Genomic DNA, 288,358 nt, shown 5'->3' on the forward strand with positions numbered 1-288,358 from the left:
CTGTTTATAATGAATTCCAATGTAGTCATGGGTGTCCGCTAAGATGCTTCTCCAGGCACAGGGTCCGGGCCTTCTGCTCGCACAGCTTGCTCTGCCCTCTGGTCCTGCTTGTGTTCAACCCCAGATGTATCACTCCCACCTCATGTGGGATGGCCACTGTGCCTGCCTGACCTTATACTTGGTGGGACTGACCAAAATCAGATCCTGAGGGGCAGTTCCAAATGCATGGTCTCTTGGTCAGGCACTCTATCTATCCCTACTAGAGCTCAGTTTTCCCTTATTAAGATGATATTTTTAATCATCTCTATTTTTTCACAAAGCAGTTTTACTTTGCAGTCTCCAATTACTGATTCTGTACATTTCTGAAACAACATTCACCAAAGTTGAAAAGTGGAAGTCAAACAATAAATTTCTATTTTTTAAAGGGTGCTAGTTCTCAGAAATCAAAAAATATAAAAATCCTAACCTCACTTTACATTTGAATCATAATCTTGTTCTTTGTTCTTATTAATTTTGGTCTTGAAATTGAAAATAAAGTTTAAGTTCAAATATGACTAAGATTTCCATTTTTTGGCATGCTTTGTGGTTTGCATCTCTGTCCCTATTTTATAATCATATGAAAGGTCCTATGACTAATATTAAGACTTCTACTTTTCATTAACATTGGGACAAAAATAAAAATAAAATAGTTAACTAATGGCCCAATTCAACTAACTGACAAAAATTTCAATGCTGCCAAAACTGAACTACTGATTAGTGCCCAGCATTCCCACACAAAAAGCTTAATATTTATTTATCAGCAAATGCCCAAACATCTGAATGTAATATAAAGAAGAGTTTCAGGCACTTAAACTTGTATATATAAATAAAGGTTATCCAAAAAGTCAAACACAAAAATCTAACACCACCTATATCAATTTGGACTTAAAATTTAAATTGAATTACTGCCTTAATAAAAATGGTATCGGCCAAGGTTTGAAGCCTACACACGAAAAGCCTTTCTGGTGGAAAGTGGCTAAGAGTGATTTCTTACATACAGGTACTGAGTGCAGTGAATGCCCCACCCAGATCTCTCAGGTCTAACCACTTAGCTGAGCTACAGCACATTTAACTGCTGGTTCAACACCATCTCTTCGCCTGAGGGTGCAAACACTGATGTATGGAAGAATGAACACCATTCCTCCACTTCCCTCCCAGCAGCCCTCAACCACTGACTAATGGGAGTTGGTATATAAATACCCCTCTCCCTTGCACTTCATTGGGTTAGCCCTGGGGCGTATGTTTATACCTGGATTTCCCTGTGGGATTAAAGTCCTGGTCACCCACAGTACCTGATAATGCCCCCTTTCTCAGCTGCCTTTCCTTCCTTGTCTTGTTTCCCTACTCCCCAATTAGTGTTTCCTGCCCTCCCCACATAAACTGTGTGCATTGGAATCCTCAAATGTGTTTTGCACCATTTGACCCCGCAAGCACAGCCACAGTAATTGGAACGGTACTTGGCTGGCCAGTGACCTCAGAAGTGACCTGTTTTGAGAAGGGCACTGAATACTGAATAGACTGAAGAACCCAACCAACCCTCTCTTGAGAAATTCAGACGTGAAATACTTGGGAACAGAGTTGATCACGGCAGCAGAAACTCAGAGACATACAGCTGGGTAGCAAGATAAGAGGCAATGGCACAAAATATCTTCAACTCTTATGGGAATGAAGTTTTTTACATTCAAGTTTTCATTTAATCATAAATGAACCTAGAATTAAAACAAATATCTTCCTCCTTTAGCGTCTTAACTCAATTATCTACATTTTCTTTACTGTAAGTCAATAATATCTTCTGTAAATTTTAAATATATTATACAAGTATCATCATATCCCTAAAAATTTTATTCTCTGACCTTCTAAAGATGCAATAAAGTAGGTTAACCCTGGTATTTTGTCAATTACCCCAAAAGGTCCTAAGCCAATTTTTTTAATATATATTTCAGGACTTAAATAATTTCCCCCTTCCTCTTATAGTTTGCTTCTTTCCACATTTCTGGGAGTATCAGTAAAAAAGTTCTTCAATATAAAACAAAACAACCCACACCAAACTCATAGAAAAAGAGGTCAGATTTGTGGTTACCAGATGTGGAGGGAGGGACGATGGGAAGAAGGTGGCCAAAAGGTACAAACTTCCAGTTGTAAGATAAATAAGTCTGGGGGTGTAATGTACCACATGATAACTATAGTTGACATTCTGTATGACACATAGAAAAATTATTAACAGAGCAGACTCTAGGAGTTCTCATCACAAGTAGAATTTTCTTTTCTTTTTATTATATCTACATGAGATGATGGATGTTAACTAAACCTGTTGTGGTCATCATTTCCCAATATATGTAAAGCAAACCATCATACTGTACACCTTAAACTTACACAGTGATGTATGTCAGTTATTTCTCATTAAGACTGGAAGGTAAAAAGTTCTTCAAAATATCCACATTTTGCTTCTGATGGGAAGAGGTATAACTTCCATCTTCCTCTGAAGTCACAGCCCAAGATGCAGCTAAAAGCACAGTTCTGCAATTTGGTGCTGAAAGGAGATTTTCAGGACTGTACACATTTTAATGATGCCTCCTGAAGCTATTTAAAAGGAAATGGATGCCTCTTGGCAGTCTTTTTGAGCTTACTATAGATAACAAGGATGCATTCGAATTTTTAGGAATATTTACAGCCAGTATCTGTGCTCTCCATGCAAGAATGCATGAGATAAGGAGGGCAGGTGTTACTACCTTACCACTGAAGGATGAAGAAACAGAAATCATAAATATTTAGTGAATTTCAACAAGGTTCAAATGAACTGTTGGAAAGGCCGGGACCTCATCTTCCTGGCCCGGTTCCCTTTGTCCTCCACCACTGAGGCTGGGCTAGCTGTAGTCTATGATGTCTGAATTGTGAGTCTGTCAGGGCAGGGGTTACGTCTTCCAGTTTAATGACTCAGAACAATGTGATACACATGGAATGCCCCAAATAGACGTTAATTTATAATCATTTAAAAGATTTCTAATAGGCCCAAAATATGTAAAAACATCTTCGAACAAGAAATAATCCTTGAAACTCACATTGGTTTTGAAAGAGAATGGACTTTGATTTTTTTTTTTTTTTTTAATTAGAAATACTGCCGGGAGCCTGGGGGGCTCAGTCAGTTAAGCATCTGCCTTCGGCTCGGGTCACGATCCCAGGGTCCTGGGATCAAGTCCCGCATCAGGCTCTTTGCTCAGCAGGGAGCCTGCTTCTGCCTCTTGCTGTCGCTACCCCTGCTTGTGAGCTCTCTCTCTCTCTGTCAAATAAATAAATAAAATCTTTAAAAAAATAAAAAGAAAGAAATTCCCAAGATCAGTCTCTCTTATGTTCCATCTAATGCTTTCTTTTTAAAACCTAAGAAAGTAATCTTTCAAATTTTTTCATTTTTAATTCTAGCATAGTTAACATAACAGTGTTATATTAGTTTTAAATGTACAAATTAATGATTCAACACTTCTGCACATCACCTGGTGCTCATCACAAGTGCCCTCCTTAACCCCATCACCAATTACACCCACCCACCACCACCACCTCCCCTCTGGGAATCATCAGTTTTTTCTTTATAGTTAAGAGTAATTCTTGGTGGGCGCCTGGGTGGCTCAGTTGGTTAAGCGACTGCCTTCGACTCAGGTCATGATCCTGGAGTCCTGGGATTGAGTCCCACATCGGGCTCCCTGCTCAGCGGGGAGTCTGCTTCTCCCTCTGACCCTCTTCCCTCTCGTGCTCTCTATCTCTCATTCTCTGTCTCTCAAACAAATAAATAAAATCTTTAAAGAAAAAAGAGTGTTTCTTGGCTTCTCTCTCTCTTCCCTCACTCTTTCTCTCTCTTTTCCTTTGTTTGTTTGTTTTGTTTCTTCAATTTCACATATGAATAAAATCACATGGTACTTGTCTTTCTCTGACTGACTTATTTCACTTAGCATTATACTCTCTAGCTCCATCCATGTCCATGTTGTTTGAAAACAATCTTTCATTTTGAAATGAAGCAAGGCTTTTAAAAATTCTAATTCGGTAGTGTTGTGTCCCATTGTATCTCATAGTAACACTAGACTACTGAAGGTAATCATGAATAGAAAGTATTATTTTTTGAAGTTTCATTTAAAAAGGTGCATCACAGTTTACTATGCCTTTACAGTGTAGAGCCTATGTGCTCTACTCTGAGCATATTTGAAGGTGGTTGTTTTTTGTACATTTAAATCCAGCATTTGATTCCTATATTTATTTATTAAACAATAGAGAAGAAGTAGAATGATTTCTGTCAATGCTTCCTTTTAAGCATTTGTGAATTGAAGCACAAGGCCTTCCCTATTCCTGTTCCTTCATACTTAGGACAGCGATTTCTAGATGAACTGTAAGTGAGATGACCTTTATTTCTAGCTAAAAGTGGCATGGGAGTTTAGGAATCTTATAATTATTCCCTATGGACCAACTCGAGAACCAGCTTCCAAGAAGGCTGTTGGAGAGTCATTTCCATGACAGTCTGTGACTTGCGGGCAATGGGAGCCAATGCTCTCTGTTACAATAGGTGAATCTTTTCATTGCTGTTGAAGGGTGATTGGCAGGTGCCACCAACTGATTTCTAGCCTCCAGATTCTGATACTCATTGCTGAGAAGCCAGCATTTCAAACTATATTTCCAAAGGCCCAAGCACTCAACTGGTAGAATTCAAAATTGTTTTCATTTTAAATTTAGTCTGTGTATCTTTCGAGGCAATGTTTCTTACCCTATCTTCACTGGATGACGATTGCTTTCCCTTCCTCACCAAGGTCACATTTAAAGCCCCTGTGAAAATTCTTGAATGTGTTTTGGGTTTGGGCTGTCAAAGCATATTCCTCAGATCAAAAATCATTCCTTTTTCCTTTTCCTGCACAATTCCTAGAGCTCAGAACAAGCTGCATGGTTAGCCGAGAATTCTTGAATTAACATTGATTTTCAATATGGGCTTAGTGTCCTGATAACGGAGAACAAATTCATTTGTGAGGGTTATCAGCAACCGCTGACAATATTGTTTCTTGGAAAAGGCTGATGAGAGCATATTTAAATGTGAATCTGATTCATAAAATTCTGAACTTCTTGCCATGTGTATATTTGCTTTACTTGAACATTAGTATACTCCTAGGTTGACAGAAATGAAATCTAAGGAGCACATCTTGGATAACTTGACCAAGGGCTCTTGTTTAATTGTAGACACACAAGAGAGATCAATAAATGAATGAGCAAATAATTACATAATTAAGCAAGTCACTTAACCCCACCACCCTGTAAGTTCATAATGTATTATAATAAGCATTTATATAATAGTATGTGTTGAACTTTAAGATGGCATTGAAGATAGTATGTACAGTGGACATTGGTCATCTCTGTTTGGTATCCACCTCCCTTATCTGTCTAATTTTCCTATGGACACCTCATATTTTGGAAGCCAAATGATCTAGACTCCTTCTCCTCCTCCCCATCACAGCCAGGAGATGTTTATATGACTGACTTCTTGAACTTCAAATGCTGAGTCAAGAATATAATTATTTTGAGAGGGTTCAAGATTATTTCAAGAGCAGAAGCATATGAGCCAGATCATTCTCGGTGTGACCATTGTGGCTTTTGTTGCTGAGGGTGGGGGGAGGGAGGAAGGAAGGAAGGAGGGAAGGAGGAGGGAAGGAAGGAAGGAAGGGAGGGAGGGAGGAAGGAAGGAAGGAAGGAAGGAAGGAAGGAAGGAAGGAAGGAAGGAAGGAAGGAAGGAAAGAATCATCTACAAAAGAATGATTGTCAGATTAGTATCAGAATTCTCTTTAGCAACGAAAATGAAGACATTGGAAGATGTCTTCAATATTTTAAGAGAATCTTTTCTTCTCATATATATGAGAGAGAGGTTTATTTGAAGAAACTGGCACTTGTAATTATAAGGTGGCAAGTCTGAAATTTGTAGGGCAGGACAGCAGGCTGTAAAATCAGGCAGAAATTGACACTGCAGTCTTGAAGCAGAATTTCTTTTTTTGCTCTTAAGGCCATTCAACTGATTGAATGAAAACCATCCACATTATCAAGGGTAATCTTAAAGTTAACCAAATGTAGATGTTAAGGACGACTGAATTTTGTGTGTTGATCTTGTATCCTGCAACTTTGTTGAATTCATTTATTAGTACTAGTAGTTTGAAGAATGCTTTGGGATTTTCTATATATAAGAACATGTCATCTGTGAATAGATAGTTTTACTTCTTCCTTTGCTATCTGGATACTTTTTATTTCATCTTCTTGTCTAATTGATCCAGCTAAAATTTCCAGTACAAAGTTGAATAAAAGTGGTGAAAACAGACGACCTTCTCTTATTCTGTCTTAGAGAGAAAGCTTTCGGTCTTTTACCATTGAGTATGATATTAATTGTGGGTTTTTCACAAATTCCTTTTGTCATATTGAGAAGTTCTAAGAGAATGCTTTTTGCAACCTAGAATTCTACACTGAAACTCTCGCTCAAGGGTAAGAGCAGATAAAAGACATTTTCAAATTGGTTAAAGTCTCAAGACATTTGCATCTCATTCAGCTTTTCGTGGGCAGTTGCTTGAAAATGTACTACAACCAAAACAAAGTACAAAGTAATCAGAAGGAATATATAAGATCCAAAAACATAGTATATCCAACCAATCAAAGAGCACAATAAAAGGAAGCTCTAGGATGACATCAAGTCTAGAAAGCAACCTATCCAAATTTTGATACTATTAAGATGAAAGGACCTCAAGAAAAAGTTCTATGGTAAGAGTTAGGAATGAGGGTAAGTATGAAATTATTAGCCAACAAATAAAGAAATTCATCAAGTTAAAACAGAAAGTCAGGAACCTTAAGGAAGAATGAAATGGATTTCAAGTAATAGAGAGTAAGAAAGGGACTATTAAGTGGTGAAGGCACCATGACAAGTGTTTGAACTAGACGTTATGAAACCAAACTGTGGAATGATTTTAAGCAATAGGTGGTATAAGAAAAGCCCCTTCATTTGAATTTAACACAAGCAACTGTCTTTGGAATGGCACCAAAGTCATGAAATGGTACCATCCTGAAGCTTCTCAGCGACCAGTATTTGCATATTCGTGATAATGGTTAAATCTGTTTATTGGCTGTCAGTGTTCTTAAAGGAAATCAAAGGAAGGTTTAATTATGGTTATAGAAGAGAATAAAAATATAACCAACAGTTTAATGAAAAAACAAAAGAAATGTTTTGGATTATCCCTTGTTCAAGAATTTTTCCCAACTCTCTCTAAGTCAGGTTGGGGTTCTTTGTGGTAATGGACTCTACCAACAGGTCCTTCCAGATCTATGGGAAGAAATGGCAAGTTTACAAGGCAATGTGAAGATGGGTGGCATGAAGTCCTAAAAAGGATACAGAAGGAAACTTTTCAAAAGTTTTAAAAGGTTTTAAAAAGGAGGATATTCTGTCATCCTTTAGGGAAGAAAGATAGGACTGATCATAATTAATATATTTGAGGTAGAAGGAAAGAAATTTCCAGGAGAATTTGCCAGATTAACTAGTTTCTAACTTTTGCCTGAAAACTGAGAATGATATATCACATCCAATTCATTTTAAGCATAAATTTGAATCCATGAATAAAGTTTTTCATTTTTGCAGACACCACACCCTTTTCCCCGTCCTCTAGTTCTTTTCAATTTTGTTCCATCAGACAATTGTGCCATTATGCTCCATGGAAACCATTCCATGCATTCTTGGCATTAGTTTTTGGTCCTCTTGGTATCTATAACTCCTTCCAAATGAATGGGCATGACATCAGTATCAAAGGGTCATTTAGTGTGGCATACAACATGCGAAATGCTCATAATGAATTATTTTCTGCATATGTAATATATACAATTCAGGGCTTACCCAGAATATAAATAGTTCTTGAATGTATTCTGTCCTTTTTGAAAAGCAATGCTGTATTTATATGCATAAATCCCATGATTCCGTCTAGCCATTTTGGAGATATTATATGTGACTTCACCAGAAAGGGGAAATGGAAAGTTAAGCAATTATCCAATGAATGTATTTAATGGAGACAGTCAGTCTGGACCACATAAGCAGTAAAACATTTTCTCAGAATCACTTTTGGAAATTTGAATTATCAATACAGGCTCCTCAACCCCTCAGTTATTTGTGCACATGCGGCCAAGTACTTGGAATAGGCATGTTAAATGGCAATCTTTTGCCTATTTCACAGACAAAGAAGAAGTTGACCCTGTTTAAATAAACAGGTAGACATTGGCAAGTTTAACTTTTTTCAGTGTGGTAAATGATGTCTCACAAGCTTTAGGTGACTTGTAAAATTTGTTTCTCTTCCTGTGGATGCCTCCAAATACAACTCTACCTAGTAGCACACTGGAAGTGGAAGAAGAAAGAGAATAGACTCCCCTACAGACTTCAGTGATTCACCTCAAATTGTCTCTCACATGCTTGTGTGCTTGTAGGTAAGAATCCTGGAGCTCAGAGTGCAAATGTGTCAAATATGTAAATTAGCACCATCAGTCAAGGGCCAAGGTATGTTTTTTAACTAGCACTGAAATATGGATAAACTCTCCCTCCCACACTTCTGCCCCCTTAGGATGGCCCCACGAGAAGAAGAAGGGAAGAGTGCTTTGTTTTCCACTCTCTCCAGCCCCCCAGTTCTGTCCCAGGCAAAAGCAGCTCACTAGAGTTATCCCGGGCAGGCTCGTTACTCCTGAGAGTGAGGAGGAAGCAGCTAAGACCTGGGCTTTGACAGCTTCTGTTTTCTGGAGAAGGGCTTGGGTGTGCTATGAGTACTGAGATGACATCAGTTATAAAAGATAACAGAGAGGGGCGCCTGGGTGGCTCCAGTCATTAAGCGTTTGCCTTCGGCTCAGGTCATGATCCCAGGGTCCTGGGATTGAGTCCTGCATCAGGCTTCCTGCTCAGTGGGGAGCCTGCTTCTCCCTGTCCCTCTGCCTGCTGTCTCTCTCTGTCAAATAAATAAATAAAATCTAAAAAAAAAAGATAATAGAGAGACTTACACTCTACTGGGTACAAGACAAAGCCAAACAAACACTCAGCTGGACACAGATCTACCACCTGTTATTGGAATTGAATGGCAAATAAGGTAGTTGAGAAATCTCTACAATAACTTCCTGATCTCCAAAGCACTCTTCCTTGCTTCCTGGGGACTTCAGTTTTCCTCGGTGTGGGTGAGCGCCCTTCACATACCACCTACAGCATTACCTTTCCTAATACTGACCCTGCAGTCTCTTAACCAATGAATTTGCTATTTCTCCCATCCCCACTCTAGCTCTGACACTCGTGAGATCATGTCCCTCAACCTCCAAAGTTTTCTACCTTGGAAATCTCCTCTCTAAAATTCCCCATGACAAAAGAGCCCCCAATTGACATCTCTCCATCCCTCAATTCAACTCCATCTGCAGCTGGTTATCACTAAATCTGAAATACGTGAGCCAACACATTTTCAGGTTTTCTCTCCATCTTACACTGTCTGGTCCATCTGGGAAGCCATTTAAAGTTAGTTACTTTCAAAAATTATCCTTTCTTTTTTCTACTTACAGAAATAAAATACACTCATGAACACCTCATTCTTTAGCTGCACACTATTCCATAGTGTAGATATATCTCTAAGATACTTGACCATTTCAACCATGTGTTCATCTGGAAGCCCTTAAATACTTGCTATTTTGTCAACCACTATCTTCTCTCAGTAGGTTGTATTCTGTTTTCCCTTTCCTGCTTCCAGACTGATAAAATATTGTTTGAGCAAGTCACAAGGACTGTTGATAAAATTCATTTCTAGGGGCACCTGGGTGGCTCAGTTGGTTAAGCATCTTTCTTCAGCTCAGGTCATGATCCCAGGATCCGGGGATCAAGTCCTGTATCCAGCTCCCTGCTCAGCGGGGAGTTTGCTTCTCCTGCTGCCCCTCCTCCCACTTGTTCTCTCTCTCTCTCAAATAAATAAATAAAAATCTTTTTTAAAAATCCATTTTTTTTAATTTTATTTTATTATGTTATGTTAGTCACCATACATTACATCATTAGTTTTTGATGTAGTGTTCCATGATTCGTTGTTTGCATATAACACCCAGTGCTCCATGCAAAACGGCCCTCCTTTATACCCATCACTGGGCTAACCCATCCTCCCTACCCCCCTCCCCTCTAGAACCCTCAGTTTGTTTCTCAGAGTCCATAGTCTCTCATGGTTCGTCTCCCCCTCCGATTCCCCCCCACTTCATTTTTCCCTTCCTGCTATCTTCTCTTTAAAATATCCATTCCTAATTCATGTTCTCCCAAGTTCACATGGATCCTTCTTGATTTTTGGCAATCTTTTATTGCTTTTCTTTTTTTCAAAATCACTATTTGAATCTCAACAACTACTGTTTCCTCACCTTCTTCACTTTCCATAATTCCCAACTGTGCCTTTGATTTGCCTTTCTCTGGGAAGATGATTTAACATCATACTTTACTGAAAAAATAAAGGTAATCTGATTTGATGTCTCCCTCATAACTCCTTGTGGCCTGTTGTCCCATTATCCTTTAGTAAATGCAAATCTGAGCTTTTTTCCCAGGCTCATCATTCCTCATAACTGCCCTTGGGACCTTGCCCTCCTCACTTAACTGCTCTTCCACCGAGAGGTTAAATAACATGCCCACGGTCACATAGCTTGTAAGCAGCAGAGCTGGGCTTCAGACCCAAGCAACCTGGCTGCAAACTTCTGTGCTTAACCTTCTGTGTTTCTCCTTGACACTACTGCCTTCTCTCTCCTTCCTTCATCTGCTAATTTTCCAAAAAAGAATAATCTTCGCCCTTGATTAAATCCTTACCATTTACTCTTTGATCCTGTGTAATTTCCTTTATGACCCCACTAGTGTCCTGAAAAATATTTTTTCCAAGATGACCTCATCAAAAGACTTTTCTTGTTTGCCTCTTTCTCAGCTTTTCTACAGCATTTGAATCTATTGATAGGGTAAAGGATATGGGAAGAGAACCGACATCTATTGCGGTTATTAGGTATCAGAAGCTTTGACTATTATCTAGTCTAATTTAATTCTTACTACAGCTCTGTGGTAAAAGTAATATTATTTATTTTTCATAGCTGAGAAAAAAACATTACAAAATACATTAAAGGATTTGTCTAAACCAGAGCAGACCTTATTTTAAAACAAAAAGAACCTCTTAGGACTCAGTGAGACAAAAAAAAAAAATTTTTTTTAAGATTTTATTTATTTATTTGACAGAGAGAGACACAGCGAGAGAGGAAACACAAGCAGGGGGAGTGGGAGAGGGAGAAGCAGGCTTCCCACGGAGGAGGGAGCCCAATGCGGCGCTCGATCCCAGGATCCTGGGAATATGACCTCAGCTGAAGGCAGACGCTTAATGACTGAGCCCCCAGGCACCCAAAAAAAAAAATTTTAATGAGCACAAGATTTAAACAGACACTTCACCAAAAAGTGCTAAATGAATATCCAAGATATTTAATATTATTAATCATTAGGAAACTGCAAATTAAAAAGATACCACACTTGAACAGCCAAAATTAAGACAACTGACAATACTAAGTGTTCACAAAGATGTGAAATAATAGTATGCATGGCTGATGGGAATGTAAAGTGGTACTTTTGAAATGGTTTGGCAGTTTCCTATGAAGTTAAACATATATATACCATACAACCCACCAATCCCACTATGAGGTATTTACCCAAGGAAAATGAAGACATGTTCACACGGAGGCTTGTATGCTATGCGTATGACAATTGTATTCATAATTGCCCAAAGCTGAAAACAGTTCAAAGTCCTTTCAACTGGTAAACAGATAGATAAATTGTGGTATATTAAAAAGTTGGATAACTACTCAATAATAAACAAGGATGAGCTATGATACCTGCAACAACATGGATGAATTTGAATGCATTCTGCTAAGTGAAAGAAGCCAGGCACAAAGACTATATCTGTGAAATTCTAGAAAATTCTAGAAAAGCCACGATTATATTGATAAGAAGCAGGTCAGTTGCTGCTGGAGACCAGCAATGGGAGGAGGGGACTGAGTGTAAAAGGGTATGAGGGAATTCTGGGTGGTGATGAAAATGTTCTATATCGTGATTGTGGTTATTTCACAGCTGTTAACATTTATCAAAAATCATCAACAATTCATATAAAGCTGATGAATTTATAATACATATATTATAATAAAATACATTGTTTATATTATAGTAAAAAATAATAAAATAAGTAAAAATAAAATAATAAAACTTTAAAATATATTTTAAATTATACCTCAAAAAAACAAATAAAAATATAAAAGCAAGGAGGAGAAAGTTTGAAAATAATTGGCAATTAGGAAAACTACATTGCCCTTAACTATGTGCCTTCTTCTCCTCTTTATTATTTCTTTCCTTCTGGTATCTCTATATATTCTTTTATAGTCTTTTTCCCATCTCTCAAATTTTTATTTCCACAATAAGTGATTAGTTGTATAAATTATCTAGTAATTGTTAATCATAGAAAGTGACTGTTACATGAACAGAAGGAGACAGATTTTTATGGAATCATGTGTTGCAGAATTTCTCATGACTAAATAAGCAAAACTCGGGGCGCCTGCGTGGCTCAGTCGTTAAGCGTCTGCCTTCGGCTCAGGTCATGATCCCGGGGTCCTGGGATCGAGTCCCGCATGGGGCTCCCTGCTCAGCGGGAAGCCTGCTTCTCCCTCTCCTGCTCCCCCTGCTTGTGTTCCTGCTCTCGCTGTCTCTTTCTCTGTCAAATAAATGAATAAAATCTTTAAAAAATAAAAATAAAAAAATAAATAAGCAAAACTCTGTTAGAGTGGGAGGTGGGCATAGCTGTGTTATCCTAATGATGGCTATCAGAAAGGCAGGGCCAAGTGAGATGCTCAATCACAGCACCCCTATTAGCCCTTAAGATTGACACATTTGCTTTCTCCTCCTTTCCATTATCCTGACTTTTGTATTTCAATTTCATCATCTTAACAATATATCTCTTCTTCATGAGCCATCTAAATTATTTTTGAGAAAAGAAAAGGAATACAAATAAGGGGAGTAAAATTACAATAATGATGATGATGCTTATGATAATGGGATTATTTCTATATATGGAAAGGACTGTGGTGGTTTGTACTCTGTTTATAGTTCTCTTCCCAAAACACAGAGGTAATTAGTATTTCCCAGTCCCAGTGTGATGGTCTGAAATTACAGGAAAAAAAGTGAAATATGTTCTCATTTGTTTTTTACATATAGAAAAAATTAAATGTACTGCCACACTTGTGAAAGTACCTTCATTTGAACCTCTAACGTGAGAACTTTTCTATTCCCTCTCAGGAGTGGTAATGTCCAGATGTTTTCTGTTTGCCTCTCCAGGTTCACTCTCCACTCTTCCCTCTTTTTTTTTTTTTTAAGATTTTATTCATTTATTTGAAAGAGAGAGAAAGAGCACACACGAGAGGGGTGAAGGGCAGAGGGAGAAGCAGACTCCCCACTGAGCAGGGAGCCCCATGCAGGGCTCGATCCCAGGACTCCAGGATCATGACCTGAGCCAAAGGCCGACGCCCAACCAACTGAGCCACCCGAGTGCCCCTCCACTCTTCTCTTCTAGGGACTGCATCATTGGGCATCTTTTTCTCTGACATCCATTTTGATTTTGCCAATGAGAGGAAACAATAGGAAGGTGGGAAGAGAATAAAGTTGGGTTTTTCTTCTCCCAGCCTTCTTTATGTCGGTCCACCCATTAAGTAAAATTTTCTTTCAAAAGCCACGCAGTTGTCAGGTGCCTCCTTCTCATCCTACAGTTATAGCTACTGGCTCTGGACTTCCCTGAGTGCCTCCTCCCTTTTCTCCTGCCACCTTCGTAAAGACAAATCCTATAGGACTTCATTTCCCTTGTTGGTTTCTCCCAATTTTGCCGTAGTGGGTTGAATGGCGGCAGCCAAAAAGATATGACCACATCTTAATCCTTTATTTGAAAAACTGATCTTTGCAGATGTAATCAAGCTGAGGATCTTGAGATGGGGAGATGATCCTGGACTATTTGGGTGGGCTCTAAATCCAATGACAAGTATCCTTATAAAAGAAAGGCAAAACAGACAGAGAAGCAGAAGGCAATGTGAAGCGAAGAAGAAGAGAAGGTGATATAAAGGAAGGCAGAGATTGGAGTGATGTGGACAAAGTCAAGGAAGCCAAGGAATGCCAACAGTTACCAGAAGCTGAAAGAGGTATGGAAAGATTCTCCCCTAGAGCCTCCAGAGGGAGTGCAGCCCTGCTAACACCTTGATTTTGGACTTCTGCCCTCCAAAATTGTGAAAGAATAAATTTCTGTTGTTTTAAGCCACCAAATTTGTAGAAATTTGTTATGGCAGCCCTAGGAAACCAATGCACCTGCCCATATCTTCGTAAACAGACCCTCTTAAAACTCTTGCCAATTACACAGTTTGTGTGTGCCACTTGTCTTCTGCCAAGATCTGCTAGGTACATCTGACAAAGAGTTCAGGCCTCATTATTATAACTCTGAACTCTAAGAGTGTTCTGGTGACATAAATACAACATTGGTACTTATCCTTATTCAATAGCATTTAAGTTTGTATGCACTGATAACTTTCTATTCAGCATGAGAGAGGTCTAGATACATAAGGTACATTACAAAGTCCCCAAATGACCTTATTGTGGGGTTGTTTCTCTTGTAAGCTAGTTCCGCAGAAAGGATTCTAGTGTTTAAAATGTTCTATGAAACATCCTGAGCAGTGGGAGTTGATATCTGGAAGAAGAGACTGTAACTTAGTTTTATGAATAAGAATTTTCATATCTATTTCCAAAACTGTGATCAAACCAAGAATAGAGTCACCAGGTGGCCTACTAAAAAACAATTCCTGTGGGAGAGACCAGGCCAACAGAGAGTTGTGTGAACATTGTTTATTGAGAAGTAAAGCCATGACACTGTGCTGGGAAAATTAATGAGAGAAGAACCCTGGAGCAGCTCTTTGGGGAGCACCTATATTTAAGGTGCAAAAGGTTGAAGAAGAGGCAGAAGAGTAGTTAGAAGCACAGGAGGAGATCCAGGAGAATGAGGAGTTTCAAGGTACCTGAAAACGTGGGATATTTCTTTCTTTATTTTTTTTTAAGATTTTATTTATTTATTTGACAGAGAGAGACAGTGAGAGCAGGAACACAAGCAGGGGGAGTGGGAGAGGGAGAAGCAGGCTTCCCGCTGAGCAGGGAGTCCAATGTGAGACTCGATCCCAGGACCCTGGGATCATGACCTGAGCCAAAGGCAGACGCCCAACGACTGAGCCACCCAGGCGCCCAACGTGGGATATTTCTAAATCTGAACCTCAAAGGTTCAGAGGAATGAGTACTGATCAAAGGCCATTAATTTGGGGAGTTGAAAGAGAGTGCCTGGGATAAAAGCCAGATCGCAAGAGAAGGGTCTGCTGATCACTGATAAGGGTCTACTGTGCTCAGGCCACTTTTAAATACACAAACAACAACTATTTCAAAACTGTGGCTCTCCACATTGTCCATTCTAATCCCTGGGGAGCTTTTAAACAATACCAACACTGGGGGCCCCTCCAGTCCCATCAAATCAGAATTTGGGGGAGGGAAAGCCAGGTAATACCACAGTTTAGAAGCTCCTGGGTCCTTTTAATGAGCGTCCAAGATGGAAAATTACTGCTGTGGAGGGGTCCACAAACTACAGCCCAGGTCCAAATCCAGCAGGCTGACTATTTTTATAAATAAAGTTTATTGGAAAATAGCTGTATCCATAGTCAGCTGGGATATTGTCAGTGGCTGCTTTCATGTTACAATGGCAGAGTTGAGTAGTTGGGATGGAGATCACACGGCCCACAAAGGAGAAAATATGAACTATTTGGTCCTTATAGAAAAAGTTTGCAGACCCTCAGTACAAAGGATGGCTTTTATCCACTATCTGCCAGTAGCGCCTCCTCCCAACCCTGATCCTCCACCCAATCATGACCATCAAAATGCTTCCACCATTACTAAATGTCCCAGGGGTGCAAAACCATGATGGTTGAGAACCACTGCTCTAGAGTATCAGAGACTATACGGCTTATTCTTATTATCCACAGTAGTTAGGCTCTATAAAGTCACTGGAAACACTGAATTGGTGAATATTGAGCCATTGCTTCTAGGGGGAAATCCAAGGTTAGGTTCCTGTAAGCTTCTGGTCATGATAAGATCAATACATAATCTTTTTTTGTATGTTTCTGTTTAAAAATAGCATATTTAGAATATATTTCTCACAAATAATTGTATGCAGTATTTCTTCATAATAAAACAGTAGTCAAGAGGGCTTTAACATTTTCCTGACCCTGAGTAATGTGACTATAAACTTCTTTGGTTTTCAGCCTCACAACCATTCATCATCTCATGAATCCAGCAATTCAGCCACTTTTTCATCTTTCTCATAGCTTCGTCATGCACTGTGGGTGGTAAGGTAGCCCTTTCTGGAACAGTCTCAGGTACTGATTGGTGAATTCCCTCTTCTTTCTTCTGGACATACAATATTGTCGATTCACTGAACACTGAGCTCATAGCCAACAGCACTACAACTCATGCCCAAATGAAGCTTATCTAATACATGTGTTTTCTCCATAAGGCACAATACATTTTTGTGCTTAGGAACACTAGACAGCATTTCAACATTACACCTGGAGACATTTTACACAGCAAAATCACCAACAAAAAGCCCAAAAATGCAGAAAATGTGGCAACAAATAGACCACAAAAAGGACACTGTTTACAGTATGAGAGCCAAAACAAGAAGGTAGAGCATCTGGCTCCAATAGAAGTGTGTGTGACAGGGACTCAAATTTTTTGCCTCTCTGCACATGTCCACAAATGATCCCAAAAGCACCACAAGTATTAATTGTGAAATTACAAATAAATTTTAGTAAGTAGACTAAATAATAATGAGGATCAACTATATGAGAGATCAACACTAAACTACCAGAGTGTAAATCCAATATGGATGAGGATCATGGTTTATTTATCCTTATATGTCAAGTGCTTAACACACACTAATGTTCAATACATCTTCATCTACTGAATTAATGAATACTAGAAACAAAAAGCATTCTAACCTGCTTGTAGGGTTTTTTTTTTTTAATCAAGCAATTCTTACATATAACGTGAAGAATAGGGAGAACTTACAAACGATCTAGTGATTTTTACTGACTGTTCCAATGCCATCTGAAGAAGTTTGAAACTTGACAACTGATTACCCATATGTGGAGGACACTGATGAAACTTGGAGAACGCACCCTGGGTTAAGTGGAGAGGCTGACAACTATGAAGTTAAGGCAGTTGTCAGGTCCCCTTAAACTAAAGGAAGTTTGGAGCATGGATCCCCATCCATCCTGACTTCTATTTTTTTTTTTAAGTAGTCTCCGCGTCCAGTGTGGATCTCAATATGGGGCTTGAACTCACCACCCTGAGATCAAGACCTGAGCTGAGATCAAGAGTCAGACGCTTCCTTCACTGACTGAGCCACCCAGGTGGCCCCATCCTGACTTCTCTTACCTAGATCAGGTCACGCCAGTTCAGGACATCTCAAGGAAGTCATAGTTGCCTCCGTGACTCTTCATGACAGTTAACAACTGAACTTTAAGATTTGTTTGGTAAAGAGTAAATTCTTTTCCTCATGTTTGCGTGGAGTTCCCGTGTTGTCTGGAATTTCTATGAAGAATTCCTGCTCTCTTGGCAATCATTTCCAAATGCCACAATTTTTACTAATAATGTCCAAGATCAGTACAATCTAAGATCTCAGCAATGAGATCTTAGATTTTAAAATTAGCACAATAGCTAACGTATATAGTGCTTATTATTTATCAGGTACAATTCTCAGTGATACATACATATATGAGTAATATAATAATATTTATAATTCATAATATTCATATACTGTGAATAAACATGTACTTATTCACCATAAATTTAAGTCACAAGAATTTAGGATTAAGAATGATTATTACCTTCTCCATGTTATAAGGAGGAAACAGAGGTAAACAGAGGATAAGTAACTTGCCCAGGATCAAACAACAATTAAGTGAGAAAGCAAAGTTTCAAATCTAAGTTTATCTTCTGACTCCCACCCACCAAGCCATCCGCATATGTAAAGAGACTGCACTGTAGTTGGATATGATCTATGGCTACATCTTCTGAGTCTGCAGAGCTATTAGTCACTTAGTAATATTTGTTGAACATGCATCTACTGAACAGTAGTAAAATACAAAATTTCATTGCACTTGAGGAGTTTGTATGTTTTCACTGGAGCTTAATAAGAAAGATACCTTGTTTTCTGCTTTGTTTTCATTTTCTTTCGTTCTCCGATTCAGACTGTTGTCTTCCTTTTCTCCTTTTTACTAATGTAACTTGCCTCAAAGTCAGTCATAATATAAAAAATAAAATCATGTCTTTGTCATGGGGATTTTGTAATTCATGGAGGAAGATCAAGACAACCTGTCAAAGTGATGTTAACCATTTTCAGAGGTATGAAAACATGAGCTTAGAAAGTCCAGGAGAGACTGTAGCATGAATGCAAGAAAACAATTGTTTCAACTAAGACATGCCTCTATTTCACTACACACAATCTAAGATGATTTAAAGGCAAGAGTAGCTTTATACAGTGACTGCCAGAGCAACCTTGAAAACATACTCTGTTATGCCCATAGCAAAATTAATCATGTGCAGAACGGCTGAATCTGATAGGGATTTCTTATCTAGCACCTGTGGCTGCATTATCAGCGTCAGAGCCAAAAAAAGACAGAAAGAACACTGGATCAGGGAGGAGTAAGGCACTATTGTTTACACTCTTCAGTATAGAAATCTTCTCAGAAGAAAGTGAGGGAACCAGGCCTGTCAGAATGTTGGTATCAGAGGAAAACAATCGATCTATTTTTATAGAATACCTATGAAAGAAACTAGCCAAAACTATAGCGGTAACGCATGATGCTTTAGGAGAGCATGTCCTTTACCTCAGCAAGATTCCCACGCAACGCCGAACAGGCAGCATGGGCTATGTGGAAAACATAAAAGCGGAGAGCTTGATCCGGTACAACGTAAGGTAGCCACTTCTATCCTTGATTCATCTTTGTCCTTTTAGGTCTCCTCAAAATTTCCAGCTTCTTAATATTTAAAAGAACTAAATAATAAAAGCTGATGGGAGGCAATTAGCAAAACACGGGCAGAATGGTAAATAGAGACTTTTTCCCCCAAACCAATCTAACTCATTGAACAAAAATAAAACCGTATTTTGTGAGTGGAAAGAGGTAGAGCGGTTTTCATTATTATGTATCTAAAATATAACCGCTCTCATATATAATCTCGTTCAAATATAATCTAATTTTACCAAGCAAGAATGAAATCTTTTTTGGAGGATGAGTGAAAGGTGTATCATTATCTTCTCTTTTAAATATAATCATATATTGCCAATCAAATGTCTTAAGATATTTAAGATATGTATTTACTCTTATAGAGTAAAATGTAGGATTTTTAGGAAATATTTGTTATCACATATCCTAATGATATCACCTTATATGACATTCTACTAGTATATCTAAAGTCACCAATGACCTAAAATACATTTTGTTTTCTATTTGGTTCATATTTATTATTTCCTTAATTTTAAATTCATGAAAAATGTTTCGTATTAGATCTAAAGTTGTAAGAAGTACGTGGCAGCTCTCCGTTAAATGTGTGAAAATTAAACTCAAAGTGTGGATAGGATTTGAAATGGAGTTATTGAGGAAATGAGGAACACTCCCTGTCCCTGGGTCTTGTTAAAAATAGGACAGAGTCTCATCCGTCTGGTTGAGTTGGGTGTGGTCCCGACTGGAGGCAGGAGGATGGACTAGAATAGATGACCGCACAGTATCCCTGACGTCCTGGGGACTCTATGATTCCAGAAATGCTTAGACTTGGCACCGTAAGAGTAAATGAGTGAAAAACTCTTCTGAGTTTCTATTGACCCATGAGGGTCTGAGAAGTAAACACATCTTTCATTCCTGTAATTAACTGAAAAATGCCTAGAATATATGGGTAGCCTCCTTTTACCCAATCGATATATTAGACATGGTGGTGCTAGAAAGGATCCCAGAAATTAGCCAGCTGTAGGCAGAACTTCACGAAAGTGTGTGACTCTTAATTTAAGAAACTGAATTCCCTGGGAATCCAGGGAAGTGTACTATTTAAAGGAATTCTATATTGAATCCTTTCATTAAGAAAATATTCACCCTTGGTTTTGCTTTTTTTGTTTGCCCCACAATTCTGGTTTTCCTAAAGTGAGATGTACTTGTAGAGTACTGTCTTAATTTTCACCAGTATGTTAAGAATTGTTTTAAATGACTGATTATTTATTGACTGTACCGTTGTGTAGCTATTAAAATTAAAACTATAAAAAGTATACAACACAGGAAAGTGGAAATGAAATATTAAATGAGAAAGGTAGAATTTGAAATTGTGCACTTGCTGGTTACAAATATATAAAAATCTTTTTTTTATATATAAAAATCTTAATTATACCAGAATGAAGATCAGAAGCAGCTTTTACAAGATAAGTGTGCAGAAAATTTACAGAAATGTGCCTACTGATTTCAAAATTAATTTAAATGTAATTAACTAAACCATTCATGTTTTCTGTTGGCTCTTTGCTTGAAGTGAAATAATGAGGCATACTTCACTGAGTAAGAACCCAGTTCAAATCCTGATTCCGTCAGTCTGAAGCCTTGGGCAAGATGTAACCTCACACAGCCTTTGTCTTCTCACCTGAAAACCCAAAGATAGTAACCTACAAAGCAGGGTGATTGAGAGGATTAAGTGAGATAGCATTTAGTAAGTGGTATTGTGTAAGAGCTATCAAATGTAAAAGACTCATGGAAGTCAAATGTAAGCAAGACCTCCAGCAAGCCAACTAAAAAATGGATGTTTAGCAGGCTGGATCCTGGTGGGGTAGGGGTGCCCTGACCCAGCTATACTTTGTCCATTTCCTACCAACACCAGTTGCCCTCTAGGCAATCTAGTCTCCCTGCACAGCGTTCATTAAGGGGTGGGTGTTAACTCCACCCTTTGAGCACTTAAGAGACCCATCTTTCAAAGCGTTGGAATAGCCTGATGATTCCACAGCAGTAAACACCACTGCCTTATAATCGCATTATCCAGGAATCTAACTTCCTTCTAAACCTCAGGGAACAGGTCCTGGTCTTCTGAATGGTAGATTAGATTTCCTCCTCCCTCAAGGCCAGACATTTCCCGAATACAAGGAAATCCATCTAAAGCATCTTGACAGTGCAGGATTACTCGCATTTCATTATCGTTGCTGTGTCAATCACAATATATACCAAACACAGAGAGTCCTGACAACGATTGGACAGCTTACAATCACTGCATTCTGCAATGCACATACAGGAAATGGAAATGACAGGGTTACACGTGAGTTGGAATTTAGTCCACCAGACAGATTTACTATCTTGCTTATGTTCCAAAACTCATTCAAGTGGGAAGGTTGCAAACATAAGAAGATTCAAGCAATTCTAGAAGCATAATTTGATGGACAGTAATGTCCCCCCAAAAGTGTAGGTGAACAACTTGGTGTCAATCTGATTGAAAGCTATCACACTGGGGTGAATTTTAGGCCCCTAATATTGTTCAATATTCCTTAGCAGTGACGAAACGGAATTGGGAAAATTCTCAATTCTGGTATGATGTCAAATAAGACAAGATTATTAACACTTAAAAATATACAAGAAGAAAATTGAAAGCGTTCTTCATAAATTAGAGATATGTATAAACAAAGAATTTTGATAGAAAAGTGCAAAGGCAACATTAACACATGCCCTGAAATTAAAATACTCTCTGCTAATGTAATAGGAGAAATTATTATCTAGACATAAACATCAATAAATGGTCTCAAGATTACAATGGAACACACGTTAAAGGTACTGATAAATCAATAGTGGATTTGTTTTGTTCCTTTTTATAATAATAGAACATGATACTATCTTAAAAGAAGGGTGGACTGTAAGAGCTTGGTAGAGCACATACTTCAATGAGCATGGGACAGTGCTTTATTAGACCATCCAACTGAATCATGATGTAGTAAATTATGGGAGATCTAGAAAATACATCTAAATATTAGAAAATATTTAAGAGAAGATGAAAGGCCCGAGATTATTGGTCAATAGAAAAGATGCCTGAGTTATCACAGAGCACTGACCAAACATTATCCATCTTCCACAGGGCAGGATATGATTTCTTAATGTCAAAAATTGGAATTTAAGCACCTAGAAGGAAGGAAATGATTTCTGGATAGTAAAAAATGACTGAATTCTTTTTTTTAAAGATTTTATTTATTTATTTGAAAGACAGAGATAGAGAGAGAACAAGGGGGGAGGAGGGGCAGAGGGAGAGGGAGAAGCAGGCTGAGCAGGGAGACCGATGTGGGGCTCAATCCCAGGACCCTGGGACCATGACCTGAGCCGAAGGCAGCCGCTTAACTGACTGAGCCACACAAGTGCCCCAGAATGACTGAATCTTGAATAAGTTATTGACGGAAGTTATGTGACCCTACAAAGTCTATAGGTCAGGGGCGCCTGGGTGGCTCAGTCGTTAAGTGTCTGCCTTCGGCTCAGGTCATGATCCCAGGGTCCTGGGATGGAGCCCCGCATTGGGCTCCCTGCTCCGCGGGAAGCCTGCTTCTCCCTCTCGGACTCCCCCTGCTTGTGTTCCCTCTCTCACTGTCTCTCTCTGTCGAATAAATAAATAAAATCTTTAAAAAAAAAGTCTATAGGTCAGTGACCAATAAGCTCTGCTTAATGTGAGCTAGTTTGATGCTTATGAAATCCAAGCTGTTAGACCAGAGCATGTCTAGAGGTTTCAGCCAAGTCTTACGTGTTGTTAACATTTTGACTTATGTCCTACTTTCCGTCCACTGCCCTCTTTTCTGTACATGCTCTCCTTAGGTGACCTCCTCCCTTCCCTTGGTTTTGACTACCAACCCAATAGAGTGCTGACCCAAGCTTACCTCCATCTCTGACCCTTCCTCTTAACTTCATATCCATGGACATAAATACTCACTGGACACATTCACTGACATATTCACTGGCACCTCCCCCAACAAATACTTTTATACACATGTTTATGACAGCACTATTCAGGATAGCCAAAAGATGGAAACAACCCAAGTACCCATCATTAGATGAATGGATAAACAAATTGTGGTATAAACATACGATGCAATATTACTCAGCCATGAAAAAGAATGAAGTACTGATACATGCATTCTACAATGTGCTCAAAAACATGCTTAGTGAAATAAGCCAAACCAAAAAAAGCCACATGTTGTATGATTCCATTTATATGAAATGAACAGAAGTGGCAAATCCACAAAAAGAGAAAGCAGATTGTTAGTTGCCAGAGGCTGGGAAGAGAATGGAGAGTAGGAGTGATTGCTTAATGGGTAATTTTCTGAATTAACTTCCATGTGGCTTACAGTGTTTATCATATGAGTAAGTAAAGTAAGTAAAACAGTAAGTAATAAGAATGTGTTCATTTAAACTTTCTATATACATCATGACATATAATGTATGTGGTATGGGTAGTCACATTCCAAGATGGCCTCCAGCGATCTCCATTCCTATTATTCACATTCTTTTATAGTCGGTCCCTTGCCACATTGTAACTAATAAAATATGGCAGGATTGATAGTATGTCACTTCTGAGATTAGGTTATAAAAGACACTGTAGCTTCTGTCTTGGCTGTCTCTGGTTCAGGCACTCTCACTTTCTCCCTCTCTCTCCTATAGAGAGGTTCACATGGAGGGAAACTGAGGATGCAGCCAATAGCCACATGAGTGAGTTTAGAAGTGGATCCTCCAGCCCCAGTCAAACCTTCAGGTGACCACAGTTTCACTTGATAGCCAGGTCTTATGGGGGACCCTGAGCCAGCATCATCCAGCTAAACCACTCCCAAATTCCCGACCCTCAGAAACCATGTGAGATAATGAATGTTTATTAAGTTGCAAATTTTGCAGTAATCTGTTAAGCAGCAATAAATAACTAGTACAATTATTAAAACTCAACAGAAACCATGGCAATTGTTTGGAACTTAGACCAATAAATGATTTTTTTTAGGGAGGAGTGTTTTATCACTAACATTATTTAGTGATAAAAGGGTGCATAGTGATAATACAAAATAAACTGACTTTAGTTAGCTTTCTTATTGCTTTGAAATTCTGCACAGATCATGCACCCCCTATTGTCTGTACCCAGAATGAAATGGTCCCACTGTTCTCATATATCCTGGCTTAGTTTAGCCATTGTCATTCCTTCCCTGAAACAGCTGGAGTTTATGATTCTAGTCTCGCCCATCCACATTGAATGTATCTACCACAGTGATAGCAATGAAATCTTTCTAATCATAAATCTGACCTTGTAACTCAGATTGCAATTCAGATTGTATAAAACCCCTTAATAACTCCCTTGTGCCTACAGAATAAAGCTCAGGTGATTTACAAAACTCTTCATTTCTGCCTTTGCAGAAAAATTTCGCTTACTGCACAGTAGTATTCTAATAAGATTGCCATGATCTGGCCCCACTTAAGCCTCTCCCGCCTCAATTCCTACTCGCCTCTGCATGTACTTGTTGTAAGCCATAATGAAAGATTTGTAGTTCACTAACTATACACATATTCTTTTGCACATACTGATCTTTTGCCTGGAATTCTCCAATTCACCTCTACCCCTACTCCATTGTAATTATGTCTCTATTTACTCAGTAAATTCATTTCTTCTGCCCGTAAACTATAGCTAAAAAATGTCTTTTCTTAGAGAGGCTTCATTGGTCTTCTTCAGAACAAATAAAGTGCTTCCTCCTTATCCTGCTCACCATATTCTATAGCAATCATGCATTTACATGTCTGTGTTCTCTACTAGACTGAGAACCACTCAAGGACAGGAACAATATTTAATTCATCCTTAGTGCCCTGTTGATTAACAGTGTCAGCCCACCCAGTATACCTGTGCTAAACAATGGAATGAATAAATATTGAAAATTAAAGCAACAACAGCAACAAAAACTATCCACTCTCACAACAACCTAGCTAGCATACTATTGTAAATTTTACACAAACATTTCCATATTTTTACATAAATTATCAATTTCTATTCATAGTATTAACATAATTTAGCTAGCATTCTGAATTTGTTTTTGTTTCAGAGAGCTTTTACTGCTATCTGTTCAAGCTCACTAATCTTTTCTTCTTCAGTGTCTAAGTTGCTATTAATCTTTTCAAGTACACCTTTCATCTCAGGCATTGTTTTTCTATGAATAAGTAGAGATCATAGCTACAAGTTAAATGTACCTTTTCTAGTAAGGTTGTCAGCTAGAATGTGCTCCTTCAGGCTATAATACATAAATCATCTTTCCTTTCTTTCTTCCGTCCTGCCTTCTCTCTTTCCATCCTTCTTCCTTCATCATCCCCTTAAAAAGAAATTTATCGACATAAGTTTCTTTCAAATTAGAGGCAACTTAGTTCATCATGCTGGTGTTTCTGGTGGGTGGTGATGTTGGGGGCAACAGTGATGGAAGAGGTGGTGAGGGTGATGGCAGGCTCGGAGAAAGAAAAGGGAGAGGAGAGAAACAAGAGGAAGAAAAGGAAGAAAAGATGAGGGAAAGGAAGTGATGAAAGGGAGAAAGAAGAGAAAGAGGAAAGACATCTGAAAGGGAATTCAATCTAAGTGGGAGGGTAGTACTGAACAATATGAAGCAACAGGAACTTCAGCATCAAAAGTCCTGGGGTTTTGCCCTAGATTTTTAACTTACCATAGAGAACTACCTTAGTGAGGCCAATCATTGAATATCGCTGAGCCTTGGTATTTTTCTATACATAAAATCACTCATAATAACTAATGCTTTTGTAGTGTTCAACGTATGCCAGGCACTACTCTAAGTGCCATTTGTATATGAACACACTTAAGCTCTCAACAACCTCATCTTAGCCTGTCTCAGCTAGGGAGTGGGGCAGCCAGCTTTAAACTTAGGCAGTCTTGACTCCAGAGTCTGTGCCCTTAGTAAAAATACCTACCTGGAAGGATTTCAGGGAAGGTCAAAGGAGGTAACTCATGCAAAAGGGTTCGCAAACTAAAAAGTAATTATCATGTTAAAATAATTTCAAGATAATGATGATGGCAAATGATGGTGATAAAGTCCAGGTAAGACTACGGGAAATCCTGGGAATAAAAACAAAGAGTTGCTGAGAATTCAACTACAATTTAAAACTGGAAAATGTACAAGCGTTAAAGAAGCTGAGGATGATGTTTCCTTTATGCATTCTTTCCTTCTTCCCTAGCTTTCTAATCACCAACACTGGGGAGCCTGGATGGCTCAGTCATTAAGCGTCTGCTTTCGGCTCAGGTCGTGATCCCAGGGTCCTGGGATCAAGTCCTGCATCGGGCTCCCTGCTCGGCGGGAAGCCTGCTTCTCCCTCTCCCACTCCTCCTGCTTGTGTTCCTGCTCTCACTGTGTCTCTCTCTCTGTCAAATAAATAAATAAAAATCTTAAAAAAAAAAAGGAATCACCAATACCTTCCACCTTGACTTGGCTAATAATCTACATTCAAGAGAACCCATACCCTAGAAGATAAAAATTGAATTAGACTAGAATTTCTAGTCTTGGGTTTTTATTTTTATTGAATATTTCTATGTGATCTTGGAACATGTTATAATTTTTCATTTCAGGACTGCACTGAAGAGTATGTTTGTGTGTGTATACATATACATATGTACATATATCACGTATGCATGCACACTGGTTAAATCTCAGCTTTTAGGACATTCTTTGTCCTATCCCATTTTTAAATACTTAAAAAAAATATCTAACATCTAAGAATTGAAATGACTAAATAGTTGCCTTTAATCTGGGTTGGGGGTTAAATTTTTTTTTTTAAAGAAAGAAATGGGGAAAGGTAAAAATTCTCTTCTCTCTTTGGAGTCTTTCTTTCTTTCAGATTTATTAATTTATTTATTTGACAGAAAGGGAACACAAGCAGGAGGAGCTACAGGCGGAGGGAGAAGCAGGCTCCTTGATGAGCAGGGAGCCCAATGTGGGACTCGATCCCAGGACCCCGGGATCATGACCTAAGCTGAAAGCAGACGCTTAACTGACTGAGCCACCCAGGTACCTCTCTTTGGAGACTTTCTGTGAAAGTTCTGTTACTGGAGAGCACACTGGAAACATCCTCATTAAAAGAGCCTCAAAATTTTGGGAGCACAAGCACCTTTTCTTGACCTCTTCTATGAAGTCATAAAATCACAGCCTACCTCACACAGGCATCTAAACATACTGCTGCACAGGCAGGCTATTTTAAAAAGTGAAATTACAGTTGAAAGAAATAACCCACAGTAGACACGTTTAATAACATGATTTTGTTGGTTATCTTAAAGCATTTTTTAAAAAGTCATGCCATTAAATGATTTTTATCAAAAGCATTTTAAAAAACCTGGAAAGTAAGGGCACAACATTTTATATCTATCTCTAGGAAACATTGACCTCCACAAAATCCAAATTTCTAACCAAAAGTGGCTCAAGGACTGCTGGACTATAGAAATCAGACAATAAGGTGAGAGAAATGTTTTCCCTTCCCATTCCACTGGCTTACTCCCTTGACTCCTGAAAATTTTAAATTAGTTGGGGATTTGAGGTCATCAAAGGTTATAATAACACTTATCAGAGAACTGTTTACAAACAGATTCTTAAGATGAGCTAATGACTGTATAGAATAAAACCATGGTTCCTTGAGGGTAGAGTCCATATCTTTACTTGCCTTTAGAGCCTATCAACAAATAGTCTCTTGCATACTGATGATGCTTATTGCATGCTCACTGGATGAATTAATTAGTTACTAAATTATTTCATTTGTCCCTTGGTGGAGATGATCATCTGGGTTAGGTCAGTTAAAATGATAAATAGGTGAAATCTTCTTTATGGACCACCCTTTCCAAACAGAGCTGTTTCAGGGAATGTATGTCCTTGATAGTAAAGTGAGTCCTTAGTTTCACCGCGTTCTTAGATAGCAGCACCCAACTCCATGAATTACTTGCTAAATTTAGGACATAGCAGTCCATCACCATCAACGTTAATAAATACTCACTGTAATGGAGTGCCCTCAACTGTGCCCAATTTTAGCTCTCGGTAAATTTATTAAAAACAATTTTTAGTTCATGTATACTTTTTGTCTATTTCATTTCTTGGTTGGAGTTATACAACAATACGGTGGGAGTTGAAAGGAGCTGGCATGGAGGGGAGGAAAGAACCACAAGCCAAGAGGTAATGTAGAGGAAGGGGATGAATCTGGAAAAATGGGAAGGATCTGGTCAAAAAGGGGGTGGTGAGCTGTGATGAAAAGTGTGAACTAAAGAGTGCTTCCCAAACTCCAATGCAGGATAGGAGACACATTCTGAGAATTTTTAAATACGTGTTTTATTTTGATGAAAAAACCATTTTTTATTTATTTTTTACTTTTTTAAAGATTTTATTTATTTATTTGACACAGAGAGAGAGAGAGACAGCGAAAGAGGGAACACAAGCAGGGGGAGTGGGAGAGGGAGAAGCAGGCTTCCCGCGGAGCCCTTTATCTGATATGTCATTTGCAAATATCTTCTCCCATTCTGTCGGTTGTCTTTTGGTTTTGTTGACTGTTCCTCTTGCTGTGCAAAAACTTTTTATCTTGATAAATCCCAATAGTTCATTTTTGCCCTTGCTTCCCTTGCCTTTGGCGATGTTTCTAGGAAGAAGTTGCTGCGGCTGAGGTCGAAGAGGTTGCTGCCTATGTTCTCCTTTAGGATTTTAATGGACTCCTGTCTCACGTTTAGGTCTTTCAACCATTTGGAGTCTATTTTTGTGTGTGGTGTAAGGAAATGGTCCAGTTTCATTCTTCTGCATGTGGCTGTCCAATTTTCCCAACACCATTTGTTGAAGAGACTGTCTTTTTTCCATTGGACATTCTTTCCTGCTTTGTCGAAGAACAGTTGACCATAGAGTTGAGGGTCCATTTCTGGGCTCTCGATTCTGTTCCATTGATCTATGTGTCTGTTTTTGTGCCAGTACCATACTGTCTTGATGATGACAGCTTTGTAATAGAGCTGGAAGTCCGGAATTGTGATGCCGCCAGCTTTGCTTTTCTTTTTCAACATTCCTCTGGCTATTCGGGGTCTCTTCTGGTTCCATACAAATTTTAGGATTATTTGTTCCATTTCTTTGAAAAAAGTGGTTGGTGTTTTGATGGGGATTGCATTGAATGTGTAGATTGCTCTAGGTAGCATTGACATCTTCACAATGTTTGTTCTTCCAATCCATGAGCATGGAACGTTTTTCCAGTTCTTTGTGTCTTCCTCAATTTCTTTCATGAGTATTTTATAGTTTTCTGAGTACAGATCCTTTGCCTCTTTGGTTAAATTTATTCGTAGGTATCTTATGGTTTTGGGTGCAATTGTAAATGGGATTGACTCCTTGATTTGTCTCTCTTCTGTCTTGTTGTTGGTATATAGGAATGCCACTGATTTCTGTGCATTGATTTTATATCCTGCCACTTTACTGAATTCCTGTATGAGTTCTAGAGTTTTGGGGTGGAGTCTTTTGGGTTTTCCACATAAAGTATCATATCATCTGCAAAGAGTGAGAGTTTGACTTCCTCTTTGCTGATGTGGATGCCTTTGATTTCTTTTTGTTGTCTGATTGCTGTGGCTAGGACTTCTAATATTATGTTGAAAAGCAGTGGTGATAGTGGATATCCCTGCCGCGTTCCTGACCTTAGGGGGAAAGCTCTCAGCTTTTCCCCATTGAGAATGATATTTGCCGTAGGTTTTTCATAGTTGGCTTTTATGATATTGAGGTATGTACCCTCTATCCCTATACTCTGAAGTTTTGATCAAGAAAGGATTCTGTACTTTGTCAAATGCTTGTTCTGCATCTATTGAGAGGATCATATGATTCTTGTTCTTTCTTTTGTTTTTGTTTTTAAAGATTTTTTTATTTATTTGAGAGAAAGAATGAGAGAGAGAGAGCACATGAGAGGGGGGAGGGTCAGAAGGAGAAGCAGACTCCCTGCCAAGCAGGGAGCATGATGTGGGACTCGATCCCAGGACTCCAGGATCATGACCTGAGCCGAAGGCAGCTGCTTAACCAACTGAGCCACCCAGGCACCCTTGTTCTTTCTTTTGTTAATGTATTGTATCACATTGACTGATTTGCGGATGTTGAACCAACCTTGCAGCCCAGGGATAAATCCCACTTGGTCATGGTGAATAATCCTTTTAATGTACTGTTGGATCCTATTGGCTAGTATTTTGGTGAGAATTTTTGCATCCATGTTCATCAAGGATATTGGTCTGTAATTCTTTTTGATGGGGTCTTTGTCTGGTTTTGGGATCAAGGTCATGCTGGCCTCTCCTTTGATTATTTTAATACTCTTTGGCAGATGGCATTAGAACAAAGGCATTAATCAATGCTAATTGGTTTGGTCCATTTCTATAGTTAAAAAAAAAAATGTTTACCCTTAGTTTTAAGTGCAACCAGATTGGAGATCTTGGATGGGACAATTTGTGCCTCAATGTCTTTAACTTGCTGCTGCTTCTGCATGGACACAGCTCGCCACCTTTCACCTCACACAAGCTTCTCATGGCTGACCCATTCTCTTCCAGCCTGTCTCCTCAAAGAGGTTTTCCCTGACAACTCTCCTTAAAATTTCTAACCCAACTCTCACAAAGTTGGTCTCCTCCCATCATACTGTCGCTTTCTTCATAGAGTTTACAACAATTTACTGTTGTTTTATTTCTGTCTCTCTCACTAGATGGTAAGCTCCATGCGGGCAAACACCAAGTCAACTGCATCCCCAGTGATACCTATATGTGTCCTGCTTATAGAGGATGCTTCTTAAATGTTGGCGAAGGTGTAAATTACAGCTTCTCTTGGGGAACATCACTCAGTGGCTCATGCTCTCCTAGGGGTCATCTTGGCACAAATTTCATTAAGAATCTTTCATGAGCTCCTTCTCCCAAACATGCTAAGTATGAAGAACACATTTCAAAGAATTCGTTATTTTTTAAAAAAAATTTTTTTTAAGAGCAAGCCAATGTGGGTTTGTTAGAGAAATAGCTGATCCAGGTTTGGGCATGAGCTGTACAACAACCTGGGACAATTTTATCAAACGAGAAAGCAAAAAATCTATCAGACTATTGGGATCTGGTAAAAAAAAAAAAAAAAAGAAGAAGACACAGGAGCCAAGTCAAAGAGTCTCCCATCGGCCAAAGATGGGACAATTTGTGCACCAGTAAGAATAATGACTGTCATGGTTTGAAACAAATAAAATATGTAAAAACCTGTAAGTTCAGAATATTTAAAACCGGTTAGCTTTGGAGTTTCCTATGGCATCAACTCATTATTCTGAAAATTAGTAAATAGGGAAAAATTTATCCTACTTTTCCTGTGCTAATTGTATTTCAAGTTAACCAAAGAGTTTGAAAAAAATTCTTCTCCATAGACAATTTCTAACTAATAAGTGCAAAAGAAATGATAAAATTTTAAAACCATAATTCTGTCACACCAAATGAAATAATGGGTTAAGGTAACACTCATGAATGACTATTAAAACCATGGAACTTTTTAATGGATAAATCAGACTGATAATACCAGAACTTCTGATCAATCTTAGTATCACTAAAAATGACAATCAAGCATTATGTGTCTCCTGATGTGATATGCTGCATATCACATCACCTATGTATGTTCAGCTCTATCTAGGAAGCATTCTTTGCCAAAAAAAAAAATGAACCTGAATGTAATGAAACCTCTAAAACTAACCATCACTTTAAATGACACCAGGAGGTTGAAATCAGCCATGTGGGACATTTTATAAAACAAACACCCTGATTTCTTTAACAAATAAACATCAAATTAAAAAGTGAGTGGGAGCGAACTTTTATATATTAAAAGAGGCTTATGTGATACATCAACCAAATTTAAGATGTGGACATTGTTTCAATCTGATTTAAATGAACTACAAAAGTGATTTTTAGATAACCAGAGAAAAATGAACAAGAATGGGGTATGAGTTGATCTTAATAAATTATTATGAATTTTGTTAGGTGTGATCATGATATTGTGTTAAAAAAAGTTCTTATTTGTTTGAAGTAGATATTAAAATAGTTGCAGGTGAAACAACATGTTTAGGATTTGCTTCAAAATACTACAGAAAAATAAAAGCATGTTTGTGTGTGTGGGTGTGGGTGTGGGTACTGGTGTAACAAGATTGACAAATGTTTATAAGTATTGAAGTTGGCTCACTATTCTCTCTGCTTTTGTATTTGTTTGAAAGTGATCGGGATTAAAATTAAAAGCTGAGTTTTGTTTTTAAAATGTTTTAGTATAAAATATGGCAAACATACAAAAAAGTCTACGAACCACTTAAAGAAAAACATTGAAATATATTCCTATGTATCCACAACCCAATGCAAAACATGAAATGCTACCATCTCTACCAGTCCCCTTTGGTGCCTCCCTGAATATCTCACCCGTCTCCCTCAGAGATATCCACCATTCTGAATTTTCTGATATCTCCTTATTTTTCTTTGTAAAATTTTTTGTTTTACTATTCATGCACCATTCTTACACAATATACTATTTAGTTATTTTTTTCTGTTTCTGAACTTGATACAAATGGAATGATGCTTTAGGTTGACTTGCTTCTTCAACATCAATTTTGGAAAAGATACATGTAGATGCTTTTAACTATAGGTTATTCATTTTCACTGCTGCAAAGTGTTCCATTGTGTGCATGTACCAGAACCTCTTTATCCATTCAATGATTGGTAGACATTTGAATTTTTAGTATATTGTGAACATTTCAGTATATTCCTCTTGGTGCATTTATAAATGCTTTCTCTGAGGTATGTACCTACATGTAGAATTACTGCGTCACAGTATACATGCAAATGAAATTGGGCAATGCCAAACTCTTTTCTAAAACGGTGGTTGTACCAATTCACTTTTTTGGAAAGCAGTTTTCAAGATTTTCCCCTCTTCCACATCTTCACCTAATGCTTAATATTTTCAGTCTTGTTTTTTGTCAATCTGGTAAGTGTGAAATGGTGTCTTATTATTACTTTAACCTGCATTTCCTTTATTATTAATGAGTGTGAGCATCTTTGCACAAGTTATAGGAACATTTGAGCTTCCTCCTCTGAAATATGCATTAGTCTTTTGCTCATGTTCTAAAAAGTTGTTTCTCTTTTTCTTATTGATTCCAAGGAGTGCTTTGTATCTTTCATATATAAACTTTTTATAGTTTTATGGATTAGACATAACTATTTTGTGGCTTGCTTTTTTGCTTTATAGGATCCTTTGATGAACCAGTGTTCTCAATTTTCATATAGTCAAACTGATCAATTTGCACTCTTGGTCACCTTATTAAAGGAATCTCTCCCTACCTCAAGGGTATAAAGATATTTCCCTACATTATCTTCTAACACCTTTATCATTTTGTTTTTTAATTTAGGTCTTTAATTCACTTGAACTTTTTTGTTTCCCTTTTGTGAGGCAGGGCTCCAATTTCATTTTTTCCATATGGATAGCCATTTGACCTAGAATCATTTATTGAAAAGCTCATTCTTTCTCCACTGCCCTGCAATACCAATCCAGTCATAAATCAAGTGTCTACATAATTGTGTGTGTGCTTCTGAGTTCTTTAACACAGGCTGAATTGTCATCATCCAGAAAAAAGTAGAACAGTCTAAGTTTGGTAATTTCCCTTACAAGTTCCTAAAACACAGGTTAGTTCATGTCAGTTCTCTGCTCAAAAACTTTAAAGGGTCCTACATTGAAACAATGTAAGGAACTTTAAAGCTCCCCTCACTAGACAGTGAACCATTCTGACCTTCAGATTTACATTAACCTCAACAATGCCCACCAGATAGCAGAAGCTCAGTAAATACTAGTTTCTGTATAGGATTTTACATAGGCTGTTAATTTTTTTTTTAAGAGAACACGATTTGTCTCCTGGCATATCCACAATGTTCTCATATGAACTTATATTTAATATGTTTTGTCAAAATGTATAACCTTAATATTTGTCTAAATCATATAAGATTATAAGGGTTTCATGTCACTGTTTCTTTGTCTTAAAGTATCTTATTAACCTGCTTTGAAATGTAATTAAAAATATGTAAATGTAATTAAAAATATAACTGTTTGAGAAAATCACACATTCCATTTCAATCTGATTTACCTTTTGTGCTGTTAGGAAAATAGACTCTCAGAAAACCAAAATGACAAAACAAAGTAATGCAGGTCTATTTAATAACCAATGAATTTGTATTACATTTTATTAGATGTGCAAGAACTCCAATTTGGAGGTGATTTCTTACTTATCCTATGATACATTTTGGTATTCTCTCTTTTGGAGCTAGAATATAAAAGTCTTCTACAGGCAGCTTCAGGGACCAATTAAGTCCATTAAATTATATCCAGTTACGTAGTGAACTGGACCACGGCTGTCTGGGGTTGTCTAGAACTGTGACAATTAGGAGATGGAGAAAGGCAGAGAGATTGATTTTATATGTCACTGAAGCACACTGCAACAATATGCCAGTGTGACTTTCAAAATGGCCTTAAAATATTCCAAACTCAGGGAGTTTCCTTGCTCCTGAGTGGGAGTTGACAGACTGTCTGGCAGCATCAGAAAGAGGCAGAGAAAAGCTGATGTCTATATTGTGTCCTCTAATAATAACATTCTGCCTTTCTGCAGCATCTCCCCTTAGAAGGGTCCGTCTGTTTGTTGGGAGGGGTGTGTGTGTGTGTGTGTGTGTGTGTGTGTGTGTGTGTGTGTGTCAGATAGCTAGCCTCCCCTTGTGCAGGGGGCATGATTTCACCTCTCACATCTGGGAAACCCAAACCGAAGGACACTAACCCTCCCAAGGTCACCTAGAAAATTAGTGTTGTGGCCTGGGGGGTGGGGGGAACAGAACCCAAGTGTCCCGACTCCAGCTTTGTGGTTGGACACTAAATCATTTTCGATCTCTTGTCTAAAAAAAAAATCGTTGGGCTGGGGAAGTGAGAAATTGATCAGTTTTCCTCCGCTTTCCCCTTACTTCCCCTCCCCCTTACGAGGATAAAAACTCAGGAAAGAAAACGAGGTGTCCACTTCGCAGTTTTTAAGTTGGGTTCCCCCAAGCCACCCCCACCCCCGACACAAAGCGATCCGAGCTCCCAAGGTTTCCGCCCGTCCAACCGCGAGCCCTGGATGTGAGGAGTGGTTAAAACTCAGCCCTCACCTCCAGCGGGTCCCGGGCTCCACGGCGCCCAAGCCCCGCCCCGCGCGCCCTTCCCCCCACCGCCTCGGCGCGCCAGCCCCTCTCCCCTCTCCCAATCGGGCGCACCCACCCCAGATGCCGCCTGGCACCGAGCGTAGCCGTCGTCGCCGCCGCAGCACTTTCCACTTGTACTGATCACCTCCGAGCCCCGCTCCGCCTGCTCGCCGGAGCGGAGCGCGGCCCGCGCGCCAGCCCTTGGCAGCCTCGGAGCAGTCGGGCTCCGGGAGGCAACTCCGCGGGAGCGCCCTGTCCGGGGTGCCCTCTCCGCTCTGCAGTGTCTTTCTCTCTGCCTGGGAGGAGGAGGAGAAGAAGGAGGAGGAGGAGGAGGAGGACGACGACGACGACGACGTCTGGTCCGGGCTGGGAGGTGGAGCAGCGGCAGCCGCCGCCGCCGCCGCCGCCGCCGCCGGAAAGGGAGAGGCAGGAGAGATCGAGACTTGGAAACCCCAAAGTGCCCGCGACCCTGCACGGCAGGCTCACGGCAGGCTCCCTTCCAGCTTCATGGGCAAAGTGTGGAAACAGCAGATGTACCCTCAGTACGCCACCTACTACTACCCCCAGTATCTTCAAGCGAAGGTAAAGGGGAGCCGGGGGGCGGGGGATGCCGGGGGCGCGCGCGGGCCGGGCCCGGGCAGGGGCGCGCGCGACGAGCCCCCGCCACCCCCGGCGGAGTTGATGGAGGGTTGCTAACTATAGCGCTGGCCTGGGTGGCGCGGGGCGGCGCGCGGGGCGGCGCGCGGGGCGGCGGCTGCCCGGGGAGCAGAGTGCGGGGATCGGGTTACAGAAAGCCGTGGGGGGAGAGACTAGACAGGAAAGAGCCGCCAGCCCCTTCCTGGCCCGGGAGGCCGGGAGGGTCGCGGGGCCGAGCGGCGCTCCTCGCCGAACCTTCGCGGTTCGGCTGCGGACGCTTGGGGCCCCGCGGCGGGACCCGCGGGCGGCGCGGCTTTTCGACCGCTTCTCCTGGGCCTCGCCCTGAGAGCGGTAACTCTTGCCTTCCCTCGGAGTGGTGCGCAGCCTCCGGCTCCCCCAGGGACGCCCCTCAACCTCCCGCGCGCGCGATGACTGGGGCGGTGGGGGGGTGGGTCGGGGGAAGGACGGGACATTTTCTTCCCCGCCTCCGGGCCTTGCGCGCCCGCCCCTCGCCTTGATCTTTGTGCGGTGTGGCACTTCACCTGGTTACTGATTTCTACTTTTACGCTGGTGTTTTGGGTAGAAAAGTGGCCAAAGTTCACTCAGCGTTCATTGATGTCCTTTTTAATCTTCCTTGTAGCTTTTGCAAAGGAGGGACAATGGGCAGATTTAGTGCAGAGAAAGAAGTGACTTTAGTTTAGAAGAATACTATCCTGTATGTGGACCACAGATCCATTTCCAATGGTGCTTTCTCACAAGTGGCCTTGGAGTACTCTTAGGTAACACAGCTGGTGACATATAGCCATACAAATTGCAACTGACTTTCTAGGGACCCTGGGTACCTTGTTAGTGGGCCTACCTTTTTACAGTAAGATTTAAGGCATTCCGAACGCATTAAAAAAAATACATATATGTATGTATGTATTGGGCCCATGAAGAGTGAGCATCTCACTGCTTTGGAAGCTTCTCTCATAATCTGGGAGGGTTGAAGTTGGATGCACCAGCCTTCTTCAGCGATTAGCATCTTCTATCACTACTCAGGGTGCCCTAGATCACAAAAGAATCAAGTATGATGTAGTGCTTGAATTTCCTTTGGTAGGTTGTAATCGTGTCCTCCTTGCTGGCAGAGGACGTTCCTGGCCTGGTGCAAAGAATCTCTGATTCGATCTTGATAAGCTTTCCTTTCTTACAGTGTGTGTGGTCCATGTTATGTACCTACAACATAGCTCTGTATTTGCACACATAAAAAAGGACACTTGTCAGCACTGAGACCAGAAATTTTCTAGCAATCAAGGGCCTCCTTTTTACTCCCCCCAATTCTCATCTTACTTTGGGTGGCCAGAAAGCAGCAAGGTGGTAGAAGCGAGGATACCCAGTATTCATTTCTTTGTGGTCCCCACATATTTGTATTTGTAGGTGCTCATTTTTTTGTGAGCTACATTGTAAATACAGGTTGTTCAAAGAAATCTTGAGATATAATCAATGCATTACCTTTTCGATATCATATATGTTTAATGCACTTGTTTAAATTATGCAGCATTGGGTGCCTAAAGGAAGCCTATTCAACACTTAACTGTATGAATAATAAATACGTACACTCAGGTGCCGAAGAAAAAGGGCCATTTCTACAGGCACATTCACCTTAGTAATTTTTATGTACCATTAGTAAGTTAGAAACCAAGTACATAGCATTTAATATAGCTAATGCAATGCCATTTGGCTCTTTTTGCCCTGTAAATAATTGAAGAGAGAGACAAACGGCAAGAGCCTGCTCTAGTAATTAGGGTCGGAGCCCAGAAAGCTTTAGGGCCCATTTTCTGAAAGTGTGCTTCCTGCATAAAGCATTTAATATTGATTTGTGTTACAGTAAATGACATTCTCAAAACATATCTTGCTGTTTCTACTATGAAATCTGAAATCCTATTACTCTTGAATTTCTTTGTTTCAGGAGAAAGATGCACATTACTGACTTGACCTATATAACATGGTATTCAAGTTCTACAATTAAACCTAAATTCCCTATTGTAAAGAATCTTCATTATCTCAGACAGGGGCATCTCCTAAAATGTAAAGTGACTAGGTGCAGATTTTAGGTAAGCACAGTTTGAAACACCTAGCTCTGTTTTTTCTCCCTGACATATTTGTTGCTAACATGATAGTGTGAGTCATTTAAAAAAGAGAGAGAGAGAGAGAGACTTCGTTTGATTTGTAGTTAGTTTAAAAACAAGTGTTGCCTAATCTACCTAAAGGGTTAATAGTCTCACTTAGAATCTATTGTCTACAGTGATGATCCTTGCCTTGGTGCGTGTGTCTTTTAACCTTCCTGAAACATGGGATAGAAAACATCAGTCTGTTTAAAGTACAGTGATGTGTTTGCTAGTCAGAGTTGTTTTGAAACTTCTGTTTGGAAGCTCTATCAAAAACTGAGGAATGGCATGGTTGTTTACAGAGTGATATCGGACTTAAACCTGCAATCGAAAGATGGATGTGATGGTTTTGAATCAAGAAAGAATACATGGATTGGATTTCTTTTCATTGAAAGGAATACATACCAATTAAAATGGCACCTGAAATGAATTTTGTTACCAGACTTAACAAAACTAACTTATGTCAAATAATTCTTCTTGAGTTACTCATCCAATCAGAGTCTGTTTTGGAAATTTTATTTAGTACTTTAACCCCATAAAAACCTGTTAGTTACTTCTATGCTTATTAACAACAACAACAACAAAAATCTATGGAGCTCTGTTACAGTGTGTGACCACATCAGTATGTTGTGTACTTTGACAGAGAAAATCATCAGAAAAATAGTACAGCTGCATTAAACATAGAGTAAATCTGAGGATGCTGTGGAAGGGCAGGACATGAGGGGAAATAAAGGAGATTGTGAAATTTTCATAATATCTTAGTGTGGAGTGACACAGATTGCAAGTAACCCGATTTTACATGCTTGTTGGGTGTTTTTGTGTTCCTCTGTCAGGGTGGTCTTATCACAGCAGGCTCCCTTTATCACCTGACACGTTCATTCTAAGAGGTAGTTTGATGTAGCTTCATAAACATAAGCACATATTGTTCTAAAGGATTTTCTGAATTATATATGACCTCTGCTATATTATGAAAAATTAATTGGCATCCACTTTTCAGCTACACAGAAAAAAAAAGCCTGATAATTTAATGTAAAGATTTGTATGTGCATATTTTCAAACATTGGCTGTCTTAATTTCACTTAGTATAAAGGCACCCTTCATGGTCTGTTTATTTCAAAGATACTACAACAGACATTACTGCCAATGCATGTATGCAAATACAGATGGGAATTGAAATACTTACTCTGTTTCTTTTGAAGAAAGGAAAGTGCAAAATGTTCTTTACATGCTTAGCTAATATTTTGTACCAACTAAATGCATTTTGACACATTTGTGATCTTTATTCATAGTTAACAAAAGATATTTCTATAAAATATACCATAGTCAAAGCTTGCTTTAAAAATTTTTATGCATAAACAGTATTGTATATGATATGTTCTGAAACAAAAGTTTCTTTTAAAGCTATTTTTATATAAGTGTATGCTAAAGAACATATTTGAACTTAAGTTTCAAAATGTGAAAAATAATGAGTGATATAATTTTGGATTGTATTAATAAAGACTACTAGGGCAAAGTAGTTTTTCTGAATTGAATTTTTGTGTGCATTAACATTTTGTGGAATTCCTTAACTTTTACTTAGTAGCCATAGGAATATTGTATCAATCTGTTTCTGTAGGAATTAAGGGTTATGATTTGATACGTAGAGCTACTGAGTATATTAAGGTGATTGGACCATACAGAGGTATGATATTAAGACTTAGGGAGCTCTGTGTCCTAAAAAGTAACCACATTTATACAGTGAATAAAGTTTGCTTAAATGTATCAATACAGCCATACAATATTTTACATCCTGAATACACCTTAGTTCCTTGGGTGAATGGGATAGTGTGGCTATCTAGGAGTGGTGTTGGAAGACTCAAGGTCATGGGATGGTTGAAATGAAGATGCATTATAATGCAATATTGTAGCATTCTTCCCTTCAAGTAGCTTTCTTTTGGATTTCCAATAGCATCTATTATATTTTTATATGTTGGGAGTCAAAGCTTGAGCTACTAGAAAGAAACAGGAAAAGATAAGTGAAGAGAAATAGGAGAGTTTTCAATCATTTAGTATTAGTATAACTAGATATACCTTATGTGGTTGGCAATCTTGGTTTTAAATTTAAGTTCAAATATGGGCAATTTCCATGTAATACAGTTTCAAGAAAAAAATGTTAAGCTTTACTGATATATTGCTCAGACTTTGTATTTTGCTTAATGGTTTATTGGAACTTTAAAATTACCCCAGCTTGTTTAATGAGTACTGAAATTTTAAGTTATGGGTCTTAGTTAAAGACAAAGGGGTCTTTCTTCCTTTTCTTTTTATTAAATAGAGGGTTTACAGAAAATAAAATATTTTCCCCCATGTCTGCTTAACCAGTAAAAATCACATGAGGCATATATAGAATGGAAGGATAAGTGCTTAGTAAAATCATGTTGACACTTAAATATTGTTCATTCTTTTTAAGGATGAGGAATTTTTTGTCTAGTTTGTTTTTTATTGGATGCTCAGTTCACTAACGTTTATTCTCCCCAAGCATGGTCTCCAATCCCACTGTATGTCTCTTTGCAAGGGATATCAACACCTCCTTAGTTTCTTGCCTGATCCACAGAACAGTAGGTGCTAAATAAATGCTTGTTAGTGACTATTATTCAGAATAAATATATGCAAAATCTTTTTAGACCAGGAAAAAAGTTGTAGACCCAAATCAACAAACGTAATAATCCAGTCTAATTTTCTATGGAAATCTTATTATAGTTTGATTTGTGTTTTGATTTATTTTGTCCCTATCATGACAACTTTAAGCTGTTTTATGAATTGAGTAAGATCCCTAAGAGGAATCACATATTAATTGGTCAATGCTTTATTTATGGAATCAAAGTGCCTTTTTGTACACTCTTCATTGAAGCATCTAGTGCCAGAAAAAGAAATCTCCTAGTATTATACTGACAAAATGTCTCCTTAGAATCAGGTGTGTGAAACATACATACAAATTTGAGCATACACACAAATTTGATAATAGAAACTAAACATTTCTTTCTTTCTTTTAAAATATTTATTTTAGAGAGAGCACGAGCGAGCGCTTGGAGGGGGGAGGGAGGGCATGAGCACTTGAGCGGAGGGAGAGGGAGAGAGGCAGAGAAGCAGACTCTGCTGACTGCTGAGCACAGAGCTGGAGCCTGGAGCCCGATGAGGGACTCCCTCCCAGGATCTTGAGATCATGACCTGAGCTGAAACCAAGAGTCGGAGGCTTAACTGACTGAGCCACCCAGGCGCCCCTAAACATTTCTTAATATGAAGGGAAAGTGTAAAAGGGATGGTGATGGCTAAGCCAAAAATAAACTGAATATGTATTTCCCATAGCTGAATTCCTTACTTTTTCTTAATGTATTTTGTCCCCTTAACATAATTACATGAATATTTTAGTTTTTCAAATAAGCACTGGAAAGAAGTGTGTCAAAGTTGGTGAGAGAGAGACAAAAAGGAGGGGGGCAAAAATCAACACCTAGACCTCCGACCTCCTGGGAAAGAAAACATGCAGAACTGAACACTTCCCTCTCCATACATTGTCTTTTAGCTAATTCTTAAATGGAAGCATTTGTCATTTTAGAGGATGGAGAACAGTTTTCTAGATGACAAATAGGAAAACCTAAATCCTAAGAGTGAGATTAGATGTTAATATGAACAGTTAACTTGCTTATAACTCTGGTACTATAAACACAATGTCTGGCGGATGATTTCCAACGTTGGCTGTAACATCTATATTCTGGAATTAGGTTAAGTTTTTAAGCTTGTTGAAAAATTGCTGAGGTTCATGAAGGTTCACGAAGGACTGAAATACTAACTAATAGGTTGTATTTCCGGACTGATCCCAGAGAACTGTTCTCTGCACTTGAAATTGGAAAAGGTTAGGGAGTGTATATCTGGTCCTTGTTCTCCAGCATCTCACCGGCTACCAGGAAAGACAAAATGGACACAATACAAGAAAGAAGTGAAGAAAAATATTTACAAAATCATACACCCAGGAAGGGGGCATACTAAGGGTCTGAGTGACAGAGAAAGCACTGAGATATCCATCTGTGGGGTTAAAAACTCTGCCATGTGTTTTGTGAGAAAAAGTAAAGGGCAAATAAAGGCCCACAATAAACCTGGGAATTTTAGAAAGAAATTGGGGCGTTAGATTAATGAGTGAAAATTTCTTAAATTTGTAACCAGCACTGTTTTGTATTTTGTACCCTTTTTAATCCTCTTACGAGTAGTTAGAATTTTACAGAATAACACTTTTTTTTGGTACTTTACCTTAACTCCTTTGCCTCAAAGTTTCATATTCAGTTACTTTATTTTACATTATTATTTTTCAAGTTTTATGCTTATAAATATGCTACTAAGCCAACCTGTTCACTTGTGACAGGCTGAGAATATAATGCTTAAATGATGACATAATGGTTATACAGAATTGTTACTCTTACTGTTTTAAACGTTTGAAATGTTTATTTCGCCTAATTTTTTAGGCTTGCTCACGGTAAACGGAGAAAATGTCTAGAGTTTTGTTATGCTGCTAATTATATCATCGTGTGCCTGCAATCTACATGTTGATAATGTATCCAACGTGAGCTGTTATTTCTTCAGAAGATAACAGATTTTTTATTATTCATGATCTTTCATGGATATAACAATTATTCTTTTTATTTGGTCATTCTCTAGTTTTAATTCTAAAAAAAGCTTTCTTATCTCTGCAAATGAAACTAAGTCCTTCAGGAGTCATATTGTCCTCTGTTTGCCTCATTGGGGAGCACGGACCCACCCTTCTGGCTGCCCATTGAACAGCAGGTGCTATTGGGCTTCATCCCAGACAAGGAGTGATTTCAGGGAAAGGTTTTGTGCAACAAAACTAAATCATTTCATAGGTATCACAAATAGTTTTTATCGATCTTGTAGGAAAAGTGCATCATACTTTCCCAGCTCTGCAAGTGTGTGGCCCCATTTTAGATGATACCAGTTTTTTTTTTTTATCAGCTGAAAAATTTACTAATTAAAATGGGCAGAATTGGATGGATACATCATGGAATACTGCTCTTAAGTTTCTTCGTGGGTGGGGGGAGATCAAAGTTGCCAAAAATGAATTTTAGATTTTAAACTTATATTTTTATTATACTTAAGCTCCTCAAATAGCACTATACTGTTTTCCCTATTTAACACTTTTTAAACATGGTGATTTTGAGAGTTGCAATTGGTAGTATATTTGTACTGGAGAACTTCTAAGCCCTTCCTTGCTTATATAGCATATAACATGTGCCCTCTGGAGCGTGGGGGTGGCAAAGGGAGAGGGAGAGACGCAGGCTCCTGGCTGAGCAATCGTGATGTGGGACTTGATCTCAGGATCTTGAGTTGAAATCAAGAGTCAGTCATTTAACTGACTGAGCCACGCATGTGCCCCAATAATAACAGCTTATAAAATAAGGTCTCAGATAAAATATTTGCTTGTAAGCAAAAGTAAATTTTATTAGAAATTTGTAATACCATCAACTTTACCTTTGTCTTCTCAACAGCATTTGGATTCATCACTAAACAGACTTTTGACCAATACAGACATTGTTAAAAAAAATTGCCAGTTTTTATTTTCAGGTCATTAACTGATGTGTTCCCAAAACCTTCCTTGCCTCCTACAAAGCACAACTTTGATTAATTTCCATTGTTTTAAAGATGGAAGCCTTAAAAAAAAAAAAAAAACTTCCTAATCTCAGCCTCTTCTTAGGTTTCATTCCACATGATTATTTGCACACTTGTATTTAAACAGCCCTAAAAAGAAATGGCTACCAGAAAATTTTCTATAGCAAAAATTCTATAGCTGGCAGATGATGATTTTCTAGAGTTCTATGTGATTTGTTCAGTGATTGGGAATAACTTAACTTACAAGTGAATTGTTTTCAAATTCTAAAAAGTTCACTTATCGGTTATCTAGAACTTGAAACTCATCTAATATATTTCATACATAAATTGTTATTTTTAATGATAGGGTCCCCAGCCAACCTTTAAGAGCCTGTAAAAGTATCCCACTTTATAATTCACACATGGTTGTTCCATACTAATCTCATCATAGAACCAAAGCACTGTGCTGGGCAATGTTTGAGTAGGGGGAGAGCATGAGTATTCAGAGTTGGAATTCCAGGTTCCAGGAACCCATCTTTGCCCCCTTCAGGTTGGTGGGTAGGTTTTCCTAACTCGCCTGAGGGGCAGTGGGAAGACAGGAGCTCCCTTGCAGTCCTTCAGTAGGACTTTAAGCTTCTAGAACTGGGGACTCGGTTTCCGGAAGAGATGGGAGGTGTGGCTGGTGAAGTCCTGTGAGGTGTGGACTCTGGAGCTTCCCCCTGCGGTGAGTGAGGCCCTGGGAGCCCTCCTTATTCCTCACTCCCTGGGAGACTAGCTTCCTCTTCAGCTATTTTCCTGTGCTGGTCCCCCACCCCCAGCCAAAAATCTCACTTTAAAAAATACGGTCCAAAGCTTTCTAGTAGTGCTTTTCATCCCTTGCTCATCACTGGCTCGATTATTACAGCCTTCCAGCTTTCCTTGCTCTCCTTGAGCATCAAATCAAGCAAACAGCTTCTGAGGCTGGGAACAAAAATGAAACAAAACAACAAAGAACAAACTGTCCAGTTCCAGCGCTTCTCTTATTTTCATCTAGTCCTGGTCCAACAATGGCTCATAACTCATAACCTTGGGAATCTGATGGTGGCACATTCCCCTTCACCTCCAGTTTTTACCAAGGCAGCCTGTGGAGCACACATTAAGAATCCTACCCTGAGAGGAAGTCAAAACAGAACAGTCAGTGCTTAAGAGGATGAATCAGACCATGGACCCCTGGTATTTTGTTTCTGGATTGTGGCGAAGAGCTAGACAAGACCCAAGGGCCTGCAAAATGAAAATGGGTGAGAATAAAGTGCGTGGGTTTGGGCAATCTCAGAGTGTGTTTTCACTCTCTTTTCTCCTTTTCCCTCCTCCCTCCTTCTTTTCCCTTCTCCTCTGTTCCTGCCCCCAACTTTTCTTCCTGCACTGGGAGAGTGGTGTCACTCTGGACTTCTGACCAGCTATGGGTGTGTGTGTTGTGCTCCTGGTCAATCTACTGGGGTGATTGTTGCAGACAAGCTATTCCCACTGCAGTCGGCCCAAATCAGGGACCAAGTGTGTCTGACTTAATTTGACTAAAAAAAAAAAAAAAAAAAAAAAAATCTTTACTACCTTTTAATGCTGCGGATTATGATTAAGAATTTGCTAACTACAATTGCCTCTTTGAATCAGATTTTCTTTCTGATTCCTTATCCAATTTTATATGGAAATTTAAAATAAAATTTTATTTGGCAATGTATAAATGTAGTTACAGAAGTGCAGACATGATGTAATACTTTGAACAAAAGAGAACATAATTAGCGTAATAGAAAGTATTTTGATGACAAATGCGTACTCCTAATGAGATTAGAATTTAAATATGAGGTAGTGAAACGGTAAGCCGTTTACATTTTTCTTCACCCAAACTAATATTTTAAAATCACATATAACCACCTTTTTCTATTTCTTGAATATCTCACAAAACAATTCTTTATCTAAAAATAATCCCAAGCGTATTCTGTGTTGTCTGATTTGCTAAAGACTGGAAAAAAAGGTATGTTTCTTTGGTCATAGTTCCTCAGATTTTCATTTTAATAGTAGAAATCTTAAATGTTGATTTTGATTGCTTTCTTAAAGAATAGATGATCTCTTACTATATAAATAGGATTTAAAATGACAGTGGGTGATCTCTGGTGTTCTTTTCTACCCCTCTGTCTCTGTCACAAAATTCAAATTCATGTTTCAGCAGTACAGGATGTTCTTCAGTGCACATCCTTTGAGCCTTCAAAATTTGATTTGACTGTGTGGTCTGATGATAGCGTGTGCAGATAAGTACATTGTGATAGTAATCTGTGTGTCTGGGCCCTAATGAACATCTGCTTGCTAGGGCACCACATGGCAGCACCTTTCTTTGTTTTTCTTCCTTTGCCTTTTTGATTTGAATCTTGTTAAACCCTGAAAATGGGACTGGTTTTCAATATGCAAATGTTCCTATCTCCCTCTTTTGGGGGGGGGGAAAAAGCCAGATATTTTAAATATGAATGCGTTGGGGATTTAAAAGGAGTCTGCCAAAAGCGCACAGCTAGAGTTCTGCTCTTGACAACTCAGACATATTGTACCCAAATCACATAGTTGGAGCTACCTGGCGAATTTAATTAAATTCAGCAAACACTGGGCAGGCATTGTATCGGGCCCTGGAAGGTGCAGATATGTAAATAAGACATGATTTGGGCCATCGTGGAGCACAGGGGGATAACTTTGTTTACTTGTGTGTTTATTTAAAATTTTTATTGAGGTAGAACATGCGTATAGTACACAAATTTTAAATATAGAGATTAATGTATTCATGGGATGGCCCCCCAGGTCACTATATAACATTCTAGCGCCTGAAAAGCACCCTCACGTCCCTCTCCCCAGTTTGTACTTCCCAAAGGTAACCACTAGTCTTACACCTGTCTCTCTGTGTTTGGTGTGGCAGCGTCAAGACTGGTTTTTAGTCGTGTCCATCCCGCACACCCATGCACCACCATATGAATATCTAGTTGATCCAGCACCATTTATTAAGAAGATATTTTCATTTTCCCCTTTGAATTTCAGTGTGGCCTTTATTGTAAATCAGGTAACCATGTTTATATGTTTCTTTTTCTGGACTTTCTGTGTGATTCCATGTGGATCCTTGTGTCAATACTATAGGGTCGTAATTACTATTGCAATATATTAAGTGTATGTTCTTCAAAGCGGTCTTAATTATTCTAGATCTTTTGAATTTCTTTATAAGTTTTAGAATCAGCTTAATTTCCATAAAAAAGAAATAACAGCATTTTTATTGGAATGGGCTTAATGAAATCTGTATGTTAATTTTGGGAGAATTTGATGTCTTCCAAACTGTAAATATGGCTCTTCTTATTTATTGATGAACTTAGGACTTTTTTTTTTTTTAAAGATTTATTTATTTGAGAGAGTGAGAATGAGAGAGAGAGAGTACATGAGAAGGGGGAGGGTGAGAGGGAGAGGCAGGCTCCCCGCCAAACGGAGCCCGATGCGGGACTCGATCCCGGGACTCCGGGATCATGACCTGAGCCGAAGGCAGTCGCTTAACCAACTGAGCCACCCAGGCGCCTGAACTTAGGACTTTTGTTTTATTTGTTTTGTTTTGTTTTGCAAACTTATGACTTTTAAGTAATTAATAAGACACAATGGAAAATATTATTGTTTTAAATGCTTGTTTCTTAAATACAACCAGTGATTTCTTCAAGATCTGTAGTATGATAGTTGGCATAGACCCTGTTAAGAAAATAGTGTTTTGAAGAGGTAGAGAGAATATTTATTATTAGAGATCAAAATTAGTTTTGAAAAACAGCTGACTAACTGAAACACACTGTTTAAGAACAGATGACATTCTTTTTGATTTTTCTTGAATGCATTTCAAAGTATCACTGTATTTCCCCTTAATACTTTTTATTCTCCTTTGTGAGACTTTATTTGATGTGCCATCCCATCATCCTGTCTTATAAACTTACAAGCCTAATGAGAAATTGAAAATTAGTTTTGTTTGGAGAATTTTCTGAGACCGTTTGTGCTTTTTCAAGATGCTCTGGAGATTGTGCAGAGATTGGGAAGTGTTGCTTAGGTATGAACTTCTAAGCAATAGAACATGTTGCTCCATGGGCGTTGGCTCCTTCAAACTTTTTCTTAGATGTTTAAAAAATCTTACACATATTTTTGTCATGCTTATTTATAGTTAAGGTTTTCAAGCTTTGATTATTGCTGTATTCAGCCAGCCAGAAACAACTGCATAGAACTTTCAGAACTTACTAGCTCTGGCTAGGTTAGTTTAGGTTGAGCCGGAGGTTGAATAGACAACTTCCGAAGTTCCTTTCAACTCTAAATTTTATGATTCTGGGAATTGGTAACATCCAGGAATCACAGAATGTTAGACCTGGGAGGAACTTTTAAGATAATCCGGTCCAAGCCCCTCATTGTGCTGGTGAGAAAAGCTACCCAAAGTGGAAAGACAGAAGCTGGGCTGGCTCTGAGGGACAGAGTGGGGGGCTCGGGGGGGAGGCCCAGGCCTGATCTCACATGACTGGTCATTGCAGTGGCCTGGAGACGAGGAAGAGAAAAGAGGGGCCACACACAGTTCTAGCAGTCATTCCAGGAGACTTATCACAGAGGTCAAGGGGTGTGAATGGGCCAGTGTCACCAGCCAGTATCTGATCAGAAGCCAGTGGTGGTCACTGTGTCTGAGGTCAGGGCTGGTGAGACTTCTGCACTCTCTTTCACTAGCCTGGTTGCTTCTCCAGAGGTGAGCGTGCTTTGTTCTCATGTTTCTAACCTTGCAGCTTAGCTGGGAAGCCCATAGCCGGGCTCTGCTCATCCTCCATGGCTTTTGGCCCATTCATGACCTTGTTCTGCTTCTGGATTCTTCCTTTACCATGTTCCTAAGGGTCTTTGTTTTTGCAGCCCGGAGTCTGGAGCCCAAACCCTCTCACTTTCTCGACATGCCTGGAGCTTTCCCACACGAGCAGGATGGAGTCCCAACTACTTCATTCTTGTTAACCTTTTTCTGTCCTGCTGTCACCACTTGCTGTAATGTGTTTGGTTGTGACAGAAAAAAACCCCGGAGAGACTCTGATTAACACCTCCTTTATTTGTTGAAGGCAGCCACTCTGATGGGAACCACCTTCTTCCTAATGCCAAGCGCGTCACGCCAGTCTCTAGCATCTCTTGTTTTTTCATGAGATATTTGAACATAGTTGGAGGCCTTCAGCACTCATCATATGATCAGGCTTCAGGAACTCTGTTTTAGTCAATTATGAGGGGCACCTTGGGAAAACAAAATGCACAGTAGGTGGCATCAGCAAGCCCATTATACCACTTGGACATAGCTTTTCCCTCATGCTGTTTTATCATACACTGATTAAGTACACTAGCTGAAAATATCATGCCTGGCTTTATGCCATACATTAGGGAAATCAAGTACAGGAGAAATGAGGATATATTAAACAAACAAGAGAGAATGATTTTTCCACACTTTACTAAAAGAGTCACCGGTAAAAATGTATCCTCAGTTCAGTTACATATTTCAAAGGTTATTGTGGATCACTACGTCTTTGATGGGAAGTGTATGTAAAGTTAAAGCCATCAGGAACCATGGCCTATTAAAGATTAACAAGATATTAAGAAAAATAGTTTGTGAAATAATTTCAGTCCTTTGGAAAGGGTGAGGATATTTTGTTGTATTTGATTTACACCCGACGTCTTAGGAATGTGTGGTTGAGTAAAGGAGGGTACAACTGTAGCTACTTTTTTTTTTTTTATCACTGTCTCAAGAATCCTCTTCACTGATTGGTTCAAACCTTTTTGTTTCTCTTCCTGTAAGTGTGTGTAACCGTAACTGGTAAACTCTGGAAGGCATGGGATGCACAAAGGGAAATGGCAGAGAGGGCTGTGAGCGATGGAAATACTGTTAGGGCCTCTGTGTTTGTACAACAGAGTTGTTTGTGGGTCATTGGTAGTTGACACGTGTCACAGCCGGGGAGGTTTCCAGGGTGGTGGTATGTTTAAGATTGGGGAGAGACATGACTTTTTAGACATTTTAGGTGTTTTTTTTGTTTGTTTTTAAGAGCAATTGACTGCTTGAGCTAGGAAGTTCTCTCAGGTGGATCAAGCACATCATCTTAAAACATGTTGATCCAGCACATTCTACTGTTAATGTTTGTGTGTAAATTGTTCTGAATCTCTATCCAAACACAAAAGTAGCCTGTACTTGGATTTCCTTTACTTATTTAATATTCAGCTATGGAAAGTGGATGGGCATACTTGACACTTTAGAAGTCCTGTGCATTATCTGGCTAGGTTAAAACATACATGTTCAATGAGAGTGACATAAAGTACAAGAAGAAAGTTAGGGTTCCAATAAGCATATGAGTAATTATTATCTCTCAGTATACAAGGAGTTTCCTGTCTGGTCCAAGTTTTCCTAAACAAAAAGTTTCTGGTTTGAGTAGCTTTCATACAACTTCCTCAACGTATGATGAAGCTTCCAAGCAATTTTTTACCCCCGTTGTTAAGAATATACAGGCAAATTGAGGCAGACATATCAAATTCTATGTTGGTTATGTACTCACTCTTATGTATTCACTCTTCAGCAGTTTATAAAAATCTCGTTTTTAGGATGCTTAAAATGAGATGTGAGAGTTTACTAATTCGATTTTTCCTTTTCTTGTTATATTTTAACTCCTATCAAGTGGCATTTCATTTAGATTATACTGTATAATAAATTTACATTATAATATAATTTACATGTAGGGGAAAAGATTGAAAAAGTCAGAAGATATCAAGAAAGAAAAAGCATAGCATAAAATTATATATATATATTTAGTAACAGTTTAAAATAACTGTTCACACACAAATGTTCATATTTGTGCCTATTATATGCTTTGCACATGGTAGGTACTTAATAAATGTTGATTCAATTGAATCCTTATCTTTTGTTTACGAACATGATAAAGAGAAATATGACGCCCAGGCAGAATTCTTTAGGGATGAAATGCTTCTGCTTAAAATACACATATGATTTGGCTAAAAATGGGCTGTTAGTCTAAATTACCTAAATAATTTTCTCAGTCTCTAACTTTACTACTGGACTCCTTGTTCATGCCTAGACCCCATTTCTACTATCAAGCTGGTCTGTCATTTGTCACATAAGCACTGCATGAAGTACAGAAACAAAATACTCAATGACTGCCTTAAGTTAGATACGGCGAATATCGTGTGTGTAGAAATGGGAGGCCCGTTAAAATACAGTCTGTACTTGATCAGTGTCATTTTTTAAATAACATATGGTTGGGGCATTATTATTGAACAGCACTTTAATTTTTTAAAAGGGTTACATTTCTAAGAAATATATTTTCCTAGGATTAGCTGGAGGTCTCTAAGGGCCTAGAACTGTGTGGAAGGGTGTGTGATTATATTTATCAAGGTTCTGGCAGGAAACATACGGTATGTACTTAACATATACTTAAACTTGGTAATTAAAGGATGTTGAATCAATAAGAATATTTACAAATGTGTTGGCAGAAATTAGCGAAACCAGAAAGGGGTAATGACATATTCTGAGGTCAGCAAAAGCTGGGCACCTACCTTTGCTAAGCAGGGTCTGAAGGGCTAGGTTGGGAGCCGTTATTGGAACTTAGAGGGGTAGCCCTGTGAAGAGGACTGCCAGGGAGGAGCAGTGACCTTCAGTCGAGGACCAAGGGCAACCCATGTTAGGCAGGTATCCCTCACTCTTCCCACAGAGGGATCTCCTGCCTGTGCCTTCTTTTGGAACCAGTAGGAACCTGGAGGGAGGAGGATTCCTTTGATGCATAGGTCATTGTAGGTCAGCCTCCGAGGGCACAGAATAGGGTGGAAAAACAGAGGGTGGGGTTCCTTAAAGACTTGTTGGGTAAATGAATGGCTGCTTACTACTTTTCTTAACGGATGGTTTTGTTTCTTTTCTGTTTTGTTTTTTTTTAAGATTTATTTATTTATTTTTAGAGAGAGAAGGTGTGTGTGAGTTCTCAAGGGACAGAATCTCTTAAGCAGACTCGCCGCTGAGCGTGGAGCCCTAAGCACTTGACGTCACGACCCTGAGATTAGGACCTAAGCCAAAATCAAGAGGTGGTTGCCTGACTGACTGAGCCACCCAGGCGCCCCAGTTTTGTTTCTTTTAGTTAACACTGCTACTTACTTAGCCTTCTTAAAAATCTGCATTATTACTCGAATAAGATAAGTGATACTTATCTTATTATCCACATAGTAGGATATAATCCACATAGTGGATTGCATTTTGTGGAATGTGAAAAGCATTTTGCCAGGCCTGTCAGTGGTATCACATAGTATCAGATCACTGTTATCAACAGTCGATAACTTTCTAAGAAATTAGCTGCTAGTGCAGTTGTACCTTGCCTTACGTAACAGATAGATGCTGAAAGCAGTGAAACATTTGAAGTGGCATTAAAAGGTAATTCAAAATACCTCATTTCAAGTAAATTTGGGAAGCTCGCTTTTTAGAGCAATCCTGTAGGGCATCCCTGTCCGGTACAACTTTCAGAGATGGTAGAAATGTTCAGTGTCTACGCTGTGATACAGTGGCCACTGGCCCTGTGGGGGCTATTAGGCACTTGAAATATGGCTAGTGCAACGGAGCAACTGAATTTAACATTTTTAGCTACATGTGGCTAGTGGCTCTCATATTGGACTCTGCAGTTGTAACAAATTGTTAGGTAAATATGCACAACCCACTTTAATTCCTGTATGAAATCCATTTCGAAGTAAGAAGTTGGGTGTAGCATTTTCAGATTTTCAGATTACTATCCTCCATATGTAGGAACCTTATAAATACTGGTCACCGGAATGTAAAGAGAAGAAATTGAAAGCAACTAAGGTAGAGCAGGTCCTAAGGCTTTGGATAATAAAAGCAAAGCAAAAAAATACAAGAACCCTTCCTGTTACATAGGATATGCTTTACAAGTTTTGGTTATCTTTATTTAGACTGAATTCTATTCTATTTTATTTTATTTTTTATTTTTTCAGATTTTATTTATTTATTTGAGAGAGCGACAATGAGAGATGGAGAGAGAGCACGTGAGACGGGGGAGGGTCAGAGGGAGAAGCAGACTCCCAAATGACTACCGTGTCCAGGTTTCTTATCATTAAGATGTCTACTTCAATTAAAAAAACAATGCATTTATTTCCATGATGAGTTATTCTGGATATTTGATCCTTAATTACCATACTAGTTGCTTCCATGCGAAGGGAATTGGTTACAAAGAAGATATTCAAAGAGTGAAGATAGGAAATTAATATGTACACAGCTAGAAGAATATATGACTGATAATATATCAAAGGCATATGTATCTTCCAGATTTTGATATGTAGTAGCTTCATTCATTTTTTTGTTTATTTTGTTGAGTTTATGGGATATATGTATGTGTGTATGTGTATGTATTACATATATGTGTGCGTGTATGTGTGTGTGTGTTCAGCTTTACGATAAAATGCCTCAGTCTGATCTGAGAGTTCTCTTGGAGTTCATCTGAAAAAAAGAATCACTTGAAGCTCATAATTATTTCATAAGGAAAAGCAGATTATCACATCATAGTATAATATATTACCTGTAATATAGCTGAAAGTGCTTCTCAGGGTATCAAATTCGTGGATATCTGTTTTCTTATTATTCTCATTCTACTCAAGCCTACCTTTTGCCTACCTTTTTCCACATTATACTCTCTTTGACCTGTCTCAAATAGGACATAAAGATTATATGTGAGACTGTGCCTTTTAAAAGGAACAAGTTCTAAGTTCAATATGACAGATTTTGAAAATGACTCGAGTGTTTCTGTTTTGTTTACTGTGGTAACATACACATAACATAGCATTTACTGTTTTAACTATTTTTAAGTGTACAGTTCCGTGGCATTAAGTACATTCACCTTGCTGTGCAACCATCACCACTCAAGAACATTTTTTAATCCTTAATATTGGGAGGTGATGTTTCCAGTTTCATGAAGATTTGTTTCTTTTCCAAAAAGAACAACAAGAAAATCATCCACAAATCCCCCTTCGTGTCTGTAAAGAAACATCTGCTAAAATCCTATCTAATGGCATTTTAAAGTGATATTAAATTAGCAAAGCTCTGGTAAGCTTGTTTGTTAACACACAGAAAGAACTTGTTGAAATAACTTTTAAAATGAAAATGGCACTTTAAATAGGAAGAAGCAGTTGATTTTGCTTCTTTCCATATCACTTTTGAAGTCATTTCGTCAGAAGCCCAGCTAACACTCTGGAACACAGTGTGCTAGAGAAAGGTTGTGATTGTAAGGTATGGGGTCTGTCACATTTTGTGACTCGCCTTTCTTTATTCTTAAGTTTGTATAATAATATTCAGACTTAAGCTTCCCTCTTTTTGTTCATTTAGTGGATTTCTTGACATGATACTAACACAACAATGAAATTTTTACTCATTTTTATGTGTGATAAAACACATAACGGGGGCGCCTGGGTGGCTCAGTCGTTAGGCGTCTGCCTTCAGCTCAGGTCATGATCCCAGGGTCCTGGGATCGAGTCCCACATCGGGCTCCCTGCTCCGCGGGAAGCCTGCTTCTTTCTCTCCCACTCCCCCTGCTTTTGTTTCCTCTCTCGCTGTGTCTCTCTCTGTCTAATAAATAAATAAAATCTTTAAAAAAAACCAAACACATAACAAACTTACAACATTCTGTGAAAATACGAAACCTAGAACCGACTTTTCTTCCACAACAGGGTTCATCCTACTTATCTGTTGCCATGGTAACCAGGTAAACACTAACAAAACTAAATGGGCGTCAAAGTTTCCCATATAATTTGTGTTGAAAATTCTTCATAGGACCTTTTAAAAAAATATGTTAGCCTGGCAGGGGAAGGAACGGTTCAAGTAGTGGAAGAGAAGAAGGCAAACTTTGTTTGAATATGGAAAGAGAGTTGAGGGAGTGGAAATCTGTGTTGCTGAGAAAAGAGTTTTCAGAGCAGACTGTTCTGGTATTTTATACCAATTATGTGCAGCTATTGCTTTGAATAAATTTTGCTGCCCTGCTGAGATTTCCTTTTTACAAATCCTGGAGCAATTATAAGATGGAAGTCTGGAATGTATAAACAATGTCCTTTGAACAGTAAATGAGCCTCATTCTTATAAAACGAAAGGGTAGAAATGTACTACCTTTTATCCTGTGGTTCTCTGCCTTTTTTTCCTCCTTAATCATCCCACCAGTGACCAGAAACTAGTGACTCCTGCAAGAGTGTACAAAAACATGAATTTTTGCCTAGAACTACAGTTAAAGTATAATTTCCATCAAATTAAAATTTCTCTGTTGCTGTAACATAATAACCAGGATACTTAATACCTGCTAAATATAGCTACTGATTACATATTTCTATTATATTCTGTTGTATTACTAACCTTAACATAACTGTGCATCAGTTTGCAATAGATTACCTTTTTCTATAGACATGGAAACAAAACACTGTACCAAGGCAGTTTCATGGAGAAAAAAATGACACCCTTAGAGCATAACATGAGTCTGAGCTTCCAAATGTCAGCTTGTTTTATGTGACAAAGCAATCTGCACTAATCATGGTAAACAATATATAAAATCCTAAGGAGAAGTCAACTGTCACTTGGAGTTAACTGTAAAAAGCCTGAACTCTCCATTATTTTCCTGAACTTACAGGCCTTATACAATGTTTACAATAAGGTTTGGAGAGTTGCCTAGCATTGGAATGTATACAATTAAACAACACAGTTGAACAGCCCTTTTATGTCAGGACTGCTAAAAGACCGCCATTATACTCACATGATAGTCATTCTTGGAACTCTTCACCTAAACAGGAATGGAGAACATTCATTTGTAATTCTATCTAAGTGCATGTGGGATTTGATTTGATTTGATTCGCACAAACCCCCATGGAAACTAAAGATAGCAATAATAAAGGGATCACTGAATGAGAATTATTTCTTTGACTGTCAAAGAATTTAATACTTTTATTTTGTTTGCAACTGAGCCTAAGCATTCAGCTCTTTGGACTTTTATGTAAGCTTATATAAACAAGGGAGATTGTGTTTAAATTTATTACAAAGTGAATTTTATTTGTTTGAAAATAACTTTACACTAGAAATTAGTACAAAATACACTTCCTGGTTCCCTTTTTCAGACATTTACTAAAAATAGCAAATGCAATGAGGCAAGAGATTATCATAGATTAAAATGAAACCAAACACAGACTAAGTGTTAAATCCCCATCGTGTTTATTAAAGTTCGATTAGGCTAATCTAGTAGTTATAGCCAATACCTGAAGGGTTGATCCTTCAGTACTGATGGCAACAAGAGGCAAAGATATGTAACTGGAGCAATCTTTTTTTTTTTTTTTTTTGAAAGGGGAAATATTTAAGTGACTTATAGTTCTGTGCTTTAATAATATAACTGTGTATATTTAATACACATACTGGGTTTTCTATGTAATATTTTTTTTCCTGTCAGTTTCCCAGGGATGTTTGGCTTTATAATAATGAAAATTAGTTTACATCAACATGAAAATAAAGCATAGCAAGATCACATAACTCCATACTGAGAGGAAGGCTTGAATTCAGTGTAGGCCAGTGGTTACAGCTGTTTTTACCTCCTCTTTCTAGTCTGTTGTCTAAAATTTGAGAATTTGTCAAGCACATTTCTAGAGAGGTTTGAACTGCTTGACAGAAAGTTGACCTGTTATACAGCCAAAAGATTTTTTTCAGTAAAAATTTCAGTCTTTTTTCAGAAAAACACTGTCAACCTGATCTATGAAAGGTTTGCATCATGATATTTGAATGGCTGAGTTTTAGAGCACTTCAAAAAATTAAAAGTTATCTGAAGTATGATTTTTCAATAAAAAATTAAATGGTTGCCTCCCCTTACCCCTGGCCTAAAGCTAAACTGAGTTTGGAGCTGTCAATACAGACAACTTTCTTTATAGTCCTTTACTTTCTCTTATAGTATAAATCCTTCTACTGACTTCTGAAAATAACTTGGTGAGCTTCCATTTATAATTAGAATATATGAAAGGTTATATTGAGTTAGACCAAGAATTTTCCAAACATGATTTTGACCTTCCTTTTGGGAAATAAGGGAAGAACTTTGGGGAGTATTAGTTGACAGTTGGACGAGATCAACCAAATGCCCCAAATATCCCTTAAATAACCAATGGATCTATCATCTGTGAGTGTGGCTAGACCATTCTTGGACCTGTTTATGTGTTTGGGACACTGAAAGCAATGTGATCCACACACATTTCTGAACTACTATCGGCATTTTTTTTTCCCCCAAGAAAATAACATTTCAAAAGTTTCCTCCACTCGTGATTTTCCATGATTTAAGGAAGAAGTTTGGTTATGAATTTATGAACTTTAAAAATATCCCCTTTAATATTTTTCCAGACTGAAGAGTCCTAATTTTAAGATTATACTTGCGTGGAAATATCTCTATTCTTTGAATCATATTAGTTGTTTTTCATTTTGTTGGAAGGGCAATAATTACAACTTCCTGTAGCATCCCAGATGCACCTGAGTTTTGTACATACTAACATTAGGTTTTCGATTTTTATTTCCAATAAATAATTCTCCATGCCCCATGTTAATTGCTCTTTTGGGTTATGGTTCATGTTGGGCATCTGCTTTTCAGGTAGTCCAAAATGACTTCCAAACATTGTTCCAGTTGTAACTCATAGTTTAGTGGGATGTCTACTTTACTTTAGTCTCATTCTTATAGGTACTGAAGATCATCTGTCACCTCTTTGACCCACTTTCCCACAGCTCATCCTCATCAGCTCAGTGTGTCAGTGTGATAAAAGAGTAGAGAGTTGTATGTAGATGTGGGTGTTTCAATATGTACTGCTTCTTTTAAATGCTATATAGAAATGTTAAGTTAAGCTAGACATTAGTCCGAGAGAGACCATTCTTAGAACTTACAGTAACTTCAAGGAACTTAGATCATGATTTTTATGTTGGTTTCTTGTTACACATCCTTCCATAATAATGTTCTTTGCACGCATATTCTTAACTAGGCATATGGAGGATTCAAAGGTCGGACATATCCCCACTCTTGGAGAGAGTGCAGCATAACTAGAGGAAATACTACATAATTAATGGCCATTAACAACCCAAGATGAGGGCCGTGATGGTATGAGGAGAATGGTCTATGGAAAACTGGAGAAAGAGAGCTCACTTCTCTCTAGGGGAGATCAAAAAGGTTCTGTGGATGGGGAAATATTTGTGCTCAGCCTTGAAAGAAATAATGATCATGACGAGTGGGGTCGGTGGCAGAAAAGCCTTGGTATGTTTGAGGTGAATGGAGGAGCAGTGTGCATTCAGTCTGGCAAACTATGTAGGAAGATGAGGCAAGTGAAAAGTTCTTACTCTTACCCTTTGGGCAATGGAAGCCATTAACGTTTTTAAGCTGAAGAATAACAACATTTTAGGGAGATTAATTTAGCAGATGCATGAAGGATGGGTTGAAGGTGAGGGTAACTCTAAGCATAATAAGGCTTTGTAAGTATTTTAAAGTTGATTCTCTGGGAATCTTGTCAAAGATTTCTTGGAAACCCCTAGCTGAGGTACCGTCTATATTCTTCAAAGAAAATTAGTGTTGAACATCTCTTTTCACTACTGATCACAAAATTATTTAAGTATAAAATCAAATGTGCCTGCAATGTGTACAAAATATATCTAGCCAAAGTGACTCTACATTTTTCCATTAATTACTTGAATTTGAAATCCACTTTATAAACTCAAGTACTGTGTAAATCCATTCTGTACGGTGTTGGAATTTCCTAGCAGGTATAAGCTATGAAATAATTAGAATTCATTATAGTAAGGTAAATTGTTTTTAACAACAATAACAAAAATAATAATGCTAGTTATTACAGCTAACATTTATTGAATATTTGCTGTGTGTCAGGCGCTGTTCCAAGGAATTTATATGTAGATGTATGTATGCAAATCCGTATTGTTAAAATATAACATATAGTAGTTAAGTATGAATATATCTTAACGTTAAACTATAAAAAAGGGAAGAGAACAACATATTAATGTGGTTGATGAATAGAGCAAATTTAATCTATAAATATTGTCCCTTTTCATATAATCAAGAAAATACCTATATACAAGGCACTGTAGGAAATGAATAATGATGCTGTTTTATATTGACAATTGAAAAAAATCTATAATGTAGTTAATATATGCCAGAAAGTAAAAATAAATTGGGTGTACAGAATAATATTTGGGGAGTGTGATGTGGAGCTATTCCAAGCAGAACACCAGCTTGGATTTGTTTTTGTTTTTGTTTTACATCTACACCTGCCCAGCAGCCTCATGGATTTAAAAATATATCTGCACAGTCTTACCATCTTGGTTCAAGAGCCCCACATTCAGTGAAAATCATAGTTCTCTGCATTAGGCTTCAGATGCTGCCAGTGCAGGTCGAGCATCTTCTATTAAGAATCTTCTTGGAGCACCTGGGTGGCTCAGGTGGTTAAGCATCTGATTTCAGCTGAGGTCATGAACCCAGGGTCCTGGGATCAAGCCTGGCATTGGGCTCCCTGCTCAGCGGGAAGCCTGCTTCTCCCTATCTCCTGTTCATGTTCACGCTCTCTCTCTCAAATAAATAAATAAAATCTTTAAAAAAGAGAGAATTTTCTTTTTCATTCCTCCTTTCAGAAATTTATAACCCCGCCCTCCTCCCTACTTTTCACTGTTTTATCTGTTCACTATGAGGTCAGCTTTTTGTTTCCTTAACTTTATTTTTTGAAATCTCTTTTTTTTTTAACTCATTTATGGAATTACATTTCCGAATGTGTATCTCCTATAATTATATATCTTGTCTTGTGACAATTCTTTCAGTGCTTCCCCAGAATAATTTTCAAGTTGTTTGCATAAGTCTGTGGCAAAGAGAGAGATCTATAGGGATACCAGAAAGACCTGAGAGACCACCAGTCAGGATTGAAATGCTGAGATTACTGACTCCCTGAGGAAAAATGGTCTCCGGTGGGGGTGGGGGGAGGTACCAACATGGGCAACTAGAAACTTTTGGGTAGTGATTCTGGCAGAGTGTTGTCCAACTGTAAAGAAGCTAGAACCTACTAGCAGAATGACAAGTGTAGAAAACACCTGAAGCCTTCAAAACCTTGCAGCCCTGAGTTGCCGTCAGGGGCCATGGCACCTGTATGGGCAGAGTCTAAGAAGACTTGGGAGTCAGGACTGTGGTGGCAGCAAGGACCCAGGGGATGAGGACCAGACCCAGGCAAGAACTTTTGGGTCCTTCATATCCCAGGAGGCAGACAGAGGTGTCTTTCAGCTAAGGTTGAGAGTGGGGTGCACTTGGAGAAGAGCGTTGAAATGATCTAGTGTGAGCTAGCCCAGGTGCAATGGGAGAGTATGTATCTAGAATGTATATAATTTGTATATAGTTTATTCTCTGAGAGTCTTCATGTTTGCCTGTGAGCAGTTACCAAGTCAGGCATTTTGTCTGGTTTAAATGATTTTTCTGAACATGCAGTGATGGGGACTCAGAGTGGGGATTGAGGGCATTATAAGAAAAGTACCAAAGCATGAAACCAAGTGACTGTCTTTGGAGGAGAAACCTGTATTCCTTCAGGCGGTGATAACCGAACATTTCCCAAGAAGTGGCATCAGATAACAGAGACCTTTTGTGTAAGGGTCCCTTGGGGCTGGGTTTTGGCATTTGTACCTGTGATAACCCCAGCACTGGTAAATACTACTCTGTCACGGGTAAGGACAGAACTAATGCTAACAGTTTTTCAGGGAGTTGTTACTAAGCTAGCCCTGCTACCTCTTTGTATGCAAGAGTTCGGATCTCTCTTGCCCATTAAATTAGACGTTCCCTTTCAAAGCTGATTAATGAATAAAAGTTGCTCTAATGATTTCTAACATTACAGTTTTAAAAAAAAAAGCCTTGGAGCACCGGGTGGTTCAGTCGGTTAAGTGTCTGCCTTCTGCTCAGGTCATGATCCCAGGGTCCTGGGATTGAGTCCTGCGCCGGGCTCCTCGCTCAGCAGGGAGTCCGCTTCTCCCTCTCCCTCTGCCTGCCTCTCCCCCTGCTTGTGCTCTCTGTCTCTTGCTATCTCTCTCTTTCTCTCTCTGTGAAGTAAATAAAATTGTAAAAAAAAAAAAGCCTTGAGGATGAAGTTCCTTCAAACTTTCCTGCCCAATATAGAAGTTAATCATATTTACTTATGCTACAGATTTTAACCAAATGATCAAAATTGCATCTCCTACATGCTGGGCATAATACTGTTGTTTCAAGCGAAAGCTAACCAAAGTAATCATAAAGTACTTTGCTGTTTATCGAATTTTGCTGAAATTGGAGGAATGAAAATAAGTTTACTTCCATTAGAACTGATTTTATATAGATACCTTTTCAATGCTAGACCATAAAAAAGCAGACCCAGGATGAGGGGGTGTGCATTTACCCCTCTAACCATTTCGTGAAAGTACTATAATCATAATAATCCAAAAGTAAATCAGATAGAAACATGAATTTCTGTTCCCAGAGAGATTGTTAGTTAGCTGCTTGTGAGCAAGGTCATGCTTCAATTGCTTTGAAATCTGTTATGTGCATAGTGGATACATACTAATAAACACCTGAGGAGTGACCCAGATCCATATATAGCATCATCTTATTCTTTTTAAGAAAATAGATACTGCATTTTAAAAATTCCAGATGCACACATTTCCCTCCCTACCCTGCCCCCCCCCCCCATACTTTCACCTCCCTGAAATCGGAGTGCATTGTGTAGTTGATGGCATGTTTGAGGGGTTGTCAGCCTAGATTCAAGTCTAGTTCTTCCGGAGGGGATTTCTGGATTTGTGTTTACTTGTGATAGCCACATGGGGACACTCTCAATCTGAAAGCATTTGAATTTAAATTCTCTGCTTGAGGTTTTCTTGTGCCACACTGGTTGTGTGGGTGTAGTACCAGCTGATAGTTCAAACTCTCAGCAGAGATTTTTTTTTTCTTGTCTTCACCCAGTCACGAGCTTGAGACATGCACATCTCCTCCCTGTCTCTTTCAGCATGGTAGGTTGACTTCTTATTTGCCTTTCCCCAGAGAATGTGACCTTCTGGTGTCCCGGTTGTCTGTGGCGCTCTTCTATCCGATTCCTCATTTTGGAGCATCTCTTATTTCTAAGTGGTACATAAAATAATGGTGTCTTCTATTGTTGATGGTATCTTAGATGTGATGAAAGACAGTACTTTGAGGATGCAGTTATCCAGCTGATCCATGGCATTTGAAAGCCCAGACAGCTTCTGTGGATTGGGCTGCCCGTGGGGCCAAAAAGCTTATTTTGTATAGAAGATGGTTATGATGCCCTTGTGGGTCTGAAGGTGTGAGCCAATCTGGATGACAGCTGATGTCTTAGCAGTGTTAATTCTGCTAAGCCTGTTTGGGGTTTGGGAAACAAGGTCCCACTATAGTTACTTCATCATGGTTCTTTGCTCTGCCTAAGGTTCACTGGAAGATGGCACTCAGGTGATACGATCGGGAGTCCAAGTGGCATTTAGTCAGAAGTCCCGATTCTTTCCATTAGCTCTCACTGAATACCCCGTCTTTTCCTTACTGGCCACACTTCTACTTTACGAACTTGCTGGTCAGCTGCATCCCTTTGCTTTTCTCATAGCAATTAGTCCTCACCGTTTCTTTGCTCTCACATGTGCATACCAGAATGCCCTCCTGAATTACAATCTCCACTTGTCAACAGACTATTTATTTCTCTCCTTCATGAATGTTGCCAACATTCTCTTAATGCTTCTGTCCCCAGGTGATTCTCTTCTTCTTTGGGAAAAGAGGCAGGAGGAAGAGAATTAACATATATTTATTGCCTACTATCATCAGGTACTTTATGAAATTATTTTATATAATCCTCATAGTGGCAGATAATTATTATTATCCTATTTTACATAAGAGGAGACTGAGGTTCATGGAGGCCAAGCACCTGCCCAAGGCCATAAAGCAGGTAAGGAGTTGCACCAGTCTTTGACACCTGTGTCAGACTGCAAAAAGCCAGACTATTTCATTCTATCTCAGTGCTTCATCTGAGGTCTGAGTTTCACCGAGTTTTTGTTTGTTTGTTTTAGCTTCTCTTAGGCTTTCTTAAGTGATTTATCTACAATAAAGATTGAACGCACATACAGAATTGAGCTAAAACAGATGCTGCATCGGACTGCATCACAGGTATAGTTAAATGAAATTTGGGCTTCCATTTTGAGGTGTGTGTGTGTGTGTGTGTGTGTGTGTGTGTATGTGTGTGTGTTGTATACTTACTGGTTTTGGTTACTGTGTTAACAGTTGAGAAATGTGTACTTTTACCTCAGTTAAAAACAAAAGCTGAGGCCTTGCTGATCCAATTCTCAAACCTAAAAATCTTAAAATTAGCCTGGTATCTGCTTTGGTGTCTCATTTTTACATGGATGACTACTTTTGAGTTTCTTCCTCTTTAGGATTTGGTAAAGCATCAGTTGAAAGCAAACACTATTTTGTATTTACCTTTAGCTACATTCTGAGAATCTCGAACTTAAGATATAATTTATTGAGTAACTTTAATGTCCTAAAAGAAAATGATTTTAGAAACTTCTTTTTTTATAGGTTTGATTGACAGACATCTAAACCACTTGGGGTGGCAATAATTGCAACAAAATTATAATAAAACACTTCGAGTATATATATACCATATGATAATAATACATGAATACACGTTAAGCTAAAAAAAAAACTTTTCTGATCAGTGTTACAACCCAGAGAGGAAGGTTCTATGGAAGCTAGGTGACATTCATAATTACTAGGTAAAGATTGAAATTCAGAAGTGTGTGTGTGTGTGTGTGTGTGTGTGTGTGTTTGTATACATACCTGTAACCCTACTAAGCCCAATTTATTTACCTGGCTTCTTGGTCCCTACTGGTTGATCAGACCCAGCCATAATAAGCTTGGGTAATCTGAACTGGCCTCCTAATCTTACAGACTATACCGTGAACTTTGATGATTGATAAGTATTCTCAGGAAAGGGCATTAGAGAGAGGAGAGAATTCTGCCCCACCGTCCTCACTCTTGGTTTCTGAGCCAAGCCTTTTTTGATGATTCCACATCGGGATTCCTTATTCCTGATATGGCTGTGATCTGGTTAGTGTCTGACTTTTTCACACCCTCAGACCTGGCCTCTCTTTGAAGTAAATAGTAGCCAGGGTAGCCTGACGGCAGGCCTGGGGGCTGACAGGTGATGACTGAGAGTGGTGCCTTTCTCATCTTTATCAAATAAAAAAGCTGAATGAAACATGTAGGATTGAGTTGGTCAGTTGCAGTAACTTTGGGAGTTAGCCAACAATATTGAGCCCTGATTTTTTCAGTATATTTGTAATGTATATTTGTTGTGCAGAAACTATATACAGCTACCTTAGAGAAAAACAGGATAGACAATATTTTTAATCTTGGATTTCTACAGAATTGAGCTATGAAATGTTGGAAGTGCTATGGTGGTGTTGTAGTGACTGCCAAATTCAGGTTTCACTCTATCACCTGCTGTTGTCATTAGTAGTGACAGGTTGGCCAGTTAATCTGTCTCTTTGGAAAACTTTCAAAGAAAGACTAACTTATTTGACTTTTTGTCATTATAATCGTCTGTTTGATAATAACTCACTTTGGAACATCTTCAAAACTCATTTGCTTTAATGCCCTTTCAAAAACTCTTGGCAAGAAGATAGTTAAAGGCAAATATTGACAATTATATTTTTGGAACTTTAGTAGTATGCTGTCCTGTAAATAAGCACACTGCACTTACTCTTGGGCAATTTCAAACCTAACGGAAGTCCTTCCTTACTTTATACAGAGAATTACATTGCAGAACGTGACAAGATTCCTAAATAGGAATTAGTCCACTCATGTGGGCCTTACAAGGGCAAGGATCTTTTCTTCATATCCCAGGGTTAATGACACATTCAGCAAATATTTGTCGAGTAAATGGGCAATTGAATGCATTTAAGAAAATGTATGACTTTTAAATAAATGGTAATCAAAGGTAAACTATTTTAAAAAATCTATGTAACATTCAGAAAGCTGCAGGGAAATAACATAAGAACCCATATATCTACCTGAAAGTATTAATAGCCATTAAGCTTTGCCACATATGCTTTACTTCCTTTTTACTTTTTTAATAAAAGACAAAATATGCCTTCCCTACTTCCTCGCAGGTACCTCTCATTGTGAATTTTGAGACTACTGTTCATGTCTGGATACTTTTCTTACATTTATGTATATTAATAACATACAGTAGTGGATTATTTTATGTTTTTAAATTTGCATTTATGATATCATACTCTATGATAGAGTTTCATTCTACAGTTTGGTCCATGCAGACTTACATTTTTGAGGAATGTCCATGTTGTTTACATATTGTATATCTGTTATATTTGTTTTATTGCTTAGTAGTTTTCTGTCTTATGCCATAATTTATCTATTCAATTTTTGATGCATAATTAAATTGTTGCACATTTTTTTCACTGTTATGGAAGTGTGCCCTTGATTGTCCCTCTCTGGATCTCTTTGAGCGCATGTAGGGAAGCTTCTCTGAGGAGGATTCTGGAAGTGGAGTGGAAAGTCTCGGTGCGTTGTTCTGAAAGGGCCATCTTTATCCTTCCACCAGTATACAGGAAAGGACCTCTCCTCAGTAAAATGGGTTTTTTTTAAAGTTCATGGTAGATGGATTAACTGCTACTTAATTTCACAAAATTCAAATTCTTTTTCATAACCATAGAGGAGAAAGGAAGACAACATAATACATAAAACACTTGTGAATGAAAAAAGGGGATAGTCATGGAACGAAATAGAAGGTATTAGGTTAAAAGCCCTTTTGTTGCCCTCCATTGGGGTTGCTTTGAACTACACTGAAGTGCATCTCATTCAGGAAGGGTGGTGGCTAAACCTCCCAGTGACATTCCCAGCTGAGAAGACGATGTAATAATCATTTTCAGCCCAAATACCCAGTCTTGTAGCAGCCTGAACTGATGCTGTTTGAGAGGCATATTAGGAAATGAAAGTAGGTATCTAATGAAAGTTTCTGGATTAAATAGCTTCAGTGGGTAAGAATCCACTTTCACAGCCATTGGATTAACCATCCTGACCACTCTGAACATCTTCATGAACCTTTTTTTTTTCTAGAAAAGATACCTCTTTTCTGTGGTGGCTCCTATTAGCAGAAATGAAACCCTAGTTTTGTCAGAAGGAAAAAAAATAGCATTATGACTAATTTTATGTTATGTATTTTATCATGTTTTGTTTTTGTCTTTTTTTCCCCTTCTCTCTCTTCTGACAGTGGGCTCTGTTTTCCTCTCAGTTCTGCAGGAAAAGCTCATTTCCTTGCCATGCTTTTCCTTTCATGTATAAATAGCAAGGGTTAGACTGCCTTTTTAACCCCAAATCTCTTCCATCCTTCTCAGATACTCATTCTTCAACTGAAATGTCTATCTAAATCGAGCAGATGACCATGGCTAATATGATGCTCTTTACCTTTTGTTTAAATTCTCTATTTTTCTTGCCGATGATTTTTATTGTTGAGAGTATCATTTCTAGCTACTCAGTACTAGAATCTCAGATACCACGTGGTTGTCAGGTTCCTTCTGGGTCTCCTCACTGCCCTTGTAGTCAGCCTTCCCTTTCCTGCTCTAATCTGACCAGAGGGATATGTAAATTATAGGTCAGGAGAAGGTTTCCTCGGGGATGCCCCCTTGAAACCCCTCGGAGCGAAAGGCATATATAGAAGCAAAGGGCAGGGATCCTGTCTTTGTCATTTCAGTATAGTACTTAGCACATTTGTGAGCTCAGTAAATTCTAAGCACAAACTCTTGAATGTCCGCTTGCCAGTTATTCGTGATAAATGGCACAAAGCAGATTGGTTTTCCTCAACACACAGTATGCGTTCAGGCCACTTGAATACCCTCTCCCAGAGAATTTGGTGCCTGTTCAAGTTTGGGACCCTTAGGGCTAAGCGGAAGAGATTTTGGGAAGGAAATCAGTGGGGGCAGAGCATGTAAAACAACAATAGCTAAAACATAATAATAACTCGAGTTATCTGTTGTTCTGGGTCATTGGCTCTGCTCCTTGCCCTCCATTGTCACAGAAAACTTAATGCTGAAAGAAATTATAAATCAAGAAGGTGACAATGGGTGAGGCCATTCAGCTGCCTATTAGCCCGAGGAATTCTTTTAGATAAGCAGAAGGCCACATGGCTGATGCCTAAAAGAAGCAGCAGGTCCATGGGAAATTAAACTCTCTCCTTTCCCTGACTCCCTTCCCATGACGTTCTACTGGAAATTTATATTTGTGAAGAATTTTTGAGTCCTTTGCTGTAGGCAAATACTCGTGTGGGCCTAAAGGGAGGCTATAACTCAGGGAGGAAGGCAGTGCGTGGCAGCCATGGATGAGCTAGGGAGGAGAGTGCCTTCCTCAGTCTTGGTAGCCCTGTGTGCTCTCTCTCTGCAGCCCCTGAGCTCTCAGAGCCTGACCAGCCACGTGGTCCCTCCTGCCGGAGGGGACAATGGTCCAGGCTCTGCCCCTTCAGTGACTGACCACGGGATCGAAGTCACACCCTGCCCCTCCACTTACTTGAATTGGATTGAATTAAGTTCTAGAACTGCAGACAAGGCCATAGTCACCCTGCCTACCTCTGATGTTTGTAATGCCACCACTTACTTGCTTTCATCAGGGCACTGTCCCTGTTTTTGTTTTTTTTTTAAAGCACAGTTTCTTAAGAGGATAGCAGTAAGCTTCGCTGTGCATTTCGCTCTTACTGTGATAGGCTGGATGAAGAACAAAGACAACAAGAGGGTGCTGTATGTCTTCAGAAGAGCTCCACCAAGGTCACCAGAAAGGGAGGTGGGGGGAAGGTCATTCCTCAGGGAATTTAGGGACCGGAGAGAAAATGCACCTCCTTCCTCCCCACCTCACGTGTTTTACTCAGTGTGGTTGTTATGTTAGTGAACAGCCAAAGAGAAAAATACAAAAAAAGTAACAGGTTTTCTGTGGTTGAAAAGAGAATGAGTACTGCTGCAGCAGCAGCTTCTGGAACTTTCTTCTCCTGGTAGCTTCCAGCGGTCTGACCTGTGGCCAGACCCCAGCAGTTAATTGTACAGTAACCTTAATCGAGACTCAGTCTCTCTGAACTGCAGTGTCCGTATCAGCAAGTTGTGGTTTGTGGGACCCCAGGTTGTTGATCCCCTAACCCCGTGGTGACATGCTGAGTGATGAAGGTGCCCAGAAGTGGTCGCCACGTCCTTTCCCTTCTGCTCCTCTCGCTTGGTACCTTTCAGAGTCATTAAATGGCCTTAATTTCCTATTCCCCACAGAAAACAGATGCGTCCTGAAATTTATGACCAGAAGCGGGACATTCACCTTGATTGCCTTGCTTCAGGTGAAGATGGAATGGTTGGGGACGGGATGGGGTCATCACCTGTTTCAGGGAGACTCTACTTTCTGTGGGCCTTCTTGTTTTAACTTATCTACAAGGTTAATGGATTTAATTATGTGTTAGATTGTAATTAAGGATTCTTCCCAATTAATGACGCTGGTGTAGGAAAAGCCATAAATTCTCCCATGTCTCAGTTAGCTTAAACTTGAAATAAAATAGTGTTCAGATGAAGTTCCACTCTCCTAATATATACTTTCGTGCACATTGGGTTCAATCAATATTGACAAACTGATCTTTTAGAAAGAAGATAAGTGCATTAAACCTTATCTCCTCTGTCCAGTAAGTCAGGTGCTATGCTTCAGGTATTAGTCTCAGGAACTATTCTGAAACTTTACTTTCCAAGTAATGGAAAAGTGGAATAAATTATTTGCTGAGAACTTCGGTTATAAAATGCTCCCTGATCACCTCAGGCAATAAGATTAACTGTATAAGGGGAGATAATATGCGACTTGGTCAACAGTTAATAATGATTAATGAGTGGAAGAAAGAGGAAAATATTTTAAAATAGGTCAGAAATGTAATGTTTCTGTCGGCTTATATTTCTGTAGGAAAATTTAAAGCTAAGCATATGTATCATTTTCAGTTTTTTGAAATATGCCATTAAGAATTATGGATTTAAAGTTCCCCCAAATGCATTTAATCTTTTAAGCATTTGTGCTATTAAAAAGATCATGGAGGATCAAGTAAAAGCATTTTAAATGTAAATCTTGTAAGCAAGAAGAATGGCAGCACTCTGTGTGGTGTCCTGTTTATTTTTCTAAGATGAAACTAAATGGTGTGTACTTAGGAAGCCTACTAGAGTTTTTTGGAAGGGTGGTTAACAACTTATTAGCCCTAAACAAGAGTGGATACTTATAGGAAATAGAAATACATATGCCAGTGTTAGAAAAGAGACCAAGAAAGCTCTCGATTCTACATGAATGAAAACTATCTGAAATGCCACAGATGGTCTGTCAGTAGGATTGTTTGGAACAAAAATGCTGACCAGGTGAAGGCCAAACAATTTCCAAATGTAATTGCATCACAAGAACAATTAGCCCACACGATGGGCATTAGGTCTTGTCTCCAGCAGAGCCATAAAGGTGCTGCCTGAATTTCTGAGGAGCTATTTATGCTGATGCAATTTTTGCCAGGGTGCCTCTGATTTATGGTCTAAAAGAGTCAAAGCAGCAACTAAAGGCTGTGTGAGTCTAAAGTGGGTGAAACATAGGGACCTGCCCCATCCAAGAAGTCATTCTCCATACTTGTGTGTACATAGTATATATTATTGGCCTTTGTGTTTAACAGTTTCTCTGGAGATTTCCTTCTGAGACCCAGAACCCTGAGGCATAACCCACAGTGCTTACTACAGGTGTAAGCAACTTCTTAGGGTGTGGTTGCTGTATAACAACCTCTCTGCTCCATGTAAATAAACACTTCCGTAACTTCAAATATTAGTAAACTGGGGAGAAATGTAATTTCATGTATGAAACAACTTCTATAGCAAGTTTCTTGATTCGCTTTTAAATACTGACAACTGGAAGGATTACTGAGAATAATGAAGGTGCATGTTAATCCAGTTACAGTCACTGTACCTGAGTAAATATCCAGGGTTACACACCATAAAAAGAGTTACCGTCTGTTTGCTGTCTCATGTAGTATGCAGCACAGAGTCTCTGTAGCAGAGTATCTACTTAATAAATATCAGTTAAATAAATAAATGAATTTGGACAACCAGGCTGTAATAGAATTAGGTCTAAAGAGGAGAGGTAACTGGGTTTCTGAATAAGGTGATCAGTAAAGCCCAAGTGTGATGATATGCGAAAGTTGATGCCAGCAACATTTGGACTCTAAAAGATATTGAACACATACTAGAGAAATCTTTCTATCTTTGTATAGTTGTACTCTTATGCAATCGTCTGCCTCCAAAGTGGTGGGTTGCACCCAACAGAGCCAGGAAATCACTGAGGAAGTCACACGATACATGAAAGTGTGACATTCAGGCTGGCGCTGATTCATGCACAACTCAAATATTGTATGCTGCCTATTTAGCAAATCTCTGGTCTGTGTTTTGAATCCTGTTTTCCAGCTTCAGGGTGGGTTTGTGATATTTCAATACTTACCTTACTTGAGAGACGAAAGCAAATTGTGGCTGTGTTTTGGAGCCATTAGTACTGCAAGAAATTGTGCTGTGTTTTTTGCCCACCCCAGTTGTGGCAGCAAAGCTTAGGAATCGGACCGTGCTCAAGTGCAAATGCTGCTGTTTATTAGCTGTGAAAGCCTAATGGAGTTGTTTCACCTCTCTGAGCCTCAGTTTACCTCTCTGGAAAATGAGGACCTACTACTAATTCACAGGATCATTAGTCTTCTCAACCTCTGTTAAGCTACACAGAGTCCTTTGGAACTGGCTAGCTGAGGTTTGCTGGAAAGGAAGTGCGTATTTTCTGGGTTTGGCACAGCGACTCTACTATTACTGTTGATGAAATGGCCCACAGAGAACAAATACAGGGCAAAGTACATTTTATGAAAATGTGTCGAATTGGCCTGGTTGGAATTCCGAAGACCGTGGCTGCTGCAAGAGGAGGTTGGAGAAGCAAGAAGCAGCCGAATTGGGGGGAAGGGCTGTGCAGGGTGTGTGCCCGATGGCAGCGGGTGGGTAGAACTGATAACCTGGCAGTGCGGGGCTGGACTGGACAGTCACAGTATGAAGAACAGGAACAACTCGAAGAGCTTTGGCTCCCATTTGGTGGAGGAACAAATAGTCCCACATACCTTAGTATCTCTTGAGGTTGTTATTAGTAATAGGCAGAACATGATAGCTAATGTTTAAATTATGCTCAGTATATTGTGAAGCATTAGAAGAACTTCAAATTATGCTTGGGATATTGAGCTCCAAGAAAGCAGGAAAATCTAAAATATGACTTAGAAAGCTTGTCATGAAAAGACTTAAGGTAGAAATTTGTATTGTATTTAATTTAAGCCTTAGTTATCTAGATTAAAAACAACAACAGGGCTTAATCTGGAATTCATTTACAAAAGCCCTGGTCAGAGGGAGCTGACTCTTGGTTTGGAGAGATTGCAGTTAGCAACAGTTTCCTCATCTTTCAAATGGAAAGAAAATTACTCCCCATTATAGAGCTAGTAAGAGTTTTAAAATAATCCCTGGAAAGCTTTAGCACCTAATAGTACCTAATAGTACCTGCCAAATAAAGGTTAGCTTTCATTATAGGTGTGTTCTTACTATGAATGTTACAACTGCTATTTTACCTTTTCCAGATTAGTTTTCTGAAACCATTAAATTCCACTCCTTTTCTGTCACCTGGAGGTCCTTGTTCTTGTCTCCTTTGTTTGGTCTAGATGTCCTTTTCTTTCATTCAGTTTCCAAACATTGTTTTTATATTGGAGAAATTGCTGCACATTAAAAGCTTGGGAAAAGAGTTTATATTCCATCGTTGTGTGCTCTCTTTCTCTTCCTTCTTGGCTGGGTGTTGGATATGTCCTCACCATGTGTGTTCACAGTTTTCCTTCCCAAGCTCTAAGTCGTGCCCATGCGTCCCTGCTGCTTGCCAGCCAGAGTCCATATGCTGAAGTGTGCAAGTATGTTCCTGTTAGTCTTTGTCCAATCTGCAACTCCATTTCTCTTCTCCTTTCCTCTCCCTCTTCCTGCTTGTAATGTTTCCTTTGGTTTAACGATTTGTCGCAAAAACATTCTTGCAATGAGCCTGTGCTTCATCTCCTTTTTGTGACATAATTGTGACTTAAGTGAATTTGTTCTTAACAAAGGGGAGGATTGTGTCATTTCTACACAAACAAAAATAATAGCTTTCAGTTTCTTGTATGCCATTCATAAAGTGTCAGCTCAGGTAGAAAAGACCAAGGCTTCAACTGAAGTTAAAATGAAAAATCTGAGTTTCAGTCAATGTCAGATACTAGTCTTTATCTTGACAAGAGGACTTACACACTTTAGAAAGGTAGCTGTGATTAGATATTTGTTGGCACGTACCATGTGGCATTCTAGGAACCAGGATCTAGCCGTACTGTAACTTTGTACACTCTCCTATTCAGAGAAACAAGAGCTACAGGGGCAGGTCAGGTTTAACTTTCGAGAATGATCAGAGACAAATATTTGACTGATGAATATAATATTTGGCTGATGGATGTTCAAATAACGATTATCCTAAACATACTGAAAAATAAATAAACGGAGAAGTTTTCCATCTCATGAGTAATTCTACCTAAAAGGAATTTTAATTCCTAACTTCGGAGTGATATTTTAAAAAAATGTAAATCTGATCCTGTTGTCACTCCCACGCCCAAACAGACAACACTGCCTGAAATCTTCAGTGGCTTATGGGTACCCTGAGAAGGAAGTGCAGTCTCTTTCATAGAACCAGGATGCCTTCGAGGAACTGGCCCATTGCACTTCTTCCGCTTCTTCACCAGCTTCCTGGCACACTGGCCATCCTTCACTTCCTCCATGTCCACCCTGCCTCAGGGCCTGCCAGGACCATTTCCCCTCTTTTGGAATGCTTTTTCTCCCCGTTCTTTACATGGTTAATTCCTCCTCAGCCTATACTTTATTGTCACAGTTACTTTCTGAGAGGGCTTCCCTCTTTCCCTGATTTAATTTGGAGCCTCAAAATTTTTCACGGTCTCCTGTTCTTTAATTGTATGACATTTACCACAATCTGTAACTGTATATTTATTTGTGTGTTTCTTTAGGATCCATCTCACAAATAGATTGTAAGCCCCATGAAGACAAGGATTCTGACTTAGTCATAAGTATACGTACGTAGTGCTGGGCACAGTGCCTGGCAGATACCAAGCACTCAATAACTCTGTGCCAAATTGGTAAATACTTGCATAAGACTGCAAGAGAAGAATACATGGTTGAGATGGTTTGCATGTGTCTTTGCTTCTTTTCTGTCTCTAGTTTGCTGTAAATATTCCACATCTCCCGATTTCGTCAACAAAAAACATTATAATAGTATTTTAGTTTGAGTAGCAACGACATTTATTGAGTTATGAGCTGGGTGGTTCTACACACAAAGGTACATTAGATGTAGCTTTCTCCCTTAATGGAACTCATAAGATAAACATTTAACTCTTTGGAAGGCAGGAGAAGGATAGTACCCAAGGGCAGGAAATGATACTGGAAGGACAGATGGACTTGGGTTCTGGATCATATGGGTGATTTTGCTTACAGGTTTGGATGCTATTTTGTAGGCCACAGAGGCCATGAAATATTTTAAGCATGTGCGTGAGAGAGCAAATCAATGTTTTAGAAACATAATGCTGGAGTTCTATCTGAAGACCTTACCAAGAGAGTTCAATTGAGTAGTGGCAATGAGTTGCTGACAGAGTGGGACAGAAGAGGGCAAGGAATAACAGCCCAACTTTGCAGAAGTCAGGTTGTTATGGGAAGAGAAATAATGATGGGATCTCTTTTTAAAATCTTTCTTTTTTAAAAAAAATTGTGACAGTAATATGTGCTTAATAGAGAGAATTTGGAAAATGCAGCAAATTATAAGAAAGAAAATAAAGATTACAATATGGTACTGGCAGGGAAATAAGAGTCAGGAGAAAGTGCTCTTCAGATGGCCAAAGTGAGGGGGGATCTTTTGGAAAAGATCCAGAAGTATCTTTCTTTATAGAGATCCCTTTGTTTGTTTTCAGGTCCTGATTTTATCCACTTAGAGGGGCCACAGCCGCCTTGGTTCAGGGCTTTTGTTTTTTGTTTTTTTTTTTTCCCCTCTGTCTGGAGTAGTTCCTCTTGCTGTTCCTCCTCTCCTCCTTGTACCTGGCTAATTTTTACTCCTGCAGGCAAATAGTAGTAATAATAATAATAAGCATCATAATAATAACAGTACTTGCAGAAACATATGTTGATCACTTGCGAGTTGCTAGTCACTGTGGTTAGTGCTTCCATTTGTTATCTAGTTTAATCCTTACAAGATTTCTATAAGGTAGGTATGGGATCTCATTCTTTTTTTTCTTTTTTAAGATTTTATTTATTTATTTTGAGAGAGAGAGAGAGTGAGCACAAACAGGGGAAGGGGCAGAGGGAGAGAGAGAATTTCAGGCAGTCTCCCCACTGAGCATGGAACCCAATACGGGGCTCAATCCCACAACCCTGAGATCGTGACCTGAGCCAAAATCAAGAGTCAGATGCTCAACTGACTGAGCCACCGAGGCGCCCCATGATGATCTCATTCTATAGATGAAGGTACTAAGACACTGCCACATTAAGTGACACCTTTAGCAGGTATAAATATCGCTACTCATCATTCCCTAGGAAAGCCTTCTCTAACTGCTCACATCCCTGACCTAGTTAGGAACTATAATGTGTTCTCATAGCCCCTAAGTTCTCCTGGAAGACTTGTATCGCACTAGAACTTACTTGCTAAAGGTGGATATTCCGTGTTAGATTGTAAGCCCTGTGAGGGTATGTTCTATGTCTGTCTTGTTGTGGCTGTCCCCTCCAGTGCTTAACTTTGTGATCACATGGCACACAGGAGGGTGTTCAGTTAACCAACCAATTGACACTAAAGACTGCTGCTCTTGTGGTAAGGTTAGTCTAAGCCTGTAATGCACCAGCCTCATAAAAGCACCCACACTGGAAGAGGATCCTGTTAGCTAAGCTCCATGATAGCCCTAGGGCCTTGAGATAATGAGGGCTTTGGGATTTTCTGGGGCTTAAATGCCTCTAGATCAAACTGTATCTTCTTTTCCATCTCCTCTCAGTTTCCTCTATTCCGTGGTGCCATCTCGTAATTGATTTGATTTTCCAGGCCTTGAACTAGTCACATCCTCATGCACGTCTAGACAACAGGGACTCCAGGCCTGCCAAGGTTGATGTTCAAATTCTCTGAGCAGCTTATTTTAAGGGTTCAAGTTTGCTTTTATTCAATAGGTTTTATCCATCTGTTTTTCATTGAACTTTGAAGGCTTTATAATTTGAAAGAAAAAAATAAGAGATCATAGAAGATGATTTTTCAAGGTAATGCTGCATTAAAAGTTTGATTTTCATATTTTTTCTGATGGATCGGATTTAAGTAGATCTGACAATTACCAATAAATGGATTTCTTTAGTACAAAAAATAAACTCTTAATTTTTACAGTTTAGTTTAAATGTGCGTTGCACTGTACGTTTTAAAGTAAATACAGGAGTCCCTCCCCCCCCCCCCCCAATCTACGGTTTCACTTTCTGGGCTGTCAGTTACCCATGGTCAACCATGGTCTGGAAACTGATGATCCTCCCTCTGACATAGTGTCAGAAGGTCAGTAGTAGCCAAATGCTGTATCACCATGCCTGTAACATTCACCTCACCTCTTCTCATCACATAGGCATCTTATCATCTCATGTCATTGCAAGAAGGGTGAGTGCAGTGCAGTAAGATATCTTGAGAGAGAGCGACTATATTCACATAACTTTTATTACAGTGTATTGTTATAATTGATCTATTTTATTATTAGTTATTATTGTTTATTTCTTACTATGCCTGATTTATAAATTAAACTTTTTCATAGGTATATATGTAAAAGCATAATATTTGGTTTGCTACTATCTGCAGTTTCAGGCTTCCACTGGGGGTCTTGGAACACATTCCCTGTGGGTAACAGGGGACTACTGTATATTTTTGGATTAGTTTTGGACCTGTTGCTTATCTATTCTATTTATTGAGAGATAAGAACTATGAAGGCACTGGAAGGTGAACGCTCGTTTCAGTAGATTAATCTCAGGTATTTTGAGCACAACAACTAACATCCAAAGAGCAGGCATTTGAATTAATTTTGACATAAACAAATACATTTAAGGATCCTCACTATTTCTTTAAAGTTAATATGATGTGTAAAGAAAAGAAACACTCTATGAATTTTTTTTCTAATTTAGACATTTATTGTTTTTGTTTTTTGATTGTTTTTGCTTTTGTTTTCCCCTTGAAAATTGGTCACGGTAAGTAAGTAAAGCAGTTAGGGCAGGTCAACATGAGTTTCAAAATATTGGCTTGGGAGCTACTTCAATCTTTATCTTTGTCTTCCTGTTTATTTATAGACTGGAAAAGGAAGACAGCCTTTCCTGCTTTTGCCGTTTCCTAATGATGATATCTCAGTTTGTAATGAATAAATCCAAAGGAAGAAGGCATTCTTTATACATCTGCAGAAGAAACTATTGCTCTTAAAAGCTGGGGGTCAAGGTTGTTAGGTTCAAGTGGTTAAATGATTTTCACCATTTCACTTTATTTAAAAATTAATGCAACTTTTTCAAAAATTTCTTAGCCTTAAAATGTATTCGTGCTGTTATTATAAAAAGAATATCAGAATAGACAGTATTATAAAAGGATATAAAGATAATTGTGAGCCACAGTAAAACTAACTCTTTTGGCATTTCATGGCTGGTCCTGATAATTCTGTTACCTTTGGCGTGAAATTAAAGTTAGTAGAGCCTATGATCTGATTACCCCTATTTATAACAATATTTTGCATTCGTTCAATCAACACTTTCTAAGAGTGCTGAGTGCTAAGAATTCATAGATGAGTAAGACCTAGCCTGTGCTTTTGGAGAGTCCATAGTCTAGGGGAAAAGGAGATGACTTAATCTTCTCTGTGGTCATCAAGAGCATCATCCAGTCCACTCCAAGAGCCACTGAAGTCTCTCTTGACCCCCTGTGCTCAGAGGAGCCATGTTCCAGTCTGTCTTGATTTTTGAGTCTTCAGAATTTCAGCAAGTTAGTTAGGAATATTAGAAAGAGTGGGCAAGACTCCTTCATTAATCCATTCACTCATAAGTATAAGCTGCCCTTTGTGACAGAGATGTCCTGTGCCACATACTAACAATATAAAGGTGAAAGCCCATTGATGTCTTCAAAGAGCTTACAGTTCAGTTGGGGAAAAAAAAACAAGTCAACATACATAATTTCCCCAGCCAGAGCAGTAAGTGCAATGAGATCAGTAACCATAGACTTTTGTGAAAAATGTAGTAGAATCAGCCAGAGACAGGGCTATGGATTTAGCAGCCCTGTTTCAGTTTCCTCAGGCAGCTTCATTTCCCAGCTTCTTTTGTAGTTAGGGTGGAACCCTGTGACTGGGTTGTGGTGAGTGGAATGTGGGCAGAAGTGATGTACACCACAGTTTGGACTGGATATAAAATCCTTCACTCTCCTTCTTCTCCTTCTAAGATGAACTCGGAGGCTAGATATAGAAGATGGCAGCATTATCAGATAGAAGGAACCTGGCTCCCTGAACGATTGTGTGCAGTTCACTCACCCACCTATAAACACTGACCCTCCAAACAACATTGAATTGTAATATAAATGAGAAATAAGCTTGTATTATGTTAAGTCCTTAGACTCGAGCTTATAGCAGTTAATTGTACTGATTAATGTACTCTCTCTCCACTCTAAGGATATCTGCCCCTAGTAAGCATTAATTATGTAAAGAAGGAGGAGGAAGAGTATTCTGGGTGGCTAACAACATATAGGGGAGGGAGAAAGGTTGGAGCTTTCAGGAAACAGTAAGAAGTTTGGTGTGGCCAGGTGTAGTGGGAGTGAAGGGCAGTATTTAAGTGATGGGACTGGAGAGTAAAGTGAAAGGCAGATCAGGGAAAGCTTTGTGAGCCAAGCTAAGGGAAAACCACCTAGACTTGAGAGGAAAGCAGTGTAAGGGATAAAGTGTGTAATGGTGATGTTCAAACAGTAAAGAATAAGAACTAACCCAGATTTGGTGAATGGTTTAATACTGGAAACAATTTCTCATAATTGAGGTAATTTTTAGTAATGGACATGCTTTTAGTGGGTTTTCCCACATACATGGTCTTCAAAAGTTTGTGATCTTAGACCTCTCCATTGTGCTGACATGGACATGGACATTGATGGAACATGCGGGAATGTTCCACTTGAAGAGGAGGGAAATTGGAAAGACTATAATCCTTATCTTCAAGTATGGATAGCAGGTGGACGAGAATTATACTTGACTAAATGGTCCCAAAGGGCTAGTTAAACAATAAGTAGAAGGGTAGGGAGACAGATTTGCATTCAGCATAAGGAAGAACTTTCTGTCATAATTGCCTAAATAGCAATTGTTCAGTCCTAGAGAAGATGGCAATGCATTTTAAGAACAAGAAGGGTTGAAATAGACCGGCACCACAACTTGGAGATACTATGATGGAGGTGTTTCAGGGATTGGATGAGGCTGGGATTAGAAAACTTTTGATGTTTTTGCTAATAATAATCTCATATTCTTTGATAGTTAATTTAAACTATTATGAAGGCCAACTTTACTTATATTCATCCTGATTTCAAAGTCAAGGAAGTGCATAAGGTTAAAAAACTTCCAGAGAGAAAACTATGCCTGCACAGAAATGTCTTTACCCAGAGCTAACCATTTGGCACTTACTACATACTTTTTGTTGGGGCTGATGTATAGGCATTTAGTCTGGTTAATATGGCTAAATGACCTTACAATGGTATCACTGAATGACATCTCCAACAGAGTGTCAAACTCCAACAAGAAGACAGTAGGGTGAATGAAAAGGCAGATACTGTCTTCCTCTGGGATATTGGGGGAAGAAACTTTCTCTTAACTCCCTTATTTATCAATGCCGGATAGCCCAACTATTCCTCTAAATTGTCAGAATTTCTCTCATCGCTGCCTCCAAACTGACAAATGGGGATTGATTGGTTGTGCTTACCAGTGTGCACTGTAGCAAGACACAACTTTATTTAAAATACCATTAAGATGCAAACACATTATGGCTGCTCTGAAGGCTTTCTCTCACAACATGAATTATTTAAATAGCTTCTTAATAATTGCATTCATTTCCACAGTTAAAAGCAGTTGAGATTATGGAATCTGCTCAATACCACTTAAATGTTTATAGATGTTCAAGTCGACAAAGACCTCTTAGACACTGATAATTCCTTGCACTAGATTGGAATGCTGGAGATTTAGCATTACCAGGAGTGCTCTGTGATTATTTTTAATAAATCAGGAGCACTGTAACGGCAGCCATTTAAGGTCTTCATTCTTTTTCCATTTTATTCCCAGAGTCATTGCCCTGAAAATCTAGTTATGCTAAAAATCTGACCAAAAACTTTTACATTTATATTGATCAGAAGCTTTTATGTTTCTTTTGCAAAGATCAATACCTGTCCTAAACGTGTCCTAACCTGCGTGTATTGATGCATATATTTAAAAAAATCTATGAATATTTATAGTGATAAAATCCAATAAGATTTCAGTTTCTCAGATGCTTTTAGTACCCTAGGAAAGAGGGGCAAGTTTACTAGTATGCAAAGAAATGATAGGTGAAGCAAAAATTAGATCTTTTGTTCTCTTTGATTCTGTCCTTATTTGGAAGAGTCTGGGAAGAGTGATTTCCATAGTCTCTTAGTCTGCTCAGGTTGCCATAACAAAATACCATAAACAGGGTGGGTTAAAAACCGAAAAATGTATTTTCTCACAGTTTTTGGAGGCTGCTAGTATGAGGTCAGGGTGCCAGCATGGTCAGGTTCTAAAGAGAGCTTTTTTTTATTTTCCAGGCTTGCAGATGACTGTCTTCTCGCTGTATGCTCATAGAGTCTCTCCTTGGTGCATGCGCTTGGAGAGAATTTACCAGCCCTGCTGCATTAGGACCCCACCCTTATAACCTCATTTAACTTTAATTTCCTCCTAAAAGCCTTATCTCCCAATACGGTTACATTGGAAGTTGGGGCTTCAACATAATGAATTTTGGGGGAGATACAATATAGCCCACAGCATATACGAGTGGGTTCTGGAGTCAGACTGCTTGAGTTTGAATGTGACCTGGGGCTAGTTACTTAGCCTCTCTGTTTCTTGGTTTTGTATAAACTTAGAATGAAGATAGTAATTCTTTCATGGCTTTATCATGTTGAATAAATGAGTTAAGACATGCAATGTACTTAGTGTATGGCATCTAGTAAGTGTTCAGTAAATGTTAGTTATTACCAAATATCTGATTAGATATTTGTACCTTTAGCTAAGACTTTTGTGATTTTATATATGTGATACTCAAGTACTTCATCTTTATGGATATCAGTGAATACTGGCATTGGGAATACACAGCATGCCTTTGAAATATTCCCCCTGAATCTTGATAGATGCTTGAATATAGGAGAATAGAATATATTTTACTTTATAAAGTTCTTATAAAGAAGTTTTTCCCATCAGTGTTGATCTGGTCTCCCTACTTCTCCCCATTCTGTCCAGCACTACAGAATGCCTACTCTCCAAAAAGACTTAGGACCCTCTACTGTTTATCACTGAAAGGTTTCAGGATGACATTGTGTGCATTCTACCAAAAAGCAAGGGCAGAGTAACTGTCCTAACAACAGAAAAAGGAATTCTTTACATTTCCTATTACTTTACTTAGCGCGCGCGCACACACACACACGCTTTCCTTCTTGTATAAGTAAAAATAAAACACATGGTTGTATAACATTGCTGTGGAAATCAAGGTACTTTATTTTAGAAATTCAGTAGTCTTTCAATTCTACTTATAGGGAGTTTGGGGTCAAAGATAGCCTTATTTAGTTAGTGTCTTGGAAAGTTAAGTAGAAAATAGTGGACAACTTACCAGTAGCTCTACAGGCAAGGTACAGTTGCCCAACTTATTGGCCAATATTCTATTTCCTATGTTAAACTGAACACCGACTGGAATTTGAATTGAACTAAAAAGGTGGAGAAAGTACACTTTAACTGATTCTCAAATAATTATTTTTTCAAGATTTGTAGCACATACTATCAGATGGTCTCCATTCCTTTGTGGCTCTAAGTCTAAAGGAGGCGCTGTATTTTCTATAAATATCAATCAAGGTGGTTTCTCTTTGGCAGGCAGGGTTTAAAAGGGGGGGGTTGGGGAGAGGAGAAAAAGCAAGCTAGAAAATGCCCATGAATTCTCTTAGCCCTCTTCAGAGAAAACAGTCTTTTCCTGCCTTCTGAATTCATGTTGTATGAGTTGGGCTCATTGCTTACCTCCCTATCCCATTTTGAGTACATGAACGAATCATGGATATTTTATACTTATAAACATTTCATTTTAAATAGTTGTACCTATGAGTGAGATTATAAGACTTTTACTAAAATTAGAAACCTAAGAGTCTTTATATCTGCGCTCCTGTTAAAAAAAAATAAAATGAAATATTTATATAGTGCAGTGTCTAGCTGCTATAGGATGTGCAATTTAAGTGATCTATCCCTGTAATACTTTTCAGTGTTGGGGATGGCCAGTTCTACTAGAATATTGAATGCAATAGAAAATAAAATCAGCATGGTATGGGCATGTACAACTTGCATGTAAACTAAAGTGTTAAGCATAAATTATATTTAAATGTACTGGGTTACAACTATTTATTGAGAAATAGTATTGAATAATGTAAATAAATATATACATACATACATACATAATAGTGTAATATTCTTATTCTGGAAAGAAAATGAACATTGACATCTATCTCCATACTAAAAAATTTTAGTATCTCCATACTAAAAAATCCCAGGTTTTGGGATGCTTGGGTGGCTCTCAGTCAGTTAAGTGTCCGACTTGATTTTGGCTCAGGTCATAATCACAAGGTTGTGAGATTGAGCCCCGTATCAGGCTCCATGCTCAGCATGGAGTCTGCTTAAGATTCTTTTTCCCTCTTGTCTGCTTTTCCCCCTGCTTACTCACTCCCTAAGTAAATAAATAAAATCTTTTTCAAATAAAAAATTGGTTTCATTGGAATCATAGACCCAAGTATCAACTCAGAACCATAAATCTTCTAGAAGACAAAAGAGGATGTCTTTGTGATCTCATAGTAGGCAAAGATTTCTTGGACACCACACAAAAAGACAAATTATGAACTTAAAAAAATTGTTAAATTGGACATCAATTATATTAAACATTTCTGCTCACCAAAATATACCTTTAAGAAAATGAATGGACAGATACCGACTGGGACAGTATTCACAGCATGTATTCACATGACAAAGGACTTGAATCCAGAATACATAAAGACTTGAGCAGATACTGCACAAAAGAATATCTGTGGATGGCCAATAAGCTCATAAAAGGTGCTCGACATCATTAGACATCAGGAAAATGCAAATTATAGCCACAGTGAGATATGTCATTTCACATCCACTAGAATAGCTAAAATAAAGAAGACTGCCAACACTGATTATTGGGGAGGATGTGGAGCGCCTGGAATTCTCAGTCATTGCTGGGAGTATAAAATGGTCTAATCACATTGGAGAACTGTTCCACAATTTTTTTTATAAAGATAAACATGCATCTACCATATGACCCAGCAGTTTGACTCTTAGGTATTTACCAATGAGAAATAAAAATATAGGCCCACAAAAAGGCTTGCCTAAGAATGTCTATAGCAGTCTTATAGAGCCCCAAGCTGGAAACAATCCAAATGTCCATTAACAGGAGAATGAATAAGCAAATTTCTTTATAATGGAGTACTACTCAGCAGTAAAAAAGAATAAACTACTGATTGAAGCAACATTGATGAATCTCAAATACATGCTGAGTGAAAGAAGCCTGTTGCCAAAAAAAAAAAAAAAAATGGGAGCCTTATTCTATTATTTCATTTACATGAACTCCAAATACAGGCAAAACTATACGGTGATGTCAGATAGTGGTTGGAGAGGGAGATTGACAGGAAAGGGGTCTTATGTAACTCTGTTAGGGACAGAAATGATCAGTGTCTTATTTTGAGTGGTTGTTACACAACTGCATGTAATTGTCAACATTCGTGGACTAAACATTTAAGATCTGTGTGTTTTATTCTATGTTAATTATATCTCAATTAAAAAAATAAGAAGAATCTGTCTTCTTCCCTGAAAATGATTGCAGACTGATGAATAATCCAAGATGGGAGCCTAGAGAATGTGAGAAAATGTTATATGTGCGATTTCTTGGAAAAAGAAGAAATTGGCTGCCTCCAATGTGCATATGTATGTCTGTGCTCTGAGGACCCTTCAAAAGAATCTTAGAGAGGAGGACCTGTAGCCAACAACCTACTAAGGAAATGCAAATGGAAAGCACTGCTGTTATACCAGCAGATCTAGGGACATCACTGAATAAACTATTTTAGAGCAAACAGATTTTGGTGGGGGTTGGTGGGGAGCAGGAGTGGGCTTTGCCAGCAGTTAAGATGGCGACTCTCGTGCTTCACCGAGGGGAGAATGTGGTTCATGGGGATGCTTCTGAAGATACCTCTAGTGTTCCTTGGTTTGAGAGTTGACTGAACAAAAGATCAGTTAGTCAGTGTATGTCGGAGGTGGAGCTGAGGTAGAAGCATCCAGAAGTCAGGGATGCTGGATTGGTTTTTGGTATCAGAATTATACCTTGGACCCTGTTTCTTAGGGCCAGAAATATTGGGTTCTGCCTCAGACATGAGGCTGGATCCATGTGCTCAGCTTTCCTGATGGAGAAGGAGAATTCCTTTGTGTTCCCAGTTACCGGAAAGCATTGATCTCCAAAGATTGCCTTTCATCTGCATAAACAATGGACTTTATATAACTCGATTCCCCTATGGAGTTCCTTATAATGATCTCAAAGAGTATTCTTGACTTCTGAATGCTTTCAATGCTGCTGAGAAGCAAAAAGGACTTGATAGGAAGTCAGAGAGGGCATTGACATCAGAGTAGCTTATTCCCTTCCTGCAATGGTAGGAACAGCAGGACCCTAAGGCATTTCTTACTTCTTATCCAGGTCCTGTCAAAAATCTCAGCTGATCACAGCAGTGAAAATGGTATGAATAGGGTGATTCCCCTGCATTTTTGGAGTCAGCCTCTTGAAAACTCTGTCAGAGAAATTTACTTGTATGTCCTTAATCCCTTAAATGGGGAAGTATCTAACAGGGCTTGGTCTGGCACTTGGTTTTAGAAAAACCATGAAGTATCACTTGCATCCGTTAATAATTAGTACCTCTCATTTTTCCCCTGAATGACAGCAGTGTGTATTGCATGTGATATGGACTGCTCCTTTGTACTTGTAGCCCTCACAATTTGAACGTTTCCTATGTTATATATTATAAGATGCAAAAATGTTGTGAGACACTGTCCCCAGAACCCTTGTGAGTTTGACCCAGAGGAAGTGTCATATTCATGGGATGCCTTTGTTCATATGGTTATAGACATTTCAAGATCCATTTGTCAGCCACAAAATTGGTCATATTTCAACATCTGTTACTCTGGCACATACTGATGGAAAGATGAAGATTCTGAGCAGTGAACACTGGATTGGAGTGTTGGCATTTCTGATAGAACTGGCAATTTTTCAAATTGAGTGAGGCATTAGGTAGACTTTGCTTTATGGATTATATATCATTTTATTATGGATTATATACCATTCTTGCTAATTGTGCTAAACTTGGAGAGACTGCAAGAGAAATGAGATCAGTCTATGCTTTGTACCTCTGCCTTCCCAGAATGCCTTTAGACGAGCTCAGGTGAGAGCCACAAACCTAGACAAAAAACTAAGGAGGTGGCTGTGGTGAAGTTAAATCATTGTCATGAAGAATAATCCTAAAAATCTGGGATGATGGCCTTCAGGATAGTAGTTGCCAATTTGTTATTCTATTTTTATGTAAGTTTTTACCCCTTTAACATTCTTTCAAGGTTCAGTCTAAGTGAATTGGGAACTCTCAAGCAGGTTTTACCTTGGTGAGTATTCCTTTTAGCATTTTAGACTTCTCCAGCAATTTTTTTTTTCATATCATTCATACTTATTTTGCCTACTAAGAATATTTTCCCAGCATCATTTCATTGTAGGGAAATGTAGTCTCCTCCTCTAAAGGCAAACAAAATTAATGTGCAAACTTAGCACTTATCTACTTACATCTTTTAATGATTAAAGTTGTAATCCCATCATTGAATTAAATATTCATGGTAAAAAAGAAAAGACAAGAAATAGAGTGGGGGCAGGGGTGAGATTCTAGGATATACTCCAGAGACAGACAGCCTGGCTGCTTGCTTTCAGTTAATCTGGCTTTTTTTGTTCATCACCCTTCACATTTCAGTTTAAAGGTCTTAGCTGAGGGTTCTTTTGCTAAATACGTTCTTTCCTAACAGTGTAAACATGTACGCTACCGTTGTCCAAGAACCCGTTATTACTCTGTTGGTTCCTTTTTAATTTTACTTTCTTTTTCCTTAGTGGTGGCAGTAACACCCTCATATCTATGCCATATTGAAGCATGGGTAAAAGCGGACAGCCAGTATTTCCAAGTTACTTCTTTTCTTTGGAATAAAAAGTAGAAGTACAAGTTTGGTACTAAAGTATGGAGTAGATAACAAATCAACCCCAAGCTTTAGAACTTAAAACAACAAGAATTTATTCTTTCTCATGATTCTGTGGCACAGGAATTTGGACAGGGTCAGGGTTGGCCGTTCTACATGTCATCACCCAGGGTGGGGGCGCTGGGCTGTATTCAGCTGGGTTCACTCACTGAGCAGCTTTCAGCTGGTGACTTGGATGAGCTGGAAAGTTGTGACTGTTTCACTTTGAATAGCTAGTGTCTCTTGCTTTGCACTTATCCTTTCTCTCTCCATCTTGGTAGCTTGGCCTTTTCTTACAAGACCGTAGTCTCAAGACAGTTGGACTTATTTTTTTTTCTTTTTAGAGAGAGAGGGCACGCGTGTGCGTGTGTGCACACACATGCATACACACACACACGGGTGCCCACGCGCGCACGAGCAGGTGTAGGGGCAGAGGGGAGGGAGAGGGAATCTTAAGCAGACTCCATGCTCAGCTGAGCCCAGCACAGGGCTTGATCTCACGACCCCTGAGATCATGACCTGAGCCGAAATCAAGAGTCAGATGCTCAACCCACTGAATCACCCAGGTGCCCTGATAGTTGGACTTCTTAATGGTGGCTGGCTTCCAAGAGGAAAAGTAGAAGCTGCCAGGTACAGCATCACTTACACCATACTTTGTTGGTCAGAGCAAATTACATTCCAGCCCAGATTCAAGATGAAGCGAGATAGACTCCACCCCTTGATGCGTGGAGTGGCAGGTGACTTCAGGAAGGGAAGGAATTGGTGATGGCTGTTTTGAGAATACTCTATACTCCACCTACCTACCTCAGAGAATGTTCGTGAAATTTAGATGGATGAAAGCATTTCAGGGCCATAAATAAGAAATGATAGTAAAAAAAAGTGTTGAGATTCCAAAAAAAGTGAGGAAGAAGTCATACACACACACACACACACACACACACACACACACACACACACACACGTACACACGTATATGTATCCCCCCCCCCCCCCACCAAGGGACTCATGTCTCCTTAGAATATTTCTAGTATCATATCTAGTTAAGGCATAGGGATAGTTTTAAATAACCCTAATTATTTCCAGAAAGAGTTAACAAGAACTTTTGTTTCCAGTTCTGTTTGGTTCTGCTGGTTATGTCGAAAGTTTCGGTCAGGCTGAACTGCCCTGGCCAAAATACCAGGAAATTCCCTGGAAAAGCTGGGTAACATGGCAGAACAGTAACCGCAGGACTCAGGATTGAGCTTGTCCTTTCTGCCCTGATTCTATCATTTCTGGCCTTCCTTGACAATACTTTTACTTATTTGTGGTCAAAGATCCTTTTCATGACTGAATTAATAAAGATTTTGAGAGATCATCAGTTAATCATCAGATAAAAATAATTCTAGACTCCTGCTGGCCATAAGTAGTTGCCACATTTATCTGATGAATTTGCTTCTTCATTTCTCATGGATTTAGTAAATTATAGCCTGTGCTGTCTAATATGGACGCCCCTAGCTACGTGTAACATTTTAAATTTAATTAAAATATAAAATTCAGTTTCTCAGTTAACTCTAGCCATATTGCAAGGGCACACTAGCCACATGTGGCTGGTGGCCACCCTATTGGACAGTGAGCAGGTAGAACATTTTAATCATAGAAAATTTTAATGGCTAGTACTATTTTAGACTTGTCTAACTCATTTGTTGCTGGTTTTTTTTTCTCCTGCTATCTCCTTCAAAGGCTTTTCCTTTCATGCTTGGTTGTTTTGGGTAAGCAGTGGGGAAAAAGAGATCAAACTCATGTCCAATATGTCTGGTTTTCAGTAGTGTTGATGAAATGGTTGATAACTGGGTGGACTAAAGCTATTGACTAGAGTAAGATTTTTGAAGTACCTTTGAACTTAATTTATATCTAGTGCCTGAAGCAGCTGTTGTAGAAGTGGCTATATATGGTTTTTAAGTGGACTAGAATCATGTGTTAGCCAAATACTTCTCGTGAGCTGGTGACAGCATTTTTCTTATTGAGTATTATTTCATTACTTCTAAAAATTTCACTTTATTGCAAACTCCTTTACTAGGTGAAAATTAGGCCGCTATGCTCATATCTAAGACATTTGAAGTAGTACGTGCCTTTTTTTCAGTTTAAACAAAATTTCTGATCTAAGATATGTTCGGATCTTGGTATATGCCAATTAAAATATTGACTTAAACAGAGGGGTCATAAAAAACGTGACATTAAAATGATTAGGAGCTGAGTCCTTATCACCTAACCCAAAGTAAACGAGGATTGCACAATTCTGTACTTAAGAAACTCAGTTCAGTTGCACAGGCATGCTCCTGGATATTCTAAACTGCTTCTAAATTATAGTGCTTCATGTTGAGAGATTGATATTGAAATATACTGGGAATTAAAATTCAGTTATGATGAATAGTTGCTAAAAAGGCTTTAAGATAGCACTGCAGGGATGTGGTGTAAAAAAGAACAGTCTTCAAAGCCAAGCCACATTTCTTCAGATTCAGAACCAGAAAAATTTGTGAAGTAGTGTAGTTTGCCAAGCAGGTCTTCCATAATGGAAGCCTGCTTTTTACATAACATTGACATAATATATGTAAAACCAGGAAACAAATTATACCTTACTGCCACTTAATATTTGCTACATGGACCAAACTTTAGGTGTCAAACTAAAAATGAAGTTTTGTTGCTGAAAACTTGAATTCCGTGAACAGAGTTGTTTAAAGCATGTTTTCCTTTTTTTTTTTTTTAAATCAAAACCAGTGAGAATAGGTACTCACCCAGGAGATCCAGCCAGTTAGCCAGGAGCCTCGAACTTCAGAAGGGAAGAATAGCTCATAGCTTCTCTTATTAGATTTCCTACATGATGTGAATTGCTTGAGGGTTGAGCAATGAGGGTGATGTCCCAGGTCTAAATCTGCTTTTTTCTAGGTAGTTGGGCAGGCTACTTAGCATATCTGTACAGAATTCCAAACCATTAAATGCAACGCCGGTCATCAGTGTTTCCCAATAACTGTAATGCCACATCAAGGAGTCACAAAGATTTCCTTGCAGTGTTGCAGGAGGGCCTAACTTCTCCCAGAACTCTGGCTCTTTCTTGGACGCACTGCCATTAGGCTACCTGCTGTCTCCACACACCGAACGTTTTACCTCTCATATCTGGATTTAGTTAAGGACTTTTCTTGGGCAGGATTGGTTTGCAGTTCCTAACCTGAATTCCTCCACAGATGCCACAGCGTCATTGTTGCCAGGGGTTAAATCAGTCTTTACGCGTAGGTCTGGTAGGATACCATTAAAGTGACATTTCTTTGAGTTAATCATGGCATTGTTCTATGAAACCTCCATTTTATTTATTTCCTAGAGCTTAGAAGGCATTTGAGACACCAGGTGATAAGGAAAAGTGAAGAACAGAAAAGTGTTTGTGGAGAGGATACACACTTGGGAATTTTACTGTTTCTAGCAGGCCAGAAAAATGTGTGCCACTCTTACCATTCTCACAGGTCCTTTCCGAGCCTTTGCCACAGAGCTTTCCATAGTCACCGTGTGGAGTCAGTCTCCTTTTCCCTGTTCTCCTGCTGTTTGTCATTTAGATCTCTTATCGTATCACTGATCAGGTTCTGCTTTGCTACTTGGCCATCTGTGCATGTCTCTGTCTTCTGGAAACTGTCAGGTTCTTCTTTGTACCTTTAGAAACACCTATGATATAACCATATAACATAAAAATTTATACACAGACATGTATATATATATTTTTTAGTTCCTTAAATATGATGGATTCATATTCAGTAAATAGGATTGAGTACCTACTCTACATTTGTACATGATGCCGGTGAGAAAAAGCAACTAACAAAACAGATACGACTCCTTCTCTCAAGGAGCTTTCATCAGAGGGTGGATATTAAATAATAATTTAAATTGCAACTTGGAAAGGAGATGAACACTGTGCTCTATTATGTTAACAGGAGGGCCTAGCCTCTTCTGGGGGGTCGGGGAAGATGTTCTGGTAGGAGTGATTGTAAACAGATGTGAAGGATCTGTAGGAGCTAAGCAGGCAGTAGAGGATTCGATTCCATGCAGAGGGAACAGCATGTGTGAAGTATGTTGCTCGATAGGTTGCGTTACAGTTACCAAGAGCTGAAAGACCAGAACGCCTGGAACTAAGTGCATGAGGAAGAGAATGATACAAGATGGTGCTGGAGGAGTAGATAGGCATCAGATCCCACAGGGATTTGTGGACTGTGTGAGGGATTTGATTCTTTAGTGTAAGATCAAGAAACTGCCACTGAAAAGGTAGAAAGTAGAAGATGCTCAATCCACATTTATTCAGTTAAATCCTAAGAGCCTGGGGCTTCCAGCTTCTATAACTGTTACATTGTTACAGAATGTTATAGTCACTGTTCTCCTTTGCACTGACTGTTGGGGGGGGGAACGTGACTACTTACACAGGTACTTGGAATCTCTTTACTGGAAGATAATGAGATGCCTCTTTGGAAATGAAACTGACTAGTAGTTGAAGGACTACCAGTCTGGATCCAAGGCTTTCAAAATTTGAATTTTATTCTGTCTTAGACATGGACCACTCAGATTATTCTGGGGAAAAAAACAACAACAAACTGATTTCTAGAAATCATCTTCCTCTCAATTTATTCTTGGACTTTTGCCTAGGTGAACTTGGCCTTTCTTGAATTCCAAAATCATTCCCCCTGCCTCACACAACCCCCTCCCCACAACACTTAGCCATCAAAGGGCAAATTCCAGCATTTTTCTCTTGCTGGAGCTGTGTGTCCATATCAATCATGTAAGCAGTCTCCCTGGTAAGTCTGGAGGAGAGAAAGGAAGGGGCAGAGGGACCAAAATGCAAAGGACCTGTGCTTGGTGTCCAGTGATTATTTTGTTGAACTGGAACTCAAGTAGAGAGAGTTGTAAAATTTGTAAATGCAGTGAGAACAAGGAAGGCAAGAATTCTTAAAGGGTCTTTTCAAATTTAAAAATCCAGTGTATAATAAATATTGCTTGGAGATATCAGTGCTTTGTACATAGCACTTTTAAATGATTAACATTTCTTAAACATGGAACCAAGGTCGAAGTGTGCATGAAGAAACACAGGTCCAGAAAGGTTTTTTCTGCTTTTTGAATCCTGAGGACTAGCAGAACTACGTACATTATTTAGGTTAGTCAGTTCTTACTAAAAAGAAATGCTGGAAAGAATAGTTTTAAGTCAGTGCTTGATTATTTGATTGTCACTATTATCCTAGATACAAAACAGAAAACTAGAGGTGTGGTCTTTTCTTATGAGAAAGATCTTTTTACTATCTCCTTCACTTGGGTGTGCCTCATGACTTCTCATATTAAATTTAGTTCAAAAATTTTTTTAATTTTATTTTTTTTGAAGTATAATTGACACAAAGTGTTCAGGAAATATCATTCTTTTTAAAATGTAAACCATATTTGCTTTCAAGCACTCTCAGCTCTTGGACATGGTATTTAATCTCTGACCCAGTCTCCTACTGGGAAACTGGGCCCCTGGTAGGGCTCATAGAGGACCATGGATTTGAAAGGGCTTTTAAAAAACTATAGAGCACCAGGGTGCCTGGGTGGCTCAGTCAGTTAAGTGTCTGCCTTTGGCTCAGGTCATGATCTCAGGGTTTTGGGATCAAGCCTTGGGTCAGGCTCAGTGGGCAGTCTGTTTCTCTGTCTCCCTCTGCTGCTCCCCCTGCTTATGCTCTCTCGCTTGTATGCTCTCTCTCTCAAATAAATAAAATCTTAAAAAAAAACTATAGAGCACCATACAAATATATTTACTAGTGTTATTGTTTCAGTTATCTGTTACCAAGGAGCAAACCATCTCAAATTTAAAATGATGAGTTATTATTTTGCATAATTCCCTGGGTCAACTGGGATCAGCTCGGTGCCTCTTCTGCTCCATATTGTTTTGGGCCACTCCAAAGCCGCAGCTGCAAGTACTTGGGAGCTTGGCTGCAGATGGAATGTCCAAGATGGCCACAGTTCTATATCTTACAGTTGTGTGCCTCTTGACGGGAGTGCCTCCATTCTCCTCTCTCTGGCTTCTCATTCTGCAGGACCTCTCTTTCCTTGTAGGCTCTCTGCCTGGATGGCAGACCAGCCTAGACTTCTTGAGCCAATGGCGATTGGCTCAAGGCCTCTTAAGGCCTAGACCTGCAAGTCACTCAGCAATACTTTTGCATTCTTCTGGCTTGGTCACAGGGCCATCCCACATTCACGGGGATTAAAAATAGGCTCCATTCTGGACCAAGGAGGGCAAATTCGTATTGGGAACGCATATGCAGAACGGAGGGGATTGTGGCAGCCATCTTTGGAACATTCTATCACAATCATTCTTGACGAAAGCTTCATAGGTTAAAAGATTCCATACTCAGTGAAGCAATCAGAATGAAACTCTTGACCTATACTACTTCTGGAGAAGAACATTGCAAAGTTGTTTTTAATATAAATGTGCTATGCATAATAATCATCAAATATATCCACAGTAGTTATTCTAGTTGAAAGGGGAAAATATATCACCTAAAAACCTAATTCCTGATTTAGTCTTATTGTTTAGTAAAAAAGAAATGTACTACAATCATACTTTTTATTGTTTCAGAAGTTAAATTCACTCTAGATGTTTATTGATACAAAGGGAATTTTGAACTCCCTCTAGTGGCAAAAGATTTCATTTTTTCCCCCAAAGAGCTTGCTTGAAATAGTAAGATGGCTGACCTATATAACGGAACACAGTTTCAGAAATGACTGGTTCTTACTGAGATGTATGCTTTCTCCTGTGTGAGTTATAATAGGATTTCTTCATCCCTTATGAGAAATGTTCACTTTACTAAGAAACTCTTGTCATATTTTATGAAAAAAATGAAAGGAGACTTCCTCTTACCTTTTAAAGTTGTAAAAACTATTAAGTGCTCTCATCAATCAAAGTCTTAAGTAAAAATTATTATATTTTGACAACTAAAATATCCCGATCTCTGATTAAAAAATAGAGTTTTTAGTTTTTGTCTGAGGAATATTTTTTGAACAGATATGTGTACTTAATTGCAAAAATCTTTAGAAGGAGAGCAGTAGAGAGCTATTGAAATGGGAGGCTTGGAAAGCACTGATAACCAAATTAAAAAAAATAGAGGTGCCAAAACCTTATGTTTTCCTCTTAAAAAAGGTTCACATTTAGATTTTCATAGCCGGTTGGGAAACAGTATTCATCATAGCCATCACCATCACTCTACAAAAAGGAAGCACGTCAAAGGGTGGGAATAGAAACATAGCTACTATGGTCTTTGTACATGAAGTTTTCCTATCCCCACCCACTGCCAAAGAGAGTTAATAATGCTCATTAATTCACTCTGTTATCTGTCCATTTACAGGCAGATTTATTCCAATTTCTTTTGAAAAGGACATTTTCTGTAATGCTGTCAGCAAAGACATTCTTAGAAAATGCTGTTTTCTCAACTGTTTGCTGAGGCTGTCCAGGTTACTTGTACTGCATTGTCTTGCCTGGCAGGCAAAGACTCTTATCCCCTCTATATTCCCTGAAAGGTAGTAGGAGAGCGGGCAGGGAAGGTAGCCAAGAATCCAGAGGTTTTGGGCACCTGGCTGGCTCAGTCGGTAGATCTCGGGGTTGTGGGTTTGAGCCCCACATTGTGTGTAGAGATTACTTAAAAATAAAATCTTAAAAAAAAAAAAACCAGAATCCATAGATTTTTTTTTTCCTTTTAAAACTCCAAGAAAGTGGAATGCGGAATTATAATAATTCCAAGAGATTTTGTTTAGTTTGGGAGTAAACAATGAATTAGTAAGATTTTATAAAAACAATTAAATCATCCAATGAAAAGTTAGACTCGTTTCTTTCCAATACCTCTTTTTTAGTTCGACATTTATAACCCAGTATGTGTCTCTTGTGGTCTCGATTACATCCGGTGTTTTTAGCTGGCAGCGTTTCCTTTGTTGAGGCCCCACTTTATTTGCCAGGCTTCACTTCTGTGAATATAAAGAGAGAAAACCAAGTTGTATTAGGAGTGAAACTTAAGAAAAAATTAAGTGCCGGTATAGCATTGATTTTTGAAACAAAAAAAATGAAGCACTAAATTTGTTGTAAACAAACTCATGGTCTGGTTATTAAAATATATAGGCTACAAAGTACATGGAAAGTTTCATAGCCATCTTCCAACCACCCTGCAGGTTTTCTTTTGAATATTTATGAAAACCTAATTTAACTAACAGAGACCAAAGATCCCCCTCCCATTTAGTTGCACAGATTTGGAATAATGAAAGTGAATTTGCAATTCTTAAAAATGGTGTTTTCTTCCAGTTCTCATAGAAATGTTTTTGGAACAGTGGTCTGTGCTAACAGCTGTATTCAATCTTGAGTAAAAGTCACTTCCTGAAGAGAATGAAATTCAACTTAACATGCGAACTTGCCTGGAACATAATCCTGTAGGGCTAGTGTACTATGTGATTATGAAACTGGACACGGGCACCCTGCTGAGGTGATTTCTTGTAAATGGTACCCAATAGAAACCATTAATCAGTGTCAGTGTTTTTAACTGAAAATTTAATAATCCAAAAGCATTGCCTATTCATATACATAACCATAATAATTTTCAAAAATTTTACCCTTTGGTATTTTGAAAATATAATTCCCTTGTGGAATATTTATATAGAATCTATGTACACACACTCTTATAGATAGATTGATATAGTTCTAAAAAAATACGTATACATACATACATACATTTTTATTTAGGCTTTTTAGAATTTTTAAACTGTTATTCTTGAGTTTCAGGGAAAATTTATTTTTGATTCAGTTTAATTAATTAATTCAGTCATTCATTCATTTCATGGAGCCTAATTTAAATAGAATCTTTGTTCCTGGCTTATAAGATTGGTTGATTACATATAAATATAAGAGGTACAGCTTTAGCTATTTAATATCTATTCAAAATTATCTTTTGGGTAGATATTACTGGCTTTTATTCTCTTAAGTATTGTTCTTTATTTTTTTATTTTTATTTTTATTTATTTATTTTTAAAGATTTTATTTATTTATTTATTTGACTGAGAGAGGGAACATAAGCAGGGGGAGTGGGAGAGGGAGAAGCAGGCTTCCCGCCGAGCAGGGAGCCCGATGCGGGGCCAGATCCCAGGACCCCGGGATCATGACCTGAGCCGAAGGCAGACGCTTAACGACTGAGCCACCCAGGCACCCCTATTTTTTTACTTTTTTAACACTACTTTTAAAAAAGAAAGTGTTGTATGACTATAACTTGGATATTGCTAACCCCTAATAAATAATGGAAAAGATTTTACTTGAATCTGTTGTTTACATTACGGATCACCCTTTTGCTGTCTAAACAGTGAACGTGTAGATTTCAATCAAGGCCATCAGATTAAAATAGAGATGAAGTCTAACACATTAAGCTAGAATTAACAAATAAACAGACATAAAATTCCAGCCTTCTCAATTTGTAGGAATCAAAACCATTTCACGCTTTACTTTGGTAACAAAGAAGGAACTAAGCTTTTTTCGTTCCTTGACGGAATCACTAAGTTGCCTTGAAGACTTTGTTTATAATGTTTCCCTGCATTCTTTTCCTCTGGACACGTTACCCTCCCTCTAGTGAGATACTAATTAAAGAGAGGCCACTGTGACCCCTAGGTTGTTTAGAAGTCACCAGGGAATGAGGCGGCAGCACAAATCTGGAAAGGAAGTACTCATTCCCAAAATATAACATAACCCTTAAGACCATCTTATAAAAAATCTGTTGGCTTCTAATAGCAAAAAGATGCCTCCTTTGATTTAAAACACATACACTTAAAACCAAACTAGAATCTCTCAGACTTACTTAAATAATACATCATATATACTTTTTAGAAGAATTTGTAGCAAATAACATATCTCTTACATATCAAATGTTAGTTTATTTTAGAGACATTAAAATATATAAACATTGAAGACATATTAAGTTTGATGAAGGATAGTCTAATTTGTATGTGAGTTTTGGGGGGAGTTGGGGAGGGGAGGCTATATCTTGTCACACCTTTTACAGAATTTGACACAGCTCAGATTATGTATGAGAAGCTTGTGTTTTTTTCTTTGCTTTTTGGACACCAGGCAACCCTTTAATTGGAATGATAAGAAAGATGAACACAATACTTGCTGAACATATAGGTACAATGAGGGCAGTTTTGTTAATAATAAATGATTTGAAAGAAAATGGAAATTATTTAGTAATTTGTCTTAATAAGTAGGTGGTACTGCCTGACATCGTATTATTTCTCTCTTGAAATAACTTGATATTGCTAAGTGCTAACTTCCAAGAAGCAATTTCTTATACAACTATGTTAGTATTTGTTCAGAAAGATGCTTTTGATTGCAAGTAATAGAGATGCACTACTGTTTGTGTTAAGTACTAAGGGTATGATAGTTCTGAGAATATATAAGAGCATCAGAATCTCAGCTATATCAGAATCTCAAGGGAACCCAGGAAAGCTGCCTTCCCAGGCCTTTAGGATGGGCAGGAACCACAGTGGTTGTGGCTTCATGGAGACCAACTGGATGACCACTCTCAATTCAAGGCATAAATTCAGAAGAGGAGGTTTGAATTTTTCCTCTTGAATTTCCACCCTGTCACCCAGTTGCTCTTTGTTTATCTGGTGTCTGTGTTTGGCTACTTTGCTTCTCACCAGCATCTCATTCCTCCACTCCTGTGAGTCTCAGTGTTGTTAAAAACCCCTGCCCTGTGAGTCAGTATTACAAGTGATGATTCCTCTGTCTCATTGTTTCTGCATCCTGCCAACTTCAGCTTAGTCACGGCCCCCAGCTCCTTCGTGGCCTCCCTAGCGAGGCCCAGCACCCAGCAATTTGGCTATGGTAGGCTCCCTGTAAATACTGGTTGAATGAACGGATGAAGAACATTGTTTTCTTTGTTTTGTTTTGTTTTTTTAAAGATTTTAATTTATTTATTTGACAGAAAGAGACACAGTGAGAGAGGGAACACAAGCAGGGGGAGTGGGAGAGGGAGAAGCAGGCTTCCCGCCGAGCAGGGAACCCGATGTGGGGCTTGATCCCACAACCCTAGGATCATGACCTGAGCTGAAGGCAGACGCATAACAACTGAGCCACCCAGGCAGGCGCCCCGATGAAGAACATTGTTAAGGGATTTAAAGAGCAAGTTATCTTCTCTTTTCATCAAACTTTAAAGGAGCTAATAATATACAAAATAACTAAAGGGCTGCTGGGAGAGAAAAGATATTTTGAAAATTTTAAGAGACCTTTAGCTTAAAAAGAATTCACTGTAATAATAGTAAAAAAAAATTACTTGTTTACAGAGGCACCCAAGAATTGTATATGTTTAAACTTGAGAGTCCAGACTATCACATTAAAGGATACTTTAAATTCTCCCACTTTGTGCTACTCCATTTAGGCAGCTGTACATCCAGACTGTTAGCAATGGAGATAATTGGGGGCTTCAGATCTTAATCTTAATTATTTGTCTGTGAATAGATTCTCCAATCCTGGTTGTCTTGACGCAACCATCCCTTTTATGACTGTTTTTAAACTACCATGCCTTCCTATAGCTGCTCATCTTTTAGCGTTTGGTTGCTCAGGGTATAAAGATAAATACCCAGAAGGAGTTCTCAATTCTTCACTCCTTTGCTTGCTTTTTTTCTTTTTAACTAGGAAAGAAAGGTTCTGAAGCTCATTCTGTAAAATAAAATCTTTACTAGTTTCTGCCATTTGTATAATAGTTTATAAGTAGATGGTAGATATAATTAGACCCAAATGTGTAATTTTTCTTTTCATTTGAAAGTTTTCCACTAAAAATTGGGTTCAGGACTCTGAAAAGCATTTTAAAATTCAGTTGCTCAGCTGTCCCTCCAAGAGCATGAATATCCAAAGTTGCCAGTTAATGGGGCTTCCATTCCTACTGCACTTTGGAAATGATCAGCATTCTCAAATGCATTTATGAGAGTATTTTCCCTCATTAGGAAAAAAGTGCTTCTTAGATTCTGAAGATTTTATGTGTGAAAACAAAACAAAAACAAAATAGAACATAAAAGTGCTACACGAGTATGAGGAAAATACTCTCTTTAATTTTATGAAAATGGTACTTTTTTCTTGGATTCATAAGTCAATAAATGTAAAATAACTTGTTTAAAGAGTTGCAACTGTGCACAAGGCATTAAGATAGACCCCAAGCTCCTGACAAGCTTACATTCCAGGGAAACACACAGGTAGAACCAACATACGATACTAGTGGCCATAGTAGGGAGCATATTGATTTCAGTGGCGACATCAGAGGACCGCAATGAATGCCGACCAGGGGAAATAGAGGCTGAAGGAAGTCTGAACCGTGGGTCTGGATCCCTACAGAAAAGCTGAGATTGGATCTCTAGATGTGGAGTGCTAGTTTTGGGTAAACTCCTATATGGAAAAAATCTAGAGCAGGGAAGAAAAGAAGGCAAAGGAAGATGACCAAAAGAGTGGACATCTTGGCATTCCATGAAGATGCGTGACAGAACTAAATCATGTTGAATGAGAGGATGAAGAGGTGGTTGTGCGTGAGTGGTAGGGGCACAAGCCACAATACCATAGTCTGTAACTAGAATGGGAAGTGAAGACGAGCAAACATCCACTGATGAACAGTCTTCCGAGAACTCTGTCAACGAAGGCGAGAAGGAGCGAAACAGCTTAAGAAGCAACGGAAGGGGGTGCTGTTGGTGATGGCAGTGACCTGATAGAACAGAGGAATGGGAGCATAAAGACAATAAAGAGGAAGCTTAACATTTCTACATCTGGGATGGGAAGAATAATGGTGGTGTGAAGAGTAATGAAACAATACCTGTAAAATACTTTAACAATGTCTGGCACATTATGCACTCAAAAAAATGTTATCTAATAGTATTATTTTTTATTAAGAGTGCAGAATAGATGGAAGAATGGTAAATTCAGAACTTGATTTCATGCAATGATGTTAGTCCTTGAAGTAAAGTGGATAGGCAGATTTTGTTGCAGTGGAGTTCAAGGATCTGCAAGGTTGGGGTTTTAGATGACATGATACCAACTAGGAAAAGCTCTTAGGTATGTGCTAAATTATCTGAAGGTAAATAAATGATAAGGAATCTCTGTAATGATGTGTCTAATTGGCTTCTCCCCAAAACTGTAAGGGAGATATTGTCTCTTTTCCCTTTTTTACAACTAAACAGATTTAGGTGAATATTGCTAAACTAGCAAGTGGTAGAATTATCTTTTGAATGTGGCAATTTCTGTTGAAAACCCGTGTCTCTCCATTACTCCATATGGTGGATAGGCACGGGCTTTCAACAGAAATGGCAGTTTATAGGTCATAGACGGAGATGGAGTGTATTTCGAGGACTGTGCTGTTTTGCACTGAAGAACAAGGAGGAGGCAGATGCCTCTTGGTGTGGGGAAGACAGAAGAATCAACCACTGGAGTTTCAAGGGAAGTTATGTCATCAGGGGAAATTCTTTCTCAGCTGTTTTAATCATTCTAAAATACGTTTTGGTACTATCTTGGGTTTTAATAAATATATGCTCACTTGAGAAAACAATCATTCCTAAGCCTTCTTAGGTCAAGAGGCTCTAATGTTCATATACTTTATAGCAGGGTTTCTTTCTTTCTCTTTTTTATAGCAGAGCTTTATATACGTATAATACGTTATAGATATATCTATTGTATTGATGTCTATGTATTATATCCATTATATGTTGTGTATATACATGCATATATGTGTGTGTGTGTATGTGTGCATGTAGGGAGGGAGGAAGGGAGAGAGACAAAGCTGGGGGAGACAGGCAGAGAGGGAGGGAGGGGAGGGAAGCGAGAGTGAGAGAATGCACGCACACGAACACAGGAGTGCCGAAGTTCAGTGCTTATCTTTTCTGGGTTCCTGTAGCCACTGTCTGTTTCGTTCTTTATAACAACACTGTTCAGATAAGGGGGGGAGTGTGTGTCCTCCTCATCTCTGACTCTGAATGGTGCAGAGTAAGACACAGTGACTGATGGAAGTGTATAGCATTCTTCAGGTGTGCTGGACCTACAAAGAGGTTGAGAACAGCTGCCTTATGGAGAAGCCAGGTCCATGAGGACTTGCTGAGCTCTCCGAGGACGCCTTTCAGTGTAGTAAAGAGTGGAGAGTACTTGGCAAACCTTGGCCATAGTTTCATCAGCAGAGAAGTTTATGATGTAAAGACACTCAGTTGACCTAATTTAGGCATTAATACAGTCCTTAGAAAATATAGTGCGAGCTCTTGGAAGATAGATGAGAGCAGGGAAAACTCAGAGGGGGTGGCCCATAAGCTGTGATTTCAACAGAGTCAACAGGGAAGGATGAATGTGGTGTCGCTGATGGAAAAACAGAGGCTGTTTCCTGGCAAAACTCAGAGCCAGAACAGAGTGAGTTTGTGGGCAGCCGAAACACAAACAGTGATTGGAAGAGAGGTAAAGGGGGGAAAGAGGTGGAAGTGGAGAGCTTTACGAGTGATGTGCACAGATTTGCGTTTGATGTGGAGATTTCAGGAAGTAGAATGATAGGGACCAAAGAGGTCATAAAGAAAATGTTTGGAAGCAGCGTACATAACAATTTGGAATTAATAAGGACCTGTCAGAGGGAGAAACAGAAGACATTCCAGCAGTTGTACAACACGCTTGAGGAAACTTAGTAGATAATAGATACGGACAAAGGAGAGAGTCAGTAAGAACCAAAGAAATGCTGCTAATTTAGAAATCGTGTGTTTTCACTGTCAAGTGTAGACATGGGCCGAATCCTGTTTAATCACTTGGACTTGTGGCATTTTCTAACAGAATCACATTACCTTTTTACTATCTAGACTGTCATCTTGTATCTCAACTTTTTAAATGTTTTTTTTTTTTTTTTAGGAGAGATTCATAGAGGAAAGGGTAAAATGGGCAGATAGTGTTGTTTATTTAAAAGAAAACTTACAATCAGCTATGTAGTCCTTTCTAGGTGTTGGAGCACCAAGAATGCATTTGTCTTGGTTTCTGGATCCTCTGAAAATTCACCTCACAAGGCTTTTAGGACACTGGTATCATCTAAAAATACTTTGGTTATGGAAATTTTCAAACATACATTAAAGTAGAAAGATGAGCTTCAGCAATTCTCAACAATTTGTTCATTCTTATTTACTGATAGAACTTTTAAAAATATTGTGTGACAGAATGAAACAAAGTACATGATTTTCCATTACAAGAGCTTGTACGCCTACTTTTAAAAAAATTTGGTAATCATCAAAAACTTAAATTATGACTTTTTTAAATAAAGAGGGCAGAGATATAGAAACAGGGGAAAAAGAGTTTCTACAGTGATTTGCAGTGTTTTGTAGCCTGATATACTTGATGTTCATGGTAAATAGCTTAAGTTAATTCTAAAACTTCTTAAAAGAGCCCCTAAAATAGGATATATTTTTAAATCACTCAAGAGATCATGAATTACAGATCCTACAATGCTCTTCTCTAACATTGAAGAAGTTTGGCTAATAAATTGGAATTTATAATTTGTCATTGAATTAACATGTCTCAAAATTATAAGCTTGTTTGACTTTTATGGAATAATAATATCTGTTCAAATGGGACTTGCCAGCATTTTGAAGACATTCATTCATTCATTCATTCATACATTCATTGAAGCAATATTTGAATGCCTAATATGTTCTGGGCCCTGAGTTAGGTGCTTGGGATATATTAGCAGTTTGATGTGTTAATAATTCCTATAAGATAATTTTCATTGTGGAATCAATTACAGTTTTCTCTTATTACAAGGGAAACATTACAGATAAATGAAATTTATAGATAATCTCCAAGCTTATGGAGACTATAAGTTGGTCCAGACTATAGGTTGGTTCAGCCTATCGTCAGTTATTGGATTGACCAGTTTGTTTCACTTGTTCATATTGGCTTTATCTTCACTCTGACAGTGAAATGACTAAAAGGAAAGCTGCATAAGGAAGAAGGAGGAAATACAAGGGGCTGGTCACTTCCTGAACAAATATGAAATATCGGATAGTAGCATCTACTAATAGTCCTTGCTCCAAGTAAACCATTTATGCTTTTTCTCTGTAATGGGGTCATTTTACCAGCTAAGTTACTGTTTTTGATTCACTTTGTAATTTCATATCAATTTTAAGGATTGTGATAACCATTTTAAATGTATGTCTTATTATATCTGACTTTCCTGATTCCTGTAAAAATTGCTTTTCCAATCTGAAGCCAGAGGAAGACTGAGAACTGGCATTCCAGGTCCTGCAAAAAGATGGAAATCTGTGTGTGAGCCTCGTAGGTTTGAATTAATGCTGTGCGCCAAAGCAGCACTGACACCCGATCTTTGGAATGTGTGTGTATGTCTGTGCGCATGCATTTGTGTGACTAAAACCTGATAAAGAAGTAACAGTACAGGACGAATGTTCTCAAGTTCTCTTTGCAACTGACAACTTTAAAAAAGCACTAATAGCAAGAAGTGTGGAATGGAGAAGTCTGATAAATATCTGCAGATTTAAGTTCATCTCCCTTTACCCCATCTTATTACATCAGTGCACTGTATGAAACACTATGGGTGTAATTGGATATGATTGTGAGGAGGTGGCCCAGGAGGGAAGTAGACAGTTCAGCTTGCGCCTTTGTGAGATTAGGATAAAGTTTCTCATTCTGACTTGTGGAGACTGTGCCCACTACTCGTAAGACACCCAGTCAGATCTCCTTGGAAAAAAATCAGTCTGTGAGTCATTTACTTGTAACCTCTTAGTAGCTCTGTGTTCTTAGGAAGGTTGAAAATGAGCCTTTGAAAAAACATATTTCTACAGCCTAGGCTATGAATAAAAACACTACGTGTGTGCATTTGTATGCATTGTGCTCATGCACCTGTATGCCATCTAGACAGTCCAAGACTCACCTTTTTCACATTTCAACATCTCTGAAATCAGAATCCATCTTATAATTTATGATCTCTGATAATTACTGTTGTCCATTTTTTTTCAAATGTCAATGTCTCAGTAATTGTCAAGCATCTTTTAATCAGTGGCATCTTGGATTGCATGATATATAGTTTATATCCAAATATTTATAGGACACTCATCTCAGAGAGATGAGTAGGACATTTCTCCTTTCCCCAAAAAGTAAAGCAAGAAGATTTATTCTGACAGTAACAGTTTAGGTCAAGAGAAACCATTTGATTGTGGACTCCTGTTTCCTTAATAAGTCATACACAAATGCAAAATGTGTCATTTATTACAACCCCTCTTATGATTCCAAGTGGTCTAAAAATTAGGATGAAAACCCATCATGTTTACTATAAAAGCTGATTCTTTAAGATTTGATCACTCCATTTCTTAGCTCCTGCTCTTTCTAACTTCAGATAATCATGGTTTTGAAAAATGGGTGAAAATCTTCATTTCAGCTACGTGTGTGTGTGTGTGTGTATAAGAAGGCTGCTTGCCTCATCCATTCATGACTCTAACAAAACCTATACAGGACAGTGGGTTAAGAAACTCATCGGAGATTTACAGACTTTTTAAGCAGTCTTATAAGATTGTTAAGGCTCAAAATGAGATGACTCTTCCCTCGCTTCTATGGGTAAGGGAGTGTGGAGTACAGAGAGAAAAACACTATACAATCTATAGAAGACATAGACTAGTTCTGGGGTAGGACTGTGATAACATAGGTTTAGATTTGGAGACCATTTAACATAGAACTTTGTAATAGATACGGCTAAATGTGGATAGATGGATTGAATTTATTTTTGGTCAGGATGTCCGAGGAGAGACAGTAGCATTCCTTCCATTAGTGCAGTACTTATTGGATGATTATTATATGCTAGGCACAGGGCCTGACCCTTAATAATTCTTTCCAATCCTGAGAGTCTATATTTCCGGGCTTCATGACCTTGGGCATGTTGTCTCACCTGTTCAAAAAAAAAGTGAAGAATGCCTGTCCTGCCTCCTTCCCTGAGACTTTAATACGGTTATGTACCATAAGATCTTAACAGGATTTTAACACTTAATAATCCTTTAGTTGAAACATTATCATATTTGCCATTAGATCAAGTATTAGGTAGGAAGCTGAAAGGAGGGTGGTTCTGGGAGGATCCATTTAATATATTGTCAGCATTCTGGGAGTGTTCTTTATAGTTTGGAATTAGGAATTGCTGATGTCATGATCAGTCATATTGTCCTGACAACATCAGAATTTCCTCATTTGCCTTGTCTTCGCTTGGGGACTATCCATTTGCAACAGGTTTGTCATCTGTTTGCCCCGTGTATTAAGTGTATTAGATAACCCAGAACTAGTCATTCTTAAGGTCACTTAGGGCGGGGAATTTTTATAAGCTCTGTATGTAGCCCATTCCAGAACTTTTAACTAAATATTCTGATGTTGGAAAATTTGCCATCGTACATACTCAACTGAATAGAAATTCATTTCTCATTCTTTATTCTCTTGTTTGACCCTTTACATTTATAATTCAGTGGTGAATGAAAAGCTCCTCAGCATCTCCATTTACTTAAAGGACGTTATTAATTGTCCTATCACCCTCCTGTTCAGGTGAAATAGACATCATTTAATGGTAATCGTAGCAATGGAAGAGAAAGGAAACTGTTTCATTGGGGTTTTTTTCTCCTGTGTTTTTAAATGCTTTTAAATGCTCATTTCTGCTATGGATCCCAGGTTTGGGGTTAACATTGGTTATGTCCCCCAGACATAAATGAAAGTCTTAGGATAACCTTTTGTCAGTCTGAGCTTATAGGAGGGTGTTGTGTGTCCCACGTACAGTTGTTTGCTCTGTACTCTCAAAGTTGTCATTCCAGCAGTTGATTTTTACTCATGGGAAGGAGATGGTCATTCCAGGTTTGAATTTTGTTTTTCATGATTTTGAGATTTTGGCGGGGGGGGCGAGGCTGTAGTTTTCTACAAATTCTGTCGATACCCTAAGTCGTTTGTCTCTTCCCAGGTGACAAGAGACAGACGTGATGGCTCTTTCCAGCACAGTAGCCCCTCTCTTGCTTACACACAGTAGATGATTATGTTACTTCCATATCTTTAGGGAAACTGTAATTTCAAAGATCATCTCATATCTTCCATAATTTGTATATTTTACTCGAATTCATGGACAATTCATTGAATTACCTCGAAGTATTCTGAAAATAAGCACTTGTTTTCTTATAGGCTTGCTATAGGAATGGAGAATAACAGCTCCAATACTAGATTTCCACAGTCAAAGGAGATAGAGGATTGAGGCATCCATCCAGGTAATTTAGGAAAACAGTAATCCACAATAAATGAAACACGAAGCTCTTTGTCCTAGTTTTCCAAGTAGTTGACTCTCTTTGATTTTGTTATAGAGTTTGATGTAAATTCAATGTAGTATAAAATAAAGATAAAAATCTTGTCATATAGCCTTCTCCTGTCCCAGATTTTTTTTTTTGAAAAGAATAAGAACCTATATAGCTATTTTTATGGAAAACTTTGGAAAAGCGATTTAACTTACAGAGAACCATGATTTCAGAAATATGAGTAAGCTTTGAATTTTATTAACTATTCTTTTTTAATTTAAGATTTTGTTTATTTGACAGAGAGAGTGAGCACACACAAGCAGGGGGAGTGGCAGGCAGAGGGAGAGGGAGAAGCAGGCTTCCTGCTGAGCAGGGAGCCCGATGCGGGGCTCGATCCCAGGACCCTGGGACCATGACCGGAGCCGAAGGCAGACACTTAACTGACTGGGCCATCCAGGCGCCCCTTATTAACTATTCTGTAAGAGCAGGGTGGTAACTAATTTATGAGCAGATTATATCCAGAAGTTTTGTAGAGTAAATGATTTGTTTCAGATTTGGAGGATGTTTTGCCATAGAGAGAAATGTCCTAAATAGTGATTAGGATTTTAGTTGACCTATAAACATCTATGATTCCCACAATGAAACTAATCACTAATATGGTCTACTACTTTCAAGGGAAAATATGTTTTCAGTTCCAGTGCACGTTTCTGGAAGTACCTTCCACCTAGTCACCATCCCAGCTTCTAGAAGGTAGTCCTTTCTGCATCCTCTCCCAACTCCATTCTACCACCTATCCCAGAAAATAAAACTGCTCCAAGAGAGGAGTTACATCTTAGTAACCATCAGTTAAAAGAGATTTAGGAGCCAGATTAGGTGAGAATATATATCTGTACTATTAACTGTATATTCTAATATTGGAAAGCTTGCCTTCATATTCAACTGAATGAAAATACGACGCTATTCCGTATCCTTTTTTAAGTAACTTGCCTGAGGTCACATAGATGGTAACTGGGGAAGATACATACTTAGTCTTAGGCTCTTAAGTTTTCCCCTATGGGGTTTGGACTTGACCTTTAGCTAAGAGTTATAATAACCATTATTAATGTTATGGGAGGCAGGGGACTTTGGAGTCAGAGAGACCTGAGTTCAAACCCCAGTTCCATCTTGTATTGGATCTGTGGCCTTGGGAAAGTACCTTAAACCTCCAAGCTTCAGTACTTCAGTTTTCTCTTCAGTAAAGTGGGATAAACGTTCTTTCCTTGTGATTGTGTGTTTGAGAGAGAGACAGGGACACGCTGAGAGAGTGCCTGGAATATAGTAGTTACTCAGTAAATGACAGCTATTATTTATTAGTCCTTGCAGAAGAAGCAGTAGTAGGGCAAAGCCTGTTCTGTGTGGCTCCCCAGAATAGATTTAAGAATCATCAGAATATTGCTTGTGGTCAGACTCCTCAGAATACGGCTTTGTTTACGTTGTTCTGTATGCATTCTAGGATTTTAGCTATAGAGCTATAGTTTTATTATAGTGGTTTCATTTTTATATACGTACGATTTTATGTGTGTCTAGGGAGGCTTTAAGTCTAGAATAAGGGTCATAGATTTTTTAAAAAGCAAAATAGTAAATAAGAGAAAATATTGCTGCTACTTTAGAAATTGGGTACTTTATCAACTCTATTTGGTACCAGGAAAGAACAGAAATTTAAAGAATCTGCTGACCTCATATTTTTTTTCTCTCTCTCTCTTTTGCTGGGAGCCAGAGGCTTTGTGAGCTTTTAAACATAGAGACTCTTAAATGTAAACAATTTTTTAATGTGAACTGCTTATACTAACCAATACCATGTGATTATATTTTATTCATTAAAAATTGTAATTTGAAATAATGTTGGGTGAATTTTTCCTCGAGTCCTTTCTGTTTTTAATTGTGATCCAAATAAAAAAGGTGCCTGAAATGCTTTAGCAGTGATAGAGGGATAGAACCTGCTATAGATCTGTTCTTTTGTTGATAGAGATGTTCTATTCTTTCTTATCTCATTGGACATCTTCTCTGCCCCCGATTTTTCTTCTTTCAAAGCTTAGTTTCCTCACATACTTTCTTTGTAGTAATTTCATTCAAAGGCTCCTTTCTTCTGCGGGGCTTAGTAAAGTGTGTGTTGGAATGAGGGGGCTCCCTAGCCTTTTGACTTTTTGTCATCTGCCCCCTTCTGGGAGTTCATCAATTAGCCATGATTTCAGCAGCTATCACCCCAAATCCACATGCTCTCTCATACAAGCCCTCTATCTCAAGGTCTGTTTTTCTGGTCATCTGCATAGTGCTTCTTTCTAAATGTCTCTCAAACAAAACATGTATACATCTGAGCTTCCCACACCCATGTTGTGTATCCTGTATTGATCTTTCCCTCTGGCGGACTCCCGTAGCACATACTTGTCTAGACCACTTGGCTGGGACTTACCACTTAATGCCTTGCATTATTAGTGTATAGCAACTCAGGTGCTGTAAGGGTTACGGTACTCACCTAGGAATTGGAGCATTATTTGTAAGGCTTTGTGGGGAGACAGCATTATAGAGTTAAAGGAGCACAGGATGAAGTCTTTTAACCTGGCTGGGTGTCAGTTTTAACACTGCTTGCTACTTACTAGCGATGGGTAGGTCAGTCAGTCCTACTTTTTTCCCTGTCATCCGTAAATGGAGCCTAATCACCCTACCCACTTCATAGGGTTGTTAATGATTTATATAAATGAAAGTCACATTTTCAGATTGTTTCTTGGGACAAAGGTCTCCCAAGTTCAGATTCTCAAATTCCAGGTCTACAAATGCTTGGAGGTCGCGGGTCCCCTCTCCTCTACTGAGATCGCAGGCTTCTGCCTGTATTGATTGGCTCAGTCCTTTATTAGTCTCCTTCGCAGACTCCTGCCTTACAGAGTGTAATCTCTGATGCTGTCCACTGTCTTCCCATTCATACCGAAATGGTCCTGGTTCAACACATAACTTCTTTAAAGGAAATGGGACAAAAACAAATGCGGGAGAAAATCTTCAGGGCACCTAGGCTCTTGAAACAGACTTTTTGCCACACTTTTTTTTTTAACCTCTGAAAGTTAAGTCTGTGGTGTACACAGACTTAGAAAGCTCTTTTTACTTGTTGTCAATTCCATCTATACCCTTGCTCCTTCCCTTGATGGTTAGCCAGACGTGCTAGGCATCAGTTATGTATACAGTACTCCCACTTAAATCTACAAACCACCTCTATAAAACCTGGAAAAACAATAATAACAGCTGCCATTTACTGAGTTGGGCACTTTTGTTGGTATACCATAGGTGTACTTGAGACAATCTGTGAGGAGTCTGGGACTCCAAGAGGTTCACTCACTTGCCCCAGGCCATGTGGCTAGTAAGAAGCTGAAATGTGGAGCCAGATTTGTTCGGCTATTTAAATTTTGTTCCTTGGATTGTGAAATCCAGATTCACTTAAGCCATCTGAAGAAGGGGGGTGTGGGGTTAAGTATACACATGGAGGGGCTATTGGAAGCCAAAGCAGCTCTAGGGACTGCTGCTCCCTTCATCATCTCACCGCCAAGTGCTCACCCGCTCCTGGCATCTGCTTTACTCTCTGCTTGCTGCCAGTCAGCTTCCTGTTTACTCATAGTTTCTGCTGCTTCATAACCTTGGCTTGCATATGGTTTTGGCTTTTTGTGGCCTCAACTCTACCCCCTGGCACTGTTGCAGTTTCAGCCTCTTTCCTAACTAGTTAAGCTCTTGGAGTTTTCTGAATCAGATTCCCAAGGGTGAGAATCTGATTGGCTCTGTTCATTTTTTCTCTCTGAACCATGTCATAGGTCACTGGCCAGTCTCTGGATTGGCTGCTCTTGGGTCAGATTCCCATAACTTTACCCACCAGCTGAGCTGGGGGTGCAGGGTGTTGTAGGACTGCCTGGACAGCAAAGTCTCAGTTTCCCTTTCAGGAGAAGGAACATGTACAGGACAGATTCCAAAGCCCTTATTCTTCCCATGATAACTTGCAGCTTCTCTGGAATGTTTCCTTGCTTTGTCTGTCTTAAAACATATTTGTTTCAAAGGTCAATAAACTTTCCCAGATGAATCTCACTAGGATCTATCCCTGTAATCATTTACAACTAAGCACTTGTGAATATCTATAACTGATTATATATACACACATGATTTCATATTTCTGTTATCTCTCTTAGGTTGGAATCATTTGGGCTTTAGTGACTTCATTACATTTTATAGTCTTTGAGGCTATCTTCTCCTTTCTTTATAATGCTTTACTTAGTTAAGAGTATAGTACCTACTTAAGCTTGAAACTTTTGAACACTGGCTGGTAGACATTGTTTTTAAAAATAAATGCCTTTTGTTTTCTCCTTGTATGTCATTCATCATTATAGGATACTGTATTTTTCTGATATTTAGGTATCTTTTTTCTTCTTTTTTTTTTAAATATATTTATTTGACAGAGAGAGACACAGCGAGAGGAAACACAAGCAGGGGGAGTGGGAGAGGGAGAAGCAGGCTTCCCACGGAGCAGGGAGCCCGACGCGGGGCTCCATCTCAGGACCCCGCGATCATGACCTGAGCCGAAGGCAGACACTTAACCGACTGAGCCATTCTTTTTAATATTATTTATGTTTAATAAGAATACTAATGTATTCTTAGCATACTTAGTATAAAGTATTATTAGTATATTTTAGTATTCTAATTTAAATTTTGTTATCACTTGAAATTTTGCCTTATCCCTGTAAATTATTGCAGGGTGTCAAATCATGTCTTAGCATTCTAGAATAGCACAACATCAAAAGTATTGTAAACTTAGAGCAGAGCCATAGAAAAATTAATCTGTGCTATTCTTTGTGGTTTAGATTGTGGTTTCCTAAGAGACCAATCATGACAACTGAGGTTGTACATGGAATATTTCCATAGATGATAGGTCTGAACTTCTGGGGTCCTGGGCATTAAGTTCTCAGGAAAAGGTGCCTATAACTTGAACAGTTCTACCTAACACCTTATATTTTATACCTGTGGTTGATAACTTGCTGTAAAGCATCCTAGTGACGGGAGATAGCAAATCGGCAGCTGAAACAATTGTAAACCCATGGAGTAGTAGGAAATAGTTCTAGCATGTATATAATATTAACACGCAACTGAATGTTTGTTGTGCTGTATTTATTTAAATCACTTTATAGGACAGATATGTTTCTGTGAATTTTATCTAGCAAGTTCTTACTTGTCCACGGTGTACCTAGTACTGTGCCTAGAATAAGTTCCTTTGTTGCTGTTTTTTGTTTTTAATGGAAAGAATTAGGAATTACATATATGTATATTTTGTGTATATGGTTTTTAATTAGGTGAGACTTGCTAGTTCTCATCACTTTGCTGGAGAATGTTGGGAGCATCTTGGAATATGGAGATGGAATATGGTGACTAAGTCACCAGCAGGTTAACTAAGATGAATATTTTCAGTTCCTTGCTGTTGGAAAAACCTTTGAATGGCCACCCCCCCTTTTTTTTTTTTACAGTTTATCTATCTATTTATTTATTTATTTAGTAATCTCTACACCCAGCATGGGGCTCAAACTCAGAACACTGAGATCAAATAGCCACAGCTTCACTAGAAGACCCTAGGGGACACTTTGTTTTCCTTATGGCAGCCAGAAGTTGAGTGTCTTCACTTCTTAGAGGAGTTAGGATTTTTCATTATCATGGCAGATGGCTCTTTCCAAGGTGTTAGAGGCCAGAGGCCAGGGGAAAAACTTTGTAATACCGCTGTGATACTACCCTGTAATACAGCTGAACAGGCCAGCATGAGAGATGGCAAGCCTGCCAGACCCTGCCCGGGGTCTGCCTGTAGGACTTGCTGTAGAGGCCCTTCTGCGATGCACAGGTTCTAGGCTTCAAACACCAACTTGAAAAAGTGATCAAGAAAAGGGGCATCTTAAGCCGCCTTAGATAATTTCAACTGGGAAACAAAGGAAACTACCTCCTCCCTTTGTCTCCTTTTTGCAGTTTCTGAGTCCCTTCCGTAGAACACATTCGGTGGCATCTATTATTTAACGTATAGAGGATTACACTCACTGTTCCAGTTTAAAGGAAGGCTTACCAAACCAATGGCCTTAAGTGATTTTCGCTATTTGGTATTGTCATCTTGAAGGTAAGCTGGTAAACTCTGGCATGGGAATGAAGTACAGAACTTTACCGTGCGTACTTGCGGTGAGAGGGTGGGGAGTGTAGACCTGTTTTCCCGTGCTAAAATTTTAGCGTTGTGATTCAGGGGAACGCGGATTTGCAGAGGTTTGGTGGAAGGCTGGTTTGTTGGTTGAAGTAGGAGTGATTGCTCGCACCCTTTTGGGGAGACTGGGGGCGGGGGTCGTGGGTAGTTTGGAAGGATGAAAGAAAAGAGAGAAGACCCGGGACTGGTTCAGTTACTACCCAGGTGTCAGAGCGCTCCCCGAAGCCATACCCTTAAAAGGGGCTTCGAGTAGGGGTGCAAAGCTACCGCTAGTGCTTAGGCAAAGAGCCGAGGGGAAAAAAAGAAAAGAGGAGGGGGGTGGCTACTCCAAGGAATGTGCGGCACGCGGGGAGTCAGACCCAACCATTGCATTGCACGGAGCGGGGGCGCCGGCGGCTCCCGGGGCGGCGCGGCCCCGACCCCGGCCCCAAGCCCGGGAGGGAGCGGGCGGGGGCCGATCGGCTGGCGGGGCTGCGGGCGCGACGCCCAGAGGGCGGGCGGGGAGGCGCGGGTGGGCCTGGGCGCGGCGCGAGGCGGTGCGCTGCCGCCTCCCCGCCCCCGGCCGGCGCGCTCTCGGGGCGGTGGTTGAGGCCGCGGTAGGTGGGGACGCGGCGGCGCTGCTCCTCCGCTGCCGCCGGCAGAGTCCGCGGCGCCGCCAGCTCCGCGCGCGAACTCCCGTCCATGGCACGCAGGGCGGCGGCCGCCAGAGCTGCCCGAGTCTCGCCCGCCGCCGTCGCGCCGCACTTTTAGGCGAGTCCGGAGGTCGAGGGCGGAGGAGAAGTCAGCCCGGAGCTGCAGCCCCCGCCGGCCGCCGCCGCGCGGCGAGAGGGAGTTCCCAGAGCGCCGCGGCCCGGGCCGGCCCCTCCTGCGCCCTCCCCCTCGCGGCGAGGCTGCCCCGCGCCCGCGCCCGCCGCCCGCGCCCGCCGCGATGATCTTCCCCAGCAGCAGCGGCAACCCCGGGGGCAGCAGCAACTGCAGGACGCCCTATCGCAAGCAGGTGAGGCGGCGGCCGGGATGCCGCGCCGAGGCCGGCCGCCCAGCTTTACAAAGGGCGCCAGCGCTCGGCCGGACACCGCTCTTCTTCTTGGAGGGACCGGACTGGGCGGTGACCTTGTTTCCGAAGGAGGCGGCCCGCGGGGACGGCTCGGGCCGGTGACCTTAGCTGGGGAGATGCCCTCGTCTCCGCCGGCCGCTCCGGGTGGGATGTGGAGGAAGGGGAAGGGGCGGAGAGGCGGCGAGAGCGCAGCGCGCCGGGCCAGGGGCTTCTCCCCAGCTCTGCAACAAGTTTGGGTCCCCCCCCCGAAACCTTTGTGTGTAGAAGAGTACGATAATAAGTCTTTACGTTGGTTTGCAACAATCTTCACTCGGAACCCGAAAGAACCTGCCTGATTCATAGCAAACCCGGAAGACCAATTTGTGTGTGTATGTGTGTGTGTGTGTGTTCGCGCGCGTCACCCCCCATATATATATTAAAAAAGAGAGAGACGAAACAGGAACTTCTGTCACTTTCTCAAGGTTTTCAGTTTTCAGAAGCACAGGGAAATCCTGTGACATCCTAGTTGCAGAGATACTTGGATAAACCTGAGTCATACACATGCCTTTTCCTATTTTAATACCGTTTCATACATTTTTTAACAGATTGAACTCCAAAGGCACTTTAGTGGTTAGATCGAAATCCCCTGCCGGGAAAAGGAGTGGAGCTGGGAGCTTATAGTTTCGGCCTTTTGTTTTGTTTTTTCATTTTTGTTTTTAAAAGAAGGTTACTGAAGCCATGTTGTGATAAATCTCACAGAGCCTTTCAGCAGCAGCAATAACAAAACCTAGCTTTAAATTATGTAAAAAATGTGCAGGTCTGTTTAGAAAAGGTTAAACTGATTTAGAGGTCAGCGGCAAGATGCTTGTTGAGAAAACAAAAACACGATTGCAGATATTTTTCTACCATAATAAATCTCTTGTCTACATCCTTAGCCACGGAGACAAATCAATTAAGTTATTATCCCAATAATGATACAAGCGAACTCTATCCTTCCATGCAGACCTTAGCTCTGTTAAGATCATGACAGATGACAAGGATGCCTGGTGGCTTTCCTAAAGACAATCACAGGATTATTGATTATACGTAGTCCTTTTTGTTCTCAAAGTCATTTGGGGGGGTATGTCTTAGCATAAGTATATCTGAAAGTAGGGCTAATTTGGTCAAAGAGTGACGGTGTCAAAAAGTATTCTTTTCTGGTCTTGGGTTCTTTTACTTGTTAGCTTTCACTTGAAAAGGTAGTAAACACCCTGGTCTGTGGGCCTTTGCTGTCCAAGTCAATGCAACTTTTACCTGGCTTAAGAAAAGCTTTTTTTTTTCCCATGAAAAGAAAAATCTGCATTTCTGACTTGTCTGAAGTATATGCTAAAATCGTCTAGATTCAAAACCAGGCATCTCTAAACTCACTTCGTGTGGCCTCATTTAAAATAAATGCCCTCGGATCCAGCATACTTACATCAACTTCATCAATGATGCCAATTTACAATAAATATTCTTCTCCTGAACCCTCCTCTTCCACCCACCTCTCTCTACCTGAAAAGATGGCTAATTATGTAAAGGCCTCGTGTATTCATTTATTTGTTGTCAAAACCCGGCGGGGTGTTAGCTCTGAAATGGGGAAAAGGCTCTGAGGGCGAGGCCCTTTTGCTGTGAGGGGCTGGAGGTTTTTTTGTGTGGAGGGGGACAGCCTGCTGGTCTGGAGCACGCTGATAAGATGCTCTTCTTTTCACTGGGCTCTCCTTAGATTCAGAGACTAAAAGGGCTGACTGAATCAGAAAAACAAACAGACTTTCTTTTTTCTATAGGCAAAGAAAGAAATGAATGTGTAGGCATTATACAGACACAAGACCCCGGGTACCAGTGGTATTTGAGTCAAAGGCTTCTTTTGTTAGTATTTAGCCATTCACTGGGAAAGCACACTTCCAGCGTGGGGACCTGGTTACCATGAGTGACTTTGTGATCTCATCCTGGCTTCGTCTAAACGGGAAGTCTAATTAATGCCTTTTATAAGATTTTGTGATGTTAAGCTTGCACCTTTTTTTGGTTTGTATAAATTTGTTCATTTCGATGAAAGAATAGGTAAATTTTAGGTGTACAATGTGATTTTATTTTAATCTACAAATATATAAGCAGCTCTTAGAGCTGATTTCAGATCATTTGCCTGAGGAAAAAATTGAATGTGAGGAATACCTAAAAATCACCTTTTGGAGAAAGATAGGAGAATCACAGTTTTTTAGACATATATGTTAGTAGTAGCTGGCCATCACTGAGCACCTTACTGCCTGCTGCAGGTCACTGTTCTAAGTGCTTTAGGTGGATTAACTAATTTCAGTCATCTTGACAGTCCTATGAGACAAGTAATACTATCTCCCTTACAGCCGAGAAAACTGAGGCACAGATTAAGTAACTTGCCTGGTCTCTACAACCCAAAATGCCGAGCCAGGATTTGGACCCTGGCAATCAAGCTCTTAAAACCATCACATTGCAGTTGCCTGCTTACGGGCACATCTCAGTAGAAACTCGTACAGAGCTCATCCGTATCACTGCCCATTGCCTTTCTCATCTCAAAAGTCCAGTTTAGGGATTCCTCCTGCCCTTTTTTTTTTTTTTTTGATGGGAAGGGTGGAGGTTGTGAGGTTGAAAGTGAAGGATGAAGTAAATGGATGGTATGGATGGTGGGTTCATGACATTTGAAAGCCAAAGTATTGCTTCAGTGAATGTAGAATCTCCTTTTAAAAACTTTATATTTTACATGTATTGGAGTCAGCCAATTTCAGTTAAAGCAGAGGTAGGTGGTGCTCGCCCCCCTCCTGCCCCATGTAGTATATCGAGGGCATCAAAGAGCACTGATCTCTGGCATCATCTCGGATAAACAGGATTTTCCTGCATCACAGGCCTATGAGCACATTAGAAATACACCTGCTTGGCTCAGGTCAAAGTGAGACACTTTTGAGTGAAGTGATAACCTAGTTAGGCAGTATCTAGACGAAGATTGTTCAAGCCTCAGTGGAGAAGTGTGTACATCTTATTATTGTTGACTGTGACTTTCAGAAATGTGATATTCCTTAAGCATATCCAGTCTGATTGTATGAAAATGCCCTGCAACCTAAACAAAAACCATTTATCAGGACTTCTATAGTTATGAACATATTTTATTGTGTTTCAAAAGAAAAAAAATACTTTATGTTAAAGGCTTTAAATACAGAAAACAAATATTTCCGTTTTGCTTTGGCTTCTTTTACAAGCCACTTCTCTCTCCATGTTTTCTGACTTCCATTTTAGAACTGTTTTCTCTGGGTAGTTGACTCAGTTATGTCATAGAATTTGGTTTTTACAAATTGTGGCATATAGCAATTCTTTTCTTGCTATATGCCGTCGTGGTTTGCAATGGGGCCTTTGAGGAAGAGGAGTGAATGCAAGAATTTGTGTGTGTGTGTGTGTGTATCTTTTTCTTTACAAAGATATTGCCAGCTAATAGCTGTACTTGTTAAATGTTGCTAACTTTTGATGAGTGAAGTGCTTATCTCCCCAGTTCAAGTAGATTTACATAGTTTGCTGCTTTCTTGAAGATTAACTGGGTGTAGCTGCACGTGAAGAATCCAGCAGTGATTCAGTGTTTGGCCTTGTTGGAGGATGACATACAAAGCTGTTGATTAATCCTCTTCAAGCACTTTCTGTTCACAGCAATCGATGTGTAGTAGATTGGGGTTTTGTTAAGTTTGAAGATTAAAGTTGTGCATAGAAATATTTAAATGAACACTGTCTGAGCTATTCCCAACTTGTTTTTAGAAGAAGGTAAACATACTCAGGCCGCAGAGATTGGCAGTTGAGGGGAAGGTAGCAGAGAACTAAATTGGTACGCATAAGTAAGGTCTTACCTTATTTCACATTAGGCTATCTCAGAGGGTTGGTGATTCAGTAGTATTTATGAATCAAGGAATTGTGCTTTAAATATGTATCCATAGCCATTTGAAAAGTATAGAATTCTCTATCTGTGATTACCCCTTTTTTCTGCTGGGTACCCCTTTTGGCGGCTCACTACATTTTCTGTAGTTCACTTCAGATTTTGAACACATTCTTGATTTTGTTCTTTCTTCCATTTAGGGGCTGATGTCAACTGGGCTCACCACATATTAGCAATACTTTTCAAGCTCATTCTTGGTGGTAGGGCGTATTATGTGTGTGTGTGGTGGGGGGGGTCTGTCTTGCCCAGGTTTCTGAGAATATATTTCCAAAGCACTCCCCCAAAAATAAGTATTTAAAGATATATAAGTGATATTCCTTCCCAACCTCAATTGTATTTAATCTTCACAACATCCATATAAAGGAGTGAAGCGTCAGGAATTTTGAGGCCGTGAATTTATTAAATGGCCTAGTTGGCGAAAGCAAGGTCTCTGATATCAAGGGCTGGGTCTGCTACTAGGAAAAAGAGAAGGAAGCCCAGCTAAGAACAGCTGGAGCCCCACTACACTTCCCTTTCCTTGGCCTCCCAAAGACATGTGGCACACAGAGGTCCCAGATTTCAGCTTTGGGAAGTGTAGCTCTGTAATTTATTAGTGTTTTTTGTTATTTCGTAAAGCCCTTTACTCTAGGGTTGTCAGGTAATATCCAGGATGCCAAGATAAATTTGAATTTCCAATAAGCAATGAATAATTTCTTACATCCATATGTCCCAGGTATCATGTGGTACTGTGTATTTTTATTCGCCCAGTCCAGCAAGCCAGTCTCCCAAGAACCCAGTTCGCTTTTTAAAACTAGTTATAAAAAAAAACCTTATTTATAAACCATACTTTTCCTTCTTTTTCCACTAACGTTTTGCCTCTTAGCATATACCTTGAACCCTGATGATAATGTGGATTTCACACTGTTAACTTTGACCGTCGCTCAACCTAATTGAAAGACACTGGCTTAAGTTCTGGCTCTACCACTTGCATGCTTTTCATTTTCACTTAACCTGTCTAAGCCTCAGTTTCTGTTAAGGAAGGATAATAGTGCCCATTCCACAGGGCTGTTGCCATCAGTCCTTCTGAGGTACTGTTACTATTAATGTCCCCACAGAGCAAGCAACAGCGGGTGGTCCTGGGAGACTCTGTGTGATCCTGGGAGACCTTGACACAGCCTCTAAGGATGGACTATGTTTAGAAAGTGGGGGCAGCCTCCAGATGGGTAAGGACCTGGAGCATGAAGATGAGACTCTCCACCACTGGAAGGAGAGAGAGAAAGAAAGAACCCAAAACTAGAAGAGTGCACTCCACCATGTTTTAAAACAATTGTTCCTGTATCATGCTTTTATTAACAGAAATTGCCTTCTCTCTGGGGAAAGAAAGCCTTCCAGTCCTTTCTATTTTATGCAAAGATATGGTTGGAGAAGGAAAAAAAAAGAGCATTGATGACTTCTATCAATGAGAATTTCTACCTTTTAATTTGCTTGAAAACAGATATGATTATTAGTATATGCATGATGATTTCCTGAATTCTTTGTCTTGTTTGTACATTTGGTTTTCAAAGACGCCGTCTTTGCATTACTCAGAAAAAATAAACTTTTTTTTTTTTTTTTTTTTGGTCCTTGTACATCTGTAGGTGTTTGGTGGGTGTTTGTTTTTAATCTCGCATCTGTAGAGAATGGTTTGCTTAACACATTCTAAAAGCTTAGTAAATTTTAAAATAGGGTAGACTGGCCATGAGGAAAGGAAGCAAGCTTTTTCTGGAGTAAGGACAGGTGAAAAAATTAAATGGAACAAACTAAATTCTGTGTTCAAGAAATGAATCAATACAGCTATTGTTACTTAGCACTTACTAAGTGGCAGCAGTGACAACAAAACTTGGTGTGAGACAGAGCGCTACCCTAATAAATAGAATTGTATTTGGGTTCCACTTTGCTTATTTAAACATATGGAATTTCAAAACAATAAAATGTAAACTAGGGAAGATTATATTCGTGTTTGTTAATCGTGCATACACTGCAGTCTCAAAATGCGTTCAAAAAAAGGACTGGAGGAAAATTGCCAAAATATTAACAAATATTTTCCTCTGTTGGTGGGTAGAATCACAAGCGACTTATTTTTAGGGATTGTTTACATTTTTTTCGACCTTCCAGTCTTTCTTTCTCCAATAAATATATAGTTCTTCGGTTGTCAAGAAAAAAAGTGAACAAAAATTTAGAAAATCATATTATTTTAATGTCTAAAAATTGTGAAAATCCAAGAAATTTACGTCATTGAGAATTTCAGCCAGTTGTACTTAGGCACTCCTTGGTTCTGTTCCTGAGCTCTGAGATATCTTTTCCTATTCTTTATGAATTTCTATTCTTCTTCTTTTTTTTTTTGAAGATTTTATTTATTTATTTGACAGAGACCCAGTGAGAGAGGGAACACAAGTAGGGGGAGTGGGAGAGGGAGAAGCAGGCTTCCCGCTGAGCAGGGAGCCCGATGCGGGGCTTGATCCCGGGACCCTGGGATCATGACCTGAGCCAAAGGCAGACGCTTAACGACTGAGTCACCCAGGCGCCCCTCTATTCTTCTTTTTACTGCCAACTCTTGATACCATCTTTTTGGAAGTCACCTATTACTGATGGATAGTTTTCATATTTATGAACTTAGTATTTTCCTATTTTTTTAATTTATTTTTTTAGATTTTTAAAATTTATTTATTTGACAGAGAGAGAGAGAGGCAGCAAGAGAGGGAACACAAGCAGGAGGAGTGGGAGAGGGAGAAGCAGGCTCCCCGCTGATGCGGGACCCTGGGATCAAGACCAGAGCCAAAGGCAGACGCTTAAAGACTGAGCCCCCCAGGCGCCCGGTATTTTCCTATTTTATATAGACCAAACAGGCCTTCTGTGTTTTGATGTTTTAAAAACTGTTTTTAAGACATTTTTGGGACACCAGTTTATCTACATGAGTCAGTCAGGGGAAAATGGAGCTATATATATATGAAATTTCATATTCTAGATTGCTCTTCAAGAAAGTAGCCACCCTAAATATATCCTGAATACTGAAGAATTGGCCACTATTGTCTCTGTTTTCATTTGACTTACAGCTGCACTTAAATATAGCTGTTTTGTGGACAGATAAGTTCCCCTGCGTTTAATTTCCACATTAAATGTGAAAAATCGACACTGTTCTACTCCTTATGTCAGAATACTTTGGTTTTATTTTATTATGAATACTCATGACTCTCTTCATCACATACTTCCTTTGTAACGTTAGCTTTTTGAAAGGGCAGCGGAGCGGGAGGCGTGGCTTCTTTCTAGGCCTCTTTAATTTATAATGGAACATGAGGTTTCTGTAGGAAAGACACCGTACAGGTAATGTCAGCACCTCAGAAGCTGTTGTTGCTGTGTAACCCACGGGGATTTTCAGTATATCAGGGGAGTTTTAGATGTGAACGGTCCAGGCTGCAAGGCTTCCAGTGAGAGGAGGAGAGAGAGCCTGAGGGAGGAAGGAAGAGGTGGGGGCTGAGAGAGAGAAAGGAAAGCAGTGTTGCCTCCTTGGGTTCTTACTGTGTTAGCTGATGCGTCACTTTACAGAATCTGTTAAAGTCTCATTGTTTCAGTGCCGTGTATGTAGGTTGGGTGCAAATATGTAGCTTCGGGTTTTGTATGATCTCAGGTTATTACACTCCATTGTTTTCTTCGTGTCATTCCCATCACCTGGAATTTCCTTTTAGCTCTGCTCTAAGACAAGATCTGTCTCTCTCCCTGCCATCAGGGAACTGCCTAAAAATGGCTCTTTTGGAAGACCATTTATGATCAAACCAGTCCTACCTCGTGAAAGATTCTAGAAATGACTTTGTCTTTACTTTCTCTCTCTCTGTTCACAGTTTTATAGGTCAAGTGCATCAGACCAATTCCAAGGGAGTGGATATGTTCTTTTGTTTAACTGAAAGTTTAACAGACTCCAAAACATTGAGTTAAATAATTACTGAGTGTGTAACATAAGTCAGTTCGGGAACAGCCATCCTTCTGTAGGAAGTAAGCTGGTGGCATGCAGGGGATACACTGTTGCTCATCAGGGGAGAGGCTGGGCAGGGAAATCAGTTAGCTAGCTGTTAAGGCAGCTGTCAGATAGTGAGGACCCAAAAGAAGGCAGTTAAAGTGTGGACAAGAGGAACGACCAAATTTTTAGACATTTGAGTACATAAAGCCCCTAAAATGATATGTAAAATGTTGCACGTATTAGCTCTTTCCTGGGGAGAGGTTCCTAGCTTTCATCAGTGTGCCAAAGGGATCTGTGTCCTCCAAAAGATTTTATGACCACATGTGGAAGGAGTTGGAGAACTTAAAGATGATGCCAAATTTCTAACTCAGGAGATGGGATCGTTGGTTATATCATGGAAGGTGACATTTCAGGTGGAAGGGACATGACAGCAAAGATTTGAAGATAGAAAGCATGGGCTTAATATATTAGGTGAAGAGTGAGTAATTCAGGTTAGCCAGACTGGGGGATAGAAGTTGGAAGGTGGGGCGGGGTGGGGAGGGGTAATATGGTCTAGCTTGCTAGAATGGCTGGATGAGAGAGCCTGAGTTTAGAAGGTGGTGCCCAGTTGAAAGAAAGCTGTAAAAAGGAGTAGTGGCAGTGTGGAGGTATTGGATGAGATGGATTTAAGATTGTACACAAAGAATTGACAAGATTTGGCTGGTGACTCGATGGTGGGGTGTGGCTTAGTAAACGAGGGTCCTGGATTTCTAGTTTTAGATGATTAGGAAAATAAAAAGTTAGTACAGCCTTCCTTGTTCCGGGCTCGCATAAGAAAGAACCCAGCCATTCTGATGCAGGGATTTTTCTGCATTTTTTAATGTGTTAAATTGGAGTGGGGGAAGTGCTAGATTCTGATACTCAATGTTCTGACACCAGGGACGCGGAAGGCCTTTCCACGTGCAATTCGGTCTCATTAAGGAAGAATTGTCCAGCCTAAAGGGCTGGTAGCGCCCACAGTATGAACCAACAGAAGATGGTTATAAACATTTTTTTTACTGTTCCCCTGGGATTGTCCTAAAGTCAGTATAGAGGCTGTGTCACGTGGGTGCATGGATTTTCATGTTTGGCCTGGATGCCCACATTCTTTGGAGTGGAGCACTCATACAGCAGCTCTTTCTCTTGATGGTACATGTAGTCATCTGTACATCTATAGTGTAACAAGTGCATTCGTTTTGTTAAAAGGTCTCGCACTTCAACAGGAGTATGGAAGATGGGTGGAGTGCGTGCTTAAGGGGTTAGAGTATTCATCCTACCACCCTAAAAATTTCTGAGGAAAGGCAGTGAGCTTGGTTTGGCCACTTTAATTTGGCTACATGAATCACACATCACTACCCTTCCCAGGCAGAGCTGGAGCTGTGGCTGCCAAGCTCAGAGCCTCCTGAAACTTATGAGGTGGAGCATTGCGAATAGGTTAAAGCACTCCAGGGGGAGAATGTGTCCAGAAGAGGCTAGACAGACCTAGGGAAACACAGATTTTGTAGTGGGAAGGAGGAAGATGAGCCTTTGGTAAAGGGAAGGGGAAAGGGCAAAATGTTGGGGGAATCCAGTGTCACAGAAGCCCGAGAAGAACAAAGCTTCAAGAAAAGATGGTCAGCTCTGTGACATGTTTCCTGGAGATCAGGGAAGACAAAGGCTGAGTAAAAGGCTATTGGAAATACCGTTGGGAGGTCTTTGAAAGCCTTTCAAACAGGAGTTTCAATAGAGTCGTATGCCGGGGCCTGGAAGGGCAGGTGGGCATGAGGGTTGTAGAAAGCACATTCCAGAGGATTTAAGGAGTGAATGAGTGAGGAAGGGTGTGTCTTTAGAGAAATCAGGTGTCCAGAGGAAAGAGTCTCTTCAGACAGCCTTGATGAAAGATTTGGAATAATTGCTTTTGGGAATTTGGTGAGTATTCAGATTGAGATGAGTAAAAAGACTGAGCTATGGTGAGGGCCCCTGGGAGTTCAATGGTCTCAGTTGGCAGGACATTTTGACCCTTTTCCAGCAACAAATGGAGGGAGAGTATCTGGGTAAAGAGGGTTTGGCATTGCTGAGGTGAATAGGTATAAAAATTGAGAGGCTTGTTCTGACGATTAAGGAGCCAGGTGAAATGAAAAGAGATAATGAACTGTGAGAATGGGGAGGGGCATGCAGGTTGTGATAAGATAGAGAGAGGTCTCTGGGAGTGAGGGAAGGAGAAATGTGAGAGGAAATTCTGGGTTCAGGGTCTTGAAAGTGGAGTATTTCCGGAATGTTACCTTGTGGGGCTGCTGGGAGGACTGAGGGAGATTGTGCGGGTGTGTCTGGCCTGCGGGAAATGCTCAGGTGCTTATACTTACGAAGACGTGGCTCTCGTAGAATTTATACCTCCCTGTCTCTACTGTTAAAATATTTTTGTAAATCAAATCATATTTCAAACAGACTTCAATGAACCATGAACCACAAACCAAAATAAAACACTAGTTTTTTTAACTGAACCACAATCCCAACTTAAGTTTTTTTTTAAGATTTTATTTATTTATTTAATTGACAGAGAGAGAGAGAGAGAGAGAGACAGCGAGAGAGGGAACACAAGCAGGGGGAGGGTCAGAGGGAGAAGCAGGCTTCCCGCGGAGCAGGGAGCCCGATGCGGGGCTCGATCCCAGGACCCTGAGATCATGAGCTGAGCTGAAGGCAGTCGCTTAACCAACTGAGCCACCCAGGTGCCCCCCAACTTAAGTTTTAAAATACACTGTCAAACTATTTCAAAACATCTTAAGTTGCTTTTAAAGAAAAAAAAGGTGGAAATTTGTGTGGATCCCAACTCCATCACTCCTTCTTTCCTCCCTCCCTCCCTCCCTCCCTCCCTCCCTTCCTTCCACCCTTCCTTCCTTTTGTTTTCTTCTGCTCCTTAGGAAGTACTAGTGCCCAAACAGATTCTTCCTCCACCTCAGAGCAGAATATGGGATGGGTATCTGGCTTTATCAGCACTATCTTCCTCGTCACCACCACTTTGTTAAGACCCCTCCTCCAGGAGCCTTTGCACACTGTTCCAGAGACACCTGTTTGTCTCTCTCTGCCTTTGGTTCTATTTAGTACCTTAGCATCTGAACTATCTTTTCTAGTTACTTCTCCTCACCAAATGTGTAGCTCTCTGAAGGGAAGGGGCTACCGTTTGCTGAGCACTCTGTATGCCCTGGGCATAAGGCTGGATCCTTTTACATTTCCTTATCATTCTTCTGCAGCACCTCTGTGAGATATTTCCTCTTATCCTTCTTTCACAGATTTGGACAGTATAACTTGTTCACCCCAAATCCCAGAGAGAATAGATATAGAGCCCGGATTTTTACCCAGTTTCCAGGGCTTCTCCAGCAGGAAGGAGCTCGTATATTGCTTTTACAGAAAGAAAAGGTGGACATGGGTATGGATCCCAACTTCATCATTCTTTAGTTCACAGTAACAGTGAATGCAGTTCTTAAACACTCTTGGTCTTAATTTCCCCAGTGGCAAAACTAGGTGTAATAGTTACCCATGTTATTGAGATGATCAGGTGAAGTCACACATTTGACAGCACAGTATTGGGCCCAGGGGCTCTGTCTGCCTCCCTTCTTCCTTGGAGTGTCCCCTAAGTCCGTTTGCACAAGAGGATCTTAGAAGATGGCTCAAGCAAAGCCTGAAATGATAACAGTGGTGGAAGATCGACCATTCTGTTCATTAGCAGAAAACAGTTTGTGATGAGAAAGATCTAGAAGTGAAACTCCATTCTCATTGGTAAAATGGAAATGATGCTTATTTCCGTCCCTGACTTCTAGAGCGAAGGGTCAATGAGTTAATGTAAGATAAAGTGCTTTGTGACATGTCGACACTGCAGAGATGTTATTACAGTTTCTGAAATGGATGCTCTAAACTATGATGTGATCATTTTGCTTCTTTCAGCATCTGATTTTAAATTCATGAAGTTTATTGTTTAAAGCTGCTTTCCCCAAATTGTGTTTGCTGAGATATTCGGATTCTATTAGATGTTGAAAGTGTTCCAGGAATTAAAATATTCAGTGTTCAAAGAAACTTGGGAAACACTACATACTATGTAGTATTGTCTTGGAGAGTAACAGTATAAATTAGCATGAAAAGTCTGAGAAGTCCTGCAGTAGACATTTGTCCAACTTCGTGCATTTCATTGTTTCCTAGAATTATTTGATCATAGAACTACTTAGTCCTAGAATATTTATCATCATCTGTATTCTCTGGGGATGTTTGGGAGACAACTTATTTAAGGAGCCATTTGCATTTGGAGTAGGAAAGGATCTTAGACATTATCTAGTACTGCCTATTTAATTGACCCACAAGGAAATTAAAATCCAGAGACACTGAGTGATTTGTCTAAAGTCTCATAGCTTGAAGAGCCTCAGTCTTCTGACTCTTAGTTCTCCATCACCTCACCTTAAAAGTCTTGGCTTTTCCAGGTGTGGTACATCCTCGCGCCAGTTTTCAGATGACTTTTTTTTTTTTTTAATCATTTTCTGAATAGGCTCTTGGGGATGGTATGTTGCATGTTATTTTCAGACAAATGGGTATCTGCCAACTATCATCTCTTGTTTTTAATTTCTTCTCTCTTAAGGTTAATTTTTCCACCTCTTTTATTGCTTCTTAAAGCATTTCTGAAATCATGATTACTGACTTGGGAATCAATCTTGTTTAAAATATCAGTGATCTAGAAAACCCACACATTCTAATTATTAATGCCCTCTTTTGTCCTCTAAATCTGTTTTGTCCTTTTTTTTTTTGTATAATTGCCTGTGGGTAGACAAATTTACATACTTTTGGCCCCTTCCTGCCTGACTTATTACAGCATGCAAAATTTGCTCTGTGGTTTCTAGGTTAAGTTCCCATATAGAAGAAACCACAAGTGAAGGCTTTACAACCATGCTGTGCTGAAGGCCCCACTAGCACATGGTGCTCTGTGTTCTTCAAAATTCTGAATGACCAGTTTATTGCCATTTTTTATAATTAAGATATTTCAGGCACAAGAGTTCACATGGAGCATTTCTCTTTTTCTGTATTTTAAGGTTCTTGGTTGCCTAAAGGAAAGTAGGCAGGTATCTGTCAGAGACCCTCACTGATTCTTTCTGGTGTGTGCAACATGAGAATTAACCCTAAATGCATCCAGTGATGTGTCATATTGTCTATTATATCATGTGTATCACAAAAGAAGCATAGACTGTTAGTCCGGAATAATCTTAAGAGATCAGCTTTTCTAAGTCCTTATTTTAGAGATCAGGATGTTTCAATATCACACAGCTTATTTGTAACAGAACCAGGGCGAGAACCCAAATATCCTGATGGTGCAGTTTGGACCTTTTCAAACAAATCTGGCTTGGATCATCAGTCATTCATTTAATGTTTTAGAGCCCATTCTGAGCCAACCACCTATGTTAGGCCCTGAAAAGAACAAATTGATGATCCTATTCTCAACCTTACAATCTAACAGGGGCTATGGAACAGGTATATAAATATCCATGTAAGTAGAAATTAATGCTATCAAGAAGGGCAGTTATTTAAGAAATTCATGGGAAGAACATGTCTAACCTACAGCCATCATGCTCCAACTGACCTGAATTTAGACTATTTGACTTCCAGGTGCATTTGATTTGAGTCCAAGATAGAAACAAGATTCTCAGTTGGCTGATCAATTTTGATCGTTGTGTTGGTTGTCACCTTAGAATTACTCTATGCTTTAATGGGCTATATTGAGCTGCTTACTGGGGTACTAAAGCAGAGTAGAAGAAAAGGAAGAAGGTCGTCCACTTTCGTGGTATCAATCCATTGTCAGATTTGGTTTTAGTTGTTTAAAAGGGATGTGGGAAACTGGAGAGCATTTAGAGAAATTCAAGCAAAAAAGATGCTATTTCAACTTCTCAGAGGCTCTTCTTTTCATTGTTCTCTAGTTGAATATGTGAAATAGGATTGAAAAATTGTACTTGTGGAATTGGGATAGTTGACAATCAAGGTAAACAATCAATGAAGGTTTGCAGAGGAATTGCTCATACATTTCATACACTGTCGATAGCTGGGCTTGGCAGATGTTTTTTCTGTGACCAGCCAGATCGTAAATATTTTAGTCTTTGCAGTCCATAAGTTCTCTCTCAGAATTACTCAGCACTGTTTTTGTAGCTCAGAAGCAGCCGTGAATAATGCACAAATGAATGGGCATGGCTGTGTTCCAATAAACTTTATTTATTAAAGCAAGTGGCAGGCAGGATTTGGCCTATGGACAGTAGTTGCAGACCCCTGATCTGTAGAATCCTTCATTGGCTCTTTTACCGAAAGGTGCACAGAAGGAATTGCAAGAAAATGAAATTCAAACCAGATAATGATGATACTTATTAGCATTGGCACCATTAAAACAGGTTAGACACAGAGTACAACCAAGTGAATGTAGGTCTGATTCATTGCTTTGACCCAAAGGTTTTGTATTAAAGGCTCAGTCTTGACTAGGTAGTTTATTTGGTTCTATATGGGGAGGTGTCCTTCATGTATCTATGTGATTAGTACTACCTTAGCCATTTTTTGTATTTTGAATCCCTAAGACTTGGCCATAATTCTGAAGTGGTGAGACAGAGAGCCATGGTAAAACAGAAATAGCATCCTGGGAGTAAAATGTCAATTTTTTAATTTAAAAATATTTTTTGGCTAAATTTGTATTTTACTAGCTATTATCAGAACATCTTGGTCCAAGCAAACTACTGATGCACCTTGTAATTAGTTTGCTAGGGGTGCCATAACAAAATTTCATAAACTGAGTTCTTAAACAACAGAAACTTATTTCTCACAGGTCTGGAAGAGAAGTCCAAGATCAAGGTGTTGGCAGAGCCATGCTCCCTCTGGAGGTGCTGGGAAAGAATCTGTTCCAGACCTCTCTCCTAACCCCAATCTTTACATGACATTCTCCTGTGTATGTGTCTGTCTCTATGCCCAGATTTTCCCATTTTTTTTAAGGACTCTAGTCTTATTGGATTAGGGCCTACCTTAATAATCTCATCCTAACTTGATTATCTCTGTAAGGACCCTATCTCCAAATAAGGCCGTATTCTAAGATACTATGGCTTAGGACTCCAGTGTATCTTTTTTGGGTGGGCACAATTCAACTCGTAACAACCTGGTACCAGACATTCATTCATCTTAGTCAAAACTCCTCAGTTGGGCAACATGGTTGGCCCAAAATAAAGCCAAAATGCTTCATGACTCACTCATGATCACATTAGCTTTCAAATAGAAGTATTATACTGGTGGCCCTGCTGTACACAACATATAAGGAAATGTTATGTTTTGTGGTGGTGGTGTGTTTAACCTACAAGATAAAAGATACTTCTTTACAGAAATAGCTTAACCCTGTAAAATGGCTCTGGAAGTGTCTATTACCAACCATAGGCTTCAAGGATGTTGAGTAACTGACTGCCCCTTCCTCTGATCAGCTTTGCCCAAGTCCATACCTATTATGCCAGCCAAAAGTTACTTCCTTGCTTCCTGAGGTCCGTTTTTCCTTCCTCTCCTCCAAGCTTTTGTTAAGCTGTCACAAATGGCCACAGAAGTCTATTCTCTCATCTTCAAGTTCACATTCCTCTCTTCTTTAAATTGAAATTTAAGGTCTACCTCTTCCAGGAAGATGATCATTGTGCTCTCCCTTTTTTCAGTTCCTGCTATTACACTAAAAGAGAATTCTGATACGGTTTTCCATCAACCACATCTCAGTTGGGGTTTGTGTGTAGGTGGAGTGGAGAAGCAATAATCCCCTTTCTATTGAGGAGAGACTGAGTTGCAGCACTACCCATTAAGGCATCAGGTTACCTCTAGGGACTTGGAATAGGAGGGTTACTGTAGTTATGAGGTAAGTCCTCCATAACAACGAGGTTCTGGTCATTTGAAAGTATTGTTTTGAAAGCCGTTATAGAGCTGTAGTTCTGTAGGAATGTGAAGTGGTATTAAAGCCTCTTGAGTCTTACAAAAAATTTTAAAGATGTTCATCTCTTCCATTAGAGGTACCTCACTTCTTTTATTCTCAACCTTCTGTTTTCTCCCGCTCCTCTCCTTCCCTCTCCTTTCGAGACCTAGGACACATCTTGGTTGGCAGCAGTTTTTTAAACAATAAATTAGTTATTTCTCTTTACAAAAGAATTCCTCACTATATATAAATTTTGATTAATCATTATGAGTTGTTCTTTTGTTTGGGCATGTTTCTCATAACCAAGTAGATTGTGTCATGTTTTTGAGCACTGGAACCTGCATTTCTTTCTGGCATTTGATTTATGTAGGATAGTGTTTTACACATATATTTGGGGCACAGTAGTTGCTGGTTTTATTCTCAGGTTTTCTTTAAAAGTCCTGTTTCCTTGCTGCATTTAAAGCATGGAATTGCTCATGTAGGATTTTTCAGAAACACATCCAGTGTGTGTGGTTGAGCACACTTATTAGTCATTATTTCAGCCAGAATTTATCAGTGACTACAGAGCTGTGTGTCAGGGATTATACCTTTCTGCTCAAAATGAGGTGGTTGAGTTTACAAGAACAGCCACTTTCTGAAGTGTTGTTTTTTGTTTTGTTTTGTTTTGTTTTTTGCCACAAATAGTCACAAACACTAAAGTAAGGATTGAGATAGTTGGTAAAATGAACACGTGTGGAATTGACTCCATGACTCAATAGGAAGGTCTTGTCATGTTGTGTAGGAGAGGCACTGTGGAAGGCCTCTTCAGGGGAATCATCCAAGGAGAGGATTTGTATTTGTTTGTACCCAGTGAAGTATGTAGAGTTGTTAACCTAGAACTGGACACTGAACTCTCTACATCTCGATTAGTGAGGAACTAGGAAACCCTCTGCCTTCGGAGGGAGAGTTGGTAAGAACTGTCAGATCAGGGAACCGGAAATTGCTCAGATCAGCTGATGCAAAAGAGGATCTATAGGGTGTGGCCAGAGGGTGTGCAGTTTTAGAACTAGGAGATGTCGTTTCCTGTTGGCAAGTGAAGGGATCAAGTGTCATTTAGATGAGTTTAAAGAGACCCTATGGAGAAGAGAGCAAGGGACAAGGTGGTGGCTGCTCTGGGAGTGGCACAGTTGCAGAGTCAGGGTGCTGGGGCAGAAGAGAGTAGGGGAGCCTCAGTGCCCTGAAGATTCAGATCAGCTCTAGAGACCACAGAGTAGACTTTCCTGAGTAGGAAGAACACCAGGACTCTGAATTTCAAAGACACACTGTCTTGGTTCTGCCCTTTTCAGAGGTTCTAGGGCTACCTGCGTCAGAAACTCCTGGGGTGCTCATTAAAAATATAAATTTTGGGGTCCCGCTGCCTCAGGCATACTCAAGCACTGTGGGGCCATTTTAAGGTCTCCAGGTGATTTAGAAGCTCACTGAAGTCTAAGAACCATTGGGTGAAATATTCCTCAGATTTTTTTGAATTTTTCAGTGATGAAGAATGAGCTGTCTTACAGAGCAGTGATCTTTTAAGTCCAGGGATGATGCAGGCAGGAAATGCAAATGGGCACCAAGTAGAGAATGACAAATTTATGAGTAACCAAGTCAAAATTGGGTCCAGAGAAAAATTAGGATCTATCTCTTAAGACTGACGTCAGAAACGCTAACCACGCATGTCCCTTGGAAACTTGGTTGGCCAGAGTACTGGACTAGCTGGGCTGATGCATTTGAGCCATTCTGGATTTCTGTAAGAAACTGGAAATGGTTTTGGAGGCGTCTGTTACTGTGCTGAGCCAACTAAGTTTCCAGGGCCAGCCATAAATCTTAAAGACCAGATAAAAATCTTTGAAATCCAGGATACAGAAAAGGTGGTTTTTTTTTTTTTTTTTTTTTGCTCCTGTCGAGTTTTTGCCATGGATTTTTTTTGAAGTAACTCCCTATGGTATGTATGTGTGTTGGGGGTTTGGGGGAGGTAGATCCTTGACTGGCTGTATGTTATCTTGTTTTGGGGGAGGACATGGCAGAAAGATTTTGGACATCTCAGAGCCCAAAATACAGTGAGTGATGAAGAGTCCATTTCCATTTTCTGTCTTTCATTGACCCTTTCCCTCACCTTCTTTGCTGTATACCCAGAGTGGGCAAGACTGCCATTCACAGCAGAGACAGGAAAGGTCCAGAGCTCAACACCACTGCAGAGACCACCCCCTTCCCCCTGCCCCCCACCCCCTCCCCCCTGCCCCCCACCCCCACCCCAGAGGCAGGTAAAGGACGACTGTCCCATCAGATAGTGGCACCCTGCTCCTTGTACTTTCAAGTACACTTCCTCTGCTTGCTCAGCCACAGTCCACAGAACTTACCAGTTACTGTTAATTTTAGGAAATAGCATTTACTAATGAAAAGCTCTTGCTAAAATTTGAGGTTTACTCAATTCTTACATATCACTCCTGAGGGAAGAATACAGAAAGAAGCTGTCTGGTAAAAAGGATGGTTGCTGTGATGCAGTGTCACGTGCCCCAGCCTTTTCTCCATCCTCACCACCTCCCCAGCCTCACTCACTGCAGCAAGTGACAGGATCGTGAAAATAGGAACTTCTGTATGGACCGCCGTATAGAGGTTTATTGAGTAGCTAGAAAGGAAAAGCAGCCAGGAAAATCAAGAGATGAGCGCAGCCTCAGGATTTGATAAACTAGACAGTGAATATCCTGTAATAAAATTTGGTGACCTGTGTTGAGGAACAATTAGCCGAGATACCAGCATGCTGGAAGATGGGCCCAAGCTAACAAAAGGAGGGTTAGTAGGAGCAAGTGATCAGAGTCTTGCAGTTCAGGGAAAAATAGGGAAATGGAGTATAACTAAAGTGTGCAAAAAGGCCTGTGTGGTTGGTTTGACCATAAATGAGTATTAGCCAATAAATTGACTTAACTGCTTAGACCATTAACATAGCTTTACCTACATTAATAAAATTACAATATTTCAATAAAGAAATGAGATCATCCTACTGCATAGACATTAAAAGTTCTAATACTAAAGTGCATCTCTACATTGTTTTTTTTTTTTTTTTAATTAGGACACTTTTTTCACAGCAACATTGCATTTGGTAGTGTAGTTCTCAGGTTTTCCTAACTGAAATGTTATTATAATAGTAGTTAGAACCCCAGGTTAGCCTCACAGCCAACAGTCTTCTTTTTTCCTTTTTTGCTTTTTTTAAAAGAGAGAGAGAGCACACAAGCAGGGGGAGGGGCAGAGGGAGAAGCCAGACTCCCCGCTGAGCAGGGAGCCGGATGCGGGACTCCCATCCCAGGACCCTGGGATCATGACCTGAGCTGAAGGCAGACACTTAACCGACTGAGCCACCCAGACACCCGCACGGTCTTCTAATGGAATTTCGGGACTGCTAGTAGCAGCTCCAGATCTGAGTCCCCTGTGAGCAAAGGGTTGTCACACGGTACATTAGGTAGAGGGAAAAAACCGCTTTCTCACTTCTAATGATCATACTGAGAGATGTAAATTGGATGGCCTTTTGCACTCTTCCTCTTCTCTCTCTGAAGATTGAGAATAACAAACGTGAGGCAACCTCCAGTGGAACATAGGTCCATCTTTAAATTTTCTTGCTGATGCTCTCCTCAACTGTCTTACATGATGACTGTTTCCCCATATCAGAATTGGAAGTTTTGGGATTTCAGAGAGGGCCCCTAACCAAAAGGCATCTCTAGTTAGAATTTCAAGTGATAAAACTAACCCAAGTGAAAAAGTCCAGGGAATGTGAGGACTGATCAGGTTTGATCAGGCCAGCTTTTCCAGGGAGCCTTTCCTGGGAAATCCCCCCCTTACCCCTAGATCTCTCCACCCCCATTTTACCTGCCTTATGCACCAACTTCTACTTTGAATCCACAGGGTCATTTTTGTTTGTTTTCCATTTCCTCCCATTTTTTCCCTTATTGTGGTTGTGCAAAAGAGCCTCAGAGTAGCAGGAGAGGATTGAGAAAGTACTTAGAAGTCAGTTTTAAGATTTGGTCTGGTGGTGCCTGCCCTGGGCAGAGAGCCCTCAGGACCATCTGGATGCCAAGTTTAGGGGCGGACATTGAGAAAGATGAACTCAAGTGCAGCCGACAGTTACTGAGCACTTCTCACTGGCTGGGCATTTTACTGTGATGAGCTTGTGCAATCTTCAAAACCATCTGGCGAGCTAGAATAGATGGTATCGTCCTCACTTAAGAGAGGAAGAGATGAAACGTGGGGATGTGAAATAATTTGCCCAAAGTCACAGTGTGTGAATGGCAGTGGGCTGATATCAGAATCCATCCTTTCAACCCTAATTGCTGTACTTCCTCCTTAGAAGTTGTCTTGGCCAAAGAAGTTGTTGGTTATTGGTGGTTGTCTAGAGCCTTAAAGGAATACCACTGGAGAGATAGTAGCTATCATTACAGATTCGAATAAAAGAAGAGGAGACAAGACTTACATGTGGTAGAAATGAGAAATGTCCCATTGGGGCATCTGCTGGTCTGTACTGATCCCCCACCTTCATCCCCAATTTCTGTGCTGTAGAGAAATATCTTACTTTGGATATGAGGGTGGACAAGATGACACAGAAGTTTCTTTCTGGATCTAATTATGGTTAAAGAATTCATTGGTAATATAACTTAGTGGGTGCTTATGTAAAATAATTCTCTATACTTTTCTTTTAAGTTTTATTTATTTAGGTAATCTCTGTACCCAACATGAGGCTTGAACTCACGACCCCGAGATCAAAGAGTTGCATGCTCTCCCAGCTAAGCCAGCCAGGCGCCCCACTCTATACATGTTTTGATTACATATCTCAGGTTTTTAAAAGTCAGAATCGACCTTTAGATAAAGCTACTGTAGTAGTAGATTGAATAGTATCTCCAAAAATTCCTATCTAACAAGAACTTCAGAATGTGAATTCTTTTGGAAATAGGATCTTTGCAGATGTCATTTGTTAAGGATCTTGATATGAAATCAAGGTGGATTTAAGGTCGGCCCTAAATCCAGTGACTAGTGACCTTATAAAAAGAGGATAGGACACAGAGAGACACAAAAGAGATGGCCATGTGAAGCAGAGGCAGAGTTTGGGGTTATGCCACCAAGAGGCAAAGAACAGGGGGAGTTGCCAGAAGCCAGAGAAGGCAAAGAAGGATTCTCCCCTAGAGCTCTCAGAGGGAGCATTGACACCTTGATTTGCAGACTTCTGGCTCCCTAAACTTTGAGAGAATAAGTATCTGCTGTTGTAAGCCACACCAGCCCTTGAAAACTAATGCAGCCATTTTCATTTTCTCTCCATTTATATTTTATCCTTAACTTTTGAAGAGCTTAATGCACATATCTAACGTTGTAGTTACTGTACAAACTGTGAGTTTTAAATTCCTGACAGAAATGAATTACATTAAATCGTATTAGCATGGCTATGCTTACACTGAATTAACTTTCTAAAGAGGTGAGGTGCATCTCAAGGAGTAGCTTTTCTCTCCCCCCGCTTTTTTTAAGTCCTGCTGGGGGGGAGAGAAGGGGTGTCATTCATCCATTCAGCCGAAGGAATTTTATCGCACCACTCAGATGACTCCATTAAAAAGTTAGTCTTCTAAATAACTCTCTCTCTTACACTTCTCTAAGGTTAAAAATCAATTAAAAGGATTGGAGTGAAGGTGTCATTTTTCAATTGAGAGTCTAATAAAGCGAATCCTGGCAAGAATGAGTAACAACTGCCTGACCAGATGTGGCCATTACCAAAGGCAGTAGGATCCCAACGTGATTACATCTTCTTGAAGGTTTAGAGTAATTCTGATTAATCTGTTTTGAAAAGACAGATTCCCACATATCTCCTGTATCCAGAGGCAATAAGATTAAGATTATTAGGACTCATATTTTTCCCTGAATTATAATTCTCACTATCAATCATAATTTGTCTAGTGTCCCTGGTGTTTTGAAGTCTAAACTAGGAATTTTTAAAGTCCACCTGTCATAGAGTTGGGACATTGTTCCAGAGATGCTTCACCCTTGAGAGGAAATAGAACAGATTTCCAGTGGAAGTAGAGCTCTTGTTTCAGCTAAGAAGGTGATATGATTGATGTATTTCTCCCTAGATGTCAAACTCCTTTCTAAGATACTTCACCACCATCTAACGCTTGCTGACTTCTCTTCCCTCCTGGTACCTCAGAGCTGTTCAACATACAGTATTTTAATCACTGCAACAGCGACATGCTTTCTTTCTAACGCCAATCTGTATTTCCTCGCCAAACACACAAAGCTCTGGGTCCACGGGCAGAGTGGGATTAACAGACAGGATGTGAACACATGTCCTCTAGGGGCTTACAGGCTAGTGGGGGAGATTTGTTCTTTAGTTCACATGTAGCAATATCATATTAGAAAGTGTTAAACTTTTGTTGAGATTGCATGTCGTATATTGAGAAGATTTAAAGGAGAGCAAGTTGCCTTAGTGTTCCTTAGTAATATTCCTTCACAGTAATGTTGTACTGTTGGTTTGGGAGTAAGGAAGTAATATGTCACTGAGTTTCGCTGTTTGGCAACCAGTTTCTTGAGCCAAACTTTTGGTTTTGTTTTATTGATGGGTATCAGGAAGATTTTTAGTAACCATGGCAGTAACCATGAGTAAAAACCTTAATTAGAGCAATTGTGCATCAACAAGGCGGCCGAAACAGAGAAACTTACCAGCATACCCCCTCCGCCACCCTTACTCCCATTTTCTCTTCTGCTTAGCTCCTAAACAGCCTGTCAGACTGACCTTATTTCACTACCAGGCTGCTACCTCCTCGGTGATTTTGGGAAAATCCTTTATCTTCTCTTTTCTTAACTGCATAATGGTTATAATCATACCTCCTTGTTTTGGTTAAATGAAAGAATACATACAAAGCACTTAGCTTGGTACCAGAAACATTTAAATGCTCAACAATGTTCATGATTAGTGCTATGAATAACAGTTCTAGTTCTCTAGGGGGAAGAAATGTTTTCAGTAAGTTGTCTTGGCTTAAAATGTTTTTCCCTCCCCCTTTGGTTTTTGCTTGTCTAGCTATGTTTAAAGACTACCTAGATTACTTTGAGAGTAAGAAAAAGATAAAATATTATAGCTCCATCTAAAATGAGTAAACAAATGGCCAAAACCTACCCCCTTCAGTTAAGGGGAAAACATCGGTCTTGGCTTTTTATCTACTTCTGGAAAGAGCTGTGCTATCAAGGATTTGCACATCCACTAGGATTGCAAGGTAAGAATAGGATTTTGCAGTAAGGGAGAATGGAGATGAACTTAGAGTCTGTCATGCAGGCTAAGTATTTCCGGGGACAGCAGAGTGAGCTTACCCGTCCAAGGTTTTATGGACAAATTCTGACCCCAATATTTACAACTTACACAGTGCCTTTTAAAAAATATATCCAGGCAGGATTAAACTATCCTTTAGATTGTATCTCCTCTGTTTGCTTGGTGATGGAGGTTCTTCTAAAACTACTTTGAGCAGTTCTTACGTAACTGGGAGCAACTACCGGGTTGCAGGGAGGAGCCGGAAGTAGCTGCTGCTGTGAGGTGCGGACTTAAGCTTCCCTACTGCTTCCGCTTCCCAGCCACAGTGTAGAAAAGGCCTCTTGCCTGTTCGTTCCTAACATTTTTTTTCCATGTTAGAAGTTATAGTGCCTGATGCAGATCTTTAAAATAAAATCCACCATTCATAGTTCATTCTTTTGCTCTACACTCTGATTTTTATTTTTATTTTTTATTTATTTTTTAAATTTTATTTTATTATGTTAATCACCATACATTACATCATTAGTTTTTGATGTAGTGTTCCATGATTCATTGTTTGCGTATAACACCCAGTGCTCCACTCAGTACGTGCCCTCCTTAATACCCATCACCGGGCTAACCCATCCCCCCACCCCCTCCCCTCTAGAACCCTCAGTTTGTTTCTCAGAGTCCATAGTCTCTCCTGGTTCGGCTCCCCCTCCGATTTCCCCCCTTCATTTTTTCCTTCTGATTTTTTAAAAAAATTTATTTATTTGAGAGAGAGAGTGAGAGAGAGCAAGCAAGCACACAAGCCGGGGGTGGGGGGTGTAGGCAGAGGGAGAAGCAGACTCCCCCGCTGAGCAGGGAACCCAATACGGGCTGGATCTCAGGACCCTGAGATCATGACCCAAGCTGAAGGTAGATGCTTAACTGACTGAGCCACCCAGGCACCCCTCTATACTCTGATTTTTAGGTTGGGCAGAGAGTACTGTTTTGAGATTAAATCTAGTCCAAAATGTAAAAAAAAAAAAATCAGAGAACTTGAATTTTAGGATCCATGATGTTGTCTGGATAGAGAACCAGAAATTTAAAAATTGTGTTCCCCTCCTGCATTTTTTTCTTTTTTTGCACAATGATTTGATAACATAGAAGTGCTGTGAAGTTTTGATTCCGGTGCTTTGTAGTTCACTAACTCAGAGATCTGGCATAGCTGCAGGCCACACCTGGATCTTTGTTCCTATCTGCTCTGTCTGGGCAGGGGGCCCCAGCAGTTTTTGGGCTCTGGCCTGTTTTTCTCTTTCCTGTGCTGGAAATGCTCGAGGGCTGCTTTGGATTAGGTGGGGGGTGGGGGGGTGGGGGGGTGAGGAGAGCTGGTCTGTCACTGGTCATTGTGTGTAGAGTCTCTTAAGCCAGTTTCCACATAGACACGATTTTCTTCATAAATGTTTCTTTGTGGTCTGTGGGAAGGGATGGTGGTGTTTTCTTGTTTTGTGCATTTATTTAGAAGGGCAGAGATTTTATGAAACCCAATTTGGATACTTGTCACTAATAAATTAGGTTAATCTGGGATTGTGATTGAGAGTGAAAGATCGCATGTTTAATTATGTGCAACAAAGGTAAAGGATGTTTTATTTGACATTATAATGAAACTAAACATAATGAGAAGAAAAAGGGATTGTAAAACTCAGGTGGAGTCCCCACGTGCCGTGCTGCTGTGGGGCGTGGGATCCTCACATCTGACCCCACATACTCGGAGGGTCTGGTTCTCCATTCTAGAGCGCCAGAACTTTATTGCCCAAGGTTCCCTGGAAAGGAAACTCCCTCTGAAACTTTAGTAACTAGTAATGTGTACATTTAGCTCATTTTGGTAAAGGTGATGCAGCTGATGCATTGTGGTTAACTTGAGCAAGAGAAAATAAGAAGGGGTTCGGGAAGATTAATAGCTTCACTCTTTCTCTTCTTGAGCAATAACTCCCTACTCTAAACAAGGAGTATTGTGAAATAATTTTAAGACTAAAAAAAAAAATTGCATCTGGCTTACGTAAATACTGGAACCATTTCCTAGATTCTACTTACCGCAGAATGCAGTTCTACTTCACTTCATCTGCTTGAGGAAAGATGAAGAGAGGGATGAACCTTGTCAGCATTTGAATTGTTTAGATTCTAAGGCATCTTCGTACCCCAAGGTTGATAGCATCACTCCCGAAATGATGAGACAGTGGTGCATGGGCTGGCTCCATGAAGGAAGGGCAAGTCTCAAGCTATTTAGTAGCAATAGATATTCAGTCCAAATACGTAGTATTGATAAAGGGAGATCTGACATGTCAGAAAGCATGTACCTGCAAAAATGGGGAAATGTTTAGTCAGATCAAGAGAGTAAGTTTTCTAGAGTATACCGGTGAGCTACCGGGAGCAAGGTTTGCATACGTTTTTGGACTTTTTGGAGGAAAATCAGCTCATCTTAGAGAATTAATATGAGCATAATCATTGTGAAGCTTTTGGGATAAAAGCCAACGCTGGAATACACAAAAGGAAAAGTTGTACACATCTCTTTTTTTCTTGGTATGGAAATTGAGAGGTTGAAGTTACTTGTTTAAGTGTATGAATTTGTGACATATATAGGGAAATCAGACAGCAGGTGAACAATTCTGGTGATTCTTCAAAGGTTTCTAATCTCAGCCTGTTAAATTGCCAGTTGACCCTGAATGTACTTCTCTGACAGGAAGGCAACAAACTGCTGTGATTAATCTGTTTGATTTTTGTATCTTCTTGTAGATAGATGGTGCACATAATGATTGTGCATGCTATTCACAAATTTTTAATATATATATATATATACAGAGATAGAAATGGTGCCATTCTTAATAATTTTGTTTTGAATTATAAATTTAATAGATGGTGTGAGGTTGTTTTTTTTAAGCAAGAAACTGGATGTCTTGCAGACATGGCCATCCAAGTGAGTCATCTAGAAGTTGACAGTAGATGAAATATGAGGTATAGAAGAGGCTATACAATATATGCATTTTTCCTGTGATGCCTTAACAGGACTAGCATATCAATTTTCCTTTCTAAAACTCATTAAGAAAACTTGGCATGTACCATCACTTTTGCTACAATCCTTATAGCAAACAAGGGCTGGTGCCTTTTGACAGCAGTGGTGGGAAATGGAGACCTAGTTCTGCCTTGAATTAGCTGTATGACCTTGGATATACTCTTTGACTTCCCTGGGTTGAGGGGTTAGATTAGGTCATTGTTTCTCAATATTATTAAAGCCACACTCCCTGTGATAAAAATTAAAATGCTGCAACCTCCCCGTCTCCCCCCACCACAACCATCTATCGAGATTCTGTTATACTTCCAGTTGAGAATTATTAGATTGCATTATCTCTGATGTCTTCTCTCATTGTTAACATTTTGTGATTCTGAGCAGATACTGGACTGGAAATCAGATGAACAAAGGTTTTTATCTCATTTTGTGAATAGCTGCAGCTTGTTCCTTCCTAAAACGTGAAGGGAACCTTTCTAAAATTCATCCTCACACACCAAGAGCACTGCCTTGAGTCCTGCCCTTATGCATGGGCATCACCCAGAAGCTTGGTAGAAATGCACAATCCTTGCGCCACCCAAAATGACTGAGGAGTGGTCCATATGTATATCAGAGTTTGAGAAATGCAGCAGACCATTGGTTTTTAATCTGCAAATGGCAATATTTGTGTCACTTTAATCAATTTAATAGGTCACTACCAGCATTTCTTTTTTAGGGAAATAGAGGAGAAAAGATAACATTATGGTCCATTGAATATGATAAAGGAAAGTAATTGTTTCACAAAACTTTTGTTTCAGTTTTATAGAGTTTTGCCTGTAAGTGTATACAGGGTTGTGAGCTCAGGCAGAAACTTAATTTTTGAGGTGGGTTTCAGGGAAAAAGAAATTTAAAATAAAAATCCACTGTGCTTTGTATCAGAGACAGTATATCTCAGACACAGTGAGACAATGTATCTCAGATACATCAGAGACAATGTATCTTAGAGACAACCATCTCCTCCCTTCTGTTTATCCCAACACAGTGTCTCTCTCTTTCTCTCATACACACACACAGACACACATTTACGTAGAGATACACAGAGAAACATAATAAAGAGCTGTTCTATACTAATTATCCACCATGTATCAGATGTAAGCGGCTGGATTTTTATCAGAAAAAAATGAACCTATTCATTAATTTTTTTGAGTTGTATTAACTCAGAAAGTTTTCCTTTGATGATGTTTTACTTTGGCTATGTGTAAATCACAACAGTGTCAGATAAGATTTCATTTTTAAAATTCTTTTGGGGAGATTTTAAATACTTTATTTAGTTTCCTTAAAGTACAGATAATGCTTTTTTCTCTAGGGGTTAGTTTATGAAATCCATGATACTACAGGCTCATTGATATGGGTATTTACATCTTTTAAAAAAATGAATAAATTCATTTGGGGTTTTGGGGGTTAGCTGACTTGTATAATTTTTCTCCGTTTAATGGTTAGCTAACCACTTTACTTTCAATAAGTATTGTTTAGGTGAAGAAAAAATATTTTAAAATAGGTAATTTCCACCCTGAGGACTTTGCAATCTCAGCAGTAATTCTTCACTTAACAAGCAATACAAACTGTACTGTACATAGACGTTTAAAAACAGCCGGAAGGAGGTTGTCAGCGCTGGAATCCTAACTGCATTGGGGTGAGGCAGGAAATCAGAACATTGCAGAGGTGTGCTGAACTGTCATGATACTGCACTTCCCTCAGGAAGTTTTCTTTTTTCAAGTTATTTTGAGTAAAAAGGCAAAGAAGAGTTTGTTCTCTTCTTTGCTCTGTGTTGAGGAAGAAAACCGGTGTAGATCTGAAAATCCCTGATTGGGGGTTCAGGAGGAGGAAAAAAAAAAACCACACTCCGCCCACCTGCATTCAGAACCCAGAAGAGTAATTAATGTCACACCTGAAGTTGGGCAGGATTTTGTGTTTACCGAGTTCTAATCGCTGGTGGTTTGGGGTGTACTTTGCTTACTGTTTTGAATTTTCTTTTAAGATGATCTTGGAGCTATTACATGGTTCTTTTCTAGATAAGAGATTAAATAGAATGTGAAATGCAACTTTTTGTACAGATTACATGTTGAAACAAAAAGATGCTGGCCTGTTAACCAACATGAAGTCTTGACGGATCTGTTATTCAAGTGATTTCAGCTCTAATACTTTTGCCTTAAGAATATTCTGGTTTGAGGAACTCTGAATATTATGTAATTAAAACAGTTTGTTCCTTCGAGCTTTAGTTGTAATTTTAGTATAGCTTATATATTTATAATATTTTCTCATAATCATCTGTGACTAAAGAGGGAATCCGTGCTTGGCCTCAGTGGGGTAGGGAAACGTGACAGCAGTGTGATCACCGCGTCTTCCAGCTGCGCGATGCAAAGTGCAAGTCTTCTTTCTTGGGGCTGCCAGTTTAACCTCCTACTTCATTTCCCTGGCTGTTTGGCAGACAGATAAGAGGACCCAAGGATCTGGCTGGGTTCTGTTTTGATATGTCTTAGCTGGAGAAACACTGTCCAGCCTTAGAATTTGAAGGCTGGAAGGGAACATAGAAATCACGTAGTCTTAACCTGCTCGTCTCCCAGATGAGGAATTGAGCTGTCCGCCAATGATGTTCCAGTTACTGGCCAAGGCAGGATTTGAATCCAGATATTCAGATTATTCCATGCACTAATTTTTCTTTTCTATATACGTTTTCACAGAGAGGAGGGGGAAGAATTTCCCTCATTTTACTTCCCCACAAATTATCCTCTCCCATTTACCATCTTTAAATTTTCTTTTCTCCTGGGGAGACCTCTGTATAATAGTCTGTGATACCATGTCCATATGCTCTCCTGATTTCTAGGTTATCCTCCTACCTTTCAGCTCCCGGCCTCCTGGCCCTTCCCTTCCTTGAACATCAGCTTGTCCTAGCTGACCAGCATTGGTCTTTTTCCTGACTTTCATGAGCAATGATCCTTCCTGTCTGTGTCTTTGTTGGCTCTTGTCCTCTCTCCCTGCATACCCACCCCTTTCAAGATTGCCATTTATCTAACGCTTAAGGACTTGGCACCAATATTCAGCTCACTCAGCCATATATACTCCTCTGGGAAGCCTTCCTCTGCCTTTCTGTCTGAGGCCCTTTCATCCCTGATCTTCCCTTTGTTGAACTCTACTTTTTTTTAGAAATTGTGCCATACCACACAATTATATGTGATGCAGGATATAAGGCCAGGAGTTCACTGTTAAAGGTATTTCCTTCCTCGACACACAAAAAGATGCTCAGCATCACTAATCATCAGAGAAATACAAATCAAAACCACAAGAGAGCACCTTGGATCAGTCAGAACGACCTACTACCAAAAAGACAAGAAGCAACAAGTGTTGTCCAGGATGTGGAGAAGAGGGAACCCTCGTGCACTGTTGGTGGGGACATAAACTGGTGCAGCCGCTGTGGACAACAGTATGGAGGTTTCTCAAAATGCTAAAGATAGAACTACCATAGGATCCAGTAATTCTAGTTCTGGATATTTACCTGAGGAAAACAAAACCGCTTACTTGAGAAGATATATGCATGTTTATGGTTATTGCTGCATTATTTACAGTAGTCAAGATATGGAAGTGACCTAAGTGTCCATCGATAAATCAATGGAAGAAGATGCGATACACATGCACGATGGACTATTACTCAGCCATAAAAAAGAACAAAATTTTGGCATTTGTGACAATATTGATGGACCTAGAGGGTATTATGCTAAGTGAAATAAGTCGGAGAGACAAATACCATATGATTTCACTTATATGTGGAATCTAAAAAACAAAACAGGTGAACAGACAGACAAAAAACAGAAGGAGGCTCATAAATACAGAAAACAAAATGGTGGTTGTCAGAGCAAAGGCAGGTGGGGGATGGGTGAAACAGGTGAAGGGGATTTAAGAGGTGCCAACTTCCCATTATAAAATAAATATATCACGGTGATGACAAATACAGCATAGGGAATATAGCCAGTAATATTGTAATAACATTATAGGGTGATACATAGTAACTACACTTGTCATGGTGAGCATTGCCTAGGGTATAGAATTGTCAAATCACTATGTGGTATACCTGAGACTAATGTTGTATGTCAACTATATTTCAATAATAAAATTAAAAAATATATATTATAAAAAAATGTTCTCCCTTCCTAATGAATGTACTTTCTGGTGTAAGAAAGTTTTGAGCCCATTGCATTAAGCTCCTCCCTTACTTTCTTGGCCCTACAGTTTTCTGGTGAATAAATTGTAGCTAATGCCTCCAGTCTATCCTTATATCATTTTTTCTCTCTTTTTTTAAGACTTTATTTGAGAGAGAGAGAGCAGGAAAAAGAGAAAGAGACTCCCCACTGAGCAGGGAGCCCGATGGGGGGCTCAATACTAGGATCCCAGGATCATGACCTGAGCCAAAGACAGACACTTAACTGACCGAGCCACCTGGGCACCCCTCTTTATGTCATTTTTTTAAGACTATTTTTTAGAGCAGTTTTAGGTTTACAGTGAAATTGAGAGAGAAGTACACAGCTTTCCCACATACTCTTGCCCCCACACATGGATAGCCTCTCCTATTATCACCATCACTCACCAGAATGGCACATTTTTCCCCCCAAGGCTGAATCTACATAGACATATCAAAATCACCTAGAGTGTTCGAAGTGTACCTTAGTGTTGTACATACTGTGGGTTTAGACTAAATGTATAATGAATAATATGTATCCACTATTATGGTAGCATGTAGAATCGTTACATCAACCAAAAAATCATCTCTGCCTGTTTATCCCTCCTTCTTCCCCCAGCCCCTGGCAACCAACCACTGGTCTTTCTACGGTCTCCATAGTTTGGTCTTTTCCAGAATGTCATGTAAATGGGAACCACCTAAAATGCAGCCTTTCAAATTGGCTTCTTTCATATTGCTTTGTAATATGCATTTAAGGTTCCTCCATGTCATGGATTGGTAACTCATGTCTTTTTAGTGCTGAATAATATTGCATTGCCTGGATGTACCACAGGTTATTGATCCTTTCATTTACTAAAGGGCATCTTTGTTGCTTCCAAGTTTTGACAGTTATGAATAAGACTGCTGTATTTGGTGCAGGTTTTTGTGGGGTCATAGGTTTTCAACTCCTTTAGGTAAATAGCAAAGAGCACAATTGCTAGATGGTATAATGAGAGTATGTTTAGTCTTGTAAGAAACGGTCAGTCTGTCTCCAAAGTGATTCTACCATTTTGCACTCCTTCCAGCAGTGTGCAAGAATTCCTGTTGCTCCATGTGCTCCCCAGCATTTGCTATTGTCAGTGTTCCAGATTTTGCCATCCTCCAGATTTTTGCCATCCAATTACAATATATTGTAAATTAGCTACATACTTCATCTAAGGGGACAAGGAATGGGAACGAGACAGGAGTCCTTTTCAAACTCCAGGCAAGCTTTAGGGGTTTTGAGAGGCAATATATAAAAAGGACAACCAGTGATGAAAATGGAGTTTGGTAAAATATTATCTGTTGGTAAGCTTTCTTTTTTAATTTTTTAAAGTTTACCCTTTGTGCTGTTGAGCACAGAGCTACAGAGTGTTATTGTTTTGAACTGGTCAGAGCTGTGAAGTTGGAGTTCCATCCTCATAGGCGTATAATTGTATCTTTATATTATTTTAATTTGCAGTTCCCTGTTGACCTGTGATGTGGAGCATCTTTTCATATGCTTATTTTCCATTTGTATAACTTCTTTGGAAAGGTTTCTGTTAAGGTCTTCAGCCCATTTTTAAATTGGGTTGTTTGTTTTCTTATTGTTGAATTTTAAGAGTTCTTTGTATATTTTGGATAACAGTCCTTTATCAGATCCAGCTTTTTCAGATATTTTCTCTCATTCGGTGGCTTATCTTCTCATTCTCTTGAATTTTTCTTTTGTAGCAGAGAAGTTTTTAATTTTAATGAAGTCCACCCTATCAGTTACTTATGGAATATGTCTTTGGTATTGTACCTGCAAAGTCATCAGTTTACTTGAGGTCATCTGAGTTTTCTCCTGTGTTATTTTCTAGGAGTTTTACAGGGGTGCATCTTAAATTTAGGTCTAAGATTCTCTTTGAATTAATTTTGGTGAAGGGTGTAAGGTCTGTGTCTAGACTCAGACACATGCTGTGTTTGTGCATGCCGATGTCTAGTTGTTCCAGCACCATTTCTTGAAGAGACTATCCTCGCCCCATTGTTTTTTTTTTTTTAAAGATTTTATTTATTTGAGAGAGAGAATGAGAGAGAGAGAGAGCATGAGAGGGGGGAGGGTCAGAGGGAGAAGCAGACTCCCCGCTGAGCAGGGAGCCCGATGCGGGACTCGATCCCAGGACTCCAGGATCATGACCTGAGCCAAAGGCAGTCGCTCAACCGACTGAGCCACCCAGGCGCCCCCGATCCTTGCCCCATTGTATTGCTTTGGCACCTTTGTCAAAGCGGAGTTGACTGTATTTATGGGGTTTTCATGTTGGTTTTTAGCTTTCTCCCCCTTTATAAACACTGTTACAAACACTAGAAGGAACAAATAGTGCAAGATCTCTGGTGTGTTCCTTGGCCCAGAGTTCTTAGCAGGCAACTTGGGGCATCTGTGGTATTCTTGGCGGAACCTTTGGTGAGAACCAAACAATGGAGCTGATTTGCATGCTGGAGCACAAACCAGATCTTTAAGAGATATTTGGATGATAAGGCATTTCCTTCTTTTATGGGGCCTTGAAAGAGAATTTGACCTCAGAAATCACATATTGTGTCTAAGGTATGTTTTCTCCTATGGATTTTCCAACACCGGTTTGCCCTTTCTTTTTACCTCCTTTGCAACCACTCCATCCACCCCAAAAAGCTTTTCTGAGCTGTTTTCATTTCTAAGGACTTTTCCCTGTTGTTTATCTTCACTTCTGCAACATGGTCTCTGTCCAGTCATTCAGTCATGTTGTATACAACAGATACTTATCTTATTCAGTGCAAGTTTTAAATTTGTTTCTTTTATCTGAAGCCTAAGAAAATGATGCTTTATTCATGGACTTAGGTAAAGAGGTTTCTAAGTAGGGATTATAGCTTTACATGCAAGGATCAGCTTGATAAGTATCTTAGAGAATATTAGTTGTGAAGTACATTGGAGATTTTTATTCTTAGTTTTATTTTAATAGCTAACATAACAACATGGCCCTCTCCTTTGATAAACATAATCCAAGAAAAAATATTGAATAATCTATTGCTCAAGTTTCATAGTCTTAGAGGCTACAACACTTGTTTTCAAAGAAGAGATAGTGGCTCTATGAGAACCAGTTTCATGAACTAATTAGCCATGTGATTTTAAGCCCTGATATCCTAGCATCCAATGGGTCTAATTGATATTTGCCCTTTGGCCCTCTCTCCCACATGGTGGATAAGTAAGAGTCTGCATGTGTAAAGGGGCACTATTGTTCTTCATTAATAGAAGTGATCTCTCACATCCTGGCCTACCCGGAAGAGCATCTGCTTCCTGGCCAGTTTCTCATCTCTCACTAATTCACCTCCCACTTCTCAGCTGTGCGTACTTTCCCAGCTCCCTGTGCCAGGAACTTTATCTTTCAGAGGCACTATTCCTGGCCGTCTTTGAGCCACTCAGATGTCTGAAAGAAAACAAAGAAAATACCCTAACTGTGGTGAAACTGGCCCATTTGGATGCTCTCCCTCCCCGTTCGATAATTCCCTTAAATTGTTAAATTCCTCTTACATCTTGAAAGCTTTATGGAGAGGAACCAGTGTGTGGAATTAGTGTGGTATAGTATCTTTACACAGTGCTCAGTTCATGTCAGGTTTGATAATGTACCATTTCCTGGTGAAAGATGATAATGTTCCATAACTTCTAGTCTATGCTCAGGGCAACTATAGTGGTTATTTTGCTTTCTGGATTAAGGAAATAGTTGGTATGTTAAACTCCCTCTTGTTTGGGGTGGGGGTGGGGCGGTGGCAGTGGTGTGTGTGAGCGTGTGTGTGTGTGTGTGTGTGTGTGTGTGTGTACACGCACATGCGGCAAGGTGGAGATGGAGATTATGGATTTTGGATCACAACCTTCCTAAACTATAAGGTTGACAGCCTTAAAGACTTGAGGGCAATTAAAAGGCAGATTCTAGGTTTCCCTTCAAAATGTGTTAGAGTCCCCAGGGATGTTAGTGACTGAGGGGGAAGGGAGGAGAGCTGCAGCGCTGAGATTGGTTGGAGCACAGTTCTTGTTGCCTATTAGTACGAGGGAGGAAATGAGACAATAGAATTTGTAATGTCAGATTTTCATTTTTATTCATTGTCTTTGCTGAACAGAAGTCTACAACAATGCATGATTACTAATATATTTTAGTTCACCGATGGTTAGTTTTGCCTTTTTTGTAAACAACCTTTAGACTTGTATTTATATACAAGAGCCTACTTAGTGTGGCGTCTGAGGGGGTTTGATGTGATGGAAAGGGAAATAGGTCTGCGGCGTGTGTAGTTGCCGTGTGCCTGTTTGTTGATCATCCTGTCTGAATATAGGAGGCCTGTGGGCCTTCCTGGCGGGATAGAGGCCTCAGGGCTGTCCACACAGGAAGTCCTCCCTGACTGCTGACAAGCACTCTTCCTGCTGGTGCCCACACCCACTCCTGAAGGGGGTGCAGAGAGGGTGTGCAAGTACAACTATTCCATTTATTCGCCACCAACTTTGTTTTTCTATCAGTTTTGTGCAAATTGAGCCCAGGTAGTGTTATTTGTGAAAGCTGAAGTAGTTTGTTTTCCCTGCCCTTGGATAGAGAGCTTGATGGGTAGCTTGCTTACATGATCTGAAACGGTGAAATTAGGCCAGAGGACGCTGAGGTAGACTGCTAGGCTCTTGTAGGGTGGGTCAGCGCTCACCTGGGGTCAGCCAGTCACCGAGGTCCTTTTTTTTTTTTTTTTAAGATTTTTATTTATTTGTCAGAGTGAGAGAGCTCAAGCAGGGGGAGCAGCAGACAGAGGGACAGGGAGAAGCAGACTCCCCGCTGAGCAGGGAGCCCGACGCGGGGCTCGATCCAGGACCCTGAGATCATGACCTGAGCCAAAGGCAGACTCTTAACCAGCTGAGCCACCAGGTGCCCCGCCCCCCCACCAAGGTCCTTAATTAGGTTGAATTTGTGTGAATTAGCTACATACTTCATCTAAGGGGACAAGGAATGGGAACGAGACAGGAGTCCTTTTCAAACTCCAGGCAAGCTTTAGGGGTTTTGAGAGGCAATATATAAAAAGGACAACCAGTGATGAAAATGGAGTTTGGTAAAATATTATCTGTTGGTAAGCTTTTTTTTTTTAATTTTTTAAAATTTACCCTTTGTGCTGTTGAGCACAGAGCTACAGAGTGTTATTGTTTTGAACTGGTCAGAGCTGTGAAATTGGAGTTACAGATTTGTCAGTGTTTACATTTCAATTGCATTTTAATCTGGGAATAAGATTTTAAGTGTTCATGGGTTAAGTCTTGCTGTTCTAAAATGCTGACTCTGGTATTCAGCCATAATGTGCTGTTGCTATCAAAATTTGTTTGCCGAATTCTTTTGTTAATAAAAATATAAGGTAGAATTTTAAAAACTAATCTTTTAAAAGCTGACTTTGTTAAACACACACACACACACACACACACACACACACACAAGCTGACTGTGTGCTCACTCATTAAGTTAACTTAAGGGTACCTTTGTCTTTCTCAAAAAAAAAATACACACACACACACACACACACACAAAGCCACCAATGGTATTAAGTGTCCCATTTCAGAGAACCTTGAATTTAATATGTAGATTGCAGGAAGGATGGGCACAGCTAAATGAAATAATACAAATAGCAGATTTAGGATATGGACGGTTCTGATGTACCATGTAGAGTACTCTTTGAGGGCTCTGACTTTGTTGTCCAACAGACCTGGGTTCAGATTCCAGCCCTGCCGTCTTTAACGTGTGATCGTGTGACTGTGGCATATTACTGAACCTCTGTTGAGACTCAGTTTCCTAATCTGCAAAATGGGAAAACAAAGATGTATCTGCCTCATTGGATTAGAGAAGATAATGCACATAAAGCACTTGGCCTGGTGGCATATATTAAACATGTAGTACATGAGTAATGGTACTCAATCTCAATAGTGCTCAAATTATTGTAGTTATCATCGACCCATTCTGAACATTTAGAAATAAACAGCTTAATTATGTTTGAATTTTCTTCTTTAAACATGTGTCCAATCTTTATTAGGATTTAAGTTGTTAATTTCAGTGAGTTTTACAAACCTCATCTTTGATCTAAAATTTTCTACAGCAGAAAATAGAAAATTGGCAACCTAGAATAAGCTGTCTTCAGCTAGTTCTGAGAAATAGTTAATATTAGGATAACATTTTAATTTGAACTTGTTCTGTATTGAATTCACCAGAGGCCAGTCATCCTCCACAGGGCACATTCAGAAAGCCCGGTCTCCCACCTGGGATCAGAATGTTGGGAAACTTTTTTCCACCATAGGGCAGAGTAGAGGGGAAGCAGGGGCAGGCTGTATATGCTCCATACTTACTTCCCAGAGTGAGAAATTATTACTGTAATAAATATAGAGACCTGTCAAAGATATATTAAATCAGCTATGTAAATTCTGAGATGTAAATCATGGTTCTGCTTTTGCCAAAAATAAATACATAAATAAAAACCTACTCTTTTCATGTCCAAATAATCTCTCAGTAAATCATACCCCCAAATGTTTCTTTTAATCCTGCAAGTCCACACCTGGCACCCCGGAGAAGAGGTTAGAGCTGATGCAGACTTGGAATGCAGTCTTTAAACCAACTGATGGTTCATTTGCTTCGCGTTGGTCTGATGCTACTGAGAGGTGGGGATGAAGCCGGTCCATGGCTTCTTTCAGGCTTCTCCAGGGCTTATCCCTGGAGGTGACCCCGTTCCATCCCCCAACAGCTGCACTGAACATACTGGGTCCTGCTATGAGGAACTGTGGTTTGTGACAAAGACAGGTTCTTGGACATTAATCAAAGACGATTTAAGAAAAAATTCAGCCTTGCCTAGATATAAGTTCTTTGTGTAAAGCAAAGGCTTGGGATAGGGGGCAAGATGTGTGTGTTACTTTCCAGCACCTCGTTCTAAACTGAAATGACAAATGGGATGCCTGGCTAATTGCAAGGAGCAACTAGCACAAGTTGTATTGAGTGATTCTGAATAAGGAACACAGACCTTCCTTTGTGTGGTATGGCTGGGGAATCTGAGGTGCCACCTGCGGCAAAGCAAGGAACAATGCTTACTCTTCCTTTTACTTCTAGAAAGCAGAGTCTTTATTCCCTAGAGAAAAACCAGAGATGAGACCAAAGGATATGAGTTCAACTGCTTATTAAGGGCATAACTCAAATAGCTTTGATAGGATATGATCTTGGGTAAGTTTTTTCTTGGATTAAGCAATATGGATATTTCCAGTTCAATTTCAGTCTTCATTTATACATTGACTATTGTTAACCCTTCCTGCTACTCTCCTTGTAAGAGAGGATCACTTGAGATAAAATGGTGTTTGGACTCAATAATCTTAGCAAGGACCCTGGGCAGTGAGAAGAAAAAAATACATAGTAGGGGCGCCTCCGTGGCTCATTCGGTTGAGCATTCAACTCTTGGGTCTCAGCTCAGGTCTTGATCTCAGGGTTGTGAGTTTGAGCCCCACGATGGGCCCTTAAGGGCATCTGTATTTCTATTCTATGGTGGAGATCGTACAGCCTGTGAACGGTGCTACCTAAAAAAAAAAATATCTATCTATCTATCTATATATCTATCTATCTATATCTATATCTGTATCTATATATATATAGTACAGAAAAGAAGTAATGGTTACATGTGTAGATTAGTGGGGATCCCAATGTGGTGGGGGATACTGTGGAGTTAGGATGGTCATGGCAGAACCTGGGTGCAGAGTCAGATATCCATAGTGAATAGTTGAGATTGCTGGCAAGGTAGGCAGGGTTACATTTAGTACAAGGGGTCTTCTGCTTTTTGAACTTTCCAAAGTGGAATTGAACTGTGTCTTAGATGTGTCTAATAGTTTTGTTTGTGGTTGTGAAAATCAAGCTGTATTATTTGAAAAAAAAATTATATGTCTAGGGACTAATTTTATACTTTATTTTCAAACTGTTACTTAATTTAAGTGAAATCCTTGGGTTAGTGTATTTATTATTTAGATGCGAGGTGAAAAAAATTCCTGTCCCGGTATGAAACTGCTGAGCATTTGCTTTGAGGGCACTTCAGGGTGTACTCACTTCCATCTCAGACCGAGCCATTTAACTTCCTCAAAAGTCATGTGTGTGGCATAGGGCACAGAACTGTGGTTTCTTTCGATCGGTTAACAGAGAATTATCTGGTGTGAGTACAATTTCAGACATTCTTCCTAGGTGGCTGTTGACTGCGAAACCACACTGAGCCCTAGGTTTAGGCTTTAGAAAAGTTACGTTCCTTGCTGCAAGGCCTGGGAAGGTTTCCAACTCCCACACCGTTCTCACAGGGGTTAAATTTCACAAGGTTGGCCAGCGCAAAAGGCAGCATGCCCGTGAATCTTATCCAGATGTCTCATTGGAGCCATGGGCCAGACTTAGAACTAGGTGAAGTCTGCCTTATTTGAGCATTGTGCTGGAACTCAAACTTTGTTACACTCGAAGAATCATCTTATTTTTCCCCCCAAGAGTCTCAATAAAATGATCAGCAACTTTCAGTCAAATGTTATTCAGAATTTGAAAACCTTTTCAAAAGTCTAGTGATTTCTAAATGACTGTATCATAAAATGATATCATCACTTAACTTCTTGCAAGTTAATTTTGAGTCTCAGTAGATGTGTCCTTAAAAGGTATGAATACATTAATCTCACATAAATTTAGCCCTATTTAAGGTGCACATAGAGAATACTTTACTGAATAAAATCCCATTATTAATTGCATGTTGAAGGAGAGGGCTTTTTCTGTAGAATGAGCAGGTCTTTTTTAAGGTGTAAATGAAAATGTATATATGGGACGCCTGGGTGGCTCAGTCAGTTAAGCGTCTGCCTTCAGCTCAGGTCATGATCCCAGGGTCCTGGGATCGAGCCCCACGTCGGGCTCCCTTCTCCCTTTCCCTCTGCCTGCCTCTCTGCCTACTTGTGCTCTCTCTCTCTCTCTCTCTCTCTGTCAAATAAATAAATAAAATCTTTAAAAAAAATGTATATGTGAACGTCGCTTAAGGGGATCTGTGTTTCTGTTGTGTGGTGGAGATCACACAGCCTGTGAATGGTGCTCCGCAGCCTACCGCCGGTGTTCTAATGCTCCCTGTCTTTGTCTCCCAGCAGTCTCTGGTCCCGGCCCACCCCATGGCCCCTCCCAGCCCCAGCACCACCAGCAGTAATAACAACAGCAGTAGCAGTAGCAATTCAGGATGGGACCAGCTGAGCAAAACCAACCTCTATATCCGGGGACTGCCTCCCAACACCACAGATCAGGACCTGGTGAAGTTGTGTCAGCCGTAAGTAGCTTTTCTTCTTGGTCGTTTTCAGCTGATAGATAGTTCTTTTATCCTTTATCATACTCTGAAAGGATATCAAGTGTTTTACAAGAGACGTTTAGTACAAGTTGTGAACTCTCATTACCGACACAATGACAGTTTCCAAGTTTTAAGTCCTCGGACATAGCATTAACATTAGCAGAATGCCTGTATAACAAAATAAACTGGAACATTTTCTCAGTAGAATTTGACTTTATTGGCATGAGAAGTAAAATGAGAATTTTTGCAGAGCTTATGGCTGGATCCTTTTTAGGACTGCTCTTTTTTTTTTTTTTTGCGGTAGCCCCTCTGGGGGGCCAGTCTATCCTATAAAAAGAGAAACTTTAGCTGTTACTGTTTTTCGGAAAGGTAGTTACCATCTAACTATATCTTAAACGTGTGTAAGACTCTTAATGTTAGCCAGGAAATAATAGTGTGTCTTCACTAGCACCTACAGCTTTGTGGTCTGGGTTATTCACCCTCCTCTGTTGGGGAATTCTTATTTCCAAAATTCCCATTTCTTTTCTCACTGCCACTTTCTGAGTCTTGTGAAGAAGTGTGTGCGTGTGCATAAAGTTCCAAAGTAAATATGTATTCTATGCTAATGTTGTTGAAGAACAGAATATAAATACGTTACTTTGCAAATGATGTTAACTCACTAACTAAGAAAGCACTAATTTAAATCAAGGAGTCAGAAGCACTGCACAGTGCAGGGATCGTTGTGTGAAGACTAATCACTCTGAGCTATAAAAGCCTCCACATACAACAACATCTTTTATGTATCCAAAGACAGTAATGGCCCCTTACAAAAAAAGGAGTTTTACATAACTGTGGAAGAAAATGTCCACTCAAGAATGTTTCCTAGTCCCTGAAAAATATTCCCATTTCTCAACATCTGATTAATGGCATCTCATTTCTGCTGTCATGGGTAAAAATACAGATTCATTACTTATTATTTTAAGAAGAATGTTTCAGAGCTCGGGCAGTATTTCCAAACTGGAACTAAAAGTAACATCTGGCCTTCCATAAGGAGGTGGCGGTGGTTTTGCTTTGTTTTGTTTTTAGAGAGAAGGGTGGGATGGTGGGTGGTATTCTTTAGGGTCTGGAGAGTTCTCCTAAGGCCACCGCTCTTAGCACCCTACCTGTGCCTTTCCTGGGTTCCCCTTTAGACCAGCCCTCATAGACTTTGCCCACAGCCCTTTGCTTTCAGGGCAATCTGGTGCTAGGGACTGCGTCGAGAGCAAGTCTAGCTCTCAGGGTTTGTCATGCGAGGCCAGAGGCAGAGGGAACTTGTCCAGCTGCGCCCTGCCCTCTTGCAGCTGTTCAAGGCCACAAATAGTTCCTCTGCTGTCTTGTCTGCTGCTGGTCTTGACCGGCGTCGTCTTATGCTTTTGCAGCATAATTACAGGTAGATAGAGCGCCGTGAAGTCTAAGAAGCTAAAAATATAACTGTAGGAAACGAAAGAATGAAGCTAACTCTCAAGTTCTTGAGGTATAAGAGAAAGGAGAGAGGATTTCAAAAAACAAATAGTTCCTCAGCTAGTTTTGAATCATGTAAGGTGAGTTTTAACATCAAGGAGACGGCACTCAGTAACCATAAAATAATAGAATAATGCCATGTTCTATGTATAGTAAATGTGTACCTGAAAAATTAAACCAGTAATTTTTTTTTATTGAGTCAAATCATATTCCAGATGCAGTAGGAGAGCATTTTATCACTTTTCCTAGAAAATTCACCCCTTTTTTTGTTCTCCAGTCTCTTTATTGTATGTGGATTATCTTAATGTGTTTCATTCTCTTTGCTGTTACCAATAGCAGCGATAAGCGTTTGGCAGCGTCACTCTTTCCTAGTATCAGTAAAACCCCAGGTTTGATATGTAACTCCGAAGATAGTGTTCCTGATCTGTGTTATGCAGAGGCAGGACACACAGCCGTATTTGCTGAAAGCTTCATTCCATTTACCACAGAGCCTCTAATAAGTACCAGTTTTGACTTGCTGACAATTTTGTATCTTAGAATGTAGAGAGAGGGGGAGAAAAAAGGGCATTCCTGTTCTGGACTTAATTGTTTCCAATAAAGACTACTAGTTGGTGACATGGATGTGACTCATCCTATGGGAAAAGTGACTCATCCTTACAGCCTAAAAAACACAGTGGACATAATTAGAAATTTTTTAGAAAAGTCGTTATCAAAACTTCTCAGAAAAGATAGGTGTAAACTCAGAAGTCTAAAAAAGAAAAAAAAATGTTTTAGAATTACAAATTTAGCAGTATAATTTCAAATCGACCCAATGGGATGAGTGGCAGGAGGGGCAGCAATTGAAACAAATAACCTTGGGTCCCCGCCCCACCCCGGGGGGCTTGGTTATTTCAGAGGGCTCGCCAACAGGAAGATGGGAAAAGATATCTAAGAATGTTTGTAGTAGTGACCTAGTTCCATACAAACAATGCATGAGTCTAAGGCAAGAATGCTATAAGGGTTGTGGAAACTGGAGAGGAAAGAAAAAATATATTTAAAAAGCTATGTTTGGAGTAGAATATTCACATAATGTGTTAGCAGAAGTGGCAATGAGTGAGAAAGCAGGCTCACCCCAAGTCAGAGAGAGAGACTCTTGACCCTGGAAGTACAGATCACTATGGTTAAGGTCACGGGACAGGGCTCCGACTGGAGGGAACCAGTTGCGTTCCTGGCTACTGAAGGAGACTGGTCAAGAACCGGGCAAAGATGTGACAGTGGCCACAGTGGTAAGCTGGAAGGGGTTGAAACATTCTCCAGGAGGATTTAATGAGAGAAGCCGACCAGCTCTAGGTAACTTCTGAATTGTGGTGGCTGTGCAGGAAATCAGCTTGGAGCCTCATGACTATTGCAGGCTGCTGCAACTTTGCTTCTGTTTCTGAAAAGTTTTCTACTCAGGAAGTACATCAGCACAGTTAACCAGCAAGTTTAGGGAATAGGTAACAGGAAGGATTAATCTGTTACCCCAGGACTTCAGACAGTCTTAATTCTCTCCCCTTTTCTAAAATCCAGCCAAATACTTTGCTTGACTTTGGTACCATTTTATTTCTTTCATGCAAACTTCTCAGGCGAATTTTCTAGACAGATCAGCCGCGGGCTCTTGTTGTTTCGACTTTCTTTGCCACCTTAACCCTTGGCCTTTTGCCTTCAAGTTCTCACTTGAAACTGCACTGGCGTCTTCTGTTATTTTGTTTGATACTTAACTCTGATGATAGTGTTTCTGACATGTGTTATTCAGAGGCAGGACACGCAGTGCTCTTTTCTCTGGCTCTTTCCTTTTACCCACTTCTCCTCAACTTTTTGCTCTTTGGATTTCAGTTCTTGGCTTATTCTTCTATAGCCTCATTTTCCTGTAGGACTCTTCTCCACTGCCCCCCATTTCCTACACATTTTCCACTCTCCTGTTACCACCTCAAATTCAACACTGTCTCCTTCCTCTTCAAACGATGGCATTTCTAAATTTAACTCTCCTCACCTTGAAGCTCTGGAGCGGTGGTTGACTATTTCCTGTTACCTCTCGGTCCCCAAGTCCTGCAGATTCTGTGGCTTTTCTTCTTCCTTCTCGCTGCCAGAAGAATTGAATGTTTTCTCCGTCCCTCCCTGCATTGTGACAAGGGAGAACGATTTGTTCCTGCTGCTGCCTCATGTCAGGCGCCTCCCCATTTTCCATTCTTGATTCTTCAAGGCCAAGGTCAAGCTCATTCTGCCTCCTCCATGCTTGAACCATGCTAAATTCTCCTAATTTCCTTTTCTGTGTCACCACCTCACAGTCAGCATCTTATTTTCATACATTTCTGTTTTCCAAGTACTTGTTCCACTGTTCAGCAACGGGCCTGTGACAGTATATAATGCTGACAGTGCATCGTCTTTTTTGTTTTAAGACTTTATTTATTTAAGTAAACTCTACACCCAATGTAGGACTCGAACTCATGACCCAGAGATCAAGAGTCGCATGCTTTACCGACTGAACCGGCCAGGCGCCCCAGTGTATCATCTTCATAGATTTCTCACCTACTTTATAAGATCATGGTGGTCAGCATGGCAAATGTTTGGGTACCCTAGAGTTACCAACCACAGTGGTGGGCAAGTACCTAATTCTCAGGAGTCTGTAAAATGGGTCAAATAAGGTTTAAATCATGAAGTTGTGATTAGGATTAAATCAAGTTATTTGAGGGATGGAGCTGGTCTGCTGCCTAGAACACAGTTGTCAATGAACAAGTATTAGTCTCCCTTGTGCCCGTGTCTTTGCTCCTCAAAACCCTAACTACTAGAATAAACTTAAATTATATGTAATCCTACATTTAAAACTCAGGGGTGGGGGGTTACCAGATTCTGATTCTGAAAGCTGGGAAAGCCAGGGAAGTGGGTTATGTTAACAGAGCTGCATAACTGCCCGCCTTCTTGAGGCCTTTTTTTTTTTTTTTTTTTTTGCACTTGGAAAAGACTGGTTTCAGCTTCGTGATTTATTTCTTGTCATAATAATGACTAGCATGTAAAATTTTCCTTTTTGAAGATTAAAAACAATATTTGTATGCAAGGTTTGGTTCATCGTTCTTCCTGGTTTGCAGTGGGAGAGATGTGTGTGTCTGTTGGCTTTGGCGAGGTAGCTTAGGGGTTACTGTGGTATCGACATCTCATGAAAAAGTCTAGATAACTCAGTGTATCAACAACTTATTTTCAAGGAGAGAGAGTGTATTGATATTAAAACAAAAGGAGGTATTTCCACTCCTTTTACCTTCTATATCCTTTCTCTCATTCCCAAACCAATCTTGGTCAACCATTTTTTGTCCTTTCATTCAATAGATACCTAATTCATTTCAAAGTGCAATAAAACATGATTTCAGTGCAAATGTGAAATTAAATCTAGCTTACAATATTATAGCTTGTTACTAATTAAAAGGAAATGTTTTTTGAATGTCATCTATTTCCCTAGTTGTAATACCCAATACATTTCATTTCCTGTCCTTTGTTTTCTGCTTTCTATAAGTCTGCCTTATTCTTTTGAATATAATACAACTCTTTTATTTATTTATTTATTTGACAGAGAGGCAGTGAGAGAGGGAACACAAGCAGGGGGAGTGGGAGAGGGAGAAGCAGGCTTCCCGCGGAGCAGGGAGCCTGATGCAGGGCTCGATCCCAGGACCCTGGGATCATGACCAGAGCCGAAGGCAGACGCTTAATGACTGAGCCACCCAGGCGCCCCAATAATACAACTCTTAAAAAAAGGCGAAACAGAAAAAGAAGATGGTCAACAGAGGTAGACATAAGCAACCAACCCTAATGAAGACAGAATAAAGTAAATGTTTTAATCAGTGCAGTGTTCTGTGAGAAGTCAGAGGAAGACCTTGTTAACCTTGACGCCAAGTCTTTGGGGTCGCTTTCAGTAGGAGAGGGCATCTCGACTTTGAAGGACAGGGACCATTTCTCACAGAGTGAAAATAATTGTGTCTTCCGGGCTTCAGAAAGAGCCCAAGCGGTGGGACAGTGCTTGGGTGTTAAAGCACAATGGAACAATTCTTGGTGGATAGCTGTCATTCAGCAGTTAATAGTTAGCAGGGCTTCTAGGGACCAGAGTGAAGAGTGTGGGTGTAGAGGAAAATGGGACTGGAGGTACAGGTTGGGGGCATAGTTGTTAGCACCTTGCATAATAAACTAAAAAATTTGTGGAGTTTTTTCTTCTGTTGCAGAGGAGTCGTTAGTGCTTATAGTGGAAGAGAAGCATAAGCAAATTTTTTTTTCTTCCTCTCTCAGAATGATGATTCTACCCAAAGTAGGAATCAATGTTGGCTTGGAGAAGGAAACTCTCACAGGTGAGAGATGAGGCAGCCCTGGCCCAGGGCAGTGACAGGAAGTAGGAAGAGGAGAAGGTGCTGGGACTGCCTGTGGGTGTCTTGGAGATAGGAACATCGGGACTTGAGCATGATTAAAAATGACTGTAAAGTTTTAGTTCTAAATAAAGGGAAAACTTGAGTTGCATTAGCTGAGAGAGAAAGCACAGGAAAAAAAATTAGGGCAACTATCAGGAAAATGGACAACTTGAAATGATTATATTCTTTCTCTGTATATCTTTGTTTATTTCTGTAACTCTAAAATTTCTTTTACAAATCTATTTGCTAAAAGTTGTTTTTCCTCAGGCACCTGGGTGGCTCAGTCGATTAAGTGACTGCCTTCGGCTCAGGTCATGATTCCGGAGTACCTGGATCGAGTCCTGCATCAGGCTCGCCACTCAGCAGGGAGCTGCTTCTCCCTCTGACCCTCCCCCTTCTTCGTGTTCTCTCATTCTCTCTCTCAAATAAATAATAATAATAGAAAAATAAAATCTTAAAAGTTGTTTTTCCTTTACAAATGAAATAAAATGATCATCCCTGTAATCCAAAATGATTAGACTACTTTCAGGGTAAAAATGAAAAGTGAAGGCATTCTAGTAAGATGAATATTAACATTTACCCAATTATGAAGTTACCTTCAGTGTTTACTCTGAAACTAACAGTGGGCCTGCTAGATCTAATATCCTGAAATCCCAGATAAATATGAAATCTTCTGCAATTTATAATAAGTTACATGACATGGGAAGGATAAAAGTTCAAAACAGTGATCTGTGATAAAGTAGGAGAAATCATTCCACCCAAAAGAGAGCTGGTTCTCACTTCCCCATTGAAGAGAGATTGTAGAGCCAGGTAATCCAAGGTCATTCAGGTATTTCCAGATGACTCAGTCCAAGAAGCCTAAACATACCCTGAGTTATTGCATTTTTTTTTTTTTTTTTTTTTTGAGAAGAAACACACACACACACTCTGCATGGATTCTATACAGGAATATTCAGAGAGCTATACAGACATGAAAGACACAGACCAAAGGTTTTATTGTCTACATGAGGCATCATTCCAAAATCAGGAGTGTGAGTCTTACAGACCCGAAGCTCTTGATGTAGGGTTAAATTAGAAGCTGATAGAATGAGGTGATCTCTCTTGAAGGTATAATTTACTCTTTAAGTGTTGCCTTCCAAGCAAGTTGAAGTAGTGTCTTAGCGATGATGGTGATGGTGATTGTGTTTTCTTTAACTCACACACACCAAACAATGAAAGACCGACAGACCATTTTTCCTTTGGTATTGACTACCTCAGATAATTGAGATGTGGACATATTGAGCTGTATTGTGTTCCAAACCCATCTGAATTTTTAGGTTTTTTTAAATTTTTTATTTTATTTATTTTTTTATTTATTATTATTTATTATTATATATATTAATTTTATTTATTTATATTTTATTTTATTTTATAAGACTACTGAAAATTGTATTTAGGAAATTTTTATTTCTCAGATTCCTTTGAAAACAAAAGAGAAAGAAGTCAACAGAAATATAGAGTAGTAGAAAGATAATTGTTCTCTCATTGTGTGTCTTTAAAAAAAACAAAAACAAAAACAAAAAACTTTGCCCATGTACAGATTTTATTTATATTATGAATAACAGGATTTCTTTTGATAAAGTTTTAAATGTTTTTGTTCTATAAAGCACCTAATTTTTAGTCTCTCAAGAGTTCTTGACCTAGAAGATTCTTAAAATATTAATACCTATAGTTTCTGGGACTTGGCTTTTTCTGTTATTGCCATTGTAGTAGGATGCCACATAAAAAATAACTCAGTGAGGGTTTAGACTGAGGAACTTGGGCATTTTGGTGAAAAGTGTGGTCTAAGATGTGAAGTTTTCAGACTTTGTCTCATCCTTTTAAAAAGGCATCCCAATCTACTGAGTCCAAATGTTGCATTACTAATTGTAACTTAAGTCTCTCTTAATGGACAATATTCCAGTAAGATTCTGTACTCAAAGAGCAAAACATTATATATTGGAGACTAAGCCAGGTTTCATATTTGTGATTTTTGTGGTTTTTTTCCTAAAGACAGAAGTCAAAACAGATTTGAGAGTTTAAGATCAACAGTGTATTTAACTGCATCATTTTTCTTATTCCTTCATCTCTTGACTGTGCCATAACCATTTTCTTGTTCATGTTAATTGTTCCATTTCCCTTCATGGTAAGAAAGATTTCTGGCCTGCACAGTAGATCTTTGACATGCCAAGATATAGTCCAAAGACTTTTGGAAATCCCAGAATTTCATGAAAGTAATTTCAGCATCAAAAAAAAAAAAAAAAAAAGATCTACACAAATACCCACTTTCCAGTAGAGAACCATCTCTTTCTTAGACCTCTCTCAGCTCTTCCTTCACTTTGACCATTAGAACTACCAGTTGTTTTTTATTAAGTGGTGGACAATTTTCAAAGATTAAGACAGTATTTAATCCCTTCTTGAGAGTTACTGCTACAGAATTAGAACAAAAACCTCCTGGAAATATGGACTGTGGGTGATGGGCTACATGACTCACTTCCCTCTGCCTAATCCCTCCATGATTCAAATATATGCTGCAGCCAAATTAAAACTAATTATAGGTAAGAGACTTCCAGTGTCCTTGTCATGAGTACATGAAACTGCAGATATTAATTATTGCCAATATTTGATATTTGGGCAGAAAATCTCAGTGATGTCTGTTTTCTAATTTATCCTCAGTGTAATATTGGCTGGTAAGCATGCATATTTAGAGATTTAACCAATCTTCCTTACTGTCAGTTGACATTTTTCTTTAGGATTCCTTTTTGTTATTCCTGCACGTGATTAAGAGCCATTCTCCCCTGTCTTGCCAAAATACTGCATGAGCTCTTGGCACACCAATGCTAATACTAGCCTTAACGGAATCTAATGGGGAAGCCAGCACTGAAGATAATGGCCTCTTTTTCTCTTTGAGCAGATGAAATTTACTTTATGTTCATTCCATTTTCCTTTATAGGAACCTTAGATTTCTATAGCAGTAGGCTGGGGCTGGGGCTGTTTAACCATTATATGAGAGTGAAGGTAGTGTCATCGGGAATAAAAGCCTTTAAAATCTTGATTTGGCCTTTGTGCTTGGTTAGACTTAGAATTTCTTTATTGGGTTACCACGGACCTTAGAAATTTGAGCCTCTTTCTTTGCCTTTCCTCATCTTCATTGCATAATAAATGTATGTGAGAAAAAAAATAAGAAAACCTGTATAATGTGTAAACACCTGTATAATGCCAACAGCTAATCTTTGTCAGATGCTTACCATGTGCCGGTATCTCTGCCAAGTAGTTTTATTATTTAATTCTAAGAACAACTTTGAGCAGTAGTATTATCTGTATTTTAAAGGCGAAGTTGAGAGAGGGTTCTTTCTCTAATGACTCAGGAAAACACAGCCGAGAATGGTGGAGCCGGGACTTGTGCTTGGACCGTCTGACTCCAGAGACCATCCTCTGAACCCCTGTGTGTTCTCCCTCCCAAGTACACTCTGGATGCCAGCTCACCACCTCTACCCTCACTTCGCCAGTGTCCATGCTCCTCTCTTTACCACAGGGTATAAGAAGACTCATTTCTCCAGAACCCTAGAAGAGACACACAGCTGTGATAGTCATAATAAGATTTTGTTAGAAAAATCAGCCTTCCTTAAGTTCCCTTGAATAGCCAACAGGATCAAAGTTCAAAGTAAAGGCAGGAGGATAGAGGAGGCCCTCGGTTTTCCTTGACATCTAACAGAGTAATCTGTTTTCATGTAGCTGGCTATACAAAACTCAGCTCCTGGTTAGCTGAAGCACGTATAGCTCCCCAAGATCACACAGCACAGAGAGGAGACCTAATGTGTCATCTGCTTGGTGCCTGGGGTTAGTGCATACACAGAAAGAAACATTCTTTCAGGGATCACACACTGTCTTACAAAATCAAACAATATTGCTTTAGAAAATAATGGGCTCAACATAGCATTATAGTTTGCTGTAAGTATAAATCTCATTAAAACATAAGACCAAGCCACTTTTGAGGAGAAATTAAACAGAAGTGAGTGGGGAATTCCATTCTTTATTAAGTACCATGCCTTTGATTTTGCTAGCTACTGCCCCAGACACATTTCCAGCCCTCAAAGAGGTTCTTGTCTTACATAGAAAATAAACTTCATACATCATAGAGGCCAGAATGTGATGTGTCATGGGAAAGATAAGGTGCTACAGAAATTACAAAATAGGGAGTGATTGCATGTGATTGGGGTTCATCAGGAAAAGCTTGGCATTTGAATAAGTCTTCAGGGTGGGATGAGCAGCTACTCCAGCTCAGTTGTAAAGACAGGACAAGCCTGGCCGCCTGCCCTGTCTTCACTATGACCATACCATGGGGGGGATTTGAATGCCAGAGGAGGGCTTGTAGTTCCCTGGGAAGGTAAATGATACATACTGCTTCAGGATTTGCCCTTGATGGAATGTGAAAAGGGGAGTGGGTCCAAAGAGGAAGATGATTCAGAGATGAGTGTAAGATTTTGAGTCTAGGAAACTGGGAGTTTGGTACCATTACAGATAAGGGGATCAGGAGGAAAAGCTTATTTTTATTCTTGCCTCGAAATTCTCATCCATTCTCAGGAAACTTTTCTTTTTTTTTCTTTAATTTTTATTGTTATGTTACTCACCATACATTACATCATTAGTTCTTGATGTAGTGTTCCACGATTCATTGTTTGTGCATAACACCCAGTGCTCCACGCAGAATGTGCCCTCTTTAATACCCATCACCAGGCTAACCCATCCCCCACCCCCCTCCCCCTAGAACCCTCAGTTTGTTTTTCAGAGTCCATCGTCTGTCATGGTTCGTCTCCCCCTCTGACTTACTCCCCTTCATTCTTCCCCTCCTGCTCTCTTCTTCTTTTTGTTTTTTCTTAACATATGTTGCATTATTTGTTTCAGAAGTACAGATCTGTGATTCAACAGTCTTGCACAATTCACAGCGCTCACCGTAGCACATACCCTCCCCAATGTCTATCACCCAGCCACCCCCTCCCTCCCACCCCCCACCACTCCAGCAACACTCAGTTTGTTTCCTGAGATTAAGAATTCCTCGTATCAGTGAAGTCATATGATACATGTCTTTCTCTGATTGACTTATTTCACTCAGCATAACACCCTCCAGTTCCATCCACGTTGTTGCAAATGGCAAGATCTCAGTCCTTTTTCTCAGGAAACTTTTCAAATTGAGTGCCTGTTTGCTTTATGAGTTAGTGTGCTTTTGGTGTGGTTATTAAATGGAAATAGTGCATCAATTCCAGGCTAGTGAATCTTCAGTGTAGAAGAGAAACTAGTGATTAAACATGTTTATTCACCAGTGGAATCGTGTATATTAGAAACTTGCAGTCAATACAGTCCTCATGGCCAGTAATAATAAGATCTATATATTCCTCCAACATGTAATTATTTTCTTAAATTTTTATAATTCAGTATTTGGGACTTAAAACTTTTTAAAAGGCTGCTTTCTGTTTGATAAAGTGCTTTGCAGCTCCCTTGATAGGATCATGTGGTTTCATATTGGAGACTTTTGAGAAGAGATTTTGTAAGAGAGATGTGGGACTGAGTGGGAGGAAAAGAGGCTGAGTTTTCCTAAGTGGGGTATCTAGAATTAGTGAGGAAGTACACTCATAGCACAAACCTGACCAAGTTCATGGCTCTACCCGGACATGGGCTCTTTCTGGCTGTGCACTCGCTGACTTGGCTATCCCAGGTTTAAACTTGTCTAAATTGCCTCTGGGGCCAGGGTCACTTGTCTTCTTTATTTTTTCTTTGTGCCATGGCTTTTTCCTGCCTCTGTTAAGTGTCAAATGTCAGGGAGGGAACCTTTATGAAAAACCAGCCTTTTTTTGAGGATCCACACTTACATGCGTAGTTTAAGATTTCCAACTTTGCGAAGGCCAGTTTCTGATAGCATCAGGACTGTATCTTTCTTTAACGGTGAAACAAAGACGCAGTCATTTGTGATCCTAGAAACAAATTAGGCTGCTAGCCCATTTGGACAGGAGCACGGATCCTTTCCAGGGTTTTTTCCAAAATGTTTCATGTCACCCTTAAATCTAAGCCATGAATTATGAAAATATTGTTATTGCCCCTTTATAGGCATAGCTTTTGTTCCAATACTTAATCTACTTAAATGGCCCTGTGTAGTTGTTTTACTTAGCTGGCTAAGATAACATTTTGTTTCTTCAATTTTTCCTACTATCCCTTTATTCATTATCTTTGTTTTTGTTTGTGTGGTACCATGCAGTTAGCTGTTAAAAAGCTATCTAATTTTGACTCCCAATTTTTGAGACAAAAGAATTTGAGCGTTTATTTAATTTAAAAGTTTATTGCATTTTTTTTTCATCTCCAGTCTGAATCACAGAACTTTACATCTCTTCTAGTCAAACGGCTGTTAACGAGATGTGCTCACCAGAATTAAAAAATTGCACGGCCGTCCGGGCCCTTCAGTAGATTCTGAGTCAGAAGATTTGGAGAGATAGATACTGAGAATGGCAACATTTAGTACAACATACAGTTGTACTAAAGAGCACAGGTTCCGGAGCCTTCCACCTGGCTCTGCCACTTCCTTAGGCAAATTTCTCAACCTCTCTGTGCATAGCTTCCTCACCTATAAAACCTATAAAATCAGGGTACTAAGAGTACCTGCAAGACAGGGTTCTTGGGGGGACTAAATGGGCTAATGCCTGTGGAGTGCTCAGAGCATTTCCTGGCATGTATTAATGTTACTGTGATCATTATGTGTTTTTTAAGCCCCCCAGTAGTTTCTGATGTTCAGTCCCAGTTAAGAGCTTCTGATTTACTCCCTTCATATTAAAATTGACGAAACTCAGAGAAGGCTCAGAGAAGATTAAATGACCTTCTTTGAGTCAGAATTAGGAGGTGGCAGTCCTAAGATTAAATCCCATTGTCTCCTGCAACACCCGCATCCCCACCCTGATTTGCCTCTTTTCACAGTGAATATAAACTCTACCCTCAACTCTGCCCTTCCTTACTCATGAGTAGGAAGTATCTGTACTTCAGTTTCCTGCCAAAGAAGTTTAACCTCTCCACTGCCACCTCTGGTCAAAAGCTGTTGGAAGAAATTAGGTTTATGAAGAATGGCCTGAAGGATTTGTAGTTCTTTTTTTTCATCACCGAGCTTCCCAACCTTGTCATGGCACACACAGAAGAGGGTAATGTTTGAATTTAATGAGATTAGTATTAGTTTAGATTCGTATATCATCAATTGGTGAGGCTGCTCAGTGTTGGAATGATAGGCCCCACCCAGTCTCCAGGGCTTGGTGGGTCAATATCTCCACATCTGTAACAGAACTACCCAGCAGGGAGAGTGTAGACATTGTTTTAGTAGGAAAGCCCTTAGTGAAATGAAATCTTTAACGGAATCTTTAACAGTAAAAATGTTTCAAACTGATGTGGGGTTTTTTTAGTATATATTTTATAAATACAAAGTTATAACATTTTTTTAAGATTATTTATTTATTTATTTGACAGAGAGACACAGCGAGAGAGGGAACACAAGCAGGGGGAGAGGGAGAGGGAGAAGCAGGCTTCCCGCCAAGCAGGGAGCCTGATGCGGGGCTCAATCCCAGGACCCTGGGATCATGACCTGAGCTGAAGGCAGACGCTTAATGACTGAGCCACCCAAGCGCCCAAGTTATAACATTTTAAAAATGACCAGGGAGAGGGCACCTGAGTGGCACAGTCAGTTAAGCTGCTGGCTCTTGGTTTCAGCTCAGGTCATGATCTTAGGGTCCTGGGATCGAGTCCCGCATCGGGCTCTGTGCTCAGCATGGAGTCTGCTTAGGACTTGATCTCTCTCTCTCGATCTCTCTCTCTCTCTCTCTCTCTCTCTCTCTCTCTCTCTCTCTCTCTCCCCTCTCCCCCCCCTTCTACCCCTCGCCCCCCCGTGCATGTTCTCTCTCTCTCTCAAATAAATAAATAAATCTTAAAAAAAATAAAATAAAAAGAACAGGGAGAACAGTGAAACAGTTTTGATGAGCTCAGAAATTTGAGATCAGGATTTCTGGATGACAATTGCAGAGCAGCATCAACAACTGAACGTATCTCATTTATTTCTCCATTTTAGTTGTACGGCATTTGGGGAAATGTTTATTTATATCCCTAAGTGGGTGCAAAGGTAACAGTTTTTTAACAGTATATTTTGTCTTCCTAGTACTTTCTTGAATTACTCTGATCCAGAAGCTAGGGAGAACCCAGAGATGTTTTATTTTGATGTTGAATCCCTAATAATACAGCTATTCAGATGCCTCATGGTAGATGAAAAAGTCCAAGCAGGAGCACCTCAACCTTGCAGTCAGTACCAGTCTTAAGTTCCTCACTTTATCGTGAGTCAGCATGGTAGGCAGCTTATTATTGTACGACTGGCTGTAAGATCATGGTTGAGGGTGGACGCTAACTCGTTGTACCTGCTCTTGGTTTGTCATTTGTTTGAGCGTGATGCGTGTGTAGGTTGTTTGTACAATTTTATATGAATGGGCATGCGCAAACTTGAATCTCCAGAATGCCAACGCAGAATTATAACTTTCCTAATAGGTGACTCATTTTTAAGAAGTTGAAATGTACACAGAGAGATGGCAGGAGACACATTTGCTCAGTGTAGGCATTTGAAGTGACTTAATAGGAAGGTTGTCAGGGTGTTAATGTTGTGCTACAGGTTTGCTTGCGTTTCCTGTTGGTATTTTATTTCAAGGCTAAGAAATAAAATTCAAACAGAAAATGGTGGAACTCCTAAAGCATCTCTTCAAGAGCCTAATTTGATAACCGCTGTCCTGGGGAGTGTGGATTTTATCCCTAGATGCAGCAAAGTCATCAAGGAGTGGAGTACAGGAACCACATAGCTGTTTGCCCTGTAGAATTCCTCCCTGGGCACTGGGGAATCTTGGGCCCCAGGTGGTCATCTGACATACTGCACCTAGGGGGTGGCCCTTAGGCAGACCCCCAGGAGGAAGTTCCCTCTGGCCTTCAAGCTGGGACAAATGAACTTCTAAGCTCTGGGGTTACTTTTATTCTACTGAACATTCAGTTTCATAATTTCCTTCTTAATTTTGACGACTAGGAAGTTGTGAGCCAAGTTTGCATCCCCTGTTGGCAGTTGGCAGGAGCTCACTTTCTAATTCGCCTCTCTATGTAACACTCTGCTCCTGGGTTTATTTTCCCTTCACCTTGAACTCTCCATATCCATTTCTGCCTTGGGGTGTTGCGTATATTTTTTGCCAGCAGTCTCAAACTTTTTTGGAAAGAGGCAGAAATAAATGCTTCTCATGCTCTCTCTTCGACTACCCCTTTTAAAATCCCAGCATGTGGAACGTTGCTTGGTCTTCTTTTGTCAGTTTATCCAGCAATCATTCTTGTCAAAGTGGCTCACTGGAGGTTGCTGGTATTTTAAAATATCTAATGGCATTTCCATTGTAATGGAAAATCTCCTTTCTCTTCATGCTCCTATAAAGACACAAGTGAATGCACAGCTGTTCCTCAACTGTCATTAAACACGAAAATCAGCAAATACGCAAAATCATGATTTCCAGCAACTCTTAGCTTGATTGACGTCTTTTGTAAAAGGAAGTTGTTTATTATTTTTTTTTAATGTGCTTTCCTTATATCAGTTCTCACTTGGAATTCACTTGAATCGATTGCCTTGAATTCATTGTCCCTCTTTTTAATGTTTGAAGACTGGAAACAGTAGTTGCCTGGATTTGTGTTTTAGCTGTAGGAGTTTATTTCACTTGCTTTTTGGTGGCTTTATAAATCACAGTTTAAAATATTTGGTTCTAGCTTCTAAACCTCCTGTGGGCTATGCATCTGTTTTATTCTCTATCTACTATGAGTTACTGATAAGTTTCCAGATTTGAGCTTGAAGGAACGTTCTTCTTCTGGAAGTAGGTCACCATAATAGAGTTTCTGTGCGTTTCCTCTCCTTCTGTCCTCTGCTTTCCTTTCTGTTTGGCTGTCTGCTCTAACAGTACCAGCCTTTCCTGAGCTTGCACAGACAGTAATACAGTTAGACCAACGTTCCCTCTGTGGGTCCAACACTCACAAATGTCCAGGAGGAAGAATTTTAATACCACATTGAAGAGAAACAAAGAGGTGACACTTTATGAATGATCTCAGATGGCAGCAAATTAGGTAACCCTCATTCTCCCCTCATATTGCTGTTAACTTCTAAACCTCCCCAGTAGCATGATCTTAGGAGTGTTGCTGTCCCGTGGACACAGTTGCCAGGACGTGTCACAATCTGAGCCTGTCTTTTCATGTCATGGACCAATAGGAGCCATAAAGATAAACATCTTTGAGTGTGTGCCTAAAATCTGTGTACCCTGCTGCTGCCCCCATCTGCACAAAATGTACAGGTAGGCCCTGTCTCCAAAGACAAGTAAACTCATGTGCCCTAGCTTATTGACCCCAAATGGCTTTCTTTTTTAACTTTACATCTCATTCACAAGTTTTGCGATGGCTGCAAGATCCTGTATTATCTGCGGCTGCTCCCCCTTATTTTTCTGATCTTTTCTCCCCTTACTCTCTACTTCTTCACTCCAGCCGTGGAGGACTCCTGGGTATCTCTCCAGCCCACCAGGCCCACTTTGCCTTCCGGCTCTGCATTGCTTTTTCTTCCCCTCTCTGCCCTGCTCCTCCTCCGTCCTCCTGACTCACTCCCTCACCTCCTTCAAGAGTTTGCTCAGATGTCACCTTCTCAATGAGCCGACCGTGGCTACCTTTTTAAAAACTGTAATCTCTCTCCACATGACCTTGGCATTCTTAATTTCAATCCCCTTTTTTTCCCTTTGTTATTTAATTGTCATAATACTACTCTAACATACTGTGTGATTTGCTTATTTTTGCTTTATTATAAGCAAATATCCGTAAATGAGTGAATAAGATGCTTTTTTATATGGCACAAAGGCCAGAGTATGAGCCCAAATCTCTAATTGGAGAAGCATTTTTTTCTTGATAGCCAAACTTAGGACCTATTTCTGAGGTGCATATTTCACACGCGCGCATGCGCACAAACAGACACACACTCACTGAGATGAGCAACTAATACGTTAGAGAATATGGATTACTCAGTGTCGTGAAAGGCCGTAGTGAAAATGAAGGCTTTAGAATTTGCCATGGGGACAAACTTTATTCTCCCCCAAGATATGCGTTTTTTTCTCTCTTACCCTGTTTTTCTCATCTATTTATTATCTTATGTGTATTTCTGTAACACACTAGATAGTTTTGTAATAAGGCAGGCTACAAATTAATAAATCTAAAAAGAAATGGTAAATCACCAACCCCTGTAAGCCTCCAGCTCGTCATTGGTAACATCAGCAAATTGAACTGAGATAAGGAATAAACAAGTAAGTGGCAGCGAACCGCCTCATTTCCTCTTCCCTGTCAGAATGGCTAATAAATTGATGAGAACATTCTTTCCTGGTTGGCTTGGCTGGGCCTCAGAATCCTTCCCTACACAACATAACCATCAGGGTTGGCATGTAAGATGAAGGCTATTTAAAACCCATGGCAGATTCCTTTCAGCCCTATGGTGTAAGAGAGGGAGAGTTATAGGGTTCCTTTTTGTCTTATTGGGGACCTAGAACTTTGCTTGCTTCCATTTTTTTTTCTTTTATATTTAACATCTATGCATAAAATGCATTAATAAGCCAGGGATTTGTATCTCCAAGTAATCAGTAACTGGGCTGTCTTCAGTTTAGTCAAGAAATAGGTCAATGTATCCAGTTTTCTGACTTTGGAGTTTTACCTAATATGTTTTGTATGAGTTGTCAGTCTTCAAAGCAATAGGCTACAAGGAAATACATTTTTCTGTCATGATTCAGGTTACACTTAACACTTGCATTTCAGAGTCGTCATAGGGCCAATTATCATCGAACCGTGCTCATGCTGAAGAGCTGCTTACGATAGATTTCTTGTCAATCAGGTGCTTGATCTCCAGGTCATTCACTATATTGGATCAGCACTGGTGACAGTCGTTAGAGAGGCTCTTCGGGCTCAACCACTGATGACAGGTGGGGCACTTGAAACAATTGACCTTTTCAGTAAGCCATTTCCTTCCTGCCTCACTTTCCCTTTATCCTGTCGTACTTGCCATGGATTTTTACCTTTCTTTTATCCAATAGGGTATGCCTTTGTATAGCCTACTGTAAGTCCTTTCTACAGCAGGACAGGTTGCACGTACATGCACAGACATACACATGAATGTACACACACACACACACAGCTGCTCATATGTCTGAATGCATAGGTGGATGGATAAATGTCATATTTAATAAGTAAAATAATGAAAAACATCAGCTAGAAATTTTTTCATTCCTCTGGTAAGAGGATATTTTGAATGAGATACCTTTCAGTATGTCTTTAGGGACCATTTGGAGTGTCAAATGCATACATTCCCCCCCTTTAAAAAAAAAAAACATATTCAGTATTGGTTTGGGGTGGATTTATTTAATCATTTCCTTTCACTTTGTGTTTGAAGTGCAGCAGGTAGCATTCTTTAATTGGATCACAATGAGAAAGACTTGTTTCAGGTAATAAAATTCTAGATAATGACTGTGCAGGCCACTCTTCTGTTCTAGAATGTTCAAAGTTCAGAAATATTGCCCCTGACCATTCTCCATGCAATGGAGAATGTCTACTTTGTTGCCCTTTATTTTAGCTTCCTTTCTCAAGCACGAACACTAAATTAAGACTGAGATCATGGGAAAGCACTTTGTAAGTATAAACAGTCTATTCAAACAGAAAATCAGGGATATCAGAGCCTCTCTTGGTGTGCTGCTAGGCTAGACTGGATATACTACCCATGAAATGCAGCAAAGTTCCTCAGTTTAGAAATCTTACGATTCCTGTGATAATCTTACATGGTGTTAGAGATCAGTAAAACTGTAACTCTCAAAATTGCACATTTCATGGATGAAAGTGGTGGCCAGGCAGACCTTTGAGTTGGTTTCAGCCATAGTATTCAGGGTTGGTTACTTATAGCCATACTTGATGACCTCCGGTGAGGAAACTGATGAGTCTTCCTACTGCCTTGAGTTTACCACCATTCTACAACAAATAATTGTCCAGTTCTGCAGTTTTCCTTGGTTTCTTGCATCATTGAAATCCATTCCTTTGACTGTCCTCTTATATCACTGGATATTACATGGTTACTAAAGTGGGATTAAAAATGGGTAAAAAATGATGTTTAAATAAGCACAGTATGGTGTTAGAACCATTATATGAAAAATTATTGTTCACGAATGTTGTGTTTTTGTAGGGTTATGTTCACTTTGGTGGTTATATGGTTTGAAATGTCTTGTGAGCAATGTGCTTTTTTTTTTTTTATTGAAACTAAACCATTTGCATTATAGCTACAGAGGCTAGAATATTGCTTAGTATTTTAAGCATTTGCTGGCCCTTAGAAAGGAAAAGACATCCATGGTTCCACCTCTGCGTTAATACTAACAGTGATTTATGCTTTTAGCTAAAAGTCACTCATTCTTTCTCTGATAATCATTTCTTACGTGATTTAAGTTAAAGTACAAAGACTCATTCTCTGACAATGGTTTTGCACTTCTTTTTTTTCCCTAGTAATAAGAAAGGATCTCTTTTTTCATAGTACTTCTGGAAAAGCAAACTGCGAATTTTCTTTTGTAGCCATTCTTTTGCAAAGTTAGCTGTTTTTCTAAAAAGGAAATTTTGCATAATAATTACATGCAGTTTAAATAGATTAGGGAACCCAAATGAAAAATAAAAGTTCTCTATGGTGTTATTTTGGAAGCTTTAAGAAATTTTGTTCAAAATTCTGCAATGTTCAGAGGAGTTTGTTATTGGATACAAGACCACTAAGCTCTGTTCTTGGTTCTTCCATTGCATTGTATCGCCTTTGAAGTCTTAACTTTTAAGGATGGCTTAAAACAAATGAAAGGCTCAGTCATAGCCTTACTTTGAATAATTCAGAGACTTAATGTGTAGCATCTCTTGCTTGCTGGCTGTTTCACTCAAACCCCATTTCTGTGTTGGTTTATATATCTTTAGTTAGGAGTAAAGGATAGAGAATGGAAGCTCGGGCCAGTTTATGACATGGTAACTCTGCTCAAGCTCAAGTCAGACATGGTAATTCAGGTCAATCTAGGTTAAATTTAGAAATAGATATAAAGGACATTTGGATATTTTCTGTGATTTGTCTGTATTTTAAGGATATGATATGATTCTTATTTTATATAATTTTGATAAACAGAACCTGCATTTAGGAAAACAGGAAAGTGGGTTACTATTCCAAAGGAAGGAGGTTGGCTCAGGTCCCACATTCAGCACTGGGAAGGTCCCCTGGCTGCTACACATTTTGATTGGTTGGTGACTATGTCATATCAGGAGTTAAATATTTTCATTTAAATTTTATTTAAAATTTTTATTTAAACATTTTTATTCACATCTGGGCTGGCATATCTGAGTTACAAAGTACATTCTGATGGTGAATAATATTGTAGCCCATCTCTGATAAGAATTGTAAAGTCCCATACCAAAAGAGGTGAAGAGCTGAAGCTCTAATTAAATGTTTTTGTTGTTTTTAAATGGACAAGCATGGGAGATGTTCCATGGTCAAGGAAACCCTGGAGACTAGAGAAGGCTTCCCAGATTGGGAGAAAATGTGTTTCTCAACTAATTAAGCAAATATGTATTGAGAGTGCTTACTATGCTAGGTTCTGGGAAATCCAGGGTGAAGTTAATACCACAGACCCTCACTCTGAACAATCACTATCTGCTTAGGATTCTAATTATGACACCATGCTTACCATAGCCTGGAATGCTAAAGTGATGTCCACCCTTCTGGATCTTTTACACACAGCATTATAAGGGAAGAGTATTTCTACTACTCACCATCCCCTTGTAGAGTGACAGCCAAAATATTTAACTATTAGAACAGACTCTAACCAATCAGAACAAACACTGGCAGCCTGATTTATTCCCGTTCTGCCCACCCATTGGGCATTTCCCTAATTTTGTAGCAGGATTTAAAGGGATACCCTTTACCTGGTCTGTCTTCTCAAAGAATAAGTAAGAGAAAAAGCGTAGGATTAGGAGTTGGTTTAGAAATGGAAGACCTGATTTCAGACCCTGACCTACCAGTTACAAACAAATGTTGGTTATAAGCCCACCCTAGGAATGCACTAAATATTTAAGTTTCATTTTCTTCATCGTTAATATGGAAATTATGTTGTACGGCCTGTGACTTTCTAACCTCTGCTGCAGGCTTTCTCAGGAGCAAGCAGTTTCAGGTCTCCGTTGAGAACTTCCCCATGCCACCTTACTGTCAGCCTCTCCATAAGGCTACTCTTCCTGCTTGGAAATGGTGATAACTCACTCTTTCCTCCCTCTCCCATATTTTCAGTTGCTCTTTATAAACTGATTATTTCTCGTGTGACGGTGTCTGGTATAGTCCACTCCTGAGCAGCTTGCTGTCTGGTGTTTTTGTCTACTAGTCAATAGGACCTGAATGCCCTACAGGTTACTCACCTTAGCATTGTGGGTTTTTCAGTGGGAAGAAAAAGGATTCTAGTCTATGCCATTCTTCTAAAATTTCTGTGTAATCACGGACAAATTTGCCTGAAACTTAGTCTCCTTTTTTGTAAAATAGGGGTAGAATACAAAAATCCCAAGGTTATTTTTAGGAGAGATAAAGACATAGCCTAGCTGTTGCATAAGCCACCTAACCCATGGACACTTACAGAAGGAGGTTTCTATTCATATGACTATTGTCATCATATTTTAAGTTAAGGATTAAGGATACATCACCTATCCAGTCTGGGGAATCATTGTATACTAGGTTCAGTTTATTTGAACATCTGCTGTGTGTCAGGCACTGTGCTAAATGATGGGCCACAAAATGATGCTAAGTAGAACAAGTGGACACCCCTGGAGCCCACTGTACCTAACACCTGCCTGAATTAAACGCTGGGTTTTTCTTTGTCTCCTCTCTAGTCTGGCATCTAGACTGAGTGCTAGCATATACTAAGTGCTCCGTAAGTAATTGAAATGTCATTGTTGTGAAGTTGTTTGCCATCCCCATGCCTCTTGAAAATTAAATTCTGATCTCTTCCTTTTGAATAGCATGTATTTGCATTTTCATAGAACACATTAGTGTTTCCATATACTGTTAGAGTCATCAATTAAAATGCTCATCAAGGGGCGCCTGGGTTCCTCATTCTGTTAAGGGTCTGACTCTTGATTTCGGCTCAGGGTCATGAGAGCCCCACGTTCGGCTCTCTGCTCAGAGGGGAGTCTGCTTCTCTCCCTCTTCTTCTCCCTCTGCCCCTCCCCCAGCTCACGCACACGTACTCTATACTGTCTCTCAAAATAAATAAAATCTTTTTTTTTTTTTAAGATTTTATTTATTTGAGAGAGAGACAGCAAGAGAGGGGAACACAAGCAGGGGGAGTGGGGGAGGGAGAAGCAGGTTCCTGGACGAGCAGAGAGCCCAGTGCGGGGCTCGATTCCAGGACCCTGGGATCATGACCGGAGCTGAAGTCCGACGCTTAACAGCTGAGCCACCCAGCTGCCCCTAAAAATAAATAAAATTAAAAATAAAATAAAATAAAATGTTCATGAAGGCAGGCAAAACATCATAGATGTGGAAAGGAGTATAAATATATATTTGCCCATGTTCTGCCTCTGAGTAGGGCTTTGAAAGTATTTCAGAAAGTTAAGTGTTTGATCATAGTTTAAAATTTGTAGAGGATGAACTGTTGCCTTTTTAGTAATACCTTCTGCCCCACCCAGTGTTACTTACTGCTTACCAGTTACCTATTTTACCTACTTTACTAGCTGTTGTGAGGACCATGTGAGTAATTAGTTATTAAGGTAACAGAAATAGGTCAATTTTATTGCTTTCCTGTTGACTTTTTAAAAATATAACATTCAGGTTAAAAAAAAGAAGAAAATGTCCATTCAAATGTCAACTTCTTAATTCCAAGTTGTTCAGAGCACTTGGCCAACAAAGGATAGGATAGGAAATAAAACGTACATTGGCAGGTCCTACAGTATTGTTTTTAACATCAGTCTAATTTCAGTCAGTAGATCCAGTTTCTTGTGTTCTTGAACTTAGAAAAGATACTATGTAAAGAATTTGTTGAATTAATGACACTCAAGAAAATTAGAATAGATACACTGTGGTCTCATCTTTAGGATGAATTATTTTTAGTTCCAGAAAGGGGGTTAGTTGTCATTATTCTCCTAATGTCAAAGCAAAACTATAAGATCGTATTTTACCATCACAGACGCTTCACAAAAAGCCCATCTTGTATCATCCTTACTCCTAATTCTCTGGTTGATTATTAAATTTTACTGCAGGTGACTCATAGCAGAGGTCACAACTTCCTATAATGGTAATAATACACATTAATGTCACTGTGTGATACCAGTAACACAGCCCTTAATTAGAACCAGTAATCTGATAGGTTTAATAATGAAACAGAAGGCCCCACAGAACTCATTCCATTTCCATATGCAGACCTAGGACAGACCCTGCTATGATTCGGCTACAATAAGACAATGAAATGTGGCTGATGCTACAATGCTAACTAAAGTCAGTTTATCATTTTATTATGGATTTTATGTTTTGTTTTTCTTAATTTTATGACATTCAAAGAGAATTTCTGAAATGCTAAACAACTATTTTTGAAGATACGAGTAATGAACACTTTTGATTTTACTTTAAGAATATTCACTACGGGGTGCCTGGGTGGTTCAGTTGGTTGAAGCTTCTGCCTTCGGCTCAGGTCATGATTCCAGGGTCCTGGGATTGATCCTGTGTTGGGCTCCCTATTCAGCGGGCAATCTGCTTCTCCTTCTCCCTCTGCTCCTCCCCCCTGCTCATGTACGCATGCTCTCTCTTTCTCTCTCAAATAAATAATTTTTTTAAAAAAGAGTATTCACTGGAAATCATGGTTGCACAGAAAGGGGAATCCTAACCATATGAGAACTGTGCATGCCTTCCTTGGATATAGCATTTGACTGAAGTGAGCATTTTTAACCCAAGCAGTAGCCTTCTTCCTGATCTGCGCTATAATGACAAAGTCATGATCATAATTTGGTTTCAGCAGTAGGTTTCTATGGCGGTGTGTTCCATGCCATGATGGCTTCTTCGGTCCCTTAGGAGATAATCACTTTTTCGTATATCACTTCAATAGCCCTAGTTTGGCTTATAGTGGGGTGATGACAATGTAAAATTTTTCCTAAAAAAAAAAAATTCCCTTCTTTACTGCTAACTTGATAAATGCCTCGTAAGTTCTCTGATATGAACGCTGCAGGGTGCAAGGAGCATCTGACCCCTAAAAATATGCTCTATTTCTCACGTAATGCTGACTTAAGCCTTAAGGGGAGACTTTACTGTGTGAACATTGAAATAAGTAGGCAGTTGGCACTATTAAGAAATGAATGTTGTAACGGCTTTGAAAATAATCCCTGGTTGGGTTTTCTTAACTTTTGCATTACACATTTCGCATTGTATTTACCCATTTTGCATCTTTCAGTAGCAGTAAGGGACACTAGCCATGTCTATTTAGATGTTCAAACATATCTAGGAACGTACCTCTCAGATGAGTTTTTTAACTGAGAGATAATTGACTTCGTTTCAGGGGTACAACATAATGATGTGATATATGTATACATTGTGAAATGATCACCACAGTCAGTCTAGCTAACCTCTAACACCACACGTATTTCATGTTTTTTTCCTTGTGATGAGAATTTTTAAGATCTACCTTCGTAGCAACTTTCAAATATACGATAGTAACTAGAGTCCGCCCTCTGTACGTTGTGCTCCCAGGACTTATTTATCTTAAAACTGGAAGCTGATACCTTTCAGTCACTCTCAGAAGATGATTTTGCCTCTCGAGAAAAAAGCAAGGCATGATACCGTGCCAAACATAAGTAGAAGTCCTCTTCTTCAAGGAGAAAGGGTTAGCTATTTAAGACAAATTTCTGTAAATGACAGTAATAAAACAGCTGCTCAGAACTCAGGGCATCTTAATTAGCCCTTTGAACAACATGTTACCGTCACTTGGTTTCACAGACAATTTTACCAGGTTTTGAGATGAAACACAAGACTGTGAAATGAAACTTCTGTATCATTGGTAGGTAGAAGAAATGGTTTAAGAAAGTTCTTAACGGCTTTCCTGAACTTTTCTTTTAGAGAGTAAGTTTTTTATTGTTTTCTCAATATTATTAGGGGACATTAAGTATTTTAATTTAGTTGTAAATGTTTGAAAAGATATAACTATATCGGAGGTAAAATTTAAACTTTAGATCTTGCACGCATTCATTTATCCACTCAGATATTTATTGTGAGATTTGGAATGGAAGGGAAATTGAGGTGTGAGATAAAATTATTTGGATAATTTAATGTACTCTGCTATTCATTTTATTTTATTTTATTTTTAAAGATTTTACTTATTTATTGAGAGAGAGTGAGAGCAAGAGAGCATGAGCGGGGAGAGAGGCAGATGGAGAGGGAGAAGCAGACTCCCCACTGAGCAGGGAGCCCAACAGGTGGCTCCATCCCAGGACCCTGGGATCATGAGCCAAAGGCAGACACTTAACCGACTGAGCCACCCAGGCGCCCCTAAACATTTTTTAAGTTTAAAAAATAAAGAGAGAAAAATCCTAGAATATGTTTTTCTTTTTTTTTTTTTAAGATTTTATTTATTTATTTGACAGAGAGACACAGCGAGAGAGGGAACACAAGCAGGGGGAGTGGGAGAGGGAGAAGCAGGCTTCCCGCGGAGCAGGGAGCCCGATGCGGGGCTTGATCCCAGGACCCTGGGATCATGACCTGAGCCGAAGGCAGACGCATAACGACTGAGCCACCCAGGTGCCCCTTGCTGATTCATTTTAAAACAGATGGTACTCTAGTTCAGCTGTCCTTTCCCCTCTTCATTTAGGGATAGCCATTTGTAGGTATCCCCAAGAACAGGGAGAGTGTTCTCCAGTGTTATCTAATTAATACATCTCTCTTTGTGGCAATGTAAGTAGATTTGTGGTTTGTTTTTTTCAGTTCTGATTTCTTTCTGGACTCTTAACTCTCCCCACCTCATGGTGAACGTGGGATTCCCCTGCCCCTTTGTGCGTGTCAGAAGGGAGACTTTCTGTTCTTGACAGTGGTACTAGATTATGAGTTTCCATGTCATAGCACTATTCTCAGGGCTCAGCACTGGACAGAAGGCAGTAATCGTGGGGCTGAAGAAATCAGTAGAAGGATGTTTATCACAGTGCTATTTATAATATTGAAGAATTGGAAACAAACTAAAGTTAAGAAGTAATGAATTCAATGTGTCCATTAAAACATGTTACAATCATTACAGATCTTGTTTTTGAAAAATATTTAATGACATACGAAAAATTCTCAATAAATTAAGTGAAAAAGATTTAATACTTATACGTTCGACATGATCCCAATTTTGTTAAAAACTTTGTTATCTACTCACTCAAATACATACTCTTTTTGACTCTAAGAAAATTAATTTTCTCACTTTGTAAGAGCATCTGCCAAATTTATAATCTTTAAAAATGAACATTTCACAAACAGGGAGAAATAATAGGAAGAGAATGAGAATGGCTGTGAAAATGTTATGTTCTTAATCAGTTGGATTAAGGGTCATGATTTGGGATTTCACACTCTATAATAGTTGGGTGTTTAAGTCAGCTTGAGGGTAATGATCCCTCCTCCAAAGACGTACACATGTTTTGGGATAGCAATTTTTTAAAAAAGATCTAAATATCCTATGTATTCACTGACATACCAATGAGTATCCCAGGTCTCTAAAAGATTAAATTGGAAGTTCTACCTCTTCCTTAAGGGATAGACACATACTACTGATTTCTGTAGCTCTGACTTTAAAGTTTGTTGTATTTTGTTTTGTTTTGCTTTCTGGTTGGCAGTGAACAGTTTCCCCATCTTTTGTAACTCATGTATCAGAAAATGCTGGTTATCTACATTTCTTCATTGTTGAATTTGCACCTGCTTTACATCTTTTCCAAGAGTTGGTTCTTCACATTCTCCAGCCCCCTGTAATTTCTCGTTGTTTCCTTTGACATTACCTTTCTTTCTTCCTTGTCCCCTAAGTGCCCTGAGGTCAGCTGCTGTGTTTCTTCTGTTACCAGATTACTCCTTGGGGACCCAGAAGCCAGTGTCCCGCCTCCCGGGAGTATGTTTTTAGAAATTCTTACTTCCACTGTGTTCCAGAGTCTCACACCCACCCTAAGGGCATAACCCCAAAGACGTCCCTTTTTTAACTTAATCAGTGGGGTCCAGCAGAAATAAAGATGTTTCCAGCCGATTGTCTCATGACTATTTTAATATTTTGGCTAATATTCTTTAATGTTGATCCATTAATAAATTATAGCAAAGGTAAAAATGGCATGTTTTAATATTTTCTCCCCAAAATAATATATGCTTGTAAAAAATGAAAAACATATACACAAGTTTGAAGAAACTAAGAATCCAAAGCAATCTCATTGCTAAAGAACCTCTCTCCACAGTTTACTGATTAATATTTAAAATACATATATTTAGTTGACCTAAACTGATTCATTAAGGTCTACACAACAGAACACCACATTTACGTGGGGAAGGGGGGGGTGGGGGAGGGTATATGGTTGAGTCACAGGAGCCTAAGCAGTACAGGCTTCTGAAGGGCAGGGACGTGGTGCATTCTGAATATTGTGAACACTTGATGAGCACTAATCATGGTCCAAACAGCACCAAATTGAGGATAAAACCAGTGCCTTTAACAGATATTTCTGTGTAATAAGATAAAACCCATAAACTAAGAACTGGTCTTTTACTAATTATACCTTTTTACAGTTTACTGTAGTGACAAAGGCTATTTCATATACATATAGTCATTTTACTATTTTGGACACTTTACTGAGAATCTTATTTTAGGACAGTCCACAGTGTATAATAAATACATCCTTGTGTTTCAGTTCCCAGCACTGTGGAAAAAATTAATTTGTGAATGCTATTCCCAGGACTTGTCAGTCATCACAAATAATTTTAGAGCATCAACATACAACATAGCTTTGACATCTGTTTTCAGCTACATCAGAAACGGGAAAAACAACAGGTAACAAAACAATTGTTACCATGAACTTTAAAGGCTCAATGTAGGGGCGCCTGGGTGGCTCAGTCAGTTAAGCATCTGCCTTTAATCAGGTCATGATCCCAGGGTCCTTGGATCGAGTCCCGTATCAGGCTCCTTTCTCCGCAGGGACTCTGCTGCTCCCCCTGCTTGTGCCCTCTCTCTCTGTCAAATAAATAAATAAAATCTTTTTTAAAAATGTAAAGGCTCAAAGTAATTTGTTTTCCTGGAATTTTATGTTGAATATTATTAGAGTCACTTGATCATTAGTTGAGAATTTATGCTCAGATTGTAATGTTATTCATAATAGAAATAAACTTGTTTTAGTAAACAGAATGAGATATGTGAGAGGGAAAGGAAAGAGGAGAAAGATAGCTACTTGGATCACGCAGCACAGAATTTTTCTCCAGAGTCTGCACGCCTGGTGTCTTGGCTTATTCTTTCCTGGCTCCTCCCCTGGAGCTGAGGGCACAGGGGAAAGACATATGATTTGGCACAGATAGGCCTAGTTCAGTCCTGGCTCCACGTGTAATAGGTGGCTGATACTGGGCAGGTTGCTTTTCCTTTCTGGCCTCAGTGTTCTCAGCCATAAAGTGGGGGGATTGAATGAGTGACATATGTGAAGTCCCTCTGCCCGTGCTTTCCCTCACCTGCCCTTTTCTCACTGTTGAGTGCTTACTGGCCACTTCTCTGTGCTCATCCTATTGCCTGTGCCTTATGGCCACTACCTTACCTTTTCACAGCTTAATGTTTTTCCCATTAATTCAACCACCGTTTATTGAGCACATGTTATGTGATAGGCATTGTGGTAGATACAGGAATGAATAAGGCACGGTTCCTGTCTTTTACAAGATTACAATACATACGAGGGGAAAAAGGTTGATCAGTAGACAGATAGACAGCAAGATGTGATGCCTGCTTTTCCAGTGTAGGGGGACTGTTTTGGGTCTGCTTGGGAGACGAGGAGTTTGGCTTGTAGTTATGGCACATTTTCATTTAAACCCTATTTAGATGGACTGTAGAATGTTCAGTAACGTTTTTTTTCTAGCACACATGTAAAATTAAATTGAATATTCTATATTCTGTTACACATTATTATAGCAAAGAAAGACTGAGAGAGTGTGTGATCAGCAAGTTCCAGTTGTCCCAGTTATAGCATTAGATGGGCTTTTTCAGAATCATTTATTATGTACCTTATAAAGATTTATGGAAAACATTTTTATGAAGTTCATCATGTATTTATCCATACTAAGAACTCCCTTAACTTTGGAAACTGATTTCCAGTGTTTAACAGCAGTTTTACTTTTTGAAAATCTGGATTTCTGTGCATCTTCTGCCTCACCTGTCCATAAGGAATGGTTATCACCATTTTGCGATATGTAATAAGGATGGCATTCTTGGTACTGATGTGCCTGGAGGAAATCTATAACCTATATATCGAGTTCATTGCTGTCTTCAGAGCTTGCTACCCATGTCGGCTGTTGTATGTCAGCTAGGAGATGGTTCCCAGGACCTCATGTACAGTTGGGGACATTGTCACCTATACAAGAAATGCCTGTTCTTGGGGGGTGTGGAGCTGAGCTCTGTCTCACACTCAGTCACCAAGTCCTATGCCTAAGGGACTTCTTCCTCCAAGAGAGGATGCTTTCTTTGTGATTTGCAAGGAAGGTGCTTTAGAGGCTATATCTGCCCTGGTTATTCCTCTAACATCACGTGGTAGCATAGAGTTAAAATATGATACCTGAGACAAGTACAGGTTTCGGATCTATAAGGCCAATTGGCTTCAGATTTAGTCAGTTCTTTGTTTTTAGACAGTGATTAAACATGTGGTTGCCCCCCAAGTTTTTTAAATGAGGCTCCTCAAACAAAGGTATCATTCTGACATACAGTCCTGTTTCATATGTGTTATTCATTCCATTTAAAGTATATGATTAAAGCTCATCCAAAGCCCCAAGAGTTGGGGATGGTGAAGGAAGAATTATAGAATGTTCTGCCATTGTATGCCACAAGGCACAATTTATGCTGTGAGAGTAACCATAAGATCTTACCAAATAAGTTATTTTTTTAAGATTTTATTTATTTATTTCACAGAGAGAGAGAATGAGCCAGGGGGAGGGGCAGAGGGAGAGGGAGAAGCAGACTCCTCAATGAGCAGGGAGCCTGACATGGGGCTCGATCAGGAACCCTGTGATCATGACCTGAGCTGAAGGCAGAGGCTTAACCAAAGGAACCACCCAGGTGCCCCCAAAATAAGTTAAAAGAAAAATGCTGTCAGGACTTTTCAAGTATGCCTTGTTCAGACATTCTCAGAGATTAGCCCCCAAAAGTAAATGATTATTATCTTCCTTACAGCCAAGACTAGAAAAATCACTTCAAAGTACAAACGCTGGATTATTGCCCTAATTTGTGCCTACTATAAGCAACTACCATAAGCAACCTAAAGTAGTAGTTGCTAGCTGCTGTAGCCATGATTTAAACGGTGTCAGGCTGTTATTTCCCATGGCAAGGGAAATGTTGAACTGCAGAAGAGGCAACAGCCCATAAACATCTAGATCTGTGCAAACAGCAGAATCACCACCAACCACACGCGGCTATCAAGTGCTTGAAATGTGACTGGTCCAAAATTGAGATACGCACCCTGGATTTCAGACTTCGGAAGAACGTTAGATATCTCATTCTGATTTTTAATATAGATTAGTGTTGAAATAATATTTTGACTGTATTGGGTTAAATAAAATATGAATATTAATTTCATGTTTCTCTTTACTTTTTAATGTGGTTACTACAAAATTTAAAATTACATGTGTGGGTCACTTTGTGGTTTGAATTCTATTCCTGTTGGACAGAGCCAGTTTGGATATTTCAAGAGAAAACAAGGGAGGGAGATTTGTATATGACTTCTTTATAGTCTCAATCTCACAAAATACAGTATCTTGTTGCCTTTTTGCCGGGGGCTTGGGCTGTCTCCCCGCTATTAACAGCGTTATCCAGTATCATTGATAACATGGTTTTTTCCATCCCATGCTATTCTGCAGTTTACTTAATATTTGGATTACTTACAATATTGCTATGTAATTTCTACCACAGAATCTTCATGCACAATGTTAATCTTTTCCTTAGGAGAAACGGCTTTAAGCTTTCGCTCCAAATTACCAGCTGCCCTCTAGAGGTGTGTGCCTCTTTGGCCATTTTCTCTGCAAACGGGGATCTTCACGTTGTTGTTGTCATTGTCTTTGCCAATTTGATAGTGTGTGTGTTATCTCTATTAGAAAAGGAAAAACAACTAAATTTTATACTCTGGCTTGAGCTGCTCGGTGTAAACTAAGAGGGAAGAATGATGGACAGCTTATCTAAACCCACTGGGATAGAGGTTTGAATTAGTTGGTAGTCTATGCAGAAGTACATCAGACTCAATGACCATTCCAAATTATATTTTTAATGAATGTCTGGTCCTCTTTGCCAGCAACAAAGACACTAAGAAGTAAATAATTTAGAATGCTTGGAATACCTGTGGGATGAGTCTTCTGGGAACCAATCCATACACGTGCCCTAGGAACGAAAAGAAGCCAAGAACAGTTAACATTACGTGTAGTTTTAGAAGTACATAATGAAGATCCTGGGGAGAAGAGTCCTTCTTGAGTGGGAAGTTTTTAATTGGCATGGCTACATGGGATGCAGTTACATCAGGATTACAAGTCCAATTAGCCAGGAGTTTATGAAAATCCCTTCTGTGCCCTCTGCAGTTGAGGAGAACAAATGAAAAGAAACACTGAACACCCTTTCGCTTTCCTTCTCTTCGTTTAGCCAGAGTAGAAACTGGCTTATATCAAGACATTGATCATCACTGTTGTCATTAACATTTTTCACACACAGCAGTTTGAACGGTTCCATAGGAGGTTGCTGTCCTGAAAGTGTCCGTGTCTCAGGTTTGCTCTGCAGATGTAACAATAAGAGCCCATTGAGGGATTGGATGCTCCTAGGCATTGGCGCCACCTACATTCTCCCTGCTCCTCCATATTCTGAACGGAGCTTGATGGTGCTGCAAACCCTTATGCCTTTGCATGTTTTCACTTATTGATTGATTGGATAATTTAAAAAGAAAAGACAACTTAAAAATATATTTTTTCCCCAAAATCATGTCCCCTGCATTCTTTCACCCCCTTTTCAGGTGATGGCTAGGTCAGATGCCATTTCCCCAGAAACTGTTTATTTCTCTTTGCTGAGAATAAACACATACCTATAAAACATACTCCTTAGGTTCTACACATCTTTCTCGTTCTGTCTTCTGCATGGTGGATTATGATAGACTTTAATCCTCATCACTCTGCTTTTTGTTGTGTGATTAGCTAAAGGGCTTTGGCCCTTTTTTACTTTGTTCCCCCATTTCAGGATGAAGTCTTAGGTATGCAGGAGAGCTTTTTTGTTTTCCCCCAATTGTCTCCAGTGTCTACTTTTAGTAGTATAAACTTTTTTAAATTTTTTAATTTTTATTTATTTTTTAAGATTTTATTTATTTATTTGACAGAGAGAGAGACACAGTGAGAGAGGGAACACAAGCAGGGGGAGTGGGGGAGGGAGAAGCAGGCTTCCCGCGGAGCAGGGAGCCCAATATGGGGCTCGATCCCAGGACCCTGGGACCATGACCCGAGCCGAAGGCAGACGCTTAACCGACTGAGCCACCCAGGCGCCCTTAGTAATATAAACTTAAAACTTTAAATTTAGCCTAAAATGGTGACTTTTAAAGAGATGGACTCTTGGCTTTAAGTGTTTTGATTTCGTTTTCCTAAAGAAGAGGGTTATATTGCGTTTTTTCCGTGGTCCAACACACTCTTTATGGCACAGGTCCAATCTTGGCTGTAGTAACGATCTCTTCCCGTTTAGCCAACAGTTTCCTTAAAGCACATCATCACTGGAAGTGGCTATTCAATGAGCTTCAGGAAGAACCTGATTCAGACTCATTCTTTTTATGGAGCACCTACCAAATAACCTAACTTCTTTTCCAGTCTCTGCTGCAGTGCAATGGAAAGAACGCCCCTCCCTCCCCAGTCTTAGCGCCTTTCCTCTGTGGGACAGGACTGATGTCCTTTGCCAGGTTGTCATGAGGCTTGGACAAGGCAAGTGTGTGAGAGCCCTTATAGCATATCAGATGTGACAATTCTTTACAAAGTGTATCATAGAAGTCAAACTCTGGTTCCTGCTTCTCCCCTAGTTCTTAACTGCCCACTTGTTCATCATACACTTGATAGACAGATAGATTCCCCATTCATTAGCTCATTTGTTTACTCAGGAGTAGCTTGCCGAGGACCTAAAGGGCCTTGCCACATCTTACTCTCCTTTTCTGAGGAATCTTCCTAGGTAATTCGATGTCAGAGAGATGGAAATCTTCAGGTACTGTAGATAAATACCCTATGAGTAGTAATTCAGAGAAGTAGGTCTCATTGAAAAGGATGAAAATATTTCTAGAACTGATGCTCAGAATTCTCATCATAGCCAGAATGGATTGACAGATGTGGGTATCTCATTACACCTGGTACTGGAGTAGGTGCTGTATCATTCAAGTTCTCAGCTGTTTAAAATGAATGCACTCTGTGTCTCTGTTTTCTTGAAGGTTTGCCATTCAGGGTTCACACGCAAGAGCTGCATGGTTTCACGCATCTACGAAGGATTTATTGGTTTTAAAAGATACTGGTTCTTCTGAATTTCCATTGCAACTTTAATTCTTTTGTAATTGTGTATCTCTTGTGTTGTAGGCCCAGCCACTAGAAGGAAAATGTAATTTTTCATTTACTGGGCCGAAGAGTGCGTATTTCCTTCCCACCCTCCATCCCCTACTTCACTTGCCCATCATCCCTGTCCCGTTGCTTCTGAAAATGAAGTGTATGGTCTGGGAAGGGCTTGGAGTCAGGTCTAGGAAGTGAGCTTAAGCTTAAAGCCAATTCCCTGACTTCTTCGGGAGTTAGGATGTTTGTAGTACAAACAGGGGCATGGGGCAATTAGTGTGCCTAGTGCTGGCCTGGGTTTTAAGGGGACAATTATCACCTTCCTCAGATACAGTTTAGAATGGGCACTGGCCTGGTGGGGGCTGACCCAGGAAAAAGAAAAACAAATATTTTGATAAGTGGAGCTCTGAACAGTTAGGTAGTGAGAAAGGGTACTTAACTTTTACTTACGACTTTGTATTTTATTTTACCTTGATTCTGAAAGAGATCCCATGTTCCTTACAAGAGAGTGGGAATTAGTATTATTAGGATCATCATATAGATTATACGTAATATGTATTTTTCAGATAAGCACAGGAGAGGTAATCATGTCATATCCCTACTTTTCACTTTCAACTCAAGCTCGAAAGCCCACCTATCCGACCCCCACCCCCCTCGCCACCCACTAGTGCCTGGGATGGCATCTGGGAAGAATGAACTTTACATTCAACTGAAAAGAACTTTGTGTGTGTGCATATATGTATGTGGTTAGATATTATAAAACTGTGTTATGTAGTGAGACTTTCTGGTTACTTCCTTTGACACCCTGTCTTCTGTGATTTTCTAGTAGTATCCCTGGGATCTGGGCTCTCTTTTGAGGATCCTTGCAGATTCTGCAGGGCCTTTCAAAAGATAACATATGAAATACAGTTACGTTCAGGACCTGTTTTACCTTGACTGTTTAAGCATTCAAGGTTAAGTAAGCCCTGAACAAAGCCGGAAGTCAGGGGAGCAGAGGGTTGTGCTCTGCTGATTCAGCAGGATAGTTCAGGACGTACAAGGAGGCATCATTGCTGGTAATGGCACTCACTTCAGCTGAATCCTGGCGAGAACTGGAGGGAGGGAAGCTACCCACAGCCTTTCTCCCTGTTGTCTCATATTTTCCTCAGGTGTATTTTTATTCGAGGCATGGTCAGTTGGAGCAGGGGGAGGGGAGTGGCAGAGGGAGAAGGAGAAGCAGTCTCCCCGCTGAGCGAGAAGCCCCACACAGGGGCTTGATCCCCAGATCCCAGGATCATGACCTGAGCCAAAGGCGCTTAACCCAACTGAGCCACCCAGGCGCCCCTTATTGACATTAATCTTAATCATCCAGACTGGTCCCCTTTTCAAAGCAGGGATACTAACCTCCCGTTCACCAACCTACCATGTTTTAGTGGTTCCCCAGATTTGGGGGTTTTAAGAACCAGTGTACTAAACAAAAATAACTGGGGTTAGAGATCCAGTATAGAGTGAAGATTGTATTTTGTCAAAAAGGACACAAACTGAAACAACCGCCACTTTTCACGACTATTTCATAAAAAGAAAGGCCATTTTAAAACAAAAAAATGTGAGAAGTACATAATCTTAGAATAAACTTTTGCAAAAATTCACTGTACTTATTTTTCTGTTTCCTGCTGTTGACCATCTCTTCTAGGTCCATTTTTGTGAAATCCTTCTTGCAACAGCATCCCTGACCCAGGTTGTCCCCTAGCTCTGCTTAAACACTGCTAGTGGTGGCAGGCTCTCCACATCCGTTTTTAGAGAGGCCGTCTTTATATATAGTTTCCTTTTCCAGGTAAGCATCTGTAAGGCCGTCCGCTGTTCCGGCCTTGGAGGATGTGATTTCTGGGCGTTTGTCTGCAGTGTTCTCACTCTCACCTGAAAGTGCTCAGACTAGGTAAAACGAGATGTTTCCAACAAATATGTTCAGTGGAAAAAGCATTCAACAAAAGCAGGCTTCTGTTACTCATTTATTTATTCCTCTACTGCTTTCTTCTGAATTTTGACTGTTGACAGTTCTGGGGCCTGCTGGGCAAAGGAAAGCAGTCCAGAGGTGCACGTCGGATGGGGACATGGCTGTGCGGGCAAGGCAGCAGTGGGCTGACGCAGCTCTCAACGTGGGGGTGGTGGTGGGGAGGGCAGTCAGAAAGGCTTGCTGCTGCAGAGTCTTGCAGAATGACACTGAATTTCCCAAGCGAAGGACTATCTTAAAGGTCAGGAACTTACGCTGGAGCAGGGTGGGCACAGGGATAAGTAAGCTGGAGTTGAAGGAGTTGGCTTGGGCTGCTATTCCAGAGTACCACAAACCGGGTGGCTTTTTTTTTTTTTAATTTCTTTATTTGAGAGAGAGAGAGAGAGAGCATAAGCCCAGGAGAGGGGGGAGGGGCAGAAAGAGAGGGAGAGGGAGACTCTCAAGCAGACTCCCCGCTGAGCGCAGAGCCCACCGCAGGGGCTCAATCCCACAACCCTGAGATCATGACCCAGCCCGAAACTGAGAGCTGGATGCTCAACTGACTGAGCCACCCAGGTGCCCCCTCTCCCCCTGGGTGGCTGATAATAACAAAATTATTGTTTCACAGTTTTAGAGGCTAGAAGTCCAAAATTAAGGTGTCAGCAGAGCCATGCTCCCTCTGAAACCTGTAGGGGAGAACCCCTCCTTGCCTCTTCCCAGCTTCTGGTGGTTTGCCACCAATCCTTAGTGTTCCTGACTTGTAGCTGTGTCCCTCATGTCATCATACAGCATTCTCTGTGTCTCTGTATCCAAATTTCCCTCTTATATAAAGACACCTATCACATTGGATGGGGGCCTGTCCTAATAATGACCTCCTCTTGACTTAATTATATCCACAAAGACCCTATTTCCAAATAAGATGACATTCACAGGTACTGGCGCTTAGGACTTTGACATCTTTTTGGGGGACACCATTCACCCTTAATGGTATGTGTTGGGGAATGGTAACCAAAGAGGCCCCAAAGCATAGTTTCTTACTATGATCAGATCATATATTTTTCTTAGTGTACCCTAGGTCTGTTTTATTCAGAGAACTTGAACTTGTTCCTAATCAAAAAACCCAGGTATTTGCATGTGAATAAGCTGAAGCTTTACCTGTATTAATACAGTTGATTTATCCCCCCCCCTTGGAATTTTTATATGACTTATTTTTCCCTGTTAAATATTACAGTGTTGGCTTTGGCCAAGAATTCATTCTAGCCTATTGAAACAATTTCATAGTATTAATTTTGACATCTTACATTCACCATCACCCCGCTCCCCCCCCCAACTCCAGCTTTGGAACATGTATATGTGTAATATGTGTGCCATCAGTCACCTGATGTATGCAGTTGTTTACTGAAAAAGGGCTGCCAAGAACAGAGCTTTGTGGCACAACTGTAGAGCCTTCCCTCCATGCTGTGATCACTGACCAACAGACGTCAGCTCAGACACTTGTTTAACCAGTTACCCACTCATCCAAACTGAATTTCTCTTCCCAGATGTCCTCATCTAGTCCATGAGCAAATAATGGTTTTTATTTAGCTCAAATCAAAACATACTTTGTTCCATTCCCAAGTAGCCCTGTCTTCCTTAGTACCCCCCAAAAGAGAAAGAACAAAGCTTGAATGTGCATGACTTACTCTTAAGGACTTTACTCTGGTACTTGTTCTTTTCACAAGTCTCTCTAAACTTCTACTTACTAATCCACTCTGGAATTTTGCTTCAGATCAGCATTAGCATTTCTTGAGTCTAGTTTTTTGTTCTTTTAGAGAATCTGAGTAAAATTTTCCCTTTCCATTAGCACCTCTCCATTGAGCAAGATTTCTCAAAGCAACCAAGACTGGAAAAATCTTACTAAGTCATGTAAACAGTCCCAGTCTTCATTTACAGCCCCCTTACTTACAAAGGAGAATGAAGAAAGAACATCTTCTGGAAAATGCAGTGAATTCCAGCGGTCTTGAGAGTGAGGTATATTACCTTTATTTGGGATGTGGTAATTCTGTGAAACTGATACTGAAGTTCTCTTTAGTTCCATTCTTTCACAGACCGAGGATTCCTCTCTGATTTTCTTAAATTTTAAGGTTATAAACTTTCAGAGCCATACTGCTCTGTCCCTGGAATGATTGCTTATCTTCATCTGCAGAGTCTAAGGACAGTCTTGTTCAGAGGCAAACGAGTAGGAAAACCAGTGTGAGAGAAACCATTGTGCCTTTTCCATCAGATCCACTCTTAGAGCCGTGACCGTGGTCACAAGTGACCCTTGAATGAAATATCTAAGTTTAGAAACATCAACTGTGCTGGCAGGGTTTGTTAGTGTTCTCTTACTTATACGGTCCAAGTGTATTTTTTTTTTTTTTAACTAGTGATGCACTTTTACATTGTATCCCCAGATTTCTTAGAGCTAAAATGAGTAAAAGAGATATCATTTTCCTTTTCAGTCTGTTCTTCAGACTGGCTTTTCAAGGTCATGGGGCAGTCAGGATTTATTACTTTAGAAAAGGATGGACTGATTGCATTTGGAAATCAATAGACTGGTGCCGTGTTTTGAATCAGAGCCAGCACTGGTGTTCATTCTAGGAAATATCTAATTTGACTCTTGCCTTTTTAGCTTGTGTCAGAATCAAAAGAAATTTGTAGATAATTTGCACCCTCTGTTTTAATAGTTTCAGATAACTCTGTTTTGCTTCAGAGAGCATGTTTACTTTTACTCTCTGTCACACTGTCCTTGTTTTGAATGAAGCGGTCGTTAATGGTTTTCAGTGTTGGTGTTTAATGTACTCAGTTTCTATAGACTCTGACATAGTTCTTTGGTACATTGTGTGTGTGTGTGTGTGTGTATGTCTTAAAGATTTCTAGTTTTGATTATTTTTTTCTAAAAGAGCAACAAATTTAGAGACACATGAAAAACAGTCTAGGAACAAAAGTTCTATTAGGTTTTTGGGTCCCCCCCCAACATTTTACAGTTTTCTTTCTGGTACTAATTTTTACTTCCATGTTAAACTGTTAAATTGCCTCAGTTCCCTCCTTGGTGTTTTTATAAGCTAAATTGGGATAAAATTCAAGGCCATGTTCATTTTCCAAGGCAAAATGCAGTATTTCCCTTCTCCCTACTACTGCCAACCTTCCTCCATTCCCCACACCAAACACTTCGAGGGGAAAAAAATTCTTGTTACATGTTTATATTTCACTTATTCAGCCAGTATATATTGAGTGGTTACATCATGCAAATAACCAGGCTGAAAAGTAACCATAAAAATGGTAGGTCTACATTTTCTCAATACTTTGCAACCTTAGGACCATGTCGAAATTACGGTAAGGAGGTAGTCTCGCTTAGTGCTCTCAAATGGTAAGAATTAGAAGTGCCATTATTTGGAGGGGGTTGGGAGAAAAAGGGTAACAGATATTAATTATTGTGTATCTGTTATGTGTCGAACACCGTTCCAGCCCCTTACCGGTGGTCCTGTGAGCGTAGATGCTATCATGCCACGGTATGAGGGGAGATACTGAGGCCAGACAACTACACCAGAGTTGCAAAGCTGGTCATTGGCCAAAGGAGCACTTGAGCATAGGCCTCTCTGGCTGCAAGTCTGTCTTCTTTCTAGTATAACATTGTCTTCCTTATGATACAGTAAAGTGAAGCGCTATGTAAACATGAAGGTGAGTTGTCAAAGCAAAGCAAATATATTACAGGTTTTGGTGGGAGAGGAAGAAAACTTTAAAATGCTCTCTCCTTGTCAGTTCATAAATTCAATTCAGAAATAAAGACCACTTGGTGTAATCAAGGTGCCTTTGTTTTAAAAGTTAGACATTACTCTAGTTGGAGTTGGAGACTTTTAGGGATTCTTTTTTATGACAGATAATCTACATTTTACTTGCCAAATTCTGGGTTCCATTTTCAGCGAGTATGATTTTCCTCTGACTTATTACTACTTGGGAGCACTCATTTGGGTCTGGCCATCTGTGACTGCATCCCTAAGTGCTGTGGTACAGTGACTTGTGGCAAAAATATTGTCATAAGGTAACGTAAATGACTCTTTGTGTGCTATGTGTTCTTAAAAGACCATAAAATAGTGTAAAGCTACCCTACCTTGATTGCAGATCATAATAGACTTGATACTAAGCTATAATAGCAAATCTGTGTAATAAATCAAATGCTTTGTAGTGTGCTTTTTATTTAGAAGAGAGGTATAATGTTTTCATTGAATATGGCAAAAATGCATTTTAGCCATTTCTAATGAGGTAGTTTTAATGTATTCATTCTCAGTTATTTAGTTCAAGCCATATATGCAATAAATAGCATCAATTGGTACTTTTGTAGCAATTATAATAGATTAGTTATGCCACCCAGGAATGTTGAAAAGGCAGATTAGCAGGCATGGCTCTAAATTTAGTCAGAAGAGGATACAAATCTCAAAATCTGGGTGTGAATTACCAATTTTATGTGTAGTCTGAAGGAGTGTGTTTATCTTAAAATTCCAGCATTGTGAAAAATCAGATATGTAGATGCATCTCTTTTCTCTTGAAAGATGTGATACTTTGTCCCAAAGCCTCTCTAATTTATTCTCCATCAGCTCACATGCTGTGAGAGCACCAGTCCAGTGGAGGGATAGACTCCTCGGGGATGGTTTGAGCTCCTGCTAAATCACCTGTCACCCTCAGGCCCTCGGTCTGGGACTGGGGCTGAAACTCCTTGTCCTTTCCAGGACAGTTCAAAAAAGGGAGCTGGTGTGGCTCCTTTTCTCCATCTTCTGCATTCACAGAGGTAAGCCATTGGCTTTCCATAGCACTGACACCATGGATTCTTTTTCTCAGATGTCAGGTTAAGCATTTAAGGCTAGTTCAAAGAAGCCCTCTGTTGTTTAGAACCTTTCCAGCCATCCTCTGGCTGTCCTCACCCCTCCATTTTAATTTCTGGAACTTGACTGTTACTGCTTGAGTACCAAGAGCGAAACAAATAAATGAATAAATACAGTAAAATAAAATGGAGCACCTCGCTCTCTGCTCATCCTAGCCATAAGATTTTCATTAATCTTACTACACTTTTGCTTTCATCATATTACTGTGCAGTTACAAAACCTCCAGCCACATTCCGTTCCTTGACTCCTTTTCCTGGAACTTAAGGCCTTATCGGACCTTTTCAAACTTAGCTTCCTTTACTTCCCCAACACAGGTTTCTAATTAGACAGGTTCTTCTTTTTCTTGTCCTCTGTAGCCCACCTGAATTTCTGCTTTCCCCGAAGTCTTTCCTGGTGAACTTAACCTTCATCCTGTGTTTATGCCTCCTTTATTTAGCATTCATCAGATAAGACCTCAGTTTCTTATTTTTTAATATTAAATTCCTTACATCCCTCCAAAGATTATCTCCCTCCCCCCTCCTTTGATAACAAGAATGACATCATGTGTATTTTTTGTAGGCCTTGTATGGTGAAGGGCATGCCAGAGACGTGCTGTAAATATTTGTGGATTGATTTCTTGGTCTGGTCTCTTGCTCGACTGTCCTTGTCTTTCCTGTGCCCCATTCACCTTCGGCACCAGGTTTGTTCCTAACCTTTAAGGCTATAGCAGCTTTTCCTGCCAAGCATTTTACCTCCTTCAAACCCTGGCTCCGGTTTCAGCTGCATTAGATGAAGCTTTCTGTTCTGTCGCATGTATCAGAAATCGCGTATTCACAAGGGCACCCCCAGCTGTACCGCACAAGTGGGAGGGACGGACTGCTAACGGATGCTGAGAGTTAAGCCAAAACAGCTGAAATGCAAAGCGGAATAACTTTCTATACCTTTAATATTTGTATATCTTAGAAGAGTCTTACAGAAACATTTAAAATCTTCAGTGCTAACCAAGTAAAGTCTGACAAAATTTGTTTGGTATTAATTGCCTAATTTTAAAATGTCACATGTCTTGTGTCTCATCTTCAAATGCTGACCGCTTTCTATACCAAGTAAATAAAGCAGACCAACCCAGGTGAAGTATTCAGGGTAGTGAGGACTGAGAATAATGTGGACAATTGATTCCTGCTTTTTTTATTAGCAAAATGAGTGTAATTCAGTACTTTCCTTCCCCTGTTCATCCCATTGTTGGGAGAGCTAAAGCAAATTTTGGGAAAATCCTCTTTTCCTGGGAGGCCACTGAAAAAATAAAGCAGCGAGAAGAGCAAGGTGGAAAAGGCCATACACCTTTGTATCATCTCTGTGTGGTGTGTTTGTGTGCACAATTTTTTTTCTTTTCCCCCAACAAGTCCAAAATAACAAGAGGCATTTTGGCTTATAGTCTCCAAATCCATTCCCACCCAGTCATTACCTGAGTTGCTCCTTTTAAGCTTTAAAGCCAGTTGTGCCTCCTCCCCACCAATATATATATATATATATATATATATGTATATATATATATATATATATATGCTCTGTTGGACACCTTATTCCAAATAGACCCGTGTTGTCTCTACCCAGAAAGTTTGGGAACTCCCTTCTGAATGTTCTCAGCCTCTGTCCTGGAAACCTTTGCGTTTGGAGTTTGCCCTCATCCCCTCACTCATTTGGAGCTGTGCAGATTCAAGATTGGAATTGCTTTGAACCTATGGAACAGTCTGTGGTTGTTGACCAGTTTCTGCAGCTGTCAGCGTGGTTGTCCAAATCAAACTTCCTGCCTCCCATTTTTGCCACTTCCTGTCTGTGCAACTTGACTAGGTCCCAAACTCCGCTCCCCAGTTTCATATCTACAGAGTGGGAATAATACCTTACCTACTCCGAAGGTGGTGGTTAAGATAAAAATAATTGACCTAAGTCACTTAAAGTAGTGCCTGGCATAAAGTAAGAGTTGTAGAGATATAAGCTGTTCCTTTTCTTATTCTCCTGCATTAACTCTCTTGGTCATATTGTCCAGTGTTGATGCTGAACCGATAGCCATATACTCAGAAGTCATTTCAGTTGCCTGTCCCTCCTTCTTGCTGGTGATTGTCCTCTGCCCAGGCACAGACTCTCAAAGGATGCATAAGTCCCTAGTTGTCCTTCACAGGCAGCTCAGCTATTAAAACAAACAAAACCAGTCATCCTATACGCATGAGCAATATCCCACCCTTTGTCAAATGGAAAATCTCTTTTTTTGTTTACTATAATAATAAAACTATATACTTTTTCTTATTTTTGTTTTCCACACACTCATTGCTTTTTCAGGTTTAATAACGTTCATAAAATCTTTCAAAACTAACAGCAACACTGCAAATTACCCCATGGTGCCTTAAATGAATTTATAACTAGAATGACCAATGTTAAAATAACTTACCAACCATTGTCGCCATCTGTTGGTGGTGGATGGATTGGACTTCCCTTTCCAGAGCCTGGGCTTGTAACTTGTAACTGGGAATGTTCCAAAGCTGCAGGTTCCCTAGTACAGGAGTGTGTGTGTGTGTGTGTGTGTGTGTGTGTGTGTGTGTGTGTATACATGTACACAGGTCGCACACACATGTGTTCCATGTGTACGTGCACATTGGACAGAATCTAAGGATAGGCACCAGTGTGTTTTAACATTCATATCTGGGACTTCTGGTGATTTTAATATTTCAACTTACTTTGGGGCGCCTGGGTGGCTCAGTCGGTTAAGCGTCTGCCTCGGCTCAGGTCATGATCCCAGGGTCCTGGGATGGAGCCGCCTGTTGGGCTCCCTGCTCTGCCGGGAGCCTGCTTCTCCCTCTGCCTCTGCCCCTCCCTACTCATACTCTTTCTTTCTCTCACTCTCTCTCAAATAAATAAATAAGAATCTTTAAAAAAAAATATTTCAACTTTTCTGTGTCTTCTAATTACAATTGTGCATTTCTTTTTGTAATTAAGGTAAATTAATAAAAAGGTAGAGTTTAGGAGGGACTACGTGAAGGGGCCAGAGAAGAAAATTAAATTTTATTTACTAAGGACAGATTAAAATTTACTTTGATTTTATATTTCAGCAGATGAAAGAAATCTAAATGGAAATGGGGGAGAAAGGACTAAAGCTGTGATATAAACAGAAGAAATTTTGGTAGATTCTAAGCAGAAGGTTTTATCAGCCAGGTTCATTTTGGCCAATAGGTTTAAATGGCGGGAGACTTGACTTGTTATCCTCTCCCTTTGAAATTCTAATGATTCTGTAGTCACATCTCTTAATTACTCTTTATCCTTCTGCTTCCTCTGAAGTGGATTATCTGCCTTTAGCAAAGAATATTATATTCTGGGTAGCCAGGGCTACAGTCAGCCTTGTTACTTTGAAGCTGGTGAAAACCCAAAGAATCTTCCTATTCAGATTTTTTCCCATAAAATTCTGTGGCTTGCTCTCTTCTCTTTGGTATTGTCAGAGTGTGAATTCAAGAGGCCTATTCAGTGAAGAGGCCTGTTTCTCCCAAACATGTACCTGTTACTTAATGATTTTTTAAAACAAACTAAGCTGAATATTGGAACGAGGGCTGGTGTATATCTGGTTGCTTTATGAATTTTTACTCAGATGTCTGTTACTCTTGTAGGCACTGTTGACCAACAATAGAATCCGACTAAATGTGAATCATCTGTAATCCCCCGCACCCCTTGCCCCACATTATTAAATCTTACTGCAAAGAGAACTAGTAGCGGGAAAGGTGCCTGCTCTGAAGCCCGCTGTGCCTTTTCCTGTTCCTTGAGGCGCCATTTGATAGACGGCTCGTGCCCATGTTCTAGATACCTTCTCACGTGATCAGAACTACTTGTTCTGTACTCCATTCCCACACATGGTGACTGCGTCACCCACGGAGAAGCTACCCTAGCCAGGGCCTGAGGGACTGAAAGTGTGACATCTTCCAGTTCAGTCATCTTAATGAGAAACCTCTGGCCCTGTGGGAGGTGTCACTGAGTGGACAGCCCAAGAAAGAAGATATTTGACGAGAGCTAAACCCTTCAGTACCCCTCAGGTAACTCCATACAAGCAGCCTCCTGAGCCACTGGCGGCCAGGGAGGCCTGTATGGAATAAGCTCCGTAGACAGTACCTTTCTGAGAAGTCACGGTCTCTCTGGCTTTACCCACACATCATGGTGAAAACCGCAATAGAAAGTAAAACTGTTAAATTTCAGAAATCTCTCTTCTCCCACCCCCCCATCCCTCTTTCAACCATGAACCACATGTTTATTTCTTGTGTTTAACACAAACAAAAGCTTTACTTTGGCTTGAAAAGTAAGTCTGCTCCCATACCTTGATAAGAAGAGGTCTCCCACTTGGTTCCTTTCCTTTCATACCCTCCGTGTATAAAGGAAACATTGTTTCTCAAGATTATTTCATGAATAAATTGCAGTGAGAATTTAAACAGAATTTGTTTAAGCTTTGGGGTTTTAGGAGAGACGTTAAGCTTAAAGGGTATATGAGCTTTCATTTTCCCATTTGCAAAAATGGGAATAATAGCACCTACCTCATAAGATTGTTGCAAAGTTGATTAAATAAGATCATGCCTACAGAGTCCCTGGCACAGAGCCTAGAACATAAGTAGGAACCGAGTAAATGTAATCCCTTTTTTGGTTTCTTATAAAATCACCATGGATTTGGATGAGGAGATTAGGGATGGTTTCATGGAAGAGATAATGTTTGAACAGGTTCTTCAAGTTCAAACATGGGTAGAATGGGATAATGATGGGATGAGAGACACATATTTAAAGTGATGTTTAAGGTAAATTAAAGCAGCAGACAAGGTTGGAAGCACCAGAAGCTGGAGGCAAGGCAAGAACTATTATGTATTTTTTGCTTGGGTCTAGACATAGTGAAGGGAAAGGGTGAATATTAGAAACGTCTCAGAGACAACTCAGAAGAGTTCCTGACTGCCTGGACTCAGGATGGCTGAGTCAATGGTGTCTCGAGAACCTCGAGCCTGCTGGGAGATCAGAAGAGGGACAGTGCTACTGAATGAAAAAAGACAGTGAAGATGTGTTTGGGGTTCTTTGGGGATGGGATTTAGAAAACAGTGGGCAGGAGGTGACATTGAATGAGATATTTAAGTATCTTAACATACTAAGATACTTAAGTTGAAAGAGACAAAAACTAAAGTTTGGGGGGGATAACAAAAAAAAACAACTCAGTTGTTTTGGGTGGCTGGGTGGCTCAGTCGGTTAAGCATCTGCCCTTGGTTCAGGTTATGATCCCAGGGTCCTGGGTTCAAGCCCTGCAGGGAGCCTGCTTCCCCCTCTCCCTCCCCCTGCTCGTTCGTGCACTCTCTCTCAAATAAATAACATCTTAAAAAAAAAAAAAAAAAACGACTCAGGAAGGAGAAACAGGCACCAACAGAGAAGATGCTTTAAATAACACCGTGGCATTGGATGGATTTCCTAGGAAAAGGAAGAGTTGAGATGAGAGTACTTGGTTAAGGAGAGAGAATAGGAGGCTGAATGGGCGAAGAAGCATGGAAAGAGTGCCCAGAAAGGTAGGATGAGATGTGGGGAGCAGGGTCAGAGCCGAAGAGGTGTGGGGTACATAGATGTGGAGGTGAGGAGTAATGTCATAGTAGCAAAGAGACCAAAGAGAACACAAACCCAAAGAGAGCATGGCACGGGTTGAATGCCAGTACTACTAGGAGACTTTTTTCCTCCTTCCCACATCTCCCTTTCTCTCCCATCGTTAGTGTGTGAGCCAGACCAGAAGGATAGAAGGCCAGCCCCTGACCTTTCCTAAATTTCCTTTCTTCTGTTTGGTTTACAAAATACTCTGAACTCTGTGACCTCAAGCAAAGTCTCTTAATCTCTGTGACTCTCAATCCCCTTATCCTAAATTGAGGTCATACTAACTTTCTTCCGTACTTTTGGAAAGGTATGAGACTGGAATGCAGACTAAAAGCATTTCCAGCCAAAACTTTTGCAAAGGAGAAAGTGCTGATAAATAATCCAGCATGTAAATAACCTAGTAGAGAAATGGTTGCTAAAAAGGTGGTCTTTAAATCACTTATTTTCTCTGGTTTTCAGATTTTTTTAAAATGATTACCCTTTTTTTGGTAAGCATAGTGACCTGTTTTAATGTTGAAAATACTCAGAATCTCTACAGGGAATTGAAGGTGTTTGTGCAGCATTATGCCTCTTGGATGTAATTGTCATTTGAACCTTAAATTATCTTTACTTTCATGCCTGGTTAGTAATCATTTGATTACATGATTACACAGAGTGAAAATTAACCGGGAAAAAGAAGTGGTTCAAGCCATTTGTTTCTTCTGGATAAATATATTTCAGCTTGTTCAGTGCATAAACTAGAGAACTACAGTATTCAAAAGTGCTTTAAAGTGCTACACAGATGCTTCATTTCCTAAACTTTTGAGACTTTTTAGTCCTCAAGATCCATCATGAGAAAGTATTATTAGAGAAAACGTGAAATTTTGAAAGTAATACACAGGAAAGTAAAGTTGGGGAATTGACCATGTATAAATGAGGATGCAGGTCGCGGATCCATTAAGAAAGTTATGTGCATTTCTCAAAGTCCCCATAATTTTTAAGCATTATTTTTCAAAGGCTTCTTTTTCCTTAGTTTGAAGACAAATGCGGACAGCAGTGCTTTACCTGTGGTGTGGTCATGATGGAAGGGTGGAGGATTACAACATGGATTTAAGCTATACCACTGCTTCATTTTCAGTAGCAGCCCACTAAAGCTTAATATTCTGGATTTTTTTCCTTCTTCCCCAACATCTATTGTACCTTAAGGAATTTGAACACATTTATACAGACCCTCATAGAATGTATGCTTAATCCCTGGTTCATATTTTATATTCTTGATTGTTCATGTCATTTCACATATATACGTGTAGCTCGTATTACTGAGTTGAAAGAGGTGTTAATATTATATTAGGTATATATTTTTATAGATTTATATAAATAGTTATCAAAGTGTTAGGTAAATTTTATAGCCTTGCATTTGGCTTTATATTCACGTAGTGTTGCTAGAAGTAACTTTTCATGGAGCTCATCTCCCCTCCCCCCCTTTTCTTGGTTCCACGATTGTCAGGTAAGTACCTGATTCCTCAAAGGTCAACATCAGACTGTAATCCAAAGATTCAAATAGGAGGCCTACCCAGTCCCCTTTTTTTTTTTTAGTTTAGTTTTGAGTTTAGAATTCTCATTTTCTGTCCCCTAAGTATAGGACATTTTGTACTTTAAAGTTTGCAGATGCTTGAAAAGTATGTGTGTTCTCTGGACTTAGATGTTACTAAGGGTTCCTTGATTTTAACTTCTCCTGTTTTTTTCTTTTTATCTTTTAGATACGGGAAAATCGTCTCCACGAAGGCAATTTTGGATAAGACAACAAACAAATGCAAAGGTATATTCCCTTGGATGAAAATTTACTACATCCTAGCTTTAGGAAAATGATGGAATTGTAAACCTGATCTTTGGTTCCAAAACTGCTACCTCCATTTTACTAAAAACCAAGTCATCTGTGTCCCCTGGTTCCTGTCTTGCACAATGTCAGCATATTCCTTTCCATTTGTCCCTGGTCGAGTTTTGGCTGGAAACCCCACAGCCGCTAGCACTTGCCAGAATCGCAGATCTGACGCCAGTGGAGCTAACGTGCAGGGTACTGGTTGGCATTTAGCCCCTACTTTAAAAGGGAGGTAGAATTAGAAAACAGCTTTTCTTTCCTGAGCCTGAGGAGATTAGAGCTGCTTGCTGAAGACCACTGGACTGTACTAAAGAACTGAAAAGATTACATATTGTGCAAATTGGCTCTATTAATTAGAATAGAGTAGTTTTAAGCAGTACTTAATTACATGTTTCAATACTCCCGATTGTTCTGTGCTGAATGCCTGTTGACAATATTGGCAGTGGGGCGGAGAGAACCATTTTCACTGACCAAATTGTGATAGGGAGGGGAGGTCATACGCCCCTTTGAAATATGCTGCTGCATTAATTTGATGCACTGACCTACAGTTTTCCATGTAATTAGGATGAGCTCATCCAGCTCCATGAGCTGGAAGAGGAGGCGTCTACAGTAGGCAGCGCTGATGCTTCGTGGGTCTGACTTTTAATGATCCAGCGTCTTAACAATGGGCATGTGATCTCTAGGAAAGGGGAAGAATGGAGTCAGCTGACTTTGAGTCTAACTATTGACCCCATGAATTGAAATAAGGTTGACAGGAATAGGCAGAGAAGGCAAATCTCCTCATTAATTAAACCCCCAGTTTTTCAAGAAGGGGCTTTGGCTTTGGTTTAGCACCGTCTGAGAAAGGCAAAGAATGTAAATGAACCGTATGGTAGGGCCTGGCCTTAGAAGCCAGCCATTTCCTTTAATCTAGACTTGAAGTGGTTCATTGTATTTGTGTCTTCTTCAAAGCTCCTAAATTTAAAGGGACAATTGTGGCCAATATCTAAGCCCCTGTTTAAGCAACATGGCACATGAAGACAGTTTTGCCTTGGGACAGTGAATAAAGCAGTGCTTTATGTAGAGAGGTACTCAGTAAATGTTTTAAATGAATTAAACTAGAGTCAAACTGTAGACTGAAATGTTTATATTTAGTTGCCAAAGTTAGTGTTATTTCACATATTTGTAAATGATTTGGGAAAGCAGGGACACAGAAAAAAAAAAATCTTTCAGTTTTATAAAGAAAAATGGACTCTTGCCGGAATAAAACAGGAAGCTGATCTCAAACACTTGTTTCAAACTGAGAGAGAAATCACTGTAGACAAGTGGTTTAATGGCTTTACCCTATCTTTCCTCCCACCCCGCCCCCAACAGAAAAGAATCCTACAGGGCAGATCAGTGTGTTAAAAATTAGCAAAGCTGCCCCAGTTAAGTGAGGGAGAGGACTCAAAGGACTCCCTAGCTGAGTTCTTCCCCACGCCCCTGCACTGAAAATCCCTACCTGTCGTACACTCTTCTCCAATGAGAGCCTGTTCCCTAGAACCAAAATTCAACAAAATGCTCAACACGATATAGAAAAGGTTTTCGTAAAATATACTCATGCAAAATTGGACATATCATAATAAATCCTTCACGGTTGGAAAGTGTTCAAAGATAAGTGGAGAGATTTGTGGGGCTTTCAAAATAACGGAAGGAATAATTCAGAGCTAATTGTCCATACAGCACATCTCCTGGAGACCTTCTCTTAAAGTGAGTCTCAGGAGATACTGCCTTATGTGAGGGCAATGCTAAGAACCTTTTAGGGCTCTTGGTCTCACACAGGCTCTCAGGAATAGACAGATGTGAGCATCTACAGTGGGTGGGTGGGTGAGTGAGTGAGGGGACCAAGGGAGCAAAATGGGTTTATAAAATCCTGGAAGCAGAATGAGAGAGCTCCTGAAAAAAGGTAATTTTAGGACAAATGAGAAGAAATAACACAATGAACCTCATAATAAAGACAACATGTTAGCCATTGATAACTTGAGGAGGTACATAGGTGAATGGATGAATTGATGGATATGTATAGATAGATAATACATAAAAGATTATAGAATATTCACATAAATGGAAAGTTCACATGTTATATACTAATTTTTTGAGGTTGACTATATCAAAGAATTTTATACCTGAAAATTAGAGACCTTAGAGGTCACAGAACATTTTTTTGTCACAAAGCATATTTTGGAGCGTCTCTCCAAGAAAGAAAATTACACTGAAAGGAACATTGCTCTGAATAACATGTCCCTTAGTTATTAAGTTTGAAAATTTATGAGTCAGTTGCTCTTCTGCATATCAATTTTTGTCAGGTTTTAGCCAACTAAAGGTATTTAAACACTTTCCAACACTGGTATATATGGTGATTCGGGACCAAAAAAAGCTTACAAAGCATCAACTGTGACACGGATTGATTCATTTATTAATGCTTACAGGGTTACATACAAGACTAGAACACATGCACTCAAATGCCACACACACACACACGAAGTTAAAATGGGTGAGGATAAAGCTGACTAATGGGAAGATAGGGGTAAGAGCAGGAATTCTCAGGTTACTACAAAAATGGCCTGAGTTTCCTAATGGCCAAAGCAAAAATAAAAAAAAAAAATAGCTATTCCCATGGTTTGGTCACTACAATGTGGAGGAAAATCCAACCAGCAGGAGTACCATAACTATTCCTGGTCCTGAGACCTGAGGAGAGTCCTTCTGGGGATCCAGTGAAAGGGTGCTGTATTACTTTGTGAATCCTACCTTCAAAAATATCTTTATACCCATTTATGTAATGAAACCCATAGAACCTGTAACTCAGTTTTATATACTCTTATATTTACTTGAAAAGTAATGTAATAAAGAAAACAAAAGAGCACATGGTTGCATGCCTACCCATTATATTTGTTTCCAGCAAATATTTATTGAAATGGCTATGTGGTTAGAAAAGGCCAGAAAAGGATGTAAACAACTAAAATGCAACCATTATAGATTTTTTTCTAATAAAAAAATAACATAAAATAATACTAATAGTACTTGACTGGTAACAGGTTCAACCACAATTACATCAAAATTGAGATCTTCTGTTTTTTTGTAATTTATTGACAACAGCAAAATTGTGTGTGGGAGGGGGCAACCACTCTCAAATATCCATCAGTGGGAGTGACATCATTTCATTGTAGTTGGGTATTCATTTATGGCCCGCTGAAGTTGTATATGATGATAAAGTATGTACGAGAGTGAGAGTGTGTGTGTGTGTGTGTGTGTGTGTCCCCACAGAGGGTTGCATATTAGCGTTAATGTACAGGTTTCTAAAAACACTCACACTGTGTTGACTCTAATTCCTGATGCGGCTGTTGAGCAGCATTCTCTGCTTTTACCTGAGCCAGCTTCTCTTTTTCTTTCCAACCTGGCTGTTTCTCCACTGTCAAAATCAAATTAGACTTTATTTCAGTCCAATTCCAAGTAATAGAAGGAAGCTGCTGCTTATTTCAGCTTTAACGCATCTCTGCTGAAACATCTGCTTCTATGATTGATAGTTTACTCTGTTTCATTACAACCTGTTTTGTTACCAGACAGTATTTTTGGTACTAATACTGCAAACCAACCTTTGACCCCTTGCCAAGCTCTGTGTTTGGCCTTGTTGATAGGTATGTTTGTCTGTTTGGACACTAGTACTTTTCCGTCAAAAGTACTCTATCTTTACAATATCTAGAAATCAGTGATAGGACTGGCCCCTCTGTGCAGCCTCCAAACAGTGCTTTTGTTTTTCAAAATATTCCTCTTCATTTAAAGTTTATTTTAGAGCAGTAGGGCTTGAGTTCCAATAAAATCTCCGTTGGTATTTTTGCCTGGTACGCTGATCTGTTAAACAGTGTGTTAAATATGATTTAACCTTTTCTCAGTAACTTAAGAGTGATCACAGCAAAAAATCGGTGATGGCCTATGCTCTTAGGCTGCTTAAGTCCCCTTCTTTGTATAGCTTTCCTCTTTGATTGCTTGTTGCTAGTTTTTGCTGCTAGGTACCATCCATATGCTCATTTTGTAGCAGCCTACCCTTACCCTGACACCTTTTTTCTCCTGGTTTCCTGCTTTTGACTTAGTGTGGCCAGGGATTAGCTGACCAGCTTGTTAAAAATGTTTATGAAGCTATGAATAAATAAGCTTTGAACCAGAGCCTCTTTTAGGAGATTGTTTGTTTGTTTGTATTTTGTTTTTAGCTGTTAGGGCATGAACTGCTGAAGCAGCTCTTTTGGATATCTGGAGGCATTTTACTCCTTTCTTTATTTGAAGGAGGATCATGTGTATTTTAAGTAAATAAGTAATCATATTTTTAATCGGGTACTGAAATTGCAATTATTTTATGTTTGGGGTATTTCATGGTTATACTTAATTATTTGAAAAATGAATTTTAGTCAGTGGAATAAACATAAATTTTTTTCTGTTATTTGTTAAGTTTTATATGATTGCTCCATCTTTCTCACCAAATCATTAAAAGTGCTATTTCTCTAAAGTTGATTTTTTTTCCTTTTTTTTTTGTTTTTAACTTTGGTTGGTTAACTAGGATATTATTTTCTTCAGTAAGCAAGACACCTGAGAAAAAGGGAAAACTGGGGCTTTTAGGTTTTGTTTTGGTTTTTTTTTTTTTTTTTTACTTTGAAGGGAAATCTGTCTAGCTCATGAGAGACAACAGGGGCAGACAGCCTGAGAAGGAGGCTGCATTGCAGCTGGTAATACCAGACGCGTGTCAGGACGTCAGGGTTTTCGTTTCTGCTGCCCCTGCATCAGGAACCAGAGTCAATCTTTTGCTCTTTTCATTATCACAAAATAATGGCTTAATAAGTAAGTATGTTTTGCATTTCAGGTTATGGTTTTGTTGACTTCGACAGTCCTGCAGCAGCCCAGAAAGCTGTGTCTGCCCTGAAGGCTAGTGGGGTTCAAGCTCAAATGGCAAAGGTGAGTCGAGAGCCAGTAGTCACTTCTCTGGCCCCTGGCTTCGTCCTGAAGCCTGGCATGGCGCTTTGCCCATCAGTGTTGGCATTCTCCCTCCATCCTGGCTAACCTTGCTTACTTCTGGACGTCTGCCCTGGGCCTACACATCCTCAGTCGTAGTTTAGGGCAGAGGGAAGCTACAGATGCTATTTCAAATCTGTACAAAAGTCAGACATGTTTAGACACTGGTTATTTATGGGATATGAATCTACTCTTTACTGGTTCTATAATGGCTTTATTCAAAGCTTTTTTCTGATGAACTTTTAGCATTCTGGAAGAGGAGTATTGTTGAAGCAGGGTTTATGCCCTTAGTCTTCCTATTGTCCAAATGTAAACTTGGGTTATGTCACACCTAGTACCCATAGTGCACTTCTAAAGATAGTCATATAATTCTGTGCATTTTTTTTTTCATTTGTGGTCCTTGAAGCCTGAAACTCACCAGTTTGATATTTTGTGTATTCTTTACAAAAGATCAATAATTTTTATTCTCTGTCTTCTTGAAGCACAAAGAAAAGTAATTTTGTTACTTCTGCTGCTTCTGAATAGTAGCATGTGATCATTCCCTCAGGAGCATTCACGTTTCCATAAGGAAGGAGAATTTATGGAAGCTCAAGGACTCTGGTAAAGAGATAAGTTACCTGCTAAGACCTTGAGGCTCCTGAAGGACGCATGCATAGGAACCACACCAGAGATTTACCTTGACTCAAAGAATTTACCGTGATTAATGTGTAATACATTGTGGTTTCTTTCTTATTTGAAATCATAAATAATGATTTCAGGAATTAGTGAAAGGGATCACCTTTCTAAAGTAGTGTTTAACTATTTTTAAAGCTTTGAATTGAGTTGTACATATTTTAGATTTTCTTGAACTCCAGAGTAAGAAGTTAAATAGAAACTATAAATATTAAGCACCACGATTTTCCGATTATCTGTCCATAATATAGACTAATTCCCTGTGGCATTGTTAGAAGACCGTGATTATGAGGGTTTTAAGTATATTTAATTGTGGCTGTACAGTACTTGTGTTGTGTAATGATTTACAGCATGTTTAACCTGCCTCTGTAAACAGTGGGTCCCCATCCATTTTATAAGCAGGACTTTCAAGGCACAGTCAGACAACAGCTCTATTTTTCCCTCTACTCTGTCCATTTCCTCTGTTCTGTGAAGTTTCTGTTTCCTCCTCTCGTGGAGAAAATTCAGGGCAGGTCCCATGACTTTTCTGGCCACTCTCATTATCTTAAAAAGTCCCTTCACTTCTGGTCTTTCTCATTAATTTTTTTTTTTTTCTTTTCAGTAGAATGCCTCTTGATTTTTCATATCCAAACTTCATGGAATGTAATTATCTTTCAACACATTTTCAGCCGTTTCTGTATGTATTTACACCAACCTCAATACAGGATTTTAAAGATGATGTTGTATAGGGAGTCTCAAGTTACATTCTAAATAAGTTTGTAAAATGTCAGAATCACATGTAGAGGTTTTGAAAAGTGCTGAGAGTCAGCAAAAGGGATATGTGTCTTGGATGTCACTGGTGCTGAAAGAAATCACAGCTTACACGGCAATTGTCTGCTAACAACCATATTGATCACTTGGTGATCAAGAGGCAATGCTTTAAAGGTTTATATCCCAATATAACAAGTCACATTTTAGGAAATTGTAGAAAAATAGGAAAATAAGTATTTAATTACATCTTAGGAAATTGGGGGTGGTGATTAATGTGTAATACATTATGGTTTCTTTCTTATTTGAAATAATGTGAAATAGGATCCTGGTTAACATTTGGATGCTGGATGTCTCTCTCTTTTTTTTTTTAAGATTTTATTTATTTATTAGAGAGAGAGAGAGAGAGCACAAGCAGGAATAGCAGCAGGTAGAGGGAGAAGCAGGCTCGCCGCTGAGCAGGGAGCCCAATGTGGTACTCGATCCCGGGACTCCGGGATCATGACCTGAGCCGAAGGCAGACGTTTAAGTGACTGAGCCACCCAGGTGCCCTGGATCTCATTTTTAAGAACACATTACTGATATTAACATATATGATGCCTGTAATTTAAATGCCCAATCCTGATAGGTTTGTTTGTTTTTGGTGAAGTTTTTTTTTAAGATTGATTTATTGATCTTGCATGGGGAGGTGGGGCAGAGGGAGTTAGAGAATCTCAAGCAGACTCCTGCTGAGTGCTGCGGAGTCCAATGTGGGGCTTAGTTCCAGGACCCAGAGATAATGACCTGAGCTGAAAAAGAGTCAGCCGTTTAACTGACTGAGCCACCCAGGTACCCTTGTTTTGATGAAATTTTAAGTATCACATTGAAGCTTCCCCCATCTTCCAGCTCAGGTCTGCTGTCAGTCATAATAAGCCTACAGAGGAATGGGAGCTTGGTTAGTTTCTTTCCTATTTCCCAAACTTATGTTTTTCTTGCTCTTCTATCAACTTGGGTAGCTGTGATTTCTAACACTCCCCCCTTGGAACAGGGTATGGGCTGGAAAGTTTCTTGACCTGACAGTGATGTAATCTGGTGCTGATTACCCTGGCCAGAGAGGTGATGCTTTCCCTTGTGGAACGCTTTGGGCATTTTTCAGAGGTCTCTTACACCACTACCACCACCTCTAATTGATCTTTCTCCTGTGGTTCCTTGAAACTAGTGAATATATGCCTCAGCTCCTGATAATCTAAGGGTCTATCTTCAGCCCCTTTCGGCTGGACCTCCTTGCCCTCCAGGGCAGCCTTCTTGAAAGGAAGGATGTTCCATACCCTGGGCCAACTCTGCTTGCATGGCCCACCTCTGGTCTATGTTTGGCACGTGTCGTGGGAGAAGTAGGTACTTACCACCCACACTTTTAGGCCCCTTCAGCCAGCCTTTCACCTGTCAGGCTGAAGTCAGACATCGATCTGTTGTATCTGCCAAGCTCCACGGGACACAGTGCAAGCCTCCTGAGTGGTCTGTTCAAGCCCCTGTTGCTTGCCTAGCAGTGATAGACAAGCAGCCCACATGGTGAGACTCAGAACACATCAGCGTTTCTCTCCACATACATTTTCATTCTCAGCCTCTCCGGTCTCTCATAGGCAGCCGGAGGTGGGTGGTCAGCTCAGCATCCCAAACCAGTTCTCAGCCGCCTCTCTTTAGGTGGTCTGGTTTCTCACTCTGGAATGTGGGAGTGCCAGCCATTGTTTTGTGGCTTCTGCTGAAACAAGTTTAGAAAGAGGGCTCTTTTATCGACCTGTTATAAATGCAGGGGCCTTATTTAAAGCAGCCCTAAGAACACTTACCTAGACATCGCCTCAGTGCCAGTGATAGTAAGCAGCATAGTCTATTAAATGTCCACTGTTCTGAAGAACTCTTTACACTGCATTTGGTCAGCACCAGACTGGACATAGACCGGCTCTATCTGACATGTCAGCAGTGCGCTCTGAATGCCACTTTCCTGTGGATTGATAATGAGCACCGTGCAGAGGCCTCCTTAGGAGACTTGGGACTGTAAATTGGCTAGGAAAAATGATCCCTTTCTACATTATCGGTAGGGAAGGAACGGTACACAGGTTCAGAGATGCTGGGAGTGTGCCAACAGCCTGCACTTGGTGAATTTCTTTAGGTCTCTGTAGAACGACTGAGTTTCCTGGGCCTGATTTCTTTTTTATTGTATCATTAAAGTTACAAAAGATATTTCAAATGCTAGAGGGTCCATTGTTCTATTCCATGGCACCATGGATTTGAGGATCTGGAATTGACTTAACCCCCTCATGCTATCCAGATAAAGGGGCCTCTGGCACGCAATTTCTGTGGAGACAGTTTTTAAAAGAAGTTTAGGTCTGGCTCCCATGTTGAGTGATAAGGGACCCATTGCCACCCACTTTCTGCTAGTGAATTAACCAGGATTACTACATAAAATTTTGAAAATTCACATTGCCACAGAGTAAAGGCTTGTTTTCTTATGTAATTAGAAAAAATTAAGGGGTATTTTACTAGGGAAGTCATCAGGGTGGTGGGGGGTGGATTGGGGTTTGGGTGAAGGAGAATATAATATTGTTTGACACATTGGCTATCCTGGGTTGAAAAAGGATTCCACAGATACCCAAAATTGAATTGAAAAATTGCGGGTGGAGAGCATTCAGCTGCAGTGATTGTTTCTTATTCATGTTTTAATTTTCAGTACCTCTCTTGGTACCTGGCATAGGGTAGATACTAAATCTTTGTTGATGGCCAAAGAAGCCAACTCAGTGAGAGCAAAACTTTCTTCCTAGCTTGAGCAGATATTGAGAATTAAGAATGGGACGTTCAAAAATTATATGTATTGAGCTCTGTCCATAGAGTATCCTGAGGAAACTTACCAAAAGGTTTTCCCAAAGGCTCAAGGCCATGCCTGTTGATGTTAAACTTGGCCTCCTTTCAGATGTGTTTGTTTTTAGACCAGAAGGCTCAGAATCTACAAAAAGAGCAAAACTCGGATATCCAGCTAAAACGACTTAAAACTCAAATCAACATTGGTAATACCTGTTAATAGAATGACTTCTATAGGCCTTTCAGCAGTGCCTCTTAAGGCCTGCTGGGAGTCAGTGGATCATCGTATGTTATTTGCCTGGTGGTAAAGCTCTAGCACATTTCTTTTCAGGAAATAGGCAGGCAGACGAGCAGGAGTTTAATCCCCCTTCCACATGGAGTCCACCGCGCTTCAGGCAGTTTGCATTCACATGCCTGTGAGCAGCTATTGGCTGGTTGGTGAACCTATTCAGTACAAGAGAAAACAGATGTCTGGTCTTCCTGCCAAGTCCCTTTCTTGCGTTTTAGGAACCATTCCACATGCACAGGGAGGTTTTTGTTAATTTCTTTCAGATGATGACTGAGTGTTTTACACCACGCGGGACCTCTGAGCCCTGCTTTTCTACTCAAGTGAACATTAGTGGCCATTTATCCCTCTCACAGCCAATGTGGGAGCTAGTTTTCTACTTGTTAGAGAAGCCATTGAACCTTTTCCATGCCTAAGGATGGATATAAAGAGGCCTGTTGGCCCCATTTTATGTTTGGCCACCCATAATTTACAGAATAATTGTTTTTTGAGACATAACATTGTATGTAATAAAACAGAGTTATGGTTGTCACTGATTTTAAAGAAACTAAATTACCCTCATTCGAGAACCACCCCCCACTTACTACAAGGCTTATCTATTCCATTCACTATGAATGTATGGTAGTGAGAATGCACGGACATTTGGGAATTAGATATTTTTGTGGCCAGTGTGCCAGCTTGGAGTTTCTTCTCCTTTCTTTCTTTTTCTTTTTTTTCTTTTTTAGTTATTACAACTTTTTGCGGTCAATGTTTGCAGGATAAGTTGACCATTTGATAAGAAAAATAAATAACATTAGCTTCAAAGGTCATCCCAAATGAAAAACCCTAATTGAGTTGTTGCTGTTGAAAAAAATGCATTCAAATTACAGGAAATATTTACTCATGTTTAGTCGACTTTGGCTCACTATTTATCAAAGAATGGGTTAAGAGCTCAATTTCTTTCTGGATTCTGATTTTAGTACTTATTTTTTTCTTCATTGTAAACTTTCAAGTTGAATCAGGACTTTAAAGAATGTACTATTTTATTAATATTTTAATCATACAAGCCACTAAAACATAGATTTAGAAAGTATTTTGTACCTACATTGTTAACCCTTTTTAAAAATACTTCACATGGCAAAGTCTCCTCTGACCGTTCTTAAATATCAGTCATTTAGTGGTTATAATTGTAACTTAAAAAGAAAGCCCCACAATATTTACGGTGTATGTTTCTTACATAACATTTTTTTATGCCATATCTTTGTCCAAGGAGGGTTTTAACGCTTTTTAATTAGGGGGTTCCCAGCTTTATTCTGAATCTGACTAAGCATGATTCAGAGATTTTTCTCATAAGATAGGCTTGATGATACCATTTCCTTGCTTCCATGCCTCTGGAAGCTCCCCTCATTTGTCAGACTGTGGCTTTCTAACTACAGTTGGTGGACGACAGTTCCTCCTTCCTCCTCTCCCTACTCACCCACCAGAGTACATGAAATCACAGGATAAGCCTGGCTTCTCTCCCTGAACTTATCATTATTACTTGGAAGTATGAGGCTTCAGAAGCATCGTTCCTAAATTAAAACAAATCTGAATAGTTAAGAAGTAGATTGCAAAATTTACATGACTTTTTTTTTTTTTTTTTAAGATAAAGCACAAGACTTCCAAAAAAATTATACTCTGCTAAGGCTACTTTGGCCATTGCCTGCCGACTCTTCAGTGTACATAGTCCTTCTTGCTGTTGGCAATGCTGAAGTGGAAAAGTTTAGCCGCAGGAACTGGCAAAATACAATCCAACTCCTTAGATACCCTTTCACAATCTGGTTTTAGCCTCATGATTTCTGTTTGTTTCTCAAATCTCAACTTAGTGCCATGCCCTCTGAAAACTCTTCCCTGCCTTTCCCAAGACAAGCTCCCCGATCCTTCCTCCCACTGTGAGTTGCACCCGCCTCTGTCCTAAGCACTTACCACATGTGTTTCTCTCTCCCCTACTTAACTGTAAGCAGCTGGAGGACGGGACTGGAGTCAAGATTATTTTATGCGAATCTGGGATTTATGAGATGCCCTGTAAATATCATTTGACTGTATGAGGCTCCAGGGCTCATCGGCACCCACCCTCAGAGACAAAGGACTCCATGTGTACTGGCCAGTTAAGGACCAGACTAACAACAGGAACAAATAGAGTCTTCTGCACCACAGGAAATCTTCGGGGACTTGGGAGGGTAGAGCCAACATGAGGTGACTAATCAAGGAGCTGTGCGATTCATCGGGCCAATTTGGCAGAGGTAGTGAGCGGAATGGAGATAAGGAGAGATTTTACCTCTCACCCTACCTCAGAAGCACTTGAAAACTGAATACCTCAGACCATTTTGCTTTTCCTTATATTTTCAAACACGTTATCTGTTTCTTTTTTGCATTTATTAAATCACTTTCCAATTTTTGTACATTAAAGATATAAAGATAGGTTTTGTTCAGCCTAAGATAATCAGCCATCCTACATTGAACTGATCTAATTTCAGCTAAAAGCAAAGATAGTTACCATTTTGTTTAGCCTGTGAAGGGTGAATGAGGTTAAGTGTTCGGCTTACTATTGAACATTTGAAAATTTTAATTTTTTTCTCGGGTCCGTCCCCAGTGCCACACCCCCGGGATACTTCAGGGACACCGGGGCCTGGAGCCTTTGCTGCACCCCTTTGGGACTGGCCTGGTTACGTGCTGTTGCCCTCTGGTCTGAAGCGGGAGGTCATGGGGACAGTACTTTTTACCCATAGTTCCTCTGGGTCTGATAACTTGAATGCTTGGGAATACCAAGGCATTTGTCATTCCTTAGGATACCAGACTGTTATTTTAAATCTTACCAGGTACGTATAGTATGAAAGGTCAATATGTGCTTTTACTTGCAGATTATATGAAAAGACAGATTTCATTTCAGGTTTAATTAACAACAGGATAAATTTGAAAGTAGAGACTTTGTACAATTAAAATATGCATATGCTCCACATATATTTTTAAAGTTCTGTGCATTTTGGAAATCTAAAATATAATGAGTGTGCTATTCTGTTGCCTAATGCTAAAACATCAGTTAATGACTTTACTAATAGGGCTTATTGAAGAAAAATCGTAAGCCTGCATAGCTCAATATGTGAAGATACAGTTGTTTAATAGGATCAAAGGAAAGCCTGATTTAAAATTAATTAAGGCTGTTCTAATCTCACCACTGCAGAAGTGAGTTTTGACTTGGTCAGAAAATATTCCAGTTGACATATAAGCTTTTTCTCTGATTTAACACCGTACTCTTACCAAATATACATAGCAATTACTGGTTTTCAGAAAATTCAGTTGCGTATCTTTGGTTTCAGCTGATTCTATCTCAGCCAAGGAAAGGTGAGTGGGGAATGATCTAATTATTGCTTCTTGAACTTTTATATGCATATGAATTACCTGGAAATCCTGTTAAAATGCAGCTTCTGCTTCTGTAGGTCTGGGAGGGGCTTGTAGGTGATCCCATCACTGCTGGCCCTGAATCATTCTTTGAGTAGCCAGGGTTTAGCAAAGCTTCCCTCCCCCACGGACTCGTTCACCTTTATGCTGATTCTAAAGTTTGCTCCGCCTAGAGTTTATCATTTTATATATGGCTTTGAGTTTACTTGTTTTTTGTTCATTTCTGGGCTCTCCTTTCCCCATGGGTGATCAGAATTCCAGAGTAAGTAGTAAGGACCCTGCTGTGGAGCAGAGGAGGGGAACTGGGACAAAGCCCCACTGGACTGGAGACGACTTGGTCCAGAATACGTTGTGTGTCTCTGGATTGAATTATTGACAGTAATAGCCTTCTGTGCAATAGTGTGCCTGAAATGGACTCCTAAAAATAGTCTCAGGGGAGAGGTTGGTTATTTTGGGAGCGCTGCAAACAGCTGAGAGTGTGGTTCCATGAGGGCACCCTCTCCAGCTCCGTGGCGCGTGCCCGCAGTTGCACTTCCAAATGGGCTGAGAACGGCTCTGCAGAATCCGATCTGACCTGCACAGATTGCCTAAGCTTCTGACACTGTTTTCAAGTGTGCAAGGTGACTTTGGTGTTCTGTAGCTCCAACGCTCGCTCTCAGTAGCACTCTAAGTTACCTGAGCCAAGAGAGTGGCTTGGTCAAAGTAGGTGTGTTGTGTTAACATCAGTATTTCAACTTCCATTGGAAATTAATGGACAATTCTCTGTTCTGTTTTAGCAACAGGAACAAGATCCTACTAACCTATATATTTCTAATTTGCCACTGTCCATGGATGAGCAAGAACTTGAAAATATGCTCAAACCATTTGGACAAGTTATTTCTACAAGGATACTACGTGATTCCAGTGGTACAAGTCGTGGTGTTGGCTTTGCTAGGTAAGCACGCTGCTCTGTCTTTACTATGTCAGTGACAATAGCTCTGCTAAGTTTCCTGCAAAATAAAAGTTGAGCGAGAAGAGAGAATTTAAGCCAGGGTTATGGGAGCCCAGTTGCACCATGAATTTAAATGTGTAAATATTGGTTTGTATTTTTTTTTCCCCAGATCTTTTGGAAGTTCATTAGGATTCTTGGACCTGAAGACACTAAATATTTGGTGACTCAGGGCAAGGAACTATCCACCTGAGCAATAGTTTTGAAAATATGTGTCCTTAATATTTTGATTAATTAGATCAGGATGTCTGTAACTTCTTAAAAATAACAATCGTAGGTTCCTGAATTTCATAAATAAATCAGTATGGCTTTTCTCATTTAATGGAAATTTGATTCATCATAAATAAAGTCAGTGAATTAGATTATTTCAGACATTCAGAGAGTAAGACAATAATAGGACACCTCTCTAACCACCAATTGCTACACCAATTGTAACATTTTATAATTTTGCTTCAGATTTTTTTTTGTCTTTTTTAAGAAGCAAAATGTCACAGATCTATCTAAAGTGCCCTCACTTCTTCCAACTTATTTTTATCCCTTCCTCTCCGGAAAGGATACTTTAGTGTAACGGTTAATTTTGTTTCTAAAAGAAAAATCTCAAACAGAAAGTGCTTTGAGTTTTGACATAGTTCTAATCTACAAGCCCACGTATAAAAACTGATTTCCCATTATTTAGGAACCTGTTAGTACTGTGCAGGAACAGATAATGTCTAGGTGTTGACTTTGATTTTGGAAGAAAAATTGCTCGTATTTTACTTTCATATACAACACCCTATTTGATGACAATCACATCTCCCACAGACTGTGAAATCAACAAAGGCAGCATTGTTCACTATTTTACGTATAAGAAAATCGAGTCAAAGAAGAGCTGTTTCCCTTGTCACCAGACTGCCAAGTAATGAAGCAAAGTCTAGTACTTGGTTCTTCTGGCTTTTAGTTGATTGCTCTTTCTGTTAGGCCAGATAATTTTAAGGTAAAACTAAAATTTCTATAGGTGAAAAGTCACCAAAACTTGCATTTCCAGTGTATGCTTCGTTGTTTAAAAGGATCCCGGGGAAATAATGAAAAGCTCAGCACCAGCTAAAAAATCGTCGCCTCTGTAGGGGTGCTGAAAGAAGATCAAGTAGTTTCAGTTTTGTATCCAAAGATGGAACCCAATTAAATTCTGTTGCTTTTTAAAACTATTACTACCCATTAAAACCAAGATGTAACTCTCTGGGTAGTCCAGGAGTGTGGTGCATTTTGAATAGATTATTCAGTGTTTCTTCCATTAAAAAAAAAATAAGTCAAAATAATGTAATTCCCTTGAAATGTTTCTCAGAGGTTTTCAGCCACCTGCAGATGTAGAATAAAATTGTAAAGTTAGGCTCAATCCTTTAATTACTCCTCTGAAGCCAAGATGACAAAGACAGTACATAACCGACTTCACTAATTTAACTTTATACCCAAAGTTAATATAAAAACCGAATAAGGAGTATCCTGTGATTTTCACTCATTCTCATCATGACTTTTGAGTCTGTCCTTTTGTGAAAGGAAAGGCCATCTTTAAAATATTCTGGCAGCAGTAAATCCACTCATATTTTGAACTGGCATTTCTGTTTTAATTCCATATCATGACCAGCAGAGCTATTGTGTATTGATTGCCAGTTTTCCAACATGTAGAAAAAAATTACACGTTTGATATGCTTGATATTAAACACTCTGGATATAATTTATTTCTTACATGATTCAGAATGTACTCTGTGGATATAAGTTTTCATTTTATTATAGAAGTACACATAAAGCAGATAAAAGATAGGATAAGCCCACTTTTTCTGATTCAGATTTTTGCTAGGTTTTCATTTGTGTCCGATAAACCTATAAGAATGTATTCACATGCACAAAACAAAATCTGAAACTAAGAGATCTCTAAATATGTGTTTTATTTTGATGGATGAATAGGATGGAATCAACAGATAAGTGTGAAGCCGTTATTGGTCATTTTAATGGAAAATTCATTAAGACACCACCTGGAGTTTCTGGTATGTTGTTTGTCTAAAATCTTATCAGTAGTTTTTGATGTCATGTATGTATAATTTTAGCACTTGATGTATCGAGAACCAAAAACCCCTCATCTGGCTCTTAAAATTTATTTCTTTGGTTCTACAAATAAGACTTGAAGATGCATTTCTCCCCGACATTGAGTATTTAAATATGAGTGGGAGCCATCCCAGTGGAGGGAGAGTCTGACTTGTAAGGCATTCAGAAGCCCCTCCTTCTCAGATGCCCAGGCCTCCTCTAACCTGCCTCCCCCACCATCCACCAGCCTCAGTAAATCTGTCCTGCAGTCTTACCACTGAGGGGCATGGTACTCTGCACCACAGCTCCTGCCTCCTTGTGGAAGATCTCAGCCTGTGATACCCTGCACCCCTTACAGAGCCTGGACCTCAGTCCCTACGGCCCTTCCGTCCACCCCATGGTAGCCACTTCCTCCTGCCACTCTGCCTTGTGTTGTCATGACCAAGAACACAACACCTTGGGAGCTTTTCATTCCCAGATCACACTCATTCTTGGCTCCCACTAAACCTGATCTGAATTTCAATGGGGTCCTTCTTTACCCCTTTTCCATCCCCACCAAATCTGGTCTCCATTTTAGCAGTGTCCTCATTTGTCTTGTACCCCATCCCTCTGTCACACCTGCCTCACAGAATGCTAAACCTGGATTAATTCTACAGCAGGCCACCATCTCTGCTCCTGTTACATCCAGGAAGGTCAAGGTTGTTTCCAGCTTGACCAGACCCTCACCATCACTGGTCCTCACCAGGCAGCTTTCTCATCCTTGCCTGGCTGCAGTCTCCCCTCGAAGCCTGCCCACTTCTCTCTTAACCCCCTCTCAACTCTAAGCAGATGACTTCACTTCTCACTTGATGAATAAAATTGAGGTCGCCAGGTGGAAACACCATCAACTTCCTATTTCCTCCCAACAAGGAGAAAGACCACACCCAACCCCATTCTTGCCTCCCTCTTTCCTAAAGTCTCACGGACAAGGGGTCCCAAAGCTGGGGCCTTGATCACATCCCATCAGGCCTTGCTCTGCCAGTTATCCCCTCCCTCTCTTAGGAGTTCACATTTCTTTTGCTTTTATTCTTTTTTTTCCCCCAACAAAACCAATAACCTTTATTTTCAATAATAACAGATCTCTGGCATGACTGGTAGAGAAATGCAAGAAAATACACAAACAACATTAGGAACAAAAATTGTGACTGTAGAAAAATGCAAGAAAATACACAAAGAATACTAGGAACAAAAATTGCGACCATGACTACAATAGACATTTTTAAAATCACAGAATACAGTGAACAAAACTATGAACTACTTTATGCCAACACATTTTAAATTTCAAATAATTTACTAGAAAAATCTATCCATTTTCGAGATCATTCAGGTCTCTGTGATCTTGAAACTAAAACTAAAGCACTGTGTTCCTCTGTAGCCCCTTCTCACATAAACCTTTGAAAAGCGTAGTCCCCATTTCTGTCTTCCATTCACACCTCAGCCCTCCCCAACCTGACTTCTTCTCCTTGTGTCTCACATGGTAAACTGTCCATATTAGTCTGCTGGGCTGTTGTGACAAAGTACCCCAAACTGGGTGGCTTAGATGATAGAAATATGTTGTCTCGGTTCTGGACGCTCCAAGTCCAAGATTAAGGTGCTGGCCAGGATGGAGGGAGAATCTGTTGGAGGCCTCCCTCCATCCTTGGCTTGTAGATGAGCACCCTCTCCCTGCGTTTCTTCACTCCATCTTCCCTCTGTGCATGTCTGTCTCTATGTCCACATTTCCCCCTTTTTTTTTTATAAGGACACCAGTCATTCAATCAGGGCCCATGCTAATGACCTCTTTTTAACCTTAAAGATGCTATTTGTAAATAAGGTCCTGTTCTGTCGTTATGAGTTACTGAGCGTTAGGACTCCGGCTCTTTTTGGGAAGGGTGCCGGGGGGCAGGGGGAGTACTGGGGACACAATTCAGCTAACACTTACCTCCTGATTATCCAATTTGGAGGCTTCCCTCTCTTTCTGATGCTGTCTGCTATACTTGATACTGCTGGTCCCTTACCCATCTCTGAAACGTGTCCTCCTTTGACTTCTGCTTCACCCGTCTCCCGGTTTTCTTTCCGTCCTGCATTAATTTCTTCTCATCCATGGGCTTGTTTCTTCTACCTACTCCTTAATTGTTGCTGTTTCCCTGAATCCTACTTCTGGCTCACAGTTCTAATAGATGTCATGCATTCTCAAGGTTTCCACTAGTGGGTACATTCATACAACTCGGAGACAGTCCTCTCCCGCCCTGGCTTTGCCCTGAGCTTCAGGCTGCCTGGTCTCAGTCACCAGACAACCATCGCCTTCAAAGTGAAACTAGCCCCCCTTCCCATCTAATCCTGCCCCTCTTCCGGTTGTCCTTTTCTCGGTTAGTGGGACCAGTATCCAGCCAGGCCCTAAAGTCAGGGCTGAATCACCCTGGGCTGCCCCTTCCCCTCCATCCATCATCTCTCCCATACAAAGCCATTCAGGTCCTTACATTTTTCCTCTTGATAATTTCTAGAATCTCCCCTCTCCCCTCCATCCCTCCTACCACAGCCTAGCTTAACCCCGAATCTCTCATCGAAGCCATTACGGCAGGCTTGTAATTGCCTGCCTGATCGCTAGCCTTTCCTCTCCGGATACCCTTCCTGACTGCGGCCAGAGAGTTCGATAAAATGTAGGCCTCTGTATCACCTTCCTGCTAAAAGTCCCCTTCCTCCCATAGCGGAAAAAACCCAGGCTCCTAGAATGACATTGAAGGCCAGAGGTGATCGAGCTCTTGCCTACTTCTTCAGTCCTGTCTCCCTCTGTTCTCTGCCTTACTGTGCATCCTCCTCCAGGACTGAGCTATGAATATATTCCAAGCACACCGTGCAGCTCCGTTCCTCTCCTGTAGTTTCCAACCTAGTGCCCTTCAATTCCCTTTAACCCGGCTCTCCAGTCCTCGCCCTCCAAGACTCAGTTCCAGGCTTGCCTACCCCCCGGCAGAGCCCCCTCTTGTCCAGTTGGTCTGTGCGCACAGCACCCTGAGGACACCCGCCTGTATCCCAGCACTGAACATGTTCACACATGTCGCTTTAGTAAACTGGGAGCTCCTTGAAGGCAGAAACTATTTTCTCATCTTCCTGTTTTCATCCCAACACAGTACATCAACCATACTAAGCAACGATAAATGTTTGTGGGTTTTGTATAAACTTCACTGCACTGTTCCCCAAGACAATACTACGTGTTCACACGCTAGCATACTAGTGGCTGACCACAGACCAGAAGATGTTTCCGTTTTCCCCCGTATGCCAGGCTGTGCGTGGGTAACTGGTGTTCATTATTTATTCTGCAGTAGTTCCAGAGTTTCATCCTTAACTGGATGGCTGGTGGTTATGATTAGAGATTTACTTTCATTCTCTATACCCAGTTGAGTCTCACAGCATAGAAGAACCTATTAGTAAGTATATCCGATACCACAGTCTACACTTCTACCTTGGACTGCTAAAACTTGAGCGCGCACGATTTGCAGGGCTGCGTGTGAGCTTGAACCACCTGCAGGCACGAGTCTAGATCATCAAATAAAAGACTGGGAAGTACACTCTTCCAAGGAACCCAACCTTGTGCAAGAGCTTCCTTTTTTGTTTTTTGAATTGGTTTGTTTTCCCATCAACAACACTTGAGTTGAAGGAAGATAGAAAGCGATGTTTTTGCCCTCCAATCGAGTAAAGACAAGAGAGAAATTTAATACGTGGGAACTTTCTGTCAGACCTACCCTGTGGGGCCTTCTGCGGTTAACACATGTGCACGGCTATCTCCTGGGGTTCTCCTCACTTCCCCATGTCATCCGTGTCAGGACCCCGCGGTATTAGTCCCTCAGAAGGGCTGCTCGGCCACCCACCAGTGACACTTGACTTTCTCAGCTCATTTTTATGTACAGCAAGGAAAGTTCGAGCATGAGAAACAACACCGCACGCAGTCATTTTGATGTTGTATCAGTCGCAAATGCGGTAAGATCTACCCGTTTCCTGAATGAGGTAGATCTCAGGGTGTCACAGATCGAGGTCGAACAGGTTCCTTTTTTCTCCAAAGGACTTCATGGTTGTATCATTTAACTGTTTGCTTTGAAGTAGGTTTAAAGACTGTTGGTCATACCCGTTCAAGGGAAAAAAGACCTTGATTTCCAAACCCCATGTAAAGGATTGTAGGATTCTCTGTACCTTTGCAACTAGGAGAGAACAGTTTCTTCCAAGTCGTGCCAAGTGTCGACTGTAGGAAACAGATTCCTTCTGCCTCAAGAGAATCTCTGCTTGGGGGTATGCAGTCAGGCCATTCTCTTTGTTCTGAATCAGAACTTAATTTTATGCCATTTTCTAACATTTCATGATTTTGTCGATGTGTTAGTCCCCAGCTAGACTGCAGGTTCTTTGGCAGCAGAGGCTGTGTTTTATTTTTAATTTTGTGCTGGGCGCAGAAAGCTCGTGCCTCGCCCTAGAACCAACAGAGGTTACCAAATGGTTTCCAAGAGCATTCTTCATGGAGGGCTTGTCAAAATAATCATGGCTATTTTGAGGGTTTTTCTGGATATAAGCAAGTTTGAACTGCCTTTCGGCAGGGGTTTGAAGTGTATAATGTGGGCCTCAGAAGCACGCTGTTCCAGGGAACTCAGCTTTTCCCCAAAATAAGTCCCAAGAGGATTTGGGAACCACAGCAGAATTTGAAACGGTCTTCAACTTATCTGGATTTCCCCCCCTTTTTTGTACACCTAATACGAGAATTTTCTTTAACTCCCAGTGTGCTGATTAGATGCTGCTCTCTCAAATTACCTGAAGGGCGACTCCACACCATAGGTTTCTTCATGAAATGTATATATTATTTTCGGTAGAACCAGATGAAAAACAAAAATACTGCAGGCCAGGGTAAATTGAATGAGCCTCCACTTTAAATGATGTAGGTTCATTGCTAAGCAGACATAACATTTCATAAATATAGTCGGAGGATGGTTTCGTCAACGATGCGCGTTGTTTAGCTGGCATAAGCAGAATCATCCAGGATGGTTTCCGGCAGAGTGCTCAGATTCTTGCATGACTGGCAATTTGCCTGTGACATTGGCGCCAAGAACAGAAGAGAAACCCACATTAGATACAACTCCCCAAAAGATACTTTATGAAAATTAAACTGAACAGTGAACTCATCTTCACTGTAACAGTCTTAAGAAAGTCTCCAAATGGCTAAGCAGGAGTTGTCACTTCTCATGGACCACCTACCCTCTTGCCAACATGCTCTTTTCATACCAGAGCAAAGTGGCTGGGATCCCCCCTGCCAGACACACCCCACCCTGTCCTGGGGAATGGTACATAATGTCGTACATGTTTGTAAAAGCTCTCTGAAAATCCACATCACAGTTTTTCATGCAATCTCTTTTCTGAAATTGCTTTTTAAAAATCTTGTGCTTTTGTGCCTGATGTTACCGTGTTTTCAAAGAGGCCTTATCTTCTAGCAGGATCTTCCTTAAATATACATAATGGTTTATGTTGGGAAAAAAATTACTCGCGAGACCATTCCTTCTCTTTTCCCATCTAATCTCTCATTTTTCCCCCCCTGAAAATGTGGAAGCATTGTCCTTTCTTTGGATTTATCTTGGTTTTTATCTTGCTTTTGAGTGCGAGCTGGTTTGCAGTAAATCAGATCTGCTTGGAAGGTCCCCATTCAGGGTAAAAGAACCAATGACTACTTTGTAAGACAATCTAGGTGAATTCCATAGAGGTTTAAAACAACTTAATATCTGCTTGATAAAAATTCTGTTATGGAGAAATAGTAGGGTGGTGGTTTCCCACACAGTGAATGTCAGTAAGAAGGGATGGGAAGTTTTAGTTAGTTAGAACAGATGTCCAAATTAGGAGACATGCCCAAGGCAAAAACACTGTCACTCATGGTCATGATTCATGGTTTTTTCTAAGAAAATGCTCTTCCTATACCTGCCTGAAAGAGAGTACAGTCTCTGGGAAGACTAATTAATGCACATCGGCATGTTAGCTGGAACTATCCTAGAGCTGCTTGCCCTGTGCCTGCTGTTTTTCCCTACTGGTGCAGTGGGCAGGGGCCAGGCATGTGCGCACGCACGCATGCATACACACACACACACACACACACACACCGTAGACAAAGTCCCCATCTGTGTTCAGTGTTACAAGAGACAGTGTGATTACCCATCTTTCTGAACTTCTCCATGACATTAATGGAGTCTGAATAGGTTCCTATGTGCTAAGGGCAGAGAACTTTTTAAAAGAAGATGTGTCTAGTCAGCAGATCTGTGAGTCGTTAGATTCTTGGTACCACGCTGGTACCATTCTGCCACAGCCCAAAGCTTCCTCTGTCATGGAGGCCCTCCAATGAAGTGCATAACTGCTAGCCACCTCTGGCCAAAGGCCTCAGCTTGTTTTACATCTGTTTTCTGTGTTACTCTGACTTTTCAGACTGGGTATATGCCCAGCAAGGCTTGAAAACTGCTCTTGCCCACATTTTATAACTCTCTGTCCATAGGTGATATTATTAGGGCACTGTCCTATGCCAGGAGGCAGAAAAGGTAATGTTTAGAGGAAAAACTGACTCTAGCAAAAAGGCTGAAAATCTTTCAAGGGTGTTTACTGTCCATTTTGTTTTTGAATGTTTGTCTTAAGCACTATTCCTCTGTTAAAAAAAAATTTGGCAGCTCTAGGATAAAAGAAACGCTTGAAGACATGTGTGATGCTCCTGGTACGTTTAAGACGATGTGATCCCACCTTTGGGATTGCAGTGGGTTCCTGTCTCCCTTCCCCAGTGTGTACATAGAACAGAATCTAAACGTGCGTCATGTGCGGATGAACGCTCCAAGAGCTGCATGCACTCTTAGGAGCAATCACTGCCGTGAAAGCAGAAGTGCTCGAACACTCCCGGGTGGCCAGTGGGGAAAGGGCTGTCCTATAGATCTCAAACTCAAACTCAGTCTCTAGCATGGAGGGTAAGTCTAGTTTTTAAAAAGTAACAAGGGAATCACAACTGGAAATGGGCCAGCATTTCAGCCTAAGATGCTTGGCGTGCCGGGCCAGCCCTGTGCCGCGCCTGCCCTTGAGCAGTTTTTACCCCGCCGATCACAGCCAGCCTACAGCATGTTCCTTACATCGGTTCGACACCTTTTCACTCTTGGATTCTGCCAGGGAGGAACAATAAATAGCAGAGTAAAATTTTATTAAAGCATGAGGACCTTGGGTGGGAGATGTCAGTGTACTAGGAAACAGTTTTCTCAAAGGCATTTACCAGCACCTTCATCCTTAACTACAACTTGAACATTTCTTCATTGTGTGTGAAGCCAAGGCGGCAACCCTAGCCAGCTTGTTAAAAATCTCACAAAATAAAATTCCATGAAAAACAGGCCAGTCTCTAAAAATGTTTATAACTTTTATAAACCAGAAGTCCCTCTCCTGAGAATTTATCTTAATAATTCAAAGAGGAAGAACCATAAATAAAAAATTTGAGTTCCTCCTTCTGTCCCAGTATAGAAACAATAGCTAATGTGCATTCAGCTGTTCTAAATACTGTATGTTAATTGTGACAACCCTCTGAAATAAGTATAGTTATTCTCCCCATCCCACAGATATGAAACCTCAGACATTGAATAATTTGCCTGGAGTCACAAAGGAATAAAGGGCAAAGCCAGATTTCAAACCAGGGAGACTAGTCCAGAGCCAGTGTTCTAATTACCATACAGTCTGACCAGCAATTTAGCAGTCGGCACTGGGATTAAAGAGATAAATAAGATACACACACCGATGTTCATACAGCGTTAGTTATAATAACAAAGAAACTATACATAATCCCATTTCAAACAGAACCTTATGTAACCACTTAAAAAAAAAATGATTCTATAACCAGATAGGGAAAGTCCACGATGTAAAGGGTAGGAGAAAAAGACCTATGGTTGCAAATATGAAAAATAAAGACTGAGAAAAGCAGCAAATATAGAACATTAAAATATTTAAGTTGGAGTGATGGGGAAGGATTATATTTTTGTTTTTTATTTAACCTGATTTAAATCGTGATTTTACTGGGAGGGAAAGCTGAGTGGGAGATGGAACCGCTCTATAAGGATCAGGAAAGGAGGAGAGCACATGCATCTGTAGAGAGAAGCTGGAGCTCTAGCTGGTGCTTGGACAGGACAGGATTTGGCTAGAAACAAAGAGGAGACTAAAAAGGAAGTGATGTCGTGCACGCAAAAAATGGATAAAATGTATTGGATCCCTACGTTGAAATCGTTAAAGAGCCCCAGATAGCTCCTTGCATGTTGCTAGTTGAGGAATTTTGAAAGTAGGCAACATTATCAGAAAGAAAGCTAATTACAGTTGCTGAGTGGGCTGGTTTTCCACAACTGATGGAAAAGCTTCTATCGAGGGCAGTTCACGTTTTACAGAATGTTGATTAGGAGAATACTGCTTAACTAGAAAAATGGGAGTTTGGAAGTAGCAATTTCTCCAGCTGTTAGAACACACTGAGGAAAAGGTCCACTCGGTTACAAACTACAGAGAACTCTAGTCCTCTGAGCCATTGGATTAGATGGTGAGGAAGCCTTCCAAGAGGTCAAATTATGAGCTACAGTGTTTAGTCAAAGCAGGCATTCTAGAAGTGACTTTAGTGTGGGTATCAAGGGGGAAGACATTTGAGCCTTAAATAATTACAGAGTTTGAGCCTCAGAAGATAGGTAAGCAAACTTTATGGTGGAGATGTGAAGTGAATCAGCATGGGCATCACCCATATAAGCTCATAGTCCCTTACAAGGGATTGTTAATGCCACAAAACCAGGCATTTGTAAAAGATCATCCCACTCACAAAGCCCTATTGAGGGCATGTTGGAGAATCCTACAATGCCATTAATTTAGATGGCTCTCAGGAGGTGCCAGAAAATTTCACATCAGTGTTTGCATTTGTGGCGTTGTCTGCTGAAGGTTATACTATAGTAGTTAAGCTTTTTAACCAACGTTCCTGTTGCTTCTGATGAACAAGAAAGTAACTTTTCTATCTTGGGTAATGAGGAGAATTGACTTGAGACATCTCACAAGACATTTGAGGCATACCCTTTACAAACCCAAAAGATGGTGATTAAGTAAGGGGAAATTCAACTGAGAATACTCTGCATATTTGACAAAATCAATTGATTATGAGTAGTTTGATATAATTTTTATATCCCTTTAATACAGGAATATATCTCGAGTCACGAATCATTTGTTAGGACTCTTAGCAATTACTGTTTTGCACAATAAGGTAAAGAATTGCTAATTTAGAAAATTGACCATATAGAAGATAAGGGTTGGCTGTTGTATATTAATTTTTTGAAGTTAATACGCCCAAATTTACCTATTGATCATAGTCATATTACTAGTATTCATGGTGCTTCTGTTTCTGCATGTCAGTCCTCCTTAGTATCTCCCTTCTTTTAGAACAGCCAAGGAGGCCACCTGAAAGATCTGATGTGTATAACAAAATGGCATCCCATGCATCTCCCGATCTTCAACCTGGAATCTGTGTATTAGGCTTCAAAACATAAGCTCTGGAGACTTTGGTCTGGTTTGATATAAGCCACTGGATATGCTAATGAAATAAGCAGCTCTCATTTTGTAACAGTCTCCCACGTACTTAAAAATAAGTGAGCCATGACACAGATCTGGGTGTATTTGTTTTGTTTTGTTTTTTTTTAAGGTTCTGTTTATTCATTTGAGAGAGAGGGAGAGCGAGAGAGAGCACGAGCAGGGGACGGGGAGCGGGAGAGGCAGGGTCCCCGCTGAGCAGGGAGCCCAACATGGGGCTCGATCCTAGGACCCTGGGATCACAACCTGAGTCGAAGGCAGACGCTTAACCAACTGAAGCCACCTAGGCGCCTCTCAATTCAGAAATCTAACTGAAATCCTCTAACCCTTGCTCAGCTTAATGGTAACATAAATATCTTAAAGAAATCTTCACGTAGTTGTTTTCCTGGAACACATGGTACAATTCATGTAGTGAATCAGATATCAAGAACTTACAGGGATGGGGCGCCTGGGTGGCTCATTTGGTTAAGCGACTGCCTTCGGCTCAGGTCATGATCCTGGAGTTCTGGGATCGAGTCCCACATCAGGCTCCCTGCTCAGCGGGGAGTCTGCTTCTCCCTTTGACCCTCCCCCCTCTCATGTGCTGTCTCTCTCTCTCTCTCTCTCATTCTGTCTCTCAAATAAATAAAATCTTAAAAAAAAAAAAGAACTTACAGGGATAAAGTGTTCCTCATCATGTCATCCAGGGACGTGAAATACCAGATATACTGTAAAAGAAATACAGCTATTTCAGTATCAGAAGTATTTCACTTTTGGGTGGCATTTTTATTAACAACAGGCATCTCTCAAAACAGTGCTCTGTCCCATAAACGGCTAAATGGGTTTTTGTGAGATTTCATATACTCTCCTTCCCGATTAGATTGCAAAAGCTCCTATGAAATAAGACCCTATTTTATCCACAGTTATATCCCTAGTTCTTAACTATATACCTTGCGCATAGTAGGTACTCAATAAAAGTTTCAGCTGCTAAATAGACCAAAGGGAATTTTAACAGAGAAAAGAAGCTATTAGAATTTTATTTTGCCTCGCATGGAATACCGGGGCACTCCCATTTCCCTAAAACAAGGAGCCAACAACTATGTTAAAAACATCTCATTTCAGAACGCCTGGGTGGCTCAGTCGGTTAAGCGTCTGCCTTTAACTCAGGTCATGATCCCAGGGTCCTGGGATCAAGTCCCATGTCGGGCTCCTTTCTTGGCAGGGAGCCTGCTTCTCCCTCTGCCTCTGACGGTCTCCCTGCTTGTGCTCTCTCTCTCTGACAAATAAATAAAATCTTTTCTAAAAAATTTCTCATTTCAATTGGTTATAATTCCTTTTTTATTGTTTTAAGATTTATTTATTTACTTTAGAAAGAGAAAGAGTATGATTGGGAGGGGCGTAGGGAGAGAGAATCCCAAGCAGACTCCCTGCTGAGTGGCGATTCCCGACTCGGGGTTCAATCCCAGGACCGAGACCACAACCTGAGCCAAAACCAGGTCAGACGCCTAACCTACTGCATCACCCAGGTGCCCCTGGTGATAATTCTTTAAAAAAAGAAATTTGTTTCCCTAAGATATGGGATACCTGCCAATATCAAATTGTTTTAACTACCTACCGTTTTGCTTTTCGAGGGAGAAAAATATCTTAATGACAGCACAAAATCATGTATAATTTATACGAATCATGTATAATTCGTTTTTAAAGGATTCAACTACATCCTGTTCCATTTGTTTCATTTTGAATAATATATTTGCAAACATGTCATTGCTCACTTGATATTTACCTCATCAACTTTTACCTCATCATTATATGTTTTTAGCAGGCTTTATTGTTTCATGAGATTGCTGCCTTCTTTTTTTTTTTTTTTCCGACTGAGCATAGTCTAGAAAAATGATAATGTCGGGCAGCTGGGTGGTCCAGTCGTCGAGTGTCCGCCTTCAGTCCATGTCATGGTCTCAGGGTCCTGGGATGGAGCCCTGCATCAGGCTCCCGGCTCAGTGGGGAGTCTGCTTCTTTCTCTCCCTTTCTCCCCTCTGCTCGTGAGCGCTCTCTCTCTCTCTCTGTCATGCCCTCTCTCTCAATTAAATAAAAATAAAATCTTGTTTAAAAAGAAAAATGGCGATGTCTTGGCAGCACTTACACAGATAGGGACACGTGGCCTTTGAGCGAATATGGAGCTGCAGTGCTCCCAGGGATTGCTGCCTAAATGCCTTCCTTCACATCTCCCTGCTTCTGCAGCCTGTAGTGAACTTACAGAATGTGTCCAACCTGGTTGCCTTCTTTCTCTGGAAGAAATGATGCTAATGGAGGAAAATGGTCCTTTTGCGCTACTCATTGTGCCAAATAAACTCTTTCTTGAAAAATGTTAAATTTCATTCTATAAGCTGGTCTTTATAATGCCTCTAGATAAAACTGTCTCCTCAAAATGAAGTCCCACAAAGTGCTAGCACTGCAGAATTTACTATGTTCTCTTGCCCTACAAGATTATGGGGAGTAAAAATTATAAAACATGTCACTGGAGAAAATATTTGATACCATAAGGCCTTTTGGATCCGTGAAGAGTGAGATCTTGCTTCTCTCTGAGTTCTCTGTCCTTAGATACCAAGGTGAGACATCCTCAGGCCTGGCAGAAGGACACTCGAACCTCTCAGGCGGGTTTGCCCTTTATTCCTCCCCTCTACCTGAAAGTTGTCTCCTGGCCCTCATTTCCACCTGTTCCCAGAGGGCCCAATTGTAGAATTAAAAGCATCATCACTGGTTAGAAAGCCCTCTTGCTTCATTGCATCCATTTACTTTACCTTTGGAGATGGTTGGTGGATGCAGGAATTTTCAAAAGTTGGTACCTTTTTTTGAAAAGACAGAGTAATTCATCTTCAGTCTAGGATTTGGCCCCAGTCTATCTTCCTTCCTGCCCATTTGCCTTAAATGGAAGTTCCCTGTTCAGGAAGACCTGAGGGCTGGGGGTGGTGGGAGTCAGAAGGTAAACAGGTTGGGCCAAGGGTCCATGGTATTCTCACCAGACACCTGACATTTTTGCTCTCCTTCTGGTTCCCGTAGTGCAAGCTGCCTTTCAGAAGTGAGCTCACATTCCAGCCTGTCCTTCTGGCCTGGTTCGCACCAGGGAGAGGAGGAAGGCCTTCACAAGCAACAGCCTAGATGGCTCGCCGAGAAGGAATTACAGTTGGGTTTTTTGTTGTGTTTTGTTTTTTGGCAGAGAAGTGTTGAGAGGCACTGTTGCTTCTACCCTGTCATTAGTGGGTGGGTAATAGTGATATAAAATAAGAGATGAATTAGGATAATCAGAGGCAAAGGAGAAAGGAGTAAATTTTCCACAAGTAATATTTTTCTCTTCCTGGTTATTTAACTTTGAAACAGAACTTGAAAGTAGTAATCACAGTTATACAGTAGACAAAGGACAGAATGTGGGAACCAGACAGGAAGGTGTGATTGCCTTTATTACATTAACTGGAAACACACAGAAATATGCACCACCTTCAGGAATATACTGCTATTTCCATTATGGAAAAGCAAAGAAAATGAAAAGTCATGGGTGGACTACTGTGCCGTCACCTCCTCCCCCTCTCCCCTCACCCCCCACCTTTTTTTCTTTTTAACTAATAAGTATCTTAGTTAAAGATCTTTTGCTTTTCTGTGTAAGTTCCTTGAGTTGTTCTTCCGATCATTTTATGATGTGGATATATAGTAAAGCAACCCCAAGACGGATGATCAAAGGCACAGAAAAAACTTTAAATAGCGTGGGCAAGTGTTTTGTCTTTCTTATAACAGCTGTCTTCAAGGCTGTACCCCACAGATAAACAAATGGGGCCTATTTGTATTCCTTCATTGATTCAGCCAAGATGCAATGAGCACCTACAACATGCCGGGCACGTTGGCCCTGGGGATACAGTGACGAACAAAGCAAATGTCACTGCCCCCCGTGGAGCTTACATGCCAGAGGGAAGACAGACACCAAACAAATCACCACACCTCCAAGTTGTTCTCATGGCTATGAATAAAAATACAAATAAAAATTAAAAAAAATTTTTTTAAATACAGTGTGAGCTATATAAAGGGGAATTTGTCTTCTCCTGGGGTAAGTGACCTCCCTGAAGAATGATGATGGGAAGCTAAGGGAGCATTTTTAAGTTGGAGGAGGGAAGGGTGACACAATCTTATTTACATTTGGAGATTTATCAATAGAATTAAAAAAAACAAGTGTGTCTACACATAAAGAAGTACAAAAGTGAGGGTGGCTCCGTCGGTTAAGCGTCTGCCCTCGGCTGGGATCATGATCCCCGGGGTCCTGCTAATGCTCGTGCTCTTTCTCTCTCTTGAAAAAATAAGTAAATAAAATCTTTAAGAAAAGGAAGTACAAAAGTGAATCAAAAGATTCCTTTGGTTCCTCAGAATAGCTCTTGAAATGTGTTCATTGCACTCCTGTTTGAAAATACTAACTAATGTATCTTCTGTACTGTCTTCTTCACCAGTGGATAATCCTGTAAGGGTCTGAGTAAACTTGACTTTGAAGTGTTCTGTCCATTCCCTTATAGCACCGCCACATCTCCTATTGAAAAAGAGATTCAATTACGTTTTGTCCTACATACACATATAATTCTGTTTATTATTTGTCCCCATTTATTCAGCTCCTACAGAACCTTTATTGTGTAAGTTTGCGGATGGAGGACAGAAGAAGAGGCAGAACCCAAACAAATACATCCCTAATGGAAGACCGTGGCATAGAGAAGGAGAGGTGAGACTTGTAAGTCCCTTCTTGAGACTTCTGTGTGGGTGTATGATGCTGAAAGACTATGTGAATAGTTACCCAAGCCACATCCTGGCTGCCAGGCTTCTGAAATAGGACCTTATAATCCAGATAATGTCACTTTAAAACTCTTCCTAATGGATATGGTGCTAAGAGAGCGGTGACCCTCCAGATGGACACATAGGTGGTGGGTAGAGCTATGTTTACCAGTTAGCTGCATGTAAAGTAAGAGAGCATTTTAAATTGCTGTAAGAAATGCACAACTGTTTCGTATTTTTTTTAATGTCATGGTTTCTTAGAGGCTTACGTTTATAGTTACTCAGAAATTATCCTAGGTAACATTATTAAAACAAATAGCGTATTTGCTGTTGAGTTTTTCGCCTAATTCTTTTTGAATGAGGTTCTTAAAAAAAAAAAAAGAAAAAAAAGACATCATACTGAGCATACTGGTTCAAGTATGTCTAAGGAAGTGCCATCCAGTGGAAATGTTCTAGAGTCTGCACTGTCCAATGATAACCATGAGCTGCATGTGGTTATTTGAGCACTTGAGATATAGCCAGTGTGAAGGAGGGACTCCATTTTTCCTTTAATTTTAAATACCTACACGCAGCTAATGACTACCAAATGGAACAGTGCAGACAGAGAGCTTAATTCTTATATTGAGTTTATGTTTGTCTAAAGGAAACTTCTAATTTTATCAAATGCTACTGAACTCTCTATTTTGTGTTGCCATGACTCTAAGAAATGGAATTTTTAAACCGTGCCCTTGCGGGTAAATGATTCTATTTCTTTTGCTTTCCCATAGGCTGGAATGACACTTACTTATGACCCAACCACAGCTGCTATACAGAATGGGTATGTCATTAAGATAAATGCATGATGGCTTGAGGGAAAATGTGAAGGTGGAAAATATCAGACATTTGTCCTGGGAATTATTCTTTTTTTAAAGGATGACTTAATAAAGGCTTTTGTGTTTGTTCTAGATTTTATCCTTCACCATACAGTATTGCTACAAACCGAATGATCACTCAAACTTCTCTTACACCCTATATTGCATCTCCTGTTTCTGCCTACCAGGTTTGTACCTTTAGGATTCAAGAGTGTGACAACTTGTCGGCCGTGAATTGCTGCTATGTTTTTGTGTCTTAAAATTTTGAACATTTATAATGAAACCTAAGTCAAATATTATGCAGCTTGGATACCCACTTTAGAAGAAGCTGCTTTTTATTTGACAGAGTGATTTACTTTTATGTATAGGAGAATATAAAACAAGGGAAAACGGTTATCAGTTGTCAGTCCTTGAAATCGTAGCATTCTAGAACCGGGATGAACCCAAATGCTTCCTCCACAGCGGACTCTGCTGTTGGACATCACATGTCCCAGAAGTTGAAACTTAAAAAGAAGTGACATTAGGTAAAATACAGAAGAAGTGTGCACCGTTGCCGTTGTTTATTCATCACCAGGAACTAAGAAAAGAGCAAGTAAACGTGCTAATAAATAAAGACATGTCTCAGGTAACATTAAATGAGCAATGCAGTGAGATTTAAGGCCAAAAAAAGAGGAGGCTACTCCCTGTTTAAACAGGTAATTTTGAGGAGGCTTTATGTTCAAATAAATTCCCAACTTAGAACCAAGATCTCCTTAAGCACCTTGTTATAAGATGGATTTGGTTTTATTGCAGGGTTAGCTCCTATTCTCCACGAACCCAGTGGTGTACAATGTGTGCGCATACAACAAACCCAGTGGTATACAATGTGTGCGCGTACACATCTCTCCTCCTATGTCTGAGTACCTCTAACAGGGTTATTGCCTTGGCCCACACAGAAGCATAATAACAGAGTTCAATCACAAAAATGTGGGAATAGAGTTCTCTTTTGTTGACTGTTGAGATCCTGTGTGACTAAACTAAACTCTTGTGTATTCTTGTTTTTAAAACGATTGAATTAGATATTATAGCCCTGATTTCTGGGGTTAGGGGACTACAATATCTAATAACTGTTATTTTACTTCTGTAAGCCTCAGTTTCCTCATCTTTAAAATGGGGATAATAATAGTTTCTTTCTAATAGACTTGTTTTAAAAACCCTATATGAGACTATTTATGTAAAGAGCTCTCAGCACAGTCCCCGGCTTATCATTAGCGGTCAATAAATGTTAGCTGTGATCACGATCATCAGGATATGCAGGACTAGTGGGCTGATGAGAGTATATTCATTATACTTTTTTAAAATAAGGAATTGGTCAGCGTAAGCAATATCATGAAGGTGGTGCTGTCTGAAAACTTAAAAGTAGCTTCGAATAATAAATCATAAGGTAGCTTCGTGGTTAAACGCACGAAAGCTGAAGTTGTGCAGGAGCATTCACAGCTCCCTCCGCTTTCAGGTCTTTTCCCTCTCGTCCCCTGAGTTGTCCCTTATTTTCTTTTCTTTTATCTCTCTAGGCTTTTACGTTACTTGGGCTGGCGCTTCAATTTGCCGGCCACAGTATTCACTCATTTAATGCCTCTCTCATTATTTGGGGCTTAAAATTTCTTTATTTTCCCTGGTGCATTTTCCCTAATTAACAATTCCCTAATGAAAGGTAGTCTTTTTTAACTCTCTGACCTTGGAAACCTCTGCCATTTATGTAGATCACTGGAAAGAGGGACACGTAAGCTTATTCTCAGGCGGATGATTGTGCAGATTAATTTGGATGTGGGCCGCTGTGGCTATTGGAGCTGTCAGTGCGTCTCCCCACCACCTCTGTTTCCCCTCTTTACTGTCAGGCAATGAGCATTTTGGCCACAGAATTGTTACATAGCCTAAGAAAAATTCAGAGGCCAGTATTCATAGTAGATTTGCAATACCTAACTGGAAACATTTAATTTCAAAGCCCTCATTTCTTCTTCTGGCATTCTGTATGTCCCTAAGATACATGTGTAATTTCATTCCATTTGCCTGACACTCGCTGTGACTGAGGTTCTTAACCCCATAAATTCAGGGCCACAGTAGGGTCAGCAGATGAGCTTGAAGTAGTCTGAGAGTCTCTTACATTGTTTGCAAAATGTTGCTTGTGTGTATGCAGTTAGCTGGGGCAGGGGGGCGGGGGGGGGGGTAAGTTCTATTTCTTTTATCAGGTTTCCAAAGGGATCTGTGACCCAAAGGAGGGTAGATAACCAATGGTAAAGAATTCAAAGAACATAGATTATTATTCCCATTTTATAGTTAGGGAAAATTGAGGAATAGAAATTGACAGCAGCTGATTTGCTGCTTAAGAAAAAGAATTGGATTAGATGTTCTAGCTCCCTAACCCCATAATGCAATAAGTTATTAGATTATTAAGACCACTGAAAGCATACAAAAAATGAGAGCATCTGGCCCCAGCTGGGGTCTCCAGGGAGCTGCTCTCCTCCCCATGATTTATTCAGTGAAGGCCTTGTGCTCATGTTGGAGTGGGCCTTTCTCCACTAAAGCACCATATGCTTATACAATTGGATTTGAGAAATTGGCATCTGCGAGAAACCACCAGTACCCCAATGGGGAAAGGCTGCAGTCCAGATAACTGAAATGTTAACAAGGCAGAAGCACTTAACTTTGGTCTGCCTTAGGTGGCAAAGGAAACCAGAGAAAACAAGTATCGGGGCTCTGCTATCAAGGTAAATCACAATGCATTCTTCCCCCATGACTTTTCCCCATATCCTTTCTATAGAACCTCTGAAGTTAACCGTAGGGGATAAGATACAGGAGGGTTTTGTGGTTAAAGAGTTAGAGACTGAAACTTATTTTTTAAAAATTAATGTAGTCTCAGGAGAGCTCTGGGCATCAAGAAATGGACTCATATTTTTTCTCTTGAGTGGCAGGCTGCACAGGCTTGCTTTCCTGCCTTGGAACCTGACTCTCGTGTTTTATTCCTCAATGTGGAGGGTCTTCTGTGCAGGTGCCCTTTTGACTGTACATGTCAAGATCTAGTTAAGAAAGTTTTTCATTTTCTAAATCTGATTTTCAGATTTTTATTTTCCACACTAACTAGAAATTGTTGACCGCCAGACAAGATTTCTGAAACCTAATATCCTGGTATCAAAGAAGGGTTGAATTTCGTTATTCTTTCTAAATAAGCACATACTTTAAGGATTAGTTTGTAATAAGATGTGCTGGAATTCTCATTCATCTGTATTCCTCAAGTGCCTAGTTCATACCTCAATTATCACACTTTTCACTATTTGAGTTGTTTACTTGTTTATCTCCATTCTTAGTAAATATCTTGAGGGTGGGGCCCATGTCTTATTTGCCTTTTTCTCTTTGATGCCTGGTACTCAGTAAATACTTCTTGAATGGGCAAGTGGAACTTGGTTTTAAATAATCATTTCATCCTATTCAGAGTGACCAGTTTGCCAAGAACTCTAACTGCCTTAATCTTTTTAATCATTGATAGTATTGCTTCCTTATTTTCCTTCTGTAGATTTTAACATGATTAAAAGAGCTCTAGAGAAAGAGGTAGCATTCCAATGGAAATCAATGTTTCTTTCAAAATCCTCCCTTTTCCAGGTGCAAAGTCCTTCTTGGATGCAACCTCAACCGTATATCCTACAGCACCCCGTAAGTTTTTCAACTTAATGGCTTTGTGGTTTGCAACTAGGCTGCATATACATTTGGAAGACCATTCTCTGGGTTAAAACCTTTTGCCAAAGATGGTATGGGATTTGGGAAATTTAAAGATGGAATATGAGAATGTACAAGTTCATTATAAAACTTCCTCCCACCCTTGTCTTAAATTGGTAGTTGACATTAAATCAAATTTGCAATGGTAAGAACTTAAAATACATCATATTTGAAGCAGGGTACCATTTTCTTCTTCAATTCTGTAGAAGGCCACTCAATTGAAGTTTTAAATTTTAAAGCTTTTAAATTGCTATATTTTTAACAGTAGTTGGTATGAAACAGCTCATATTTTTTAATTGTATTCCGTTTAATGCAAATATAAAGTGGTCAGAAGGAAGCTAGAGATTTTTATCAGTTTACTTAACCTCTCTGTGGAAATTATAAATCCTAAAGCAGTAACACTTTCTCTTTGGTAGATGTGATTTCTTTAGTGACTTGAGCATTTGTTGTACTTATGTACATATTATACTTTTTAATTCAGTTACACTTTGCATTAATAGATAGTGTATTTAATGTGTTTTTCAAAAATACATAAAATCCAATTTTTTAAAATTTAAAGCATGCATTTTAAAAGTTGAGAAATAAAGGTGGAGAACAAAATCACAAAAACAGTGCCCAGCACAATGACCTGCATGATTGGCACAAGAAGGCCACAAATTTGGCCCCGAGCTTTCTAGTAACTAAGGCAAAATGGGAATTCTGATAAGCAAAAACAGTTCACGGTACTTATAAGAGAAAAACAGGTCAGTTGCTTGGGAGAAGCACACCCTTGTTGGCCTCAAGATGAGAGAGGAATTTCTCTCAGGACAGCTCCTAAAGAGGGCACCATGCACTGTAAGACCATATGTATGAAACAGTACTCTAGGGACAAGTTCTGAACAGGAAGTTGCTGAGATGACTTGGAAGCAGCAGATAAAACATGTTTAGTTGATAACACAAGAGACGAGCTCTCGGATGACGTATGTGTGTGTGTCTATAAACATTCGCACATATTTGTCTCTATACGCGCAGTCTTGGACAGTAGCTCCTACAGATGAATGAAGAAAAGAAGCAGGAAATTCCTTCAGCATATTCTGGGCTTCTGAATCATTTCCATGTTACCATACACTTTTTGATGATGCACACTAAAAATTTAAAAAGAACAAATTTTCTATGAACTGCATTAACAACACAGTTTCTGACACGCATCTCTATCCTTTTTTTGGCAACTTTTAGAGACAAAGCCTGCTCATATCCCAGTTTAACATCTTTGAGGAGACAGTGGTAGTGTGTGCAGAAGGTTCCTATCCGAGGGCTTGGTCCCTTTCCCCACCCAGTTTAGACTGCCTGCATATCAGTTTCTGACCTCAGTTGTGTTCTGATTAGCAATAAGCAACAGTGTTTGGAAGGGATAGATCAGTTGCAATAATAACAAAAACATAGCATTAATATTGATAGGATGTGTCAGAATAATTGCACTCTCAGGTAATTGGGTGATTGCAAAAATGAGAGGAAGGATATAATCCATAAGAATATTATATAGGATAAATTAGAGAAAATGCAAAAATCCAGAAATTAAATTTCAGTTTAGGCAATCAATGTACCATTATGCAGTCATTAAAAGTGATGATAATGATGGCTATGCACTAAGTGAGGTAAATATTTATAATAGAATGTTAAGTTCAAAGCAGAAACCCAGGATATGAAATTGTTTATGTACCCTAGTTGCAACTCTACAAACATGCCAAGTGGTAACAGCCATATATTAGGGAGAGGCTAGGTTGTGGGTGATTTTTTGTGTGTGTGTGCACCCCCCACCCCATTTTGTTTAATTATATTTAATTTTATTTTTAATGACCAGAATTTTTTTCAGATGAAATCAAAGAATCTGAAATCGGATTATTAATCATGTCTGAATCTCCTTCTCTCCCTTGGCACCAAACTATAGCTGAAAAGTTCTGAGAAACAGTGAATGGAGAATGTGATCTTGATCCCAACAGCCTGATCTTGAATCAAATGATTATCTGTACAGAACACTTTTAAACAAGACACCGTATTTATAAATATTCAATATGGCCTATTGTTTTGTGGCTGCATCAAACATCAACTGTCATTTATTTTTTTTAAAAACGAAGAAAGCATTTTTGTAACCCCAGCCAGCCGAAATCAGTTCGCATTTCCGACTCTAGCTCCTCCTGCTGGACTAGCTTGCTTTACACTTGAGTGAAAGGAAAGGCAGGATGTTTAATGCAGCGATTTTGGTGAAATGAATGCTCTTAAAAAAGTTTTAGGAAGCATTATCCAGAAGACTTTTAGGAAATTATTTATGATACCATAAGCAAGTTTGAGAGGAGGTTATTTTTGGTTTCACATTTCTCAACAAACTAAGGCGTTTTCCTTTGCAAAAGGAATGACAGACTCTTAACTCCCTCCTTGAGTTTCTCTTACACTGTGCTTGTCTCCTGACTCCCCAGGGGGCCGTGTTAACTCCCTCGATGGAGCACACCATGTCGCTACAGCCGGCATCTATGATCAGCCCTCTGGCCCAGCAGATGAGTCATCTGTCACTAGGCAGCACCGGAACAGTAGGTGGCAAATTAATATCCTGTGTCTCAGCCAACAGAGGAGTGAATTAATGCAGCCTATGTCTTCCCTATCAATTACAGGCTCTGTGATGTTCAACAATTATATCCGACCCCCTCATCCCCCACATTGCCTTCCACATGATTAATTGATGAACTAAGTATCTATCCTCTGGGTGTCTCTCCTTTACCAGAATCTAGCAACCACACATGACCACATCTAGCCCTAGTAGCTAGTGCCATTCGTTCACACTGCAGACCTGGTGTCGGGAAGCAAAAGAAAAAGGTGATACATGGTGATAAAGGCAGGGAATTTTTCCTCCCTTCACTTCTTTTATGGAATGTGTGGGGGCGGGGGCATTGTATCACAGTCTTAGGATTGACTGACTTCTCCAGAGTCCAGGGGATTCCACTGGGGATTGAGGTTGAGCCTATACCAGAGGCACTTCCAGGGTTGATATCTATCAACGTAACGTTTAGATGGTACGATGGCCGAAGGCTTTTAATTCAGACCATATCGGTGGTGGCTGAAAAGAACAAAGGGAAGTATGTTTTCCTCTCTTACATTCAAAACCCCAGCAGCAGCCCCTTGTGATGGCTCAGTCAGGTCCTTGAGATCAACAAGGAAGCCCTGCTGCCTTTGGAAGGGGAAAACTGTCCTCATCAGGAAAGCAAGGGTCCATTTCCTGTTCTGCAGTCACCTGATGAAGATCCAACAAGTCATTTACTCTGTAGGTCTCCACCTATGGAAATAATTCTAGATACTAGTTCAGGGGGCTGCTGGAAAATAATGAGGTCCTTTGAGATGAGATCTCCTAAAATAGCACATCCGTGATACTGAGTGTTGAGAATGAGACGCTGTAGCGATCTTCATGCATATGTGTGTTTGTTGGGAAATCCAAAGAAAGGTGGGAGTTTTAGTTTGCCGATTCAAAAAGGAGAAACAGTCACTTCACTTTCCGTATGACATACTTATTAATTAAGCTGTGAGGTAGCTTGTTTATTTATATTTCTCCTTTGAGTTTTCCAAATACTTGACATCCCAACTCAAAATTCGCCAAGCACTCAACTTTTGCATGGCTTTTCATTTCCCATCCTGACTATATTCTTCTTTTCAGTACATGCCTGCGACGTCAGCTATGCAAGGAGCTTATTTGCCACAGTATACACATGTGCAGACCACGACGGTTCCCGTTGAGGTTGGTGCAGCCCATCCTATGGCCACTCTGGCAATGAGTAGTTTCAGAAATGGGTGAATTAGATAGGGCTCAAAGAAGAATCAATTAGAAGTCAAATGTTTGCATAAAGAATTGAGTTTAGAGGGCATATAGAGCTAGGGTTATTTTCGACTCTGAAATATAATTCTCTGCATACAGATTAGTGTAGCAGTATCCAGGCCACACCCCCCAAAACTCCCAGAACTATCTTCCAAGCTTGTAGCACATTTCATACCCTTCAAGAATCTATCTTGTCTCCTGCAAAGGGATACTTACACGCAAATTAGGATAAAGCTGGAGTTTGCAGTCCTGAGTACCCAAGATTCTGTTAATAATAATAACTGCAAGAAGAAAAATAGTTGAAGAAAACACTGATGTTTCAGAATTGTGAACAGGGATGAAAACATACCATACCTTTTTTTATAGAGGCTGTTCGGATAGCTAAATAACTCTTAGTTCTTGTTATGCAGGATGCAGATATGATGATAATGGAAGAAGACTGACACTTGAGTTAAGATTGGACAGAAAGCAGAGAGCTACAGATCCCATATGATTTCACTCATATGTGGAATTTAGGAAACAAAACAGATGAACATAGGGGAAGGGAGGGAAAAAAGAGAGGGAGACAAACCATAAGAGACTCTTAACTCTGGGAAACAAACTGAGGGTTGTTGGAGGGGAGGTGGGTGGGGGATAGGATAATTGGGTGATGGACATTAAGGAGGGCACTCGATGTAATGAGCACTGGGTGCTCTATGCAACTGATGAATCACTAAACTCTACCCCTAAAACTAATAATATACTACATGTTAACTAAATTGAATTTAAATAAAAAATTTAAAAAAAAATTCCAAGGAAATTCATCATCCCAATCAATCCTATCCACTAGGCAGATCCCATAGGTTCCAAGTGCAGAAACAGCCCCAGGACTGTGGTTGGATTATTTGGGGGCATTCTTGTTGTGTTTTGTTTTCTGCTGATGGCTGTAAATTTGTGTGCTTATTGACAATCACAGTTACCAGAACCCACAATCCCTTATCTGCATTTCTGAAACACACAGTAAAATCTGAAAATAAAAATTCTCTTTATAACTGCTTTAGCAAAAACCTGACCTGTGGCAAAACTCAACCGGAACTGATATAAGACAAAATCTTAGCCCCCTTACTGTGCATATTTATATCTTTCTGTGTAGACTTGCTCATGTGTTTGGTGATGAGGTGTAGCGCTAGGCCCCACTGGGTATATTCTGTGATAAAGGGCATATGCCTACCATTTTTCAGATTCTAAAATCCAAACATACTGAATTCCAAGTCACACCTGGCTCCAAGGGATCAGATATTTGTTTGAAAATTGTAGCTTGACATGAAGAGACAACTCCTAAGAGTTGGGGTGGGAGGTTCTTTGGGTCTGTAAGATATCTTAATTCCTTAGGGAAATCATTAACCTTGAAAACCCTACATAATATTAAGAAAATCACTTTTAAGGAGCGCTTGTATTTTAAGATGTGAAACTCAGATGGAAGGAACAGAGTTGGGATGTCATTGCTCACGTCTCATCTGCTCTGCTTTGTTGTAGGAAGCGAGTGGTCAGCAGCAGGTGGCCGTCGAGACGTCTAATGACCATTCACCATATACCTTTCAACCTAATAAGTAACTGTGAGGTATGAGGGAAACATCTTTGTAACTGTAGGGCTCAGTTCAAGGAAGTCTATGATTCTTTTATCATAATGGTACTTAGAATAGCTCAGATTTGGTCACACTGCCTTAATCGTGGCCCAAGAATCCAGTGTTAGTGAAATGTTAAAATCAGTATCTTGTGGATTTGCAGATTATCCAAAAAGAACAGTGCCTTGTTTTGAGGTCACATGTATAGTTACTTTCTCATCCTCCTTACCCCTCCCACCCTAAAAATCTGTAACAAATCAGGACACCAGGTATCAAATTTGTCCTACAATACATGTATCCAAATTTATATTGCTTTCATGCTCACAAGCTGAAGGAGATACAGCGTAAGATTCTGCTTCATCTGGTATGACAAGAGCAGCAGTATCTTGACTATGAATTTAATGTCAGTATCCTTCAATCCAGAGCTCTGGTTGCTCTGGTAAAAGTATGCTGCAGGTCCCAAAGTGGAGTGAAGGCATAGAAACTACCCTCAGTTCTAACTACTTTATTGGTCTACCACCAGTGATGAGTACCGTCTTGCCTTTGTCAAACATGCATACCACGGACACGAGAAGGAGGCTACAAAGTAGTGTGGTGTATTATACCAACTGTACAAAAGCATTTATCTTTTGTTTTTCTCTTCCAGATGTACAGAAGGGCGTTCTTACATGAAGAAGGGTGTGAAGGCTGAACAATCATGGATTTTTCTGATCAATTGTGCTTTAGGAAATTATTGACAGTTTTGCACAGGTTCTTGAAAACGTTATTTATAATGAAATCAACTAAAACTATTTTTGCTATAAGTTCTATAAGGTGCATAAAACCCTTAAATTCATCTAGTAGCTGTTCCCCCGAACAGGTTTATTTTAGTAAAAAAAAAACAAAAAAAAAAAACAAAAAAAAAAACAAAAAAAAAAACAAAAAAGATTTTTATCAAATGTTACGATGCAAAAAAAAAAAAAAAAAGGAAAAAAGAAAAAAAGTAAGAAAAAAAGAAAACTTCAATTTTCTGGGTATGCACAAAGACCATGAAGATTTATCCAAGTGCATGACCGGATTTTTGTGGTTTTTGTCCATTTTGTGTTTAATTTGCGTTTTCTTCCGCTGTATGCAATGGGCTCTGACATTGAAGTAGTCCGACTTCCCCCTGGTGTTCCGTGCTTGCGAGTGTGAGTGTCGCTGTATTCAGTGTTGCCCTCCGCGTCTCTCTTCTTAGCTTTTCCATTTTTCTTTCAGCGTAGTGTGAAATGTCTTCTCCTTTTCTATGAATTCCAATTTGCCTTAACTCCTTTGATGCTGTAGCTGTTTCAGTACAAGTTAGTTCAAACTAATGATGTAGAATGCTTTGACCAAGTGAGCTGGTCTGTTATGCCTTGTAAAACAGCAGCATAGGGCTTTTAAAAGGTAGTCAATAAAAGTTGCTGAAATTTTGGCTTTTTTAAATATGTAGTAGGTGTTTTTAATGATTTTTCACATAATGTGTAAGGTAGTGAAATGCAAGAAGGGAAAAATGTTTTGTGTGAAACACATTTTCTGACTGGGGAACTTTTACTAGGGTAACTTGTTTGTAAGGCTGTACGCCAACAGTTTCCTCTGATAGTTTGACTGATTTAGGATATCTGCTGTATGATGCAATGTAAAGTCTTTTTTGCCTTTTTTCAGGAAAAAAAAAAACTAACTCGATGTTCTAGATTTAGTGTAGGTAGCGTTGGGGCTGGGGGTGGGGGGCGGGGGCGGGGAGTCACCGAATGTTTTGTCCTTCCTTTATACAATGATAGTGCTTTAGACTGAGAATTACGCCTGAGATCTGGCAAACCGAAAAAACGTTGCTATTGCAACTAAATGGCAAAAGCTAAAAGTATAAGGATTTTATCTTCAAACATAAGCTGAGGTAGGAATAGAAGCAAAATGATTGGCTACTAGCTCTCGCTATTACATAAATTTGAGAAATCAAAATTACTTGGCACTTTTAAAGGTAACTTCACCAAAGACCGAAGAGCCAGTAACCAGTAGCTCCAACTTCTCTCAGCATCGTATCTTCTGTGCTCTTTATTTTTGCCGGACCAGTTTGCGGTTAGGAGAATGTGCCTTTTTTGTACCTTTGCATTTAGGTTTTATAATTTTAATTGATGTATGGACACACACCAACAAACAAAAAAGCATGAATGAAGGAAGATTTGGATCCAAGCAGTGCCACACTTTACATCATCACTACAAGTGTTAAGTGTAAAGAGAAACCAATTTTGAAACTATGAAATTCCTGATTTCATAAATACACAGTTATTTCTACTTTAGTACATAGAAGATAATTCACTGTTATTAAAGCTCTTTTATTAAGACAATTGCATACGTTTGAAAAGCAATGGTAAATTAAGTTGTCTTCCAAAACTGTGTACTTGTCTGGTCAACTGTGCGTGATCAGTTATCTACCTCAGAGTCTGTTTTCTTTTGTGCTGGGACAGGTTGCTGGCCCTCCCTGTTTCCACAGACCAAATCCTCCTAGCTCAGGAGCTAGGGCTAAGCAGTTATTTCTTTCGAGTATTTTTTAGTTCTTAAATTTTATGCTTGTATTTGATTATAGATGTCAGTGACATTTCATAGTTTCAAAAGTCCTTGCTGCTCTGAGAAGTGTAGATTCTAGTGAATATTACATAGTCCTAAGAGAAATGTGTTTTGTTTTTGTTTTTGTTTCCTTTTTTAAAGTTGTGGTATTATTGGTTCTATGCTCCCTGGAATATTACTGCTTTGTGAAAGTCCAGACCAAACGCAGCACCCTCCTTGTACCTAGTACATTTATAAACCTGGGTCTCTCACTACTTGATATTTTTGCATTAGTTAAGACAGAAATTTGATAGCTCGGTTAGAGGGGAGGGGAAATCTGCTGCTAGATATGTCTGAACTAAGTGCCATACTCGTCTGGGTAAGATTTGGGAAACATAACCTCTGTACATAAAATAAAAAAAAAAATAAAAAAAAATCAGTTAAACATCACATAGTAGACAGCCATTAAATTATAAAAAAAATTAATTTATGAAGAAAGACCTTTTGTACAGATTGAAAAAAAAGATTTTCATAGAGATATCTATATGATCAAGAGAGTTAATTTTTTATTTTTGTTTTACTAGTGCCACAAACTTGCCAGTGGTAACTTATTTGTCCGGTTCAAGATAACTCTGTAGTTTTCCTTCCTAGGACTTGTTGTTAAATGCCAAAAGACATTTTTGAACTGTACATTTGATCAGATTGTTAGCTTTTTCTGTTTTATTTCTTTTGAAAACCTTTGAATAAAAAACATCTGAAATTTTATTTTTCCTGTCAGTTTCTTTTAAGTGGGTTAAATGTATATCAGAATTTCATGCATTTCATTTCTGATCTCTCTCTTCAGCTGAGGCAGTTTGGCTTGAAAGTGAGTTGAAAATTATTTCAGATTCACTGTGTACTCAGAATACATTTCCTTGAGAAGAATTGGAAAAGCCTTTCCCCCTCCTCCTCTTTTGGTTTATTTAAATCTGTGTACGGGAACCAGAGACATCAGCCTTCAGCTGACCCCATTTCACGCGGGCCAAAGTCCACCTGTGGTCTGGTCCAAAAGGCCAGCGAGCCAGACCCCGCTCCTCCCTCCCTCCTGCTTCTCCCCTTTAACTGCGGTGCAACTTGTCCTGGACCAGCAAGAGAACAGAATAAAACCCGTCCCAGCCATGTTAAGCCCATGGGTAAGGATTTCAGGCTGATCTTATCTGTGCCTTGATGACGTGAGCCTCCTTCGGTGACCTCGTTTGGCTGTTTCCCATAGGAGGCTCTGGTTCAGCATTCCCGGGGGAGAGAGAACTCCTCTCTTTGCCACACTGATGTGCTTTACGAGAGGCACTTAGTGCAGGAAATTGAGTCCTTGACCCAAGGCGAATTAAGTGGTACAGTGTAGTCATACAGAATTCTTTTTCTCCTACCCAAGGGCTCTGTCACAGTGGTGAGAGGAGTAGGCAAGAACCCATACCCCCCCCCCCCGTTTCTGTACACCTCCTGGCCGTGTGGGCCATGGGGCCGTGTGAAGGACAGAAGTGGGGTTTAGAGCAGGTAACTTGGCTAGGGCCAAGAAAGCCCCGGTACTGAATGGCTCATTCAGAAACGGAAACATGGCCCTCTGATGATAACTCATGCTGGAGAGAAGGATGTCGGGGCAGGAGGGGAATGTGGCCTCACCGAGCCGCGCACAGGCTGCTGAGGATGGAAGCTGGATAGTCTCCTGTCCCAGCCTCACACTGTCCCACCGCTCCTTCATAGGACCAGTGACCAAAGGCAGGAAAGATGCGCCATCCGGGCTGCCAAGCAGCTTCAGTTTTGTTAGTCTTGCTTCTGTTGTTGTATTTTAGGAAGGCTTTCTGTTACTGGAGTCCTGGGACGTCCGGTGGCTGCCTTTACAGGCAACTGATAAACACTTTTTCAAGAGCACCTTTTCCGTGCAGGAGTGACAAGCACACCCAGGTGGTGGTGCTTCGGGGAGAGCTACACCTCACGTGTAAAGGAACTGTGGTGCCTGACGGAAGGGGTGTGCTGCTCAGGTCATCCCCGGGAGCCAGGATTTTATCTTTGTCTGAGATGGGCGGGGAACCCGCCTCTGAGGTGGAATTTTTGTGTTGGGAGGGAGGGCAGTCGCTCCCTGGCGTGCATGTATCTCCCCCTCTCTTGGCTTGGGTGAGGTTGGCCGGCGACACTAGGCAAACCCACTGGACCCTGAATTCCACTTCTTGAATTTCCCAAACACTGGTGTGAAATTCGCTGGTGGAAAGGCAGTGCCTCCCAGCCTGCGTGGGGCTCAAACAGGGCTCAGATCTGACCGACCTCTTCATTCCACTAGAGCTAAAAGGGAAAAGATCCAGCGACCTTGGGAGTAAAGGTCACAGACCTGTCACCAGCCCCTCTCCTCCTGATACACACAGCTTCAGAAGGATGGCAAGTAGGTGAGGAGGGAGGAAACTCCGAGCTCAGGGTTTAAGAAAAGCTGGGCACTTTCTTTCCTCAAATAGCAACGTGATGAGACAACCACTCCTCCGTCCTCGCAGAACTCAGCCCCCACCCACCACGTGCCAGAGGGAGGCGGGTGCCCGCCGGTCCCAGCAGGCAGTTCTTGGCACAGCCGAGAGCCACTGCCCTGTGCCCGGCGCTCCGTGTGGAACAACCTCGGAGAAGCATCGGAATTTCAACCCTGCCAGGGAGCTCCAGAGCGTCTCACTCTGGATCTTGGTAGGGTCGGAGCGTTTTAGCTTGGGCCACTAGAGGGAGGGTTACGTTGCCCTTCACCTTGAGCGGCAAGCTCTCGGGGCAGAGACCCGGCCTGCACAGGCACAGTGTAGGGCCCTGGAGGGCGACTGTGGCTGCAGGCACATGCTGCTGGAGGTCAAGGGGTCCCGAGTTGGGGGGTGATGGTAAGAACTGATACGTAACCACAGTTGCCTGATGCTGGCAGCCCCTCCTTCCTCATCAAGGGCAAGACTCGGGACGTAACAAATGGGACTTTTAAGGCTCAAGGAAGCTGGGGGCAGGGGACAAAGCCAGAAGCCTTGCCGGACCTCATGACTTGGAGGAGCAAGAAAACGGTAGCAGGTCTCTGGGCTGCTCAGAATTAAAAACAGAAGGCACTGGAGTCAATACAAACTTTAATGCTGCGAGGCTGAGATTTGATCTAAGTTCTTCCACTGCTCATTTGCACAAGATACGGATCATAAACGAGACTGCTGCTATCTCCTACCATCTAGTATCCCTGAATCCACTTTCTCTGCTTGAATACCTCCAGTGACGAGGCTCTTTCCACCTCACCTGGCATCCCATATCTTTTTGGAACAGCTCTCAAACTGGCTTAAACAAGTCAAATTGCATCTTTGTAATTTCTACCTATCAGCCTCAGTTCTGCCATCTGAGATGCTGCAGAATAAGTCGGTCATTCCCATTCTTAAAAACACAGAAGTATATTGACAGAACGTAAGAGCGATTACCAGGAATTAAAGAGGACAGGAAGGATGTGATTATAAAGGGACAGCACAAGGGGGTTTTTTGAGGGTGATGAAGCTCTTCTATATCCTGATTGTGGTGGTTACACAAACACATGTGGTAAAATTCATAGACCTGTACACCCCCCAAAAAATACCTTTTAATGTTTATCCACTTATAAAATAAAATATTTTTTTAAAAAGTGAGAAGTTGGTCATTCTTCAAATGTGGAAAACTGCTGCCTCCGTGATTCTGTGGGTTGAACACTCCTTGTGGCATTAACATTCAGCTCCGGCTCCACACTCAGCACCATCAGCTCACCCTCTTGGTGCATGACAGGTGCCTCGGGTCAAAGCCTAGAACCCCAGGACTAGCCCTGGCCTCACCGATCTCCCCTGCTCGGCCCTATCCCTCTATTATAGGTGAGATGGTTTCCATTTTGACTTCTCGGACACACCACAGTTCTTAAAGTTGGTAGCAAATTGAAATCCTTATGTTGTTTACTTTTTGGTCACGATAATTATAATAAAGATATGGAATGGAATGGAATATTATTTAGTCACTTTTTAAAAGAAGACATTTTAATGGCATGAAAAACATAAATGGTAAGTGTTAGGTACAGAACTGTAGATAATAGTGTGTTCATAATTAGGAAGCAATATTTAAGTATAAAAGACGAGAAGGTGTTCCAAAGTGCGTAGCTGTGGGTGGAAGGATATTGGGAAGTTTGTATTTGCTCCTTTATACTTTTCCAAATTTTTCCAGTTTTATACCATGAAAACATTTTCTAATCAGGGGGGAAAAAGCTTTAACAGAGAATGTTGTCAGGTCATCCTGAAGTCTCCATGTTTATTACATTCCAATTCAGCATGTTTAATTTTTTTTGCAAAATAAAGGAGACTGCAGCAGACATCAGAAGACACAAAAAATGACATGATGCGGTCCCGGTCCTCAAGGGACATTCTTACGGGATGCACAGGTGTATGAATGACAATAGAGCAAAGAGAAGTAACAAAAGCATGACCTAAATAAAGAGCTTTGGGGGTTCTGTGAGGGGCCAAGACGTCCTCAACAGTCTCTCCTGCTATTCTTGTCATTTCCACATTACTAACCCGTTGGTTCTGTTTTTACTGATCAGAATTCACTCCAAAGCAGCCGTTTCCCTCACCGGTTCCTGTGCCTTCTGAAAGATGAAATTGTCAGGCAGACAAATGAAGCCTTTGGTAGCTCTGCTGTTGCCAGAGTGAGACTTGGAACAGATGTCCAAAGACTTGATGTTCCTTTGTCACTCCTGCTCTGAAAATACTGGAATGTGTAGCAAAGTATTGTTTTGGTTTGGTTTGGTTTAATCCAGCCAGGTGTAGGATACTTTTTAAATGGAGTCATTTTGACTTTGTTTACCCTCTGTCAGATGTTCTACACCTGCCAGATTGAGGATTTGCAAACCCCTGTGTCGCTTTCTGATCCCTCCCACCCCCACTAGATCTTGAAAACTCTTGTATTTATTACTTTCTTCTCAGAAGTCTAGGTGGGGATCCCATTATATATGTTTTGTTACACACTGTGCTTTGACGCGTGCCTGAGACCATGAATATTGTTCCTGGCCCTCTGGCCTCTTATTTTCTTACTTGAGAAATACTGAAGGAACTTCTTTCATTCTTGCTATATAATTTTTCCCCCAATGTTTAGTTCTGAGAATATTTTCTGTTTCCCTCAACTTTTACTTGGGACCAATGGTCCTTTGGTCTCTTTATTTGGTTTCTAAACTTTTAATTTACAAAAGTTTGAAGCAATTTATAGGAAACACAATAAAACACATTTAAAAATCAGTGCTTGGGAGGTTTAACAGTGAAGAGAGAAGGCGAGCCCAGACTATAACCCTGCAAGCCAAAAGGCCTCCACCATTCCTGTAGTCGAAGCTCAATAATTTTGAGTTTCCTAGCAGCCAAGGTGGGGAAAAAGGAGAAAGGTGCACATATCTATAACTCTTGTTATTGGGAACAAAGCCTACCAGATCCTCTGGAAAAAGATAGTGTCTAGTAGCTTTGTATAGAAACTCCTGCAGGAGGCACTGGGCAGTGTCCACCATATTCCTCTGCCAATACAGCGACATTTTCCCCAGGCTGTTTCAGGTAGGGCCTCTCCATGAAAGCCAAGGATAGCATATCGAAGCACCATTCCGTGAAAGTGACTCTGGAAGGCCATAAACTTGTAATAAACGTTCTCAGTTAAGTCTCTTCTCAAATGTTCTTAGGCACTTCATTCCTCCCACCAAGTCCACTGCTCTGATTCAGAAGTTGGGAATATCTTGTAACAGCACAAACATTCCAGATGCCCCTTTCACTTCCACATTTAGCCCCTCAGATAGAAAAAGAGACGCAAGCCACAGGTTGTCCTACCGCTTACTGATCCCCATCACACTGTCGGGTTTCTTCCCTTTCACCTGAAGCGGCCGCAGGGGGTGCCAGTCGTTGGGCTCTACTCAGTCCTCTGGCAAGTCCTGTGACTTGGGAAGGAGAATCGTGGCAGTGTCCATTAAATATTTTCGGAGGACTCTCAAAAATAATAATGCTTCTCTACTTTTCTGTCAGAAGAGCCCTGAGCGCTGAGGAGAGAACATAGGGAACGCCAGGGGTGTTGAGGCACAGCCCTGCATGACCCACCACAAACACAAAATTTTTCATATTTTCTTCTCAATTAGTGGGAGTTTTGTGTTCCCCTTATATCGTTCCCATTTTCCCCAAAATGGTTGTGCCATCTTACTCATTTGATTTTTTTAAAATTTTGAAACACGAAAGTTGCAGGAGCCTGGGTGGCTCAGTTGGTTGAGCGACTGCCTTCGGCTCAGGTCATGATCCTGGAGTCCCGGGGTCGAGTCCCGCGTCGGGCTCCCTGCTCGGCGGGGAGTCTGCTTCTCCCTCTGACCCTCCCCCCCTCATGTGCTCTCTCTCTCTCTCATTCTCTCTCTCAAATAAATAAAATCTTTTAAAAAAAATGAAACACAAAAGTTGCAAGTACACTACAAAGAAGCTTTAGCCTGATTTGCATTTAGAGGTCCTGTCTTTAGTTTCTTTCAGTCTGAAGTAGCTCCTCAGTCTCTATTTGACTTTCATGACTTTGACACAATTGAAGGTTCTAGGCCAGTCATTTTGCAGAGTGTCCTCAGGTTGTAAACCTGTTTGAGGAGAATTCCAGGTGGTCGTGCACCTTTGGGAGGAACATCACCAAAGTAGAAGCTGTGTGCTCCTCACTGCATCCCTTTGGGAGGTGCAGGATTTCCATTTGTCTCATTATCAGTGATGTTCCCTTTGATCACTTAATTAAGGTGGTTTCTGCCTGGCATCTCCACTGTAGAGTTACTCTTTCCTACTTGGCAGTTAATAAGTATTCAGTGGGGAGATGGTTTGGAACCATGTAAATATCCTGGACTTCCTCAAACTTTGAATTTGTTCATTTACTTATTTATATGAGTATGGACTCAGGGTTTCCTACTGTGTCCAATGGGTTCTATCAGTTACAATCATTGTTTTGATGCTCAAATTGTCCCTCACTTGGTCAGTGGGAGCCCCTGCATGCCATCGTCTGTGTTTAAGACATGTCCCCATTATTTTTTAAGCATTTCCTTGCTTTCTGGTACCACCAGATATTCCAAGCTCATCTTGTACCTTCCCTGTCCCAGTTCTGGTTTCAACCATTTCTCCAAAGAGTCCTGGTTCCTTTTAGTGGAGAATCGTAATTAGCAGGTAAGATCTGGGGACTGGGTGCACTCTGTTATTGATATGCTGCTCTTTCCAAGCCCTGTCAGTGAACAGGGTTGGGGAATGTGTACGTGGGTGCAGATGCACACGTGCATACATTTACACCCGTATTTTCCACGTTATCCATAAATAGTGAAAAACATGTTTGCACGTTTATACCTCCATTTCCAATCTGACATCTCTGGGTTTATTTTCCCTTCCCATATTTGTAATTCTCTTCTCTGACAGCAGGAAAGCTGGCTCCTGGTATCTTTGATATGTTTACTCATTCAGTCAGTCCCCCTGTGTATAACGAGCCCCCCCCTCTGACCTCACCCCCTTGGCTGCACCAATGTCTCAGCCTTGCTCCCCCGGCTCCGGCTCTGTGTGGGAGTCTGGGGGTGGTGAGGAAGTTGGTTCTCCAACTCTGCCCAGAAGAAGATAGGAACCGCATGTCAAGGCTCGGGAGTCACCCTGCCATAATGGGGCAGCTGCTCCCCTAAAAGAAGGGGACCTTTTGTGATGCCATAAATTTGCCCCGTGAAGTCTGCTTACCTTTCACTGTCGGGATGGAAAGTGGTTTGAAACAGGGATCTGAAGTGCAGGAATGGTGTGGAAATGGAAATTCCAGAAAGAAGATATAAAGGAAAGACATGAGCGGATGTCAGGAAGAAGACAAAAAAAAAAGGAGTAGGAAAGAGAGGCTTGGAAAGGGGGACTGGTGGAAAAACACAGGTATGATAGTTGGAGTGCGGAGAGAAAAGACAGTAATGGAAACCGTTGCCTGATGCCACCCTTCCAAAGCCGTCCCCCGAGGGTCTGGAAAACAGACTGGTCTCTCAGCCACCAACTCTGCTGTGCACCGAATTAAGGGAGCAGAGATGTTCCTCTGACATCAGCAGTGAATCGCCATCTCTGAGGCCACAAATCCAACATCCTGCAGAAACTCCGGTGCGGTAGCCTCCAGATACTCGCAGGAATTTTTCCAGCCCTCCCAAGGGAATCGAGTCCAACCTCACAGAGCAGGGCAATACTTCCTTACCATTGACCCATCTCATTACCCATGAGTGAATCCTGAAGTCCGAAATAAATGCCTTTGAGTCCTGGGGACCGAAAAGAGCTACAAACTTTTATGGTCATGGAGAAATAGTGAGTTCATGCATCCAAACCTCCTCACCTGTTTTTCTTCCCATTGGCCCTGCTCTGCAGCATCGGGCAGGGCTGCCAAGCACATCTGTCTCCTTTCCCTTACCTCCCCTTACACCTCCTCCTGCTGCAATCTGGGGTGCCCATGGCCAGCTCCCCACTGCACGGTTCCCACCCCGGGGGGCTAGGGACTGCCTTTCCCAAGTCAACCTTGATCCGAAGGACCTCTCTGTTGCCTGTGGCCCTGTTGCCAGCCCTGCTCTTCTTGAAATTTCATCCCCTGCTTAAAATCCCTGCACCAGCCTGCCACGTCTGAATGCCTACCTCCCCAAGACCTCATTTCCACCTCCAGCCACACCCCATCTTGATCTTTAAAATCTCAGAAAAGTTCTGTACTCTGTACCTTTGCCTCTTCTTGTCTGACTTCTAGAATATCCTCCTCCACGGGATAACTCCTATTTATCCTCCAAGATTCAACCCAGGATCTAATCTTCCTGAGAATAATTAGGCAATAAAGAACAACTTTCTTTTTCACTTTTTCTACATTATGAAAGAAGCTTACAAAAATGCATAAAACACAAATGTACAGCTCAAAGTTTCATTGCAAAATGGGTCCCTGTGACTTCCACCCAAGTTGAGAAATAAAACACGGTCCCCCTCCTGGACACCCCCTCCACGGTGCCTCTTCACAATCACGAACCCCTCCTTCCACTCAGCAAGTAACACTACATCTGTAGTAGAGGATTTCCTGCCTTGCTTTTCTTTACGATTCTCTTACCCAAATACGCATCCCTAAAACCCACAGTTGATTTTTTTGCCTGTATTTGAACTTAATGTAAATGGCATTGTGCATTAAATATTTTGTTGTGTCTTGCTTCTTTTGCTCAATATTATATCTTTCAGATTTCATCCTGTGTTTTTGCATAGCTGTAATATGTTGGTATGGTATGGTTTTCCACTGCATAAACATACCAAAGTGTGTCCATTTTATTTCTAATAGACACGGGAGCTCTTCCCAGTTCTTCGCTAGTGCGAATGTGCTATGATGGAAATGCTCATACCTGTCACTTGGCACACCTGTGCATGTATTTCTGCAGGGTCTACACTCAGGAGTGGAACTGCTGGATCGTGGGGTATGCCTAGCTTCGGTTTTACAAGATAATGCCCAAATATTTTCAAAGTGGTAATCACAGATCCTAGGATTAGATGAAATAACAAAGAATACCTCTACTTCAGATTTCAAAAAGACAAAAACAAACAAAAACCAATGTGAAAACCAGTAGTAAGAGCCCCGAGGGTCAAAGGGTGAGTATTGGCAAGATCAGAAGTCAGGGTGAGGAACCACAGCTGAGGGGGCCAGTCTTCTTAGGCAGGGGAAGGTGCTGGGGCAAGGGTCTAACTCGTATAAATGGCTTCCCTCCGTGAACACTGAAAAAGAGCTCCCCTTGTTTCTACTGAAAAGAAGGAACTGGGCTTTGCCAAGCAAGCTACAGTTTGTTGTTAGTGCTCTGGTGCCTTGGATGTTGTTCTAGTGGACACCCACTGCCCTTGTGGGGCCCACCAGGCTGCTCCTGGCCAGCATCCGCACCCCCCATCTCCCCAGTCCTACCGGCTCCCACCCCTCAGCCCCAGTAGTAGCCTCCACTCCTGGCCTGACCACAGGGATCATGGGTCTCTCACAGGCTCGGCCCCTTGAGCCCAAAGAATCCCTGCAGTAGTCAAATGTTGCCACCACCTGGGAGGGATGTGGGAGTTCTTCGGACCTTCTACTCCTCATTCACTGACAGAACTTGAGAGGGTGGGGCAGATAAGGTGGCACATTCGGACATTATTCTGATGCTGAAGCTGAAGGGGTCCCCGTACGTCCTCCTCTTCACTGTATGGAGAAGTTGGGACCGTGTCTTCATCTTCTTTGGGTCTTCCCTTTCCCCAGCCCCACTCCCAAGCCTAGTGGAGTCCCTCAACACACAGGGTACCCAACTGGCCACTTACCCAAGCAGCAACTCTATAGCCACTGGGGACAGAGGAGGTACCCTGTCTTAGAACTCAGTATGTACCGTTCTTAGGACTCTGTACTGCCACCTGCCAGAAAATTGTCAGAACAACCATATAGATCGGCAATGTCTGCGGGAATGTGATCCTCCAGAGTTGTTCTCACTGAAACCGGCAGTCTGTCTGTCTGATGGATAAGTAAAGTTCAATACTTCTACTCAAATCTCATGTTGGCCAATAATCCCAAACTCTTAAAATGGGGTTACCAAGAGGTGCTAACAAAGAACAATTGTCTACAAGAACTTTAATTACTCCCTTTGGGTGGGAGATCCACCAAATAGTTCAGATCAGCCAGAAACTGCCAGCAAAAGGGGCTTAATGGATTTTCATGAAACGGCCAGTGATAGATGTGAATTTTGCCATAGCTTACTGATTTTTTTCCATGTGGAACTCGAGGGGCTGCCAGTGAGAAGACTAGAGCAGACACAAATCAATGTGTATCCTTCCAGTTGTCCATGGTGAGGGTCTGGGAGAAGGGGACTGAGGGAGTGTTGACCATGACCCTGAGCCTGTGATAAGGGTCACTGCACAGGGTCATGCAGGGTGTGTTTGGCTGAGGAGGGCGAACGAGGAGCCCCCCAAAACTATGCATTGAAAGGACTGCTCAGTCCATGGAAGCCACCTTTCTCTCATCTGACGGCCCACAAGCGATGTCTTTTTCTAATTCTCACAAGGACAAGTGCTGTGCAAGACATTCAAACTGTTGCCACAAAGCCAAGCCTAGTATCAGTAGTTCTCTGAAACTAACAGCTCGGTGCTACCCCCAAAGCTGAACACCCTGGCTCATCTGACCATGACTTCTTTCCTTCTATGTTAAATTGTTTATAACCCTATAGGTCAAATGACATTTCTGCTTTCTAAGCTCAGCACAATGACTTCTTCATGACCTGGATATTCTCCGTTTGTTCCTCCAACTTGCTCTTTTTAACTCTCTATGTCCTCGGAGACTGACCATTGGGGGCAGCATCAAGCAGGCTCCCTGGCTTCCATCTGGGTTTGGCCAATGCCAAGTCCCTGCAGAAAGATGGTGGGTCGGAGGGAAGATCCTCTGAGGCTTATTGCCCCCGCTTCCTCCCCGTGAGCCACGGGTTGGCACGGTCCCTGTCATGGGTTGAATTGTGTCTCCCCTCCGTCCCCCCCCATAATTCATATGTTGAATTATATGTCCCCAGTACCTCAGCATGTGGCTGTATTTGGAGACAGGGCTTTTAAAGAGGTAATTAAGTTAAAATGAGGTCATTGGGTGGGCCCTAATCCAATGCGACTGGTGTCGTCATAAGGAGAGGAAATTTGAACACAGACATATGCATAAAGGAAAACCTATGCAAAGACGCAGGAAGAAGATGCTCATTTACAAACCAAGAGAGCAGCTTCAGAAGAAACCAACCCTGCCAGCACCTTGAGCTTGGACTTTTAGCCTCTACAACTGTGAGAAAATAAATTTCTGTTGTTTCAGCCACCCAGTCCCGGTACTTTGTTAGGGCATTCTGAGCAAACTTATTACAGTCCCTCTGCCAGAGTCACAGGTGCAGACCATGCTCCCTCTCCTAGAAACACAGTTCTCTCCCTGGGCTTGGGTCACTGCTCTGTCCCAGAGCCCAGGCTGAGGGGAAGGAAGGAAGGGCTCCCTGCTCTTGCTGCCCCATCCTGGCTGGTTTCCCTTTGCTACCCACCTTCTTTAAACTCCCTTCAATTACCCCATTAGTGTGCACCAGGACTTACTCGCAGGAACTTTGACCCATCCACTTGTCTCCCTCACAGTTTGCCTGAGTTGTTGCTAACGTGTATTTCTACCTCGCTGAAACACAGCAGAGCAGTTCACAGGGTCACTGGGTGAGGGTGAGACGGCCCCTCTGCCACCGTACTTGTAAAAAAAAAAAAAAAAAATCGAAATCTCCTATGGTGACAAGAAGCTGTTGGAATATGCAACCCAGCGGTGAGCCTTGCGAAAAAGGAAGACACCGAGTCTGTGTGCAACCGAGGTAAAGCTGACGCTTGTACCGGTGAGTAAGAAAGTGGCTGCTTTGAAAAATTCATGCTGTGGAGAGAATACTTGGCAAATGGACATTTAGAATTGTTTCCACCATTGTATAAGTTTGTTTCTGAAATCAATGTTTCCTCTGTGAAAACATTCTGGTATGTACACATTTTTAAAACTGGGAAGTGGGATTTTTCTAAATGATTTAAAAATCTTTCAAATGTATCATTTCAGAGAGCTTCAAGCGTATCTATCTAATCTATCATGTATCCATCTATAACAATGTGCATCAACTAGGTAGGCTCCCTTGCCTTCTGACTTTCTCTGGGTCTGGTCAATAAGAAGCACTTCTGATTAGAGTTTAAGAGCAGTTGATTGATGCTAAGGGAGATGGAAATTTATTAGTAAACTTTCAACAGAACCTTTGCATTAGCTGGTGTATGTGGCTGAAAACATGAGTCACGATGGAGTAATTACAGACAACAGTGTGCTTCTTGCATTATCTTTGGAGCACTGTTTTGAGCCATGGAAGTCACTAAAACCAAGTATTAAAATAAACTGCACTTAGAATCAGACTCCTGAATCCTTATCATCAGGCTTTTTGAGTGAGCATATTCAGCTCGGTCACATGTAAATATAAAATGAGCATATGACACTAATAGCATAGTAAAAGCAAAAAGTTTTTTTTTTTTTTATACCGGGGAGAAAATAAAGAACTTAATATTGTTTCATCTTTTAAAATTCTCTCTCTGTGTGATTTAAACTAACGTATTAGTTCAATAGTACATGCATATTTGTGAATAAATAATAAATATTGGGAATATCTGCTTAAAATCTTTTACCAATTCTGGCGAACCATCCAAAAAGCTTGGAGACCACTGAGCATTAAAGCATAAGGGGCTGGAAAAAACAAAAACAAAAAAACACACACCACCAGACCCAGAATCTTAGAACTTCAGTTTCACAATTCTATCTTGTTCGAACCATTTTTAAGAAAAGGAAGGGGGAAAACAGGAAAAATGTGTGACAGGATAGCCAGCGCCTACAGCTTTCCACAGGAGCTAGGACAGTCCGCTCCTTTGGTTGAACAGCTACCTCTCAGAGAGTTTTGGAAATATTCGGAATGTGGTGGGAGGCCCAAGGGACTACCCATCAGTAAGAATCTAAATGAAAGCCTTCCAAAAACAACCGGCAAAATGAGGGTCAGTCCCTCCCCAGCTCCACCTCCTGGCCAGGGCTGGGCGGGAGGGGTTCAGCCATCTTGTCTAACTCTGCTGGCATCTTGCGTGGATTGCTGAGGTCACAGAGGGTGTGGGCCTTGGAAATCAAGGTTGTCACAGTGTGTAATGTTTGGAGGTGACAGAAGACACTCTGGTCACTGTCAGAGAGAATAACTGTTTGACTAGACAGGGGACAATGCCTCTGGTAATCAGCTCAGCATGTCTTCTCTCCAATGCCTTCCAGCAAAACAAGAACCCAGCTCCAGGCAGAGCGCGGGATGATATGCATATTTATCGCCCGGCCTTTCAGGCAGAAGGCAATGAAAACACTTTGGTGGAGTGGAGACATCACTGTGAAATTTTGAAATCAAAGCTGCTTCCAAGCTGTTTTCTGTTATTGTTTTTCAGGATTCCTCACTGATTAAAATTAAAATCTAGTTACAAAACAAGCGACCTGGAGAGACATTCACTTGTCTACATCTCTACAAATCCATCCTGCTGCCTCCAGCTTTTCTCCTTAAAGCAGAGGGAATCCAAATCAACTTCTCAGCACTGAAGGTGCACCAAAGCAGTTTCATCTCCCTATAGAAGCCTCTAAAGGAAATTATCTGAATGCTTGAAAAATCCAGGCTTCATTGCAATTATCTAAACGGAGTTGTTGGGTGAGGTTAACAAGACATCCTTTCTGCTATCCACGTTCAGAGTCGTGTCCGTGCGAAATAAGTACTGGGGACTTGTTGTTTTGTTCCTAATGTCCATTAAATGGTAGTCCGATCAGCAATTAACGGGATTTGTAATCTAGGTAAGGTGAGCCTATCTCTGAGTTTTGTTAAACTCCTTTATTCAGCCTCCAGCTCAGTTTACAGGGGACCTCCTAAATCTCAAGAATCTCCAGCTGAATGGAAGGACAAATTGCTCTGCCCAAGCCACACTCAGTGGGGCCAACACTGGCAGACATTGCTGTCATACGGGACTGGGACCTCCAAACTGGGTTTTCCTTCTTTCCACCCCTGCAAAGAATAAGAAGGCCACATGGTTCCATGTCATTTTTCCATGACTACCTTCCAAATGGATACCTGGGGGCATCCAAACCCCCTCCAACTGGGAGGCATTTGCCATTTACTCCATATAATGCACTCCAGCAAAACCCGAGTTTTCACTGTAAGGAATGAAGCACGCACTTTGATCCATTTGGCTTTTCGAAAAATGAAGGTGACGCCTTGGTTTACTGAGGCTTGCCTACTCTACTCTATAATGCCAACAGATTATTGGGCCGCGTGGCAGGCTTGTCTGTCATGTTTTGTGGCCAGGGCAATTCCCAGCTTGGCTGGAGAGCTGAGAGTGGAATTTTAACTATGAATTTCCTTGTGTTGAATAGGCTAAAGTCAAAAGTCCACATTCTGCTTCAGATATGCATGAACAACTTCCACTGAAGTTACTCATGTATATCTGAGTTTACTTAAAACACTCCAACACTCAGTCGCTACTAAATAGCATTCCTCTTTAAAAAGAAAAAATCTTTGTAATGTGCATGTGAGAGGGTGAAACAGCATGTGTCAATTAACCAAAAATTCACTCAGTTTGAGGAAATGTTTGACTTTTAGAGGAACAAAGCCATTTGGACAGTCCTGCTCACTTCCCTCTCTATACGTACCACCATGGAGCCTCTCTGGGTTTACCTTAGAGGTTCATTTGCCTAGACCCTCCTGGTTTTTAGGGGTAGCTGTGGAAGAGTGCAGCGCACGGGCCTGGATTCAAGAAGCAAGATCAAGTCCCACCTCTGATAATAGTTGTACAGACTTGGGCAAGTCAATCTTTCCCAGTACCTATTCATCTGTATGTAAACTGTTGACTTTGCAAGGTTATTGTGTGAATTCAATAGATAATGGGTGTTAAATTTGTTTTTTGATTCAGAAGTATTTTGCCTGTTTTATAAGGAAAAAATGTAAACAAACAATCAAAAGCCCAATAATGATCGAGACAGTAGGGAGAAACTTACAGTCAAACAATGGTAGTGCAAAAATATGTTGGTATAATTCCTATGGAAGGCAACTCTAATGCATATTGCATTGAGTATTTAAATGCAATATTTAAATGAGTACATAAAATTGTCTTCTTTGATCCAATAATTTCACATATGAGAGTTTGTTGTAGGAAATACAAAATTTAATAATAATGATGATGATCACGAAGGGCAACCTCTTTGTGTAAAGATTTTCTTTACAGCATTTCCTCTCATGGACAACACGTGGAAACAACCAAAATTTTAAGCAAATAAAGGAATGTTTAAGTACACCATTACAGGCTTTGGATGATGCTTAGATTAAATTCTTACAATTTTAAAGGAATAAAAAAATGGATTCAATGGGTAATGGGTATAAGAAAGCCAGAAGTTGCTTTGGACAGAAGGACTATATGAACTTTTGACCCTCTTTGCATTCCTAATACCTTATACATAGATGAAACTCAGGTTATATTAAGTGGATTTTTTTAAGTGGGATACCTTAGCTCCTAATTAACTAAAAAACACTCTGCTCAACTAACTTTCCAATTAATCAAAGTTTTACCTTAATTAGCCCTGTAAAATAGTTTTGAAATATTTTTCCCAGAGGTTACTTCTTATTTTTCCATTCAGTTATCTGTAAGATCATAGATATTCAGGAACTAGTACATTTGGCATTTGGTCAAATAGCAAGAACTTGGATTTAGCCATTGAGTATCACAAGGCACAACATCAAAGGAATTTTCCAAAGTTGCTCCCCACATACAGCCCAGCCCATGTCATTTGATCCTCAAGAATGCTGAGCCAAGCAGCCGAGCAGCAGGAGATGAATGTCCATGGCAGGGAAGCCAAAGTATACATTTTCACCAACAGGAGAATGGGTACAAGCCAAACAAGGAACGGATGGCACACTTTAACGGTAGATGGCAGTTTTCAGAGAAAACCTGTCAGTGTATCAGAGTGTATACATTGGCATTTGAGTGGTATGGAAAAATCAAACATTTCCTCAAACTGAGTGAATTTTTGGTTAATTGACACATACAGTATACAGAGTGTATCCTTATGTATACATAAGGAGGGGGAAACAATCCATAAAACCTTCTTAATATACAGAAATAGAATAAAGCATCCAAAATAGGCAACTACGTGGGTATTTGGTTCTCTAACTCACTGGAAGTAACATTTATTGCCAACTTCAGTGGTATTCTTTGTGATAATATTATGAAATACCATTTTGTATTTCTAGCATGTCCTACAGGTCTCTCTATGGCTCACTATGAGCAGAGCACCATGCTCAGCACACAGTGGAATCGGTCCCCCCAGGAAATAGAAGATAGTCAGTGTTGGGGCAACCCACAGAGGAAATGAATTTTGCAGAGAAGGAATAATTTAGTCCGTTCTTGAATTCCAAATCGAAGTGTTTCCTCACATATGAGTTTACTTAATGAGCAAAAGGAATTAAAAGCTCCTTGAAAATTCCTTGGTATCATAGAGGTTCAAAATGAAAGGTTGTTTATAAATCTTCTAATAATCCACCATACACAAGACACACATTCTTTATAGACAAAGAGATAGCTCAGAGACATTAGGAATTGTTCTGAGATCAAATATACAGTAAGCGGTAGAGTCAGGATTCAGACCCGGTCCCCCCCCCCCCCCCGTTGCTCTTGCTTCCATACCACTCAAATGCCACATGGCTTGAAAGCTGCCAGACCTCCACCCATACTGCTCATCAGCCATTCAAGAAATGATGTGGCACAGTAGAAAGTGCTCTGTCAGACTGAATGCCACAAAGTCAGACTGAGGTTTAAATCCTAACTCTGTCACTTACTAACGAGTGACCTTGGACAAGTCAACGAATCTCTAAAGCGAGGCCATCCACCCATCACACAGCGTGGGGGTAAGAATTAAGTGAGATAACGTATCTCCAGCGCGGAGCGGGGGGCCTGGCACACCACGGGCGGCTCAGGGAGCAGCGTCTATCATTAAAAACATATGGCCTCCTTGAAGGCGGGCCCAAAGCCCTGCACTTTCGGTTTCAGCCTCAGAAGAAGAGTGTGGTCCAAACACTTCATCCTTCTTCACAAAAGCGGTATGGATATCTCTTCTCAGCTGTGCCCAACTGGAATAAATCCAATCCAATCTGGACGTTTAGTGTTTGGCACCATCGTTAATACTAATCTCACCAGTTTTTATTTTCATTTTCTAGTTTATCCAAACAAGCCATTTTTAGAGGCTAGTAACTTTAAGCCAGAGCTGCCAATAAAATAGACTTATCTTGAAAACACCAGGATCCTTTTGAAGGAATGTAAATATAAATAACACACACGATACAGGAAAATTTGATAGGCGTTTGGTCATTGGTTTGGATGCCAGCTCAACTCTAAATTTGCCCAGTACTATTTTGGGGTATTAAAATCTATATGTGCTTCATGTCCCAGCCACTCTGCCATCCATTAGGTTTGAATGTCCTTTATGGAATGAACTTGATCCCCCCCACCCCCCCACCCCCGCCTTACTTTTTGGTCTTTCTCCAGAGCAGCTAATGCGCTGGCATAGTTCTGCCATTTGTCAGCCAGAAGTCTGGTTACACATTTGCTCGTCAATCTAAACCTAACCTATTCTCATACGAGCACTTGGGGTTTCATGTAAATCAACCAGACATTCTGTCGTTCACCAGCAATATCTCTCCATAGTAGACTACACCAATGTGCCTTCATGAAATATTTCACTATGTTTGTGGAAGAAATATTCAAATGAACATGCTTTTTCAGGAATGGTGACACCAGAATGTTATAAATCTGTTCATTACCACAACAAGGATAAATGGTATTTCTGCCAAAGACTTGATAACGGGTGCAGTAATGCATCTCAGCACTTTCTGAAATTAAAGGTCTGCCCTGAGAGGTAAGTAGTAAAATGCATGACTAACAAACGCAAACCCAAACTTCGCAGCTAAAGTTTTCCTTGTCCGTGTAATTGATCGTTTCCGACAGACGGTGCCTTAGGAAGTTCATAACGTTACTTCTATTCTCTGGATATTAATGTCCAGGTGAGGCGGACCCCACGGTTTGTAAAAGGGCGATTCCTCATTAATTTAGCATGCTTTCTTGTGATTTTTCTTACATTTGAGTTCATACACGCTTTTAACAGCTGTACTTCAAAAATCTGCTATGGTTTAAGGGCAGTATTTCACGGAATTATTAGTTCATCATTCAGGAAAATATTTTAACCTTCAGTTGAATAGTGTCTGAAGCAGCTTTTTAAGATACTTGTTTCTGGTTATAGTGATTAACTGTTAATTCTTTTTAAAAATAGGCAGTTTGACTCTGGCCTTCACTAGGTTTTTTGGCATTTTCAAGGGGTCACAAAGGAACTAAAGAACTGGGAATTTAAACAAGAAGAATTATCAGTTCTCATCGACAAGTGCATGACATTGGGTCAGTTAACTTCGGTGTTACTAGATTGTAAAATTATGTTGTAATGTAGACCTGATTCATGAGAACTATGGGAAAAACGAAGAGGGGAAGGCTGCCAGTCTAGGATATTTGCCTGGTATCATTACTATTCACTTTGAACACTGGAAGTATGACTACCAGTGCTGTATTAAAAAAAAAAAAATCCAAATCTGTGAAAGATTATTCATCCAAAGAATGTGTCCTCTAAAATTAAAGACTCACAGAGTTCTATCGAATTGGCTCTCAACATGCCTAAAATGTACAGAATACAGATTCTGGTCAGAGAGTAATGGTTTTCCTTTACTGCTTTGGATTCTGAACAGGCTCAGCAGATCACAGATAAAGTTTTTTAGCCCTGGGTTTCAAACATAAAGTGACATGGTCACAATATAAAGATTAGTGTGTACCTAAGTAAAATTCTGTGCCTTGGGGGAAATGCAGAAATGCCTTCCTCTTCAGTCTCTTCATTCTTGTGCATTCGGAGATAGCCTTTTCCTCTATCTGACTTACTCCCTCTAGTGTTTTCTGGATGAAGTACAGGAACTAAAGCTCCATTTACACACAAACAAAAAACGTTACTGCAATCTCTCAGTATTATCCCCAGTTATCATACACTAAAGCACACTTACCACCAGATGTTGTGATGTGAACACTGAGTGACTGCAAGGACTTTTTATCGGAGAGTCGCAAACTTAGATTCCTGTATTCCAACGTCAGATCCCCAAAGTAGGCATTGACTTCTAATCTGTTAGGGTTACATTCCTTCTCTGCCTTTGAACCCTTATATTCTAATTCACTTTTATTGATATGCAGAAGGGGAAAAGATTCTCTAATGAACTAAGGCACGCAAGCAGGCATTTCTCTGATATATGTTCCAAGAATAGAACGTAACGCTTTGATTCTTCTAAGTTACCCAAGAGGTTCAAGGTGTTTTGCCTCAAGAGAAAAGTGATTAATTTTTTTAAATAGCCTTATGGAAACACTGCATATTTTCTGCCACAGAAGCCCTTAGTCAAACCAGGAAGAGTAGCTTCTTGGGAAATGTACTGCTTATGGGCACTTTTTCTTTACAGAGAAGAAAATATACTTCCAAAGCTGGCAGCTGCCGTTGCTGCTACTTTGGAAACCAGCCACAGCTGATGTGAGAGCTATCTATAGGCCAAGGTCATCTGGGGATCTCCCCAGCCTGCTTACAGAGATGGCACCCATGCTTCGTTGGAGCGCATGGGCTTGCCAGTCCAGCCCAGGGAGCTATTTTCAGTTGAAGTTCCCACAAGAAGGCCCTTGATCGTCCTTCATGCCGCTGACGGTCACTTTTATACTTAACCATTCTCAGCCACAATCTGCTTGATACACTGGCCTCTTCTCCCCTTTATAACATCCCACCTGTTTCCAGACCCCCAGAGGGGGGGTCACAGGTGTGACCAATGATAATATTAAAACTGACCTTTACTGATCTTGGTTGAACAGCACAAAGCTCACTGATGCACACAGCTCTACTACATCAATCCACCAGCCTCTAATCCCTGCCAGGCCTTGTCCATTCAGATCCTTAGAGATCTCTCCTCCCTTCTACTGTCATTACATTTCATCCACTTTTGCCTAGATTGCTGGAGTAACTTTCCAACCAATCTCCCGCCTCCAATTCACCAACATTCCACCATTGGTTATATTTCAAAATTACAAATCAGAATGCATAACTCTTCTTTTTTATATAAGATTTTATTTATTAATTTGAGAGAGAGCACGTGTGAGAGTGTGCAAGCATGAGCAGGAGGGAAGGAGGCAGAGGGAGAAGCAGACGCCCGCCGAGCAGGAAGCCTGACAATGCGGGGCTCTATCCCAGGACCCTGGGATCATGACCTGAGCTGAAGGCAGATGATTAACTAACTGAGCCACCCAGGCGCCCCTGGAATGCATAACTCTTCTATTTAAAACTGTTCCTTGGTTCCCCATCACCTACCAGATAAATCTCATACTTTCTAGACTGGCATTCTGCCTACTTTTCCAGGTTCATCCCTTATCATTCCCTTCTTGCCATCTTTCTATCACTCCCTTCATCACATAGATATACCCCTTCCCTCAAACCTGTCATGCTCTCCCATGTCTTTAGATCTGTCTAGTGATCTTATCTCCCTAGTGATCTTCTATACTTATTCCATCAAGATTCAGTTTGAGCATTATCTTTTTGATGGAGCTTTCCCTGACACTCTTCCAAAGCTCCCAACCAGCTCACACACACATGTGTGCAGTTAGTCCCTCCATCTATGATGCTCCATAGGCCACGATCGACTCTTAGTTCTTGTATCACTACACACACGCCACACACACACACACACACACACACACACACACACACACACACCATAGAAGCACAGATTTTGGACTCTCCCCTACTAGGCTCTGAGGTTCTTAATGTAAGAATCTTATATTATTGATTTTTGTGTGTGTTCCCAACAACTACAGCCATACTTAAAGCAGTATATACATTTTGTTGTATTAATAAAAATATGAATCTCACAAACAAATCAGCCACATCCAGAAAAGGATATTTTAATTTAGATCCTGTCTTTACCTGTGTCCTTTGCTAAACAGAACTTGATTTACCAGGTTCCCAGCTGAGTTGTGGTTTAAGGACTGATATCTGAACTTCAGGAAAGCTGATGTTTTTGCCAATAGATGAACTACAAAAATATTGGGGACCGGGAAATTAGGTCAGAGGAAAAGAGTCAGGAGCAAGGACGTGCTGGGGCTGGGGTGTGCTGCCCAATGAGCACAGTTCAATTCTGGAAGACTTTGGAAACAAAGGAGCTGTTAAAATTGAGGCAGACACCATGCATGGTTCATACATATTGTATGCCTCTCGGCTGTCTCTTCTCTTACTCACATCCCTACATACTCTGGTCTTCCATGCAAATTCTCAGCTTAGATCTAGGCTTAACCTGGTAACCTTGACTCCAAGATCAATTACCAGCATAGCTCTTGCCTTTCTAGGTGAGTCATTCTGCCCCCACCCCCCATAGAGTTTTCCCCAAGACAGATACTTCTTCAAGAGACTGCTGAGGTTGAACTAATCTCTGCCTACCTTAAGTGACATTTGGGAGTCACAGTTTATGACACACAGTCTTCTCTGTACCTCCTTGTCGCACCAAGTGTCAACCCTGCTTAAGCTCTGCTCAAAGCTCAAGCAGATGTTGATCCTCTCCAACTGAAAAATTGACTCCTAGAAAAGTATTTTGACCATGAAGCTCTTCTGGTTAGCTTCCATATCTAAACTTCTCTTACTCTTCATCTTTCAAACTCTCCATTTTTTCATTATCTTATTATTAAAAAAAAGTTTACTGAGCCTTTCTTTATGTGCCAGACCTGAGGCATGGACAGTAAACAAGACAAGCATAGTACTTCTCCTCAAGAGCTTGAGGTCCGGCTATTTCTCTGTTGTCCCTTGAATCTGACCTATATATAGGAATCTGTGTGCACTGAATACACTCACACCTGCCATCCCTCTGGGCCCATCTGAATTCTTATAATTCATAAAGGTTCCATTCAAGTCTTCCCACCAATATCTGGTGTTGTCTCCCTCTTATAGCAGGGTGTATTAAGAACTGGCTAAGGCACTATATCTAAGGATGCTGTGTAGAGAACCAGTGATGATCTTAAGGAAGCCTCTAGTAGTATCTCCAAGGGCTCTGTCATACCTATAATTTGTATCAATTGTAGGTTTTGATATACAAAGAAAGGGCATGCTTACTCCTTGTGTGAATAGCATGGGTGGGTAAGAAAGATATCCAACCACAGAATCAAGATGTATTTGTTATCTTTTGCTACATAGCAAACCACACCAAAACTGAGTGGCTTAAACAACAAGTATTTATTATCTTGTAGTTTCTTTAGTTCACAAATGCAGCAGCAGCTTAGCTGGGTGTTTCTGGCTCAGGGTTTCTCATGTAGCTTCAGTCAGGATGTGGGTCAGGGCTGCAGTCATCTGAAGCCTTGACTAGGGAAGAGGATCTGCTTCGAATCTGGCTCTCTCACATGGCTGTGGGCAGGAGACTTTGGTTTCTCACCATGTAAGCCTGTCCATAGGCTGCATGAGCATCCTCAAGATGTGGCACAAACTTACCCCAGAAAGAGCAAGCCAAGAAAGGAAGAAAGTTACAGTTTCTTTTAGGACCTAATCTTTAAAGTCACACACCATCACATCCACTTTATACTATTTATTAAAAACAAGTCACTAGGTCCACCTGTATTCAAGGAGGGGAATTAAGCTTTACCCCTTGAAGGGAGGAGTATTCAAAAGTTTTGTGAATGTATTTTAAAACCATAGAAGCTGCTAAAGAATTTTGAAGATTGGCACTATGGCCTAAATCTAATTTTCGGGTGTGAAAGACATAATTTTACAACAGTCTGAATGAAAATTCTTATGAGTTTTAGTCAACAAAGGGCCTGCTCCAAAAGTCAACATGATCCTAGGCCACATGAAAATCCAGGTGCCATCTGGGGTGAGGAAGTGAGTCATGCCTCTTTTACTCTGTTGGGGTCAGACCACAACGGAGAGCTGTATTCAGTTCGGCACACCACGTGGAGACATACTGGGGCCCAAGTGAATGATGCAAGTAGGATGGTCAAGAAATTTGGAATCATGTCCTATAAAAAGGTTGTTGAAGGAACAAGAGAAGTTTAAGCCAGAGAATCCTTAGGTATGCTGTGTGTGGTCATTATGCTCAAGAATGTGAAGAACTTCCATGTACAGAGATAGACTTGTTCTACTCACCTTGTGCTGTAGCCAGAACCACTGGGTTGAAGTCATAGGAGAGACACTATGGATCGATGTAAAGAAAGCATTTCTAAGAGTCAAAACTGACCTAAGATGGAAGCGACTACCTTCAAGGGCTACTGGTATTATCAGAGGCATTAAAACAGTCAGAGGGCTGACTTGGCACATAGGAGGAGGGAACCAGTATGGTGTCCTTGCATAGCGATTCTGTGATCTCACAGGCACTTTCCTCATGTCTCTGTGGAGTTATCATTACCTCAGCATGGAGTAAATTGATGGCAACGGGCAGACTCTATTCTTCAATTGGATTGGAGAGCAAGGCATGATTTTGGTTTTTCAAACAAGGATCACTTATTAGCTCACATTTCTATGAGTGGGAAATTTGGGCTGGGCTCAGCTGGTTGGTTCTTCTACCAGTCTCATCTAGGCCAGATGGTTGGTCTAGGATGAACCTCACTCACATGACTGGTGGTTAATAAGTTGTCGCTGGGGTGTTGAGCTTATTTTTATGGTGCTCTCATGGATCCAGTGAAGGAGGAGCTGGTAGCTGCAATGCACCAATGCTTTTCAAGTCTCTACTTGTATTATGTTTGCTAATATTCAATGATCAAAACAAGTTACATAGTCAAGCCCAGAGTCAAATAGATTTCTTGATGGAAGGAGTGGCAAAGAGGCCAGCACACAGGCCAGAAAGGTATTTATGACCATTTTGCAATCTACTACAGAGACCTTTTCAGATTTACCTGAATGAAGCCCACATGTTACTTTGGAGATCCGTCTGCTTTCCTTGAGAATCAAAACTCACCCACTGGTGCATCACTCTGCATAATCCAGACCACATGAAGGGTGTTCTCTCTGTCATGATGAGCCCAATGACAATATGGCGTAACCATTGCCCAGAAGCCATGTACAAAGAGCTCAGATCATCCCTATGAGTGGGCAAAATGGAGGAAACCTCAGCCTTCAGGGGGAGCCTCCCATCCACTTGGGGGAAACAGAAGGACAAGACAAACTTAAAGAAATCTAAGAGACCAAAATAGCAACATACTCCATGACCTGTGTAGGGAAGAATGGTGTTTTAGAGGAATTTGAAGATATATTCTGGGCCCCCATTTTCACTCAGGAATAAGGCAACATGGCACTTAATAAGCAGCTGCTCCCTGGTGATAACCCCCAAGCTCTGCGACTGGACACAGCCCCACCACTTCCGTGTAGCATCATTTCCAGTTGTTTCTTAACTCTGCGGTTGGTTGTCATTTGAATTGGCACTTAACCCTACTGTTGTCTTACAGGAGAGTTGAGGAAGATACATTTGTCTCTATGAAAAAAAAAATGTAAAAACTGAATATAGACCAACAGGGCTGTGATTTTGTGGAGAAAATAATATTCCTGTTTATTAAATATACAAAGAAAATGTATCTGTGTCCAAAAAAGATACCTTAAGAAGCTGTCATGAAAACAGCTTCATGCCCTCATTCATTCATGTTGCCCACCTGGCCCCTGTAGTCATTTGAGTTTTCTACTCTTGATGAACAAATATTCACCATATTTTCCAAGCTAAGTCTTTAATAACTTGTAAGGTTTTGCTTCTTGCTGCACCCTTGGCTTTGTGTAAGATGAGGTAGGGGGAGTTTTCAATAAATATTTGACCAATTGATAGCATGGGGTCAAGTTTCTGGGAGAAAATAAAGATGAGGGAAAAAGACCTCCTTCTTCATTTAGATAATGTTTTGTCAAACCCAAATGGCTGATTCACAATGATTAGATAATCATTGTATTTTAAGCAGGGACAGCTGGAGCTTACTGCATGTCTCCTGCCCAGTCTTTATTCCTTCTATAAAGGCAGGAAACAGAAGGGCTCTGCATATAGCAGTCACAGACACTCATCAAAGACAGACCACTGACATGGAACGTCACAAGGAAAGGCTTGCTGACCCAGTGTTGGTGTTTGGGAGCCACATGCAGGCACACGCTAAGGAGCGTGGTCAGCAGCCCTCTCCCTTCATCTTTTGGGGATGGAGGCTGAGGAAAAAGGCTCCCTCAGTTTCCTAACAAATGATCTATTTTGGCGAAGTAAGAAAGGGAGGGCTGTCCCACAGTTGGCCAGTGAGTCGTATGCCAAGCTGTCGTGATGTTAGTATTTCATGACACTCATTCTAACAGAAACTCGCCTGGCTTTTTTCCATTCCTTTTAGCGAGATTGTGGTTGTAAATCAGCAAGAGTGTCCTGGAGGCTCCTGCTTCAGGTTGGTTGTCCGGAACAGTCTAAGAGGAAGAATCTTCAGAATAATTTAGAATCTGAGTCTAAGAGGGAAGGTCAATTTTGCTATTTAGAACCAGAGCACTGTACCAAACTTGGCTTTGAAGGGATGCTCTAAATGTCAGCCTTGGAATTTGAATTCAGAATATCAAAAAAACACAGTAGTTCATACTTTTACTGCCATGAGACTTAGTTCGAGTTCTCAGCTCTGACCGCTGAACATTCTCTAAATTGGGGAGGCCCCTTTAATAATAATCCCCTGTGGATTGGTAAAATGCTTTTTTACTCATAAGAAGAGTTCCATTTGTAGCTCCAAGAGGAACATAGGGTGGGTGTTCTTTTTCCTTTCTTTTTTTTCCCTACTTCTCCCTATTTCCCATACCCTCCACCCCCCCAGAAACCACTTTTCTACCCTCTGTTTCTGTGAGTTTGACATTTTTTGTTTTTTTAAAATTCCACATATGATGGAACTAGAGGGTATATTATGCTAAGCAAAATAAGTCAATCAGAGAAAGCCAATTATCATATGATCTCACTGATATGTGGAACTTAAGACACAAAACAGAGGATCATGGGAGAAGAGAGGAGAAAACAAAACAAGACAAAATCAGAGAGGGAGACAAACCATAAGAGACTCTTAATCATGGGAAACAGAGGGTTGCTGGAGGGAAGGGTGATGGACATTGAGGAGGGCATGTGATGCAATGAGCACTGGGTATTATACAAAACTGATGAATCATCACTGATGAATCAGGCCTCTACCTCTGAAACGAATAATACATATATGTTAATTAATTGAATTTAAATTAAATACATAAAATAAAATTCCACATATGAATAATAACCATGCAGTACTTGCCTTTCTCTGTCTGACTTATTTCACTTAGCATAATGCCCACCTGTGTTTTTGCCAATAGCAGGATTTTCCTCTTTCTCGTGGCTGAATAGTATTCTTGTGTGTGTGTGTGTGTGTGTGTGTGTGTGTGTGTGTGTGTGTGTGTACATATATATGTATCACATCTTTATCCATTCATCTTTCGATAGGTTGTTTCCACATCTCAGCTATTGCAAATAGAGCTGCAATGAACATGGAGTGCAGGTAGCTCTTCAATATCCTATTTTCATATCCTTTGGATAAATACCCAGAAGTGGCAGTGCTGGATCATATGGTAGTTCTCATTTTTATTTTTTCTAGTCCTACCTCTTAATAACAGTGCCAAAGTACTTTGGCAAGTACCTTAACCTTTCTGGGCCTTTTTTCTTTATCTCTAAAGTAAGAGACGAGGTTATTCAGAGGAATAAATGAGAAAGAATTTTGTAAAGTATTAAGAAGCTCAGTTGGAAACCATGGTACAGGATGCTGAATGGCCAAAGTCACTCACCCAGCAGCTGCAGAATCAGGGCGACAGTCTACACTTCATGACTCAGCACCTAGCCTAGCACCAGGTGACTTGTTAACCGAACTTACATATATTTTCCTATGACGTCAGCCCCTCTGAACGAAGGACTGGATTGGTATGAGGCACAAATTAAGTAGAGCATGGAAGGTTGGATCTATCCACTTCCTACTGCCCTGATCAGTCTACCCTGCAACTCCTCCAGATTTATCTAATCCCCAGTAAGTCCCAGACGGAAGCAAGACTCAGTCAGCATTCTTTAATGGAAGGAATCTAGAGCAGGAATCTATTATGGCCCCATTATTGGGAAACGTGAGTGGGAAGGGCGCAAGGGGATTTGGACACAATCCATAGATATGGCAACAATCCACAGATGTAAAAATTCACTGTAACTCCCTGCCTGAAACTCTGCTCTGGCCCTGGCCCCTTACCCTCAGCAAATCTGCCTCTTCTCTGGGTGCCTATGAATGCTTCCCCCTCGGTAGGGTCACTGTTAAATTTCACCAGGGACACATTTCACCCTGTCATGATTTCGGCTGCACAATAGCTCCAAAGTCTTAAAGAGGACTCTCTATGGACTTAAAGAAGAAGAACACAGGTGCTGGGTACAAAAGCCAACCCCCTTTTATAACAGCCTCATTCTCGACCAGTTCCATGCTAGTGTTTTCTATCAGGAGCCACTGGAAAAGAAAGAATCAACTCAAGTAATATTTAACTCTGATCACGCTGTTTGCTTTAATTATTAACATTTGGCAGCCAGAAGAAATAACAGCACTTCATCTAAACACTTAAGAAAGAAAAAGGAACAGCTCATACCCCAGCCTTTATAAGATGTTTGAGCAATCATCTTGGATGGGCCCATGCAGTCTTCACACATACCAGCAAACACTGTGAAGTATGATGACTGATTCATTCACTGTGCAAATATTTATTGAACTGGCACAGTTCTAGGTGCTGGCAATGCACTGATGAGCAAAACAGATGACAATCCCCGATCTTGTGGAGCTTATATTCTAGTAGGAAGTGGAGGAGGCAAATATTCAACAACAAACATGATAAATAAGGAAATTACATGGTATGTTAGGAGGTAAGAGAGAAAAATATAGCAGGGTAGGAGGAATGGGGAGGGCTGGGGGGAGAGGGCCCATTTTACATGGGGTGGTCAATGTTGGCCTCATTAACTGGTGACAGTTTAGCAAAGTCTTAGAGGAAGGGAAGGAAGCCAAATAGGTATCTGGAAAGTGGTGCTAGAGACAGACAGAATAGCCAGTGCAAAGGTCCCGTGGTAGGAGCATTGAGTGGAGTGTTGGGAGAACATCAAGGAGACCAGTATGCCTAGAATGGAGTGGGTAAGGAGGAACATAGAGGAAATGAGGTCATAGAGGAAACAGGGACCAGATCAGTAGGACTGATGTATAAGCTTTGTTTTCTTTAGAGAAATGGGGCCATTGGAGACTTTAGGGTCGAGTGATCTGACTTCGGTTTGAAAAGGATCCATTCTGTATGGTTTCATTATATGTTCAGGCAAGGTCACAGAGATAGACCCTTTGCACTGAAAACAACCACTCCCCCTGCTTTTCCTCCAAGATGTTCAGAGTCGGTAGGCTTCCCGGCTAACACATCCGCATCCCCCACTGAACTGAACTCCTCTGTGGCTCCCTCCTGACTCCCTGACCCTCTGGAAGCAAAGCCCCATCATCTTCATCCCGGCCTCACGTAGAGATGGACAGAGAAACGGAAGGATCTCCTCTTCCCCGGTTTGCAGCTTCCCAGTAATTCTGATTCCACCTAGCAAGATCCAGTAGAGCTAATTAATGACTGTCCTTCCAGTAGTGTCTCCTCACTATGATTAATTCTCGGTCAGAGACAGAAAGCTTGTTCCATTATGGTTCTTTTTAAAAAATTATCATTATTCAGGCTTCCAATACTGGCATGAACTGCGGGTGAATTTCTGAAGTCATGTTACTAAGCTGTCACAACTAGTAATAGAAAAATTCAATTTATAAAGAATTAAGAGAGGCAGGAGAGGCATGCTCTTCGGTTTAGAACAAAGGAGATCAATCCTGGCACAATGGCAGCGTGACATCCGTGGACTTTGAAGATTCCAGCCTTCCTCTTCATTAATTAGAGAGAATCAAGAATGCTGGTGGTTAATTATTTGCAGAAATTGTGCTCTGCAAAAGCAGATGCCAATTCCCTCCAGCCGCCTCCAGCAGCAGCTCGGCATGATAATTAGACCGTGCGTCAGTCCCAGGCGCGGTCTGGGTGGGCAAATACACACTTGGCTGACCACGGCCACCCGCCGTCCCTCAGACTTAGGCAGGGCCCCCGGAGGCCGGCACTGGTCGGAATGGACGGCCCCAGATGGGTCGTGCTTTTTAAAACTCCACATCAAGAAACCTAAGATCAAAGTGTGTGTTTGGTGGGGTCAAGAGGTCAAGGGTATTTGCCAACGGGGTCAGTTGGTTGGTAATCTTGTGTTGCCCGCTTTTACTGCTGCTCTTGTGCTAGGATTAAACAATCAATTTTCTTAAAAAAAAAGGTAATTTTAGCTTTTAATGTCTTAATTACACAAGTAACGTATATCCTTTGTATCAAATTGAAGCAATGTGGAAGTGTACAAAGTAAAAAAAAAAAAAATGCGGGCTCTGCTGTGCCCCCTTCCAATCCCATCCTCCTGAGAACCATGATAAGGTTTGAGACTTTCCTTCCAGGCTCTTCCGATGCTTCAGGTTAGAGTCTTTGAATTCTTTTCCGACCCACCGGGAACTGACATCTTAACATGACCTTTTAGCATCCCTGCTGCTTTTTCTGTACCTGTGAGATCCACCGCTGTCCTGCTTCGGTGCTTCCACGTGACTCCGCAGCAGATTTAACGCAGGGCAACCTCGACTTGGGAGTCTCGCTGTTGGACTTGACCGCATGGGCTGGCATAAGGAAGCACTGGCCCTTCACTGTGTGATCTGCACATTTCTATGCCGGACACAAGAGGTACATCAGACAAGCCCGACTTGGTGTTAGCCATGCATTGGCAACTAAAGCTATCGAGCCCAGTCTTTAATTTGACAATGGATATTGGGGGGTGGGGGAGAAGATGCACACTCTAAAAGCCATCAGCCCTGCTGAAGTAAACAGATGCCTTTCATCTGCTCATACACCGAGGGGAGGGAAACAGAATGCAGTGCCGCTCTTCCAGAAATAGAACTGTTGCTGCAGTTAGCCCGGGGGCCTCGTGTACCCTAGGTGAGGCAGCAGACAGGGTTGCAGCTCTAACCTGCCCTCCCAAGCATCAGTTTCTTGGGGAAGGTATTCTGAGGACTTCAGCTCTAACGCAGAGCAGGGCTGGGGCAGGGAGGGGTCTGACCGGCATTCAGGAAAAGCTGCAGGCAGCAGAACGAGGGTGGCTTCCTGGCAGGCCTTTCCCCAAATACCCAGATCGCCCTGGGTGTTTTGACATTTGCTGGCATTAAGACCCTGTGGCCATTTCACAGCCCATTTATTTAAGGTATTTGAAACTCTCTCTGCAGGGCAGCTAAGGTTGTAATATTAGCTTAGCAGACATCAGAATTTCTCTTGAGTTACCAAGTCGTTCTGACCACTTCGAGGATGCCAACTCTAAATAGCAGGGAGCAAGCTTTATCTACATCTTGATTAGAGCATGTATTAAACTCGTTTGTGATAATCTGTCTACCAGACTCTCTCTCCTACTGGAAAGTGGTCTCCTTGAGGGCATGTGTTTTAAGCGTTTTGGTGCTGCCAGCACAGGGCCAGAACTGGGGTATAGGTTTTTAACTCAGTTTTACTGAGTTTTGATTATGTGGTATTTGTTTGGTGGCAGGTTTTCTGTGGTGGTGCTGGTAATTGTTCCCATGGATGTAACTTGACACAAGAGATGATGGTTAGTTTTCTGTGTCACTTGGTTAGGCTTGGTTAGCACCCAGTTATGCAATCAAACATTAATCTAGGTGTTGCTGTGAAGGTATTCTGGAGGTGTGATTATCATCTACCATCAGTTGACTTTAAATAATGGAGATTACTCTGAATAATGTGGGTGGGCCTCATCCAGTCACTGAAGGCCCTACGAGCAAAACCTGAGATCTCCTGCAGAGGAAGAAATTCTGACTCAAGACTGCAGTATCACCTCCTGCCTCCTGAGTTTCCAGGTTGCTGGCTTGCCCTGTGGATTTTGGGTTTGCCAGTCCCCACAAGCGTATAAGCCAATTCCTTAAAATAAATACCTATATGTCTATATCAATATCTAAAATCTCTTATTGGTTCTGTTCCTCTGGAGGACCCCAACGGATACACATCATATACATGAATCCATGTAAAACGCGCCATTCAATCATTCATTTATTTCTTCAGTTCACTCCACAAATATTTTTTGAGTGCCTACTAAGTGCCCCGCATTGTGCTAAGTGCTAGAAATAATGGTCAAAAACGTCCCAGATCTCAAAGAAAGCTTTGACTTAAGGCAAGTCCAGGGCGATGCTGTAGTTTTCCTAAAGAAACAAACCCAGCCTAGAATCTGCAGCAACTAGACTCAGACAGTGAGTCACCTGCAGCTGCCTTGGCCTGGGGCAGCGACAGCCAGGCCTGGCACAGAGCCAAGAAGGAATAAAACATTTGTGCCCCGGTGTCCAGAGCACCTGGTTTCACAGTGCCAAGAGAAAAATAAGAGCGAGAGAGAGAGAGAAGGAGAGAGAAAAAGAAAGAAAAAAAAAAAGAAAGAGAAAGAAAGAAAAAGAAAGAAAGAAGGAAGGAAAAGATAAGACAAAAGCTCGGAGGGGAAAGAGAAATGATCAGGTGGTTTTTTTTTTTTTTTTTGGATACAGGCAACCTTAAGGTTGAAAAGCTTTCTTCCCCTGAAGGTTCGGATCCTCAAGAACTCCCCCGCCTGCTGTGATGGGATGACCTCACCATGACCTCACTTCCTTTCCAGGAGCCCTGGGGATTTCTCCTCTGCCCAGAAGCTTCAGGGAAAGGTTGGCTTTGGGTTCTGTCACTGCACCTTGAACACGTTGGCCCAGAAGCAGGGCTGCTGGGCATGAGCAGGAAGATCCTTTGCTCTGTGGATTGAAAAGTGGCACTTTTTTAAACTGGCTTTTACAGGAATATGCTACCCTGATGTCTCTAAGTCTCGGTTGAAAAAAATGTAAGAGAAAGCAGTGTGAAAAGGGAACAAACCAAAAGATTCAAAGGGAAGGCTGTGGGAGGTTTGTTAACCTTCATATAAGCCAGATCCTTCCCTGACCAGGTGTAGGTGCTTCCAGTCCCAGGACTCTCTCCCTGAGCGGGAGCATGACCATGCCTTTCCTCCTCCCCCGAGGACGAAGTAGCAAGAAGAGAAGGCAAGGCTCAGATTAGACATCTCTGCCCCTGTGAGCAGCTCAGGGTTCAGGCAGTACTGGATGAGCCCACAGAAAAGTTTTTTATGAACAAGAAAAAAAAACGTTCCTTAAAACCTTTGACTGCCATCTGTCATAAGATGGTCTTAATCAGTATACGAATCTACAGTGAATAGGATTTAAAGTTTGCCCCCTGGGGTTTGGAAAGGCACAACCATGTGTGGTGAACCCAGAAGCATTTGGACTTCCTCTCTGGAGCTCCAGCACCATGCCACGTTGGCTTCCTTTACTTGAGGAAGCTGTGGTTGGGACCTGGCCAATTTAGCTAAGAGGCATCCACAGCTTCAGATCTCTCCCTAAATGGAACTGAATCCCCCAGGGTTTTCCCTGAGGGCCTCACTCAGGAGCTGTGGGGCTCCAGAGCTAAGGACATCAGAGCTACCCACCTGGCAACCTGTGGTAGAATCTTCCAGGTCCACAACCATCTTACTCTTGCTCGCAAGTGTCTCCTCTATCTTCCTGGTTAGTTATTTACCTAAGAATCTCAACAAACTTAACATTTCCTTGGCTGAAAAATACCCAACTAATTTTGATGAAGTTTCATCAGCCAAGAGTGAAGCCCAGAGCTGTGATGGACAGCCTAGGTGTCCCTGTTCCACAACCTCTTCAGGGACTCATCTGAAGGGTGCAAACGCCCAGGCGAATCATGCTCCTGACAAATTATTTTTTGCACTGGCCACTTGGGTTTCATTGTCCTTCAGCAGCCTCTGCGCTGAGGATGCAGACCCGCAGAAACTTTCCTTTTAGGCCTGGTTCGATTAATATGGACTCTGCCGCCATTACCCTTTGGAGAGAGAAAAATGGTGCTCGCTTCATCCTTGTCCTACACTTCATTACGGAGCCATTCGTGTGATTTGGGGTGGAGGAGGGTACCTACTGAAGCTCTGAGAGAGACCTGACTCAGTGGTAAGTGGCCCCCTTTCTCAGGCTGCAGGTGTACCAGCCCTCCCCTCTTTCTCGCTGAGTCTTTGATTAGCCACATCTTTCACTTGTATTCGTTTATTTCTGGCCTGGCAGGCTTGTTAGTAAAAGGAAAGAAAAGCTACCTGGAGGTATGTGTGCCCATGGAGGGTGCTGTTGCCTTTTCTCCAAAAATCCAAGCCTGTTTTCTAAGCTTATCACCCATTCCCAGGAGAGGTCTTTTCCTTTAGCCCGTTCCCAGGCTTCCGGAAGGAATTGCTGTAAAGGAATAGCCATAAGGAAGACTTTCTTTCTCTTTCTTTCTTTCTTTCTTTCTTTCTTTCTTTCTTTCTTTCTTTCTTTCTTTCTTTCTTTCTTTCTTTCTTTCTTTCTTTCTTTCTTTCTTTCTTTCTTTCTTTCTTTCTTTCTTTCTTTCTTTCTTTCTTTCTTTCTTCTTCCTTTCTTTCTTTCTTTCTTCTTTCTTTCTTTCTTTCTTTCTTTCTTTCTTTCTTTCTTTCTTTCTTTCTTTCCTTCTTTCTTTTTCTTTCTTCTTTCTTTCTTTCTTTCTTTCTCTCTCTCTTTCTTTCTTTCTTTTTAAGATTTTAGTTATTTATTTGAGAAAGAGAGAAAGAGCACAAGTGGGGTGTGAGGAGGGGCAGAGGGAGAGGGAGAAGCAGGCCTCCCGCGGAGCAGGGAGCCCAATGCGGGGCTCGATCCCAGGACCCTGAGATCATGACCGGAGCCGAAGACAGACGCTTAACCTGTGCCACCCAGGTGCCCTGCCATAAGGAAGACTTAACAAGCGGTTGGGAGAGTGCATTAGGTCCTGGTGCCATTTTTGAGCACCGTCGCGAATAGAAAGGCAGTAGAGAGGTGAATCGCCCACTAACTGGGTGATTGGAGAGGTCAATCATAATGCCTTCTTCATAAGGTTACTGAGAACTTTAAATAAGATAAGGTACATAACGTGCTTGATGCCTAGTGGGTGCAAAAGGAGTACTGCTTTCCTGCTCTTAGAAAAGTTTCCTATAAACCCACGTTACACAGAGGCCCACGTGACATTCCTCACTAGAGTGGGGTGGCTTCAAGCAGAGCCCCTGAAAACAGGCCCCAGGGCTTGAAGCCCTCATCTGTCGCTTAACAGCTGTGTGGATTCAGCATGTCTCTTAACCTGTCTGTGTCTTATTTCCCCACCCATGAAATGGGACTGACGGCAATGGTGCTTTCCTCATAGGAGCTTTTGTGAGGATTATTCTAGAGCAGTGCCAGGTATGCAAGAAACAGAGATGTAGGCTAACTGTTACTGTACTGTGTTATTATGCTACTGATTAGTATTCCATTTCTGTACATGCATGAGTTGCAACACCATCTACAGTTTATTCCTTATCTCACAAATATTCTCGCACACCTGTGTCATCCAGGATAACATTGCACAATTATGTGCTGCAGAATTCTAACTTTTCAGGATATTCATAGGTGCTTTGTGGAAAAAAATAGTTCCGTATTAAAGAAATATGTGATTCTTTGGCTTAATGGTGCTAAACAGGTGTTTTTACTGCAGGACGTCACAGATAATTTCACATGCTGATATAATCCAAGTGGAGGTCTCTCCCCCCCAGTCCCTCCCAGACCGGTGTCACCAGGACACACCAGGAAGTGCAGGCGTAGGTTCAGGTAAAAAAGAATTTGGATACAAGTCAAGGAGCCTCTCTAGCTATAAGCATTGAAGGCAGGGACATACGAAATGTGTTGGTAGGGAGAATAGAAGCGCCAGAAAAAGCCAGGCTGGGAAGAACTTGGCAGAACCTCCCAGGAAAGACGAGTTACATTGCCGTGAGTTAGCAGCCCCCAAACACAAAGCAGACTGCAGCTCAGTCCAGTAAAAATACAAGTAAGGAGGACAAGAAGGCTTTCTTTCTCCGAGCTCTGGAATCAACTTTTTATTGAGCACATACTACCCGCGTCCCCGCTGTCCGAGACGCAGCGTGCCCTGCGTGCCCAGGAGTGCCAGCGTGCTCACAGGCGGAGGCAGGCAGGCAGGGGGAGCCGCGCTGTAGAAAGACCAGAGAATAAAGAGCTCCAGGGCCAGGGAGGGAAACATGTGCCAGGCAGGGTGCTGGGGAACAGCCTCAAAAGGGTGTTTTTTGAACCGAGTCTTGAAAATGGCATCTTATGTCAGGTGAAGGTGACAGGAAGGGCATCTCAGGCATAAGGGGCCCCTTGAGCAAAAATGAAACAATACTGGCTGGGGGCAGGCAAAGAGTACATTTGGTGAGGGGCCTGGGGACAGGGCAGGGAGAGTCAAGAGTTCAGGCTGGAGAGTATTGGTCAGACGCCTGTGAGGAGCCTTGAGGGCCAGGCCTACATGCTTCATGCATTCATTCTTCGAGAAATATTTAGTGAGTACCTACTGCAGGCCAGGCACCGTACTAAATGCTTAGGGATAGGACAGTGATAAAACGCAGTTTCTGTTCTCACAGAGCTTATAGCTACAGCATAGACAGAAGCAGCAAACAAGCAAACATGTCATACGGCAGGCAGCAATAGACGCTATAATGCAGAATAAAGCAGGGGTGGGGAATAGTCAATGGGGTGCCATTGTAGAGGAGGTGGCCAAGGGTGCTAGAAGGAGATGCCACTTGACCAGGAACCTGACTCAAGTCCTGACTGAGATGAGGGGTCAGCCATGCAAACATGCAGAAGTATGTCCCCAGCAGAGGAAAAAGTCAGCACAGAAGTCTGAGGTGGTGGTGTACGTGGAGGCTTTTGGGGCAAGCCTTGGGAATGGCTGGAGTGGACTGTGTGGGATGAGGAGAGGGGTGGAAGGAGGTCAGAGAGGCCACGAGAGGCCAGGCTGGGCTGGGCTGTGCCTTATGGCCACTGTAAGAACTGTGTTCTTTATTCCAGGCATAGTGGGAGCCTGGGCTTTATTTTACTGGCAAAGTCGCGTCGAAGGTTTGGGAGCAAAAGAGCGACAGAACAATATGATGTGAGCTGTTGTTTTAGGTCAGTCTTCTTCCAGTCTGAGGAGCACAAAGAAATCTTCCATAGAGGTATCGTATTTCATTCTGGTAAACAAGGGATGATGGGGCTGAAGTGGGAATGAGGATCCAGAGCCCCAACCATCGCCTCCTTCTTTCTCTTGCCGTTCCCAGAAATCCCAGGGGACCCTCAGAACTCTTGGTATTAGGGAGGTGACTGGGCCAGCTGTGCAGGATGGTTACAAGCTATTGACACTGCAGGCAGGACAAGAGCTCAAGGCTTCTCCAGTAAACCAGAGGAAAGACCCTGGGGTCTTCGGCTGGGGTAAGGGGGATGGAAATGGAGCAGAGGTGATGAAGCAAATATATGCCTATGTTGTGCACAACCAATTAAAAAAAAAAAAGTGTATTTCAAGCCAAAGAGATGACCATCTTTGGGATCTGGGGGTGGCTTATTTTCCAGATGGCTGGTCTGCATGGAGGTGAAGGAAGCTGAACAGTAATTTCTACCTGTTGGGAGGATAATATCAGATTTGGAATGGACGCCTTTCTTCCTTCTCTCCACATAAGACCCATAATAGGTGTTACCTTGAGGGCTGCATTAACTACCATTCCCCACTCAATCTGCCAGCCTCATTGGCCTCCTCCATCTTCCTTGACCACATCAGAAGTGCTTCTGCCTCAGGCCCTGAGCACTTGTTCTTTCTACCTTAAATGCTCCACTTCCCATATCCTCCACTGCCTTGGGTCTTCACTCAAATGCCACCCCCCGCCCCCGCCAGTGAGGGCTTCTGTAGCCACTCCCCCTTCTTGACAATTCCTAGCCCCCGTCCCTGTTTTGTTTTCATCATTCCTCAGCACTTTTAACTATCTAATGAGCTGTATGTTTGACTTTTTAAATATTGTTTATTGTCTCTCTCCTCATCTTCAGGACATAAGCTCGATGAGAGCAGGGACTCCTGCCTCTTCCCTCTCCCCAGGTCCTATGGCAGAGCTTGGCAAAATGAGGGTTTCACAGAGACCTTTGGAGTAAAGGACTGCTTGCTTGTGTGAGAACTATCGCAGGGCTCAGAAGCAGTCAAATAATTTAGTAGAGGTTTTGGTACATATATTCTTGAAAGCAGCAAAGCACATTTATTGTGGGCCATGCAGTGATCTGTAAATATTTTATTCCTTGATTTGTTAAAAAGATAAAAACATAAGCCAAACAAGATGTATGTTAGTCCACATGAAGATGTGAGACTTCTTTTGACAAATATTTACCCAGAAAGTTCCAGTGGCCAGTACATAGGTAGGCCCTGGGGTGCAGTGTCTGAGTGAATTTGGTAAAACATTGTGTGCTAGTTGTCTTTTCCAATTTCTTGAAGCAATTCTAAGATGCATAACCTACATCTGCAACTTACTCCCGTGCTGTCATTGTACTTATAGACCACCCCCAATTGACAGACAGATTGCGTTCTTGCAGCTCATTTTTGATTCAGCTGATGGAACTTGGAACACATTGTCTTATAGGACCTGCATGATGAAGGGGAGAGCTTCTCAGGCTGGGCTATTTAAGAATAATGCAATTGACATACCATAAATTCAAGATGAAAAACTGCAGAAAAGAATACTGTTAAATTACTAGTCTCAAACAACAAAATATAAATTGAATTAGAAAAGGTGTTGTTATGTACCTTGGGTGACGGTGCTTGAGAAAAGCATCTGAAGATGTTGAAATCTTCAACACCTTCAAATTGAAAGAAGCTTTGAATTCCTCAAGGGAAGCTGGAAGTCTGGGTTTCAATCTGGTGACCTCAAGTTTGGTGTCTCATCCTTGGCCAGTGCCCTCATCCTCCATTCTTCCTCTCTCCGAACTTTCCTTTGGTCTTTGCCGTTTCGCCTTCCCTTTTGCAGGTTACATACCCCTTTACCAACCCCCACCTTCTCTCTATATCTTTATTTTCCTTAAAATAAAAAGGAGTCACAGGAAAAGAGCCTGTCAAGACTGCCTGTCTGGAAGGATGGGGTTTCTTGCCTAGACACCCATAAAGAAAGGGAAAGTGTTTCCATGTCATTCAGGGATATCAGAATTGTGGCAAATTCAATACTCTTGGAATTATTTGTTTGCTTGTTCTTGCTTGTTTGATATTTAAATTAATGTTACAAATCATCTTTCTGACTTAGGCTAGGGAATAAGATCAAGGTGAATATGAAGGTTTATACCTCCTTTTTGCCCACAGAATATCTAAGGCAAGGTAATAGTATACCGTGTTGCAATGGGTTTTCACTCTTCTTGGAAATGGGAGCTAGAGAATTCTTAGATTCTCACTGCTTCAGTTATAATAGAAAGAAATGTATATGAGGACCAAGAGATACCTGGTCCTGTCATTTTCTAGCTGAGTCATGGAGTTCCCCTAGGACTCTGTTTCCTCATCTCTAAAAGGTGGACAGTAAATTTGTTCTTCCAATTTCATTCCGTTGACAGGAACAAAGAGCAGAGTAGAAATGAACTTGCTCTTAAGACTCGAAAGAAAGACTTGAAAACCCTAAAAGCCGTGGTCTTATAAATTGCCAAAAAGTTAACTCTGCAACGTTATCACAATCTGGGTAATTTGGAAAAGTTCCATCCTCTTACCACAGCCAGGAAGATCCTGGGTTTTAAGCAAGAGTTGAAATTATTCAGAATCTGATATTTGTTTTGAGCCATTATCAATAACATAAGCAGGCAGCTTAAGTCTTAAGTGCTATAAAATATATTTGTAAAAGGAGAGGCCAGAAAGAACAAATGCTGGGTTGAGTGAATGCTAAGTTCATATCTGCATTTTTTCTACTGGCCGAGTTAGGTCATTCACACTTAAAAATCGGGGAGAGGGCACACACATTTCAAGTATGACCCTGATGGAAATCTTTCCATGTCAATTGCAGAATAAAGACCTTTTCTCCCTGTGGGGCCTGACTCAGGTGTCTAGAATGTATACTTGCTCATAAATAGCAGAAGTGTTCAGCATTGTGATTGTTTTTCTCCACCTGGGTTGTTTGGGGGTTGCAATTCACTCTGGGTAAATGATTGGTGGTTATCCTCATAGAGTAAAATCTATGACATGTGAGAGAGACTCACAAAGGATCTTAACCATTGGTGTTATTCCCCTAGCCAACACAGACTAGTATGGGCACAGCTTCTTCTGCTCTAAGACTTATTACACACCCAGCAAAGTTGTTTCAGCTCATCAAGATACTTTCTCAGAGGCAGACCTTGGGGGCAGAGAGAGGACATTGTCTGTTGTTTTAAAGGATCAGTGGCTAGAGAATCAGGAACCTGACATTCTTATCCTGAGTGAGTGACAGTGTGACTATGGGTAAGCCACTTGTCCTCTCTTCACCTCAGTATCTTATCTATAAAGGAGAGAGGACTCTTCCGGCTGTACAAATATCAAGAGACAAAGCCAATATTATAAGCGCTACCTGTCCAGGTTGCCACACATCTCACCAGGTAGGCCTTATCTATAGATAAATAAAGAGGTAGAAAATGAGGCCAAGTGGGCCAAATAAAGCCCTAAAGCAGATTTTTATAGGCCCTTTATAATAATTGTTAGAAGTTTTTATGTCATTGAAAATCCTTAAAAATCAGAAGACATCACATAAGAATGTAGATTTCTGGTTGCTCTTGAAAAATCAAAAGATCTGGCTGCAATGGGCTCAAATCCAAATATGGTGACAATTAGCTAGAGTTGGGTGGGGCTGTCCCCTTTGGATCAGGCATGTGAACTTCTGTTTACCACCACTCCCTATTGCTACCTACGCCTGGTCTCCTTTATGCTATCCTTCTGACCCCTCTAGGCACTTGAAATTATGATCCTCACTCTAATATCTCTCCCACTCCCAGATGCATTAGTTTCACTTTCCATACCTTTTTCTGAAAGTAGATTTTCTGCAGGGAGAGAGAAAGATCTTTAACACCCTGGCATGAAGTAGGTGAGCAGATCATTGTTCTCCAGAGAGGAGCATCTCAGCGTCCTAGTGAGGAGGAAGGAGGGCTGAGAGGCCAGGAAATACCAGTGGAAGGGCAGAAGGTTAGGTACAGCAGCTCTGTACAATAGAAATATCATGCAAGTCATAAATAAGAGCCATTTATGCAACTGAAAAATTTCTAGTAGCCACATTAGAAAGAAGTAAAAAGAAATAGGTGAAATTCTTAACCAAACATACCCCAAATATCTTCCCAGGTGGGTCCCTCCTCCTGTATGCACAACCTAATCCTGCCCAGTGCCGTACCTTTGTACACACTGATCCCACTCCCACTGGAGTGCCTTGTCCTAATATCTCCCATCCAGGTCGTATTTGTCCTTCAGGGACCATTTAGCTGAGGTCAGGATCCTGATGCAGCTAGGCTGCATTGTTTCTACGTCTTTGACATCCATGCACCACTGGCACCTCTCATTTTAGCCCATCTCACACTCCACCATGTTTTCTCATTGAACTTGAACATGAACTTAGTTCCTGTGTGTATTTTTACCCAATTAGGTGAAGGTTCCTGGAAGACAGGACTCTTGTTTCTAGTGTTCTACACTTAAGCAGTACTTAGCACATTTTATTTACTAGCTGCTTGAATGTGCTTATTCTGTACAATCGGGCTGGGTCTATAATAGGTGTGTAATTTCTGTTGAATGAAACAAGTTTTAGATTTGAAAACCATATGAGAGTAGTTCTTCCAGAGGTAACAAAGCTCTGCCATGATTTCAAGGTTTTTTTATTGTCTCATTCTCCTTTCCTCTCTGCCCCATCTCTGTAGACCTTGAATGTGAGTTACTAAATCTTGCCATATTTCCATTTTTACCTCTGTTTAAGAGTACTTTGATAATGCTACTTCCTACTCATGATACATATTATTAATATCCTCAAGCAAAAGACTGAATTATCTCACAAAGTATGTGATCAGCATAACATGGAAAGCAATAAAACTGGTATGGATATAGAAAAACTTTGCTCCAGGTGGAAATGAAAAACTAATTGAAAGCAATGACTCAGTCGTCTGCATTTTTCCTGGTATAACAAAGCAGCACGAAATGTATGGTAGCCACGGATAAGCTCTTAATGCCCTTCCAGGTAATGAGTAACTATGTGTGACTAAGACAGAAATAGGAGAAAGTCTCAGACATTGTGGAAAAAAAAAGTCCCCATGACTATCTAGTCTTGGATACTCCCCGGTCTGGGAAAGATTATCATGTCCTAGGCTGGAGTGACATCAGTGTTTTTATTTGTCAGTAAGAATCTATAAGAAGCAGTTATTGTCTGTAATTAAAAAATAAGTACAGTGAGAAAATTGAGAGATCTGAAATTTCCTTAAGCTCCCCTAGGGTCCTTATTTAATACATTTACACTTTTGTGGGGTTTTTCATATTTTTATAGAGATGTGTTTGTGAAATCAGCAAACACTGGGACAGAGTAAATGTTGGCAAAGCAGAATGTTCCTTCCAGGTCTAGGTTTTCAGGTCCTTGGAGGATAGACTGGGTTGGCTGTCTTCGCAAGAATAGGCACTCAGGTTTACCTTTAAGTAAAACAAATTGAATTCCAACGTTAAGACTGTTATCACAAGTCCCCATGCCCAGCCCAGCTCCTGAACTTTGCTTCTTGCTGCCATGGATATTATTTTGGATATTTTTTAAATCTGGAACCAATTGATTCCTCTAGCAGATTTTCTCCATGTTTCTCCTGTACCTGTACCAGGAGAAACCAGTACCCAAAAGCTCACAGAGACCCCACCCCATATGGGGAGCGGGGGTGGCCGGGGTGAAGGAGGAAGGACGAGAGGGAGAGGGAGATGCTCATGTCCCTTTCCCCTCTCAAACTTAGAATAAAGGACCATCCAGATATTTTGACAGCCACCCTAGTTGAGGCCACCCACATCCCAAGCTGGTGAAGGGCTTTGTTCCCTCCCTTGCCAGTTGAGGAATCCTCCTGGAGTCCCATCTTTTCCTCACTCTCCACAGCCAAACAGCCCAAGTCCTGTCAGCTCTGCTTCCGAAGACCCTGAATCTCTCTGTGCTCCGGGGCTCTGACCTAGTCACCCGGTCACCATCCTCTCCCTTCTGTCCTACCACATCAAACTCCTGTCTGGTCACCCTGTTACCTCTAGCCCTTCTAAAGTTCATTCCTCCCACAACAGCCTATATTCTCTTTTTAGAACATAAATCAGATTATGTGGCTCCCCTGTTTCAAACTTGAATTGCTTCCCATTCTTCTTAAAGCAAAAACCAAATGTCTCTCCTGCCTCGGTGAACCCTCTACCACCTGGGTCACTCACGGTGACTGACTGACCTCTTCTGGCAGTACCCTCCCCTTCCCTGGACATCCTGTATTCTTCCCATCACCAAGGCTCCTAGAACACGCCCCGCCTCCTTAACTGTGCTCTTGCTCTGCCTGGAACCCTCTTTCCTCTGATCTTCACATGAGTGGGGTCTTCTTTGTTCTAATCTCAGCTTGCAGTCACCCCATCAGGGAGGGCTTCCTCGGTATCCCTCTCTAAAGGAGTCACCTTGTCACCCCACCATATCGCCCTCAAGCAATTCTCCGCAGAGCAGTTATTACAGTCTGATATTTTCTTATTTATTATTTTTAATTAATTTCTTTAGCATTTATCTTTCTCCACTAGGCTATCTCTCTTTTACTCACCCTGTATCTCCAGTGTCTAGGACAGAACCTGCCAAAGAGTAGGTGCTTTTAAATATATTTTGAGTGGATGGCTAGATAAATAACAAATACCATGGCCAATAGCCATTCAGTAATGGAGCATCTATATATGCAAGGTTTTAACCTTATATTACAATGACATGGCCAGTTTCAATTTAAGCATAAACTTTGCCACATTATCACATATGATCCTTGTGGGAAACTCTGAGGAAATTAAAAAAAAGGAATCAAAGGCCCTTGCTGCCAAGAAGCTGTACGTTGCTTTCTGTCTAATGCCAGAAAAAAGGAATATGCATGTTAGGGGCTCAGTGCTTTCCTTGAAGCAGAGCTAGCTAAGCCCAAGCAGAGATCAGACACGTGAGACCAGGACCCACCAATAATTTCCGAGCGTTTATTCGCCTGGTTGATCTGCATCATCTTGTTTTTCAGCTGAAGGAGCAAGGAAGAGTTTAATGAATGGGGATGGACACTAAGGGCAAAAGGAGAGGGCCCAGTGGGGCTTGAGCCCTTAGGGGGCAAGGCAAGAGCCAGAAGCTGAAGTGCTGTTTGCAAGAAAGAATTTTGGGTCTTTAAGCACAAGCAGAGCAGCTTTGGGACTCAGGGTATAAAACATGGCCCAGGGTGGGGTGAGGGTGTTTTCCCTTTCTCTGCAAGGAATGAAGTGTGCCCGCACAATGAGGAGCAATGGCGAGGAGCACAGAGCTCTGGGGATCTCGGCACATGGGCCAAGTGGGCCAAGGGGCAGCTTTGGGGTGCTGGAAGACAGGAACACTGCAGCATTTCCCTCTGAGCAGTGCCAAAGTCCCAGTGCACTGAATGCATCCCCAGGCCACTGGAGAGTTCTGCACGGTCTCAGTACCCAAAAGCTCACAGAGACCCCAGCCAGCATCTCAGCACCCTGCTCCAGGTGGGGCTGAGTCAGAGCTGGGCAACATGCAGACATGTTGCAGTCGGGGTGGCAGCAGAGTGGTAGTTTCAAATGACCATCAAACTATGTACCCCCAAGAGCTGCAAATTTTTTCTGAGTATACTTGATACATCCTATAGACTTACCCCAAGTAGGGAGAGAGACTTTGAGAAAGAGGAGGCATGGAGGGCTAGCATGTGGAGCAATCAGGTGGCAAAATTTGAGTGAAAATATGATCTAATTGGCCCCCACAGGCTGGTGAGGCCTGGGGACATTTGGTTACACCCTTGCCAAGGAGGCTCAGTAAACAGGTTCAGACCTACTCAGTCGGGAGGCAGTTAAGTACAAATGCCAAGGGGGAGCCAAAGGCAACAATAGGCAGAACAATGGCCCTATTGTGGCACCCAGCCCTCTGTGGGCTGCTGGGAGGGTGCTCCAAGCCCACTGGCCACTCTGCTCCTGTGCTTAAATAGTCATAATTAATTAACGTGAGCTAATTATAATGGCTTCCGCCTAAGGGGTTACATGCTGCATAAGTTTACAAAATATGGAAAATAGTTTCCTTCCCTGCAAGGACACTGCCAGTCCAACAGAAAGGTGCCCCAGATCTGTAGCAAAAGGGGGCAATTCAGATTGGGTTTCTAAAGTTCTCTATTTAGGAATTGAATATAAAACACATGTAATCATCTTCCAAATCACCAGTGAAAAATTTAACTTTGTTTATTGGGGGGCAGAGACCATAACCTATGCATTCTTACATCCTCAAAAGCCTCACTGGGATCTTGCACACAGTAGGTACTTAGCATCTGTTGCATGAAAGAATCAGCTTGCAGCAAAGAAGGAATGTTCTTTTGACTTGGCAGTTCATCTCCAGAAGCGAAACCCTGGGGGGTAGCGTAGAGGAGGCACATTCCAAATGACATGGAGAAAATCAGTTCCTTTCCCATTAATATTCCCAGGAAAAAAATAAAACAATTCTGCTTTATAGAGCTGAAC

General features: G+C 40.5%; 1 protein-coding gene across 7 annotated transcripts; it reads left to right on the top strand.

Annotated features, from left to right (window-relative positions):
- Window positions 1–35,853: 35,853 nt before the first annotated feature.
- RBMS1 (RNA binding motif single stranded interacting protein 1) lies at window positions 35,854–241,927 on the top strand. Of its 7 annotated transcripts, none has more exons than XM_088021654.1 (15): window positions 35,854–36,007; window positions 151,753–151,928; window positions 199,931–199,989; window positions 204,917–205,008; window positions 213,796–213,953; window positions 215,949–216,028; window positions 230,288–230,403; window positions 231,212–231,261; window positions 231,390–231,483; window positions 233,992–234,039; window positions 234,929–234,979; window positions 237,496–237,606; window positions 238,722–238,802; window positions 240,396–240,480; window positions 241,131–241,927. In XM_088021654.1, the coding sequence occupies exons 1-14, from the start codon at window positions 35,933–35,935 to the stop codon at window positions 240,471–240,473; spliced, it is 1,269 nt and encodes a 422-aa protein (XP_087877780.1). In that variant the 5' UTR covers window positions 35,854–35,932; the 3' UTR covers window positions 240,474–240,480; window positions 241,131–241,927. The 7 variants fall into 7 exon arrangements, with proteins under 7 accessions (XP_087877780.1, XP_087877781.1, XP_087877782.1 ...); XM_088021655.1 differs by having other exon boundaries at window positions 151,756–151,928; XM_088021656.1 differs by having other exon boundaries at window positions 35,855–36,007; window positions 230,288–230,394.
- Window positions 241,928–288,358: the final 46,431 nt, after the last annotated feature.

This window comes from Eumetopias jubatus, unplaced genomic scaffold (assembly GCF_037043125.1).
Source record: "Eumetopias jubatus isolate StellerSeaLion01/CBP00866 unplaced genomic scaffold, mEumJub1_p1.0 scaffold_3, whole genome shotgun sequence".
NCBI classification, from domain to species: domain Eukaryota; kingdom Metazoa; phylum Chordata; class Mammalia; order Carnivora; family Otariidae; genus Eumetopias; species Eumetopias jubatus.

Excerpts from the sequence above, each read along its gene's own strand:
- RBMS1 (XM_088021654.1), top strand. The coding sequence starts at position 35,933 with ATGGGCAAAGTGTGGAAACAGCAGATGTACCCTCAGTACGCCACCTAC. Across the intron at positions 213,954-215,948 it reads CGTGGTGTTGGCTTTGCTAG|GATGGAATCAACAGATAAGT; the intron begins GTAAGCACGCTG and ends ATGGATGAATAG. Across the intron at positions 231,484-233,991 it reads CTCCTGTTTCTGCCTACCAG|GTGGCAAAGGAAACCAGAGA; the intron begins GTTTGTACCTTT and ends GGTCTGCCTTAG.